Source organism: Pararge aegeria, chromosome 11, assembly GCF_905163445.1.
Source record: "Pararge aegeria chromosome 11, ilParAegt1.1, whole genome shotgun sequence".
In the NCBI taxonomy this organism is placed as follows: domain Eukaryota; kingdom Metazoa; phylum Arthropoda; class Insecta; order Lepidoptera; family Nymphalidae; genus Pararge; species Pararge aegeria.
The window spans coordinates 9,662,803-9,904,921 of NC_053190.1; the positions used below are offsets into that span (position 1 = coordinate 9,662,803).

At 34.7% G+C, this 242,119-nt stretch overlaps 8 protein-coding genes across 9 annotated transcripts; 4 read left to right on the forward strand and 4 right to left on the reverse strand.

Moving 5' to 3' along the window:
- Positions 1-4,724: 4,724 nt before the first annotated feature.
- LOC120627584 (phospholipase A1-like) lies at positions 4,725-18,992 on the reverse strand. Its single transcript, XM_039895593.1, has 8 exons — positions 18,926-18,992; positions 16,455-16,503; positions 15,166-15,275; positions 14,556-14,713; positions 10,341-10,489; positions 8,780-9,006; positions 5,089-5,251; positions 4,725-4,794 (listed from the first exon to the last, which is right to left on the reverse strand). The coding sequence occupies exons 1-8, from the start codon at positions 18,990-18,992 to the stop codon at positions 4,725-4,727; spliced, it is 993 nt and encodes a 330-aa protein (XP_039751527.1).
- A 3,276-nt stretch (positions 18,993-22,268) lies between these two features.
- LOC120627343 lies at positions 22,269-156,145 on the reverse strand. Its single transcript, XM_039895327.1, has 12 exons — positions 155,870-156,145; positions 124,538-126,909; positions 123,381-123,517; positions 92,757-92,840; positions 89,092-89,238; positions 31,832-32,022; positions 30,444-30,576; positions 28,788-28,918; positions 27,568-27,843; positions 26,453-26,752; positions 25,744-25,979; positions 22,269-24,345 (listed from the first exon to the last, which is right to left on the reverse strand). Exons 1-12 carry the CDS (start codon positions 155,897-155,899, stop codon positions 24,126-24,128), a joined length of 4,257 nt encoding a protein of 1,418 aa, XP_039751261.1. The 5' UTR covers positions 155,900-156,145; the 3' UTR covers positions 22,269-24,125.
- Positions 156,146-160,908: 4,763 nt separating this feature from the next.
- LOC120627344 (palmitoyltransferase ZDHHC23-A) lies at positions 160,909-164,181 on the forward strand. 2 transcript variants are annotated; one of them, XM_039895329.1, is made up of 7 exons: positions 160,909-161,124; positions 161,203-161,384; positions 161,754-161,963; positions 162,048-162,125; positions 162,497-162,673; positions 163,788-163,891; positions 164,058-164,181. In XM_039895329.1, the coding sequence occupies exons 1-7, from the start codon at positions 161,122-161,124 to the stop codon at positions 164,096-164,098; spliced, it is 795 nt and encodes a 264-aa protein (XP_039751263.1). In that variant the 5' UTR covers positions 160,909-161,121; the 3' UTR covers positions 164,099-164,181. The 2 variants fall into 2 exon arrangements, with proteins under 2 accessions (XP_039751263.1, XP_039751262.1); XM_039895328.1 differs by having other exon boundaries at positions 160,909-161,384.
- A 377-nt stretch (positions 164,182-164,558) lies between these two features.
- LOC120627345 lies at positions 164,559-170,938 on the reverse strand. Its single transcript, XM_039895330.1, has 8 exons — positions 170,828-170,938; positions 170,256-170,305; positions 168,229-169,215; positions 167,545-167,765; positions 167,037-167,182; positions 166,003-166,386; positions 165,306-165,460; positions 164,559-164,897 (listed from the first exon to the last, which is right to left on the reverse strand). Exons 1-8 carry the CDS (start codon positions 170,936-170,938, stop codon positions 164,756-164,758), a joined length of 2,196 nt encoding a protein of 731 aa, XP_039751264.1. The 3' UTR covers positions 164,559-164,755.
- An 8,469-nt stretch (positions 170,939-179,407) lies between these two features.
- LOC120627663 (post-GPI attachment to proteins factor 2) lies at positions 179,408-180,809 on the forward strand. Its single transcript, XM_039895681.1, has 3 exons — positions 179,408-179,928; positions 180,296-180,514; positions 180,609-180,809. The coding sequence occupies exons 1-3, from the start codon at positions 179,517-179,519 to the stop codon at positions 180,734-180,736; spliced, it is 759 nt and encodes a 252-aa protein (XP_039751615.1). The 5' UTR covers positions 179,408-179,516; the 3' UTR covers positions 180,737-180,809.
- Positions 180,810-182,028: 1,219 nt separating this feature from the next.
- Positions 182,029-184,957, reverse strand: LOC120627662 (L-2-hydroxyglutarate dehydrogenase, mitochondrial). Its single transcript, XM_039895680.1, has 5 exons — positions 184,837-184,957; positions 184,591-184,705; positions 183,417-184,289; positions 183,108-183,328; positions 182,029-182,305 (listed from the first exon to the last, which is right to left on the reverse strand). The coding sequence occupies exons 2-5, from the start codon at positions 184,701-184,703 to the stop codon at positions 182,145-182,147; spliced, it is 1,368 nt and encodes a 455-aa protein (XP_039751614.1). The 5' UTR covers positions 184,704-184,705; positions 184,837-184,957; the 3' UTR covers positions 182,029-182,144.
- A 1,469-nt stretch (positions 184,958-186,426) lies between these two features.
- On the forward strand, positions 186,427-192,900 carry LOC120627647. The gene is made up of 12 exons (XM_039895661.1): positions 186,427-186,537; positions 186,585-186,781; positions 187,774-187,914; positions 188,381-188,533; positions 188,652-188,719; positions 188,813-188,927; positions 189,015-189,082; positions 189,176-189,305; positions 190,054-190,124; positions 190,717-191,027; positions 191,914-192,094; positions 192,723-192,900. Exons 2-12 carry the CDS (start codon positions 186,716-186,718, stop codon positions 192,871-192,873), a joined length of 1,455 nt encoding a protein of 484 aa, XP_039751595.1. The 5' UTR covers positions 186,427-186,537; positions 186,585-186,715; the 3' UTR covers positions 192,874-192,900.
- Positions 192,901-194,332: 1,432 nt separating this feature from the next.
- On the forward strand, positions 194,333-217,357 carry LOC120627417. The gene is made up of 17 exons (XM_039895419.1): positions 194,333-194,529; positions 194,666-194,806; positions 195,910-196,041; positions 196,347-196,436; positions 196,523-196,587; positions 196,988-197,175; positions 197,681-197,861; positions 198,624-198,771; positions 202,275-202,470; positions 205,105-205,271; positions 210,339-210,510; positions 211,421-211,567; positions 212,757-212,827; positions 213,620-213,736; positions 214,778-214,873; positions 215,776-215,909; positions 217,024-217,357. Exons 1-17 carry the CDS (start codon positions 194,452-194,454, stop codon positions 217,265-217,267), a joined length of 2,367 nt encoding a protein of 788 aa, XP_039751353.1. The 5' UTR covers positions 194,333-194,451; the 3' UTR covers positions 217,268-217,357.
- The last annotated feature ends 24,762 nt before the right edge of the window (positions 217,358-242,119 follow it).

The following is a 242,119-nucleotide window of genomic DNA, read 5'->3' on the forward strand; positions in this document are numbered from 1 at the left end:
ATAAATAGACCTACACTTCGCAGGGAATGCAAGGAACATGTTCCGCAAAGCGTGTCCATCAACGTGAGGCATAAGGTGTCAAGCCTCATGGGCCTCGTACCTGTTATTACACCGGCACCCACGCCCTTCAGAATTGCAATGCTGTGATCCGGACACAGCATTGCAACAATGCTGCTTGGCGAAATAACCATACATAAAAAAGCATCTAATTGACAAACTCCGTCTTTTTTGGCAGCCTGAAAACTCTTATACATCCCGCTAAAAGCATTAAATTTTATCATTCGTATAACGGGAGCCTTCTCTGAAAAGTTCTGGAAAAGTTAGCTTTTTAATAATCAAATGCAATGCAACGCAAGTGGAAGTTCAATAAAGCAACGGTCGCTAATTTATATCCGCTTTAGAATGAATAACGTAGGTCAATAAGTTTGCAGACATTAAGTTTACTTTTAGCCACAGCTCGGGAACCGCTACCGTGGTATCGATTTATCAGAGCATCGAGATTTGAAAACAGATTATATCTTCTTAATATCAATGTATTATTAAACTTTTGTTCTCGTCCCTTGGCAAAATTGATATTTAAAGCTATATCATAAAAATCTTAATTAACTTATATCAAATCCGAGATCGAAACGAGATAGAGCGAGTGACGTTGTATTTTCATCAATAAGGATGTCTTTGGGAAACTTTCTAATCGATGTATTTTCAAAAATACCATGGCCTAATAAATAATAATGACTAACCCAATATAATATTAAAAGTTAGTTACTATTTTAATTATATTTCCTACGGTCAAATTAAATAGCAATAAAAATTTTTCCAACTCGGATTGCTAAACTAAAATCATTCCATTATAAATTACCCCTTGTTGTATGTCAAACTATATCAAAATTATAGTATGAAATTATTTCGTGCTACACGCAGTTCCAATATCACGATATTCCACGGCTCCAACGACCATACAAATTATAATACATATTTATTGCCCGAATCTTTCTGTTGAAAATTTTGATATTACATTCCAAAAGTTAAAGTACCTACATGTATAAATGCGACTCAAGTGACTTACTGTGGAATCCAATAAACACTGCACTGTCCCATTATAGCAGCAACAATCATTACATGTGAGATGAAAACAGGGTGGCTTGCTTCCAGACAGGCTACCAAGTTTCCAACTTTAGTGTATGTTGTAGGCAACCTTTTCATTAAGAACTTCATCAATTTTATAGAAACCTCGATGTTACAAGTGTAAAACCCCCAACCAGGTGGACAAACATTAAACGAGTCGCGGGAAGCCGCTGGATACAAGCGGCCCAGATATGTGGAGTTGGTAACGCCCTACAAAAGACCTATGTCCAGCAGTGGACGTCAATCGGTTGATTTGATGATGATGATGATGATGAAAAGAGTAAATTAAATATTACCTCCGGTGTCATGATATGAAAGCATAAACTTAGCCCCACTTATCAGTGTATTTTCTACGAAATAAAAGTATAAAAACTTAAAACCGTCAACGAGAAAAATAAAATGTTATTATTAAAAAAAACCTAAAAACGATAATATAGAGAATCATATAATTTATAAGCTGAAAACGAGGTACCTACCTATAAAAAGTTTAAACCCTGATTAAATAACAAAGACCTTATGTAAAAAGCAAAAAAGCATAGTCGGTGGCCGCATATTGGAAATCAACCGTATAATCATCACCATAGTGGTTCACCACGTGAAAAAATGACTCTAAGTGCCTATACTAGAAAATAGGTATTCTTAGTAAAATATTTTACCTCGCTGAAAGCTTCGTAGGCTTAACTGAAAGCCTTTTTAATATTTAACAAGTTATGCCTACTTAAACTACAATATCATTTGCCATGGTACGCCATATGCGGTTTGCATAAATTATGACAATGATTGCTACTCAAAAGCAACCCATAGTAATTACTAGCCAACGATGGCTGACTTACTTGTTCCAACTAAACGCTTAAGTGCGCCATACTATATTAATTGTTGATACATTATGTATGTTTTTAGAATATTTATTATCAAGTAAAAAGTAAGTAATATCTTGCGTTCTTTGTTTACTGTCCATAATGTGTTAGTACGAGTATGTCATCTACAGATCACGAGGGTTAATTCGATTTCCGGTTTGGGGAAAAAGTTGATAGGTAGGAGCAGTGGCGTCCATTGGGTTTCTTACCAGGGTATGCATACACCAGCAAAATTGCATAAAACGGCACAAATTCTCCTCCTATTCGAGTTATGTATCAATGTTAGTGTATGCAGTGCTTTCGTGCATGTATGGAGTGCACGCCACTGGGTAGGAGTATTTAATGCAAGTTAATTAATAAAACCCGCTTGCATTTAGGAGTTTGGCGAACAGACATCCGTGCCTTTGAAAGCAATTAAAGTCGTCAATCAGAAACTTGATAAAAATCTCTGAAGGGAGGCGATAATGGAATACTATAATCCTAGAGTATTTTTTTATTACAACTATTTTAGTAGCAGTAGAGCTTTTTGTGACAGAAACCTTCCGGGAAAGTACTCCCGCTATGCTCATTTCTGTCGCCAAACAGTATTGCTGTATTCAACTCGAGATTAACGCCTAAGCCTCGGGTAGATGGACATACTCGTAGCGGCGGCACTTTGTAGGACTCTGCTTTATTTATAGTCCATTTTTTTTTTAAACTCGACTAAAATCTTCGTCATAGTAAAATATATAAATATAATCGATTGATCTGTCAATTATAAAAAAAATGTCCAAGAACATTTCTTGCCGATGAAAACATTAGTGAATGGCTAAAACAAAAAAATTTAACAATTTTATCGAGTCATCACGAACGAATTTCGTAATTTTTAATTAACGTAATAACTGCCGTAGATTTTCCATGTCGTGAAAAAAGTTCACGCTGTCAATGAAAAGCGTCCTTTTTCAAAGGCCAAGGTAGGCAAAGCTACTTTATAATTAAAAAAAGTTAATTGCTTTCTTTGACCACCACGTAAACTTAACTAGAAGCTCTCGTGAAGTCCATTTGAACTGGTTCTAATTTCTTTAAACCCTTGCCGGCGGTGTTAAAAAGGGCAGTGCGAGCACACTGGGAGCATCGGGCCGTCTGCCCCGCAAAAAGTTTTGAAGGCTTTAATTTAGCCCGCTGTTAATTCGTGCGCGACCGATTCAAAGGCACCGTCGGCCATTATTAAAAGCGTAAATTGTCAAACAGATGTTGCGAACGACTTCAGCCACGTTCCGCCTATTTTAAAAGGCAACGTAAATTTTATCTACACAATCATCGGAGGCGTTCATAGCACGCATAATTGGGACGCCCAACAAAAACAAAATAAATCGCTCTAAATTACAACATTACCGTTTTAATATCACCATTACAAGGTAATGGAAAATAAATGCGTTCTTTGTCTTTGCTGCCAGCGTTTAAGTTGGGTCTCTAGCCAAGCAAGTTTTGTAGAGTTAAGCGAATTTTAAAGTAGTTGCGGTAAGAATGTTGCTGAAAGTATGTATTTTAGCCGTTCCTAAGGTTAAATTATAATGTGGAAAACTCTGTGTTTCAAATGTAACCGCTGAAGGATCATGCTATTAAACCCATCATTTTACCATGGTTGACGTATTATTCAAACACTAACATTGAAAGGTAATTTTGCTCCTTTCTAGCTATCGTTTTAAGTTAACGAATGTTAATGTAGTTATCATCATCAACCGCAATAATGGAGACATATATGTATGAAAGTTTCATAAGTGCCTGTGTTAGGCATACATAAATATGAATTTGAATTTGTATCTAAAATCCTGCTTCAATTTAAAAACCTACCTGTTATCATTAAGATATAACTTTCGCATCGGGTGCTATACATGCGTATTAACTGCCCATTAAATTCCTTTGTATATATAACAGGCGTGAGTTTTAAAAAGTTTGCAACAAACTTTTTATATAAATACTATTTTTATTTACCTAAGCTCTAGGCTCAAGAGAAAGAGATTAAGCCTTCCGCGGGTTTAATATTTCTTAATAGTCATTGAAAATCCATTTGGCATTCGCATCAAGAAAGCTATCGCCTCTGAGTGCTTTAATGATTGGGGCGAAATTCCGCCAGAAACTTCAAAGAATGATTAATTTGTCAATTTCTGATGAGTCATTCACGTCTGATATTGAATAAATGGCTAAATAGAGTTCTGCAGATGTGGAATTAGATAAAAATGTAAATGTATCCTCGACGGATAGCTATGAATAATAAATAACTCTGTCTTTACTTTGCCGACAAATTGATAGCCAATATTTATTGAATTGGAACAGATTGTCTCAAATATTTGTAATGAAAATGCTATATTGAAAACTCGCATAACTAAGATATCTTCTATAATGAAAATAAGGTATATTTCTAGGTACATAAATGTCGATTATTGGATAGCCCTGGGAGAAAAAGGTAAATTCTACTCGGTACTTAAATAATGTTTGATTCCATAGCTGACATTAGGAAAATAGGTGTTTCTGTTACCTACCTACTACGTACCGAACAAAATGAATTCCTCAAGAAAATTAATCAAACGTGGGACACGTTCAAAAGCAATCTAAGAAACCTACTATACATTTTCATTGGGTTCTAATAATTACAACAGTTTCGAAAAACGTACAGTAAATTACATTTTCTTTATTTAATAATCTTTATTTAATAATTTAATTAGTAAGTATATTACAATAAAATAAAGCTAATTAATTATTTTAAAGTCCATCTGTTTTGAGACCGTAGGGTGATTCTGAATTTGTCACGAAGTAATAATTTCCTGGACGTCTGAAATTAATTAATATTTTCTTTTCTTAAAATTTGTTTCCAAATTTTATAAGCAACAATTTATGCCATCTATACACACTAAATCATTCGATTTTCATATAAGAATAACAGTTTTTCTTCATCTTTACATACTTGCAAAGACTTATCTTAAAATGAATTTTTAAAAGCGGGTTATTTGCAAGAATTTCAATTTATTTAACAGTTAATTGTAATCCCGTTGGCAGTTTAAAATGTTCTTTGTCAAAGTGTATGTAATCATTATTCATAAAAATGTGTAAATTTAAGAAAACATACGCATTTGTGTTGTATTTTCCTAAAAGCAAAGTCTCAGCAACCCTTTCCTCCTTCGAATAGTGTTTCCATACTTTATAGTTCTTCGCATACGATCCAATTATTGTTCCTGGATATTTGATCGCGTCCGCTAATAGCTTCCAACTTCTATTGTGATTACATAAATCTGAAAAATAATTTAAAACTTATTTAAAATTTACTTTTGTTTCTATTTCTGGTCTTGGGCATCATACGTAATTCCCAGTGAGCATTAATTGCTGGGACACATGTCACAATTGGAGGTTTCATGAGAGAATAATTGGTACAATGGTTAGGATGAATAATTCATAACATAAATATTTAATATAATAAGTTATGTATTTTTTGCCACCTGTAACATCATTAATATAATCAACCTTTTACCGGCTTACTAAAAAGCACGGGTCTCCTGTCGGAATGAGAAGAGCAAACGCCAGCCGAATAGGTACGGTTTGGCAGACTTCACAGCTCATAAGTCTTACACAACATTATGGATAATTCTCAGGCACGCAGGATTTCTGACGACGTTTTTTCACTAATATTTAAACATACGTAACTCCGATTTCCGAAAAATATATTCGGAAAATTATGCTGGATTTCTAACAACGTTATTCACCGATCAGTCAGTAACCAGTGGCGTGCATACACGGTATGCACAGGGTATGCAGATGATATAAAATGGAGAAAATCTGCAGCACGATTCATTAAAAACTTAAGGGTAGTTATTACTTATTTTATTTAAACAACTTAATTGCATAATAAAGGAAACACACACAGGAACAGTTACATTAACATAAATTAAATGCAAAAGGCGGCCTTATCACTAAAAGTGATCCCTTCCAGGCTACCTTAACTATTGGAGTAAGGCAATGAGAGACGGGAAATCGCAATTCTATATAAAAAAAAATATCATATACATAAATAATGAAATAAAATAATAAATGTACTTAATATAATATGTATAAATATTTATATAAATCTATATATATATATAATGAAAATGGTCTTCGTTTGAGGCTCAATCACGCCTAAACCACTGATCGTATCGACATGAAACTACCACCATTCGATGCGAAATTTTTCCTAGATGGTTTATGGCTATCTATTTTTTGAATTCCAACATTCCTTCATTTTTTTATTGCTGTTTTACTTGTATGAACATTTATCCCGCTAATAAAAACAAAAGATAAGCATTTTCTCTTGATTCTTTTGTTTTCATGGATTTCAACAGAGTGTATTAAACGGATTATGGTTTTTTACATTCAGCTAAGAATCTACTCACGGTAGTGGAGAACGGCTGGACCAATTGGGCTTTTTTTTTATCTTCAGAATTGTCAGGAGAAAGTTTTGTATGTAAGAAAATTTTAAAAAAGCCCGATAAAAAGTTAAAAATTTCGATGATAATCGAAGAATTCCCATCTATATAGTCACTCACCACGAAATCTCGGGAACCATAAGACTTAGAAACGTGAAACTTGGTAGGAATATTACTTTTGCTATGTAGAGGTCAGCTATGAATAGATTTTAAGAAATTCATTCCCCAAAGGGGATTGCGGGGGCGTTAACAATGAACAATTCCCGTTTTTAAACTATAGCTCCTATAGACTTCAAATTTGGTAGGAATCTTCTGTAAGAGGTGTAGAAATAGGCTATGAACGAATTTTACGATAGCTCACCCCACAGGGGGTTGCGGGGGTGGGTATTAACAATTAATATTTTTAATTTTCCAGCTAAAGCTCCTACAAGCTCCAAATTTTGTAGGAATTTTCTATAAGTGATGTAAAAATGATTTATGAACAAATTTTACGATATCCCACCCCAAAGAAGATTGCGGGGGCGTTAACAATGAAAATTTTCAATTTCCAAGCTATAGCTCCTATAGACTCCAAATTTAGTGAGAGTGTTCTATATGTAATATAAAAATGATCTTCGAACGGATTTTACAATGAATCACCTCCAATAAGGTTCGCGGGGGTGGGTGTTAACAATAAAAAATTTCAATTTCGAAATATAGCTTCTAAAAATTCTAAATATGGTAGGAATCTTTTATTATTCACATAAAGAACATCTCAAAATGGATTTCAATAAAGTCTACTTCCGACAGGAATTGCGGGGGTGGGTGTTAAAATCGAAATTTTTTATTTCTAACCTGTAACTTCTACAGACTCCAAATTTGGTGGGGATCTTCGTGTATGTAGGGATATTCGTGTATTTCCTTACAACAATCGTCTTTTTGGCAGCGGAGAAAAAGTCATTGAGAGGTTTCAAAAACTTAACTTTACATGTAGCTATCCAATCAACGGACTAAGAATTTTACATTTATTTTACTTTTGCAGACTACATAACCGACGAATTCTTTTATTGCGGGATCGCGGAAATGTAACAGATTAAAATGAATGCATTTCCAAGCACATGAGATGTGGAAAAGAAATTTAGTTACTTATTCCAATAGAATTCATAAAAAAACATGCACAATCTATAAAAAATCTATAAAAAATATATATCTATAAAAAATTGATGTCACGGAGAAAATTTTAGTTAACAGAAAATTCGTCGCACTTGAACCTAGACAGATTTCAACTTTACATATGAGACTTGCAATGACTTTAACTTAAACTTTCAATGCTCATTTCAAATTTTTTTCTTCATGTCAATTATTATTAATTTTTGGAAGAAAGGCACGGAAATGTTATAATGATTGCACATTGAAAGTTACAATGAATATTAGTGAGAAAAATCACCTGTATGAAAGATACAGGCTAAATCGATGGAATTTGGAATTTGAGTAAGTCTAAACAATATCGATGCTTACAGTTCTATCCGCGGGGCCTATTTATGTTCATACAAAAATAAAAAAAAAGGAGAATAATAAAAATATGAAAAAATAAAATAAAAATGAAACATAAAATGTAATTTATTTCCTTTTTCAATTCGCCCAGCAAAGCGGGCTGGAAACGGCTAGTATAATATATATGCATAAATACACATACATATACATATAATATTAACATGTTTATAGTGACCAATAGTTCCTCCTTACACGACTTTTAAAAATCACAACGTATTTAGATCGTCGAATGTCATCAGGGAGTTATTGTTGGAGATATAAATAGCCTACCTAAAGTTTTTTATAAATCGTCCTGGAGAATTTCTGTATTTTACATCGTCTGCATACCCTGTACATACCCTGTATGCATGCGATGTCAATAACTATGATACGATGACCGCGTAACTAAAAAATATTGAAATATATTTTCTGGTGGATAGGTACTTAGTTACGTCTCATTATAACTGTTATGTCTTGCTCATTATGCCCCCTTACCTATAAGTGCTCTCATAAGTAAGGGGGTTGACACTTACCTATTCTTTTCTTAAAAGAAAAACCCTAATTAGTACCTAAATAGAGTGTTTTGTGACAGAGTTCGCCCGGGAAGAACTACCTCCTGCTCATTTCTGCTGCCAAACAGCATTGCTTTAGTCTAGTTAGAACAGCGTGTTTGCTAGTGGAATTACAAGCACATGAGGCATAATACCTAAACCTCAGGTTGATGGAGGACGGAGGGCACTTTGTAGGACGTGTTAATTGCGATGTGATGCTCTGTTTCTATGCGATCGTTTTCCAATTATTACTTTAAAAAAAATTAAGGGTTCCAGTAGCGTAAGTTTATCATTTTACCTTCAGGAGAAAATGCTGGGGACGGTTGATTTCCACACCCAGGTTGCCTAACGGGCCCAATAGCCCTGTAATTCGCCCAGAAGTCCACAGTGCCCGACGAAGTCCGTAAGCCATATTTGCTTGGATCTGTGTGAATTACGTCCACATAGAGAGCTGAGGCCGGACTCAGCTTATGACTGGGAGCTTTAGTCTCAAAGCCCACAGCCGCAGGATCAACACCTGTTATCCTTAAAATATAACAGAAACATTTTAAAAGTGACGAAAGAGATTTGAATATTTGTTTTAACCGCTCCGCTATTTTAATTGTCAAAATAGCACGCAAGAATCAATCAATGTAGTTATTCATATGAATGTTTTTAACAGTGTACCCCACCTTTTTTGTTTCTTCTTAGTTTTCCTAATCCTAAGGCAGAGATCGCTACTTAGTGGCTTAAGGATAAGAATAAGGGATATTCTTTTTTTTTTGTTTTTCTAAACTCGATGTGGTTACAAATAAAGAGTATATAAATAAAGAGTAAATAAATGAATGGCTGGAATCAAATCATCATCATACCATATACATTTACATAAAATCAATCCATATGCCTTTTCCAGTAAATTATAATTATTTAGCTTTTCCCGAGATCCAGGGTTCGATACACGATGGGGGCGTTTTAGGAATTTATAATATCTGATTTTTTCTTGTTCAGTCTGGTGGGATGCTTTGGCCGTGGCTGCTTGCCTTGTTACACCAAGCCTACCGCCCAAGACGTGCGGCCAAGTTCTGGTAATATGTCGCGTATAAACTATATCGCGTATACGCGAATAATATTGTGAGATGGTGATAACAAAAAAAAAAAAAAAAACACCCGGCTAAGTTTGTTGTGGGCTTCTTCTTAGACCGGGACGCGTTTGGAACCCTCGTAGCTTTAGTTTTAAGTTTACTAATGTGGTTATCGCCATCATCTCACTACCGTGTAATTCTTATGTACGCATCAAAAGTGCCACCTGTGGGCCTTGAATAAACATATTTTTGACTTTGACTTTGACTTTGACTTTATGGGTTTACTTTAACTGCCGTACCCCTAACGGGTTACCCTTTACTACTATGGACTGCATCATCGCAAGATGGTGTTGCATTTTAAGATAAACTTGTAGAGATGAAAAAATGTGCTCTAGTAACAGTCCAAATTTAACTTGATATTTTTATTTGTAGAAAGTACGTTTAGCGGAAGGTCCTACAAATCGTAACATAAATTAAACTTTCATAAATCCGTACTAATATTATCAATGCGAAAGTGTGTATGTTCGTTGGTATGCTACCACTAACCACTGGCCTGAGATCAAGATAAAATTTGGTACATATATAATTCGAGATAGACATTTGAGGAGATTTAATGAAATTAGACTATGTTTCATATGCACGGCTTTATACTTAAACCGATCTTAGCTTAGTAATGCATAGCGTGAATCCTGCAGACGGACATCAAAAACTTTTATCCCAGATTCCCGCGAATTATTAAAAACCAAAAAAAACAACATCGCTGGCAACATCTAGATAAATATAAAAATGTTAATTTACCATGGTAGCTGTATCCCCCTCTGTCGTAATTTAAAGCCAGCTATGCCCCAAATCTGAGCTCCGAGTGAATGGCCGATGAGATGTGTTTTACTAATATCGAGTCCAGCATCCGAGAGAAGAGAGAATGTGTCCACTAGTCTAGCACCAAGCTAAAACAAATATCAATATATTAATAAATGGGTAGTGAGGATTTGTATTATTATTCATTTGAGACTACCCCTAAATGTGTGTTTGCTTCTTTTTTTTTAATATTTGATTTTTTTTTTGTTATTTTTCGACTTTTTTATAATGATTAACTTACTTTTGCTTAAAATATTATAAAATTTAGAAATACGGGAAAAGGCCTCCCTCTTTTTTTCCAGGAAATCTTTTTTGTGGCTAGGCGTGTCCAAAGTACCCCAAGGCCATCAAAATCTTCCATATCCATACGCCAGCGGGTTCGCGAGTAGTATACTTTATTTTAAATTAAATTTGGTAATTGCCGAAAGGTATTTTTTTGTTACGAAGTCTGTGTCAAAAATGGCTTCGTTACAAAACTTGTAACTTTTGTGTATTACAAAATAACTTAAACCAACAATAAATATATAATAATAATTTAAAGCCTCGAAAAAGTTTCCTTGCAGAGATTTGCAGTACCTAGTTATTATTTATTTATCATTGTTGTAATTGAAACCGATGTAGGTTTCTTCGTTGTTATAACGCAAGGTCTTAGTAAGACAAACATCTAGTAATAATAAAATGAAAAATGTATGAAAATGAATGAAGTGATTTAATATAAAGAATAAGTAGAAATAAATTACAAACCTTTTTTGTCATAAATAAACTGGCGGCTGCTAAATCCTGCAGACAGCCTATAAAATATTCACCTCTAAATAAAATTGTGCGCAGTCCTAATTTCAATAAAGTAATGAAAAATCCATAAAATCCACGATTTCTGGCGTCAGCTAGTCAGCCGTTAACTAATTGGCTACGTTCAAAATCCAAACATTTTTTATTCTGTAATTAAGCTTTTGTTAACGCGATAGGATGAACACATTTTGGTATTTATGTCTATAAACAAAGGAAATATAAACAAAATTGCGAAAGGTTTAATTAGTTTCAGCGGTGATAGCGGAATAGAAGCGGTGCTAGCCCAGAGGATAGGACTCGACTTCACTTTCGGGGGGCCGAGTTCGAATTCTCTTACTTTTCTAAGTTATGTGCGTTTTAAGTACTTAATATATCACTTGCTTGAAAGGTGAAAATCGTGAGGAAACCTGTATGCCTGAAAGTTCTCCATATCGTTCCCAAAGGTGTGTGAAGTCCACGAATCCGCACTAGACCAGTATGGTGGACTACGGCCTTAACCCCTTCTTTGTGGGAGGAGACCCGTGCCCTAGTAGGCCGGTTATATGTTGATATGATGATGACTACTTAATTAGTTTCATCAGTCCCTGTGCGGTATGTCTATAATCAAATAATGCAAGTTTAATTTAACCCTCTTCCCGAATCCCGGTTGTCAATTGAGCTGCAATTTCCTGCTGCACGCAAATCGGACGACAATGTAATTTATTTATTATTATGATTAACTGGTTCATTGGTCTAGTTTTTTAGTTTGTTCGACTGCAGATCGCGAGGTCCTGGCTCCGATACCCAAGTCAGAGAATAGTATTGAGTTTTTTTAACAAGAAATTTATGATACCAGGGTTGGGGAAATTGGCGGTGATTCCCCCCGAGCCTCGGAGAACACTTAAACTGGTTGGACCTTGGCCTGATTTCTTTCTGGTCGTGTCGGTGCTGCCATTCCATCAGACTATGAGAGTAAGAGAATAAAGACTGGTGTCTATGTTTGCGCACACTCGTGTTCACTTTGATTTCTCCCGCGCAGTTGGTGAATATCTCTGGAGATTGACCACCATGGCCGAAATCAGTCAAGGAAATTATTATTGTTATGAAATGGAGCCGGAAGATGGCTATAGGAACTGAAATAAAACGACGCAACCCAATCTCATTTGGATTTTTTGGGTTTTCCAAGGAGTCTGGAGATTTGGTTAGTCATGTACCTACTATATAAATAAATATACTACGACATTACACACATCGCCATCTATCCCCAAGTAAGTAATGGGTACTATGATAACTGATGAATAGTTTATGAATAATATATATAAATACTTACAATAAAGACTCAGTCACTGTAAAACATTCATGTTCATCACACGTTTTCCAGTTGTGGGAGTCGAGCCCACGGTCTTGGAATCAGAAAGCAGGGTCACTGCCCACTGCGTCAATCGGCCGTTGAAAATAAATAATAAATAAGAAAGCTTTTCTCGATCCTTATTTTTAAGTCACTGCACCAAGAATGAGAGTAATGTTATTCTGGTAATAGTATCACGGAGACTCATTAATTTAAAATCGTTGCGGTAACCAGTGATGCAATATAAATGTTTATGTTTGACACACATAGGTACCTTATTAGGTACCTTTCGCAATAAAATTTCCATGACAAGGCTAGATATCCATTCTTTGGATTTCCCAGTGTTACATATTGACACTGAATCATTTGAGAGTGCTAGTGAAAGGTGTTACGAAATCGGGATAGTCTAAGATAATTATTTTATAAGGTAAACTTTACTACATGGGCCTTTGGGTCTCATAAGAAGGCTCAGAATCACACAGCGGGCGATGGAAACAGCTATGTTAGGAGTATCTCTACGTGATCAAATCAGAAATGAGGAGATCCGTAGAAGAACTAGAGTTACCGACATAGCTCAACGAGTCGCGAAGCTGAAGTAGCAATGGGCGGGGCACATAGCTCGGAGATCCCATTACAGTGGCAGTCCTTAGCGTTGATCGACCCCCAACCAAGTGGACCGACAAAATCAAACGAGTCGCGGGGAGCCGCTGGATACAAGCAGCCCAGAATCGTGGAGTTTGAAACGCCCTAAAAAAACCTATGTCCAGCAGTGGACATCAGTCGGTTGATTTGATGATGATGATGTTGAACATGTTACATACAAGATAAAAAAACAAGTTTCTATCACTATCTTCACCATTTAAAGTTGGAGCAATATATAAAAGCCATTTTATACCTATGTATGAATTGAGAAAAATTTGTCCCGAGTTCAAAGATATGACACTCGTATGATGATAAAATATATAGATAATGATATGAAAATATGATGGTTGAAATATGTATTTAGAAATATGAAAAACTATATATGTACTGAATAAATATTACACAAAACTCCCAAAAATTTACGTTAATTTTATTTGTAATTTTGTAACTATCTTTTTTTTTAACAGACGTGGTAAACTGTTCCGCCAGTTGAAGTACAGTTTACCACGTCCGCCGCCACTGTATACCGATGAAGTATATACACAATTTTATAGCCTAAGGCAGATTTTTTATTGGTCGATAACATTATATGAGACAGCATGCGGGCACTACCAGCAGGTGGACTAGTGTTTGACGGTCGATATAGGTACATGCGGGGTAAAGATCAATAAATTCACCTGTCGATACTTCAAACTAGTGGTTTACCCTTAACTGAGACCTTGTAATATGAAAACCTATTGCCTTTTAAGTGTAGGTACCTACCTATTGCCATATATCGACTGATTATAATACATGGTGACTTTTTTCATCGTACAACAGAGACCCAGTTAATTCGTCTAATGTCTACACTAGTAAAAAAGATGAACAAAAAATTTTTTAAAAAGATAATTAAAATAATAGCATTCAATATTTGTATTATATTTGGTATTTAGAACATACAACAGGATAAAACCGAAAGTATCCAAAATAATACAAATGATATAAAATGTACAGCTTTCTAGCTTTTTAGACCGAGAGCAAGAGTGAGAAGCCGTTTGGAAAAAGTAAGAGACTGTGGCAAAAATACCTGTGGCGAAATAGGTGTATATAATTGTCTCCCAAATGAGGGCTTGCTGGGATACAGGTTAGGACGACAATGGAAATGCATCTAACCTTATCTACTAGCTTAAAGATCAGGGAATTTCAGAGCTGTGGAGAAAATAATTTAATTAAATTTACCTACTGAAAAAAACAAAAAAACACAGGTTATTTTACCTTAATATGTTGGTCTTTTTACTTAGGAGGGTCTTCTCTACATCTGATAAATTTGCCAAGTCTTCGCTTCATAACTCACCCACAGGCAGCTTTGTAACTAGGAACGGTGCATAAAACAACATTTTCAATATAACATTGTTTACCTGTCTGGCATTTGGAGCCGCCCAATTCACATATGAAGTTGCGAGGCCCGGAGTTGGTGAAGACGCTAAATACTCCCAATTGAGTAACGCCACGTTGCTTTCTTCTTGTTCAAGGTACGCTGTTATAATTCCCGTCACAGCAGGACCAGTTGGAAAACCTGGAAACAAATGGATTATCTAAAGGATTGGCTAAAGCTCAATGTCATGTGTGGCTTAATATTTCTTACTCGTTTGTTTCAATGTTTTCTTCTTTTTGTACTATATTGTTTAACTCAATATAAAAGACTTGTAAATTTAATTAAATGGTGCCGGCAGCGTCTCGCGCGTGACAGCCCTAAACATACTCTTAGTACCAGTTACGTTTTGTATATTTTTGCTCAGTATTTTTCAATATCAAATCAAGTTAAGAATTTTTCGGTTTGTTACAGGTATAATACGGACATCATTTGACTCGAACTATCATAGTTACTTCTTCAAGCTCATCAATGAATCTCCATTATTATATCAAAAACCATCCTTGCAAAGTGTAAGTATTAATTAGTAGTAATATACAAATAAGCAAAGTGAAAGCACTTTGTTTAATGTAGGTACTTTATTATAAATTGCATACCTGTGAATCCGTGACAGAATATCACCGTGGTGCGATTACGATTATACCATGATGTGTGTAACATTTTATCGGCCTCATTTAACGGCAGCTCGGTATATTTTTCAAATGAACTGAAAAAATAATTACTGTAAGTACATCTTCAGCTTCAGACCTTGTGCCCAATACTGGGTACAGGCGTAGAAAAAGTTTTTTTTTTTATTTTACTTCAAATTACCCAATGCGAGTTACCCATTCCAGTACCATTAAATCCCAATGTCCATCGGTCCAACGTCCATAGTTAGTTTAGTTTAGCTCAATTATTTCCTTACTTGGACTCGATACTACTTATAACTTTACTTTAACGCAATTAAGACCGGTATCTACAAATGGTTTTTACGACCTCCCAGGTGCAGTGATGAGCACACTTATGAGAAGAGGTCAAGGTTCTGTTTCCGCACGGCAAGGATAATTAGGAATTTATATTTTCTGAATTATCTCTGATCTGATCTGCTTAAGTCGTTGTAGCTAGTTTTCGGTCGTGGCACGTTACTGACAAATAAGTGTCGCCAAGCGATTTAGCGTTCCTGTACGATGTCGGTTAGGGGAATAATACAACTGCCGGTAGGGGTTTATTACAACTGCATCGATTATATTCCTAAAAGGTTAGCCAGCTACTATCTTAGACTGCATCAACTTACTGCATAGTGAGATTGCATGCGAGGGAGAACTTGTGGTGTAGTAAAAAAAATCGTTAAGAATAGCTGACAGGACACTCTTGTAAGTATCAGTAGTCGAGATTGTATCTTCTGTGGCTAATGACGAGGTTCTTTGCTACTAGTTGCTAGTTTGCCATTTTGGTAATAATTGTTTTCTAATTATTATCAATATTTTTTTAATATAATATGAATGAAAATATATTAATAATATGAAATGAAAGTTTTTTCTTGGAATGTGAGAAGTATTTCTAAGTAAACATTAATTAAAAAATTCTTGAGCCCATCTCAGAATTATTTTGACATTTATAATTAAGAATTTTCTGTAAAATAAATTATCCCTAAGAACAATGAATAGTTATCAGAACGTCTGTCGGACATTAATTTAATATGTTAGCTGTCAGCAATAATATAACTTGAGATTTTAAACTTTCTTCTTTCAGGTAATAATCATCACATACAATGGCATAAAAAGTTTACTTAAAATTTCACAAGATTGTCACAATGTGTATTGTTGCATTGGCAGCAGCACAAAATGTTCGTGTACCTAATTAGAGTTCCGGCTAGGACGCTTTTCATAATCTTAGAGATACTCACGCATGATAAAATCTTAGTTTCACTTCACGATCGTAACCCGTGGATATAGCTGAAAAAGTTACAAAATAGTGAGTACACTTAGTTCACATAAAATAATGAGAAAACTTTTCATTATCAACCGATTACCGGCCATTTTAAAGGCACGTCTCCCGTCAGAATGAGAAGAGTTCAGGCCGTAGTCCACCACGCTGGCCAAGTGCGGATTCGAATCTCTCAGGTATGTAGGTTACTTCAATATGTTTATCTTCACCGTTAAAGCAAGTGATATTTATAACTGCTTTGAACGCACATAACTCCGAAAAGTTAGAGGTACGTTAAGGGCTTCGTCAGCCGTGCATTGAATTCCTAGCCTAACCGCTAGGCACCGCTCAACTCATGCACATGACAAATGAGACAAATGGTTTAATTTTCAAGACGAAAAGTGGCCGTTCAAATTCTCTGGTACGTCTTGGCCATATTAATCTTATTTTTGATTTAGTGTTGTCTAATAAGTTTATCAGCAGTTGTCGGTACAGACGTTCTCTGATATGAAAAGTAAAGTAGCTAATAAAGAGAACGAATTTTTTTAAAGATCTCCTATTGTCCTATTCACGAAGAATGTATCTGTATATCTATAATGTTCCTAGTTCCGGCTGTATCAGAGGATAACAAAACTCCGTACAACTCTGTTCTAATGCGGGTTGGCCATCTTTTACTCTAAGATAACTACAGATTATAATTGTCATGCGTCAGTAATAATAATCGGAAATAACAACGCGCGCCGAGGCATGGTTCCGTCCACATAATTAAAGTACTTGGTAGGTACGTCGATATAAAAGATAGATTATCCTACATATTTACTTCAGTACTTCTATAGATATGCTAACCACCTTTCGGGTGGTATAACAATGGACATACGCTTAATATTTCATAGATATCGAAAACACTGACACAGGTCCTGTTTTCATTTGAAATGATGAAAAAAGGCAACTCCCTATTAGAAATATTTTTAATGCAAACAATTCGGATACAAAAATGCGCAATGTCGATACAATTTCGTATTTGTTGATTTTATCTACACGAACTGGGATGCAAGATAACCTAGTTACCTAAAATACTACAATGTGAAAAACCAGCGGCAACGAGGTTGAGCGCTGGCAGAATATATCACTAATTGAAATTTAATTACAATTTCATTCAGCCTCTATGTATATTACATACGTACCTGTATTCTAATAAAACTAATTGGTTTACGAGTATAAACTAAATCTATTTAGTAGCTCTGACGAATCTATATAATCTCTGCAGTAAGAAGCTTTTATTTGTAGAGACCGTGGAAATCATGAAAGATAACGAGTAGCTAAATAATTTAAATGTAAGTTGATTTAATGTTATAATATGGTTCACAACAGCGTATCAATCCTTAATTTTGTACAAAAAATACAGTGATAAGTTGGACATTTTATACCAACACCTTTAATAAATAATAATTATTACAATCACCCTATAAAGAGTGTGAGAAACGCGAAGCTGTTGCGCGGGCGGGCGGCATTTAGCAGTTCCCCATGTAAATCTACATCGATAACTGCAATGTGCCGCCGAAAATATTACTTAGATTCGAATATTTAATTCGATAAGTTGAGAGAGTAGTTGTACAATTGCATTAAAGTTTAAAAAACTCTCTCCATAATTAAAAAAAAATATTTGAATATTGCCGTGCGACATAATAAATAGATCGCATAGATTAAAGGGCTGCATTTGTGACACTAAAAATGACAGCATGTATAACCGAGAATACCGGAAGACGGTATAGCAGTTTCTGGCTTACTGCAAATAAATTATTGCCAAATAAAAACAAGTTTGTATAAAAGCAAAAAGAGGATATTGCGTTCCGAAGAGAAATTTTGATAAAAGAAGAATGTCACCCGGCAAGTAAGCAATCAATTCGAGGTTTCACGTTTGTGCTCGTAATTTAGTTAATTAATATCATGGGCCGAAAGAATAATTTTATTTTTATATAGAACTGTAAAAAATTTGATATTTTAATAGCGAGTAGGTAAACTATCTATCATAATATCAATCAAAATGAATTAACGTAAGTGCCTCTTGCAAGGGCTTGCAAAAAGTTGGACCGATTTGAGTATTTTTTTGAATTAAAAAAAGAAAATTACCGTATAAATATATTTTTGCCAACTAATTATTACCTATTCATTTGATGGCCGGTAACGAACTCATCGAGTCATCTAGTTATATGTGTAAAGGTTATCTTCTATATTTCAGTGTAATTAATTTCTAAATAAATAATAAAAAAATAACAATACTATAAAAAGTTAAACAGGGACTTTGGATTCACTACAAGACTTGCATAATTGTCCGTAAAATAAATAAGTAGCACGGAAACCAAATAAAGAAAATATTTTTTTAAACTTTAATGGCGTTATTATGAGACGAATACGCTAATAGGCATATAAAAATAATTTAGAAGGACTCACCAATTAGGAGTAAAAAATAAAAACCAACAGCACTTGCGTTCATTTTGAGTTTATTGTAACAAATCATCCTTTTGTTTGGCTTCTTATGTTTATATAGGGGCTAGTATCAGCGTCCTTATGTCGAAACTATACGTCCCCTTGACATTACGTCGGTGATTAACCGTATTTGGTTAGTTTATACCTTCGACTGTATTCCAAATAATAATAAAAAAATGTGTACTCAACCCAAAGATAGGTAAAGGTGAATGTTAGATTGCAAATTAGTAATGTTTGAAAAGAACGACTGGCGAGTTTCTTGCCGGTTTTTTTTTTGGTACGGCCTGCCTTACGAAACGGTGGTAGAGTCACTACAAACAAACAGACTTGACTTTGTATTTTGATGCAAAAGAAACTAGAATTCTTGAGTTACGTGCGGTTTTACTATAGATTCATTAATAATCTTGTCTCATAGAATCATAAAAGTCAACCCATTAGTCTTATGTACCAAATAAACAAACACTATGAATATTTAATGTCTTATGTAACAATTCTATTTAAAGACAAACTATATAGTTGCGGCCGGCATTTTCACCCACTGTAACTACGTATGCTAATGTTATAAAGTTTTTCTCAAAAATAACCTTTTTATAACATAATCTAGTACCTACTTAATTTTAACACGAAAATAATTCTAAGAACGGACTAGCAGGTCTATCGATGATATCTACACAAACAAAAATACAACCCCTTCTCCTTTGTTATTTATTCGATTTAGTTTGTAGTAAATGCTTCGTTTCGTTTAAGTAAATGCGTCTCGAACTAGAAGTTTGATTCAGTGGTCTAGCCATTAAATATTTTGTTCCGGTTAAGAACAACTATGCCCCCTGGTACATTTGGTAATAGGAATATGTGATGAAAATAATAAAAATTACATGCAAGTGTCATTCCTAGTCTACCAAGAATAATTAAAAATTACTAAGTTTACTAAGAAAAAAATATTTAAGCACAAAGTCATTGTTCTAAGTGGAATTCTGTCGAGAAAATAGCTTGAGATATTATTGTTTCCTGACAAAGCCTGTGAATATCGTTGAGTGATGCTGTTAAGACGTATTTGCTTCAGGCTGCAGGCTCTATTTACATTTGAACTTCCAATCAACACGAAGCTCTTGGTAGGTATCTACTTCAGCGAATGTACCACAGTGACTTCCTACGCCTGTAATCCCTAGTTCGATACTATTAGCAAAGATAAGAGCAAAAAGTGACCTAATAAACGATCTAAGTATTTGTTTGGAAATAATTAATTAAAAGTACTTTAATAAACCGTAAGAGAAATACCTAAGACGTTTTCCATCTGATCTATGCTTCTTATTAAAGTGAACCTATTGAGCTACGCAAAGTTCGACTACAGGCGTTATTAATTCCACCTACCTACTATAATTTTGTATGTAACAATTTGTTTTTAACCGTGTTTTACGATTAAATTAAATATATCTATATAGACACATACATTTTCGACAGTGACAATGACAAAGAGCCAGTATATTATTATCATGAGTTTTATCTTTATTTCGCTGAAGGTTTGCGAATTTCGTTTACATAAATTTACTAATCGTGATTTCGTAAACCTGTTCGACCTGAAAACCTAATTTTTTTTACTTATTTTCATTTCGTTTATTTTAGTTGGTTAATCGCTGTCTTTTTAAAATTAAACTACTTGGAATGCAAATTTTAATACTGGCTCCATTCCATTGTTCTGGCTTGTATTGGGTTTAAGTTTAGGGTTAAGTACCTAGCTACCTAAGTTAAAACAGGGAAATGTTGCCGGCACTAGGTAAAAGTTATAACAGTAGAGTAACATATTGAATCAATGTAACAGTACAGTGAGCTTACCAAATTCCAAAAGACATTTCATTGTCCTGGCTTCTATATTTTTTTAGTTTTTTTTTTACTTAAACCAGTTCAGGGAAGTCAGCGTAAGTGAGAGAGTAGGAAGCAATCTGTTATAATAGTACAGAGTAACATATTTATTTAATGTCAACAGTCGATATCTATTCAAAATTTTAAACACGTGAGATATTTTTTTGTTTTTACAATGTCATTAATCCACCCTAATGGGGTAAAAGGGATTATGGAAAATAACATCGGTTCTACGTTTTTAAGATTAAAGAATTGAAAAGAGAGATATATAGTTTAAAGTAAAATACCTAGTTTGTAAGAGAAACTATAACATCATAAATAATACGCGGACGAGATCACGGGTAACCGCTGGATACATTTATGTCCTAGATCAGGAGATCTAACTGGGAGCACAGGACACAGTAGTTACACCAATTAGCTCTAATTGTATGAACAATGCCAACAGGCCTTTGTTCTTCGGATGCCGCAATGATAATAATTTACTATGCCATCTTGTATGCCATCAATGCTCAAATCTACGCCTACAATATAACGCATCTAATTGACCGATATTTGCGACTATTTCGTTGTTATATTCTCTCCACGCCCCATAGATTACGTTCTTGTTATTATACCTACTATTATTTTATTTCGAACATTATACAGAAAAATATACCTTTCCGTGAGAAAGGCATCAGCGTAAGTTGTAAAGTGAGGAAGCAACGAAAAGAAAATTAATGGGGGCGTAGTGGAATCCCCATATCTGCACCAAACAAGAGTGACGTTACTCCATTTTTTATACATTGAAATGCATGCCGCTCAGTTGGGGGAAACGGAGTGGTCGTGTGCGGCACACACTGAGAACTCTGTGTGTTTCTGGATGAAACTGCGTACTGACTGAGCTTCCTCAGGTTTTAATCAACTGCGGCCTGGCCGTTGCCGAATCCTTCAGAGGCGCGCTTGGGCGATGAACTTATTGACGTCACATCTTACATTCTACATGCTATTGTATAAACCAGATTTAAAAGTAGAAAACTTAAGACGGCATTTTATTTAACGAAAATTAATAATTTATTTAAGTAGTTACTAGTACTGAGATAAGGTTATATTTATTAGTAGATTCCAATCTTTTATTTAGCAAAGGTAGGTACAGTTAAGTGAATATAATAATACATAACCGTTTCCTTATTATCTTATCGATAATGGTGTACAAATATTTAACTGTAATACATTTAGATTATTTAAAAAATAATATTGTAATAGTTCCCAGATATCTGTACCTACTGCTGAAATACCTAATAACTATTGAGGTACGAGTATAAGTTATTTAAGCTGTAGGGGGAAAACTATTAATCATTTTAATTTTTAAACATTATTATTACAGTTTCCTTGTCTATTCACCATGCTTAATCAAAGTCATAAACAGAATAGAGAAACTTAAGAAAAAAGGCTAGAAATAAAAAACGAATTATTTTCACATACTTTATTTTATGTATTAATAGATATTCTTCTAATCATGTATTTATTTTCGCTTACAATTCTTAATTTGGAATGGTATTATTCATATTATTTAGCTTAAAAATAAATAATAATAAATCACCTGAATGGGCGCATGCAAACATCAGGTTCACATAGAAACGTAATAATTAAGGAACATGACAAAGAGTTAAGATGAATGAGACTCTTTGGTTTGAACAGTGTTGTTTAAATTAGAACAGTAAACCTACTAATAGATTTAAATGATACGACCATAACATATAACTCAAGATAACTTAAATAGGAAAGCATTGATCAATATAAAAAAAGCGTCAAATTATTTTGTTCTAACGCTGACATAATTTCTCTTAAAACTACGTTAATTTTTTTCTCATTGTTATTTGTACACAATAATAAAAACAACAACCATTATAATCATTAAGTTACAAATATAATAAAACAATACGAAGTAACTTACAAAACTTAATCTAAGCAGATGCCGGTACTACAACTGACAATAAAATTTAATAAAGGCATCTAAAATATTGCAGATTCAAGCTATCCGAAACATTTATCGCACCAATAGAATAGAATATAATATAAAAAATTTAACATAAAGGATAACATACAAGATCTAGAAACAAGACGGGAAAAAAACGTCGGTATAAAAGAAAGAATAAATAAATAGTTAAGATTAAAATAGTCCTAGTGTATAAGATCTAAGAAATAGTTGATAAATATACCTATATCTATTGGCGCAACACACAGGTACATACATATGTTTTTCAACAAAACTCTGCCGATCGATAAAATATAGTCTGAGGCCAGATTTTGAGAAAAGCAGATAGATAAAGTATTATAAATGAGTCTAGACTTTATACTCGCATATCATTTCACATTTCCATGCACTTACAAATTTAGCGCTACTACTAAGTGATCAGAAGCGGAAATAACCTATGAGATAAACTCAATAATTAATATCTATTTTATATTATTATCTATAATAATAATCGGTTGAAGTAATATAATATCATTGGTGAATAAAACATATTCATATCACCACATAATTACAATATTTGAGAAAGTTTATAAACGTGTACATATATTAAAACTACATAAAATAATATAGGTAAAATCCGTTTTATAAATAGTTATGCTTACCTATCTTTCGATACAGTGAGAATTCAAAGAAGCTCATGCAGAGCATATTATTTAAATCTAAAAATCAATTAACAGGTTTGATACCTACTCATACATTTGCGCCTAAGCAGCTAAAAAGAGTTTGTCCACTGAACGCGGTAAAAACGAGCGCTTGTGAAATAATGTACCACAAACATCTATCATAATATTTCATTTAATTCTCGTTTACATACCCGCGTTTCAAGATACTTAGAAAGGTATATTCTATGTAACACTGCGTATTGAATACAAGGCAGACGAATATTATGTTTATTTTCGTATTCTACATTAATTTGACAAAAAAAAATATCAACAAGGTACAAATAATATTTCGCACTACATAGTTTTCAATTCCAAAAAATCCTTATCTTTAGTGGAAACTGATCGAACCCGCTTTTAAAACGCTTGCGGTAATACTATCCTCATCTGAGCATAGTCACAAAGTCCAGCATCTTGCGTGCGACACGCTGTCTGGACAAACTCTAAAAGTACAAAAACGATCCGGTTGGGTCCCATAGTTCCAATAAAACAATAAATCACTCTTGTCCATGCAAATGAAGAAAGTCCGGCAAGAATATCATATCGGTTATCTATCATCGAGTCCCAATGACGCGGTCAATGCGTGGTCTTCACGCACAAGACTAGGTATTCTTATAAATAAGCACTCATTTCAATACTGACGGTCGTCGTAAATGTATATCGCCTCCCCTGCGGATTCCTTAAGGGGAGGCGGGGGCGGTGGGAAGTCGAGGTCTCCAGGCCTGAAGAGCTTGGAGGCGTTGGGTGCGGGGGAGGCCGGAGCGGGGGAGCCACTGCCTGGCGACCCGCCTCCTCTCCTTTTCACTCCGCTGGGGGATGCGGCTGCGCGGAACGAAGATCTTCGTGCTAGCCTAGGGGCATAAGTAATATATTCGTATCGTTTTAATTTGACATTAAATAGTAAAAAAAAAAAAATATTTATTAAGAACATCAAAGCGAAGTGCAGATTATGGAATTGAGTTCAAATTGTTTTAAGATTCTGAAGGCAGTTTTAGATCTGCTAATCATCAATAGCCTGTAACAGTCCACTGCAACAGAAACATTACCAACACTCATCACAAATAAAAAATACCGGACAACATTTTTAGAAGTCTGCACTAAAATAGCACAATATACAATAAATAATAATTAGACAGAAATAAGTTATTGTTGGAATATTGTGGATCAGTAATATAGATCTAGAGTATTATATTTATTATAAGAATATTTATATTTACTTAGATAACATTAATTGATGTATAATATGCTAACAATAAAGGTATTTACTAAAGCACATTAATTAAAATTTATAATTATTTATTTCAAATTAAAATTAATAAACAAAGAAAACTGCGCTGCTTAACAAGGTCTCTGACTTGTGTTAGAGGATACTCCAAAGTGGCAGGAATTTAAAAAAAACAAAAAAAAACCATCCACTGCAGCACTAAAGGCCTTTCCCAATAGGAGGGTTTGCCCATCATCACCACGCGGGTTGGTGAATAGTACATAGAAGTAGTAGCACAGAGGACGCTGCTACCCGTTTTCCGTTATAAATCCCTGAGTAGCCTCGTAAGACACCCGCGGGAAGAGGTGATAACTGGACTCTGATCTGCCGTCACTACGTGGCGTCTGACAATGCATATGTTTAAAAAATATGTCAGAACATTTAATAATTAAGTCGGTTACTTAATTTCTTGATTACAGGTATGCACCAAAGTATCTACGCTAATTTTGGTACAATATAAGTTATTTTACAACTAAATATTATTTAAATAAATTAATACGCATGAAAGGCTAATTTTTGAATTACCCTTTCCAGTCTACTGACGTGTCTAGGTTACCGGAACCGTAAACTTTAAGGTTACTTAAAGTTTAGGTGTTACGTGTTGTTACGTGAGCAGTGTAGGTACAATGTTTAAATTGAGGCTTTAGTAGGCTTAGTATTCGAGATATTGGAGTTAGTTTCAGGAAGTATTCTATTCTATTCTAAGTATTCTAAGTCTCAAATGGTATGGCCATGTTGCACGGAGACTTGAAGTAAGATTTGTAACCGATGCCTCAACATTGCAGTCTATGGAGTTCAAACTCGCGGCCGCTCAAGAAAGCGCATAGTGAACGCAGATCTAAGAGCCAATAGAGTCAAAAAATGTGATGCTCAAAAACCGGGCAAAGTGGACTAGAATATGCAGGACAGCGGGGGATAAACGATAAGTGGAGTTCTACTTAATGTTAGTCTAAGAAGGAAGGAAGAAAGCGTATTTAATACATACCTCGTAGCCATTTCCTCTGGAGTTTCTTCAATTTCGAGCACCCAACTGACTGAGTCGGGTTTTTCGACAACTCCCTTAACGGCGGGGAGCGGGGGCGAGTCGGGGTCTGGTGATGCCGCAGGGGACGGCGGCGAGTCCGGGGGAGGCGATGAGGATCGCGCTGAGTCGCCTGAAGATGTGCGTGTACGCATTGGCGTCCGCTCTATGTATCCACCACCGGCTAGCAGTGACACCACCTGACATAAGAAGATAATGCTTTGTTTAATATAAATGCGAAAGTGTGTTTGTTCTCACGCCCAAAATAAGCAATCGATTGACTAGATTTTTAGCATAGAGTTAGCAAAAGCACGGAGAGTACATAGGCTACTTTGTATACCAGGACAAAACGGTTCCCACGGGATTTTTAAAAAACCTTTATAAAAGCGGTTGTACAACGTGGCCAAATAAAAAATAAAAAATGTGTATTACCTTATATTTTTAACCTAAAGCCTAACCTAACGTCATATGACGTCATTATTATGGGTACATACACTTGTAGTAGGGAGAAAACAAACACCAATATTCACAATTTGTACCTATCTGCAGGATATATTTTATTATTATTTAAGCAGCACAGCACATGATTGTCTGCAGTCAATTTGCATTTTTTTATAGATACTTTCGATTTGTAGATTTTAGAACACCAAAATCACAGGGAGATAAAGCTTACCTGAGATTTCTGTCTGAGTTTATATCTCAGCTCCTCGTTTAGCGCTACCAGGCGTGTTGCGTGGTCTCGGTCTCTGGCCGCTGCTTCTCTGATCCTCCTGTTCTCCTCACGCAGGCGGTCCGACTCTCGCTGTCTCGCCGCAGCACGTTCGCGTAACTCCTCGGCTGCGTGGCGAGCAGAGCATACGTCACGTTCGGCTGCCACTCGCCTCTCCCTCTCCACTGATAATTCGGATCGTGCATCGCGCAATGAAGCCATCTCGGCTTGCTTCAACTCGATTACGGCTCGCAGAGATCGCACCTGTTGACAAAAACAAAAGTGGAACAACAATCATACTCAGTATATTATATTGCTGTTAAATGGGGTTGAATTAACTTAAACTTTGTGAGTTTGTTTTCTATCTAGAAATTTTTACTTTATCGTGTATCAACGATAAAGTAAAAATTTCTAGATAGAAAACAAACTCGGAAAGTTTTCCTGACTAATTAACTTAGTTATTTATATTTAAATACAAAATAGTATTTATGTAGACATTACTATGTATGTTAGTGTTTTTTCAATGACTCGAATGCAACAAAAAGTTAAAATTGCAACATTGCATACTGAAATCAATCCGGCCATATTAAACCGGTCACTTAAGTGTCGAATATCGAATTCCGAAGGCAGTTTGGTGTCAAAGAGGCGGTTGGCCGTAAGAAATAAGCCAAAACCAAAACAACGGCATGAAGAGTGTGGAGTGGGTACTGAGTTATACTAATAATGACAACTGAACCTGTCCTCCGGCACGGGGCTGGATAACATCAATTAATAACTTCGGGTTAGTATTGAATAGTATTAAAACAAAGATGTACTCTCACTTTTAGCCTGCTGCAGTAATATACTTAATCTGACAGGCCCTTGAGACAACTATAAACTAGGCAACCGACGAAGAGACGGTTCTTTAAGAATCCGTAAGACGTACCTATTATTGTATTTATCAACATTAAAATTTCGTTATAAACTTGAAAGGCCTCACGTAGCTTAAACGTAGCGTAAGGTTACACGGAGAACCCGAATTACTTATATCTTTGGATACTGGATAAATAATTTTAAGAATTCCATAAAAGTTCACAAACCTCCGCAGCTAATTCGCTTGCATCCGAGCTCAATTCTTCCTTCGTGTTCAATTGCAACTCGTACTCTTCCGCTGCGCAGTAAACTGGATCGCACGCCGCGTCGCACATGTTGCATCGGTCGCGCGACGAGTCTGCCGACGAGTTGCGTGACTTGGCGCGCTCAATCTCTGCCCGCGCTGCCTCGAGCTGTGCGCGCAAGGTACGCTCGATTTCACTGTGTGCGTGCAGTCGTGCTCTGCTTTCAGCTACTTCTTTCTTGAGGATCATTATTGTATCCTGAAAACCAATATCATAATTTTTATTTTGACACATTTTCTTATAAGAATAGGCATGATAAAAGAAATTCGAAATACGTTTTTCTACATGATATTCGAAGTGAGATTGGTACTCATTTCCAATAAACAAAACTGCAAAATCTAGCGATCCGCGACGGCAGGTGAGTGTCGAATTACCTAACGTCTATATAAACATAATTTTTGAACGTACTACTTGGTAGGTAGTTCAAAAATTTCTGCACTTTTTATTTGCGTACCTATGCGAATATTAATTATTTTGTGATTGAAACTATCAGTTGCTAGTTTTTGTGTTAACAATACCAAAATCAATAATATTTCGCTATGGAAAAAGGAATTGCTAAGGCATGTAGTTCTAATTTGCCTATGCCGTCACGAGTGCGGCCATGACACCGGCAAACGTTGTCGCGGAAAATATTTTTTTTAAATATAATTTAAAAACTTTAATTTCTGCAAAAATAGGATATTTATTTACATAGTAGCTACGTACTCATTCAGAACAACATAGGGCAGTTTTTCAAAATATGTCATTTATTTATTTATTCATAAGACACACCAGAACATAATACTAACTACATTTAATAAAAAAAATTAAATTATGTGTCATCATGACAATTCTTCGAGTAAAATTGAGAGTTCTCCCAATACGTACTTGGCCAGCGTGCCAAAACCCTTCTCATTCTGGGAGACCTAAGAGTAAGCGCTGTAGTGGGCCGGTAATGGGTTGGTAATGGTGATGATGTTTCGGATTATTAGTGGCTTGTACGTTTAAGGGTTCCTTATTTTATGCACGATAAGAAAGCTATTCTCAAAGCAGAAATGAGAAAGTTAATAGGATATCCGTAATTAGTACTGACGTAGCTCAACAGATCGTGAAGCTATTGGCAATGGGCCCACGAACCGATCGAGGCATCTTTGGTTTCTTACCTTTAGCCCTTTTACGTCGCTCGCCAATGCAGACACTTCCTCAATGTGTGAGGCTTGCAGTCGCGCATTTGCTTCTTCCTTGGACGAAACCTCCATCTCTAGCTCTGAGATCTTGCTCAGGCATTCTGCGACTGTGAATTCGATAAATAACTGAAACTCGATGAATAAATATGGGGGTCTATCCTAACATATGAGTGTTTGAACTTGAACCGTGTATTGAAAATTGTCTGTGTTCACGCGTATCTGGGAAATTTTCTACACAATTTCAACCGGGTGATTTTTATATACAAGCACTAAAGGAGCATGCAAACATATACTCCAAAATTCTACAAGACTCAAAATGAAGAGCAAATTTGAACGATTTTATTTGAACTCGTTTTAAATGCATTTCATGCATGGTATGCGTGAAATTGTTTTTAATCTCTAGCTAAATGGGTTTAGACCTTGATTGATAGATAATTATGGCACATCTTATACGATTAAATCATTTTAGAATTGGTACCTAATTATTTCATAGCTTGAATTTTCAATGAATTAATAAATGATAATGCAAGGCAGGTTGAATACAGGGGGTTTTTTACTACTTTTTAACTGTGACTGTTTCTTTTTTTAAAGCGAAACACACAATAAACTGCATAGTTTATGTTTTTTTTTTTCATGTTAAATCTATACAGAATACTCAAATAGCAACTAAGCCTCTATTTATTTACCATCATGCAGTCTATTTCCACAAAAAATAATTCGTTTATTCTTACTATGCATACCTGTTAGCATACATCAGGTAGCAAGAAATGTGAAATCATATTAATTAAACAATCGATGCTTTATGTTTTTTGATCACAAATAATAAAATATACATAATTTGCACGACATTTAACAATAGCTGCTCTGGTATGGGAAAGAGCTGCTCTGATTCGTCAAACCCGCATCTGCGATGGCGTAAAATCGTCTTGGCGGTAATAACAAGACTCTTTTTCCCATACCACTCGCATTCAGTAACTTTTTTGACAATTGTTTTCATGTACACCATACGATTGTTCACTATACGAGAATATCCATGTTTAGTTAAAAAACGACCTTTTTGTAGCTTATCCGGAAAATTACTGAGCAAGGAGCCTTAGCCGTTATAATGATATATTTTAAATTGTGCGGACGTGTGATGCAACAGCGTTATCACGTTGCATTAGGAAATTTACGTGACATTCATTCTAATATTATAAATGCGAAAGTTTGTTTAGATGTTTGTGACCTGTTGGCATACAACCAACCAACCGTTGCATCTGTCTTCATGAAATTCATTAAGGCTATAGCTTGTATCCTACATTGGTTGGAAACATTATATCAGGAAAACACCCGTGAACCGTACACACAGCATTACAAAAAAATAAATTTTAAAGCATAGAATCATAACCAATGACGCAAATTTATGCATGCTTGCATCTTGTAGACGGACATCAGATTCTTTGAAGCCCCGTAAAAACAGCACTTCCCGTGGGATTCTCGTAACCGACAAGCGCCCAGACTTAATAGTATGAGATGATGCAGCCTAGAACAGAAGCAGACTAACTTTTTAGGGGTGTGACATATTAAACCCACATCCCTGATCGTTAGTAGCAGGCAACAGCTAGTATCTTCATAAGTATGATAAGTACGTACTGGTATCAAGATCTTTTTGTGCACGTTGTTGCCGATCGCGGTCGGCGCGAGTCGCGCTACTCCGCTCGGCCGCAGCTACGCCACGCCACCGCTCCGCTTCTTGTCGCCATGACCCGCTGTTTAGCGCATCCAACTGAAAATTTACATGAAAATTGGTGATATTTGCATATCGCCTGAATAATAAACAGAAAACTTTTGTGGAGCTGAATATATCCTTAAACTTCTGTATAAATTTAAACAATGTATTTATACAAATTTAATAAATCGACATTACTATATACAAAAGATGATATTTTCATTGACAGAGTTGCTTGGAATCAGGCTCCGCTTTCATCTCACGGGAGAGAGAAGATATTGTTCAATTGCAAATGATATTGCAGAAAGAGCAACTGCTGAGTTTCTAGCCGGCTTCTCCTTGGTAGAGTCTACCTTCCTAACCGGTGGACGAAGTGTTACAAACAAACAGATTTTACGTTGTAAAAGTGCTTACACAACACAGCAGCACAAGTCAGCACAAGTCTAATTGAAATTAAATAATTTTTTAATTTAATTTTGAAGTGAAAACTTCTTTAGCGGCGTTGAGCACTTTTTCTGTAATGGGTATAAAATCTTAAACTCGCGTCAGGACACGTGACCTGATCGAAAAAGCGTAAGACGGATTTGTCAAAACTACTATTGATGCGGTCTTTATTAGACATTTAAATAGGTTCGAATCAAAACTGTTCGTTTCTTACTTCAGCTACCATAAACCTATCGTATCAGTTTTAGAGATTGGCGATGATAGTTCTGGTAATGATGATGGTGAAAAAGTCGTTGAAATTATGGATGAAAGTTGATTTTTCGGAGAGATAAACTTTTTAATGTAAAATAATTGTAATAGTTTTAAAGTGTTAAATTTTTAATGTAATATAAATTGTCATGTTTGTGTACGATAGCGCAATAAATGAATATTGTATTCTACCACATAAATGATAGTACTTTTATACTGATAAAGCAATTGGTGCAAAATTATTCCCTAACCATTCCAAAATATCAAACATGCTCAACGTTAATTAATAATCAAGTTTTCACTTCTGCCGGCACTCCCGGAGTGCAACCCGTTTTTTTTTTTAAGTTTGCTAGATGATGGTAATAGTAGATTGTTATACGAGACGAAAAACAGGCCATTGTCACCTGAGGTTAAGACGAGAAAGCTATAGAAACAGATAACTAAATAGGCTGTATAGTCATTGATCTTACCTCGCCTGTACGGGACAACTTAAAAAAATAGTAAATTACGAGAAGAGAGGTTACTAACGGCGAAGCACTAATAAAGTGTTTTCCAGTCGCAGTTTAGATTAAGAACGCCAATTTTTCGAACATGACATATATAGCAAGTTCAAACTTACTCGGAAAACTAAATATTGCACCAAAACGCCCAGCGCCTCAACGCCCTTAGCGGCGTGAGCGAGTGCTACCGAGTGTTCGCGCGGTTGCGCGGGAGCCGGCGCGGCAAGCGGCGCGGGCGGCGAGCGCACGGGCTGCGGCGTCTGTACCCGCTTGCCACGTGGCCCCACAGCCGCTGTCACGCGAGGCGGTTCTGTAAATATATATAAAAATTAATAACAGAAAATAAACAATAATTATTAATACTAAAATGGGATAACATACGATAAAGGACTAAATATAGCATATAAAGCATTGGAGCTGCGAAAGGATCTATACTCTTTATCTCCCATGATACTCATGACTTACTGCTGGTCTGGTATCTAATAGGAGAGACGTTTTAAGAGCATGGACTCACCACGCTGCTGCAATGGGAGCTGGTGGGATGAATACTGTAAGTGACGTGTGTCTTTTATCGAAATAAATATCTTTAAACCGGCTTCTTAAAGAGTTCAAAATAAACTGGACGATGTTAATAATATAGTATTAAAAAATTTCTCAATAGATTTGTGTTTTATAAATTTCTTAGAAAAAAAAACCAATTGATAACTCTGAAAGTGGTCGCACCGAAAAAGAATGCCCATCAGTAGTTTAGAAATTCGTGAACAGCAGAAGTAACACAAGAAAGAAGTAAGAAGACATTGATCAAGATTAATGTAAATGCGAAATAAATATAGACAGGTACTACTATAATTTATCGCAATCTACTATCTAGGTATACCTAATATACAAAACAGAGAAAAGACGTTTTGTTCAAACTGCCCATATAGGGCAGTTTAACACAGTAATTCATTATTATGTTAATATTAAACTTTCTTTTACTACGTTTTACCGTTTTCACAACAACCAAGCATCCTACTTAATTCTTGGTATCAAAGTTAATTATATGAATGAATCTTTAGTTGATTTACAACTGTTATATAAATGTTAAAGGCGGCAGATCTTTGGAGTACCTAATATACGCGTAAAATAAACAATAAGCGATGTTATCAGCTGTATATCTATGGTGATCTCTTGAGAAATGGGTTAAGGTTCACATTAATTTAATATTGTGATATTAAGGCGAAGATTAAAGCCAGGCTACTTTGTCTTGTGTGTTGTTTTGTATCCCAACTGCTATCGTGTAATATATGTTTAACAATAAGTATTAATATTATCTTGAAAATATTAGGGTCGACAAAAAAGCTGTGTTAACCTAGTTGACAGGACTTCGGCTTTCCTTTCGGTGGGACCGAGTTCTCACGCGCCTCAACTTTTCGGAGTTATGATTCTTCTAAGCAATTAAATATCACTTCTTTTAACGGCGAGGAAAATTTTTTGTGGAAACCTGCATGTCTGCGAGTTCTCCGTAATATTCTCAAAGGCGTGCGAAGTTTACCAATCCGTAATTCGCGTGGTGGACTAGGGCCTAACCCTGATTCCCATTCTGAGAAAAGACATGTAGAGATTTTTTGTTCTTGATCCCAAAAAGATACTAGTGGCAAAACGTTGTATAACTTAAAAAATAAGTACAGCTACATTTATGTAAAGTTCTTATGGCATGTCTGTAAAAAAATGTAATAAGTTCTCTACAGAATATGAAAATATGTTTGAGAGTCAATAAATGGCTCCTATAACAATGTTACACCCAGTGTGATCTTACGCTAGTAACATATTAAATCAATGATTACAACATGATTGAAAGAAATATTAATCGTGTCTTATTTTTTAATTTCAATAGACTATATAATTGTTTTAATTATATGTTTTCGTCTTTGTCATATTTTTATTTTATTGCAATCTATTAATTTAATTGTATGTTATGGTCTATTTATGAAAAATTGTAATATTCCTTTTGTATACACATTCTGGCAAATAAATGATTATTTATTTATTCCAATAAATTCATCATACTTTACCCCGGTCCCCGTGTTTTGTTTTCACATTACACAAAGTAGCTATGTTCTCACTATATAGTCGGTTGAACAGAAACAAAGGCTACCTACACAATAGAATATAACAAACAATATGCGTTTCTCAGTAGATGATATCAGCTAAGAAAGAGCTTTGTTTAGCTGAATCTTCATACAAATGGCCTTTATCGGGAGCCGCAATCTATATAGGTACCCCGGACTCCGCTTATAATGGACTAAACTCGAGGATGAAATATAACCTCAGATGTATTTATATTTATCTCAGAGAGACAAGAGTATCTAATAATTTTCTGTAAGACAATGAAGGATAATAAATACGATGCCCGTCAAGCTATTTCTCTGCTTTTGTTATTGTCAATTATTAAATTTAAACGCTTTAGGGAAAACAACCTGTATGTAAGGGAAGTGACGTGAATATGAATGCCCTCTAGTGACCTTGGTCAGAGTGCACTCAACAATACAATACTAACTAATATTACTGTTAATTATTGTAAGACTATCTGCTAGGGAGGGACTAGTCTCGTTTTGAAATGTTGACCACGAACGCGCGGTAAATACTGGTAAAGCGTCTAGTGACAGAAACAAATGTATGGATAATGGAAATATACCGGACATGCCATCGAGCAGTTGCGACTAGTTACGCGGCTACCATACATTATTACACATCACGCGAAAATTAGCGCGAATGGCCATTGAATGATCACCAAAATTTTAGAACTCCCTCCCACTACGACTGGGGTTCTATATTTATTTATTGCTAGAAATGTACCGAGGTTTTTATTAAATTAAAAAAAGTAGAGCCTTTAAATAATCCCAAAATAGCAGACTTCAAAAAAATGTTACCTCTCGCAATTGGATTATTCGTTTTTGGAGACTATGGAGAAACGCTTTCAAACTTTCCAGCTATTCTAGTATAAAATTGGTCGATAAATTTAAGATTGCCTTATAATAAAAAAATATTAAAATAATTAGCACAACGTGTCCTGTTTATAGGCGAAGGCCTCCCTTTCTTTATGCCACTTTAAATTCCACCAAGATATACAACATGAGTTGTTTTGTTATATTTATTTTATTCTTTACAAGCTTGAAATCAACCCAAACAAGTTTTACTCCTTTCGCTTGTATGTATACATTTACGAATAAACGCAACATTTTTTGTAACTACCTACTCAAATAATTTCCCGCGACTTCGCTCGCAATTGTTTACGTTTTTATTAAATATCTTGCGGAAGCCGTTAGTTTTCCCGAAATAAAGAGCACCTATTCTATGCCATTATACAGCATGACAGCTAATCTTTGTATTGTATTTCATCGTCATCGGTGCAACAGTTGAGCCGAAAATAGGTAACCAATTTAAATTGTATGACTGTTGATCTCTGCACAACAATTATGCAAAAACTATCTCGATCTCATGCTCTGTGAAGAACAAAAACAAATCTATTCCAAGGGAACATTAATGCGCGATAAAAATAACATACTCGTATGTGCAGAATAATATTACCCTGTGTAAATTTTCACCCAGTTCCGATCAGCCACTCTGACCTGATTGAGTGAAAAACGTGAATACAAACATTCGCATTTATAATTATTAGTATAGTTTTACTTCATTCATTTCAATTAATTTAGTAATATGTTTTTATGAATTATCTAAAATAAAATGTTTGTTTTTAATTATATAAATGTTTGTGACTTGTTAATTTAGAATTTTTGAGAAACAATCAAACAAACAGACAACAATTTTTGCATTTATAATATAAGTATAGCTTCTTGTCAATGCGGTATCAATGAGCCAGTTTTCTTTTCATCAAGGACTAAAATTTAAATACGAGGCCCTTCACACTATCGCGTAACGAAACGAAGAGAAATCGCGTTCAACTCTATTGCATTCACGAATATTAATCAACTTACGCTTTCAAACGTACGACTGCAAGTATGTAACCACTGAACCTAATAAGTACTAATAAGTGCCTTAATGTAAGATCCGTTGATGCCGTAAAAGGTCTGACTAGTCTAGGATCCCGCGTGCCATTTCGCTAAACTACATTGCGAACACTTTCCTTATTTATTTACATAAAGTTATGGTAGGTAGAATCACTAGAATGCCGATTAAATCTTGTTTTATTTTGAAAAAAAAAAATACAGAATGCCATTTACTGCCAGTTACTATATATATATGCCGCAAGTGACTCGTTGGTATATATGTTAGCGTGTTCGACTATGAATCACGAGCTACGGCTAACGGCTAGTATAATTGAGATTTTTAAGCCAAAATTTACTCAGTACCTACAACCCTGAAATTTCGCTTCCTTTCCACCCCATTGCCTGGAAGAGACCGCCGTTAGTAGGCTCTTATACCCTTCTCAACTAGGAGAGAATGCCATAACTCGGTTTGGGAGACTAAATGATGACGCCAGAGATAATATTTTGATAAATCTGTGTTTTTCTGCGTATTTAAGTTTTTTTTTAGCTCACATGACGTAACGCGAAGGGAAATTTTAATGGTTCTTGCAAAAATAGTTTCGTATTACCCTTGTAGGAATCACTATAGAAGACTTTAAAATAGGAAAAGTATTGTTTTAGTATTGAACTGTATATTGTGTGAAAAAATCGCTGATTAAATACGTACCTACTAATAAAACTTAATAGACTTTACATCCTTTATTTTTCATTTAAGAAACAGCGTTTACAATAAATAAATAATACCTTAATTATTCTAAATTACTTTAATTATTTATTACGAACGTAACGTAAGACAGAAGCGACCAAATAAAAAGGATTTACGGAGGGCAAAAAGCGTTTTATTGTGTAGATTAGGACACATTAAAATCATCAGGTAACTAACATCTAACCATTCTACCAAAAATAACGGAAATTCACTGACAATAAGACTAAAAACGCTATACGATAAGACGAAGGTAATCAGATTATGCTTAAAGCCATTACACATCAGTTAATGTTGACTCTTGGTGCTAATTGGAGCATGTTGCATACAGATATTAGCGACTACTGTTTAAAACTATAGCTATCTTATAACAGAACAGATATATATAATTACAACAAATTGTTTCTACTTGAATATATTTCGGGAAGGGTTACCTATTTGTTACAGCAAAAGACGCCGCGCTATGCAAATTACGCTGCTTAAGCGTTTTCACGATGAAACCTGCGGCTTGTCAGACTTTTTATACAGCTATCAAAACCTAGACTAGTATATAAATATATACAATAAAACTGTAACAGGTCAAATTCTGTACATAGAAGATAATAAAAAAAAATTTTTTTTAGGGCACTCTATAACCTTTACTGAACCCAAAGCTTAGGTTATAATATATGCATTTTTTTCATTCGTGTCTGTCTGTATCTGGGCCGCGCATCACTGTGTAACTACTGAATTCAAATGCAACTTTGAACGATTTGAGTTGCTACTACGATATGATATTTTTCATCCCAAAAGTAAAAACCTTTACGTTTTGTATTTGATTTATTGAAGTAAGTGTAATATATATAATAGTACGCTGCGACTTGTAATTAACGCGGGCGAAGCCGCAGCGCACATCGAGTATTTAATATAAACACAAATTTATAAAACATCTCTTATAGTTGCCTAGGATCTCATTGAAATATGGACGATATGGACCTTTAAAAGTAGATCGAGACTGCATTATTTCTTAATAGAACATACGCTTATATATTGATTTTTATAGCTAATCACGGCCGCTATAGCCAGGGAGATGCGAGTTTAAATACCCCGGTTCGGAAACTCTAACACTTTTATATTTTAATCGAAACATGTAAAAGCTGAAGAAAATAACATGAAAAAAAGTCCATGTACAACGTATGTAACACGATGTCAAAATAATTTCAAAGTCATAGATAATCATATTCAGAGATCATTCGCCGTTAATAACAGTGCGGCCGTCGATTTATTTATAGTAACACACGGATAGTTTTTTGTGATATGAGAATAGCGTGACATGTTATAAAAACTCCATGAAACGTTTCCCACGCGCTCCATTGACGATTCCTGTGGAGGTTCACGCGCCATTAGCACTGAGATGCAGCGCCCATTTCCGCTTTTATAATGAATAGTTTGGAAAAAAGGCTCTTTGACTATAAAACGTAGGTATCCTACATGTTTTTTATATTTGTAAATGAATGCACTTCGTCATTTCGCGGTTACGTTGAGAGAAAGTTAATTATTCTGTAATGCGAAGGCGTCAAGGATATAATTCTAGAATATGGATGTTAGTTTTCTTTTAGAAAAAAAAATATAAAAAAAAACAATTCGTTTGTAACTATTTTGACGTTGAGATGACAAATGAAATTGCTATAAACGTTTAACAAAATAAAAATCCGTCCATGGCTTTAAATAATAAATATTAAAATAACATAATATTTTGTAGTGAATTCTAGCATCTGTTATTTCACGCCTATTTTGGGATAATTAAAGTCAAAAAAAGTTTAATGAGACCCATAAACAAGTCCAATTCTCATTAGAAAAAAAGCACAGTATAAATCAAAAATAGCAATGAAAAGAAAACTGCTCTTTGTAAATTGCCGCGCGATTTGATACCGCCGCTTATATAAGTAATGCGCAAGTACTTCGCATGATGCTATAGGATGATTCTTATACCTATTGAAAAATATCACAAATTAATTTAAATAAAAAAAAAACCTTAAATACCTTAAAAACAAAGCTTTAACAAAGTCTTTTCGGTTTAATTGTCATAGGCCTATTTTGCATTCAATAAAAGAATTTATGATTATTATTATATCCAAGTTTTGTCATAAACGCAGACCTCACAAATCAAATACCTTAATTACAAAAGCGATGTCTCAATAGCAATTTTGTGAATGGCCCGCGGAGGGTCAGCGCGTAGGATCCAATTGAGAACAGTGAAACGTCAAATTAACAACCACACAGGGATGCCGTTGATATAAACGCTCGACAATGTCCATTTATTAGTAGGCATATACCTACCTACTAGCTTCCGCCCGTGTTTATTACTGACAGCTTTTTTGTTCTACTAACTACTACTGCTACTAACTAAGTGCAGTTTGTTATCTTGTCTAGTGGGAAGCTTCGGCCGTGGCTAGTTACCATCCTACCGACAAAACAATTTCGCGTTTCGGTACAAGGCCGCGTAGAAGCCGATTAGTGGTAGAGGGGTAGATATAACGTCCGTACTGATTTTAACAATTATTAACATAATCATATGTAACATGTGATATAAATTTCATTTCATTTCATTTCATGTATATAAATGTTACGGCACCCCTAAGGGACGAAAGTAGCAACGCCAATTTCCAAATTCAAATGGCAATGTCTAAATGTCCCTATTGGTAACTACCGAGAATTTCGTTGAAGCGGCCCAATATTTCTCAATTTTGGCCAGACTTGAACCAGTAGCCGGGAATCGAATATATAACCCAGAGATACCATTACAGGGAACACGGCTTCTCTTGGAATGAAAGGGTTTAGGCCGTAGTCCACCACGCTTGACAAGTGCAGATTGGTAGACTTCACACGCCATTGAGAACACTATCTAGAACTTCCAGGTTTGCTAATCCCTCCCGATGTTAATCAAAAAAATTATAAAACACATATAACACCGAAATTGCTTGCTGGGGATTTCTGTTGAGAGGCTTTGGCCTTGGCTAGTTACCACCCTATCGACAGAGACGTGCCGCTAAGCGATAAAGAGCTGTAGAGGAATAAAAAAAAAAAGATCTCAGTCTTTCCGAAGCTCTATTACCGCTGGATATCATAGCGCTAGATGTATATGCTAATGAAGACATAGCTATTCTATAGTGGCAGTCACATATCGATTTACAATACAATACATATCGTAATATATAGTAAGTTATTGGCAACCCTACAAGGTTGTGGAGTGTACAAAAGATCGACGCCCACGCCCAAACCTACCGCGTCGAGACGATTGCTGTCATATTGTTATGATGAAAAATGTTACTACTTCACTTTCCAACGGCTTTTTATTGAAATCAAGTTTGCGGCTTGGCGCTTGGAATTGACCACACCTGATAGTAAGGTAGGTATTAAAAGTGTTTTAACACTAGTCTTTACTCTCTAATAGTTGTTATGAGGACCTACTGGAAAACAAGTATAAAGATAGCTTTGTTAATTTTGGCTACCCTCAATGTACACACACATTATCAATACCCATATAACTGGTGGACTAAAAGGCTCTTCCAACGGCAGGGTTTTCCTTAATCATCTCCGACCAGACCAGAAGACCATAGAATTCAGAAATTATAATATTGAAAAGTTAAGCGCATATAAATAAAATGGAATGCACCGATACCATATACTCGTAATATAGCACACTTAAAGCATCGGTATTATTTTGCCACTTGGTAACCAACTGAATTCAGATTTTAAACAGTAAAGTGACCCAACACGGAATCGAACTGGGGCCTCATTTGCAAAACCGCACCGCTGCGCACGAGATCGTGCCACTTGATTGTTGCCAGTCTTCAGTGATTTGATTTGTGTTACTATCCCACTTACACAGTAGGTTAACGGCACCGATATGCAAGCGATGTGAATACAAAACTCCATTCAAAATACAATATCTTGTGATGTACATTTAGAGGTTTGAAAGCGAGAAATAAGGAAACTCAAGTTAAAGTAGATCAACGATACTTAAATAAACGCTAATAAGAGCCCAAAATCCAATAAGGAAAACTGTAAACAAATAAAATATTAGTTTTCCTATTGAGGAAATAAAAAAAATTTTTCAGAGGTGCTTTTTAAATTTTATTATGTCGTCAAAATGGATTTCCAATGACGTTTCTAGATAGTTTTGAGCAAATCATCTTTAGAGCCCTATTTTGTCTATTAGGGGACTTATTTTTACTCATTAATTAAAAAATTGTATAAAAATGTCATCCCTTGTACCTACTCTCAAGTGTGTCAAATAATTATTTCATTTATTTATGTTTATTGTAGATCGAAAAAACTTTAATAAAAAACGTAACTTTAATAAATGATGATGATTTTCAGATGATGTTGTGAGTCAACATCGAATAAATACGGAAATTATGATCAGATCTCAGTATATAGTTATGGCCTAAATAAGTATATTAATATACAACGTGAATCAAATTTCGAAACAATATTGAAGGATGCATAAGTAGATTACATAAGGAATCACCTTGCAAAAATATTAAATCAAAAAAAGCATTTTTATTTTTCCATACAAATGAATTCAAAACATTCTAAGTGTTTACTTATGGAAGCCCTATTGAAAACAAAAGACCTACACGCGCACAGTCTAATAAAGTGACAGGATTCACGTGATTTTAATTTTGCATGTGATGTTAGGGCTGTATCTGATTACTTTCCGTAAAAACTATGGCAGTGGTTTACTTAATACACACAGAGAAGTCTCAGAGACAGAACATAATGTACCTTTAAAGCCTGTGAAGTATTATTTCGGTCTTTATTAACACTTTGTATACTCTAAAGACTGTTAATACACACCTGTTTCCTTACGTGTGCCAAGGGCAACAGCAGCAACGTGGATTTATAAATATAAACGCACTGGGAAAACTATTCACTTTGGAAAACTGAATATGATAAATAAGAACATAACGCAGTTGAATAATTACGATCCTCATTAGGGTAATTCTAAATATAAATTAATAAAGAAATAAACAAATATAATTTATGTTCTTAGTTTGAGGTAGGGAGTCTTTACATCAAAGACGCTAACTAACCACCAAAATTAAAACCCATTAGACCTTATTGCCGGCGTGTAGACACCGTTACAGTGGCTTTTTTGCCGTCTCCTAGAATTATTCCTAAGCAGATTATCAATTCTTTTCGAAAGCATATTGTCAATCCGACGTGCATTTTTTAGGCGTACTTAGTCAAACCTGAACCGAAATAAAAAAATCTTTGTCTTAATTTACATAAGATTACGTTTAATACAATTGTTTTATAAATATAACCTAAAATAAACTATTTAAAACTAAATAAAATCTAAAACGTCCTCGAAACCACCGCAGCGAGGCACAGTTCCTAAGATGCTGGCAGCATTGCCCCTTTGGATGGCCAAACTAATTCGTTGGCCAAGGTAACTGCCCGCCCTAGGATCACCGGAAGACTCGATAACCCTTTTCGATAATTATTTGAAAAGGGCTCTTGCCTCCGGACCCCACGGTCCCAAAGTCTCTAAAATCTTTTATATTTTGAGAGATACTTTTAAACTGATAATAAGTAAATGAGGATCTTATGAAAGTCTTTGAAGAAACCGCACGGAACTCTTCAAAAGACAAAGGCAACTCACTTTCCAGTGGAATAGTTCAAAAAACCTTCATGTTGTAAAACAAACAGAAGTAAGGCTTGTTTATTTTGAATCTGAATCCTTACTAATATTATAAATGCAAAAGTGAGTTTGTCTGTTTTTTTGTCTTTCCTTCACGCCCCAACTTAGCAACCTATCAACTTTTTTTTTGGTATAGTGTTAGTTGAAAGGACACTGGACAGGATAACAAACGTCTTCAACGGGAATTAAAAACGCGGGCAACATCTAGTATTACTATAATACTACATCTGGCTGATTATAGAGACTCTTCTACCGTTAACAAATGCAGAACAATAGAAACTACGAGCAAAATACGGCAAGAATTCTCAGCATTTACTCGTTCCAAAAGTTGGCAATTACGACTAATTCTATGTTGTGCACAGATGAAAGCAGTTGATAGCTGAGGTAGATGATAAATGAGAAGCGAAATATGGAAACATGAGCATGGAGTAACATTGTATTTTGCAAACAAAGTTAAATTAAATACATTTGTAAACCTTTATTTAACTTTAACAGCTTCGTAACAACCTCATACCGTAAAAATTTGATCTGTTATGTGCTAATGCGGTAAATGGTTTTGTTTGGTACATCATCTATTTTTTTTATTCAAAAGATAAAATAAATGTGTTGTTACAACATTAATTACAATTAAATGGAGAAAAAAACTAGATCGAAAGGTCTTATGACTTGAGGCGCTGAATTTATTTCTTGTTATACTATTGTAATCTAGACGTTAGTATTTTTTGCAAGAAAACTTGTTACGTAGCAAATTGGTAAATAGCTTGTACACTATTACTTATTAATTATAGTGCTTATAAATTACTACACACTCTCAAGAAGTTTAAAAAAAATCTCAAAAGCTAAGAATCTGTCTCCGATTGTTAATACTCGAGTAATAGATAAACGACAGGTAAATTTATCAAACAATCTTTTTTTAACAACATTCATGTGTTAAATCAGCGTAACCTTTAGCAGTACAAACATTTTTGAGGCTTGTTTCCCTATGTGTTATTCAAATAATGTTATTGAGTAATAGACAATTTGCGAAGGCCGTGGATGTTTAAATTCTTAATATACTTTTTAAAACATATCATACTCGGATATAGACCTAAATTTAGCCTCATGTGAGGAGTTTATTGTTTGTTTCAGAACTATACTCGATTATTTAATAAACTTATAAACTCATTTTGTCAAAGTTAAGCAAATTTATACTTTTATATTTAAACTAAGTTAGTAAATTTATTATTTTAATTCATAGTTTAAAAGTCAAGAACCTTTATCACTCGTGTGAGGCCGCGAACTGTTATAGCCGCATTGTATTGTAATTTTATTAGTCCTTAAAACTGATAATGTTATTCATACATGCTTAAGTTTATTAAAAGTATTTAAATTTAGTTTGCATTTAACACTTGATATTTTAAGCAATTACGGTAGTATTTATGTCATGTGAAACAAATTGTTATAAGTAGATTAACCGAGGTCAGTAGACCTTCCTTACAGTGGCGTGCATAGAGTGTATGCACAGGGTATGCAGATGATATAAAATGAAGGAAATCTCCAGTACGAGTCATAATAACTTAATGATAGGCATTTTATAATTTTTACAATGCCGATCTTTAAGTTTTCTATAACTCATACTGGAGATTTTTTTCATTGTATATCATCTGCTCACTTAGTGCAAACCCTCAATGCACGCCACTGCTTCCTTATCATTTTCGGCTAAAGGATTGCTTGTGTGGTATTTAGAATCACAATACTCATATTTTTACACAATATTCTGCCTATAAGGCCTTATTTATTAACGCCGCATATAGCTGGGAATAGCTTTTTAGTGCTTTATCATGCTCTGTAATTTGGAAGGTGAAGTGTGAAAAAAGACGGCATAAGTATTTCGACGTTATGCCACACATCACCATACGGCCCAGAGTTTATGTTTTTTAATTACATAAAAAGGCAGGTGTACTTAACTTAATCCTTGTGAACGTATATATTCAATAAATATAGAAACGTCAGAAGAAAATGAAAAATATTATTAGAATGATATATTTCATAGGAAATTGATGTTTAGTGTATTTAATAAAGTCTGCTGCGGGACAGTTGTCTAGAAAGATGACCCTTTTAGGGCGGGCCGCCGACAACACTCGGCCCCCTGACATACATACGAACACACTAATTTTAGACTTGTGATTCTACATGCTAGACGCAACGAATAGATTATAGTATTAATAGCGCTGTTACGTGTCGGAAATATCGGTGTAAATTAATAACACACTTTTTCCATTACCTGAGCATTTTTTTTCGTTGCATTAAATCGACCGAAAAAAAAAAATATCTCTTGATTGTTTCTATAAATGCTCCTACTCCTATAATAACAGTTTTTTAAAAGGGCAAATACCTAAAGGGACTGAAATTGTACATTAAATACATACAATTATAATCTGTTTTTATTAATTGATTTAGTTTTGCGTTTTTACAGTGACCTTTGCGTTAAAATTTTCTTGGTAATTACTTCTGCTTCAGATACTTATATGTTATATTATTTTATATATAGGATATATTGTCAATTTAAGTAATAGCCTTGTCGAAACATTGGTTGATGTTAAGGATTTTTATTCGATAGTTTGCATATGATTTGCAACCGACGTTATCTTTATCAAATATCTTATTGCTTTGGATTAATGGATTGCCAATACCTACTTATTATAATAATCAATTATACCTTTTATGGATTCAATTCTTAAAGTGAATGGGTTTTTTTACCTCCAGTAGGACAATGGGTAATTTTAACCTATTTGCATCCACATCTATCTGGCAAAAACACAATTATCGCAGACTTTATGATTCACATATGAAGCTTTAACGTTGGTAATAAACCTGTCGTCATTTGCTAACGACACACAAAAGCGCGTTTTGTCCTTCGTTTCTTGGAATTGAAGGAAGGGAGGTATAACTAACAAAGGTTAACGATATTCTCACTTTGTATTTCCTCGTTAAACAATTTAAGGTCATAATTTGAGATTGTTTGTATTTGTCTCGTTACTTAAATATAATCTTTACAAACATATTGTCATTTTATTTAAATCAATATTTTCGAAACCTTGCAATAAAAGTGACTGTCATTCATAAACCAATAAGCTATTGCTAAAATGTTGCTAAATCGAGGATAGGTCTTTTTAAATACAGGATACGAGAGTTCAAAAAAATCCTCAGTTAAGAATTATTTTTAGATTCAAAACACCGGCTCTTGTAATACGAGTGATATTTTATAATGACTGTAAGCAGTCAGGAAAAAAACTAGAAACTCTCGAAATGGTCACTTTCCTCTTAGAAAATTACTCCGCCAAGGATATTGACTAAGATGAAGCACTAACAATTACAAAACGTATCTTAATATTTCAAAAGTGAACTTGAAATAAACCAATCGGATATCAACAAATTGAATACCGGTAACATTAAAAATTTTATTGGACAATACCGTTGCCTTATACCATTTAGTGAAAACTTAGTTAACGATTATTTTACGGCTAAGACGTATACGTTTCCTGTCTACGACCATTAATTAATATGAAATCGCATAAAGCATAATCCGAGCATATAAATCCTGTACACTCCGCCACTAAGTTATACCTAGTCGTCTTCGCCTTAGTCGTGTAAAAATAAAACAGAAAGCAATCGGAATTTTTCCGTAAGAACACCACTCGTACTAGTTCAGTTTTAAAAATAACTCTACCTTGAAAACCGCACCACAAATGATTTCGCCATTGGAAATAGGTAGTCTCAAAGAGCGCTGTAAACAAAACTACCAATAAAAGTTCTTCAAACATTAAAGATCTGAATGAGTGAGATGTTCTTCATACATTAAAGCGGCGTCTTTCACAAATACACTGTGTTTTGTTATTCGATTTAGTCAGTGGCGACAATCACCTGAATGGTTCTGACCAGTGGATATTAATTATGATGAATAAGCGAGTCATTCCGTTGATCCTTGAGACAAATGTTAACTAAGTGCGGCTAAAACTGAATCATTTACAGACATTTTCCACCAGATGTAGTAAGTATAACTGAAATGAAAATAAAATATTTGACGCCTGGTCTCAATAAAATTATATCGCACTGTCAAGTTTTCTGCAGCAACGACGTGCGACAATATTATGAAATACAGTAAATACTATTTACTAACGTTACGATGTACAAAAAAACGTTGTCTTGACTTTAGCTAATTATATCTATCTAATATAGACGCTTTTGACATCGTGTTATCTGTTATGCTATCTATTTTATTTCTGCAACTTCGTTTATCATTATAATGTTTAAATGGTTAAAATAAAGATTTGAAATTAAGTAGTTTAAAAGCGAAGTCCTGTTGAATACATTTTTATTTTAGACACTTATGGTTTTTTTTTGTAATTTAAACCTAAACATCTCATTTAAGCACCATTCTCCTCGCTTTTTATTATTTAGGAGCGGTGATAGCCAACATAACATTTCGGCCACCCTATCACGGGACCGAATTTAATCCTCGCTCGTGTGAAGAAAAACATCGTGAGAGAACCATGCGGGTTCTTCACGATGTTTTACTTTACCTAAGACTTGCATATAACATTCTCATAGGTGCGTGAAGTCTACCTATCTACACTTGGACAGTGTGGTGGACTATTGCCTTAAGAAGACAATGTCCGGTATTGGGAAGTTAATGGGTTTAAAATGATGACGATGATGATGGTTATTGTTGCAGTTATATTGATAAACTCAATGGTCGCTTGCTCTTTCTCTCTTTTCCTATTCATACAAGTCGCGAAGCTTTGCTTCGATTATTTTGTTCGGATTTCTCAGTACTTTAGTCCTACATTGGAAAGTCATTCGTATTCGGTTTCGTCATAGTGTGATATCATCATGGAAAGTGTGTAAACATTCGGCAGTAAAATTTTAATTTTTATGTCGATTACTGTAGCGATGAATAAACATACCACGTCCGCTTTAATTAATTCAGCGTAATGAATAATAAAATATTATCTAATATTCACACCAATTATAATATTTATTTATTTATATATTGCATAATATAACGAAAATGTTCAGGCTTTCCCTGAATTAACCATAGTTGAATAAACAAGTCCGAAACTGCTCGCATTATCATCATCCCCGGCCCACTACAGTACACAGTTCTCCTCTCAGAATATGAAGGGTTAAGGCCGTAGTTCACCACGCTGACATTGTGTGTGCGGATTAGACAAGTAGACTTCCTTGAGAATATTATCGAGAACTCTCAAGCATAAAGGTTTCCCCACAACATTTGTCTTCACCGTTTAAGCAAAATATAAATAATTTCTATCCTTACTTTCGCATACTATATATAATATACTAAAGACTTGTAGTATAATAAAGAAGGCACACTTTCTTTAATATATTTTTACTTTATATGCATAGACATTTTTTTACCATTTTTCATAACTTTAAAAACATTAAAAAGTCGACTGTGAATAAAGAAGCATATTTTGTAACAACATCAAAAACAATCATGTGTATTTTTTTAATATAGAAAATCATGTGTATTCATAAACACATTTGTTTCTTTATGACAACTATTTATCTGCAATGCACAATTCTAGGTATTTTAAATTAGTGCAATGACGTTTCCCAGAAGTGAAGAGTGAATGTGTAAATTGACTCAAAAGGACAAGTTGCTGCAATGCGGAAACTTATCAACTTGCTTGTTGAGGCTAAAATTAGAAAAGCGGGAGAAAAGTCGTACCGTTGCATTATCGTAAGGGAAATGAATTACGTGTGATTCCGGTTTATTAGTAGCAGTGATATGTTATTACATCTAGAGATATAAATAACATATACGTTTTCGACGCCAAAAAGCGAACGCACTGAATCCCAAAGACGCACAATAACCATGAAAGTTAATTTGCTATAATCCGCGAATTCCGGCAACTTGTCATTTTGAGTCAATTGACTTCATTTTTATTGCACTTAAACTTAGCACTTGACTGCTATCTTTCCTGGTGGTAAGTAATCATACAGGCTAAGATGGTGGTGGCCTTACCTTATAGGTACGGCATAATATCAGATACATGCCCATATCAGTTCGTCTGCGTCGTTCCTTTACGCTAAATCGCTTGTCGGCATTTCTTTGTTGGTATATGGTGGTAACTCACCACGGCTGAATCAAATCAAATCAAATCAAATCCTTTTATTTGCATAAAACATTGTAGGTATACATGTTTAGTCATAATATATGACATGCAAATCTTAATTTAAACAAATTCATTTATGTAATAATTAATAAAACATCAAAATAAATAAAATCAAAATAATCGGCTGAATATAATAAAATTTCATTAATTTTACAACAAAACAACAATAAACATGGAATGTCAAGTAAAAATAACTAAACTAATAATTATATTTTATTATCAAAGAAGCCAGACAAGACTAGAGAGAATTCAGAAATGATAAATTTGAAATTGCCTGGAGCTACTGTGACTTAAGGCTCTTAAATCAACTCCGATCGCACATACTCGGAAGTCTGGAGCTCTCCATAGATCCTGCTGAAGAAAAAAAGTCTCTGCCCTATGTAATACTGAAACCCTGATACTTTTTTACACAGGTAACACAATCACAACCCAAATTTTTGACGTCAAAATTAACAGTGAGAATAAAAGGAAGAGTTGTCAAAATATGTACTAGTAGGTACGCCTAAGCAGTACGCAGACAAGTTGACAAGGCTTAAGGGTGCGAAATATTAATACTTTGAATGAATAAATTATTTAATTTTAGTCTAGTGGGAGGCTGTGGCCGTGGCTAGTTACCACCCTGCCGACAAAGACGTGCCGCTAAGCGATTTAGTGCTCCGGTGCGATTTCGCGTAGAACTTGAGTAGTGGTATGACTACCATACTCCGCAACAGGTTAGCCCGCTACCATCTTAGACTGCACGTAAACTTACCATCAGGTCAGATTGCAGTCAAGTGCTAACTTGTAGTGGAAAAAAAAAATATATGTACCAAAAATCATATTGTGCGCAGTTAACATTTCAATGTCACAGAAAATCAAGGTCTGGAAATTAGAAGAACAAAGAAATTAAAGGACGACAAGAGTGGAACAAAGAGAGATTATTATTATCTAATCCTTTACAGTGTATTTCCTATAAATTAAGCACGTTACAATTTCATAATATATCTACTGCGCTATGATTAATTAATTAACTCATTTTTAGATGACATCACTAGTATAGTCAAAAGGAACTCAATATCTTCGCTTGATTGAATTATATTGTCGGCAATATCGTAATCTCTTTACCTATTTAAACAGTGACGCTATTTGGATAGTAAGATTGCGTCAATTTACTCTCCTATTGGTAAATCAATATATGTATTAAGGAAATGATAACTTCTGTAGTGGTTTCGTATAAACGTGCAGTTATCGAAATCTTTAAATTATGAACGATTAAATATTTAACATCTTCTCAGTTTTGAAACGAATATAACATAACGTTAAGATAAATTTGTCATGATTTAAAATATTGTAGGATGTTATGTTTTACTCCACTACAAGTTGTCTCTTAAAAAGTTCAAAGTTTGTATTAAACGTAAGCTTAAAGAAAAGTCCTATTATAGTTTAAAGGACTACGTAAACGATAAAAAAACTTTGGGTGTAAATTATTGCTCTGACTAGGTTGCTCTTCTAATTTAAAATGACATTGTGAGATGGTGATAACAAACAAAAAACACCCGGCTAACTTTGTTGTGGGCTTCTTCTTAGACCAGGACGCGTTTGGAACCCTCGTAGCTTTAGTTTTAAGTTTAGGAATGTGGTTATCGCCATCATCTCACTACCGTGTAATTCTTATGTACGCATCAAAAGTGCCACCTATGGGCCTACTTGAATAAAGATATTTTTGACTTTGACTTTGTTGGCACTTGACTTGACTGCAATCTCACCTGATAGTCAATAATGATGCAGTCTAAGATGGTAACGTATTATGAAAATTAATCTTAATTTGCTATACTCCGCGAAAAGCAGGAGAATCTGTATGGTGTAATTTATAATTTCTTGAATCCTTAATCTCCACACCAAACAGATCTTCGGCAATGTACCTCTGTAATCTACCTCTACGTACGTTTCGCTCCGAAACCGGAGCATCCTCAGATGTTGACTTAACAATGAATTAGTGTTGCCCAAATTCAGTCTTGGTCTTGCAGTCTTGGTCTTGTTCTTGCGTTTTTGCAAGACCAAGACCAAGAACAAGACCGCGTATTTTTAGCAAGACCAAGACCAAGACTGACCGTGCAAGACTTGAGCAAGAACAAGACATAGCCTGCAAGACTCTTGCGTCTTGCAGCTAGGACTTAGCGCTATTTCACGGAGTAGTTAGGTGTAACAGTTCGGTGTATAGGTAGGTAGGTACGCTTAGGAATTCTATGAGACGCAAAAAACTATATCAAAGAATATGAAAAACTGGACCTATGCGCATTACGACTAATACCATAAACATAGCGAATAAAAAAATATCTATTAAAATCAAACTGAGTGCATGCATAGTTATGTTTTAACCATCGGCACTTTGATAATGCGGCATCAACGGTTTTGTACTTACTTCTCAAAGAAATTTGCCGCTTTTCGGAAGTACATGGTTATGATACACGCGCCGGCGGCTTCTTTTGAAATCTAAAACAATCGTTGCCGCCGCGCCGAAATCATAACATTTGACACTATTCATTCAAAATAATTTCGAATTTTAAGAGTACCTACAGGTGTTCCAAAGAATAAATAAGTTTCAGATTGGTGATTTTAGATTGGTGGAGGACGCATGAGACAGAGTATCCGATTTTATCGAAAATGGCCCGTGATTTTCTCTCAATACCTGCAACTTCAGTACCTGCTGAGAGGTTATTTTCTAAAGCATCATTAGTAATTAGAAAACATAGAAATAGGTTAAGTGATGAGTCAGCCAGATGGTTACTTTGTATTAATTCTTGGTCAAAAGAATTGATATAAAGTATCATAACCTAATGATAAAGCTGTTGATTTGTGTTGTATTTTATTTTTTATTCAAATAAATGATAAATCGTAAAACTCTTTTATTAAATTTCTTATAAGTTGAGGGTTCAATCTCTTTCTAGACAGATAAGTATTGTTCTTTAAAATACAGTCAAGTTATTGTAATTAATTTGTTTTTTTACATGTTTTAGCAAATGTAAGCTTATAAATCATAAATGTTTATTAAGAAACAGTTACTTCCATGGAAAACGACATATAGGTCAGTTGATTTTTCGAATTTCTTATCAAATCTTCAGTTATTTATTAATCTGCTTGATCTTTACTATGGCTATGTTAATTCAAGCTCACAATGTTCCAATTCTAATACGTTTTTCTAAGATTTAAAGTAAACTTTAATAAATAGTAATAGACTAATAGGTAATTGCAAGACTTGCAAGACTCTTGCTGCAAGACCAAGACCAAGACCAAGACTGGGAGCGCAAGACCAAGACCAAGACACAGACCAGGTGTATTGGCGCAAGACCAAGACCAAGACTGGCTAAGTCTCGTCTTGTTCTTGCATTTGGGCAACACTACAATGAATACAGATTCTCCTGCATTTCGCGGAGTATAGCAAATTAAGCTTAATTTTCATAATATATCATGGATTTCTGCAAAGTAACGCCTGCTTCTATCCAATAAGATGGTAACTGGCTAACCTGTTAAGGGTATGGCAGGGGTTTAGCAGTAGCCCTATTCGGCTTATAAGCGACATCTTACTGAAATGCTACATCACTTGGAGGCAGTCACGTCTTAGCGGCTAGTTTTTGGTAACTAGCAAACGCTACCCACCAAATAATCCAAGAAAAATCCTAATATTATAAACTCCTAAATTGACCCTGCCGAGGGTCGAACAACCTACGCAAATAAAGAACATAAAGAAACCATGTACACTTGAAGCATCAAAAACCACTCCACTTAAGAATGGTTTCTCGAACAAACATTTAGTCAATTTACAACAATTTAGCAGATGACAGTAATTATTTTACCTCTAATGTTCTAAGCGTTCACAATATCCGCTGATGTAAAGTGAGACGTGCGCGGGACGTTTTCACTGTTTTGGACAAAATGAGGTCGTCAATGTAGTCGTAGCAGTTACGAGAACAGTGATGGAAAACACAAAGTAAGAAATATAAGGCCCCCAGAATTAAGAACATAAAGAAACCGTTACTATGATGAAGCATCAAAAACCACTCCACTTAAGAATGGTTTCTCGAACAAACGGTTAGTCAATCCATACGATTTAGCAGATTACTGTTATTATTTTGCCTCTAATGTTCTAAGCGTTCACAATAAAATGGGGAAAATGGGAAAAAAAATTGTGAAAAATCTAGCAACATACCGCGGATGTAAAGTGAAACGTGCGCGGGGCGTTTTCACCGTTTTGGACACAATGCACTGCATACAATAAAAGCAGACTGAGGACTCTGTATATTATTAATTCAATGACAGCGGAAAAGAAACAATGGTATTCGTCGAATCGACCTCAGACGAGAAATGGACAGCTATTGCATGCCTTGGCAATCTGCCAAATGTAATACAAAATTGAGTGATGAAAAACTGGCCAAAATTATTTCAAATGCCTAGCCAAGCTGTGTGTTCTGGGACCATAATAAGGATTTCCTACAACTATAAAAGTTTTTGTTAACTTGTACGACTTCTTTAGGTTTCCGGACGAACATTAAATTGTTGATTAATATTGCTCTCGTTCTGCGGTACAAAAGCTAGCTGTTTTTAAATATCCTTTTATGCAAAACCAAACAGTACAAATTATTTATCTTAACTCACTATTTTTAGGTGTGATATAAAAAACTAAATAGCTATGTCGAAAGTGCAACCATTCCATTGAATCTAGGTTAAATCATATGCATCTAGATTTAAACACGAAAGTACACTAAATCAAGGTTACGCGAACACTAACAATGGATTTAAGCACATAAATTAATACGAGACAAGGTTGAAACCATTTCATGACATATACTCACGCTATAGAGTAAAACCATTTAACATGCAAGGTATGCCAGCGGAAAGTGTTTCACTACAGTATTTTTTTGTAAACATACCTTGAATTCTGATTATGAATGAGTATTGGCTTAAATTCTGGTGTAGGTGAAGCTAATAACGTAATAAGAAAATAAACTACTTTCAAAACATAATTCAAAACACATTAATCACATGGCTGGAATTAGGAACGCCCTCCCGAGTTCTGTGTTTCCTAAGTCTTACGACCTGGTGAGTCTTAAAACAAGAGTACAAAGTCATCTACTAGGCAAGCGCGGCCCATCTTAGTTTAGGCGCGTCAGGTGATATTGTTGCCAAGCGCTAGTCTCTTACCAATAAAAAGAAACCTGAGCGATTCATTATTTAAATATTCTAAGTGCTTACTTATGACACCCCTACTGATTATAAAAGGCCGACACGTGTACAGTACCAACGCTTAGCTACGCGTAGCTAATAAAGTGACAGGCGTCACTTGATTTTACTTTCCCATGTGATGTTAGGGCTGTATCTGATTTTTTTCAACAAAAACTATGGCAATGGTTTACTCAAAAACTATAAGCGTTTCGGTTTTACAGATAAGTTTCAGAGACAGTAAACAATGTACCCCTAAAGCCTCTGAAGTATTATTTCGGATTTCATTTACACGTTGTATAGCTATAATGTTGACAGTAAGCTAAATAGAAGGTACCAGCGGCAGACAACCATAGTTAGGACAAGGCTGGTGAATGCAATAAAGGGTATGAATTTTATGCACATATAGAAAATAGAAATGGCGTTTGAATTGTTTATATGTTACTTTTGAATCTCCTAGTAAATTGTAAAGGGCAAATAGTAAGTTTTTTAATCTAACTGGAACCGTTAAATATGCAATAAATCATAGAAAATAGAATTATTACAGATGAATTGAAAAATAATCAATTCGAATTATTTATTGATATTTACGAAATCAGGCTTAATCTGCAATAACTTTATCCATATAACTAATACATATCCATAGAAATAACGGCTGATAGTTTTCTTTTCTTAATAAGTGGTAGTTAAATGTATGACTGAAGAAATGAGCGAGTATATAATAAAGATGTAGAATTCGTTTGAATTTACAGGCCTAAAGTAGTGCTGTCTTTCTACCATAAAACCTTGTAGATGAAGGCAGTACTATTTTTAGACTTGTCAATTTATTTTAGCATCAATGCAATGTTATTCTTCTGTTTGGAAAAGGAAAGCAACATTGTAAGACTTTAAAATTAAGTTCTGTTTACAGATTTGTGTACAGCGGAATTGGCACCAATATCTGTTTTTTCGTCCTTGTGACGCAGAGAATAATTTTTAACGAGAATTACGACAGGTGATTGGATTATAATGAATACAAAATAATCCGGTATAATATAAACTTGTTTAAAAAAAACAAATTCAATGAAGTGATAATGTAAATAAGTGATACTTAGGTAGAAAAGAGTCAATAGTTTCTTTTATTTCAAATATTAGTTTTAAAATTGATGAATAGGTAGCTAAGCTAAGCATTTCGGCATTGCAGCGACAAACGAACTTGCATCCAGAAACGCCACTAATAGAAATTACCTGCTTATTATTTCTAATAACGCGACTGAGTTTCGATTTTAAACAGAATCATTTATACAATTGCATGCTGTGCAGTTTCATTGCGTTTATTTTATTTACATTTCATACATATTCAATAAACTTTCGTACCTACGAATTGAAGATACAGCACGTGATAGAAAATTCATTTAAATCAAATACATTACATTATTTATATTCTAGTAGGTGTTTGAAAATTAAGTGCAGATTTAGCATTTTTTTTCTGGTTTGGTTTGAGTTTCCGAGTCACGGAGGAAATGGAAATGGTCATTTTCAAACTTCCAGAGTCGGTCATCCATTCAGCTACCTACTTGAGTCGGTTGCTTTTTTATATACTGACCCCAACGCCATCTGTCGGGCTGATTTGTGAATCTAAACCATCCAGGGAGCCACCCAAACGCATTCCGGAAAATTCATTCAAATCGGTCCAGCCGTCTAGGAAGAGTTCAGTGACATACACACGCACACAAGAAATATATATATAAAGATATTAAGAGTAGCACTTGCTTGCTTGACAGTCTAAGTTGGAGCGCGTTTGACTAGAAGATTTTCTCTTGATTTGACAGTACTCATGTCGGTGGTCAGCAAAATGGAAATCGGAAGGGCATTCCAGATCTTTGCGGTACCTCTTTGAACGTAAGCGTATACGTGTCCATGGCATCAACTACGTAAGGATACTGAATTTCAGACCCTTTCTTCAATAACGCAATCGATTTTTTATGCTGTTGAAGTACGAGTAGGTCATATCCTGAATATTGTAGGTTGAGGTAAGTAATTCTTATTCTAATTTAAACCATCCAGGTATCGAAACCTTGAAACATAAAGAGGTCATGGATATATCTGATATTTTTATACAGACCAGCGTAACTAAATTCCATCCTAATTAATAATTATAAGGTAGGTCAAGGGGTGAATAAAATAAATTATTGGTAACGGGACCATGACCTTCCTTTTTTTTTCGTACATTTTTTTATATAAATCCAAAACCAACCAAACCAAATCTAAGGATTCGTTCGGATTTCAAAAACGCGACGCCATTTATTAACAAAAGAACAACATACAGTTTTGATTTTGAGGTAAATCTGTTTCTGAGTTGGACTCCCGGTTTCAACTTCCGATACTAGCCTACCAGCCAACTAGGGGTAAAAACTTGTTTATGTATTAAATAATAAAAGTTAAATATTCGTTAAAAAAAAACGGGTGACGGACTGATGTAGGTACTTGCGAAAACTACAACTTTCGTGATTATTTTTTAAATTTTAATTTGATTAAGATAATGGCTAAATTACAATTTTATATGGGTAAACTATAATTAGTGTTAAAACGTGTTATATTAAGAGATCAAAAATATTTTAAATGTTAAAATCCATTAGCTAATAGTACATTTCTACTCATACAAAATAAATTGAAATTATAGGTTTTTTTTTTCATAAAAAATAAAATTAAGTTTTAAACGTTTTAAACAGAATAATCTACCGTTCATTACTTTTGACTATTTAACTTGTCTTAAAAACCGAATTAAAAGTATTATCATTGGTGTTTAATATCACCGAAGTAATTAAGCCCGTTATAATTTATCACTATTATAAATTGGAACAATGCGCATAATTTTAAGTGTTCCCAAACAATTACGGTAAAATAACTTGTTCCAATAAAAAAACCTTTAAAAAAAGGACATAATTTACTTAATCCTGTAAACTAACCTCGTCCGTCCAAAAACATTTGCGTGAATTGCGCTAACTCATATCATACAGTGGGGTCAATCCAATCACAAGCACTTCACCAAATCTAAGCCACATTTTGTTGGCTCAAACGTTGGCCAAACACAAACAACGCAAATAAACGTAACAACGACGTGCGTGTGCCCAGAAGCGCGCTATATGTTAGACTGGCGTTCTCCGATTATTCCGACCGGTCTCTTTCGTATATTAAGTGGCAAAAACCAGATCGTTACGGGACACTTTTTGTCCAAATTATATTAAAGATATGAACAATTAAAAATTTACATAACCTATTCACACACCACGGTTAGATCACAGAGGTGGTTTAGACGTTACCTACTCCAGTTGACCGCAATGAACACGAATATTAATGTTTTCTACCTGTTTCTTATTAATATATGCTCATTTAAACTGACTTAGCTAGCGAAGTGATTCTGTATAACATGCTAAAAACTAGGCTAAGTGAAATCTTAATCAGTACCACATCTGTTGCATCAAGAAACTATTTTAGCGAAGATAGATACTAGGATATATTATTATACTCATATTCACTATCCTAAAATCAGCGTGCCATTACAATCGCAAAACCTATCGGAACTTAAAAGCTTACTGAAGATTTGAGATCATCTGAACTTGCTTATTCAGAGCTGTACTTAGGTATTGAAGTGCCTATTTTGAGCTCATCAGAACTTACTTATTAAGAACTTTACTAGGAGTTGAAGTGCCGATTTGCTGTTGGATAGGACCCATTTAATGTTTATTTATAGATATTATATTTGTTAACTTGAGATAAGTCCCAATTAAATTAAAAATTAAAAGAAATGTAACTTACAAAATTTATGTTCTGACTTAAAATGAGGACGTCCTCATATTTATTGCTTTTTCGGTCGTAATTTATAAACATTGGCTTTCTCACCAGCAAATTTAAGAAATAAGGACAATTACAAGGAGATTAATTATTCTCACGGACTGTTTTCATTAATCAGAGCCTCAATCTGTAATAGTAAACAAAGTGACTGCCTAATGACAGGTTCAAACTATTTCCTCCAATGCAAACTATGCAGGTAACAGGTAAATGAAAATATAGCAAATAATTGTAATTACAATCACGCATGCATTTTCCCTTTTGAACCGCGTTCGTCGAACCGACGTGGAAACTGGAAAGTCGAGATAAGAAGTGTCAACTAATGCTTTTTAGATTGATGTGACAGGCTTTGTTGTTAGTTTCCTATGTAGTTAAAATGCGACTATGAATATTGGTTTTTGTAACCATGAGATAGGAATTATCGAGGGAAATTGCTTTATACGGGTAAAATACACATTTGCGACCACTTTACCTGGAACACAAAAATATTACAAGAAACATACTTGCAAGTGTCACTTAGAATACATTTTTTGTATATCTCAGATATATTTTTGTCATGTTTAACTAGGAGCTAGCGCACCAAATCTATATGCGCACGCACCATGAATCGCAACATACATGATTGGTTCTACTGTAAGTCATGCAGCACGGGACAAGCCGTGATTGGTCGGCAATTAATCTGTCAAATCTGTGACTAGAGAAGTAAGCGCATGCGGGGCACATTTAGTAAGACACTGCCGCCAAGGCTATATTTTCGTTAGGGGACATTTTTGAACATCGATAAATAATCATTTACCATATATATCATATATAAATCTGTTGACCATAGCTATATCTGACATTATTTAGAATGTAGCTCAAAAAAGTAGACCAGTACAAACTGTACCTACGTAATTTTTGACAGCGGTTTCAAGAACTGAATTTTTATGTCAAAAATAAAATTGCGATTATCTAAGTGTGTACTATAATTATACATACATAATATCTATGTAGCCACTTTAAAAAATATAATTTTTACATTGACACGAATCTGTTATATTACTTACTTAAGCTACAGCTAGAGTGAAGTTATATATTCTAATTAGGATGCACCTCATACGTAGACCGGATATTAATTGGACATCGTGCTTGCTCCCGTTAAGGTACAAGTACGTAAGCAAACCCAGTCAAGGCCGAAATCGAACGAATAAAGTTTATAGAAAATAGAGACACGTTTCCAATATAATAGAGATCAGAATAAATTTCAAGGTTGCATATTTTCCAATTATATTTCCATACAAATTTGAACGTCGATTCGATGCAGCGTTATTTTTTCTAAATGTAGGATAGACTTTGATAAAGCGACCGTACGTAAGTAGATTTGTTTCGTTAAATTTGCTATTTCATTGTCTTTTCTTAATTTATCTGTTGCTTAGTACTATCTACCACCTTTTCGCCCTACCCTAGTATAATGCAAAAATATTTCAATTATGAATATAAACAACGCTGTAATATAAAAGCTTTTCCAGGTTAACTTTAATCGATATACGATTGCAACTGTCACGATAAAAGCTGTTATAATATCAATGTGTCAATCAAAATATCAATCAGTTATGGTTATTAATCTAGGATCTGATTAGGTAGAGTTCATATACCTCCAGTTGGCGAGAAGATATCATATGAGTTGTTAAAACCACGAAATATATAATTTTATAACTAAATACGGCTATTAAATGAGATAATAAGAGTCACCTGCTTTATTGAACGGTGCCTATATATACTTTTTATAAACACGTTAAATAACTAGCACTTCTAAATGTGCTTAAGTTAACTCTGAAGACTATCTGGGTTTCAACGAAAATAAAATAATATAGTTGGTGGTTAACACAACTCTATAGCTTCTCGTTAACTTCAAATATTTATATTGTACCTACTCCGAAAACTGGTCACGATTACGTATCACGATAAATCACGCGAATCACTAAACAGTTAAACTAAACGGTTGCAACATACAAAACTGTTTAATAACATAAAAAAAAAAAAAATAACGCACAAATAGAAATGGTAACTTATCATTACCACGTCGCGCTCAATTTGCGATTTGGAGCAAGTTCTTCCGCTTTCTTGCAAAACTCATTTATACTAGCCGATGTAGGTGTCTTAGTATCTACTGAACACTAAGGTACAAAAATTCATGAATTGTACTACCTTCCTTTGTTGTTGCTCCTCGCATCTAAATAAAATAGTACATACACTGAAGAATATCTTTTTATTTAGGTACCTTCGTAATCTAAGCTAGGACTGCTATAGTATAATAGTATTTATTTGGCAACTTTATATGTATGGATTAATTTGTCAAACAGCTCATTCGAACTGTTCATGGATTTTAAAAATGCTTTACAATTTGGATTATTAAATAAAACTAAGCTACATAAAGTTATATTTTTGCAGCTCCGTTTGAGTAAGTGTTAAAGCATCTATAAACTCTATATCATCTAATAATTCAATGGTTAAAATTTAATTTATTTATAGTTTATGCTTACGATGTAATTTACAAAGCTCGAAAAGTAGAAATATTTTCATTTTGTAAGTTTGCGTTAACAAAACACGAAAGTGAAGGATAAATAAATAATAATAAACACATCACACATACACATACACATCACATCGCCATCTAGCCCCAAAGTAAGCGTAGCTTGTGTTATGGGTACTCAGAGGACTATTTATATGAATAATATACTTAGAATATACATATAAACATCCAGACACAAACATTCATGCTTTACACTCAAACATTTTCCAGTTGTGGGAACCCACAGCCTTAGACTCAGAAAGCAGGGTTGCTGCAAACTGCGCCAATCGGCCGTCATCGAGAATGGATGTCAATGCAACGCTGCATTAATAGCTTGTTTATATAATAGTACTTGTATATTCCTAGCTCCCCATGAAACTGAGCCATGACACGCAGCCGTACAGCTTGCCATTTATATTTCATGCTGTTAGACACTACACTAATTTGCTATTACACACTACTAGCTTAAACAAACACTTCCATAAACACTAGTGTATTTCTAAAACGTTCTTAATTTATGGCTCTTGTGAATGCATTAATAGTGTCCTAACGCAAAACAATCCAACCGGAAGCCATTTGTGACGTGTAAAGAATGTACGTTAAGTACTTTGACTAGTGCATATCCGGTAGTTCCGTATAGGTATAGTATAGTGTGCACACACTTGTGGGTACAGGAAAGTAAAATTCTGTTAGAACCGTAATTTACTTAATAAGTTAGTTAACTGCTATTGCGGTAATGATATTTATTTACCGATACGGTTTAATTCTATTCAATCGTTTAAGTATTTGTTATTGAAACCAATATTTATTTTCAGTTTTTAAATCTTATATCACGTCAGTTCGATAATAACGTATTTACAAAACTACAAGTTACTGATATTGAAACAAAATGTTTGTATGAAGAATTACCGAGTGCGGAGTACACTGTAGTTTTTAAAGAGTGCTCTCGGCCGTCTCTCTACCGCTAGCACGCTACCATCTTTGACTGCACCATGTAGTCTAAGAAAGAAGCAAGTTGAACACGTACTTAACCCTAATTATTTTCACGCTAAATTGCTTGGCGATACGTCTTTGTCGGTAGGGTGGTAACTAGCCACGGGTGGAGAATAACACCACAAAAGAAAATGTTAGCAAAAAGAAATTGATTTTGTAAATTCACAGTTAGTAGGAAACTGAATGCTTTCTATTGGTTTGTTCCGTCAATTCTTAGTACCAGCCCGAAGTTAGAATTAGAAATTGGCGTTGTTTCACCCTCTATGACTCAGAGAGCACGTTAAACCGTCGATAGTCCCAGTTATTATTACTTACATGACGATAATAATCTTAAAAGCCTTACCAAGATAATTTGGGCAGCATGGAGTGTCTCTAATGCCACTAATCTTAGACCTTTAAACGAGCAATATCTTTAAAGAATTCTTGTATGTACCTATAAAATTGGAATCTCGGAATCGGCTCCAACGATTTTCATGAAATTTAGTATGCAGGGGCTTCCGGGGGCGATAAATCGATCTAGCTAGGATTCATTTATATTGGAATCTCGGCCTTGCAAAAAATATCCTTTTTGAGATATTTTGATGCGTGCGAAGTGTGACCGGTAAACGTTACGCCAAACGTGTAAGTATATCGGAATTGTCGGAATTTTAGTTTCTTTAAAGTTCTATAAAACAGTCCGCGCCAATATACGAATATTATTTTAAGTCGGCTCATTCGCTTCGCAATTTCGATTCGCGGACGAAGTCGCGCTGGTCCGCTAGTTAGCAATACATCAATTTAGTCCAAAATCTTCAGACTGACCATTACAATAATGATACTGAGTACTATTTTAGGGCCTGTTTCACAATCTCCTGCTAAGGTTCAACTGGCTAAGTAATTCGACTTAATTTTTTCGATTAAATAACCTCAGCATTGGAAATCTGTAAAGATGTCTTTATCTATCAGTTAAAGTTAATTGGGAGACTGTGAACACAGCTTAAATAGCTTCATGCTATGGTTTTCTATAATATTCCCCGTTGTTAACGATAAGTCTACTAACTAGAACTTTTACTACTAAAATTAGTAGAGCTATCTACTACTACTAGTAGAGCTTATCGTGACAGCGCAAGCCATACTTATTTCTGCCGCAAAGCATCATTGTTGCAATCCTCTGTAACGGTCTGAAAAGCTTCGTTGCTGGTGTAATGACAGACATATGCGGTTTGATTGAAATTAATGATTTAACCATATCTAATTAAAGTTGATTTTGCTTAACACCTACGTCACAGATTGGTGAACACTTTGGGCGCTACGTTTCATGTTGGGCGTTAGCTTCATGCTATGGTTTCCTTTATATTCCCTGTTGCTAAGGATGGCTCTACTAACTCTACTCTTTAGTACTTTAGAAGTAGTACAGCTTTTCCGTGGCAGAGCAGGTTCGCGGAAGTACCCGCCGCCATTCTTATTTATGCTGCAAAGCATTGTAATCCTGTGTTCTGGTCTGAAAAGTTTTGTTGCCGGTGTAATGACAGGCACATGAGGGTTGATTGACATTAATGATTTAACCATATCTAATTAAAGTTGATTTTGCAACACTTATGTCACAGATTGGTGAACACGTTGGGCGCTACGTTTCGGGTCGTGTTCCTTGCATGCCCTACGACTTGTCCGGTATTGCACTGTTTATAGACGATGGTTTCCCTCTAACCCTCAAGTGCTTATTCTATCAATTATTAATACTAGCTGACCCGTGCAACTTCGTCTGCACCAAATCGGTTATTACGCGAAAACTCGAATAAAATGACATTATCAAAAAATGAATCCTAGCTAGATCGATTTATCGCCCCCGAAACCCCCTGTACACTAAATTTCATGGAAATCGTTGGAGCCGATTCAGATATTCCAATTATATATATACAAGAATTGCTCGTTTAAAGAAATAAGATAAAAAACTGCTACTATTTAGGATTAGTTAACTCCTCGATTTTGAATTAGATTGTTTGTGAATTTTGGCTTTTCTCGTATTGTTAGAAGGATGGTGCCAAGCAGTATTAAAATAATAAGCCGAGAATGTTATATCAACCCATTACTAATCGTAAAGGACACGGGTATCCTCCAACATTGGTTTGGGCCGTAAGCCATCACGCTGTCCCGGTGTAGATTGGGGAACTTCACACGCCTTTGAAAACATTATGGAGAACTCTGTGGCATGCAGGTTACGAAACGAGGTTTACCTTCACCATTGAAGTGATATTTTAATTAATTAAATAGGCCGAGAATGCCAAACTCCAATTATCTACAACTAACAGCAATTACTTCGCAAATTATTAACGTATACAGGCTAAGTTAAAAGTGCAGTATTTGTCACGGTACGCCGCGCTCATCTAACGCACAGCATACATATGCATGGCATGGAAAACTGACTTTCTTTGCACCGAGATTGTTGATTAGAATTTCGCAGATACAATCTTCTTATTTATACCCACCGATGCGTAAGACTCAATTTGACTCGTTATAATGAGGCTAAATAGATAACTTATGTAACATCATCGTAATAATGGACTTTATTCGTTTCTTTCTCTCTACTATTATAAAATTGTAGTAGTTTACGTTTACGTTACCCGTGTACGTTTTTCACGAGCATCGCGCTAGGGTCACCTTTTGATATATTATGAAAATTAAGCTTAATTTGCTACAGTCCGCGAAAAGCAGGAGAATCTGTAGTGTAATTTATAATTTCTTCAATCCACACCAAACAGATCTTCGGCAATGTACCCTCTACGCACGTTTCGCTCCGAAACCGGAGCATCCTCAGGAGATGTTGACTTTACAATAAATAATTGTTAAGACCACCTTTTGAGCCTATATTTCGCAATTGCCAATGGTGATGAAGATTATTAATATAATATATTTCATATATTTGAGAAGAACAGAAGGAAGGCGCTTTGTGCAACACTGCACTGTCGAATTCCAAAATCAGAGGAGGAGAGAACTCGCGCGATTCACACGCGACCATCTTAAAATAAAACCACACTCATACATAATGTATAATTATGTTGATAGTACCGTTTATTCTGTATATCTTAAACTGCCCTCACTGCGCTCGATCTTTCAGTCCAAAGATAGGGTACCTACATCAGTCATATTAGGGCACACGAGCAAAACCCTTTTAACAATGCAGCAGGTATGCAGTCACTATTTATTACAGTACCGGATTATTATTATTATTATTATATTTGATTATTAGGAAATAGGAATAGGAATTATTGTTAATATTATATATTATATAATTAATGTTTATCGGTTTTAGTAGTAATAGAGTTTTTTTGACACAGCTCGTCCGGGGGTTTGCTAACCACATGCTTATTTCTGCCGCCGTTTGCCGGTGTAATTTTAATTACAGGTACATGAGGCTTACCAACGCCTCAGGTTGATGGCCAAGGTGGCACGTTGCAGGATGTATTCCTAGCCTTTTTTTTTTGGCGTTGTGGAAAAGCTGTATTGCTACCTCCGAACCTTGGGAATGACGGAGGCTCCGTCAGTGACGGAGGCTCCGTCAGTGACGGTCAGTGACGGGTAGTTAGCATGAGGCTCAACGCCTCAGGTTGATGGCCAGGGCGTCACTTTGCAGCATGTTTTCCAAGCCCTGCAAAATGTTGCTCAGTTTTAGGCAATGGTTTTCAGCTTACCGCCAGTTAGACCATATGCTTGGTCAGTCAATTATAAACCTACTTATAAAAAACCTATAGAAGTCTAGTTATATCCAGCGGCTCTATGGGTCTGACAACACTGTTTTTCCGGTACAGGGTAAGCTACTACAGCGCCTTTGGTCCTTAGTGCATGGATCCTCGAAACCAGTCACCTCGAAACTATGTGCCCCAGTCACTGCGAAATCCGCTGAACACGCTAAGCAAATTCTTCTACAGATTCTGATTTATAATTGGATTATTAATAACTTATTGAAAGTTGTTGCCCCCGAAACTCTTCATGTGTTCTATCACGCACTTGACCAGTAAATTAAATATGTGTATCACATATTACGCATCTTGGTAAGCACGTCATTAGTTTTGTTGCGTCGGTCAATAAACTAATCATACCGTCCAAATAAACGAACGTGCTAACTCAAGCGGTTACCTTATCCTGACACATTGACATATGTAGATTAAACAGACATCATTGTTATTAAATAATAATAATTCATGTTTAATATCTTAAATACGTGAAGAAACATTTTTTTTTCTAAAGCAAAACGCTCGGGATTTTATATCGACCGACTTTTATACAAACGCTTGCCCCACGCTGAGTAAATTATGGAACATTGTCACGAAATCTTCGAGTACTCGTAGGAATGGATTCAACATCTAGATGTTGCCTAGGCTTGCGATAGAAAAATACTAAAACTGAAAGATCCGCTTCTTTGAGTATTTTTTTTAAGTTACTAGAACATATATCAGTTACACATATATAGTTAAGTAAAACTATTTATATATTAATTGTTATCATGAACAGCGTTTATAATAATACTGTAAAACTTGATTAATTTCTCAAAAGTATTTTTATTCTAGTCATACAAGTACCTATCGTGTTCAAAACAGACTCGATTATAAGTTTCTGGGGCAAATGTTCATCAGTTGTCTATTGTTTCCATCATAACAGTGGTATTTTCTATTAACTCCATTAGTCGCGATTAAATCTATGAACGAAAGAAATTAAACTAAACCATATATAAACAGGAAAACAAACTTCGATAATTAAAAAGCCCTCACCTTTAAACATTGAAATAGCTGCGCAGAAATAAAAGACCGGCTGAAATAGAGCACACAGTTACATTTATATAGATCAATGACTTCGCGAATACATAACAGTGCCAACTATTTATATCCGTGATACTAACAGGATAATTTCGCGAGTCGTAGTTAAATTTTATGAAAGAGAATTGAAAGATAGTACAACATTCTGTTGGCGACACAAATATGTTTGAAGTTAATTGCACACTGCTGCAAGATCCACAGGAACTTAAAAAGTCAACACAACGCATTACACAGGGTCAATAGTCTTTAGCCATTCAAATAACTTCGTAACTTATGAGACCAATTTGTCATGTCAATATTTGCACTGCTCGTATGAAGATGTGATAGGCTTCAAAGCGATGTAAAATATAAGGCAATGTTTTGAAAGTATTTCTAAGTCAAAATTTTCCATATTCAGATACACCTAAAGCAGAGACTGTAAATTTAAAGTGTGTACATATATTTTTCACTACTAAAGTGAGATTATGATAATGATTACAGTTTCGTAAAATTAAAGTAAAGCTACAAGGGTATCAAAGTGCCAAGATTTAAAAAGAGCTCACAACATCTAGTATGTTGCTATCCTATCGCATCACTTGTCTTGTACAAGTGATGCGATAGGATATTTTTATGCATCGAATGAATATAAATTTGCTCGAATTATACTATTGTAATTCATTATATTTTTTATCTCAATATATATATTTTTTACTTCATTAATAAAAACTGCGAAAAGCCTTGGCACTCCCTGAAAATAAAAGAAAAAGAGGACGCCCTGCTTCCACGTGGTGGAAGACGGTAGCCAATTATTAAAAACGCAAACCTGATTGACGTGAAAACCCAAGACAGAGAGTCCTGGCGCATAAAGACGAGGAGAGCCGACCTCAAATGATGGGATAAGGCTAGAGCAAAGAAGAAGACTTCTTTAATAAAAACTCAATATTTGAGTTGCTGTATGAAGAAAGGAAGAGCGGGAAAAAATCATCATATCTAATATACATTGGACTTTTCTTTGCCGAGAGTGTGGTTGGTAACTTAAATGTTTAATAACTATCAATAACATTAGAAAACAATAGAGCCTTAAAGAATTGCATGAATGTAGCGTGCCGATACGGTATGTGCCGATCGAACAATCGCACACACCGTATTCTAATACCATTAATAAAAAATAATATGACCCTTACGTCTCTTACCATAAGATCTAGATGAAGAGGCTTTCGAATAATCAGAACTGGACAGTGTTTGCACCGTTATTATTAAAAAAGTTAACGTTTCATACCGTACGTCTACGCAGAACGGTATCTTATGAATATTTATTTCTTTTCTACATAACATATCACTATTTTTTTTTTTAAATAATCCGTTTATATAAACTTACGCATATTGTTACCATACCACATATTGTATGAATGTTATACAACTCTTTGATATTCTATTTGAAGATAAGTAATTATTTGATATAAGTTTTAAGGAGTAATATTTGCTTGTAACTTTCAAAATGATAAAATTATGGTTTTAAAGTAGGTGAGTGCACCTATTTAGAAAAAGTCTAGAATTAACTAAGCAACATACCTTACACAAACATGTACTGAAATTTATATCTTATACTCATGTTTAAGACGAAAAAATGTATTCAAGGTACCAGGAAAATTATAACCTTAAAATGTATAATCTAAAAAGACCCAATAAATAAGCCCGAACACGACACAATATCTGTAGGCTTGGAATAAGTTTTTACTTAACAATTAACGACATTTCAACGTAAGTGTAAATCTGTAATTATTTGGTTACAGGTCAATGTTAGCAGTTATCTAACATTAGATAAAGGGCTGCAACACTTATCGTGTGCAGTTTTATTAAAAATGTATGAATGAAATTAATTTGTGCTACATAAAGAGTAGATACAATTCCTGCTAAAAATGTCAATTTAGAATTTAGAATTTAGAATTTCTAATTAGCAAACAAAGGCGATTTAATTGATATATGTAAACTTTTATCATAAAATATCAACTTTTTTAGGTTATTTTATAGATTTTAATCGATCATAAATGTTTTTGATAATATAGTGTCTTTTTATATTTTGATGGTATAGTCAATAACATACTGAAGTGATATTAATTGTAGACTGAAATCACGACGCACTGCAGCAAATAAAAGTGTTTATAGTAGTCAAACTGGTGAGCACCACCAGTTTAAACGCTACTATGAAATAAACAAAGACCGACCTACTTTACTTTCTGCTTCAGGGATTAAACAACATTAAAAACCACAACGACAATGCTAACGTAGTTTTTATAAACTCAGGCACCGAATCAGACGAGATGTTAAAACCTTAAAGATTTATGATGTATTTTTAAAATGGCGGTTAGCGGAACTGTTAATTTTATCTGTCCATAATGCATTCTTAACGATCCACATAAGCGATTGCTTTACCCCATAAAAGTAGGAATGCTGCCAATAGACGCAATCAGTTCTTAATTGGTAACGATGCGTGACGAAATTTTAAGCTAAAAGTAATAAAAACGATTTGTATTTTTTATAGATAGAACTCCCACGTTTAAATAGACTAATATCTTCAAAAAGAAAAGCAGGAAAGTTTTGTATACAATAGTAGGATATTAATAGACGCAGGATGGTTACGACTGTTTCATTCTATATTTTATAACATTTACTAAGTGATTAACATCACACAACAACAACAGTATTAGAATGCAAATGTAAAAGTTGGTAAAGTTACAAATGTCATCAATATCCTCAGCCATAGATGCCCAACTGCCAGGCACATGCAAGGTTTACCTTTAAAACATTCTCATTCTGAGAAGAACGTTGTGCTATCAAACGCCTTTTGAAAGTTTTGGAGAACTCTCAGGCAAGCGGTTTTCCTCACGATGTTTTTTCCTTTACCGCTGAAGCAAATCTGATTCTACTTGCTTAAATTAAAAACGCACATAACTCTGAAAAGTTAAGAGAAGGAGGAGTTTCCAAAGATCAAAATCGGTCCTCCGCAAGGGAGGTCGCGCTAAGCTCTAACAAAAAACTAAAAAAACTGTAGCAGGTCCAATTCTGTCCATTGAAGATAATTTGTATTTTTTTGGAGGGCACTGTTTTTGTTTTATACAAAATGCAGTGAGTTTTGCAAATGAGTTTCTAATTTTACCGGTACTTAGTGCAATGTAATGTTTAATGTTCTAGAATAGTCGCACACGCTCGGGCGGATGTATACGAATACCTTATAGGATTTGCCCCTTTACTTCATAACTCAAGTGTAATTCTGTTTCAACATTGAATTAAGGAACGGACAACTCAAAATAGTACTGACTTAAGAAAGCCAAACTAGTAAACATTAGGAATACAAGTGTATAAAACCTAACAATACTTGTCATTTATCGATAAACAGCTTTTGCCCGTTAATTCGTCTGGGTTTGCATGTTTTTTAAAAATCTCGTTATTTTCCTGGGCTATAAAGTTTGCTATACCATCAGTAATCTTACAATACCCTATGTACGCTGTTTTCTTTATACAATCGCCAAGATAGGTTTACCGTTATTAAAAGGCAGCTTACGAAATCAACAGTTTTGCGCGCTTTTCATCTTACCGCGTCTGACGACTTACTAGAATTGCTTAGAACCTTTTCACGCCCGTATAGGTACATGATAGTAAGAAGGGTAAATATTAATTTCATTACCATATAAAAAATATAGGCTTGACAGCCTGCTTTATGTGTTTATTTGGTTGTTACAATACCTTAACCCTAGTTGGGTAACTAATATAAACTATTTTAACTAATGATATGCATATAGATCAGAGTCATAATAACTCGTGCTTGACGCATAAATAAATAAAATTATAACATGTCGATTGACAATCTGTCCAATACTTTCACAAATCAAATGCCCAACCTAATGCGAAATAAGACCGTAAGTATATACTATGTTTTGGCCGTGGTTTCGGCTTCTTGTACTATATTTCACTTATAATATTATTTCTTGGCAAGTAGTTTATTTTACAGTAAACAAAAATGTTCTATTATCTAAAGAATATTTGGATGAACGAAAAAATGAATGAGAAAACCACAGAGAAATATAAATTCAATAGAACCAGTTAGATAGTGGGTACAATATCACTACTTGGAAATCTCTTCTCAGGCCACCAAAAGAGTTAAAGAAAATAGGTATATAGGTGCAGTACGCCACCTACCTAGTACTTCAAGAAGGGAACAGTGAACAAGCTGGTGTCAGTTAATAAACATAAAATCCGCGAAACATAAAACTTGCAGTGCACAGACAGTATAAAAATGAAGCAAAAACGACAGTTTCCGATACAAAAACCACTTCCTCGCGGGTTCGCTTCTCAGAACTAATGAAATGTACATAAATAGTCCACCCCGGGGTGGACGGAACCGCGCGTCGGCGCCAAAACACTGAGACCAACCGATGATTGATTGAAGTGACATTGAAAAAGTTACTGCCGGCTACACCGGTGCATCCGTCTAAACCAGCCTGTACTTGCTAACACTGTAATGAAAGTTTATTTTTAATCAACAATTGATTAAATATAAACTTCGACTCACAATGTAAAACGAAGTGTTGTGAAAACAATGCACTCAGAATTAATTGTAATTCTATTCTAGAACTAGACGGCTCAACAATCGCTTCATAATACGTATCATCATCATCATCATCATTAACGGCCCACTATAGGGCCAAGGTCTCCTATCAGAATGAGAAGGGTTTAAGCCGCGGCAGTCCACAAAGCTGGCCAAGTGCAGATTGGTAGACTTCAGACGCACATGAGAAAATTATGGAGACCCTCAGACGTGCAGGTTTCCGTACGATGTTTTCCGTCACCGTTAAAGCATGTGATATTTAATTGTTTAAATTTAAAAACGCACATAACTCCGAAAAGTTCAAAGAGGTGGGTTCAAACTTGGTTCCCCGAAAAGGTAAGCCGAAACCTTACCCGCTAGGCTATCACCGCTTTAAAATAAGTATACTAATATCATAAATACGTTGTTCTGACTAAAACTTGCATATTTTACAACAATTTATAAGTAGTAGTAGAGCTATCATGACCGAGCTCGTCCGGAGAAGTACAACCATGCTTATTTCTGCCAGCACGCAGCGAACCGTAAAAGAAAGACCCACTCAATCACGTATACAGTTGAGTACATAAAACCCTACGCAAATAAAAAGAAAAGCAAATAAAACAGCTTTATAGCCCCTATTACTCATTTAATAAAACACCGAATGGCAGCACTTTATATCCCCAAACGGTAGCTGAAGAAATAAACGATTGTAAACTCGAACATAATCTATTTCTGACCAATATGTCATAGTGAGAGCACGATCTCCGTGCAACCATTGCCTTACTTGTTTAGGTAATTATTTGTAATTTAGTGTTTCGTCCAGCATTGCTTGGTTTTAAAAATCTAATTAAAGTTTAAAATATTTCATCGCCTTACGCTTTAATGCGATATTTTAAAGGTTTGCTAGTAATGTTTATAGTAGGTACTCTACCATTTAGCTTCTAAAAATTTCAAAAAAAGCGATAGCGCCGTTTACAAAAAATAATATATAATGTATATTTCAAGCAACCAATCAAAAATACTTAGTTGCGCAAAAGAACAAAACAGAAATTATAAAAAAAAAACAAAGGTGCAAGTAATTTAAATTTGTAAAGTGATTTTTTCCAGGCAACCATTATAAGGAATTGACTCACTTATGAATTCTTACATTCATAATTACAAAAACAGTACATAAAAATAAATAAAATAAACTAATTCTACTTGTTACCAACGGTTATTATATGTTAACAATCATATATATTTTATTTTATCCTGTCTGTCAGCGGGCTGTATCTAATGATCCGTAGGTAATAGTGAGTGCATTAAAATTTCCACAAAATGTTTATTTCTGTTGCCGCTATAACAAAAAATAATAAAATTAAAAAAAAAATTGGCAATAAAACTTCCCTGTGTCCCTTTTATAAAAAATGCGTTTGTTTATAGTTTTACGCTCGATCTTAATAATTTTAAGGAACCCTTTATGTGTATTGCCCACTTCACACCTAACCGTTTTTTTAAATATATTTACCTATAATAAAACCGTTACAGGACGCACGCTGCAAACACACTCGCTAAAGATAATTAAATATAAAATTTTGGTTTGTAATTTCCACGAAATAAATAAATTGGACCTGTTTTATGTCGTAATAGCTATATAGTTGTTTATATAAAAAAGTAACCGCCCATGCGCTTAATGGGATATATTTTATTACTTGTTGCGACAGGGCTTAACATTAAAATACATAATATATATTGTATCCAAATTAGTAGAGATATACGGGGTGTCGTAAATAAAATATAATAATAAATCAACACACTATGTATTAAGTACACTGCGGGACTTGTAACCTTATCTTATACTGTGTGATAAAGATCCGAAAGCAATAATTAGAATACACTTGCAAATTTTCTAAAATTAAAAGATACTGTTAGATACTCTTACCCTCACTGACTCGCCCTTCCATTAATTGATATGTTACTCATATAGAAGAAGAATTTTCGCCCTTTTTATGCAATTGACCTGTTAAATGCATACCCTGGTAAGGAACCCGGTCCACGCCACTAGTAGAGAGTACATTGCTAACGGTCTGTTTGGTGTGGAGTATAAAGATTGAAGAAATTCTAAAATACTTTATACAGATTCTCCTGCTTTTCGCGGTGTACTACTGTACAAGCAAGCTTAACGTAATGAACATTAAGTTTAATTTACTGTAAGTGTAATTTCACATACTGTAAAAACGGTGTCACAGTAAAAACTAAATATGATACACTTTGTGTAACACTTCTTTTTTAACATTATGTAATTCCGAAACCGATAGCGCACCTCAATTCGATTCGTGTTCTATACGTTCATTCTTCCGGTATAAATTACCTAAATTAATTGATTTGAATAAATTAATGTCTTGTAAATCATCAGACCAACTTTTATTTAAAATTCGAAAACTATATTTTTATAGCTAAGCAATCTAATCGGAGTAGCTTGGAGAACCGATGGACGGCTGCTGAAATGGCGAACCGCGCCGGAAAAATGAGATAAACTAATAAAACCAACAAAAATATTCCCAAGGAGTATTGAAGTCAGACAGGCGATCGGTCGTTAAAAATATGCTAAAAACAAAACAACAAGTCTTAGTAAAGACATATGCCACACCCATATTATATGTAATGTGGAATAAGGGCAAGAAAATTAAAAAAGAAGAGACACTTGTTAACGGAATTTGAACATAAAGGTCATACAAATAGATTAAGATTCCCAGCACAAAAAATCGCTTACTATAACAATAGTTTTTATATTATGGCAATAAAAATATTTAATAAATTACCTGACAAAATGAAGCCACAACTAAATGACATAAAATTTTAAAAATATAAGTTATTTTAATATTTAAATAGACATTATTCTTATGCTATTTGATGAATATTTAAAATGACATTCGTCAGTTATTATTAATTTATTTGTATTCTTTGTCATGTGCCCATATAAACTAAATTGAAATTTATTATTTTATTTATTGTATTGTATTATTATAAACCTTATTTCATAATTGTAATAAATATTATTGTAATCGCCAATATCTTAATTGTACCTAATAGTAACATCAATTAAGATTTAAATACTACTCTGACAACAATTTTCATGCCAACATGGCGTGGTACAGTTAAGATCTACATATTTCTCCAGTAAATAAATAAAATTGAATTGAATTGAACTGTATAGGTAGAATTGCATAGGTCAATGGAAAACATCATGTTTAATTTCAAAATCCAACGCAACCATTCATGGTGTTCCTTTTATATTTCTGAGATTTATGTACGAGTTAATCAAAGGAGAAATGTTCATCCTGTAAGGTACGACTAATGCTCTTTGTGCAAAAATATCCTTATCTGAAAGTAATAACTACACATCGTATAATACTCCACTAATGGGTTTTCGGCACTTGAAAACTAGCCAGAAACGATAAAATTGCGCATCTGGTTACTCATGAGCATTCAAATTGATATATCGCTACACTTTAAAGCTTTTAGTGCCAAAAATGAGCTACGTTAGGCACGAAACCTATAGGATCATTGTTTTATTTCAACGCCCTGACTCTTTTATGTTCTTTTTCACTAACGACGGACAAGGCAATGCATAAGTAACGCGTAATCAAAGAAGATTTCTTGGCATAAATATACCTTTCACACCAATCGATTTTCACTAAACAACTCATAACTTGTACAAGATGTGGTATATGTTTCTTGCCACAAGAAGTGGTATTTTGTATTTGTTTTATCATATTTCTCATTTTTGGTAGTATGGATTTAAGGATAAGAAAGAATTTTTTTTTTCTTAAGAACCCTAGTTCGTGTTCCATAGTCAAATAGCAGAATTGGAACCTTTATGATTTCGTTAATATATCCGTAGGCATTGGCATGCAAAGAGGGTATGCACTAAGCGGGCATATGATATAAAATGAAGAAAATCCCCAGTAAGAGTTATTAAAACTTAAGGGTAGGCATTGTACGAGTGGTAAAAAGCCTACATTTAAATTTTTAGTGGCATACCTAAGGCCCGTAGGTATACCACTTATATGTCTGCTAATTAACTTTATTTGACCGGGCGCGGGTTTAGGCCGCAGTCCACCACGCTGGTCAAGTGCGAATTTGAAGACTTCACAAACCTTACTTTACAAACCTACCTACTTGAGAACTCTCAGCGTAAAATGCAGGTTTCGTCACAAGGCTTTCCTTCGCTGTAAAAGCTAGTGCTATTTAATTGTTTAAAAACGCTCGTAACTCTGAAAATTTTAATACAGGAAAGAAGTCGGACGCCCCGAAAGCCCGAAAAACTACTAGGTTATCACCGCTCATAAAACCCTGCAAACTTTACCTAATGGACACAAAATGCTCATTTACACAACACATTTTATAGCGTTTCCAACAATCATTTGAGAAGCACATGAGTAGATTGCATAAGCGGCCGTAAACTATTAGTGTCTTCAGGCTTGAAATCTAGGTGTTGTTGACCTCTTACCTAACTCAGCCGCACCTTGGGCCTGTTGTAATTCCTACTGACATTTACTAGTATTAAGGAGTCAACACACTCAGCTGAATCAAAGAAGCAATGTCTCACATAAAACCGCTCTCTATAACAATAGTTTTTATATTATGGCTATAAAAATATTTAATAAATTACCTGACAAAATGAAACCACAATAAATGACATATTTTTTTTAAAATATAAGTTATTTCAATATTTAAATAGACATTATTTTTATACTATTGATGAATATTTAAAGTGAAATTCGTCAGTAATTATTCATTTATTTGAATCAAAGAAGCAATGTCTCAAACTTGGTGTCTTCATTTTGAAACCTAATCGGCGACATCGTGATTATTTACCGGGGACTTAAGACGCTGTAACTTTAGCTGCCAATGTTTGCAAGCTTAGTTGCCCATTAATTTTAGAAGTTGGCGATCTCGGGCCACCGACAAAGGATTTTTTATATATACCACTACAAGTTAAAGACTATAATCGGTTTCTGCGCCACATTGTAACATAATTCTTAATAACTTGGCGTCACGTATTTATATGTAGGATACCTAGACACGGGTGAAGCCTCCCGTCCGACCAGACCAGAGAAAATTCAATATATATTTCCCATAAAATATAAAACCACAGTTTGCAAAAAGTTTTCTAACTTGTGACGAGCTGTTGAGCCGCCAAATTACCCGCCGCAACAAAGCCGTCGGGCTGTTTAAGCGGGTCGCCGGCGTTGATGTGTATTCCCCTTTATATGTTTTTGACTACAATTCAGCAGTTCCTGTCCAGAAGTTTGATTAAGAAGCAATGAGGCAATAGGTAGAAACGCTATGCGTTAAAAGATGCTAAACACTGCGTAGGTTTTACTTGAAAGTTTCTTACTAATAGCCAAATATTTTTATAGCTACATGGCAAAGGAAATATTTTTATACGTGTGATTTTTATTTATTTATATAGTACTTAAGATTTTTTAAGTGTAACTTTTTTATCTGGACAGAAAAATTTGCTCTGAAGGAAAACATTATTGGGTGTTCGTTAATATATGGCGGCCATGGTGGTCAAACATTTTAAAATCTTCTTCAATAGAATTATTTATAAAAAAAAAAAGAGTAAAAGCTTATTAGTCAAAAATAAAGAAAAATTCTGAATCCGCGGTCCGCTGTTTTAACTGCATTAAATTGTTAGTGCATTTAATAAAACTAAGTTAAAACATTGCCCAGACAGATTAAAGGGGCTGTCGATGTAAGAGAATAATTTTATAAAACATTATAATACACACCGATATCTATACCCAACAAGATAAATTAAATCAATATTCAGATTCTATTACCAAAATGGAAAAAAAAAATTACCTACTTTAATTATTCAGCAATCGTTAGATTGCTGAATAATTAAAGTTCAACATAAACGCATGAAAATTTGGTAATAAATTTAAATAGACTAAAGTGAAGATGTCTTAATTATTTTGGTAAGCCTTTGAAGATGAAAAAGGATCGAAATGCGAGACACGAAAAAATGCATTAATTGGTGAAGCAAACGTAACAGGAAGGGCCGGAACTAAGCATTTATCCTAAAGAAATATTCTTCTTATACGATATTAGTCTCTAATACGTTACAGTAAGAATCATAATAGCTTTCAACACAAAAGCAATACAAGTTAGTAATTTCAGAGTGTAACAGAAGCGTTAATGGCTGCACTTTTAAATTTGGTTACACTTTTTGCCTAATGATTATTTTTATAGTCAAATATAGACAATATTATGTTACTTTCAGTATAAACGACCGAGCTCTGCAAGTCACCTCCACAAAGAGTACATTTTGAATAATCTGTTTGGTTTGGTTTATAAGGATTCAAGAAATTTAAATGGCACAGCGCAGTGGTTAGCGACCTTGCTTTCTGAGTTCAAGGCTGTGGGTTGGATTCTCACAACTGGAAGATGTCTGTGTGATGAACATGAAAGTTTCTGGGTGTCAATATGTATATTATGAGTATTTATGTATATTATTCATAAATATTAATCAGTCATCTTAGTACCCATAAAACAAGCTACGCTTACTTTGGGGCTAGATGGCGATGTGTGTGTGTATTGTCGTATATTTTATTATTTATTTATTTATTTATAGATTTGCCTGGTTTTCACACATTATAGCAAATTTAGCTTAATGTTAACTGATCTGACTGTATCATACTGACTGACTATATCATGGAATTCCGTAAAGTAACGCCTGCTCCCATCCAATAATCATAGTGGCGTTATCTTTATTTGCTATAACGTAATACAAGTTGTTTAGAGTTTACCACCGGCACACGAGTATAATTTACGAAATAATTTTTACGTAACGATTCTGCATATATCTTTTAAGCCCCGATTAAGATACTCGGAGTAGGTAGGTGTATGCGGAGAGCTATAAAAATACAAAATTTCGCAAACTCAACAGGGCGTATCTTCTTGCTCTATATTTTTTGTAACAAAGAGTCTTGATAAAAGCTAAATTTTTTCTTCACATCCGAAATGTTAAAGGTTAGGTTAAATTTATAAGGTGTTGTTAAATGTTACATATTATGTTGTTTTAGTTAGAGAAGTCATCATTCAACACTCATCATTATCATCATCATCATGTCAATCAATGGACGTCCACAGCTGGGCGCAGGTATTTTGTAGGCAGTTCCAAATACCACGGTCTTGTGCCGCTTGGGTCCAGCGGTTCCCTGCGACTCGCTTGTTTTCATCCGTCCATCTTTTGGGGGTCTACCAACACTAAGTTTAGTGAGGACACAAATCCAGCAACTTATTGAGAAAGTGTGTAAAAAAGTCAAATATGAGCTGAACCAGAGGCGGGCACAGGGTTTTAGCCAATGCAAACATAAAGCAGTAAGGTGCCATAAAAAAGAAAAGATATCCTGTTAAACGAGTTAAACTTAGTGTTTAGGGTAGGCCGTGATTTTGTTTATGTATGTAATGCCACTGTGCACTAAACAAAAAGGACAGAACTTTCTGACAAGTCGGGAACGCGAGAACCATGGATTGTTCCGTGGTAAAAAAAAGTCTGTGTTGTTTTCCAAGGTTAGGAGAGGTTAGTGTCACAAACTTTCACGTTTGTAATATTGAAGTAAGAAATTGAGTATGTCCCCGGCAGGCAAGGTGCTCTTTTATTTAATTTTTGAACTTAAGTTTATTTTATCATTGTACATGGTGTTTCTATTTAAAGTTATAGTAGTCATAAGTGTTCTCTATGCCAAGCAGCAGAGTCGATTGGTTGTTAGGGTGTGAAGGAAGGGCAACAAATACCATTTCGTATTGCTATTAGTTAGAAGTGTTGGTTTTGTCACATAAAGTTAAAAATGAATGCCTTTGCGCATACTTTTAATTATAAGATTTTTTTAAAGCTTTCTTGGAACAATTAGAAGGTGAGGAAGTAATAAATAAGGCGTGGGAGTGGCTGGCGATTGGATTCCCGGAGGTGAGCTTTGAACATAGCAATAGAGGAAGAGATCTGACGACGCGATGACATCGGATGGAGCGAAACAATAATTATAATTGAGTTACAACTGACTCAGCTAATTCGAGTCTAAGTAGTTAGTTTTTATACTTGAATATTCTTTTTTTAAAGTTTTCATCAAATATACGCGCTATAAATAAACTTCTAAATCTTTTAGCGAAGGAAAAATAGACTATATCCACATTACACTTTGAACTTTTATTTTATTTTTTAATCCCCATTCTTCGTTCTATTACTATCAAGATAAATAATAGAATAACATCAACGTTAAGCACGTATGTATGAGAAGTATTTAAAAATTCAAATAAACCTCTGAAATTAAAATACATTATAAATAACGTTATAAATTAAGTTGATCATTTTAAGGGATAATTACGAAGGTCGACAAAATAAAATATAATTTACTCAATTCCAATCACAAATTATTACAATTTTTTCTGAGTTTAAAGTAAAGTATTAAACGTAAGTAAGTATAAACTCTTTTATTTATTTTTTAATGAAAGTAGGTACTAATTGAGCATTTTGTTTTTAATCTTTCGGAGCCGCATACCCTAAGGTCCATTAGCAACACATTCCAGGATAAAAAACAGTCCCATTAAATGGTCTGCTTAGGATGAAAAAGTTTATCTCAACTTGATTACTAAAAAGCTTTGGATAATGAAACTTAAATATTATTGAAAAAAGCATAGAAATCATTACCAAATACATTTGTACTTCTATCATAACTTTAATCACCCACTATTTGAAACTTTCAGTCACGTAAACATTGCCAATCGCAAATGCCTATCCCGAGGACCTACTCCCGTTTTGCCTATTCACAATATTATTTGGCTTAACAGTAGCAGTTGGGTAAGCAACGTTGACCCAAGTCAGTAAATGGTGGTCGCGTTTGGAAGTTTAAAATGTATTTTGGTATCCATAGTCTCAGCTACTGCCCCTAACTACGAATAGTAATCGTTAAATGAAGAATCGAAATAGAATCGCTAATTGATTCGTATCCTTAAGGTTAACCACGCAAAACCAACCAACCGAAATTTCTAACATTTTTCATTCAGTCTTAGCACTTGAATCCTCATTGATGTATTCAATATTAACCTAAAACCTTAAACCTTAAGTGAGGGGTTTGCTTAGGAGTCCTGTCCTATGTCTCCCATCACGTTCATCAGATCTAACTAAACTGATACCTTCCATTAAAAAAGTATTATTTCAATCGGTTAACATTTGACGGAGTTATGGTGTAAAAGCGTCAAAAACTTTGATCTCCCAAAGTATCTGAGCTGAACTTCGGGATAAAAAGTATCCTATATCCTACCTTGTAGTATGAACTAAAATCGTGCAAACTTTCATTTGAATTCATCCAGTATTTTCAGCATGATGCGCGGCCCAGATACTGATAGACAGACAGACAGACATGAATGGAAAAAATTACAGTTTCAGATTCAGTATCGGCTGTAGAGTGCGCCCCAAAAATTTTTTTTAAATATCTTCAATGTCCGGATTTTTACCTGTTATAGTTCTTTTATAAATCTATAGAAATGGATAGACTTATTTATTTATTATACCTAAAATTTTTAACATGCCCGACCCGGGTTTTAAACCCTCGTGACATAACCACTTGACCAATAACGCAGACACAACAGAGATAGTTGGCTGAAATTAATTCCGATTGCAATTTTTACGCGTAGGCATTAGCCATTCACGTTTCGTCGGCGATAAATTGGAATCACTGCCCACATGCTACAACACACTTTCTTCTAACGAAAGAAACATCCACCCACGGGTGGATTGACACGATTTGTACCGGTTTCAAAATCTAGCAATTTCCGACTTATGATAAATTACATAACAGTTTCAGAGATTATCCGTTACACTTCGTCACATCACGTCCACTTTTTATCTAGACACGTAAACACTTACAACATTGCTACATACATCTTATACAATTTTTTCTCTCGTCAATTTATGTAAATTCATAAATTACATAAATTTCTAATTTAATCAATGTCATTGCCACTACCATGTTTTATCTTCGAGATCTTGTCAGACGGTACTTGTTTCTCAATCTTGAATTCATAACACATGCCTGGTTTGTCGATTTCTCTTTAAATTAGTTATCTGCTTTGCAAAATTTTTATACACCCGACGATAAAGGCTCTATAATAAAAAAATATGGTTCTCTTCGGACTATAGTATCATATTTTAAACGTTATACCATCTATCGTCTGTTTTCAAAAGTTTGTGGAACATATATATTATATCCGCTTGATAGCATGTAATTACTGTTTGAAGTTAACAAATGAAAGTGAATTTATACAGAACTTTAAAACATCTAAGATTATCCGTGTTTGTTACCTTTAAAAACCACTACTTTGATATCGCCCCGTAAATTTTCAATAAACATAGTTAAAATTTTTTACCATAAAAACTAATAGTTATTCAAAAAATTACGTTTAAATTACATTTAGGCCTACGAGTATCTCCGTAAATAGTAATATGTTCCTACATTGGTAAGTAATACGACTTTTGCAATTCTAATCAAGTAAGTACCTAAACTATGACCTAACCTAACAACGCTCAGACGAGAAAAGTGACTCTTCATTCAAATGATGTTTCCACAATAGGCACTTTCTTTTTAACATCGCTTTTAACACTTTCACGTTATTAAAGACTATATAAATGTCATACAGTAAATTTACTTTAAATGACTAAGCTATTAAAAAGAAACCGTGTCGTGAATAACGACGTATTGAAAATCCGGAAATATTCAAAGATGCACCACGAATGTCTAAATGAATTGTTACATAGCAAACAGAAAGTTAATGGCTGTATTGGTAAAAGACAACTTAAATAACCAAATACATAAAATTGAATGTATGAATGTTTATATTAATAGGTACCTACCTATCTACTAGCTGGTACTCGCATATTGTTCTATCTTAATAAAAGCTACTTCTTCTTTCTAATAATATGTGTAAGTTATGTGAAATTATATATATTACGTTGTTTACTATTATGTGAAACCCTTAAATGATAATATTATTATCTTCGTCATCATCAACCTGAATTATAGCCTTTGCAGTTATATCAAGTTGAGCGGGAAATTACATAAAATTAATAAAACGTCTTGATGCTAATAAAAAATATATACAGTTGTTAACGTTTACACAAGAATATTAGAACAATTGAATAGTAAATGAAGTATTTTTGAGAGATGAAATAAAGTTTATATACTGAATACTCATGAACCTATAACAAAGTTTGAATGCTTTAAACTTACTCTGACTGACTTCTAATTCAACCTGATTTCGCAGGCTTAAGTGCATATGAACCATTACTAAGCAAAACAAAAACGGAGAAGTCGGACAATCGATTAAAGACGATACCACCCACAATGCTCGCATCGTTTATAAAATGGCAATGCGTTTCCGTTGTGTGACGGACACTTTGATGCGTTTGCATCCCGTTTTAAGCTGTTTAACGCCATATTTGTCCATACAAGTTTGTGTATGTTGCTGATCTTGCAGATCGTTGATAATGCCCTGTCGTGAAGACGTTGGTTGTGTATTGTGAATTATGGTAATACTAGCAACTTATATTCAAATGATATAATATATACATAGTCTTCGTATTTTCTGTTTGCATCAACCAGACAAATCTGTGTGTGTATTTTTTTAATTTTCTTAACCTTTATTATGTTTTAGTTTTAAAATACTACATAGATTCTCCATAATACTATGCACATCAGATGTTGACTTTTACATCGCATAATTGCAAATTCTTGCATGTTTTTAGGATATAAGTATCTTACAGAGCTTATCTACTACTGTTTAGACGAGGATAACAACGTAATGAGGGTCTAAGAAAACCTTATTGCAAGTCAAACAGACTCCTTTATCTACTATATAGGGGCTTAAGGATGTCACCTTTCCATTTATCATGCGTACAAAAATTATCCAAAATGTTAAAGTTATTTTAAGGATCTGCACTTGATCTATACAATCTGATCTAAAATGCCTTTATAAGCTTCGCTTTCTACCTTAAAATCAAGGGTCTTCAAGGCACGTTTTTATATAAGTGCTTGTCTAAGGTTAAGGTTTAAATGACCTTACATCCAAAGGAAATTCATTGCAAAGGATGTATTAGAGCACTGAACAATAGCATCTCATCAAATCGTCTTCATTCGTTGATGATTGTTCCTTTCAAAATATGTATGCCGAAAACACGAAACCCGTGATTAACATAATACGAAATTCAATTGTCTTTAAAGTTGACGCCTAATCTGATTTTCATTATCCCACACTGAACATTAATAAATATTGAAACAATGGCAGATTGCGAACGAGGCATTTTGTGGAGCAAATTGCGAAATTTTTGTTTTTCAGTTCGCACGTTAGTCGGTACTAGTTAGCTGGCTGCTTATTTAATGGTCACGTTTTATAAATGTAACGTAAAATCGCTGATTAGAACGTAGAATGTAAACTGATGCCTAGTGATATATGAAATAGTAGGTACCTAATGTTATATTATAAGCCTACTTTATACCTGCTGTTCAGACAAATATGGTTAGTATCCATTCAATATTCAACTTTGATACAGTGGTTAGAATGATTCACTATGGATAAAGATGTTTTGGATTCGACTCCCGGGTCGTTTCAAAATGTATAAGTTAATATCTCGTTAATTCTCAGGAGCAAGTAAGGCTCTCTATCCTGGTTTTTTTATATGTTTATAGACGAGCACTTGACTGCAATCACACCTGATGGTAAATGATGATGCTGCCTAAGGTGGAGCGCGCTGGCCTAGAAGATGCCTATTCACTGTTGATTTGATTTAAAGGTACTCATATTGTAGGTACTGAGGGAAATGGAAGCTGGAAGGGTATTCGAGATCCTAGCGGTGTGGATCAAAAACGAAGATGCAAAGCGCTTCGTACGCGTCCGTGGTACCACGTAGGGATGCAGATCCTTAGGCGCCTCGCGGTTCGATGGTAAAAAGGTGAGGCCCCCCTCACCTTTTGTGGGCCTTCTGACTAGATCAAACAGATCTTGAGCACACCCGAAATATATCTTATAAAATACCGAAAGGCAGGCAACCTTGCGCCGATGCTCCAAACTCTGAAGTTTTTAATGAGCCTTCTAGAACGGCGATCCACTGGTTATTATCTTTACCATGTGACTAATAATCGTTACAGCCTAAAATACCTTTCTTAATGAAGAAGCGTGAAAGTTATGGGCTAGGCTTCCTCGCCCACTGGACAGATGAATACACTCTTTCTCCAATGGTAAGGCTTGTGCCTAAAAGTGGGTCACTGATAGGCTGGGGATAAAGATTTTGGGGAAGAAGTTTCATTATACAGACGTTTCTGATTAATATCCGCAGATGTATACGTTTAACAAAGTCTTGAGTCCCAACAACCCATTATTGTTATTGTTACTAAAATATGCAAATATATATAAAGATACAGTTACCTACCGTTGAAAAGGCACTATTATATTTTAACAGGGAAGCGTGGCTTTGATAATCATGTGAGATAAGATAATATGGGCCAAAAAGTAAAACGGCAAAAACCTTTTACTTCATCTATTTGGAGCTGATTTAATCACAACGTATACCTTGTTACTAAAGGACCCGGCATTTATATAAACTTATCTTTTACGTAACTTTATAATACATATTTTTAAAGATTCCTTGTTCCCGTCGCGTACACTTGATCCAAGTCAAAAAGCACTGCCTACTCACATAATAACTCGTACCCATAGCTGGAGCATTTTTTTTTCTTTTACGCCATCACCTGGTTCCTACTGTTTCGTGGTTAGAATTATCAATAGGTTTGATGTACCAAATAAACGATACGTATTTAAAAATATATAAATTATTTATATACTACCTTTGACCCGATATCCGATCAGCGTGCCCCATTGATTTTTCAGATCCTCAATCTCTGTTCGTATGTTCATCTCACTGGAGAATACTTTCTGCTGACCGAGCAGATTTTTCCGTCCACTTTTAGAGTCCGGTTGGAAGAATGATACGATTTTATGCAGTTTGCTCATTATGCTGAGAAATATTATCAAGTTTAAATTATTTAACACGGTTTTACTCGTGATTCGGACGCCTAACGGTTGTTGAAAACGGGCATGTCACAGTTGGATTAATTTCGTTGAAGTTGAACAACCGCACGTCTTTGAGAAGTTTGATTTACAATTTTTTTTAACACTTTTTCACTTGCAGGAGCGGACTGTGAGTAGAAGCGACGTTTGTTGTGTTGGCTGGTCGGACGCGCGAGCTACAGTGTCGTGTCGCTTGCCCCTACGTCTATTGCACACTTTCTTCAGGCAGTTCAAGAAACTTTCATTGGACACCGCTCACCCTTAGTTAAGATGACTAAGAGGGTTTCACAAAGCATACATATTTAGTTTTAATCGTATTAAAAGAACCTAGTGAAAAAACTGTTCAGTTTTATATTACGTAAACGCAGCACACGTAACGAGTAATCAAAATTCATACGTGGGCATTATCTCAGTTATTACTATTATAAGTAGGTATACTAGTTGCGCCCGCAGATTCACAAGCGTTAAATTAAAAAATTCTATCTTTCTCTATAGGTCTTTGGATCATGGAATTGAATTCCATTTCTTTGAATTGAAAGACGTAAAAGGTGTCATTTTTTTTTATTTGGATTACCAACAGCTTTACATTTCAAAAAAACAATTTAAACTAGCTTATACGGTATGAAGACAAAATGTACTACTTACAGGTAAACACCGCATGCAATAAATAGTGTTAAACTTAGCTTACAACTACACAAACAAGATGGAAGTGTATCCAGTGTGGGAAGGTATAAAAAAGGCAATGTATAAAATTGCAATCAGGCCATCAAAACTATTTGAAAGATTTAGTACTGCTATTTTATGTTACAATAAAAAGCTAACATTAACTAACTATATAACATTAGAACATAAGAGTTTCATTTTTTGCTTGCAAAAATAATGTCGCATAACTAAAGCTACGTTACTATAAACCTGCGAGTTGTCAATAATTTAATGCTGCTGAGGTAGAAGCAGTGATAGCCTAGTTGGCAAGGCTTCGCTTTCCTTTCATGGTTCCGAGTTGGAACGAGTTCGATCTCTGACAACGCACAACTGACTTTACGGAGTTATGTGTTTTTTTTTAATTTAAGAAATTTAAATATCACTAGTTTTAATGGTGAAGGAAAACGCCATGAGGAAACCTGCATGCCTGAAAGTTCTGCATAATGTTCTCAACCGCTCGTGAGAGGAGACTCGTGCCCTGTAGAGGGCCGGTAATAAGTTGATGATGATTATAAGGAAAATATATAATTTACTAGCTGTTGCCCGCGACTTCGTCCGCTTTTATTTTTGTTTTTCAAAAGACATGTGCCTCATAAATGTGGCAGCACTTTATGTATTCGTCAAACACTTTGGTCCCCTCTCCCAAGAGAACTGAGCTTAATTTCGGGATAAGAAGCATCCTATATTACTTCTTATACCTTCAGGAATATGTGTACAGAGTTTCGTGATGATCGGTTTGGTAGTTTTTGCGTGAAAGCGTAACAAACAAACTTACATTCACATTTATAGTATTAGTAGGGAAGTAGGGGTAGGGATGTATTCAAGATTGGTTAGCTTGTATGATTACTGCTACATTCCTGTAGGTGGCAGAGTGGTAAAATACAGCCTATAAACTTTTCCAAAAATACAATTTTTTTACATATCTCACCAATAGTTCGCACTCAAATAAACAAACAGACTCTTCAGCTATATGATACTACATATTATAGATTTAAATTAATGCTATTTAATTATGCAAGAGCGGGTTATTTAGTCATGATACTTTTACCTTAGTGTACAATAGTGTTCCAAAAATTTGACTAAAGATTAACCTTCTACCTTGTCATCATCTTCAGCTTACTGCTGGAAATAGGTCTCTCCTAAAATCATCATCATTATATATACCTATCTAGTGGCCCTTTTCTGGGCACGGGTCTCCTCTTAGAATGAGAAGGGTATATATAGTTCTTAGTCCACTACGCTGGCCTGGATTAGCGGAATAAGCAAGCCTCTGAGAACATTCTGGAATATTCTAAGCCATGCAGGTCGGTTTGGCTTGGTTTTCCTTTACCATTCCAGCGATATGAACATAACCTTAAGTTTAGAGGTGCGTGCCGGGAATCGAACTTGATTCCCGGGATTTAAGGCTTAAGTTCCAAACGCTCCTATAATTATTTCTGAGTCCAAGGCAAATCAAATCAAATCAAATATTTTATTTCAAAGTAGGTACCTAACTGTACACTTTCTGAATGTCATACAAATCTGTCATTATTTCAATAATAATTTTGATTGTAATAATCAATTGATTCAACCATCTGTAAATTAAGTTTAAAAAACAATTTTTGTGGGTTCGATTCCCAAAACTGGATAAAAATCTATGTGTGATGAACATGAATGTTTTTCAATATCTGTCTGGTGTTTATCTGTATATTGTAAGTATTTCTGTATGTTATTCATAAAAAATATTCATCAGTTATCCTAGTATCCATAACACAAGCTACGATTACTTTGGGGTGGATGGCGATGTGTGTGTAGCAGTAATATATTTATTTATTTTACCCTACATGCTGCTTCAGTGCGGGTCGCCGGACTTTAACAATAATTATCATTACATATTAGTGGTAATAACCGGGAGTGCTTTCTCAGGCAAAGGAGATGCTAAGTACCACTTTCTTAACTTCATACTGATAGGTACTGCTAATAATTTTCAACAGAGACGTCAAGTTAGTTGGTGTCTACCTAAATTATTCCAGCCCGCCTCAGGAATCGAACCCAAAACCAACGAGCACGACTAGCAAGTCACCACAAGTCTAACAAGGCATTTATCTACCCTCTTTCACCCTAGAGCATTGAGGGAATAAAAAAAAGTTACAAAGATTTGAATGCCCTATACTTAATAAGGAATTCCAAACTTTTCTACAAATTTTTACGCCCGATTATTATTATTAATTTATGTATACTAACTATTATAGAACTAACTATTATACACAATTATTGTCACAATAACAACAACAATCTTGAGGGATATTTATTAAAATATAATATTACACCTGAGAAGCAAACATGACAAGATCAATTTCAAGCGGAATTCTATGTTGTAAGAACTAGGGCGTGACCGGTAATGCGAGTGCTTTGTAAAGGATAAACGAAGCATGAGGTTTCAAATCAAAACTTTAAAACCTCACAACGTGGATAAAAAATATACCTTGATGTTTACGTTAATATTATATACCTAGATACACAAAGCCTACGTCATCCCAAGGGTAAACTAGCGAGAGACTGGACGCCAGTGGAGAAGTGTCTATGCAATAACTATATTCAATGTTGCCTTTGAAGAGGCGCAGGATTGCGTATTTATTACGCATAAATTTCAAAATGCAATACTTTTTGAGAGTACTGATTTTTGCAATAAAAATAGATTTTTTTAAAGCTTATACTTATTATTTAGAAAATCCTTAATATTTTTTATAATGTAAATTCTAAAACGCAATTCATGTGATGTGAATAGATAGATACGTTGACCAAAGGTAGGAAAAACCAAATCTAGTTATAGGCTAGACTAGAGCAGTGATTACCAAAGTGGAGCAGGGGGACTCTAAGAGACATGACGGGGTAGTTATTAGTCGGGGTTCCACAATAATTTATCTAGTTTTTATGGTAAAGAACATAAATGTTTGGCTAGGTTTTACCTATCAATTTAGGTTATGTAGGCAGAGGGTAGGCAGATAATAAACTAAAATGAAAAAAAATTGGCAACAAAAAATTAAAAAAAATTCGGTGATTTGGACCGGCTATTTCGGTAAAAAACATATTGATAGAAACAAAGCGTTTTAAAACTTTTAATGGTTAAGTAAGGTTAGAAAAAAGAAATCATCATCCCGTAGTAGACAGGTTTAAAAAAAATATTGATCATTGCTTAAATCATAACGAATTCAATGGACCTATTAACTACCTATTAGGTAGGTAGGTATGATTAAGCTATTGAAATAGATACCTACATATTTCCTACAAGGGTAAGGTAATAAATGAACCTCTCTACAATGAAAGTAGGAATTTGTATTACGGTCACGTAAAAAATAAGGAAGAATCAACTCGATATCCGTTCAATTTCTCCTAACTTCTTCTATCTATAACAAATTAAGTAGGTAGGTACCGTCTACATTGTAGTTTTACTTGTGGCTTCCTGTTTGCAAATTAAGGTTGTATTATTATTGAAATAAACTTAATAATTAATAAGTAAGCTCTAAGACAGCATATTATTCAAAATATTTTTACCAAACCGAAGTAAATTTACGGAATGAACTTCTCTATATATGTTGATGAATAGTAAGTAAATAATTTATACTCGTATTCTACAGCAATGTGCTCGACCATGCACGCGTATGTGACGTTTGGTCGGCGCCGGCTTATTACCTTCAACGCCATCTGTTGTGTATTCACCGAAGTACGTCGAGCGCACTGAGTTACTACTCTAATTCTAACTGGTTTCGATAGAGGACACTAGTGATATAAAATATGCTACAAAGAATGTTTTCACGTCTTTGCAAAATCACAAAATGTTTTTTAATCACCGGTAATGAAAACAACGAGAATATGAGGTGTATCGAATAACGGCGAAGACTACTCTTTGGAACGGAAATACACTCAAATTGAGATAATATGTCAATTGAGGTTATTTCTAATAGGTAGGTAGTTAGGCACAGATTAATCGAGTATAAACTACGAGAAACATCTCTTCCTCATCATTCTAGATGGCATGCATAGTCTATCTAAGCAGCTTACCTTTGGAGGTAGCGAGAGTGTTCGGCCTCTGTGCAGGCACTCGGAGAGGAGGTGGCTTCCGCGGCGAAGGTGGTGGGGCGAGAGAGTTCCGCGCCCGCACTGCCACAGGAGACGATGACAGCTTTTGGACCACGCCATTTTTCTTAACTGAAAATTTATGTAATAGTTAATTGGATGCAAACTTAATACATTTCAAACATTTTTGAACTCCCTTTTCAACTTTTGGAAATGAAAAATAGCCTAAAAGGCTATTTTTAACTTGTTTAATACTCTATTTCATTTTAAGAGTCTCGGTAAAATCGATTTTATTGTTCCGTTGTTCCAATACAATCAGATCGAAAACATTTTAATTAGAATAGGGGTGACGACTGACCTTCAAATAAGTTTTATGTCAAAGTTTTATGTTCAAAGATAGTAATTTACTTTTGCTTATTTTAGACTCTACGACCACAAAATTAAAGAGCTATCCTTAATAAACGTTTAAATACCTATTTTTATTTTAAACAATTTAAATATAACTTCCTTTAATGGTGAAGGAAAACATAGTGCTGATACCTGCATGCCTTAGAGTTCTACATAATGTTCTCAAAGGTATGTGAAGTCTACTCATCCAAACTTATTAATGTTATACTTGAATAGAGCTTTTTTTTTCAAGACAAACTGAAAGGTACGGAGTAAATACAATAAATCGCTTGATCTCTATTTTTGTATCTACTACTTAGGTATATTACCCACTACTCACTTACTTGCAATCAAAACTTGAATGGTTTGTGTATTCCAAATAGGTGTTTGTTACTTAGTTCCCACATAACAATGCATGTTCTTACATTTGCATGTCACCATTGAAACGAATAGAACTAGTTTTTTATTCGACATACTTTTTGAAGGACAACCTCTGCACGAGTTATGTGAGCCTGTTAGCAGCAGGTTAGATACCTACTAGTGACCTCCTTGGCGCAGTGTTGAGCGTGTTTGTCTTAGAAGTGGGAGGTCCCAGGTTTGACCCCAGAAATCACAAATTCCCAAATATATATTATTTGGGAATTTAAAATTTCTAAGTTCTCTAGACTTGTAACGATTCATGAACCTCATCACTTTCTACCGGTAAGATTGCAGTCAAGGGCTAACTTGTAGTAGAATAAAAAAAAACTTGTCGATGCAGTCCAAGATAGTAACGGACTAACCTATTAAGAGATATGGAAGTCAAATCAAACCGTTTATCGGTTACTACGGTCTACGCGACATCGTATTGGAACGCTAAACCGATTAGCGGCTCGACGATGTCGGTAGGGTGGTAACTAGCCATGGCCGAAGCGTCCCACCAGACTGCTCAACTCTCAACTGTTCAAGCTTAAGTCCCGAATCGGGCAACAAAGTTTTAGGCTTAGTTAGAAATTCTAGTACCAGCCTTACGTTAGGATAATGGCGTGTCCCCCCCCCCCATTCCTTGAATAGCACGTGAAGCCGTCAGTCAAGATAATATTAAGCTTTAAAACCCACCAACCCGCATGGAGCATCGTGTTGGGTATATGACCTACGTCTAAAACTCTGTGAGAAGTTAATAGTGTTGATAATAATGATGAGGAATAGGTAGGTAGGTCTTTATAGAAACATAAGAAATTTGCGTTGTACGAATAGGTACTAACAAAGATGTTTTCCGTTCCGATATAGATTTTAGAGCCATTGTTATGTAAATTTTCCGTAACCTCTCCAATGAGGCCTCGTTGAATACCTATGCCTATTTTAAAACCGTTGATAATTTAGAGTTTTTCGAAAACAACTATGTACTTGTGTGTTACAAAATTTAGGTACCTTTGTAACGTGTTGAAGATTTGAGTTGAGTTGAATGTTCTTTCACCTAAAATTGTATTAAAAAGTTCAAGCATAAAATTATCACGACTACTTATCGGAGTTTCTAGAAAATGCAATATACCTAACAAAGGGAAAAGGACAATTAATGAAGTAAACAGAATGTTTATCTTATCCAAGTTTTATCCACTCTCCGAACATGGTTGCAGTGGAAATAATAAAAAAATAATATATTATATGAATATATAGATACGTATATGAATCAGCCAGACATGCAGTCAGCATTCTTGGCACCATTCTACACGAACATGACCATTACAGTAATTAGTTCAATTACCAGTTTTATTGTAACATTATAAATTGAATATATTGAAAATAAATAGAAGAAAATTTGGAAAATCCAAAAGTGCACGCCTCATAGCGATCATTCACATTAAAAAAAAATAGAACAAATAAAATTAATATCTTTATGTCTCACGCGATTTTATGAGACGAAATTTACATAGCGAAAGCGCGAATCTTGATTTTCCACATACTATTGCATATAGAAAAAATAAAAAAAACTAAATATCAAAACAAAAATTAAAAAAAAAAATAGTGGCGCCATAATTCTAAGGTGGGAAAAAAATATACTAAAAAAATGTATATATAGATATACAACGCAGTCGTATTTTTTTAATTTTTGATAAATACTAATTAGACGACAGTACTTAGAACGCTAATATGAACTAGAAATAGAATATAATAAAATAAAAAATATTCCGGTAAGATAATTATTTCGTCCAATTTCTCTGCCACATACACGGATCCGTAAACACAGACACACGGACGTCCAAGAATGATTTATTATTATTTACTATATTGAACAAGAATAATTGCTTATAAAATATATATCATATGTGCTAGACAGATTATTTTACTTGATGTTAGTGCACTCATATTATCCTGTAAGTGTTAGACTAATAAAAAAAAACATTATTTAAGTTTTGAAAGACTGGGTTTTTGACATGTCGAGAGTAGAGCATCACCTCACGCTCCGATTATGAGGCGTGCAAAAATCATTTAATATTACACAGGGGTAAACTTCTACCTTTAACTGCCAAAAGGTGGACAGTAAATTTTATATACAGGGGGATAATTTTTTTTGTCTCGTGGTATGTTCTATAGTAGTTCTGTTGTAGATAAATCCTTAATTAACATGTGATAATATAGCGGTTTTACTTTTCCAGAGGATACATTGTGATAAGGCTAGCAATACTTTTACACCTGTCAATTTATTTATAGAAATTGAGAGAGTTAGATTTGCGTATCTATAACAGAATCAGAACCACTGGTGTAGTTAGTTGCTCTGGCTTCTCTAATTTGGAAGTAACACTGTAGAGAGAAAATTCAACCGCAAAAACCGCTTTATTCTAATCGTTTGTTAGTAAGTAAGTACCTACCTACATAAAGTTTTAGTACTACCTCTATGAAATTTTTGAAAAGCATTTTTTTCTCCTGCGTAATGTTCCTGACAAGGAGCTCATGCTGATTCGAACTTTTTTTCTATATAGTAACGAAATGACCAATCAAATTCTTAGTTTTTCTTTTTTTTTTTAAAGCAAAATTTTTGTTAAATTGATATTCTATAGTTAAGTTTTAATTTAACAGCACGTTTATCTGCCAATATATTAAAATAACGTTTATTTTCCGCCTGCAAAAATGGTTCGATATACGACGCGTTGCTAAAAGCCGTTTTGTCCCACCACATAAGATGTTTTAAATTCAAAACTGTGAACAGAATATGTTTTTTGTTCCTAACAGAAAGTATGTACCTATTTGATACAGCCACCCTCACCAAAAACAGTATGACTCACCAGATGCCGGGGGAGGTTGCGGCGCCGGCGGAGGGCGGCTTGGGGTGGTGGGCGTCGGAGCGCTTTCCCGCTTCTTCCCATTTCCTGGAAGAGAAATATTATACACATTTATAACGATGACTCATGGCTTCAATTTTTGAGAGTAGATTCATTTTACAAAATACATTAGTTTTATATAGTCAGTCAACACTTCAACCGATTGACTCCACTGTTAAAGTAAGAGAAATTTTAATTAAAACGCACATAACTTAGAAAAGTTAGTTGTGCGTGCTGGGATTCGAACTCGAGTCCCCGAAAGTGAAGTCGAGCTCCTACCCAATGCCCTATCACCGCTTCGCTTTGAATTGTGATGGCTATAATACTAAGAACTATTAATTATAATAAGGGCTCCAGGTGAATAATTACTTTTCTGACTCTATTAGTAAAGACATCCGATACCTCTGCTTTGTGTGATGTACGGCATACGAAGCAGACGCATTTCCAGTCTAATTAATTAATAAGTGATGCGGTAATAGGCTGTACCGGGTATTTATTATTACTAACTATGAAAATAAATATGAAGGCCATATTGCAAATGATACTGAAAATAGGGGTCGCCGTTTCGAAATGGGGTTATTGTAAAGTATTTTATAAAGGAGCTTCATTTGCCCGAAAGTTTTTATACAATGAAAATGTAAGTAAAGAATAAATTTATTTTTAAACTCGGTATGAAACGTCTGTTTTTATTTATTACAGTTTTATAAAGTCAGCTAGAGGAGTAGGTATATACAAAGATATTTATTGCATACTTAAAATACAATTTATTATTCCTCTCGACCTTCAGCTACAGACTTGTCTAGACTCTAGACACATTCTTTATTCTCTTTTATAAAGGATTGTTTACTACATAAGTTTGTAACTTTGGAGTATATAATTTTAATATTTGATGGATATATCTTATAGGTAGGATATTATCAAATATACGATACGATAGGTTTAATGTCAATAATCATAAAACAGACCCTGTGGGCAGAAAGAGCCTACACGGCGTATTTTTAACTCGCGTTTATCGTATGTGCGATTATGGCTCCTGGTCGAAATTTTAAAGAGAAAACCAATTATTGAGTTTGTATCGCATTTGAAGCGCGTTTAAAATCGGCATCATATCATTATTATACACATACTATCTTCGTCCGCGTTTATTACGGTTTTTTTACAAGCCGCTTGTTTTCCTGGAATAAAAGGTAGCTTATACTCTCCGTCCTTCGAACTTACTCTATGCCAACGTTCACATTGATCCGTTGCTTATTTATTTATTTCGTACCAAAGGTTAGATTAACATGAAAATGGACAGGTCGTGCGCAAGGATGCAGTGCAGGACCTCACACTTATCTCTAAAGGGATTCCATCCAGAAGCCCTGGATGGAAAAATTTAATAGGTAAATTTATTTATTTATCTATTCATAAGACACACCAGCAATTAATTGTTACCAACAAACTACATTAATAAAAAAAAAAATTATGTGTTAGAATTACAAATTCTATCTAGTGCCATAACAATAATCCTTTATAGGTGTATACAGCATTATCGTTGTTATCTCAGGTCACAATTTAAATGCTGAGTAGGTTCTTAAAGATAACTGATCAATAGAGATAATTAAAAGAATACTAACGTTTCGTTGAGAATACAAGAATAAAATAAGTTGCTTGGCTAGGCCATGAAGGAAGGAGTAAAAAAACTTTCGCAATTATAATATTAGTTCGGATTAAGGAGCCGTCAAAGAGCAGCGCGGCAGATCTATGCTCTGAAATCCTCTCAACTATGAGACAAAGGCACAGGCCCATTAAGGTTGGATGACAATAAATTTGCCATTACAATTAATGCCATAAAGCGCGTAGAAAATACGCCATGTGTATAGGCCCTAACGAATACTCGCTCTTTTGACAAAATGTTCGAGTATGTAATTGACCTAACCACAAATGGCACGCTGGACGCGAAGTTGAACGCCGCTAAGGACGCAGGGTCGACGCCGCGACCTTTGCCTTAAACGCAATACGCACTTGCTATACTTAACCGCTAATAGCTTACATGACAAGTGAAATTGTGCACTGGACACAACTTTACATAAGCAAGGTGATACTTTCGAAATGTAGGAAGTGTGCATTGATATTAGCTTGTCATATCGAGTTACTGTCAATATAAAATTATATTACTTAAGGCTACCTAGTATTAAATATCCGAGAAAATAAATAACTTATTAGGAAACAATGCGAGATTTAGCAAATCATACTCTCTTAAGAAAAGAGCCGGCTAAGTGCGCTTGTGTACGGTGTGACGGTTGCGGCTTTTCTAACGGGATCGTGATATCGTTATCTCTGACTAGTGACTACGTGTTTAAACAGCAAACTTGATATACAACTGTATAAAAATCGCAAATCAAGTTTGTCTCGTCATAATTTTATACAGGACTAGTCTACCACGTACCAACGTACTACGTATAAAGTTTGAAGTATATGATAAGTATATCTAACCAAAACATACGTTAAAGCTCTTTAATACGTAGCTTTTGGAAGCTTTCAACGAATTTACTAATGTTTATTTACTGTAATGTATATAATGTACTAATAGTACATACCGCTTAGGTTCTAAAATTGACCAATTGTGGCAAAATATGATTTTGTTTAAATTGGTTGAAGCTATTTGCATTAAAAATCTTTTGTGGTGAACCTACTTGGTCTCTTCGAAAAGCAGACCACTTGGCTATCATGCATCGCATACCTAAATAGAAAAAAACATGATACTACATGTCCTCATACGCTATATCAGTTCCCATATCTCGGGCTAACTCGCACGCAACACCGTGTCGTGGGAAGGCGATTGCACAATGTAACGATAAAAACAACGTGAAAACGAAACTCCATCATAAGACATGCAATGATTACAATCTAGCCATCACATCGCACTGCCACGTCCAACTTAACTGCACCGTGGAAAGTTAGAAACGTATAAGATATATCATTAGGTGCATAATTTAGTACTTAGATTTAATAACACGTTAACGCTGATTAACGATCTAATCAGGCATATCAGGGATGTCCACTGTCTCGGCTTTGGGACAATCCACCGATACCCCTTTGGTCAACACTGTCAGGCCCATTCGTAATCAGTGACTGACAGTTCAGAATCTGTTTGAATCGAGATGACAGTCTCCTTCAAAAAATTGCAATGAGTAGTTATTTGGAAAGGCAGATAAATAGGACACCGCCAATAAAAAAATCACAATCACTAATACTCAAGTTAGAGAAACTATTTTAATTTTTAGCTTTTTAATTTTTATTACAAGTTATCATATAAGAATGAAAAATCATTGTTAAATTGTAAAATGATGTTGGAAAAGAGCAACTGCTGAGTTTGCTGTCAGCTACTTCTCAGTTGAATCTGCCTTCCGAACCGATGGTAAAGCCACTAAAAACAGATGTACTTGACGTTTCAAATGTTCTTTTATTAGGCCTACTTGAAATAAATGAATTTAAAATTTGAATTTATATACATGTAACCTTAAACCAATTGCCAGCCCTAACTAATAGTTATGACTCCACGTCACTTTTACAGGTGTAGAGACGACACATTTACATCTGAACCTGGGATGTGAACGAATGTGTGAACTATTGTTAAAATTCGTAACCGTATTTGAACTTAAATGTTTTCACTGCATATTTTTTATAAATCTCTACGACATACAAATCTCAAAGTATTTATTTATCTGCATGTTCACAACTCGATTGCGAATATAATTAAGTTTATAAAAATTGTTATTACAAGAATTTATTATATATATTTGATTAAGAATTTATTAGAATTACTAAATTTGTTGCATGTAAAAATCTAAAATAACAAACACTAAATGAAATATTCAAATTAATGTTTTGTCGAAAAGATTATTATTTTACAGAGTTATAACATTTATCAACCAACCAGTCATGTAATTTAGCTTTGATCTTTTGTACGATTATTATAATATCATTGATCCCAGAAAACTGTTTTGAAAAAACATAAGGTACCTGTTACATTTTTACATAGAAGATAAGATAATACTGATATTAAAAATTCATAATGTGATAAATAACTCATTGAACGCACGTGGTAATTTCTTTTAAGTAAAAGGACGGCAGAACTACATATTATCACAAAAATGTAGATTGACAAGAATTCGTGTCTCATTGAACGCTTCAAGGTAAGACTACACATAAGGTAAAAAGGTACTGGTTTTACAATTTAATATTAAGAAACTGCTTAAACTTAAAAACAGTTACAAAAGTTTTGGGGCACCATGAAGAATGTGAACAGAATCACTTTATTTATTGGTATAATTTTATACAGATCTCAATTTTTTTCGTTAACTGTACGGAGGCACAAGCAAGGAGACAGGTCCAGGTCAGACACACCCTAATTCCCCTTCCTCGCACCTCTAGTATCAGGCGTGTGCTGAGGACGCTCCAAGAGTGTCTGCTCGTTTCCACTAAACCTAGAAATCTCTTTAATTAGGTGCTTCAGAGAAAAAAAATTACGAACTCGTATATGATGTCTAAAGTTACGACACGATTCGGCGTTTAAACTTTAGGGGACTCGTGAACTGACACTTGACTGGTTCTTTAATAAACTTAAATCCATACGAAAAATGAAAAATATGACAATACAAACACAATATACCACGCCTTGTGGCAAGAACCATTGACCAGTTAGATTAGGCGTTACTTACTTAAGCATTGCCTCGTCCGTTGTCAAAGAATACGGGTGTCATACTCGTTTTCCTTACCTAAAACCGGGATAGGTTTTGACGTCGCGCGCAGCAAATCATTTACCGTAGATAATCTATAATGGAATTACGTTAAGGACCTGGTCTGCGAAGCACGGCCAAATCTTTCCACGCAAAAAAAAAATCACTATTTTTAAATTATATAAAAAAAAAACCAGTTAGATTAGGCGTTACTTACTTAAGCATTGCCTCGTCCGTTGTCAAAGAATACGGGTGTCATACTCGTTTTCCTTACCTAAAACCGGGATAGGTTTTGACGTCGCGCGCAGCAAATCATTTACCGTAGATAATCTATAATGGAATTACGTTAAGGACCTGGTCTGCGAAGCACGGCCAAATCTTTCCACGCAAAAAAAAAATCACTATTTTTAAATTATATAAAAAAAAAACCAGTTAGATTAGGCGTTACTTACTTAAGCATTGCCTCGTCCGTTGTCAAAGAATACGGGTGTCATACTCGTTTTCCTTACCTAAAACCGGGATAGGTTTTGACGTCGCGCGCAGCAAATCATTTACCGTAGATAATCTATAATGGAATTACGTTAAGGACCTGGTCTGCGAAGCACGGCCAAATCAATCCACGCAAAAAAAAAAATCACTATTTTTAATTATATAAAAAAAAATCTTACCTCTGGCTCCAAATGATCCGAACCTCTCCCGATTAACGGCTAATTTATACTTTTTATCTGCTTTATCACTAGGAACTGGTAGCTTGGACGGATACTTTTCTGATCCACTTCTGTAAAGTTTCTCTTTGGACCCGTGTGCCCCCATCTTGAGGATCTTCATTAAATGAACATTGTGTCAGTTGTAAATATTCATATTGTCTTTAGGAACTATATTTCTATCACTTGTCACTTGTCACATAACACAGTTTGTACACAGTTTTAAATTCCTCAGGCCATTATCGTATTTAAACTTCTTTTTAATGCTTAATTGCACGTATTTAATCATCACTTAAATTAAATTACTTGTTTTCAAACTATGCTTTTAATTATAATATTATTAATATTACGTCTAGTGTCATAATTTTAGTTTAATCTATACGTATGCTGTATACGTATAGATTAAAATGTTTGTGTGAAATGGATGTGTAATGTTTCTAATTTTTCCCGTTAGTGATTATAATATGGTATTGAACTAATTAATTTTAATTTAGTTAATAACTTAAACGATACATTATACCAATCGATATGTAGGCATAATCTATAGATTAACTTCCTCAGTTAATTTTAAAATGTAGACGTTAGTTAACATATCGGAAATAACTTGAGAGCTTATCAATTCGATGATGTTAGGATTATTTTTATGAAACACTTAATTTGAATAATAATTATTTGACGGCCGATTTGCGCAGTTTGCAGCGACCCTGCTTTCTGAGTACAAGGCCGTGGGTTCGATTCCCGCAACTGGAAAATATTTGTGTGATGAGCGTGAATGTTTTTCAGTTTCTGGGTGTTTATATATACTTATATATTCTAAGTATTTATGTATATTATTCATAAAAATATTCATCAGTCATCTTGGTACCCATAACACAAGCTACGCTTACTTTGGGGCTAGGTGGCGATGTGTGTACTGTCGTAGTATATTTATTTATTTATTTTTATTTATTCTTTCTTCCCCTAGGAGTTTTTGGGATAGAGGACGGAACTCTTCTAGAGTTTTTTTTAGGGAGGAGGCCTTTTGTATTCTGCTTCTATTTTTATTGTTTCTGTTTTTTTCTATTTATATTTAACTTCATGTGGTTTGAAAAAAAGCTTCCGCTTCAAAAAAAACACAAAGCAGTATCATTTTCAATCATAGCAATGCAGAGCCCGCCTTGCCGCATTGGAGCAGCATGTAGGGTCTTAGCACTAAAACTCTCTATCCTATGATAGAGATGCCTTATGCGTGGCAGTAAAGCATAGTCTGATCTTGATAATTATAACACCTAATAGTACTTCGCCCCAAAATAAGATAATAAAAAACGGCAAACTTGAATTTTCAAAAGTTACAGGGCTCTGAAAGGTGAACAAACCGATGCCACTGCGACCGGTTAATTATGCCATTACGAACATTTATTTTATTACTATGTTTTGATAGTAATAACCTAAACCCGTGCCTATAATTTCTGAATGTCTTACCTCGTAGTATGACCTTAAATCGTGCGAAATTTCATTTGAATTCATTTAATAGTTTCAGCTTGACACAAACAGACAGATACATAAATGATAAAAGTTTTAGTTTCGTTTTTAATAAAAAAAAAAATTACACACGTTATCACGTTTTTATTCTTCACACAATTACTCCCACGCAGGTATTATTCTTTTTAAATATTTTGTTGGATTATAATTTGTTGGAAAAAGTAGGCAAATTTACAGTGTCAGTGCCTTGGCAAAATCTGTGATAATAGAATTAGTCTTTGAGAATAGAACCTAAATAAATAACTACCTAATTAACTTATTATTTAAATTAATTATGGTCGAATTTTGACCACTTCAGGTTCACTAGTAATTATAATAAGGCATCTGCCGGCTTTAATTTTTGTTACTTATTTTGCTCATACGAAAGACAACTTTGACAATATCAATTTAAAAAAAAAGTGACGAACATTATCCACACGTGGTAGGCATATAACAAAGTGATATAGGTACGTTGATATAATTATTGCAATGCTTTCATCTATTTCTGAAGTCGACTCACGACAGTGTCCAAGTTAGAAAGATCTCTCCTCCTTGCCGAGATCTATTCACGGACAACAAAATATTATTATAGTAAATGAGAACCCAAAGACCAACGTCAACTGGTCATTTGATGCATTAAGAGCACTGCTAAAGATGATCACTTTCTCGGAACTAATGCTTAGTCGAGCGAGTAAGCTTTCAAATGAAATAGGTAGATTTTATAATGTCATACAATTCAGAAAAATATTTATTTTTCCGTTTTAGGTACTAGTATTTTTTTTTTAATGTTATTAACTTTGAAGTAAAAGAATTATTATAGGTTTTAATACTAAAACACCCAGTGGCGTGCATAGAGGGTATGCACAGTATATGCAGGTGATATAAAATGAAGAAAATCTCCAGTACGAGCTATAAATAGGTACTTAAGGGTTGGCTTTTTATAACTTTTACAATACCTATCATTAAGTTTTTTATAACCCTTACAGGAGATTTTCTTCATTTTATATCATCTGCATACCCTCTATGCACGCCACTGAATACACAATTCTCTAAAGTCTAAAGTAACGTACCTAGAGTTTATAATTTCTTTTGAGGCATTGACTACGGTGCCGGTAGTTCTTACAACTTACAATGGTATTAATTCTTGATATTTCTTGGAATGTCTTATTGCAAGAACATACTTACTAAAATACTTTGATTATTAACATGTGGTATAGAATCCTAAACTATATCTACCTACGACCAGTAGATATAGATATAGGTACACATTACTGCACACAAATTCATCTACATTCATTTACACGAACACGGGTATGAAAAGGTGGACTTATTGCTAAAGAAGCCTTATCCCTTTTATTGCTGTAAGGGGATAATTTCCTTCACTGATATTTTTTTTTAAATAAACTATGAGATGCTTGCTATTCTACAATAAGTATAACATCTTCATTCATGAGAACTACAACAAACTTCTATTGAATACTAGGCAGTGGATTATTATATAATATGCGTCTTAGGTATCTACTATATGTATATACCTACTTATAGTAAGGCCGAAAATATCAACAATAGAATAATGTTAGACTTCATTTATGTTAGTCTCAGAAGCCACTGAACCGTGATATGATAGACGTAATAATGAATTAGGTCTGCAACGGGACGCACAAACAGTTATAGATTAGAAACAAGAGTACCGTAGGAATACATAACTGACGAGTCAATTTCCGATCATATATCTACCTACCTACCTAGCTTTCGATGCAGCCAGTTCGATGTTATTAACATCGATGTCCCTCAAGTCTATTTCAATTTTTAGTACTTACTGCTTAATAAGTAGAGTGTAAGTCTGTTCACATTTACTGTATGTCTGCGTGCCAATCAAATGTATGAACCCGAGATAATATATTGTAAAAAAAATCAGTCATTCATATTTTTCATTATATTTTTCAAGCTTTATTTTATGTTAGGTCGAAAAGGACTCGTGTCTAGGGCGTTTAATAAATTTAAAAAAAACAATCTTATGGATGGAATTTTCACCGATTAGTCTCCTTCTCGATCTCAATATTAGCGAAGTACCTACCGTGTACTCAAGTGGCACACATAATAGCCATATATTGAATTAAATGTAAAAATTTGTTTTGTACGAACAATTGTATCTTCGATAATAAAATACAACAACATTGCAATTCAAGTCTTAAGTAACGACTCAAGTACTAAAATAAATCATATCGCAGTCATAAAATTTGTTACAATACAAGCGTTTTGACACTAAGGAAAAACGACAAATAAAGGCCTAGTGTAATTAAAACAAATGGTGCCGCTCAAACTAATAAAAGCAGACAAAACGTCGCAACTCCACTAGGTATATTCCTTTCCCGTAATAATCTGTATTAGTCACAAGAAGACATAAGCTAACGTTACCAGTTCTCTCAGATTTGTGGTTATTTTAGGACCGTTGCTTTCAGGGTTAAATAACTTAAAGACGCACCCGTGTCCTTTGAAACGATATATTAAACTGAGTTCTAGTGTTGCGGTATGAAGTGAGTGGAGATAAATGACTTTAGTATATTAAGCTTACATCTGCATGTAGGTAAGAATGAAGCATTTGTTACGGGTATTTTAAGGCTTTGTTGATATTACTTCTGTACTGTATTTCTACATTCCTCTATGTTTTGTTTATTCCTCTATGAGATTTAAGTTTAACAGTGGCATTAAGCAAGAAGAACACATACCTAATTTTTTTTAATTTTCATAATTGTTTAAAAACATGCAACGTTGATACATTAAACTCGTTCTTTATAAAAAGTTCAATGCCCTGTGGTGGCCACAGGGCATAGTAGGTACACTATTATGTGTTTTTATTTTTTATATAAAAATAATTAACTGACAATGCAGATGTCCCACTTGATCGTTAGTGATAAGACATCACATATAAACAGAGCATCACTTCGCAGGGCATGCAAGGAACACGTCCTAAAAATTGCTGCCCTGTGTCCATCAACGTGAGTCGTAGGTGTTAAGCCTCATGTACCTGTTATTACACCGGAAACCACACCCTTCAGACCATAACACTCTTGGCGGCACAAACAATCTAGGCGGTAGAACCCCAGAGAAGACCTATCACAAAAAGCTCTACTACCACTAAAAACAACAATTGTATAGTTTAGTAGAAAATTGAGACCACTAAATTGGTTGGTAGCAAAAAAATACTCATGGATTACCTATCACTACCGTTGTAATTGATATAGTTCGGTAAGATTTGGTATCTATACACGACTTTACGAGGCTGTCAAAAGGTCATCGACTTACCCGTAGATAACGTTCAAATCTAGAATCTGATCGTTTCCAGTTTCAATATTATTTTTTTGCCAACAGAGGTGGCCGATGAGCTAGCGGCACGTTTTGTGGTAACTAGCCACGGCCAAAGCCTCCAACCAGACCAGACCAGAGAAAATTCAGAAATTATAAATTTCCAAATTGCTCGTGCCGGGAATCGAACGTGAGACCTCCTACTTAAATTCAAAGCGCTCACCGCTGCGCCCGCGCCAGGTATGTCGTCAGGGAGTAAAACATGATAAAGTAAAGGCTAAATCATATGGACATTATTATCACATACGGTTCAACGTATATAATAGTACACATACACACACACACAAACACACACACACACTGCAATCATGTGGACATGAAGTATGGTTAGCAGATATTTCGAAACAATTCTTAACAATATGACGACTAGTGATGAAGGTAACTTAAAACATTTTTTGCAAGCCTGAAATCTGAATCAACCTACGTGATGTACGAAAAACTCGTGTAATTTCGTTAGTGACATTTGGCTTTTGGATGCTAAGTTAAAGTACAGTGCGTTCTTAGGTTTAATTCCCGGGCCGTATAGGTATTGTAATACATTCGTTTTTTTTTTTGTAAAAAAAAAATATCAGTACCAGCACAGAGTTAGTAAATTAGCACTATTTTCCTCTGTGCCTATAAGAACACGTCTAGAGGTCGGTACGGGTTTTTCTCACAAACATATTGACGTCCCAAACAGCATTGGATCAACTTGAAATGCGTAATGTAATTGCGTAGTCTTTTTTTTATATTCCACTACAAATAAGCCCTCGACTGCTATCTCACCTGGTGGTATGTGACGATGCAGTCTAAGAAGGTACCGAACTAAACTTTTAGGGAGTATGACAGTTATATATAATCGGTTTTACGCGACATTGTACCGGGACGCTAAATCATAAATAAGTCTTTATCGGTCAGCACCAAACCAGACCAGTCAAAATTCATAAATTCGAAATTCCCAAACTGCCTCAGCCGGAATTCTATCCGGCAAAACCACAGCGCTCACCGCTGCGCTAGGGAGTTTGTCAAAACTACTAAAACTACTACAAAGTCTCAACTAAGAAAAGCATATTGTAGTACCAATCCAGCAACCAGTATTCAGTATAAGTAGTTCACTGATTTCGATATGGAATGTTATCTATATATAATGGCTAAACACAAATCTTGTCCTGATAGAGTCTAGGTAGTTTGTTATCTTCACTAATTTATTAGTTATTCAATTTTTACTAAACATTAGCAGTGAGTGAGAACTTAAATTATGTGTGGGTTGTTTTTAAAATACCTACCAAACCTATAAACACGTGAAATATGCATTGTATGTGTTTGTAAATATTTAAACGTCACGCGGAGGTGTTTAAAAACAATGACATCAACATTCAACAAAGTAGAGACCAAAAAAATACTATTATCGTTGTATCTACTAAGTATCGAGTGTGCACAGTATAGAAGAAAATCCAATGGGCGCTAGGGTCCCAAGGTGCTGCAATGCGAGCAACCCCGGACTAGTAGACGCTATGTTTGTTGACCCCCGACTGAGTTAAGGGTGTTGATGACATCCAACGAGTCAAAGGGGGCACACGCCGCACGCTGGACGAAAGCGATACTCTAGACATTGGAATTTCGAAATCCCTATAAAATACGTATCTGAATATTAAAACATCTTAGCCTTAGCGCTAAGAGGACGTCCATGATGATGGAATACAATTAAAACAAATTTTTGAGTTTTTAGTGTACGAAATATAAAGTTCTACGCCACACGCGTAAGTTGAAAATGAAAAAGTATATTTGAACATCAACATCACAACTTATTTGTTGAATACATTAGGTAAAATATTGTTATAATTCACAACAGAACCGAACAGAAGTTATAAAGAATATCTAATGCTTTTTTGCTCAAATGGGATGCATGCGACTGTATGAAACACCAATGGTTTAAAAGTTTGCACTTTAGTAAACTCAACTATTAACTATTTCACTGATCATAAGTGATTTGAGCCGTTGATGAGTTCCAAATTCCATCTACGAATCTCGTCTCAAAACGTTAATAGAACTAGATTATTTTACATATAAAACGCGTGTAATTTATAACCTTTTAAAAACTTCTGTTTGTCTCAAAATGGCTAGAAGTCACTTTGCAACAGTTTAATATATTTGACCATGCCCCAAAATAACAAACATAGCACCACAAAGATGTTTTAAGTCATTCGTTTATTTAAAATCACACCTAAGTGGTCACAAAGCCAACAAAGTCACCGAAACGACAAGTAGCTATTGACAGTATTACACACAGTCAATATCTTTAGCTTATAATATATTTACTATAGTATTACAACAATGAACATTAAATACCTAGAAGACAGTCGAACTAGCCAGCTAAATCCCTCCCTAGTATAGAGCAACGTTGCTAAAATGTTAAATAATCATTTCGTGAGTCAATAACGTAGCTTGATAATAAAGTATAACTATATCATTGACGTTTTGTTACAGAATTAGAATCTCATTCATAGTCTCATTTTCAGGACATCAATGTAATCAAATAAACGATCACCTAAAGACTGTGCAAGCGATTATGGACTGTTTATATCGTTTAAATCTGTAATTTAAAAACATAGGTAAATGCGATAATTTGTACTTGTTTGAATTTTCCAAAGTTACGAATAAGTATAACGCGTTGTTAGGTGAGTATCATCAATTCATACAAGGGACAAGGTCATAGTGGCGACAGAGAAAAGCTTGCTATATATGCTATATCCATGTGAATATACCGATCGCTATTTCAAATCATAAAGATTCCCAATAACCTTTGCGATTTGTAAAACGGGAGACATCTCACGGGGTACAATTTCAATCTTGAACGTTACAAAAATTGTATATAGCTAAGAGATATTAAACTCAGACGGTCGCTCGATTCATAAATAACACGACTTCGATGTTGAAGTACAAATCAATCCGGACCTACATTTATACTTTTAATAAAGTTAAATATAAACTCTTGGTATTTTCTATAAAGTATTTTTTTTTATCACAAATTCAGAAACCTATGTAAAAGAAGGCACGTAGCGCTAACATTGAAACTTACTTAAAATGTGCTAAGTGTCCATTTACGTCATCGTCAGAATAATGTCTATTTATTTTGCAATGAGCTCCGAGTACGCTGCATCGACAAAAATAACCTTGTGGTCGTATGAACACAGATAGGCAAGTATAATATCTCAGTTGCCACCTTTAAGATAATGTAATGGTAATGAAAATTATTTGTGTGCTCGGTTGGACCTTGGTTATTACCTCGGTTAGTCTAAGAAGCAAGCCAAAATTCAAGCGAAATTGAATCTTATGATAATACTCCTGAATAGAAATGAATCTAACTTAGGTACTATTTCGTAATTAAACACACTTTAAGTATGCAGTTTGTATCCTTTCCAATATGATAAACTGTTTTAGCGTAACCAAAATTTGTATATACTCGTAAAGTCATTCCCTACCAACACCATAACAAAACGTGAAAATACTTAATTTATATTTACAGTTTCCAATTAGACAAACCATTTGACGTACACAGTACACACTGACTTCTCAGAATTCGATTCCAAGAATAAATTTAATGTACACTAAGTAAATTACAATGCTGATACCGTTAACAATCAAGGTAAGATTGATTATAAAACGTTACAATATGAATACACTACCTAACAAGAACGAACGAAAAATAGACAACAAACCAGTCGAGCACAGCGAAAAACTAAGCGGCGCAGCGTAAAATTTAAAATATGACTATTCTTGATATGATCTTTGTTCTAACTCACCCATAAAAACACGGAAGATCAAATATAAGACGTATATTCAGTACTCTGGTTCAGACAGCATTGTCCTATGCTAGAGCAGAAAGAAGTTTGAATTGCTTTCATGAATAATCCTGTCTTCAGTCTTGCTGGTTATTAGGACAGAAAATCCACTCGAGCGGATCGAATGATCCAATTCATCAAGACAAACGACGGCTTTGCTTTTAATTTATATACAACCATATACTTCATATTAAAACTTGATTAGTAACATGCTCATTGCTCTTGGACAAAACAGGTGTGTAATAAAAATTATAATAACATACTGAAATACAAAATCGACTTTAATTTGCACTTTTAATGTTTACTTAACTATTATTTAAAAAAGAAGCACTCAAATTGGTTAACCAAATAAAAATATTTCAAATTCAAAAATGGCTACTGGTTGTAGATTTTCTATGCAATGCTTTAAAAGTATGAGAAAATAACCAAACACTTCGCTATTTAAAATAGATAGCTCTATCGCAGTTTACCTAATATGTGTTGTCTCTATACCACTTAAGTACTTGTGGCTTTTATATTATGACATAATATGCTATTTAGATTTATTGTCAATTTTTTTTATAGATTTCCAAAATTTCGAATAACTTACAGGAACGTTTTTAGTTTCTCGTGCTTCTCTGCACCAAAGCTAATTCAAAGTCTCATTATACATATTTAATAGTTGTATTGTATTTGTTTTGAAACTAGTACTCTTAGGAATGAACCAACATACAATAATAATTTTTTTATTGTTGTAAAATCAAAATACGCGGGAATATATGAATTTCTTATACTTTCTCTCCATTTTATATATTCTATTCTTGTTTTTTGCTTTTTTTAGATTTAATGTGTCATTCCTTGTTTTACCTCTGTACGCTTAATAAATATTCAAGCCGATAATAATCTTACTAGTCATAAATTATTGCACCAAACACAAGATGTTTAGAAACAATACTCAATGCTATTGATATGTTTCTATTTCAATCATAATGCGACTTGCTCACATAAACACGGTGGCTTAAAATCAGGTCGACCATTGCAACAGTTTTGGCGGAATTTCGTAATAACAAAACATCACCGATTTCGTCTTGGCTGAATTCCAAAATGTAGAGTCGAAGGGAACATACTGCGGTGCTGATAGTATCACCTCTTGCCTTAATTGTAAGCCAAATATGTCAACATTTTATTGATGTTTATCCTAATAAATTACGAAACCATTAATTGTGAAACTTTTACCCCTACGCGCCTCCTTAACCAAAACATTTTAAAGTTAGACTGAAATTAGAATAAACTAAAATAGCTTGCTCGTGTTAAGAAACTAAAAATAATACCAGAAGTGTCAACGAAATATGTATCTGTGGGCCACTCGCAGTTTAATTTGCTGTTAAAAGTTTTATCAATTTTATAATTCAGTTCTTATATTAATTTGTTTAATATTAAACCAAACGGACGTCATATTATTATATTACCTACTATACTGTTGGTAAAATTATCAAACTATTGCATTCGTGATGCGAGTATTTTTCTGCTTTTTATCGGGAAGTTCTGTCCTTCAAAGATCTTAATCAGATCCTCTTAAAGTTTAAGCGAGACAACCACCAGATCACACTTATTATTAAAAGAAATTTATAGCTTACACAATATTATCAAAGAACGTTCAGTTTTTTTTAAGTCAGTTCCTATAGTTACTGTAATATAGCGAAAGTAGATTTTTGCCCGATATATTTGATAACAATCTTCGTACCATATGTTTCGCTGATTTTTACGCATAATCTTTTTCCTGGCTACTGTCCCAATTTATTTGGGGTCAGCACTCCTAATATTTCTGCGCCACACCATAGATAGGGTTTTGGGTTGTCTATTCTGTTGTGTTACTCGCTATAATCGTCATTGTTTGTAGCCAGGTTATGGTCGTCAACGCTGGCCCAGTGCGGATTGATTTACTTATAGACTGACTGATAGATAGACTGACTCCACACGCCCTTGAAAACATTATGGAGAACTCTCAGTCATACAGGTCGCGGTATTTTCCTTCACCGTTGAATATTTTAATTGTTAAAAACGCACATAACTTAGAAAAGATAGTAGTGCGTGCTGGGATTCGAACTCGGCCCTCGATGGAGAAGCCGAAGTTCTAACCACTAGGCCAGACCTACAGAGTGGCCTGGTAAAAATCTGTTACCGATTTGAGATAAAGTCATCGTAGATGTTAACGAAACTAATCAAAGGATTATATCGAATCACCCATACTAATAGTCGAGCAACGGGTAATATTATATTTATTGCAAGAGAATAATGTTGTCAACGTGATGGGTGAATAGACTGAATATTTATTGATACAAACGCCCTATCCCGTCGAATCAACACGAGGTCACGCAGATTAACATCCGCTGACCGTATTATGTAGAACTCCGGAGTCTGGTGTTTCTCTCTATTCTGAGTTCTGGCCAACATATTATCCGCACTATAATACTAAACACAAATATTTCATACAATTTATATATTTTCATATGATGTGGCAACATATATTATATATATATATATATATTATATTTATTATATATATTATATCTTCGAGCCCATTATGTAGTAAATAATATGACAAGCTTGTAGGTATCATTAGTTTGGCATTCGACACTACCGTATACGATGCTCTCCAAGTTTCTGGCGATAGAATGAAATGGCGTTAAGTCGTGAAGAGGAAAGTCATGGATGGAGGTGGTCGCGACCCTTAGACATGAGAAGCACGACTGTTGAAAGAGGATCATAATTTTGTATTAATTGTGATAGAGTTGTTGTTATAAAAACATAAGACTCACTTTTTAATAAACCTCATATTAAAAAAAACGTATGCATGAAACGAACAAGGAATAAATTACTACGCCACATTCCGCAACAAATCTTTCCAGGAAATATTTGTATGCAAAACTATTCAAATAACATGTACTAAGATTTCACTAATAAATATTGAAAAGGTCTATGATTATGTGTAGTTAGGTATTTACTACTTCTCCCGGTATTCTAAAAACACGCGACCGAAAAGAGACTGCAGAATAGGTGCGTTTTGGGTTGTTTGTTTTACGTTTGTGTTTATATCTCGTCCCATTTTCTTCTTAAATAAATTATGATATTATTGATGTAGAAAACATTTTTAGCGGGGTCCAGAAGTTTCTCACGCATGTTTTACGGTTAAAGCCCAAAGCGCACTATGGGGCAATTTGGTAAATTAGTCCCCAAAACTTAAAAGACTATGTCGAACAAAAGTTTTCTTTTTAACATTGCTTGCTGTCATAAGTTGTGCACCACCTGATATTAACTCCATACTCTATAAGACCTCCGATCATTCGAGGTTTGATATTATGAAAAGGTACAATACAGCCAACGACATTTTTCTTTTTTATATTTCTAGTACATGCGTTGTCACAACCTGATATTTACAAGATAACAAGAGATTTTAAATTATATAAAGGAAACCTTATTGAGTCAGCAACGCATAATTTTATATTACTTCTCTTCGGAACTTTACATGGCTATCAAGCTAAACGATCGAAAGTAAAATAATCATTGAAGTCACGTAACTTCAAATTACAAAGTCGGACCGCGTTACCATTAGTTACGCGAGCGTGCTGCGACCGCGTATAAACAGCGGACAACAAGTCAGCATCTAATTGTACAAGTTACTGTTGCCACGAAGATAAATTAACCAGTAATAAAATAACACAGGAAAAGAACAAGGGACAAATGTTAACATAACCACCGCATCTGTAGTGGTGATAATCCATTTTCGAGTTATTTATTGGTGTCGGAAGGTGTATAAAAAATATATAATTTAAATGGAACACATTAATACTATTACATTTAAAGAAATCGACGTTTCTATTTGTGTTTTCAAAAAGTTTTGACAATAGTCACCTTTATTGCTTCATTTTAAAGTTAAATATATTACATAGAATTTACAGGAGGATGTTGTTGATATTTGAAGCACTCAGTGAGAAGAAAAACTCCACTAGACTTTAATATCATAAACCCTGGGGTCTTTTTTGAAAATAAAATACTGTATAGTAATATACTCGTAATAGACTGCTTATAAATTCTCATGCACTAGGAATAAATCGTAAGGATGGAAAAAAAACATAATCTTGTACATAGCATTTAAGTGGGATCTCGTCCATAAAAATAATTTTCCGTTCATATAATTTTATAAAATATCACTTACAATAGAAGCTTTACATTTTCCAACATGATTTATAATGCTATGTTTGCCATACCTAGATTATTAAGTTTGTTGGACAAGACAAACGACTACTAAAGAAGATTACATGTGTACAACTTTATTGTTTAAAAGTTGAACGTACTTGAACTTTACAATGAGTTGTAGTTACATCTCTAACATCCTACTAGAAAGAGTTTATCTATATAAAATACTAATAGAACCCGTCAGTCTTCTTAGGATAAGTATCTGAATAAGAATCATAAATTCTATATGAATGACAAAACATTCAAATTTATAAAAAACGATCGACGAATTAATACCTGTTTCAAAATTCTTCGGAGCTGTAACAAATGACTTGAGTTGTATGCAGCAAGTAGAGCGGGTGAAATAGTCAACATACCTACATTGTAAAAAAGCTTTAATTTCAGAGACATTATCAGACATAAACAGATTTTCAGACACTCCGCGTTACTCTGTCCCCTGGGCCCGATTCTCATCAGGCTCAGTTACTCCTAAATTTGATCAGATCTATTCTTCTTCTTCTTCTTTGGGTTAATGGCTTTTTTCAAATCTATTCTGATGGAAGGTTTTGGTCGCGGCTAGGTACCGCTCTACCTACGATAAAGAAGTATTGCCAAGCAATTAAGCGTTCCATGCAACGATGCTGCGCAGAAACCGACCACAGGTATGGAGTTAAGGGCTATGGTACAAATCATAGTGAAGTGACTTACTTTCGGGTAAGATCGCACACATACGCTAATTAAGAAATAAGTGACTTCGCAATCTACTGTAATTACGTCGCAAGGCAATACGGGAGCAGTTCACCCAGTTGTCATTGCAACAGATTACCTTTAGAGTAAAAGTAGAACTGATACGGTTGCATGCTACATCGGTTCGTTCACCGCTTATCTACGTCTTTCCAACAATATGGAACCTGTTCCATAGCCACCACCTGTATTCTACATAGAAACCGGTTTCTCGCGGTCACCAAACCACAAAAAGGTGCTCGTCACACTTTCGTCTGGATGCAATACAATCCAGCTTTGTTTTGTTTTAGAAAACGAGTCTTAACTCTCACGCCCGCTCTTTATTTCCAACCAAATTCAAGTAACTTAATCCATATCTACTACGAATTACTTACTTGGTGATAAACCATGGCATCTATACAAATATGCTAGAAGTTTCTTTCTTTCATTTCATACTTATTAATTATTTAAGCTCATATTATGGTAACTTAAACGATGGAATAACCCTATTACCAAAACACTTTAAATTTGTATTTCGTTGTCTTCTACCTGTTTATTTGTCCGAGCTAGTGGCATCGTATGAGGAGTATTAACCAAAGAATAGGTTTACTATTTTAGCTTCCGCAAATATAGAACCGATATCGACGGAAGGTTGAGTTAAAGAGGATTCTGCAAGAAGCGTTCGTAGTTCGTAGGGCAAATGCCAGTACAGGACAACAAGTTTATCAACTAATAATATAAATGAGAAAGTTTGTATGGATGGATGTTTGTTACTCTTTTACGAAAAAAACTGCTGAACCAATTTGACAGAATTTTGGAATGGAGATACATTATACCCTGGATTAACAACCCTGGATACAAGCAGCGTATGGCAGCTTTTATCAGGGGAAAATGTACGATTTCCGCAGGATTCATGAAAAACCAAAAAACCACGTACGAAGCCGCGCGCAGCAGCTCGTTTATCAATAAATTTTCTACGAAAAGTAGCTGTTATTTCACTGCCTGTCAAAACTTGAAACATGCATATCATGCCAGAATATTCTACTACACAGTACTCACAAAAAATGCGGTAATATTTTTCCTTTCAACCTTCAATGTCTGTTTGGAAATAATTATTAATTTCGTGGTTTCAGATGGCTTTCACTTATATTTATGGAAAACTCGGTCAAACCACCTAGACTATAGTTGACACCTTTCCACACTTGTTAGTTAGGTTTAATGAAGATGAGTAAATTCATTTAGTTTAAAACAACTAACGAAGCTAGACCAAATATAGGTAGCATAGTAAAAAATACTCGTGCTATGCTGTGTTGCTAATATGTGCATCGGAAAAAACAACCTTCATAATTGACGACACTGGTAACGTAGATGTAGGAGGTAATGTAACAATTACGTTTAAGGGCACGAGTAGACGGGCGACAATCCCCACACGCATGTTTCATGAAATTTCCTTTTGATACGTAAATATCATCGTTATATAATTCATATAGAATTGAAAGTATTATATTACGTATCCAACCTAAGTAGGAATTTGTTTTACCCTTTGATTATATGTATTTTTAATTAAAAAAATATTTACTACAGTAGCGAGCTAACCTGTTTGGATTGTGGTATCCCAATCGGTTTCTACTTGGCATCGTACCGGAATGCTAAATTGCTTGCAGCACCACTTTATCGATAGAGTGTCGCCGCCGGGTATCGAAGCCGGGATCTCCACTTATAAAACCATGGCGATCCCCACTGAGTCAGGGAGGTCATCGAAGATATCTTGCAAAGTAGATACATGATTTAAATAAATAGTAAAATGCCTGGTTTTGCAAAGGAAAACTCTTTTTTATAGACTAAAAGTTGTGTATCCAATTGAACCCCAAAATTAATAACAACTTGAGTTGTATGAGATATGGTCGCAACCGAGTAGCAATAGCAATAGGAACTATTGTTAAACTGACAAAAAAAAATTACTACATAACACCGCCAAACCTACAGTTATTTTTTGTAACCATAAACCATTAAACGTATATTATTCTATTGAAATAACTCTTCTAACTTGTTATTTATTTACTGTAATCTGACTCAAGTACAACTAAGCGAGAATTCTTTGTCCAATGTCACGTAGAATTCCGGTTTCTAAGTTATAACGTTATAGCCTAGATGGAACGCTCAATATCTGCCAAGTAACCTCGGAGAATACGATACACATATTTAAAAAAACCGGCTATGTGCGAGTTTATACCTCCAGCTTTTGGTTTCCAGCCGTACAAAAAAGAACTAGACAGATTAACAGAAGGACAACAGTATTAAACAGTAAACACTCGTTTTTGCTTTCAAATATCTTAATTTTATTACATCTCTACAAAAACTCGAATATAAACGAAGAGATAAACCATAAAACATCAAAAGAGAAATGTTGTAGTTGTGCCACTTCCATTGACATTTAAAAGGTTTATAAGAAACGCAATTATTCGAACGTCTATTTTATGTTGCTTATTGCGAATGGGTTTAACAATAACACCTGCATTATGCCATTTATTTTAGTAAAACGATATTGTTGCTATTCGATACGAGAGAGATACGAGTATGTCAGTATTTCAAGTTGAGTGACGACTACCCGAAGGAGCTTTGGGCGAGAAGTAAATGCAAACAAACACAAAAGATAATATTAATAATTTTAAAAAATACATGAGGCCCGTGCCAAGCAATAGAACACTAATAAGCTGTTCAGACAGTGAAGATGACCTAAACAGTTTTTCGTTAGTTTGTGTGGTGAAGCTTTCCTATATTAACGGAACATATTTTTACACTTTGACCACGCACAGACCACGCATTGAAAAACGGCCAATATGGTCTGTTGCAGGTATTTAGGTACGCTCCCCCTTGGCCTTGAGGCGCCTACTACAGAACATCTGCCGACAGAGCTAGAATATTCTACCCAGTCCGTTAGTACGCTGGTACTACCGAGTGTATCATTCCATAGATTGTTTTCATTTACAGAGTCTAGGCTTGGCTCCCCCTTGGCTTCTATGGTATTGTTTCTTTTGTAAATCTATTTTGAGGAATCCTACTAGGCATACCTACCTACCCCAAAAACACTAGCAATGTACAAATCAAACGGTCGCTGTTGAGTGTCTATCGTAACAAAGGACTTTATAAAATAACACTAACTGTAAACTAAAATGGTTTTGGTAAATTGGGTGAGTCTTTTATACCATCGACAATATTTATTATAATAAATAAATATACTACGACAATATACACATCGCAATCTAGCCTCAAAGTAAGCGTAGCTTGTGTTATGAGTACTAAGAGAACTGATGAATATTTTTATGAATAATGTACATAAATACTTATAATATACAGATAAACACGCAGACACTGAAAAACATTGTCCCACAGTTGAGGGAATCAAACCCACGGCCGTGTACTCAGAAAGCAGGGTCGCTGCCCACTGCGCCATCGACCATTTTGACCGATTCCTCGCTACGCTTCAACTTGATTTGAATTTAAAAATTATACGTGTTAAACTTAAAGTGATGTATCGCAATTTCTGTAACACAATTAGATACTCCATGCACATTAAATTCTAATTCTGCCACAAACAACCTTACAACAAATAAATAAAAGTTCAATGCATGACTTTATTAGTAGATTTAGTTTAAAAGTAGGTAGGTACGTAGAAAGATAAACTTTCCTACTATTTAAAATCGTCAGCTATCCGGTATCAGACATTTTCTTAGAAATCATATAATAACTAACTGTACACAGCATTTACGTAAGTAAACATATTATAATTTATGTTATTACTTGATAAAGTGTGACATCGAAATTGTTATAAATCACTTTTACGTGTCAATGAAATATAAATATCTGGCATCATATCCTTTTAAGCAAATGCTGCGAATAAGCCCTTGATTGCCCTAGTCCCAAATGTAAAAATAGTTCAGAAAATTAATTCATACACGAAAAAAAAAAAAAAATCTAAACATCCATCTGGTTTGTCATTAATTGTAATATTATAAATCGAAGGTACCATGGCATGGTATTCTTTTGATATTAAGCGATACCCAAAATTACATTAATGTTTTTGCTTGTATGGCAACAGCATTTGGAGAAAGTATTGAACTGACCAACCGAGACCAATTCGCTGCTAACTTTTATAGATCATATTATTATGTCATCGCGAGTAGAAACATTAATAAAATCGCTGTTCTGCATGATAAATCGTTCGTTATTTTATGCTTGAGCCGCTTGTGCGAAGCAATAAATAAAGTAAATAATGAGTTAGTGGTGAGATCTCATTATATGCTTAACATTATTACCTCATTATTAACTTTGTTAACAAAAAATTATATTTTAAATCTTTAACTTATTAAGTACTATCTTTTACCACTGGCTTCGAACTCGTGGTAATTTAAGAAACTTTGCCAGGAGGAACAAAACACCGATCGTGAATACATAACACTGAACTGTTTCAGGACGCTTCTGCGTCCTTTCAACTATATCTATGCCAAAAATAAAGTTGTTTGCTTATTTTGTAAGGACGTGAATGACAAACAAACACACTTTCGCTTTGTTAATATTAGTATGGATAATGTCCTACAGTTGCAAAAAACAAAAAAAAATAGATACATTATACGGTACAGCGTTTATTTCCTCACTGCCACACTGTGAAGTTTCAAACGCCGAAAACGACCCAAGACACGTAAGGAACAATAGATAACTCAATAACCAAACGACCTGATATTATGGTTGGAAAGATTCTATTTCCAAAACCCTGATATATTAACCACTAAAGGGAAGAAAATGTATCAAATCAATTCGTAACAACGCATACCTAAAAACAACAAAACTTATTTTATCAAACAGCAATAAAGTAATAGACTAGATCAGAGGTTATCAAAATCTTTTGCTACAAGTGCCAATGTCAGTAGATATCCACTAACAAATGCTAAATAAAAAGCAAATATTTTTTTTCATAAAGAAATAGGCACGGCAGGCACGGCACGTCTATGCGATGTAAAATATCAAAGAAATACGAATATTCAAAATGTCACAATTAGTAAGAATTATCTTCGCTACACGATCGGTGATCCATAGCCAATTACTTACGTAGATATAAGGAGGAACAAGAACTATTTTCGTTTATACTTTGACAAGAAGTCATAGTATGTAATTATGGCATTGTTTACAAGTGCTGCGTAATCTTTTCCCATGTAACTCGGAAACAAATTATTAGATTCATCAGATCGGTTTTCTTTGTCGTTCCCTATGTCATTAGCTAGTTGCTCTTCATATAAAACATTTGATAGAATCAGGCATTACTTTGCGAAATTCCACAATTAAGTTCCTGTTCTAGTATAGCTTTAGGTTACAGTTAACGAATGATGTTACCACTATCACCTAACAATAATGAAAAAATGTATGTATGTATTAACGCTTCATAAGTGCCTGTGATAGGCCTACATTAATAAAGAATTTTGAAATTTGAAATTGAATTTGTATTGGAGTACATAATACCTTGTCCAGCTGCCCCAAAATCCTCACCATTAATTCCTTCATTGGCACACTAGAGTGAAAACTGCATGTCAAACATGGTATAATTATTCGTCACCCCTTAGTAAATTTCCCAAACAGAAAATTATGATCAGCAATATTAGTCTATTGGTTAAGACTGCGATGCCGAAAAAGGGACTTTTAAAAGGGGTACACAGTCAGGTTTTAATTTTGAGGACACTATTGTTTTAAGAAGCATTTATTTGTATAAATTGTCCAAGGCAAGCGTTAAACACTATCCAGTCGGCTCTCTAGACGTAAGGCAAATATGCAAATAGAAAAGAAGCCTTGCGCTTAGTATTTGTCAATGTCACACGTAGCATCGTAGGCTTCCCCTGTGGGCGAATATAAGTCTCCTACTACAGATAACTATGAGATTCCAAAATACCTACAGACGTAATTATATGTCGTGAAAAACCAAACTATGTCTGAACTGAATTACCAAATTAACCAATTTGAAATCACGACACGCTTAAAATAGGAAATGGTGGGGAATTGATAATAATAGTTATTAGTACTTTTTTATTGTATTTGACGACTGATATAAGATTATCGTCGAAGTAAATTGTAATCAATTAGTAACGTCACTCATTATATTATTAACAGAAAATTGTGAAACTGAAACATTATGGTACTAGCAATTTACTACTTATCTGATGGCAAGATTTTCTAAACAGGGTAGGTATATGTTAAGGACGATATGTTATCAAAGTGGAAATATAATGAAGTATATATAAGTAAATAAACTACTTTCGCATATAACCTTTAAGCCATTTTAGTTGAAGTGTATTTTAGGAAATATTGATCAGTCCAGATAACATAAGCCGTTAACATAATATCAAGATATTAACTGGGGTGCGTACAAGCAGCATTACAATGGATTGCTCAACTATGCAATACAAATAAAGGCCCAACATAATGTAGGTCATACTACTAATCCATTGATATATTGGTAGAATGTCACGTTCACGTAGGCTTTCAAGCCATTGTGATTGTTACGTAATTAATCGTGGGCCTTCTTAAATATCTATGCTAACGATTATTATTTATAAATAATTAATTAGAGGTTAAATGGTATCTACCCAGAAATGCTCAATCATATTTAGGTGTTTAAGAAGTGTAGTAAAACCTTATCGTAAAGTTGTAGAACTACGTTGTAAAAATAATAAATGATTTATTATTACTAACTGATCTGATATCGAAATTTCCAAATTTATAAACCCTTCTTTACTTGTTTTTTACGAGAGATTACCATTAATTACTTTCAGTTTCATTTCATATCCGATACCAACTGTACCTGCTACAAATCAATAAATATGAAACCTGTTTAGCTTGTCAAGTTAATCCTTCCTAAGTTAGACAGTTTGCACTTTATTCAGTTTCGCCTTTCCGACGGGGTCAACGTTTCTCGGCCCGTCAACAAATCCATCGACGAGAATAACCCGTTACACTGCATCGCCTTCCAGCGGATTTCACTCGCGAACGTTGGCTGCTAGACCATTAGACCATTTTATACCTCCGCCACGGGCTTTATTGCCAATCAACGATACAGTTCCAATTCTTAAAGCCAACATTAGCCATAAATCTTTCAACAGAGTTTAAAGTAATTCTTTATATATATGCGAAGTCTGGAAAGGAATTGTTCTGTATTCATGATATGTGATGCGTTTGTTGCCGCATTATTAAATTTGTTTTAATTAAAAAATATTAATCGATCAATTTAATTGCAGTTTTTTTAAAGTTCTTATTTATATCTGCTTTTTATTTATATTAAAAATAAAAGTTAATGTAAGTTATGATAGACATTATGTGCTTCGGGCGATATTCTGTTGTCAGGCGTTGATCTTTTATCTCAATGACAGATGTTTCAGATAAGTGTCAGTATGATAAAGAGGAACTGATAATCTACCATAACACTGAGCAATATATAAGTTCAGTGATGAGGAAATCCACTAAACTCAATCTACTGTCAACATTTGTTTATCTCTAACTGGTAATGTTGTTGCGAAATTTGGCCACTTTTTGGCAGTTTTTGAAAACAATAAGCAAGATGTGGTCTGTTAAATTTAATGCTATGCTATTAAATAACATTGCAGGCCAACAAACTGCTTACAAACAAAGTTTTCTATAGCCTCTCTCTAGATCTCACAATTACTTTTTGCGTGTTGAACTACATGGCCAGTCATGTAGTGAAAGGTAGGCATATAACTTTGATTACAGTTTGATTCCGACGTAATCATCCATTGATAATCATTTTTCTGTATGTGTACCAAAGCTTGGAAATATTGTGTATTACTCTCAAAGGAAATAAATGTTTTTTTTAACAATGTGTGCTGAACGCAAGTCAATAATTAAGTTTGCCAGTCCGATCAAGTATCTATCGTAGAACGATCTAACTTTCTAATATGTTCTATTGTTTGTGTGGATTCGTAAAAAACCTACAATAATAATATTAAACTAATTTGATTTATTTTTCGGGAGTTAAATTGGTTATATTATCTAACATACAAAACAAACAACTAACAGAAATACTCACAATCTTGGTAACTACTTTATCGATTCAATGTTTTTGTAGATAGGAAGCTTTAGTTTAAAAATTGTTTTTCTACTTAGCAAACGCACTTCTGTAATATAGCCAGCTGTTTTAATTGAATACAACCGATTTCATCGGAAAATATGGTTCTAGTGTTGTTTCTTTCATTCTCTACATTGACATTGGTCGTAGTGAAGTAACGATGTTTACTTCCTAGCTGTTACTAATTTAATTTAACCACAGTGCGATTTAACTCACTTAACGGTTATCTGGCTATTTTTATAACAGCTGAAATTCATTAACAACTACATATTGTTATTATTTATTATTATCGGTTAGCTATGACTTTAAAGGCACGTATTCAGTTTAATTTCGGTAAAGTAACCTATCTTATTTTCGTGAAAAGAATAATTGTAAAATATAGGGATCGGTGATATTGCGGTTTTAATTAAAAACTAAAATTATGACACCACACAAAAACAGGTACATGAAAGTAAACCGTTCACATTTCGAGGAGCTGCTCATATGTTTCTTGTCATTTGATATTGAACTGTAGTTTTTAGCACTTCACTGGCATAGGTCACATTTTCCTTTGATAAAAATGCGGTATGCGGTTAACCTTAGGGACGGAGGGGAACCATTGATTTTTCGTGTTATACGTGACGTCACGAACGCGACAGTCTAGCGCATACGGCGCGCGCCGGCTCGCGTCTCACCGGCGACTGCCGAGCCAACTCGACTACAGTAACTTCAGCGGACAGGAGGAAATGTCAGTTGCCATGCGGTCCTCCGCGTGTCACCTCACCAGCGACCTTTTGCATTGATTTACACGCGCAGCTGATTAGGAAAACAACAGACCGATCACTGTTGCACTACTTAATACATTTTTGAAATAACTATTAGGTACCTAGGTATAACCGGAAGTCTACAAGTCTACACGAAAACCTTAAGACGATTACATAGGATCGGATAATTGGAAACTAAGAATGATTTTTGGATTCATCATGACCTTATTTATTTTCTATGTAGGTATGCAACGTTGCAATTTGTTTTTTTCTTTTGTTAGTTTCATGCACACCCCGGGTCATCGAGGGTATTACCACTACACTTGGAGAAAATATCAGTTTCAATTAGGAATTAAGGAATCTTAAAAAAGACAAAATATTTTGCTTCCCAAGATACGAAATTAAATTTTTTGTTAGAGGTAGCTTTGTTTTCTATCGGAATAATGTTACTGAATCGTGTTAAGAGGACAAATATTTAGTCACAAAAATTGACAGAAAGTAGGTAAATGAAAATTAAGCTTAATATTTGAACATTATGAAAATAAAGCTTTTTTCTGTGAAGAACTCCTTAAATTATTAATCATAGGTTAAGTTTTTTCAACCTCATTTGGCAACACTCACCACATTAAGTTATAATCCAAATTTATAACTTTATTAATCTCCTGAATACTTGGATTTTATAAGGTGAATACTTATACCAAGCGCTTATAACAAAAGCTTTGATGATTTCGAACTGCGAAAAAATGTGTTTGTTTTCGAATATTTACAATTCAACTAAAGTATTTGCAAAAAGTCAATGTTTCCCAAGATACTCGCAATAGTCGTCATCATCAATAGCCTATAACAGTCCACTGCTGGACTAAAGGCCTCTACCAACTCGAGGGCTTGCCCAAAATCACCACGCTGAGCAGACGGGTTGGTGATCCTAGTGATCGTAATTGAGTTCAGGTAGTATCAGGTAGTATCAGATAGCACAGAAGACGCTGCTGCTCGTTATCTGTTGTAAACCTCGTAAAAATATCACCTATTAATATAGGTATAAGAGCTTAATATGGTTGTAACGTAAAATCATAAATTATAATACTATGACCGTGTCACCCAGGAAATTAAAATTCCATAACATAAATCCACACAAATACATCGTAGTTAAAAAAATTACAAACGCTAGATCCTCGGGGTAGTTTATTTATAAATGGTGTTAAATTTATTCTTAAGGTACCTACCTAATCTTTTAAATTAATATGAGAAAAAGGAGGCGATACGCAAGGCCTTTGCGCCAGTCGTACGTAGGTATATTTTATACAACTAACTGTTGTATGTTACGTTCATAAACAAAAAAATATGACTTAAGAGTGTTAAACAAAGTTTTCTTGATAATTAATTCTTACTATAAAAGTTAATACACGAGTGTACTCGCAGTAGTTACTTAAGTTATCATAACATCAATTTTTATCTCTAGAAATATTGCTATTCGTTAATACTAGGCGTCAGACAAATAATATTGTCCAGTAGATATTTTCAATAAAATTATTTATTATCGACCCCCGTCCTCCATTGGTTGTTTGGTGGGTTGAAGCTCCTTATCCTTCCATTTTCATATGCTGAAACTTGCCCTCCGATGTAAGACATTAATTAGGATGATAATGACGTTATGAACATTTTTATTTTTTCGAACGCATAGCTATGTAATGTGCTGTAGGGTTTTATGTAAAAAAAATATTGCTTGGTTCAAAATTAAAATCAGTCTTCTACTTAATCTATATATGTAATGAAAATCTAATGATAATTAAAACTGCAAAAAAATAAATAATAGATATTAGATACTATACTGTGCCTTTTATTTTTTTATAATTTTCGCCAAATCCAAAACCAACTTTAATGTGGCTGTTATGTTTTTCTCTTCATCTATTTACAATATAATTAATATGAGGAACTACCTAATTAAAGGTCTCGGGGCTGGAGAAAAAACACAAACTGGACCAAAAGCACTGGAACAAAAGCAAATAATATGGAAGGCGATTTTGCTATTTGTAAACCTTATTATTTTTTTATTTTATTTTTACTATGTTGCATGTCACGTCTATCATGTTATATTTGCCATGGCGTCGTGCATATTGCATCATCTTTAACCAATTGCTTAAAGTACCCTCGAAGCACGGCATGAAAATATACCAGCAATTTCTGCAGCAGTATTGAGCTAGTACCTATTTCTTGACAAAAAACCCCAATTTCTTACCATATTGGCGCAGTAAAGGGCATGATGTTCGGTAAAAGAACATACATTCATCATCATCATCAGCCTAATTATTATCCTTCTGATATTCATAGGACTCGTCTCATACAGGAAAGGTGTATAATGAATTCAGAGGCGTATTTATCTATGGTGCACAAGCGCGCCGCGGCGGCGCCGATGGCGACGGCCTCGCCACCTTCAAGTAGTTTTTTTAATTTCTTTATCATAATTTTCATTTTTTGAAAATTGACATAACGTTTATAGACCTGTTATTTTGTACCTATTCCTATAATCGCGCGCTTACTAGAAGGATCTAAAATAATAATTGCAAACGGACGCTAAATGGGCCACACCACTGAATATATACATTACTCTGCTCAAATGTGAGTTGATTGGCTGGAATTTATACGTATAGCAATTAATTAAATTAAACTTACGTAGCAAAGGGAAGCGGCTGGAAGTGTGTTTCCCAAGTGGTGTACTGGAAGCGCTGATGTCGCTCTGAGAACTATGCAGGCTGCTCTTGCCGCTGCCGTTCGCAGAACCCAAGTCCATCCGCATCCGCATGTGGCGACTGCAAATATGGTTTTGAGTTAATACTCCGGCGGCCGCACCACTCATCACGAGGAAAAGGAATGGCCTGACAAGCAAGGTTTGTTTTCCAAGGCCCGGAAACTATTTGCCTCAGAATTATTACAGTATCACGGATGACTAAGACCAGCGCGTACCTACGCTTCACGAGAAGTTCAACTACACGGCTCGATTAATTAATTAGTGAAGAATGTCTACCTAGGGACGCTGCTATTGCCGCTGCCGTTCGTAGAACCCATGTCCATCCGCATCGACATGTGGCGACTGCAAATACGGTTCTGAGCTAATACTCCAGCGGCCGCAACACTCATCTCGGATCAAAAGAATAGCCATACTAACTAGCTTTTTCCAAGGGTCGAAAACTGTTAACCTCGGAATTATTGCTGAATCACCGATGATTGATTACCAGCGTATAAGCTTCACGAGAGGTCTAGCCATAGGGCTCGTGTAATGAGTGAGGAATAGGGACGCCCCTTGTGTATCTCTGATGTAATCTTTGGATGACTTTGTGAATAATAGGATGTTTGGACTGAGGTAAGTCCATAAGCCTCCAAGGTCGTGAATGGAGATCACGTGTGGGTTGCGTTTAAAATGGGCATCCTTTCATTTAAATTAGTCCATTCAATGATAGGGATATTAATTTATTTATTTTGTCATTTTTATAAAGATTTATTAAGAAGTTAGACTCAAAGTCTAACTTCTTAATAAAAGTTCGCGTACAACTAAGAGGTAAGAGGCCAGTAATATATTATTACGGCCAGTTGGCCGGTATGGATATCGGTATGGATATTTATGTAAGATTCTATACAACCATTTACTCGTACAAATTATCGCATTCCGTTTGGTTGCTGAACACAAAGTCACAAACAATCCAGTGTAGGTATAGTAATCTTAATTCTTAGTCAAGCACAAACCTGTAGATAAAATTAGAAAATTTTGTTATAAACTATGGGCTTTTAATTCTTTGTATTTTGAAACTTTCTATTATATTTTGGTTGGTTACCTTTTGGGTTTCATGTTGTTATTTGTTGATTTTGAGCTCAGTATTCTTGTTACACTACATGATGTCTGCGAACGTTGCAATGTAAATGAACAATCCACTTTTGATTTAATATCTTTGAATGATTTCGTTTTATAATCAATTTTTATATCCAGGGCGTTCTTTTTCAAAAAATTCTCTCGCCTTTCCGTTTTCTTTACTATTTTTGGACTATTTTGTACGCTATTATCAGTTTCGGTTTTTCTATTAGCCAGCATAGTCTTTAATTTGCTGGGTACATCACGTTTAGGCATTTTATATTTCTTTAACGTGAAACTACGTTTCTCCTCTTTATTTTTGTCAGAACACCTCATATCTTTTACACTGTTAAGCGAATTTCTTTTACTTGTATTTTTTGGTGTTTCATCTTCATCAATAATATGAGACGATATATCTGAGTTTTGTTCCTCTTGGGTGTCCTCCAAAGGGGTGAAAGAAAGGTTTATTTTTCCATAACCAGAACTTTTCTGACTGCATTCTGAATGTGTTGATGTCGTTGACGTTGGAGACATGTCATTTATAACATTAAGGAAAACAGGCGAAGCACGATGGTTTTCGAAATCAGTATAAACTCCACTGGACTCCATGCATGAATCTTCACTTCTATTTACAATGAGTGGTGCATTACCATTTCCATTTTTACCACCATAAAGGGCACCATCAATAACTTGTGCTTTCCGATCGCCTCGTTGCATATGTTCGTCTAAACCATCCGCATCGCTCTCCGTGAAGAAGTCGGAATCGGTCATGGGGTCAACTCTTCTTGTCACAGGGACATTCTGCCAATCCATTTCAATGGCATCTTCTCTAGGACCAACGTTATGTTCTGCACTTCTACTGACTGGTCTTGACATTTCACCGTCTCCTTGATAACCATCAAGACTTGTGATGCTTGTTATACTCGTTATAAAACTGTTGGAAACTTTTGAAGTTTCCATTGATTTATCGTTTTTACTGTCCGAATAGGTCTGGGAGTCATGTAATGTTGATGCTGAAAATTGGGAATACGTGCTTATCTCGCCGTTAATATCAGAGCTGTCAAGTGGCAAATCTTCAGGTGATGGTGTTTGTTCTATTCTGTTAGGTGCTATAGGATTGCCATGTTTGCAATCCAACGGTATATCTAAATTAACAGTTGTGTCACCAATGGAACTAGCTGGCTCTAAGATACTACCATGAATTGACGGTAAAAATTCATCTTCAACTAAGTTGACACTATCTTCCTTTCCAAAATCTCTGTCATCGTCAGCAAAACTGTCTTCTTTCCCCACCGATTCCTCAATAGAAAAACTGAAAGTTTTGTAACCACTATCTTCATAATTAATGGGATCAATAACATCTAATGTAGCTATTGGTGCCAAAGATTCCCGAAACTTGATGCATTTGTTACTCATTTTTTCAAAACCGTCGTTTTGTATAGTAGAAGCAGCTGAATTACTTTCAGTTTTATCCGTTGATGGAGTATCTCCATTGTCTGGAGACGCCTTATATTCATTGCTATCGCAAAAAATTGGCAAACCTTCAACCGTAGGGGAAAATGCGTTTTCTAAATAACAAATGTCATCCATTTGATCTGGCGTAAGGATACCTAAGCTGTCATCGAGAGAGTTTTCTTCGTTATTTTTACTTAATGATTGGTCGTTCGGACTTAAATTCGTTTCGTAAAGTCGAGGAGGTACATGAGATTTTAGTTGTAGGCAGAGATCAGATCTTGACTGAGTACTAAAAGGTTTTTTTGTATAGTGAAGTTCTTTTTCACACGAGTATTCAAATTCCTTCATGGGTTTATCATCAAAATTCAAAACACTCGGCAATCTTTCAACACTTTTGTTACTCAAGCAAGTAATTCTGCTTAAGCTTTGAGATTTTGATTCGAGAAGGTCTTCTACTGATTTTAAATTCCAAGACTCTGGTCTCGCAAGCTGTTTAGAAGAAGTAGAAGGATTTGTCTGGAGATCAAATAATAAACTGTAAGGCCCTGATTCATCCCCTTCTTTGTCTTCAACCAGCTGTTGCGTTATGTCGTTAATTAGGCCTTTAGTTATTTTATCAACGTTATGATCTGGTTTCCTGGAAATTTCATTTAATTTTTCCCTTAAATCTAAAATACGAGGGTTTTTATCTACTACTTTTTCAGTATTCATCATACTCATTTTAGGAATTAACGACATATAAGGTTTATTTAACAATAACTTTTCTTTTCCTTTAACATCTAATGTGTTTTCAGTGATTCCTCTATTTTTAACATCGGTACAAGTTCTTATTTTCAAAGGTTCATTCGAGTAGATGCTGCGGATATTTAGCGATCTTGACTTGCCATGTCTATCGATGGGTATCTGGAATAGAAAATAAAGATACATTATTATTCAATTTTCGCACAAGAATGCGTATAGCTATAAGCCTTTTTAAAATCTTCAAATACCATTCCATAAGAAATCTATATTTTACATTTTACTATGCAGTAGTTTTAAAATCAGGTATTTTTGGGCAAAACCTTCACTTTTTATTAATAAGTAAGAGTCATTTTTAATTTTGTCTATTAAATGTACTAACTACCTACTACTAATTAAAAACCTTCTTCACTAAACAAAATATTTACATAGGATATCTTCGTAACTACCTACTCCCTACCGAATGAAAAGTCACCAGAAGGAGAAAACGGTGTGTTTAAAATTAAATATGCACTTCCTAACATGGAACACCTCCACGTCCTTTTTAACACAGTTCTGAATTTATTATTTTACTAGCAGTTGCCCTTGCCTTCATCTACTTACAATGTTTGATATCAACAAAACTCCCAAACCAACTTCTATCACATACTTAACAGTGTAAAGCAAAGTTCTTTACACTTTACATTCATCCTGTAGGATGCTGAAAAAAACAGATTCTAGGGTAGGTTTTTTTTTTTTTACTTTACTCTCTGAATACTAGTGTCAGCTCTTCAGTGAATCTTCTATTCTCCATTACACCCCGTCCATAGGGCTGGATTTCAAATTTAAAAAGTAACCTATAAACCTATACCTACCTTTGAAAACCTTGTCACACAGATGTTAGTTCACGCTAATCAGAAAAGATTTTACAGGACTCTTGGACTTGGGAAAGTTAGGAATTAGGGATATGCTATCGTTCAATAATATTTAATGAATAATTAATTTAAGCTATACTTTCAAACGCACACATTCATTCCCACTGTACAATTTTATTTATTTCTATAGAATATATTCATTACAAACCGGACTACAACCTATACTATAACTGGTTTCGAATACGTATTAAAATTCATTTATTCTTAGTGCACAGTAGACAGATTGTAGCGTACATGTTTAAGATTACTATAGTGTTCCGTAGACCGCAATGTTTATAAATTTAATTCTTATAAACTCATGAATATTAAATAGCGAATTATTCTGCATATTACATCATCAATCACAAATAAAACCATATAAGATCATTTTGTTATTACATTGACCGCGTGTACAGATACTAATACAATAGAAAAGAGTGTAGGTATGTATGTTTATTTGTTATCTATATTCGACTTACAGCTGCACCGATCTTGTGCAGAGTTAACTCGCATCATGGAGTCGGACCAGTGGCGTGCATTTCATACATGTACAAAAGCTCTGCATACCCTAAAATGTTTGTAATACTCATGAATGCGAAGGATTATTCCATTTTATGGCATCTGCCTTCTTTATGCATACCCTGGTCAAAAACCCTGTGCACGCCACTGAGTCGGACATAGGCTACTCTTATATCCTAGAAAAGTTACTCGCAGAATTAAAAACTTACGTAGGTACATTATTGAGCTTTTTGTGATCTTTATCATGTATTTTAATTTTAATTTAATATTATTTATCACTCTGTCATAGTAGTTTACCTAGAATTTAGGTAGGTACATCATAATTTTTCAATAGTTTTTAGAGTAATTATTATTATTTTTTTAACCGGAGATAATAATGATAACACTGTACACCTATAATTAATTCTAACACAATTTTTTTATGAATTGAGTTACAATGAATTGCTGGTGTGTCTTATGAATAAATCATAATAATAATACATCTTGACAATATTTCGTATAGCAATATTTTGCAGCCCCGCGGGATTCTTCAAATTTCGAAACAACAGGTAGTAGGAACATAAAAGTGATTAAATCAGAACACTTTTAACACAGGCGAAAGCCACTCTTTAAGAAGAGACAGAAGTATTTTATTTTATTAGATAGGAAAAAGTACAGGAATCCTGCGTATGCCGTCAGTTTACCCGGGATAAAAATAACCTTGCCTTTCTCTAGAAAGCCTTATAGCTCTAGAATTTCATAAAGATCGTAGCACCAGTTGCGTCGAAGAGAGTCAACAAACAAACAATCACACTTATAATATTAGAACGAATACAGGCTACTAATACAATAAATAGAGCTACAATCGATCTAATCGGCAATCTTTAGACAACAGTTACATATAGCAGAAACTATGACGTCACAGACAAATAATGACTTTTGTAATATTAAGAGATCTTTTTACTTATATCCAAAATTACGTTAAAATGATATTACAAAACAGTTTATTAATTTATGGTGGTGACTATTTCCTCTGTGCACCTGCCATACAAAATTATGGTCTTAAAGTGTGTAAGAATTTTAAGTGAATCCATTCCGATCCGTTTTGTTTAGAGATTTTTGAATATGAACAAACGGAAACTTTTTTTTTAAGTATGTAAAATGTATATGAATTCTATTATTTATATAAGGACGGAAATGCACGGTACAAACACAGCAATGCGAGACATTAATAATTATGAATAAATAACTTTGCTTTCAAGACAAAACAAGGGAAATGAAAATTATTTAATTGTATTGAATGTATTAAGAATATATAAATTTAGTAAATTATATAAGTAATTTGTTATGATCGTTTCGCTTTAAGGACGTTTTTGATAAATGTAGTAAGTAAGCCTACCTAGCTGTGGTTATTACCAATGGACCGACGCACGTCTTGGCAACTAGTATAATTTAAATTATGTCATGAATAATCCAATATGACGGATAAAACATATTCTTTGACGCATATAATAAAGTTTGATGGGTAAAAAACCTCAAATTATTTGTTAGGGAAGTATAGTAAGAGCTGACTGTGGCTTTTATACATGTGTTAAAGTACGCTCGGACGCAATCTAGTTACTCTAAAGATCAAAGAGCCCGCGTAGCGAAATTGAAAGCGTGCCGAACATGCTGAACACCTGAAGAGTGAACCACATGAAGTGGCAGTGCACGCTGTCTTAAACCATTCATAAGATAGGTCCCTTACCTCGGGGTCGTGACCGGTCAGTATGAGGGATCTGGTCAATCGCTCTCTATTCTCTCAATCGACTTAGAATCGATGGTAACTAGTTGCGGCATAAGTTGCCGTGCCTACTATCTAGACGCAAGAGGCTGGGGAACTATTTCCCCAAGAAGTAGAGTTTTGGGCTTCGCACAAGGGAAGCCCCGGTGTATATTTAGAATCTCACATAACCCCGAGAATTCCCCTTATAAATCGTAATAACACTGCAATGATTTAAGTTTTCTGTGGTTACAACGTACCTATATACTAAAAGAATTTTATTTATCTAATATGATATAGTGTATGTTTGTTCTTTTGTATGTTTATATATATATATATATATATATACTAGCTGTTGCCCGCGACTTCGTCTGCGTCTGATTTTGTTTTTATCGTATTCAGTATCGCTAAGCCTTAAATGAGTACATGTGACTGTCAATTCACAACTAATTTGCAATAAAATAAAATTGCGACTATAATGAAATATCTAAGCTATCCTATCTCTTAAGTTGGACCAGACTGCTCACGGTGTGCCAATTTAATTTAAAATCGGTTCAGTAGTTTAGGAGTCCATCGCGGACAAACATCGTGACAGGAGATTTATATATATTAAGATATATTTATATATTTTATATATTATTGTTGTACCTATATACTAAAATAATTTTATTTATCTAATATGACAGAGTGTATGTTTGTTCTTTTGTATGTTTATATATATATTATATATATTCATATGTATGTATATATTATACTTATATATATTTAACTTAATTGTATCACTGGTTGCACTATCCCGTTTTCCCTAACCTAATTCTCTACCATAAAGGGTTGTCTGGAGGAGATCGCTTAAAGCGATAAGACCGCCTTTGCGCATCTCATATATATATATATTTTTATTGTTTTGTTATTTCATGTTTTCGCTTTTAATTTGTGCAATAAAGACTTTATCTATCTATCTATCTATATTTAAGAAGCATTATTGGCTGTATTTTAGTATTCTAGTGAAGGTAACTGTACCTTATATAGCAATATCGTAATATGGTGGTGTCATCGCAATGTAAACCCGATACACTATCAAATCTGGACAAACAATAATAAAAAGTAAGATTAGATAGTAAGCATATTCTAAGAAAAAGGTACGTACCTAAGTTCCTTCCTATTGTAATAAATATAAATTATCTAAGTAAAGGTTGTTGCAACTCGCAACTAAGTTCACTACAACTCCGTGCTAGTTAGAACACCAGAAAGTGAACCGAAACGTGATCCAATTTGGCCGGGCATAAATCAGGAATTTCTTAACTTAACTATTATTTCTTAGCATCGAAGCAGGCTCCGCTCTCATCTCTCACAAGATAGAAAATTTATTATATGTATATATATATATCTATATTTTTTTATTGTAAAGTGTAAAATTATGTTTAAAAAGAGCAATCTGTTGAATTTCATGCCGGCTCTTCTCGGTGGAATCTGCCTTCCGAACCGGCGCGGCGCGGTGGTAGAGTCACTACAAGAAGACTGACTTGAGAGCCAACTTTAGCTTGGCCGGGATTAAGGATTGTGCGAACTTGAGTTTCCTACCATCATTTGTAGAATTTTGTTAACAAATTGATTTTGTTTTCGAATTACTTTAATTCTTGGGCTTGGACCAATGTGCTTATCACGGTTCAGAGAGTCGTCATGGATGGTGACTTCATGCATTGCGCTTATACAAAGGTCGGTATGACGCAACACTTTTTAACTGAGTTAAAAAAAACAGTCAAGTGCGAGTCCTAGTAGCGCTTTGCGAGTTTCCTATTCCTAAAAGGATTTGTAGGGTAAGGCTAAAGCCGTAAAGACGTAAATGACGAAAAATACTTTCAAATATTAAAATTAACACGTTTTGTGACCACTAATTCTTTATTTATTAAACTATTGAAGAACTTTAATAATAAAAAAAATTGTGCTACTTAGCCATAATTATCATCGTCAGCATAGTAATGTCTCATAGATGGTCAAAGACTCATAGCTGAGAAGTGTTATGTTACCCACCACACTGGCGAGTGCGAGTTGGCGTTGAACATATAATATATGGGGTGAACATGAAACTGACATCAGTCTAATATAAACTTTTTCTTGAATAATTGAACTGAATTTCTAATTCAATATTCAGTTGTAGTTATGCCAAAAGCCCATCGATTAAAGTCGTTGCTAAAACTAAATAGTTATAATTTGAATATCAAATTACAAAAGTTTGAAAATTCTAAGATGAATTTCTCTTACCTTAATAATATAGTTAAGGTAATTAGTAACTCACGTCAAAAACCTGATTTCAAATTAATATAAATGTAATTCATTATATAGTTAACTATATGACCATTTTAAATTATAGTATGTAATGATTGTTCCAATAATCTTGACTCTCTGACATCTTTAATATAATTACACTGATATTTAATTTTTATTCATACCCCTTTTTTTAACAAAAAAAATTCAAATTGAAATTATTCAATTCTCCTTTTTTAACATACCTTCTTACTACAAATTGAACATATTATAATAAATAAGGTATTATAATAAATAAAAATTACTTGCAGAAAAAACAATATGTTTTTAAAATAATTTTGACCATATTGCAATTTATATTTATGTACCGTAACCACAATATGAATAAAATAAGGTGTGGTACAAGCATGAAAGCAATAAATAGTAGGAAAAACTGTGAAATTTTGAAATAGGCGTTCGAAAATTTTTATTATTATGCTCATATTTTACGCTAACACCAACTGCACAAATTTCATACACTTTTAATATGATAACTAAGTTGGTAGGTATCAGAGCGCAAAGTCACGAATGACCAGAATAACCAAAAGCGTTTTTCAATAGTTTTCTCGGCGAATAAACTGCTTCTCAGCCTGATTGCTGCCGGCGGTTCATTTACACTCATTAGAACAGACAGACATACCTACGCAATCGTCTTGAGTTGCGAACGAATCGGGCCCACAACGTGTTACTAATGAGCAAATGAAACCCGGTTATGAGCGTGATCACATACTTTTTTGTAATGAAAAAATTGGCAGCGCAGTTAAAAATTTCCAGATATTTATGAGAACTCATGATAAGATTAAGACATTCATAGGTAAGTAACACCTACTAAATACACATAGAGCGCGGGGGCCGGGGTTGTCTGAAAGTAAAATTAATACATAGATATATAATTAATATCTACCTTATGTTATGTGGTGTCACAATTATTATTTTATATGTCTAGCGATACTTATAAGTTCAGGGGGACCTTAATTAGAGTTTATAATGTATATGGCATAAAATATCTACATATCAAGGTACAAATCAACAAATCAACAAAAAAAATATAAGCGGTGATAGCGCATTGGGTAGGAGCTCGACTTCTAACATTTCTAAGTTGCGTTTTAAGTAATTAAAATATCACTTGCTTGAACGGTGAAGCAAAACATCGTGAGGAAACGTGCATGCCTGAGAGATCTATACAATGTTCTCAAAGGTGTGTGGAGTCCACCAATCCGCACTGGGTCAGCGTGTTGGAGTACGCCCTTAACACTTTCTCATTGTGCGAGGAGACCCATGCTCTGTAGTGGGCCGGTAATGGGTTGATGTGATGATGATGATGAAGGTACAAATCAGCAAACAGCAAAAATCTATACTGAACGTGAATTCAAAAGAAAAATAATATTTAATTTGTTTCCACATCAGGGCCCTTAATCGGTGAACAATGAAGTCTTCTAATAACACCGTTTAGAAACTGTAACATAAAATAAATTTTCCTCTATATTATTTGCAGCCTCAGTAATTTCAATTCACAGGTTACGAATTAATTCTTTTGTTAACAACTTATCAACATCGGTAATATTCGGTAGCATTGTGATTTTTCAAAAGCAAAGTGACAACAAATGAGATATCATATTACTGACAATTTAATGTGATTAATCTGTAATTGACTTGAGGTCACATAGTTGGGAATTTATATAAGCATCTTTAGATATTCCGCTTTACGAGATCTACACTTTTTTTTTAAAGTATTTTTTTAAAGATCTATTTATGGTAGAGTTGTTACATAAAATTTTCTATTTAGATACTTTATCATTGGTTCGTTTAACGGTAAGTATCAGGGACACAGCAACGTATTTTTCTTTAGCTATAGGTAAGTCTTAATTTGGTAACATTGTAATTATTAAACTAAGATTAAAATGAATTGCTACGTTCTATTGAAATTTGTCGGAAGTGTAAAGTAGCAAAAAATAAAGATCGGAAGCCAAGAGCACGTCAGGGTCAAATAAAAATTCGACCATAGTGTGTAAAAGTCATAACATTCATTTTGTTTACAACTCCATGGCCGTCATGGATAGAATCTGAATGAGGCGAGAATGATATTATTGTGTAATTCTATTGTTTTAAAATCAGGGTATTGGCTGAGGCTAGTTTGACTAAAATTCTAGTAAATGCCCATTTTAAAAACCACTTAATCTAATACAGGTTGTGTACTCCTAAAACTTACACAAGTTAATCACAGAATGATAAAGATTTATACTGTGGTGAAGCATAATGATCGATGATGATTTTAAATGTAGGTACTACCTGAAGCTATTGATGGAAAAAAATCAAACTTGGAGAAAGTTTAACGTCACGGGCATTTTTTTGTTGATAAGTATATCTACTTATTGAAAATGCAATCAGGAACCTGTAGTTGCTTAGGCTGAGATGTATGGAGCGTACTTTGCTATGCTAAACAAATTCATTATGCCAGACACGTAATATTATCACGTTTTAACTGTTTTTTTTAAAGTTTGAGGTAAAGCTAAGCATGCTTTAGACATCTCAGATTTAGACTGGTAAAATTTCGGTTCTTCAATTAATGGAAGGAGGGTAGTGGGAGCGTTATGGTTTTGTGTGGGAGATTCCGGGTTTATAATTTCTGAATTTTTCCTGGTCCGATCTGGTGGAAGGTTTTAGCCGTGGCTAGTTACCATAAACGACATAAACGTGCCGCCAAGCGTTCCGGCATAATGTCGTGTAGAAACCATAGGGTTTAATATAACTGCCATACCTCTAACAGATCAGCCCATGCATTTTACCATCTGAGACTGCATCATCACTTACCACCTGGTGAGATTGCAGTCAAGGGCTGACTTGAGTCAAGGGTTATATAACTAGGTTTACATATATGAAAAGGTATTACGATTAATATAATTTATTTTATAGACAGTAAGTACAAAGTATAATGGACCTGTAAGTATGAACATATATTATGGATTGCAGACGTGCCAAAATGAACTGATGTTGTTCAGATATGGCAGCTGATTAATTACATGTGTACGCTTTAACGCCATGTACGGTTACAATGTGGTTTTTGTTCCAACATAATGTATACCTACTAGAGTAGTTAATGATACTATACAATATATATACGGAAATTGTTTTCTAGACATAATCGTGATCGTGGAACAACCAAATGCTAACTAAATATATACTCAGTACGTATTACAAACATTAACTGTATTCGTTTATTGATTGTGTGGATCACATATATTTAAATTAACTCGGCATGAATAGATACATAGATATTTTCGACTAATCTGACAATTACACCATGAGCGAGAGTCGAGACACGCAAAATTAGCAAAATTAAACACTCTGAATGGGGTAGTTTTAATAAACCCATACCACTAATCGGTTCCTAAGTGGCATCGTAAAGTAACGCTTAATCGCTTCGCGGAACGTCTTTGTTAGTACTTTAGTAGAGTAGTAGCCAGCCAATGCCAGACCACTAGATCAGACTAAAAAAAAAATTTCTAGATTGCCTGCCGGGGAGGGAACCCGGGATCGCTATGTGAATGGTATTCACATAGCGCTCACTACTGCGCCAGGGAGATGGTCGAATGTGCCTGTATTCCGGCAACCACGCCCTTCAGACCGGAACACAGCAGTACTGCTTTGGGGCAGAAATAAGGAAAGCAACACTTCCCTTTCCCTTCAACTTTCCCTATGTCACACAATCTCTGCTACAGGTATATGTATTATCGGTCAGTATTCATTACCTTATTTATTAAAATTCATACTTAATCAAAATAAGTATTTTTGTTACCTTTTCTTAAACTTGCCAACTTTTCATCTCCATACAAAACGCATAATTTTACAACAACAGTTGTAAACAAATCACACAGAATAGAGGGCAAGCCAACCGCAATTTAGAAATTATGTTTCCAAAATGACCCAGGCGGATATCAAAGTCAAAACCTGCCACGTGTATTGTAGGTTCTTGTAAGGTCCTTATCTCTGCAGTAGAGCAGTCGCCAGAACTGTACATACGCAATATTTCTGGTAATAAACAATTAATTCTAATTACCTTAGGTTGTTACATTCACGAGTGTAATTCTATAATAGTTGCCGTGCTCTTTTACAACTAAAGTACAGGGGAATATCAATTTTAAATGTGCGCATTTGGCCTTATAATAAAATCAAAGGTCAGACGCATTACATTACAGAAAATAATAAAAACAGAAAACCTGTTTTATTTATATTCGGCCGGTTTCAAGAAGCCTGGCGCCGACATGATAAAGGAATTCTTTTGATAAGATACTGTACCTTGCACTTCGAAATCGATCGATAATGAAAAATAGACAAGATCAGATAGTAAATGTAGAGTATTTCCAAACATTTTATTATTATTGACGGAGATAAATCAGTACGTCTAATGTGTATACATTATCTTTCTTAATAGCTATGGCGGGCAGTGAGCTCACAAATACAACCTAATAAATCAATGCGACAGAAAATAATAAAGGCACGGAACTCCTCTCAGAGTGGGACGGATGTAAGCAGAGTCCACCACTGGCCAAGTTAGACTTGTAGACTTCACACGCCTTCGAGAACCTTATGGATAACTCTCAGTTTTAATACACCGACAAAGCAAGTAATATTTAAATTCTTAAAACGCACATAGCCCCGAAATATTTGGAGATGCGAAAGATAGGAATGTCTTAACCAATAGGCTTATGTTTGAGTACTATGCTGTGATTTGTGTTCTATGAAATTATCAATTGCGATGAGTTCTTTTGTGTTCTTGTACAAATAAGGAATTTCTCATAATTGTTAATAGGTATATATAACAATGTATTGGTATATAATGTAAATTTGCGTTTACATGTTCACAGGCCGCTATACTAACAATAATAATACTACGCCAATACTAACATGTCGAGGTCATCAGTGACGCGAACTCGTGAGATTTTCCCCTACCAGAAATCCATGAGTATTTAAAGAAGTTTCGACTTGTATTTTACAACTTTTTCCTGGGATCAACAGAGAAGGAATTAAAAAAAATTAGAATCGGGGATAGCCATAAATAAAATCTGCTGGTCAAATGGGGTCACGGAATACTGTGGTAATTATCAAACCAAATTAATTGATACACATCCAAATGTTTACACGTAGACGTGTAAGTTTGAAATCATTACAAAATGTTGTGAATTTTCTTTTAAAGTTACTTTAACTTACTTAAATATGAAAATCGAGAATGCTACTTGTAATTCTAGTTATGGCAGTAGTAGAGCATTTTCTTACGGAGCTCCTCCGGGGAAGAACTACGCCCATGCTTATTTCTACGGTTAAGCAGCACTGTGTGGGGCGAGTTTCTTGCATGGCCGGCGAAGTGTTTACAAGAAAAATAAACTAAATAGAAGTTTCCCTTTTCTATAATGAACTACGTATAGGTAAGTTGTTCATTTGGAACTACCAAATGAACAACTTACCTATACGTAGTTATGCCTATATTCATCATAAGCAATATAAATCAAAAGCGGTATAAAGATAACAACGAGCGATAGGTAATGCACGAATTAGTGGTGTGTAAGATGACTGTAATAAACAGTAATTGACTGCAATCAGATCGCTCGCTACAACGTGCTATAACAATAATAACTTTGATATCAGAGGGATATAAAATGTAAATATCGTAAAACAAATTGTACTTCTCAAATGCCCGCGATACTAATATAAGTGCACCTACATAAACACGTTACGATAAGTCTTAATAAATACCTATACATTAAGGTATATAATATGTTCATCATTCTCAGCCTCTTTCACTGGTCACTGCGACAGTAACAACTGAGCCGACTTTTCTAGACACAGGATTAGACTTCGCCAGTTCCTGAACCTATTCCAGCACCTAGTATTCCATAGTCCGAACATACTAACCACAATACCAATAAAGCAGTTCTATAATTTCTGTTGTATTAATCAAATTAACAGGTCATAAAGTCATATTCGGCTTCCTTTTCGGGGTTCGACCGAAGTTCGATCCCCGGCACGCAACTCTAACTTTTCGGCTAGTTAAACATTTAAATATCACTTGCTCTAACTGCTGCTGTTCAGGAGCCAAAACTTGCTGGGAGATCTAGACAGCAGCGTAACCGATCGACGTAACGCCAGGGACCAGGATAACCTGAGCCGCAAGCAGAAGAAGAAGGAGATCTCGATGACTTTAAACTCGATGCTGATTTCTGAACTGATTTTTGGTATAATTTTTTTATTGCACTATAACATAGCCCTAACTAAACTTTTAAGGTCATGGCAGTTATAATTAACCCATATCCTTAATCGGTTTCTACGCGACATCGTACCGGAACAGTAAATCGCTTGGCTTCTTTGTAAGTAGGGTGATAACTAGCCACGGCCAAAATCTCAAAAATTAGAGATATTCAGAAATTATAAGTTCCCAATTTTAATTCGCTGGGTATCACAGGACACTGAACAACGATTAATCGCCAAGAAAGCAACCCAGTACGCATAATAAAAAGAGAACTCCCAACTTTAATCATAGACTGCAATGACTGTAATGACAACTCACAAGTCACAAGTCATAGCACAACCCAGTAGGTTTAGTAGCTTCAACACAATTTATGGAACTGAAATGAAAATAATTCAGCATGAAACACTAATTATTGTGGATGTCCAACCATTATTAATTTACGACAGTGGAAACTTTAGAACTAAAATAACTAACCTTGCCTTGTTTCGTGATAAAAATCCAGTCTATTGCCATACAAAGACCAGTTGGCAATTTCTATGGGCTTAACACGAATGATAACAGTACTCGCCGAATCAATTGTATGAAATCATCAAACACATTGTGCTTTCAATGTTTGCTGTAAAAAGGTTATTACGGGTCTGATTGGCTATCAAGGGCAATGCAGGGATACCGGCATTTACCCCGCAATGACCTACAGTTTGACTTCAGAGATGATGTAATGTTAGCAACGGATGATGCTAATGTGTTTAATTCAATCATGAATAATCTTCAACGGTGCGATAAAACAATTTAGATGGAGTCGTCTCACTTCGTCTGAAATAAAAACATTTGCCGAAAGTACTTCTTCAGTTTCAAAGTCTTGATGCCCTGGTTAGATGTTATCACTTGGCTTTTACATTATACTATTATGAGATAAAGATGCTTCTGAATAATTATCTAACAATGAAATAGATATCATATCATATTAGTTTTGAAAATCCCTAATTAATCTGATCAATGCTGAGTCGCGTTCGAATTTATAATATTAGTATGGTTTTGGATGTGACGATGTGTTTTTACGCATTAAACGAAAATTATTTACACTCTTCATAATTATCAATCCCATTACCAGCCCACTACAGAGCACGGGTCTCCAGATTGAGAAGGATTTAGGCCGTAGTCTACCACGCTGGCAGACTATGGCCTAAATCCACTTGAATGAACTCGGTCTCCAGGAAAGGAAAGCCGAAGCCTTACCTACAAGGCTATCACCGCTTCTTATCGTGCAGGTTTCGCGCAGTTTGATGACGCTGTTGCGAATACAATGCAGTTCAGTTGATAACCTAGAGTCGTGTGCAAGCTCTAGATTCAATGTGAAATTTACACTCGCTACACTGCAATTTATGACATAAAACTGGACAGTTCTTGCTTACAATTTATTTCTTGTGTAGTTACTACGATCAATAATTTTATTGGTCGAAGCGTAGTTACGATTTCAATGTCATGCATTGTTAGAATCCTGAAAAATAATTCAATAAATTAACTGGTAATTTTAACATGGTTGTTATTACAAATTCCCTACGAGAGTAGTTTCAATACACAAGCGAATTGTATCGACATTTATATAAATGTTTAGTTGCACTGAGTTTTACGTAAACCCACATTTTGGCGCAGTCGCAAACAAGATAGGTTGCGACTGAATATGTGGGTAGAAAATGTAGGTTTACGAGCTTCGGTAAGCAGCTCTGCGACTGCCAGTGAACCCTAGGGCTACATAGAGAACCTAGGCGACTGTCTACTTCTTCCCTGCGTAGCTTAGACGACGATTAGAATAACGGAAGGATCTGACGGTGATTAGTCTGTTCGCCCACGATCCCGAGGCCGTGGAGTGGGTCGACGTCCGGATGACGTGACAAAACGGGGACCACTTGTTCGCCGGTGAAGACGCTGTGTAGACCTTTGATTCCTATTTGTTATTCCGTTGCCGTTGTACAGTTTTCTGTTTGTCAGAATCTTGAACTGCGCTAAGGCCCGGTAAGGTGGTCGGTTAGGCTGTCGGATTGAAAACAATTCGTGACGCGTGTCTTACATATCAGATGTAACTTTCTGCAGTTGCGGCAAGTGGCATCTGCTAGTTACGGGTGACTGCATATAATTTCGGATATCCATTCTCTAATTTCTACATTCAGCAGTTTGCTGCAAGTGATCTGTAAATCAGTCGGGACAAAAGTAACAGATTTTATCTGGAAATGTGACGGTTCTAATTCTTACTAAAAAATTGGCACGATGGGAAGTGAGGTCTAATCATCGCGTGAAATAACATTTGATTAGAAAGTTAAACGGTTTAACTTTGTTGTAAGGTATACATAATTCCTGTTTATTTATCTCTGTGTTACTACGTGTAAGTAGTATATAACTTATTGATGCACGTATGCAACCGGCCTTAGATACAAATAAAAATAAACAACCCGTTAGATGACTCCCCGAAGTATTTGGAATAGAGTGTCGTGCGAATTTATAGACTGTAGGTGAATGAAACAATGGCTATTTGTCATGAGAGCAACTGCAAAAACTTTTGCACAACTAGGTGGAGACTGGAGCACTACTTAATAAACCGTCACGACTAACAGTATTGCGTATATCCGTTTGCATGACCTATAATGTTGAACCTTCAATTGATTGAAGTTAATAGAAGAACGAGATGTTCTCTTATTCTTAGAGGTTATTAAAACGAGGAAGCTGTCAGGTTCTTGTATCTTAGCATCAAAATTATGAAGGCCCTTAGTTATTGTTGTTTTAATTATTCCGTATAAACAGTAAGTTAAATAAAAAAATCGAGGTACTTATATTTCCTGTACTAGGTATAGCCTACACTTGCCCTAACCTGGTTCTAGTATTCTTTAAATTCATTAATAGTGTTAATTTTTTATTTACAATTTTAAAATCAAAAACGTTAGTGCCAGTTTTGATTACTAGCTGCTGTTGTAAGAGGCTTGTATAAATTGATTATAAAAAAATATTTATCTACAACTTCTTAAATAATTAATTTGAAATATCATGGCAATGGAAACAGCAATAATAATTTTGTTAAATTAAGCAAAACCATAGTGAGCAATGATTTATAGTGCTAATCATATGAACAGAAGAATTTATTCTTAGTAATCGGATCGTTTATCTTCCTTTTTTATCATGTTAGACAAAGAACGCAGTACTTTTGATTAACTAGCTCTTGGGCTAGATTATGGAAAAAAGGTGTTAGGCGTTTCCTGTTAAAAAATCTTCAGTAAGATCTACCAGTCCGGTGTTAGGCAATTGACAATGTCCACCTCGAAAAGCTGCTTATGATTGAAGTTGGAATAACTTAAACATTAATAATATATCTCGTTCTTTACAACGACAAAAAGACGTGATTCGTGACCAATATTTCTTACTAAATGTTATCCGCTTTACACGATTCCGTAATATTTTCTAAATAGAAAACGTTACATCTAACGTTGCTTATTTAAATTTCGCGATAAAATATAAAATACTAAATTTACGGACATTACTGAGTACTTAAGTAGTTTTACACAGTTATTTTCTCCCAAGTGTCGATAAAAACACTTAACGTAAAATATAAATTTTAATTAATTAACAATTTGCAAATTGTAAATTTACGCATACACATATTAAAATCTAATCCGGTCACATTGTCACGTTTCTAAGAGCCCAATGACATCGCGTCAGTCCCAGTAATTTATTGAAGCACCGTAGGGTATATATATATCTTTAAATTTCCTATGAGAGCGGAGGATGCCCAATTGTGGGAAATTAATAGACTGATTATGATGATAAAAACATTGCGACAAATTGATTCATTATTGTCCGATATTTTCGATAGATTATTCGATAAACTCAACAGATCTATATAAACATTACGCTTATTTCAAAACAATAAAACAATCTGAGTGAAAAAACATTCAGTAGGAATGTGCTTGGCGCATTAGCAAACAGGATTTGCAAAGAGAAATCACGCAAGTGATTCGAATTGGTGATTTGACGTTCGTTTGTTGAAAGGAAAATACAAATGAAACTATTCGGTGTGGCAGCCATATTAATCACAAGTTATGTCTTTACTTAGGTAATTCATAAAGTATGACTGGAGGATATTTCAATTTAATTGGTTACTTCGAGGATAAGCCATGGATTACTTTCAGGGTCTGTAATGTCTTAAGTTTATAATTCCTCAAACATTGAAATGTAGATAGTACAAATTTTAATGGCATCTTTTGTATGTATAAAACTTTCCGCAGCTGCGTACAAATAACTAGAATTGGAAGTTTGATAATAACAATATAAAATAGAAGCTGTCATTTGAGGACATGAGCATAATAACTATGCCCAAGGCTTTATAAACATAACTGCGATCCCAAATTACAAATTTGATGAAGCCAATACACCAGCAAAGTTCACTTTGTACAGATGATGCATTATAAATTAATATTCTTGTGCTCTGAGCCTGAAATAGGGACCTGGGTATTTGCCATGCGCCACAACCTTTGCTGCAACTACAAATGCTTATAATAATATAAAGTAAATTTTTCCAATTTTAGCAAGTTTTTTTATATTATTTGAAAATAAATATTACCTCTTTAGATTGAACCATCAAATTCTCAACAGGATTAATTGCAAAGCTGCAACATAGCTGCATAAAACAAAGATTTCAAGTAATGTAGAAAGTACTTTAGCATTTTCCAAAACCCTTCAAATTGATTGATAATATGAGATATGAATTAAGCCAAAGGGATTATTCAAACGAGGAAACTCATCTTGATCTAAAGTTAAGATTCTATAGAAATATAAAATAATATGGAATTATTCCTAATAATTTTATAATATTTTAATTTTCTAGGTCGAAGAGATCGAGTGTTGCCACATCCCAGATCGACGCCCGAGGACAAGTTCTCACCAAAAACCATCAACTCAGAAACCACTTTGACTTAATGGAATTTAGTTAACGTTAACAAATATTACGTCCTCGTTATGGACATTCATTCTTACATCAGTTATCGCAACTCAAATTTACTAATGTCGTTTAGAAAATTATCACGATAATTGCTAGCAGCAAATGACTTTACTGGTACAAAAAGATTTTTAACTATTTCATATTTAAAAACATTAGAATTTTTGCCTGAAGACAAAATAATAATACGATTATTCGTACCTAATAGGCAAAAGTCTTAATAAATCACGTTTAATAAGGCACTACAATTTAGCGATTATTTTCAAAATCATGCTCTATAGGCCACGCCATACCACGATGCAAAAAATGATAATAGCAACTGTTAAACGTAATTATTTGTTTTAAATAATAAATAATCAAATTTTATAGATTTTTGCGTCGACTTAAAAAGCATATTTCAGTTTATAACGAAACCCTAATAGGATAACTTTACTTATCGATGTCTCTTATTTTTAGCCTAATTCCTTAAAAAGTAGGAGAAATTCGGATCGTTCGGGCAATAACTCCTTCATTTAAAGACGGATTTCTTAAATCCCATCGAAATGGTCCCATTTAAATTTTAGACATTAGCTATCCTTTTAACTTCCCCTGCTGGACTCAGGCCTCCTCTCTCTAATAGGAGAGAGGAGGCATTTTAGAGCATATCCACAAAGCTGTTCCAATGCAAAATTAGTTCTTTCCAAACAACTGATTTACAGTTGTTTCTTCTTCTTCTCAGTCGGTTCGCTCTTGTCAGAGCGGTCGTGGTCGTCATTTAAGGGTTGTGGCACGCTTAACTATTCGTCGCCACTTCTCTCTGGCAGCTGCTTTTCTAGCACACTCATGTAAGGGGACAGCCACTGCAGCCTTTATTTGGTCAGCCCATCTCATGGGCGATCTTCCGCGTGATCTGGTGCCCTCGATTCTTCCTTGGACAACCAGACGTTCTATGGAGTCGTTGTCTCTTCTGGATACGTGACCAAAGAACGTGAGAATACGAGCCTGTACTATGGAGGATAGACGTTGCGTGATGCCGAGTTCTTCAAGAATGGCCTTATTGGTCCGGAATGCATTCCAATGTATTCTTAACATTCTTCTCCAGCACCACATCTCAAGAACGTCTATCTTCTTTTTCTCACTCTCCCGCAGGGTCCACGTCTCCGAAGCATAGAGGAATATGGGGAACACAAGCGCTCTAACAAGCCGGATTTTCGTGGCTTTGGTTATGTTACGGTTCCTCCATATTTGTTTGGAAAGAACTAATTTTGCCTGAGATGTCTCCGAAACGAAAAAATTTGCCTCAATAAATACTTAATAATTTTTTTCCCAAGTACGCGCGAATGTTTTTAAAAACCAAACAGGGCTATAATAAAGCAAGCCATTATTTTCTCCTGTTACACAGCAGTAACTGTAGTAGGCCTCGGTGTTACTTACACCGGTTGCACCGCATGTGGTAATTGCAGGAAACTAGCCGTGTGCGAAATAGTGTCCTAAGCCGTTCAAGCGTAACGAATAACGAATTGAAAGCAATTATGGCCCTACACAATCTTAGAAACTTCTTGTTCTTGAATAGAGAGCAGTAGGTATACTTATTTCAGCCCGTGAGAGTTAGCATTTTTTTTGACAGTACCTACCTTTTTGAAACTTAAGACTGACGCAAGGTAAACCATATCGTCGATATACTTGGCATAATTAAAGTAAAAATTAAGAGTCCGAGTATAATATTCGTGAACATTTTACTATCTTCTTTTATTTCACTATTAAACAAAAATATCATTATATTCTAATTATATATTAGATGGAAGAAAAACGTGTGTCACCAACAACACTTTGCTATGTTAATCTTATTTGTTACTATGTATATGTTACCACAGTTCTTTGTAGGTACATAACTTAAATAAAACACTAAGAATGAATTTAGCTTAAAGTTTAGCTCAGCATTATTATATATCGTGCATCTTAAAGACACACACTAGGTATAATATATGTCAAATGCAAATGTAATAGCCATTATCATCTTATAATAATAAATCTTTTTATTAAAAGATATCTTATAAAGATAACAGATTAAAATTATTCTATTATTTCCTCGTTCTTACCATCTTACAGCAATAAATAAAATCTATATTACATCTCATTTTAAATTAATTTTGCTAAGGCAAGATTCAAAGTTGTTTACATTCCTGGCGAATTAGAAATGTTATACGTATGGAAATCGTCAATCGTGTGGAGGAAACTAAGAAGAATTAAAACTTGCAGTGGGTACTACCTGTATTTTACACGTATTACGCTTTTATTCCATTACAAGCTAGCCTTACTTGGTGGTAAGTGATGATGCAGTCTAAGTTGATAAAGGGCTAACCTGTTAGCGAGTATGGCAGTTATATTAAGCCCATAGCCCTAGTCGCTTTATATGCGACATGGTAACGGCACATCTTTGTTGGTAGAGTACCAGACCGGAGAAAATTCTGAAATTATAAATTCTCGAATTGCCCTGTTGGTAATCGAACTAGGGACTTACAACTTAAAACAGCACACAGCGCTCACCGCTGCGCCAGTGAGGTTATCCAGTAACATTACGTCACGTTAGTGATGATAACCGGGACCGACGCGAAGCCTAATCATGCTCTCCGAGACACGCCGCTGCTCATTTCTTTCTCTGGGCTGGTGCTGAGAATCACAATATGTATAATTCTTTTTTTTATATTAACTGACTGACTGGGACAGCAGTAAGAAGCATGACAGTGTTAAATAATAAATAAATAAATAAATAAATATACTACGGTCTACGACAAAACACACATCGCCATCTAGCCCCAAAGTAAGCATAGCTTGTGTTATGGGTACTAAGATGACAAATCAATATTTTTATAAATAGCATACAAAAACTAAGAATATACATATACACCCAGACAATGAAATGAAAAACATTCATCTTCACCACACAAACATTTTCCAGTAGTGGGAATCGAACCCACGGCCTTGTGCTCAGAAAACAGGATCGCTGCAAACTGCGAAAATCGGCCGTCCGTATTACTTTCGTACTTTAGTATGACCGTCATCTGGATTCAAAAATGCTCTCCTCTGAGCAAACCAGCCAAGCCAAGAGAGTGTCGCGAATTTCTTTTATTGTTCAGAGTAAGTTATAGCATTAATAAGGGATAAGTAATACCTATGCAATTACAGATGAATAAAATATACGGAGATAATTAAAAAAAATAAAAGGCAGCTGAGAGTTATTTAGAAAATTGAAGCAGCCGCGGATTTTTAATTAATTAAAATATTTGCCGTGAAAAACGTGAGATCAAATTAAATGAATACAAAATTTTTGCATTGTTTATGTACGTCGCACACATATATACCACATCTGTATAACTAAATTATTGTCTTTCCGTACTTTTGTAATAAATTCTTCTAATTCATCATGAACCATTATCCATCCATGATACCATAAATCATGTAACCATTTGAACGATAAGATATTTTAATAATGAAATTAATTTATTTTTGCATACTCTAAAAACGTTGCGAGATCAAATCAAGCTAAAATATATGAAGCGAAGTGGTCGAAAAAGAAAGAAAGAACGAAAAGAGAAGAAGACTGCTGGTAAACCAGCTGTAGAAGAAAAAGCCAATAACAAAGAAGTATGGGGTACCTATATTCAAAAAACCATAATGTGCTATACATCCAACTTCATTTTGCGTATACACTTTTACATAATATATAGAACTTATTTATATATTGTTTCGATTATTGTTATCTTACTTAACTGTATATTTAATAACCAAGTTTTATTAAAAAATAATTTAATTAAAATACACATAAAGTTAGACAACATTTTGTAAAATAATTTAGACTAAGGATTTCAGAGGATTTGTAATGTTAGTGTGTTTTGTAATTTGTAAATTTCAATGGTCGTAAAGTTTGTAATAAGTAATGCCAGAAATAAAGGCTATTTGATTTAATTGAAAATGAAATTTGATATTTAAATCACATATTCCACATTTTTGGGTGCTCATGATAGATATGCAAAGATATATTGCTACTTTAAGAGAAGGCTACAGGAAAACAGCATATAATAATATGAAGAATATACAATCAGCAGACAGAGATGAGGGTAACTAACTGCTCATTGATTGGCGACTAGAATATCCGTAATCTCTAACAGAATATTTAATCCCACTAATGTATAAATGCCTATTAAATACGCGAAAGTGTCTAGTCTCTAATACTAGTAGATACACCTATCTTATGCTATTGATTTTGCAATACTATCACTTAATACACCTAAAACAATATAATATTTTTAGCAATACATCACACAGCTGCAAAAACTACAAGAACTGAAGAAAACGTACAAAATGATTCCCATGTTGTGGTTAACAAGAACAATTTATTGTGATATTGATATATTTTTCACTAAAATAAACTGAAAGTATTTAAGTACCAGTCTATCTCTAATTTCCCTGCAGAAAATATAGCACCATTCCATACTTGCCAATTTCGTTTAGTTTAGTTTGTGTACATACAACAGAATTAGTACCATTGGCTGAAGAAATCTAGGTCAAGCCTGAATTTACAGTTGTTCTGAAATACGAAAACGCTAAGCTACGAGTATGTAAGGTGCGGTCATAGAACGCTAATATAAAGTATTTATAATCAATGGTCTTATTTAAATTTTTATTAAATGTATACAAGTACAGTCGAACATCGACTCTATCCGATCTTTAATAACTAAGCAACATTAAAAAAAGTTGAAGATGAAACATTAACTTCTGCGTTTAGAAATTTGGAAGCAGCTGAATTTTTTCTGCTACATGAATCGACCGCAAAAATATTTAGATAAAGGATGCGTCTTACACATAATTTTCTTTTTATTTATTATTTTTACCATTGAATAGTAAACATTGGCCCGATTAACTAGTTCACTGTTGTGGAACTGTTTACAGGAATAATGACACCGTGTATTAAAGAAATTACACGTTGAAAATACGTCGTTGAGGTCACCTTTCGTCGGTCATCTAACCGCTCTAGACTCAGTATCAGCAGAATTATCATATGTTTGTATTTTTTATACAAAAAATCAATCACAGTTGCGATAAATTCACCTGATGTGTGTTTCCTGAGATGGGATCTCGTGCCTAAATAAAATAAAAGGGTTTTTGGTGTTTTGTTATTGTTAATTTACAATATTTCATAGTATGAACAACATAAATGTTCATATGTACTCAGTTATGTAATGTTTCAAATTGCACCTTGGCACGGAACCTATTGTGTGCGAGTAGAACTATCACCTAGCCAATTTTATTTTGATTGTATACCCTAGTGGCGTACAATGTAAAGTAAATTTTATTTTCATTTTGTGGCTTTCTTGATTCCGTTCATTGACCAGATTTTTTATGGAACTTTTATTACTTTCTTTTAAAAACAAATACTTACACGCAAAATTCGAATCGGACAGAAAATAGTATAGTTTTATTTTACCACCGATAATAAAAAAAAGTAACTTTAGGTTATGAATCAGGAGCAATATCCGTATAATGTTATGTTATGATACATGAACCTATACTGCAGATATTATAAAACCTATTCAAAATATTATTAGGGTTCCTAGTCACCATAAAGTTTCGCCACCGTACGCGGCTTAGCTCTTACTAGAAAGTTGTAATTTATAATAACACCGACAAAGAGGTAAACTAAAGCCTTTTAATAACGTAAGTACATGTAAAATAGAGATTATTTTTTTACGTCTTACTCAAGATGATGTCTTTGAATAAGTCTTAACAAAATCGTGAAAACTATTTTCGTTTCAGGGGTTCCTTAATAAGAATAACTTCTCAATAATTATTATTATAAAAAATGTTTACGTTCGGAATACTGTTGCTCAAATAACTTTGGCCATTAGTATGAGTGAGAACATTGCAGCGACATTACACGGAACCTCACACAACGTGTGGCCCGAGACACACTTGACCAGTTTTTAATAAAAAAAGATATAAGTACTGAAGGTTATTATGATGTTTTCGTCTGCCATACAGCCTGCAGTCAAGTCACGATTTTACTGATGATCATTAACGTATGAATTTGTACTGTACGTAATGAAAATAAGGTTCAATTTAGCATCATCTTCATTTTGAAAAGACAAAATAAAATGTGCTATAATATGTGTTGGGGAAAAGTGCCAGTGAGTTTGACTGCTCATTATGGCTTTATTTATATATGCACGATACTCGTTTCCTGTATGCACTTGAAGTGACTTCGTCGTATATTTTTTGCCATAGTATTTAATTAAAAAAACCTCGCCATTATTTGCAATGAAAGTTTCTAGTCATGATTATAAAATAAATGAGTCTTATTCCCTGCCATACCATGATATGGGTAAGTACTTATAATATGCCATTTGGGACTTTCTATATTTTCTGTTACATGATGCATCTCCACTTTTACCTATGTGTTTGAAAAAAGTGCGCACATGGTTACAGACTAATTATCTTTACCCCGGAACTCTTATCTAGGCTTTCATATTGGCCAATGAGATGGCCAATCTGCACAGCTAGAATAGGCAAACAACGATTGTTATACCTATCCTCTGAATATATCCCCTGACAAGGAGTCAATTTTACGTGTCCACCGGTTTACCACTGTTTATTATGACATGTTTATTCATCATCATCACCATTTCAACCAGTTGACGTCCACTGCTGGACATAGGTATTTTATAGGGAGCTCACGGTCATACACACGGCATATACACGGTCCTGGGCCGCTTGCCCTGAATTGAACTTGTTGTCGTTCAGGGTATTCACAAAGAGTACTTAGTCTGAATTTTGAATTTTGACTAAAGTTGCCAAGCATATCAAAAATATAATATGGCAGCCAAATAAATTGCAGACCACTAGATAAAAGTTCAATTTGAAAATAAATATTGGATATAGCATTTCCTGTAGTACGTTTCTGGGTTTATAAAACCACGCTACGTCTCATAAAAGCGATGTACCTCATACCTATCCAATAACCATAAACTTAAACTATCTGGAAAACTTTTGCGCTCGGACATTTTTCTAAAGTGGCCAAATAATTACAATTTTTTTAACAGGAAGGACTTCAGACGGTAACATAACGAAACATTTACATAAAAACTTATAGGTCTTATCTACCTGGGGTAGATGCACGTAGGTGTTGGTTATACGTGAGGTAGTTATATGTATTTTTATATACGTCTATTTTCTATTTTGATGTGAAACATCTATAGGCGTCAAAAACTGATTGTTGTCGTGGCTAAACAGGTCGTGGCGACGAATCGCCACGCTATGGGATGGAATATTTGTATGTACCATAAGCAGTTAAGTGGTCGCGATTTTAAATATTTTTTTTTAAGTAAATCATCTATAGGCGGAGGGTAAACCTGATTTTTGGCGTTTCGACACAGGCCGTGGCGCCCCTTTCCACGCTATATGATTACATTTTTGTATTTAGTCTTTAAAAATAAAAATTAATATTAATTTTGTAGTAAAACAGTCATTATTAACCGACTTACAAAAAGGAGTTTAAACAAATTTGTAATGCTTTATCTTTTCATTATGCAATATCTGCAATAACTTACAGAAAACAATTTCGATGTTTAACATCTGCCAGGCGTCACGTGACGGCAACACGTTTTTTAAAACTGAAATATTTTTTAAATTTTATTTTGTTTGTAATAAAAATGTAAATAACAGTCATTATGTTATCCTTGCTTTGAAATATATTTGCTTTTGTTTATATACTGCTTTATCTTTTCAGTACGCTATATCTGATTCCTGACGTAATCTGCTCTTTTATGCATATAACTTATATAAAACAGTTTCAATGTTTCACATCTGCCAGGCGTCCCGCGACGGCTCACACATTTTTCTTTTAGTGGCTCGTTTTTATTCTGCTGGGTATATATAGTATAACATTTTTCTATCCAATATCCCGAACTTATAGTCATAGTGACTTAACAAAGGCTGATATAAAGTGAAGAAAATTGGCAAGCTACGAGCATTAACTATTCAAGATACATGCCGGCTATAACCAACAACTTAACACAATGGAACATTGTGCCTGAAAAGAAAATGCGATCGCGCTTTTTATAACAACGAGTAGCATACAAAAACCAGATTAAAAAATAAGCTGGTAGTACTATCACAGTCAGTCCTATACCTAATTTTGTTATATAAATGAGAAAATGTTTCTGTTTGTTTATTGCCTATGTTCTTCTCAATCATTGAACAAATCTTAGCGATGTACTTTAGGATATTTATTCCGTAAAATCTACAGATGTAAGTTTCTACGGCAATTTAAAAAAAAACGACCTATCTCGATGAAATTTTGCATAGAAATAGTAAAAATTCTTGAGTGGGCTAAAAGATACGCTTTATCTCGAAAAAAAATGTTGCCTCCCAGGATAAATAATTATTATCCTATGTGAATGTCTATCTCCAGGATGCAAACTACATGTGTGTAAAATTACGCCAAGATCAGTTCAAAGGTTGACCTAAACATAAGCAGCAAACAAACAGACACACTGGCGCAATTGTAATACTATTATAGATTCTTGTAGCTGTACTGGTTCCTTAATATTAATTTAATGACAAAAAACATTTATCACTAAACAGCAAGTTAGAAAATAATGATTATTGCTGTACTGAAAAAAAAATCAAAATCTTTACGAATCGTGTCCTATAACCGCATTAATACTTATATCATGAAAAATATATAGTTGGCTATATATAATATAGAAAATGTTTTCCGTTTCACTGGGATCTGCGAATGGATTTCTTAATTAACAAAATTATTGTAAAATATTCCGAAGCCCATTAATAAAGGCGTCATCATCATGAAAACATCATTTGAACTAGTGTAGTGTAGTGAACGTGTAGCGCTAGTGCAATTTAAAGATAACAAGAGCAAAGTGTCGCCCATATTATGAACACCTAAGATAAGTCATTGGACCTAATTTTTAGATATTAACCAATGTATAAGTTTAGGTTTAAAAATGGATTGTAATTTTATTAATTATAACTTTATGAAAGGAAAAAAATAAAATTCAATGTTTCTGAATTTGCAGATTTAGAAAAGATCTTTAATATTATATGGACCTTTAAAACATAGATAAAATTTAAGGACGCTTATAAATTTTGTTCCAAATATAAATCTCAAAACTAGAGTCCTACTAAGTCTCAAAACTACGATTTATAGTTTTTGCCCATATGAACATAGTGCTAGTAGGTAAATTAGTAGCAATAATAAAATCGAAATCGAACTTAAATCAAATTCAAACTTAAAATTGTTTTATTCATGTATACCTTATCACATGCACTTATGAAACGTTCATACATTTACATGTTAACATTAGTGATAACTGCATTCTTTAACTTAAAACTAAAGCTCCAAAGGGTTTCAAACACGCCCTGGTCTAAGAAGAGCCCGCAACAAACTTAGCCAGGTTTTTTTTGTTATCACCGTCTCACACTCGAGTGTAATGTTTAGCTTTGAAGTTAGAGCAATTCATACCCAAGCTTTTTATCATACATGTGATCCTTAATAATATAAAAGGATCATTCTATAAGCTTACGTTTTGTATAAACTTTGAACTTATTCAGAGACATCTTAAGGATTTCATCTGGTAATTTGTTATAAAATAATATACTATTATCCTTAAATGAATTACAAATATTATGCAGCCTAGTAAACTGCACTAAAAGTTTTTACTTAAATTATGAGTAGATTGTTATGTAGGAAATTATTACAATCTTATAATATTTACTAACCAGTTTTATTGCAGAACAAATCGACTGTCACTGAGTACAAAATCATGGATGTTATTGACCCCTTTGATTTTTGCAACAAAGTGAGAAATGTATTTGATATTTATAGAGTAAGCGATGAGTAACCACGCAAAGTGAACGATCTCTATCACAAAGCGGAGAGGTGTCCGAGTAGCTTTGTTTTTTTTGTCCAATTACTGCTTCTTATGTCATTCATATAAATAACAGTTGACTAACACTTATGGGAAAGTTGTATTTGAATAATTTAAATAAAACTGTTACACGTCCAGAGCCCTTACTAAAATTGTTTTCAGAAATATTATTTTCATTTTAATCTTGTCTTTTTAAAATTCACCGCTTCTAGTGACGACGGTAGTAACAAGTATGTCCATAGGTGAAGGTTTCTATATCATCAAATATTTACTCATTTATATAACATCAAATCAGTCAAGTAAAATTACTCGAAAATATTTTTAAAAAAATTGTATAAATCGGCATGTCGTGTTATCGGTATTTATTGTTATTATAAGTCGGAAAGATGGCCATTTGAGAGCATCGAAGATATTACTCTTGTTCGAAGATAATTTAAAAAAACTTAATCGAAGAATTACATAATTTTGTCTAAAACCGGATTAATAGGTAAGGTTTACCTTTTAATGATTTTTGATGTATCAGTTCCAAGGTTCAGTTGGGGGTCCGTTTAGAGTAACTAACTGTCTGTATAATTCAAATGGGCAATCCGAGACGCTTCACCTTAACAGGTGTAAAGCCGTGACCAGCTGTCAGAATAGATAATTTACTAGTCCTAAGAAATGTATTTGCTGAATACATTTAAAATCGATATCTTCATTAACACATGCCGCGAATTCGTCAATATTATTATTATTTATGATTATCTATTTATCTTTTTTGAGTAAGTACCCACGTACTTCATATGCCTGACAAAAATATCTAGAAAACTAAATAGGTATCGGTACTTACAAAAAAATTATGACGTACCTAGGTAGGTTGAAATTCTTACATTTCATTCTATCATCTTAATCATCCCAGGTACCTACCATTTGTTTTCCTGCTATAAAAAGTAGCCTATGTTACTTCTTGTCCTTTCAATTAACGCTATGCCAAAAACCAAGCTGATTAGTTGCTAAGTTAGGGCACAGTAAATATATTTAAACAAACGACAAAAAGATTTTGTCTTTTTTATTTTTGTTTTTCTAATTTTTTTTTCATACCTTTGTTGGAAGCAATTGCATTTAGCCTCAGCTTTACCTTTTACTGTACAACAATATCATTCTTATTTTTCTACACTAATTTTATAACTTACTAAATAGTTAGTATTCCGGTGACGTTTGTAGCACCTGTCAAGTAAGAACTCGGAAACCCTAAGGACCTTTACCTTTTGGTAAAGCTCGGCACAAAATTACGAAATCTCCCACATATACGCCCTGAATTTTGGTTGCGTAAATTCAGCTTAGGTAGATTTCGAAGTTTCCAAATCCAACATCATAGATATCTTTATAGGACAGAAAGGGAAATGAATAAACAACTTTAGAGTATGTAAATAACTATTACCTACATAGGTTCTTAACTACTTAGTATTTTCTTGTATCAGTTTATTCTTAATGGTTTTCTTTTGGTACATTTTTTAATACAGGTTCATAATAATTGTTATCAAAATATAAATTGCGCATAAACCAAAAAAAAAACCTAGCGGTTTTTAGTTTGCCGGTTAGAGTTGACCCCAATCTTGAAAAGTCGAATCTAAGGAATCCCGAATCCGTCCAACACAAAAGTTATAGTAAATGGACAGGTCCTCGTATATTTTTCGTCTGATAACATTGTTGTTTATGTTGGTACCCACTTTCTAGATAGGCTCTGCGTTTCAATTTTTAAAGGAGTATTTATAGGACCTGTTCTACAATGGGCATTTTCAGTATTTGCATTCGCAAAGCAGTGATGTCATGTAATTTGCCAAGGGTTCAACGACCGCTTCGTGAAGCTGAGTAAAAATTTTGATTAGTAAGAACTACGGAACTAAACTACTAATAAATAACTACGCAAAAAAAACATTTTAAAATTAGTATTTACCTAACAATGTCCCTAATTTATTTTTGTAAGCCGGACAATCCTTTGAATGTAGTAGGTACTCGTACCAGTAGTACAGATATTGGGTACCTAAGTGATAAAGATAAAATATAAGTTTTCATAATTGAAGAGAAATGTAAGTTCTGAAGTTTGACCAACTTCGGTTCCCGTCTTTTGTTTCTGCGATCTAATCATATCATAGTCCGTAAGGTTTAAAACAGAATCAGCCCTTAAATTTAAACAGCCTATATTTATTATGTGCAAGGACGATACAATATTTCAGTTTATTAGATCATAGACAAGAAAAATGCATGCTTGATCCCTTCTGGTGGTTTGGATTATTACGTAAACCCCTGTCGGTAGTACCAATTTTGTTCCTTTAAAAACGTAAGAAATTTTAGCTGAACAATATTCTTTCAGTCTGATATTTAACAAAGATAATTAGTGTTGATAAGATTATAAGCTATTACGGCGTTTCACAACCGAAAGATTCCATTATAAATAACGTCCTTGGCCATGATTTTGGAACTACCTGCATATGCAAAGCCGTAGGTATCCAAGATTCTGTATGGTGCATTAACACTTACCTTCGACATATCGTTAAGCCTTGAAACCATTAGGACACAACAAAATCGCCATGATTTCACTTTATCATCAATTGACTGTCAATTGCTTTTAATGGGTATTATTGTATCGAACAATGGTCGTCGCGGAAAATTCGTATCACATTTTTGAGACGCCGTTTCGCGGCGGAGGCCCGATCAATACTGGATTTGTCGTTGCCGGCGAATATGGTAAAAAATATAGGCTATTCTCTGTAGCGATACGTTACGCGTGCGCGCGCATGCTGGTTGTTGACTGACGAGCGCATGTGTGCGTCGGATGGCACGACTGGCGGCGGCGAGTGGCGACTAGAGCGACCTGGCGGGCGCAGGCAGGGCACCGGAGCGAGCCGTAGCCGTACGAGGCCACAAACGCTAATTGCAAGATAATAAAGGCAGAATACATTGCAATCTCCACTGCAATGCATGACGTATCACGAAGCTACCATTGTAGTCTGCGAAACCCTTTATTCGGACAGCACGAATGATTGTCGTGTGTCGGCCCTCATAAAATGAATGCCCTAGTTCATCATCATTTTTAGCATGTTAACGTCCCTATGCTGCAGCACAAGCCTATTCAGTCTTAGGGTTATGACGGTTAGGGTAAGGACGGACGGTTTTAGTGTATAAATTCACCACCCTACAATAAATTTACAGCTTATATATTTACTGTGACCGGGTTGGAGGGTATTGACTATTATTAAATTATGTTAGTAATAGTGTCTGAGACTAGCGTATTTACTTTCTCTCAGAGTTCCGTGAGTGGACACTTTGGTAACTCCGGCCCTGTACTAAGATTTTTATTGCTGAAAAACCCAATAGAAAATTTGTAGGCCGATCCGGGATTAAGCCGAAGAAAAGTTTCTAATTAATAGCTGCCACTGCCAATCTACGACTTTTTATAAGTGACTAAAAAGTGGTGACCCGTCATTTGCAAAAAATATTTGCGACAAGTAACGCAACAACGGCCGCTATCTAATTATGCCTTTTTTTACGAGGTTCAACAAAATACGTTATACGATGACTAGGGAAATAAACGCAAAAGTAGGTAAAAGGTATGCGTACATAATTATTACAAAAACGCAACTAACTGCTATTTTATTCTTGAGTATAACAGTTCTTGCAAAATGTGCAGTCAAATCTGAAGTTGCAACATGGCGGTTTGCTTAGGTCGGTACAAGCAATAATTGCTCGTGGCTACACAGCTCAGATTGGAACACCCCGCATTAATACGCCTCGTGGTATGATTGGACTTCTTGTTTTTGCGATGTTTTCTCTGCTCTTGCTTAATAGAAAAAGTTGGGAGGTCAAAAGGTGAGAGGAACCGTTCAAAATGGGCACTGACGAAAGACCGGAACTAAAATGAAATGGAACTGGAATGTACTGTTAAGATAAAAGTATTATACTTTGAGAAAAGGCGGTGTATAGAACTCGACGTTAAACTTGACGAGTTGGAGGCTAGGCCACTATCGGCAATAAACTATAATTTATCGGAGGAGTGCTGACGTGAAGTGAATGCTGTCGCACATTCATTACCATCATTGGCTACAGGTAGCGGCTGTGGCCGAATACGGTGATCATGATGATGATGATGATGGTGTTTTGCGACCAGTGTATCTCTCTTGGCGTGTGGTGAAGGCAGATCAGAATACAGTTGTCACCACCAGGTGTCAACTGTCAACCTGCAGGTGTCATAAGGGGCGACAATAATAATGGAGCCTGGGATGACCTATGTGCTACAGCTACAATTTACTGCAATCACCAAACCAACCAGTCTGCCCAGCGTGGTTATTATGGGCATACCTTCCCATTCGGAAAGGGCTTTTGTCCAAGAGTAGACTGGTAGGCTATAGCTTGATGATGATAAAAATGTATCTATCTCATAATCTCAGTTTTCATGTGGTATAAGGTAAGTACCCTATGAGAATCTCCACTTGGTAAGATATCCCTCATAATCCCGATCGTGGATATCAGAGATTAAAGCTGCCTGTTGTTCTCAGGCTAAAATTATCTAAAGGAGCAGTGCGGATTCTAGAGTACTTTAATACATAGAGATATTTTAATAGTTGCAAAGAGGTCCAAGGTTTCTGGCTTATCTACTTGACGATGACAGAATTACACTGAGTAACTGAGTTTTATTTGGGTTTTAACAAATCCCCACGTAGGGCAGAATTAGTGCTGCTTAACAGTAGATTCAGATTTCAGGTACACTTACAGTTTACCCATGAAACTTTAGCTGTAACTTTTTGCTATGTTATAGGTGCAAAAGCGCATTTGCAGTGAGTATATCGCTCGTTTGGGCATTATTAACTACTAGCTGTCTTCTGCGTTTGATTTTGTTTTTTTTGATTTGACATTCAATTCAGTTGTAGTTCTAAAAAAATTTAAAGTATTCAGTATCGCTAAGCCATAAATGAGGGGTTTGCTGCTGTCCGCTGAGGAGTTCTGTCCTCTATCTCCAACCACATTCATCAGATCTACACAGTTTGGGCAAAATTAAACACATATTATAACCTCTATAGTACAAAAATTATAATTTAAATCGGTTATAATTTGTCGGAGTTCTGGTGTAAAATCGTCAAACACTTTCATCCCCTTTCCCAAAGGAACCGAGCTTAATGTCGGGATAAAAAGTATCCTATATTACTTCTAACACTTCCAAAAATATGTGTACAAAGTTTCAGGAGGATAGGTTAAGAAGTTTTTGCGTAAAAGCGTAACAAACAAACTTACATTGACATGTATAATTATATTAAATATTATAAGTTAAGTAGGTATTAACTATGGAGCCCAATTAATAAATGGTAATTTAGAAAATAACAACTTTCATACAAACAAGTATGTTTCTACATTGTACTATACTACATTACTACGAGTAATATCCACATTGTACTGTACTATTGTACTTAACGTAGGAAGTACCTACGTTCTTCAAATGAGCAAGAATTTTTTTCTGAATATTTAAAATTTCCACTTTCAGCCCTGTGAATCAGTTGTCGTACGTTGTCTGCCAGTCAGTCAGGACAAAGTCTTTGTTTCTGTTTAGATAAAATATATTATAAAATTGTCTTTTTTCCCCGGGCCCTTCTTTTCATAGCTACGATACCTACGGATCTACGAAAGTCTACACGAAAGATCTACGAAAAACATATTATACTTATTTAGCGATTTTTTTAAACAATCAGGCATTCCTGAACTAGCGTGATGGACTATGGCCGAAACCCTTGTAGTAGGACGGTAACTAAAAATCATTTATCTGTGGCCGGTAATGGGTAGAGAATTATTGGGATAAACTAGTTGTAGGTTAGGTTTATTGCGAAATTGCTATATTTACTATATTGCAATGTGCAAACACATCGTGCAGTGGCAACTCAATTGACTAACGTATATATAAATTTGTTAAGCATGGAATTACTGTTAACCCGAAACTCTGGTCAAGGACATCATTTTAACTGCGGCACTAATTCCACGTATAAGCCTGTTACCGCAAAACGAATTAATAGGTGACTGACTTTGTTTACTCGTACTTTAACTAAAGTATGAGTAAATAAAGTCAGTATAGACTACAATACATATTTAATCTTGAGAGTGTGAATACATAAGTATTTGATTGCTTAATCGATGCTGTTTCCGATCCTTCTTCACTATCAGCCCATAATCAGAACGAGAAAGGTTTAGGCTGTGGTCCATCACGCAAGCAAAGTGCAAGGAGAAACTCTCAAGCCAGCTAGTTTTCTCACTATGATTTCCTTAATCGTTAAAGCAAGTGCTTTAAATTGCATACATTAATAGCGCACATAACTCTGACAAGTTAAAGGCTGGGGATTAAACTATAGATCTCGCTGAAAGGATGCCGAAACCGTAACCGCTAAGCTATCACCGCTTACTAGGCTATCTTCTCCTACTTTTTCGATCCGTAATATGGTTTATTTTATTAAAAATGGGGATTACAGATTAACTTAACATCAGCATTTTTTATAAGAGCAAAGTGCAAGGTGGAACAAATTCCAGTTATATAAAAATAAATTCCAAAATTAGCTTTTATGAACGCTCTTCTTTACATAACTTTGATCCTATATTATTATGCTAGCTGGTGCCCGTTACTCCGTGTGCGTTTGTTGTTGTTCCCGTAGGAACAGTTTATTTGGGAAATGAGAGGGTGTAGCTCTTTATCGATGTCGCATGGAAACTTTCTGCCATCCTCTAACATGTTAGCCCATTACCATTATAGAACGCAGCATCACTTACCAGGTGACATTAAATTAAAGGGTTAAATTATAATTGGAATAAAAAAATATGAACTATTTTGTTTCCCTATGTGTTTTTTTTTAGCCTTCATTACTTCTAAATTAACTATTAATAAATTAAAACGTTTATTACTGCTATATAAACTAAATACCCTTGATGATAAAACTATTTTTTAAATAAGACATTTTAGCTATTTTTTAAATAAGACAATTAACATTGCGATACTTTTAAAACCACTTTTGTTTCCACTTGTTGATTTAATAAAATTTTGAAACACGATAGCTGCTATTGCGACTTAACTATGACAGTTAGATATACTCCCTCGCGGACTTTAATGTAGGTAATGAGTACTTTAATAATTTAGTAAATACTTTTTATGTATCATCAATAGTTTTCTCAGCGCACGCCAAGTAATTAATTTTGTAGGCCAAATTTTTCTACTTTGGATTGCATTATTTCTGAAATTAAATGTGATAAAAATTTTAAAAGATTGTGTTGTGCAAATACCGTTTAAGCAAATAAAAATCCAAATTTCTGACAATTGAAATAGTAAAGCTTATTTCCCATTACCAATCATATATCATAGTTAAATTTGGTGATAGCCTATGTGATACTTTACTTACTTTTGGCGAAAAATCATTTCGGTTCCAAACAAACAACAAAATAATAGAATATATATGTACTTTAAAAAAACTAGAACTCTGAGCTGTAGTGCATCATGAAAAAATAATGGCAAGCTGTCTAACAAATGTCAATTGTCATCGCGTAGGGTTTGCGAAGTCCAAAATAACAATTCGTACAATATTTAATTTTTAATATGTATCGGTAATTCTAAATTTCGTCTTTCTTCAAAGAATAAAATCGATACGTTATACAACCTTTTATCTTTTGTATATATTTGTGAATGGATTTATTTTGCTAATATGTATAAAGTGAAATCATGAAATATTTGTTTAAATATTGTTAAATTGAAATGTAATCCCAAGAAAATGGTTAGTTATAAAAATGTCAAATCAACAATATCTTCTAGCAAAATGGGTACAACAGTAATTCCAACGATGATTGTTCAGGATATTTTGCCATACGGACCGAAACTCTCTAAAAAAGTGGACATGAGCGCTGTATTACCTTTTGTTATTTTGCCACTGTTGTTGGTTATTGCTACAATATCCAGATCAGTGACTATAGTAGTGATGATTTTTATTGGCATGGGAGCGATGTACGCGCAGTCTCGACCGCGGCAAAAAAACAGGTAGCTAGTTTTCCCACAAAACTTACACTTGAATTTTACTTACTTTACATTTGAATTTTCTACCATTTTCTCGTCCTATTTGTAGGGTAACTTCTGCTCGTCTGGCATCTTTAATTTATAAATATATATCATCATCATTGATATCTCAAAGATGCACAAATAGTAAATGTTCACAAAGTTTTCAAGCAGTAAATTTTTGGCATGTTTTTTGTACATGATTCCTACAACACTCATGTTCCAGCACTATAGAGCAGTAGAGCTAAGGAATTGACAGAAATTTTAGATCAAGATATAGATTTTTGGATAATTTTTAATTAAAAACTGTCTTATTAGTATGGTAGTTGTTACCTTCATGTTTCTATTTTTTAGGTCACCATTTTTCTACTCCTGGACATTATCGTCAGGTGTTTGCATGTTTCTAGTGTTTGAGCTAGGAGTACTGAGGTTGTTAGAAATAACTCAGCTGGAAAATTTAGTGTTTTTACTCCTTCTTGCGAGCACTTGTTATTTCTTTTATAAAATGAGAGCTGTTGCAGATTTTGAACTTTCAACTGGAAACTCAAAAGGAAAAGAGTACAGGTACTTAAAAAAATAACCTAGTTATTTTCTGTTATATTTTTCCTTTAAAGTTTGATGTGTTAATTCAACATTTTATTGTTTTAGTCCTGTACTGACTTCAGACTCATATTATTGCCAAATTTGTCAATTAGAAGTTAATGAAAGGTTCTTTCACTCTATATGGTAAGTTATTAACTATAAGCTTTATAGAGATAGAGATAATATACTCTGTGAAGAAGAAATGATAAGCCACCTAAATTATTTGTCTGCATTTATGAATACTTGTAGCATGGATGCTACAATTATTTATAAAAAAAATTAAGTTCTCAAAGGTTTAAACAACCCAAGCCCTGAAAAGCAGATGAAAGATAATATCCAATTAAATCAATAACATTTTCCACTACAAGTTACCCCTTGATGCAATCTCACAGGGTGATAAATGATGATGCAGTCTAACCTGTTAGGGGTATCAGTATTGTTGCTATGCTGCATCATACTGGAATGCTTTGTGGCACTTTTTTCTGGATGCTAAAAATAGAAGAAAACTTTTTCAGGTGGGACTGTTGTGTTCTTAGACCAAACTACTCATATTTTTTGGCTGGCCAAGTGTTTGCATTTGCAACTCTATTGTATGGAACAAATTTAGGCCTGACTACTGTATGTCAGCCGTTTATCTTCTATGAGACTATACTTATGCCAGAGGACTGTACTGATGTGTATTACGATTTCAAGTAAGTAACCTCAATCTGTCAATAGTAGATTATTAAACAAGACAGAAAACATCCCATTCTCACACAGGATATTTGGTTGCACGAGGGTAGCAAGGGCATTGATAGGGTGTGAGGAAAAAGAATGAGATGAAAAAAGAACAAAAAATATTTCTGAAAAAATTTAAACTTTTTTTTGTCCTGCAACTTTATACAATATTTTTTTTTTTGATTTGTCCCCTATAGACTTAGGGATAGGCAAAGACGATATTTCAGTTCATCAGACATATATTCAGTTGTATAACAATAATTGTTCATTTTTATGTGAATTATGATTAGCTTAAATAATAAAATTTATAATAGCATAAGTTAAAACAATAACTTAGTTTATTTGCCTAAAACAGCAAATGAATGTATATGTTTATGTGTATATTATAAATATTTATGTCTATTTTTCATAAAAACATTCATCAGTCATCTGATTACCCTGACACTAGCATGCTAGCTATCAATTGTTAATGGTATTTGTGGATGATTTTTGGTAAAAAATGGTGGATACCATAAGCCATCCTCTCAGCTCCATATTAAAATATTCAAATCCCTTTATTAGGTCATACTGAGTTATTGTTAATCATACTACTAGTACAAATTATACTTACCTATTACCTATTTATATTAATATTCTTAGTTCACTATTAAAATAAAAATCGAACTGAAATTAAGGAGGATGGTAGTTATTACAGTACCAATTAATTGTTGGCAACATTACAAGATTAGCAATGTTTCATTCAAGATTGTAGGCTAATCCAAATATACTAAATAAATATACTACGACAATACACACATCGCCACCTAACCCCAAAGTAAGCGTAGCTTGTGTTATGGGTACTAAGATGACTGATGAATATTTTTATGAATTATATATACATAAATACTTAGAAAATACATATAAACACCCAGACACTGAAAAACACTTAATGCTCATCACACAAACATTTTCCAGTTGTGGGAATTGAACCCACGGCCTTGGACTCAGAAAGCAGGGTCGCTGCCCACTGCGCCAGTCGGCCGTCTAAATATCTGTCCAGTCTGCATATAATATATTTCTATATATATGATAACCAATTTGCTTTTCCAGCCTCGCAATCTGCTTTGTAGCCTGCGTCTATGGACTTGGGTACGTTTTGGTGACCACACTAGTTCTAATAAGACAGCTGCTCATATACATTCCAAAATATAGTGGTAAGTGGGTACAATTTTTTTTCTTTGTTTGTACAACCAGTTTGAGACTTAAGCACACATGAACTACTAAGAAGCAATGACAGTATTGTCAATACTTTTAGAGATGTAAGAAATAATGTACCTGATAAATCTGTAACAGGTTTTCACCTTTTCTTTTCTTTTTCAGAGCCAAAGTGGAGGAAAATAGTAAATGTATTAACAGTATAACTGTGTTAACCTAATGGAGTATTGCTCTTACATTAATCAAATTGTTAATGTAATGTATTCTTAATAAGAATCAGTCAAAATTTGATATTTATTCTTAGTTGTATAAGGATATTATTTAGTATTTAAGATGTTTTATCATAATTTATATGTATATAAAATGAACTTAAATCAAATACCTAAGCTAAGTTAAACTTAGTTTCTTCTCAAGATAAAATACATATTATAATATTTTATAATATATTATGATCTACTAGCCTAACTATAAATGTGGCCCGTATTGGAGATTATTCAAGAATTAAAGAAAATTGTCGCTCTTTTTTCAATAAAACACGTAAGTAATTCTCAATTTCTCTTTTATTTTAATAAATCCATAAGATTTACTTCTCAATATGTTTACTAAAATCTTAACTAATTAAAAGCAAGATTCCATAAAATAATACCTACAATATATCCGTCTTGCTTTAACGATTTTAGTGCTCTTTCTTAATTCATAACTCAAAATACAAGAAAGTCAGTGTATTACAATCATAAAACAATGATAACATAGGCGCCTTACGGACCTTAGGAGTTATTTCATATGCCATCAGTAAGTGATCATATAAAAAAATTAAATTTTTGTGGAATTGAGGAATTTTAACAATTAATGTATCTGCTCTTTTAATCCTCTGGTGGTTTATAATCGGGTACAACTAATAATACTTTCTGCCTCCATTTAAGCTTCCTTGCCTCTTGTTCTCTCTTCAACGCATTGAGAGCTGGTAGAGACCGCCAACAGGTGAAAGTTTTGAATAAAATATTACTGAAAATAAATTATTACAAATTGATATTAATTTTAAATTCGAATGATGTCAATGGAACCTACCTACAGTCTTGCACTCCATTTTTTATACATGAATTTAAAATGTAATGCACATTACATTTTTAAGACATGTAAGACTTAAAATTGTAAAGATCGTTTTGAAAATATAAAAAGATACATTCATAAAGAATATCTCTTTTTTTTAATTTGTTAACACTTCTGTTTTTCTGCCATTTTTAAAACATACTTTATATTAAAATCTTACTCTTTAGTGTAAAGTATGAAAAGATTTTTTGCATAATAAGACATGTTGTTGACATACCAAAATTTTCTATATTCAATCTATCGATAATCTATATATACCTAAGAAACTAATGATACCTAAGAAACTCTAGTTAGGTTAGGTACCTGCTATAGTAAACTGTTGCTTTCAAAAGTTTAATTTGAAATTCTTTCTTGATGATTTCGATACCTTCACGGAACTTTCTAAACACCATATGTGTTACATACAAATCATAATAGTCGTCTGCTACTTGTTTTTTTAAAACGAATTCGTAATGATTCTGTAAGAAAAATTGTCTTAGTTAAATAAGTAAACAGTTTTGAAAATGATGTTGTAGGCATACTAAATTGTCAGGTCTAACAATAGTTTTATTCTTGGCCGAAAAGGACTACAAATAATATAGTGTTAGACCTGCCAATTTATTTGCGATATTTCTGTAAACCAGAATTAGTACCGATGGAAAATAGTGTGCTTCATATGTAGGTCAACATATTTATTACTTTATTATTACATCTCAGGCGAATTAACATGACATGACGTTTGTGCTAAATTGTTACAACAATGAGAAGACATTGGCGTACAGTTAAACACAATACACATACATTCGCAAAAGCATTGCCTACCCTATACTGTAGACAACAGTATTGGAGAGGGATTTTCTCATTTTATTATCTTCCTGGTATCATAATATAATGTAGTGTAAATAAGTGTTGTTAGCGAGCCAGTGGCGAGGGACTCCGATATAGATCGCGGGGGAGTTTCAAGTTCCTAGAGGTGATATGTCAATTCGCCCGGTTTAGTTTGTATGAAATAAAACTGTACCTTTTTCAAACTGTCGAAAGTTGTACGCAATATTTTTTTCCTGTGATGATCTTCCGCTTTATAATTTCTATCCAACCACATATCTTCCGTGTACCACATCCAGTTTAAAAATATATTCTTCAAAGTTTGAAACCTATGATGTGCCTTAGCTTTTTCCATATTGTCCTGCTTTATTTCTATAAGTCGTCTTAAAGGCCTGACGCCATATTTAGCCATGAGATATTTCTCGTAGTGCAAATCGGCCATTACTATCAAGGATCGAAGTCTCTCGGCGTATTGTTTTTTTCGGATATTTTCTACTTTTTCTCTTTTTCTTTTGTCTCTAAGCTCTTTTATTCTTTTAATCTTTTCTTCCTTGTCCATTTCTGATCTAGCCAGTTCCGCCTTAAAACAACTTTTATGATTTATTTGCACGTTATTAACATTGAGATGGTGGTAAGACCTAGATGCGTCAGTCGATTGCGATGGTTAAGCAATATCGGTAATTGATTGGGTGACCTTATTTGCCTATCCTGGACATCACAACTAACACCTGATCTTAAGTTTCTTCGTTAAAAGTTCAGTAACCCACGTAAGGAGCGGTTCTAATTATTTCTCTCCTATGAGAGAATAGACCGTTACCTAACGATGGTAGTCGAAATTATGATGATGGTATTATATTTCTTAATCCATTAAAATGCTTGTACAAATTTTAGAACCGGCGGGTGTGCTTTGCCAATAGTTACGCATTGTTTCGCCTACCGCCTATGACGATATTTTAATGTTTTTTCATTAACAACGCGAGTACTAGAGTCATCTAGTAGGAAACATTTTAGTTTCGGTATACTTTCAATAGTTCATATTACAATGAGACACTTTAAAATACACTTTTAATAGTTTCGAATCTCTGGAATTGGTCCAAATGAATTGGTTACATTATGCATTTAAATTTAAATATATGATGACGTAATAAAATAGGTATATTCCAGCTTAAACAAAAATAATATTAAATTAAATACGAAACGTGGTAAGTGAATCGGTATGGTTATATATACTTGTTGCTTTAATCTAATGCGTTCTTCTTCCATTTGTTTTCTTCTTTCACGTATGATTGCATGTTTTTCCTCTCTTTCTCTAGCTCTTGCCTCCATTCTTTGCAGAAACTGTGGTACTTTTAAGCAGTGGAGAACGAGTGATGGCTCTGTCAAATAAATAGGCACTTTAACGAATTATATACTTCAGGGGTAAGGGTTATGATTTCTGTTATGACAGATAGTTAGTGCGTTATTTCTTAATACATGTAGACTGCAAAACGCTATTCCTTTAAAATCACGCCTTCTTGTTTAATTATAGTTATTATATTATTGCCTTATTAAATGTTATAATTAAGTTCAGAGTGAAAAGGCACACGTCATTCATCTATTGTTATCATCTGGGATTGGGTTGGGTTAAAAAGAGCAGTTTACTCTGTCCTATGAGAGATGAGGTCCGTGGGGAACTTATGGGCTGAGAGTGTAATTTTGAGTGTATTATATTGGTACGTCATATCAATAATGAGCTTACCTTCCAAGTCTTTCAGTTTTAGCTCGTTAGTAATACATTTTATTTTCGGTTTTAAGTGCTTATCAATGTCGTAGTAGGCTTTACGTATATCTTCTCTCATGGTATCAAGTGATTGACGGGAAGCTTCGACAATTTTGTTGTATTTTAATTGTTCTATGAGTTTATTTTGCTCCTCAAGCTTGGCTTTTTGTAACGCAATAATATGTTTCTGTAGTTTGTACCTTGAAATAAACAGTACATAATATGAGTTTGGTTTCGTGAATGATATTCGTAATTTAACTTGACACGCGCTTCACGGCATCGCATTATTAATAATAAAAATAAACATAAACAAGGTACTATAAGTCATCATTATTGTGCAAAGATAATATGCTTTCACCGCGTTTTTAAATGTTACAAGCGATTTTGCCTCACGTATATTTAGGGGCATCATCATATCATATATCATTTAGTGGATCGCATGCCTAGATTACGTCAATGGTTCTAGTGCAGATGGCCAGTTGGAACTGGATGGCTCTTGCCATTACCACTATCACTGCGGCCCCAGCAAGCTGCCCGCACACTGTTAACAATTTGTGCTTGCACTGCGTGGTTGGCAGTGGTGACCGAATTATTTCTCACTTATTATAAAAAGAAGTATCCAATGTTCAATGCAGAAATTAATATTCAATTTTGTATTGGTACCTGTGTCTATATGAATTATAATCTCGAGCTAGATTATAGGATTTTCGATCTGGTTCATCACTAGAACTTGCGCTGTTCTTTTTTTTAGTAAGTCTATCAAAAAAAATGTTGAGAGTTTCCTGTCTCTGTTGCAACATCCCATTCTCTCTTTTGTTTTTCACAAAGACCTTCCATAAGTTTATATATTTATTGATAATATATTTTTGCCTAACACTGCACCCCTTGATAATTGGCTGAATGTTCAGTAACGTGTCTAATTCACCAGTTTCGATATTATACGATATTTCATTTTTATGCTTTGTGGAATCGCATACATCAATACTGAAATTACAGAGATTAGAAACCGCCGCTGTAGTTTCGGTAGGTGTTATATCATCTGATTCTGTATTTTGATCCATAGTTGAATTAATCGTCATCATAATCAAAAGAGATTGCAAATCTTTTTTAAACAAATTACATGTAGCTACTGAATCATTGCATATTTCATTATCTTGTTTAATAGTTATATTTTCAATACTAGGATCATTGAGATCATCGTGGTTCGTCTTCGTAGGTTTATGAACGGGATTAACCATACTGATAGTTTTGGTTTCAAACGAGTTATTTTTATGGGGTCTTTTATCGTAATTTCTAACAATTTTTTTATTGCTTTTTCCTTTGCAATTATTTTCCATTTGCAAACTATTGCATGAGTCCTTCTGTATTAATTTAAACTCGCTATCATTCTCTATTACTAAATCAAAGTTATCGTCAGCTGGATCACTTGTACATAACGCGAAATCGTCTTCTAATAAATAATTGTCATCAATGTCCAACGCAACATCCTGATTTGTATTCTTATATGCTCGTAAATATTTATTTTGGTTGATTCGTTCAACATTTTTCAACATGCATCGATTTTGTAAATTCTTATTCTGGAAATAAGCACGTAATTTTACAATTTCCTTTTTCGTCCTAGAGCAGCTTTTTGTCTTCATTATATTTTTTCTAAAATAATTCAAACATTCCTTTTTAATAATAAGTATTAAAAATAATCATAAAATGTTTTTATCAATAGTTATATCAAATTTTTTTATATGTAATGGATAAACTAAAAAAACTAAGAAAGCTACATTTTGAACGAGTAACAGTATAGCCTATACTTAATTATAATTTCAGCCCGAAAGAAAGGTATTTGCGAAGTAAGATGAAAAATCCCTACCGTGCTGCTATAGCCGTTCGCGCCGTCTAAATTGTCTATCATTAGGTACTATGCACCTACCTCTTTTACGTCTTTAGTAAATCTAAAAATCGTGCCAAGTGCGAGTTAAGCACGCACACGAAGGGGTCCGTACCATTATCTATAAAAACGCCAATAAAAATCATTGGGTCATATAGGATATTCTTAAATTTTATTTTATTCCTTTTAGCGACTCAGTCATCTGGGAAAATTTCAACTGTCTAACTATCGTGAGTGGTGATAGACGGAGAGACAGACGGACAGACGGACGGACGGACAGCGGAGTCTTAGTAATAGAGTCCCGTTTTACCCCTAATGTACAGAACTCTAAAAACAGATCGCGGCGCTTACCACTTGCTTATCACTTATTATAAATAAATAACCTTTTTATTTCCACAACGCATTTTATGTCAAAATAATTTAAAAAAATAACTGGAGATTTACATAAGTATGATAGGCGAAGTAATTTTTATCAAGACAACGTTATTTAGACCTTTAAAACCCTTTATAGAATGTCACTTAGACACATAGTTTAAGAGGTTTTTGTAACAATAACTATGGAGAGATTACACCGTTGGGGCACAGTTAACGCAATTGAAAACGCGGGCAAAAGTGCGAAACATCACAGTTCAATTAGATTTTGTATCAAGGCTTTCCGTTCTTCTGTCCTTTTTATGTTATTTATAAAATTTTTTGGTCAGTTCTAAATAAATCAGCCAAGAAAAATGAAAATGACTAAAAATAGTAAATTGTACCAAGTGTAAACCAATATTAGTGAAATATTAATAAAAAGAAACATGTTACCGACTTTTGGCAATTGGTACGTCCTGCGACAACATGGTTGTGAGTATCTTTCACCTGCCGACAAAAATAAAAGACTTAGTTACGCAGTGATAATAACCTCTTTGATTTTTATTGATTTAAGGTAGCTTCAGGCGGACTAAAATAGACTCGGCTAAATCGAACAAGATTATGGATTTTAGTTTCGCCTTTTTCACAGATAAACACACAGAGACTGGGTGGACAAAACATTTTCCAGTCGTGGGAATCTAACCCACGGCCTTTGACTCAGGAAACAGGATCGCTATATTATCAAAATTAAGCTTAATTTGCTATACTCCGCGAAAAGCAGGAGAATCTATGTGGTGTAATTTATAATTTCTTCAATACCCTCTACGCACGTTTCGCTCCGAAACCGGAGCATCCTCAGGAGATGCTGACAATTATTCATTGTAAGGCTTAAGCCTCAAGACTCTCAAGGCACAAACCCTAGGGCCTAGATGGAACAGAGTTGTGAGTTGTTACAGTTTTCTATGTGAGGAGGCCTGTGTTGATATTGAAGATATATAAGTATCTCGTTAATTTAGACATGTTTCTTACCAACTCTCTTCTTAGCTGCATTCGTAAATATATATCTTGTGAATTATAATCTGGAGAATACTTCGTTAAATCCTTTTCATCGAACAACTCCTTGCTCATAATTTCTTCCATTCTTTGTATTCTTTTATCATTTTCATTTGTTATAATTACTTCACTCACCAAATAAGTGGATCGGATTATTTTTTTCGCCTTGCTTTGCTAATAAACAAATGAGTTGCGTGGAAACATAACGTACTTATGACGTAGCTTGGATACCATACATTAATCAATATTGAGTTTAATACCATTGCCATGGAATTATTACAAAGAAAATCCTGTCCCTGTACATTTTAATATGTAAAATAACTTAATTCTACGACCTAATTTTTTTTCTTCTAGTTACTTAAGCGGGTATTAGTATTGTGAGCTGATTATTCAGGACACTAAATAGCGAACGAATATACAGCTCTACAGTGAACCAGAAAATACTGGTCTGATTTCATTAAAACTGCAGTAGGTATGAAACTTTAGGATTCTTGTCCATGCTACATAAGAAAGTATATATGCACGGTGCAATATTTACTTTATGTGGTACGTGTTATCATCAGTATATCTGGAGCGTTATCTAGAGATGGCAGTGCGGCGACGATGCAGTTTGTAATTTCTGTTGGTAGGTATATGTACCACTGTTTTCAAAAAGGCGTGGGCGCGATGCATTGACCTCTGATCTGCTAATAAATCAATGTCTGACCTCTTTGACATGGCTAATCTGTGTAAAGCCAGAAGGAAGAAAAAAAGATTACAATAGTATTCTGGTTACTCACAGTCTAAACAGATTGGTTGGTGGCGTGATGGGTCACGAGACCACATCGACGGTGAAATAATCACCGTTCGCCTCAATTAATTAAGCTTCAAGCGAGATGGTACTTGAGTCACGAAAGTCACCTTTTATACCTACCTTCTAGATAACCTTGTCTCTATATAATGTAAAAGCGAAAGGTCACTGACTGACTGACAGACTGATTCATCAAAATCTCAGGAACTATAACGCCTACAAACTTAAAATTTGAAAGGTAGTTTCCTTCTAGGACAAGGTGTCAGCTAAGAAAATATGGGTTTGAGAATTACCTGCCTAAGGGGCTGAAATAAAGTTTGTGTGAAACACTTATTTTTGCGTGGAATACGGCATATAGGTTATATCGGCTTTAAATTATAAAAATCCTTATAAATTATTTTAGAAAATCCCGCCTTAAGGGTAGTAAAATAGGGAATTAAAGTTTCTGCTCATTTTTTTTCAAGCCTGAAAAGATGAAAAAAAGTCTTATTTATTTATTAACATTAACGCAAATTTCGGTGTCTCTAACGTAAAAACATAACAGTGTTATATAAATTTCCAGCCGCTTTTTTATCCCTAATCTTTAAGGGGTAACCAAAAGCTCTATCATGTAAAGTTTGTTTACCCATAGATGACGTCACGCGGCGCGTAACCGTGTTTCATCGGGAGTGAACCACAGATTAAAATACGATAATTTCAAAAAAATATTAATCGTTTCATGTTACGAATCCCTATCCCTACAAATATTATAAATGCCAATGTAAGTTGGTTTGTTACGCTTTCACGCAAAAACTTCTTCACCGATCCTCACGAAACTTTGTACAAATATTCTTGGAAGTGTAAGAAGTAATATAGGATACTTTTTATCCCGACATTAAGCTCGGTTCCTTTGGGAGAGGAGATGAAAGTGTTTGACGATTTTAACATCCTCCTCCTCATTACTCCGACAAATTATAACCGAATTAAAAATAATTATTTTTGTACTATATAGGTTATAATATTATGTGTTTAATTTTGCTCAAACTTTGTGTAGATCTGATGAATGTGGTTGGAAATAGAGGACAGAACTCATCAGCGGACAGCAGCAAACCCCTCATTTAAGGCTTAGCGATACAGAATACTTTAGAAACAAAATCAAACGCAGACGAAGTCGCGGGCAACAGCTAGTAGTCCATATAAATACATTTTTTTTTTAAATTTTCTTTTTGGTTGCCTATTGGACTATAGTTACCTGTAACTACCATTGAGCTATAAAGAAGCTAAGTGTAGTTAGAGATTACAGTAGTGTTGCCCAAATGCAAGAACAAGACGAGACTTAGCCAGTCTTGGTCTTGGTCTTGCGCCAATACACCTGGTCTTGGTCTTGGTTTTGGTCTTGCGCTCCCAGTCTTGGTCTTGGTCTTGGTCTTGCAGCAAGAGTCTTGCAAGTCTTGCAATTACCTATTAGTCTATTACTATTTATTAAAGTTTACTTTAAATCTTAGAAAAACGTATTAGAATTGGAACATTGTGAGCTTGAATTAACATAGCCATAGTAAAGATCAAGCAGATTAATAAATAACTGAAGATTTGATAAGAAATTCGAAAAATCAACTGACCTATATGTCGTTTTCCATGGAAGTAACTGTTTCTTAATAAACATTTATGATTTATAAGCTTACATTTGCTAAAACATGTAAAAAAACAAATTAATTACAATAACTTGACTGTATTTTAAAGAACAATACTTTTCTGTCTAGAAAGAGATTGAACCCTCAACTTATAAGAAATTTAATAAAAGAGTTTTACGATTTATCATTTATTTGAATAAAAAATAAAATACAACACAAATCAACAGCTTTATCATTAGGTTATGATACTTTATATCAATTCTTTTGACCAAGAATTAATACAAAGTAACCATCTGGCTGACTCATCACTTAACCTATTTCTATGTTTTCTAATTACTAATGATGCTTTAGAAAATAACCTCTCAGCAGGTATTGAGAGAAAATCACGGGCCATTTTCGATAAAATCGTATACTCTGTCTCATGCGTCCTCCACCAATCTAAAATGTCTTCCGAGCTGGCAGTTCTTGGTTTTCTCAGGTACTCCTCCAACTCGTCTATCACTAAGCCTTGAAGACAAGATCCAGATGACGTCGAGGGACATTCATAGAGTTTATCAAAGTCTATTACGTCTTCATCTTCATCACATACTTTATTGTCTTTTTCTGGTAATTCCAGAGATTTGTTCAGTGAGTGTAGACTTTTATATTCTTCATAAAGTTCATTGAACTTGCGCAGACTTTCTGTTTTAAGTTGCTTCCCCCACATTGTCAGGTCAAAAGTCTGAGCCTTATGCCTTGGGTCTAAAATTAAAGAAGTACAATAAATCCAGTTGCTCTTCTTGTAATGTTTAAGCATTTTGTCTCGAGCTGCTTGGAAAGCTAGAATGAGCCTTTCATCCACTTCAGATCGATTAGGTTTCTCATCTAACTGTTTTACCATGGATTCAATTTTATCTAGCAAGAGATTAAATGATACAATGACTAGCGGTAACGTAACATATTTGTCTCCACCAAGTTTTGTACTTAAAAGTTTAAAGTTTATTAGAAATTTATGTAATTTTTCGAGTACCTGCCATTCATTAGCTGTGATTTGAAAATCATTCAATTCGGTGACAGAACTGCACAATATGTCAATGCCCGCTCTCACTTTTAAACCAAATCCAATCATATCATGTGTGGAATTCCATCTCGTTGGACAGTCAAGAATGGCATTTAGATTTGATGGCACGCCAGCTGCTTCACAAGCAGACTGAAACTTCTTCTTCACTATCTCACTTCTTTTTATTTTACTGAAAATACTGCGTAACTTTGTTACAGATGTACGCGAGTCAGCAATATTTGGTGCAGATTCTTCATCTTCCTCATCCTCAGTTTCGTCTGCATAGTCTTCGTACTGCTGATCTTGCGCGTTAGTGTCAGACTCACAGTGTAATGCTAAGGTCTTTAATAAATCTTGTACACCAAGGTTTAAAATGTGAGCAAAGCACCGGAAATGTTGATTGTCTGAATCAAAGTGTGGCGGCAGCTGTTTGCCCAGTTCATACATAAATTTGGTATTTGCAGTTGCGTTGTCGACCGTGATACCTTGTATTTTATCAATTATGCCATATTCCAATAAACATTCATGGAAAATCGTTGCAATATCTTCCCCAGTATGTCGACCGCGTGATGGTATAAAATCAAGAACTACAGATCGATACTTCCATTCGTTGTCTATATAATGAATAGTAACCCCGTAGTAACTCCTACCAGCAATTGACGTCCACCCATCAATGGTAAACGACATTTTAGATGATAATGGTTGAAGTCGTTCCTTGAGATTCAATTGGAGCTCTTCAAATCGCTCTTTGACTTTCCTTCTAAGTGTAGACCTTTTAGGAAACACCATATTAGGGCAAATACGTCGAAAATATACTTGTGTAGCTTCGTCATCGAAAAATGAGAAGGGAAGATATTTTTTCACCACCAAATCAACTGTAGCTGTCGTGATGTTGTCACTGCTGTTTTCCGACTGAAACAAAACAATAAATCTTGTGTTATTATTTAAAACATACTAGGTTTGAGCGTATAAGAGGAGGAGGTTTGTTGTTGTTAAATCGAGAAAATCGTTAAATTGATATTTGTTATATTAAGGTTGCACTGTACTGTAATTTACCAAAATAAAGTACTTAGTTGTTACTGGCCGATTAAATGAAAATATGGGTGTTTATAAAAAATATTTAAGACGATAATTACATACTTAATATGTCGCACCCCTAGATGAAAACACCACTAACTCAAAAATACTTACGTAAGTTAATGGCGTTTTTGAAAGTATCGCATGAATAGCTACGCGGAGTTAAAATTCTTTTAACTGTTAAAAAAATATTCTTACCTGTCCACTTCTTCCAGCGGTTACTAAAAAGCTTGTGATATCTCCACTTAATTTTGGTTTAACAGGAAGAAATATTTCTGATTCCTTTTTGTGGAAAGACATTAGATGTTTCCTTAAGCCTGAAGTGTTTCTGTTTTTCATTTTTATTTCAATCTTTTTATGTTGGCACAATTTACACAAGGCAGTTTGGGATGCATGAATTATTTCGAAAAACTCCTCAAATTTGCTTTTGGGTCTTTTAGATCTGTGACTCAAACTCTCGTTACTCGGACTAGAATAATTTGAATCTTCGTCACTCATATTAAATTGTACACGTGATACGTTTTTAGAAAACAACGAGAATTAGTAAAAACAATTATTAAGTTAGAATCGAAGCACAGCTCAATTGGAAATGACTGGAATTAAAATAATTCCTTCATTTATAGTACGTTTCCTTGCTTTTTACCGCGCCGCCTCGCCACGTGCCGGCTCTATGAAAAGGATGCCGCCGCAAATCGAACGATGCCGCGTGCGGCGTACAAACACACACTAAATATTACCTACTTGTACAGACGCGACCCGTGAATAAAATATATGTAAAGAATTAGTGCCAATCACTATTCTTTACATATAAGTGAATGTTTTGGCGTGCATCTATACTAATATTATAAAGCTGAAGAGTTCGTTTGTATGTTTGATGACAGAAGTTTTAAAATAAATAAATAAATCCTGAACGTCACTATACCTCCAAAGTTACTATTCCTCGTGGACGAAGTCGCGGGCACAGCTAGTAAATACTTACTCTCATCATCTCTCTCAGAGATATTCGAACACTTTTTTGCTATTTTTTCTTGTAAAAACTTAAGAAATATAATGACTAAATGTACAATAATAGTACCTAAGTAATTAGTTTAAAACCATATAAGTAATCAATATTATAATTACTTACTAGAATGAATTATTATGACATCTACTACCTATCCTCACCATTTTATCCTAATCATAATACTACTTGCGTGATCAGTATAATGTATTCATTTTCATTCTAAGCACTCTGAAACTTATTTATTCTTTGGAACACCTGTAGGTACTCTTAAAATTCGAAATTATTTTGCATGAATAGTGTCAAATGTTATGATTTCGGCGCGGCGGCAACGATTGTTTTAGATTTCAAAAGAAGCCGCCGGCGCGTGTATCATAACCATGTACTTCCGAAAAGCGGCAAATTTCTTTGAGAAGTAAGTACAAAACCTTTGATGCCGCATTATCAAAGTGCCGATGGTTAAAACATAACTATGCATGCACTCAGTTTGATTTTAATAGATATTTTTTTATTCGCTATGTTTATGGTATTAGTCGTAATGCGCATAGGTCCAGTTTTTCATATTCTTTGATATAGTTTTTTGCGTCTCATAGAATTCCTAAGCGTACCTACCTACCTATACACCGAACTGTTACACCTAACTACTCCGTGAAATAGCGCTAAGTCCTAGCTGCAAGACGCAAGAGTCTTGCAGGCTATGTCTTGTTCTTGCTCAAGTCTTGCACGGTCAGTCTTGGTCTTGGTCTTGCTAAAAATACGCGGTCTTGTTCTTGGTCTTGGTCTTGCAAAAACGCAAGAACAAGACCAAGACTGCAAGACCAAGACTGAATTTGGGCAACACTAGATTACAGTATTAAATAGGTATAAAATGTAAATGTAAATAATGCGAGACCAAACCATTTTAAGTAAAAACAATAGCCAATGATTCAATTCAACTTTTTTATTTAAAAAGAACTGATACAACAGCTGATATTGACATATTCTTCTTCAATTCAATTCAATTCTTGTTTATGGCTTTTGTCTGTGCCAACTGGGCACAAGGTATTTCGCCAATGTCTTGTAGATGAAGAAGGCACGAAGGAGATTGATCGGTGAAACTAATGAAAAGTTAATTTTGAATTTGTACCAAGAAATAGTTGTTATTAGCTAGTTAGCTCTTTAACCTAAGGCAGCACAGACAACACATGCATATATATCTAACACGGATATTTTTTGTACATTATACTTTAATTTTATTACTTACTATATATTTACATAAAAATCTACAATAAGGACTGAAAACAAACATTAAAAAACATTTAACACTCAAAGGACGGGGGACTTTGGGAGGAAGAATGGTGGGATTATGAAGGTTAACTCATGTTTCTTGGGACGTAAACTTTTACAGTTCCACTGTAGCAGGGTTATTGGGCCCATTTTGGAGTAGTTTAAAAAGTTGGCTTAAGTTTTTGGCAACGTTGGGCGGTAAGGGAATTTCACTACATGGAGCGACAATACTAAGTAGAAATTCGGAGATAAACTCAAGCATTTTACCTTGGGAGGGAGGGTTCTCAACATTGTTGTTGAGAGCGCATCCATTAGGAAGGGATGAGGAGTAATCACCGACAATAGTCTGAACAGCTTTTTTATCGTAGCCCTTTGCTAGAGGAGCTCGGGGACGAGGAGAGCGGAAAACTGTTTGCCGGTAGGAGGTTTTGGAGGAAGTTACATTAGTAGGAGTAAACATTTCTTTTGTTATCTCAGCATAGGACCTGCGGACAGGAGGAAACTGAGATGATGCTTCAATGTAAGATTTATTATTCTGAGACATGACCATTTTAATAGATTGCTGCCTGGAGAATTCTGGGCAGTCTTTATCAGTAGCAAAATGACTACCAGAGCAGTGTAAACATGTAGATAATTCCTTGATGACCAAACATGAGTCACCTGTATGGGGCTGAGCACATCTGTAGCATCTGGGCTTAGATCTGCAGATTGTTTTAATGTGGCCAAAACGGCAGCAGTTCTGGCACTGTATTGTTGGAAGTTTATATGTTTCAACTGGCAGTGAGGTGTGGTATGAATATACCTTAACAGGAAGCATTTGCCCCCTGAAGGTTAGGACAACAGATTGGGTAGGCACCCAAGTGATGACACCCTCTGTGACAGATTTTCTGTTCAGTCGCCTTGATTTCAGAACCTCACCACAGCCAGGCGGGAGCTCTAGCGAATCAACAAGCTCGTCCATCGACCAGTCCACGGGAACTCCTTTCACCAGCCCCATTCTGGTTATGTTGTATGTGGGAATTATAGCTCTATATTTGCATAACTTCAAAACTGGACTAACCAGAAAGTTGTTGGCAGCTTGGGCAGAAGTAAACTCTACAGTAATTTTGTTGCGGCCTATATTTTTGACGCCGTCGTGGATAATTGAACCAATTTTGTGTTTGTGCAAGAATTGACCGAAATTTATAGCCCGTAATGACGCTCCAGAGGATGGGTCCTCCACTTCCCGTGAGACTTGGACGATAAAAGGCCCATTATCATCGTCAGAGTATGACTTGGCGCCTTCGGTGAAGGAAGGATGTATGTAAAGGCTTTGAACGGATGGGTTTACCTGAGTAGGATCAGTTATAGTTTTTTTGGCCGCATATACGTTGGTATCCTCTCCTTGTCGTTTGCGAGACGAGGCTGATGCCCCCGGGTCGGGCGGCTCAGGAGGTGTATCTAGATCCATTTTACTGGAAACACTATAACTACAGACACATAATAAATATTTAACCAACACCAAATACGGTTAGATTTATACGAATATCACCAATAACAACTATTTCTGCTGCTGTGTAAATTCACATAAAACACCGAAATTACACCGGAATCTCACTAACACGTGTGCACAAATTGACAGGCCAAGTTACAGTTCAATATAAACAACACCAAATCCTTTTCAAGACGAGTTTACAGTAAAATCAAAGAAAAATTTGAAAAAACCTCGTCCGCCATGTACGAAGTTTCCCGCCCTCCCATATTCTTCTTCTATACCTAATTGTCACCGTGACAATGACATTCAAATTTGAAACTGTTGCCAAAGAATATTTGTTCAATAATTCAGTGATTCGAATAGAAAAATCAATGAAATAGCCATATTTTGAGTAAAAATAGTTAAGTAAATGTATCTACCTCTCCACAATGGATCTGAGAGGAAGTATTTTGTCAGAGTATCAATCAGAAAGTTGGGGCTATTTACAGTTTCACTGCCGTTGTTTGCATTCATAACTTGTGTTATAATAACATTATATAAAGATTTTGAAAATGCGAACAATACGCATTGCAAAGTTCCGAATGTCTTCCCATCAATATCAGCTTCCATAGGCAACTATGAACCACAGCGCAGTATATGGAGAGTAGCCATTTACAGCCATGCTCCATTTAGGTTCTTGATTGTTTTTTTAAGATGGAAATATTATAGCAGTGTAATAAGCCAAAATTGTGCCTTTATAGTGAAATTAGCAGTATTTTTAAACATTCTAGAAAATTTATCATTAATAGGACTAACACATTGGACCTCATCAAAAAATTATCGTAAGTTCATATATTAATTAAGCAATAAGATATCAATGAATATAGCAGTGTTAACCCAGTGGGAAGGGCTTCAGCATCCTTTTGGGTGGACTGAGTTTGATCCCCGACACACACCTAACTTTTCAGAGAGCCTACAAACAATTTTAATTGAATCAGTTTAATATCACTTGCTGTGAAGGAAAACATTGTGAGAGTTTCCCCATATTGTTCTGAAAGGTGTATGAAGTCTACCAATCTGCACTTGGTCAGCATGGGTGACTATGGCCTAAACCAATCTCATTCTGGGACTGACCCTGTAGTGGGCCGGTAATGGGTTGATAATAATAATACCAATGATGATGATATAAACACATTGTTTAATTTTCAGCATTACATGAAGCATGCTTTAAAACCTTTATTGGGAGTTCTATATTTTACATGTTCTTCGCCTGCATGATGCTTACAAAGTACAGACGAAGAACCACACTGACACATTTAGAAATATATTCAGTAAAGTTAAAATGGAGGTCCTTTTTTGTAAATGTGGGTTCATTTACATTTGCCGCTTATTTTTTCTTGAGGCACAACCGTTTGTGTGAACCCTATGGTGAGTTTATTTAATTATTTTCAAAATTAAATGTGATAATATTGTTTTTAAAAAACCTGGATCAGTTTTTTGAATTTTCATTTCTTTTTTACAGTTTATTCAATGTTTGGATTCTCTGAATATGTTGTGGTTGTTAGCAACATAATATTTCATATGACTACAGTGTATGACTTCAAAATGCAATTCATTTATTTAACAAGAAATGGATTTACAATTGAATGACTGAGAATTGTAAATATCTTTTACATACAAGATGAGCTTAAGACACATGATATAAATCAAAGACTTTCAAATATAACATGATTTTTCATTATTTTAAACCATAAAGATTGTCAATTATTACAAAAATGGTGCCAATTCTACTGTACAAAAATCTTGGTTTAAAAAGTGCTGTTCTTTTTCACAATAGCATAGTGCAAGAGATGGCACAAATTTAGACCAGCCAATCTACTGAGATTTTTGTGTAACAGAATTGGTGCTAATTCTGTTCATGAGTGGTACCAAAAACTAGAAAACAAATCTATGTGAAGTTAATGGCTGTGTGTTTTAAGGCGTACATGCAAATCCTGCAAATAATTACTAATTATCAGCCTGGTCATGTTTGCCTGGTTCATATAAGATTTACAGAAACAATAATAAATGACAATTATTTAAATAACATTCAAGTAAATTATATGTATAGGTAATCATCTGTTTAACAGTATATTCAATAAATCCATAATTGAAGCTTACAGCCAATATTTCCTCACATTTTTAAATTTGAACTAATTAGAATCTTTCTAATGCAGTATCATTCACTTAAGTATGTGTCAAAGCAAATTATGACTTCATAAAATGTATAATTTGTTGATCGTAGTTTACGAAGTACATATGGACATTTGTGTAATAAAATATGTAACAGCTTTGTAAAATATAGTTTTCCATAAATAACAAAGATAAGAACTAGAATGTAGAAAAAAGCTCAATTACAAAGACTGCTTGATGCTTGTTTTTAACTAACATAATATTTAACTCTATTATTCAGTAAAAATATTTTATTCTTTGCATTTTTATACTACAATATATAAAGTATACAAAAATTGAGTTACAAGTTTAATATCCTAATTTGTGTGTATGCTTACATTACTATTTATTCATCTAAATTTCATTTAGATTATTATTAAATAAATTTACATTTTGTATGTATTACATTCCATTATATTGAACAACACAATACAACTATGCAATTAATTATAGCACAAATATGCTACACATAAATGAAATCATCAATGACATTGAAATGCAAATAATGCATATCACAATCAACATATTATATCTTTGATTATGTAAAAACAAACAATTATCACAGTGCTTGAACTATATTACAATTTTTAATAAAACATAAAAATAGAACTATCTATTAAGAAAAACAATATTTTATATAAAATTTACATCTGAAAAATGAATTACCCAAAAATATTATAGAACAACAGTCAAACATAAAAAAAAAATCTAGAATTTTGTTTGTTAACTAACTTTAGATATCATGTAAAAATATAAAAGATCACATTATTAAAATAGATGAGCTATTCTTAGATAAAACAGTAAATTGTCAATTAGCAATAACGGTAACAAACCACAATAAAAACTATTAGAGCTTGAACTCATCTTTTATCTTGTCTGCTATCATTTTGGCAATGGCCAATGATGATGTTGCCCCTGGGGATGGTGCATTTCTGCAGTGTAATACTCTACTGCCTATGGCACCTGATCCTGGTTTAGAATCAAACACAAAGTCTTCTATTAAGGTACCTAAACAGGAAAAATATAAATGTATGATAATTATATGTATCATTGTATTTATTTATATGTACTTATGTATATGTAATTATAATTATTGCTTTTTATGATGCAACATTAAAATAGAAAAGCCAACAGCCAACTGAGCCTTATCCTTCCTTAATGAATATTAGTTATTAATAGTTCTCATAATATAATTGAATTGTAATAGGAATTTCTGTAGCTGATTATACATTCATGCCAACAGTGTTGTAAAAATCTCCTAATTTTAGTTTAGTTTAGAGATTGTAAAGCACAGTTGTCTCTATTATCCGTTAAAAATGAATAGCTTTGCACTTCAATTTAATTTTTGTTCTATTTTACAATAATGATATGCAACCTATAAACCTCCTAAATATAGTTAGTCTTTCTAACTTTGCAATTTAGTTCCAGACATTTAAAAAAAAACAGATCAATTTTTTATAATATTTAAGATTTGAATTTGAATATTCACACTGAGTGTTAACATAACACTTAACAAAGGTAAAAACCATTTTTATCAAAAAGAAATAAACAAAATTTTTAAACTTATAAAAATCTTGCATAAACTCTTAAATAATTACACTAATTTTATTTTTCTTTATTTCTCTTAAAACAGATTACTGGAATGGTTAAGAAAAGAAAAAATAAGGCAAAACCCAAAAGAAGAAGAGTCAAAAATCAAATTTGTACTTTGTATCACCCACTTCAAATTACTTTCAATGGGTGTTCTTTGTGGTATAAGTTTAACAAGAGATCAACTAATAAAAAATTGATATTTTAAATCCCCACTCACCATCTTTCCCCATGGCCTGTGCCCTTACTCCTGCAGGTCCCTTTTCAACATCTCTGGTTGTAATTTCCTGAATATATTTCTGTATTTGCATTACTTGTAATGGCATTACAACTGATCTAGTCATTTCCTTTAATCCAAAGCCAGCATATTTGGTTGCCATTTTTCGGAATCCGGAAAATGTTAAAATATCTGTAAGCTCCTTCATGTTAACATCGCCCCATCTATAAAAAAGCATGGCAATTTAAAAAAAAAAACAGCATGTATACTGTCAAATCCAATCAAATCATCCATTATTTACAAAAAAAATACCTGTAACCTTCTTTACAAAATGCTAATATTGCATTAGGACCTAAAATAACACGTCCATCTATTCGTGGTGTTACATGGACACCTAAAAATGGAAATCTTGGATCTGGAACTGGATATATGTTAGCTTTGGTGAGATGACTTTTTTCTGGAACCAAATATAAGTATTCACCCCTAAAAGGTATAATTTTAGGCTCCTCAGGACACCCAGTTAAAACAGCAACAGTATCTGAGTGCAATCCACAGCATGTTAGTACATATTTAGCCTTTATTGTATGAGCCCTACTGTCTGTTATGGTAACAGGATACTCTGAATTTTCACCTTCCGTAAACCTGTTGACTTCAAAGTTAAGATATGTCTTCCCACCACATTTTTCAAAGTCACTTACATAGGAGTTTGTCACTTCTCCCCAATCAACAATGCCAGTGTGTGGAGACCACAATGCTTGCAAACCATTACAGTGGGGTTCCATTTCCTTTATTTCTTTTGCATCTAACATTTTAATATCTTTGACACCATTTTTCAACCCACGTTCATATAATTCTAGAAGTCGTGAAACTTCCGATCTATCTGTAGCAACAATCAATTTACCACACTTGGAATATTTTATACCTTTCTCATCCAAATATTTATATGATAGATTTAAACCCTCAACACATAGCTTTGCTTTCAATGAGCCAGGTTTATAGTAGATTCCTGCATGGATTACACCACTATTATTGCCACTTTGATGGAATGCAAAACGGTTTTCTTTTTCTACTAGGGCAATTTTAAGACAAGGGTGCCTAAGTAAAAGTTCTCTAGCTGACGCTGAGCCAACAATACCACCCCCAATCACAGCAATATCATAATAGGGCTTCGTTTCTTGACTATACCTGGATCAAAAAGATTTTTAGGTATTAACCTCATAAAAACACTGTGTGTATAATATGACGTAGGAGTAAAATTTCTCTAGATTGTTTAACGATCTTTATATCAGATTGGATTTAGTATAGTTTAGATACGGAAAGCTTTTCCTAATATGCTAATAGATTTACTGTTTAATGATCCTTCTTTTCCAACTTCTTATTAATCTCACGACTAAAAATAAACCCCAAGACAAGAGGGTTTATATATGCAGGAAGTTTAAAATTTCACGATTGTATAAATAAAAACTAGGGCGAAGTAAATAAGTACCTGTGAAAATTATAACGAACTGGTACAATCCTCTGATGCCGACCAGTTAGTACTGGAGTAGACCATTGGGATTTTAAAGCCCCAGCGAATCCTGGCAATTTTGAAGCAATCATTGCTAAAACTTAAACAGATATAATAGGTTTAAAGAGATTGCTATTTCAAGACCTGTTCTTTTCTCGATTCCGTCACGTATTGACAAATAATTAATTATTGCTTCACTTCATCTGTTACAAAGAAATCTTTTACCTAACTACCACATAACGCACAAGAATAAAAAAGTAATAGAATAAACACGAACACAACAGGGAAGCGAACCAAGCGAACAACACAAACACTCGTCACTATCAGTCGTTACCGATTACGCTGAAACGGCCGAATGTCAACCAAATGTCAACATTCAACAAGTAATATGTAAACGTCAAGAGAGGCAAAGATTCTTTGGGTCAAAGTCGAGCTGAAGCAAAGGGAATTCAATGTTTGTTCTATGGAGGGTAGAGGTAAGGAGAGTCATCTTATATGGGAGAAAAGTTGAAAAAGTGTCCAGTTGTTGCGCTAAATAACAGTTCAAAAATCCTCCACAATGGCGCTGGTGGATGCACAGGGTATGGTATGAATGTAACAATCGTAAATGAATTGAAGTATGCCGAGTTAAAAAATTTAATGTCATTATCGACTAAAGTAGTTAATTATTGAGAATTTCAACAACTTACGTTGTACAAAATATTGTGGTAAATATAACCTTACATATTTATTATAACCAAACGGGCGTTTAGAGTGATTTTATTTCGTAAAAAGTAAATAGTACGGTATTTATATTTGGCGCTTCTTTTAAGAGTTACCCTGATGCAAATGTGGCGCCATCCTAATTTAATACATTTTGACGACACTTTTTCATATACACAGATGACTCTCCTTACCTCTACCCTCCATAGTTAGTTCGTCTTATTTTGACGCATGTACTGGATTATTTGATAACAAAAAAAAATTGTTAATATAAGTGTCATATCTGGAACTTCGTTCAAAAAGATTCCGATTCAGAACCTCCTTTTTTTTAAAGTATAAGAGCCTAACAATATTCATACGTTTGAACAGGATACTGACAAATTCAATATAATTTTTCTTATCTAGAAGCTACAGCCTCGAATTCTTTACTGATAGTCATTTCAGACACACAAGAAACAATATTTTTATTGTTTTTTTCTGAAGATTAAAAATAAATATATGAATAAGTATATTATATACTAAATTATTATGTTCATTTATTAATTTTAATGATACAAGGTAAGATACGAGATATAAAAAGTTCTAATTAATATAGTTAGTTTAAAATTCAGTCAAAAATTCAAGCTATCGATAGTAAGAACGGTACTAATCAAGAATATTATTGTAGGTAGCACTAAATCTTAAGAACGACTACCAATGAATAATAAAACCATTGTACTAATCTAACTGTGTCTGTCTGTTTTTATGACATCGTAATTCCGAAACGGATGAACCGATTTTGATTTTGTTTTTTTTTTTGTTTGATTTTGTTTGAAAAGTTGGGATTGTTCTTTGCTATGTTTGATGGAAATGAGTCCAAGATGAAAACATTTTTCAAATCGGACTATTAGTTCATGAGATCATTGCGTACAAGTAAATAAACAAACTCAACAGCTTTATATGTTATTACAAGATATAAGATAATGTGTTCCCATTAGTTTTGCGCAAGTGAGTCTACTATACTTGAACAACACTGACAACATTATTTTACAAATTGACTGACTATCATTTACATTTTACTCAAGTGAATCATTACTGGTCTGTGCAATGAATTATAAATCTTTAATCTGGTCTGTGTGAATTTGTTTAAGAATTCAAAATAAACAAAAGTTGAAGTTGAAAATAATAATAAACAAATCTCAAAAATCGAAAGTGATATAGACAATTTTTATAACTTCATAAAATGTAATTCACAGTTTTGTTTTTGATTCCAACAAAACTGTGAATTACAGTACAGTAGTTTATATAAACTGCGAAGTAGAAATAAATTCGACGAATTTAAAGGTTCAAGTTCAAGGACTCTTAACGTTTAAAATCGAAATCAAAAATAAATATTAGTGATACAACGACAACCACAACAACAATGTATTGCTTGAGTTGGGACTCTTATAAAAATTATATTTGTAATGGATTTGCCCAATTGCAACAGGTACGTTTTTTAAAAGTTTCTCTTAGTGAATTTCTAAGTAAATAGGTACGAGAGGACTGTGAAATTCATGATTATTTATTTGCTATATCGAAAACCTCAGTGCTTCAATGTAGATAGATTGAATAACTTAACTGCCATAAAACACTGAAAAACAGACAAAAGTACATAGTGTTAGGGAACAAAGGCGGCCTTATCACTTAAAGTTATCTTTTACGGGTGCACAAAGTAAAGATACAAAATGAAACCCTCATTAATAAAATAATACCTATAAATGTTAAAATACATATATAATATAAACATATGCTATAATAAACTTACTCATCACTTAATAACGTAAATAAATTATTATTTTTCAAACATTATTTTAGAATATTAATAATAATAAATAAATATACTACAACAATACACACATTGCCATCTAGCCCCAACAAAGCCATGTTTTACTGATGGTGACTGATGAATAATAATTCTTATGAATAACATACAAAAGTTCTTATAATATACAAATAAACACCAAGAAATGTTCATCACAAAAATATTTTATGGTTGTGGGAATCAAACCCACAGCATTTACTCAGATAGTAGGGCTGCTACCCACTGTGCCAATCAGCCGTCAAAATAGACTCAGAATAGAGGAATTTTTATTTGTATATCCAATTTCATATAACTTACAAGATCTCCTTGTGGATGGAATTTCAAGCAATCTCTCCAATTAATATTTCCTCCAAATTTATACTCTAATCAACTAGTTAACTCTGACACTGGGGCTATTTCTTTTGCTCACAAATCTCTAAGTTAAATTGAGGATATTAACAGTACTGCAAAAGAACACTTTTTACAATGTTTCTAAAACTTGCAATTTAATCAACAATTTGTGTTCATCAGATTGGGCACTATTGTCTACCAATCACAGTAGGTTTTTAACATGTTATGAGATATCCTGATATTATATTATTATGTCCTTACAGTAATATTTAATGTGTATTTTACAGAGAGAAGAATTAGTTGATATGACTTTAGTCGCTGAAGGACACTTAGTTAAAGTTCACAAGAATTTAATTTCTTTAGCAAGCCCATACATCAAAAATGTAATAAATTTAGTGCCATGTACACATCCCATTATTTTCTTATCGGTGAGTCATAAATATAGCTAAACAACTAGCATTACAGCTTGTTAATTTTTAATGACATGACTTGATTTGTAACCTGGATTGGTTATTGCAAATTTTACACATGTAGCTCTTACCTCACAATTATTTTATGTAGTGCTAAATCACTTGGTCAAATCACAGGTTTGTTGTAAGACCAACAATTAATAGGTCTTAGACAAATTGCAAAATGAGGTGTACTGGGGTGCCCTAGGTTTTAAACGTGCAATTTAGATTTGTTTCTATTGTCTTAACTACTAGCTGTTGTATTGGCTGTACACAAGATACTAGAGAAAGAAAGAGTGAAAATAATCAGTTGATTTTTATTGTGAGTCTAGAATATTACAAGTAACTGGTGTCTATATAACTAATATATAATACCAAACTAGTAGTTACCAGTCATTCAGATTTTGTAAATTACAAAGCCTTAAAACTTTTATTGTGATTTCAGAGCATTACACATGAAGTTTTATGCCAGCTTCTAGAATACATATACACTGGTGAAGTCCATGTAGAACTGGAAAAACTGAATGCTTTTATCAAGGCAGCTAAGGAATTTCAGTTACCGGGTATTGCATATGATTTGTTAAAGGAAACAAGTTTGGTAAGGAAATTTACATGTAGATGTTCAGCATATTTTTAGTAAAACATTTAGTGTAACATTTAGATACTAAATAAAGACTTTGTGATCATTGAAATGTATAACAATTATCATTTTCCAGACAAATGGCCAGAATAATAATACCCCAGAAGCAATACCTACAGGCAAAAACATTAACATAATTAACAGGTGAAATATGTAGTTGATTAAAAAAAATGGAATTATAGTTTCACCTTTAATACTTATAATAACTCTTATAACTACTCCTTTATGTTTTATCAGGCAACTAGAATACAGATCGAGCAATTCTGCTGTTGACTCAAATATTAATGATATTTTAGATTCTCATACAGCACAGAATGTTAATAAAAACCATGAATGGCCACAAAAACATTTGGTATGAATATTTTAATGTTCTTGTTGTTTATTTGGAGTGCCCTGACTTATAAAATTAATTAAGATTGGATAAAATTACCTATTTCAGATTAATAGACACATGAAAAATGACACCAAGGCATTACCTGTTAATAAGATTCAGATTTTGGAAAATAGGTACAGTCATAACACAGTTTTCCAAATAAATTTATAAAGTTGAAAACCATATAAAGAAACATGTATTAATCATATATTTTTAACTGCTTTTAGGGAAATATTGCTTGGCACTAGTGATGCACCCATTGAAATAAAGACAAATGATATTAATTTAGACATTGATATGAAATCATTGGAGAGTGCTAATAATAATAATCAGAATATGTCACATGCAACAATTTTGGTAAGATAGATTAAATAGCAATTTGTAAATCTACTGTCTCTTCCCACAACTTCGTCTGACTAGAAACTTCAGAATTCAGTCTAGTCTTTGCTTGTTAACAATTTTTAATCTTACACTATTGCAAAAATTCGTATAGAAAGTACATGTCTGACATGCATATCACATTTCAAAGCGGTCTGCCCGCTTGTAAACAATTTTAAATTTTCCCTCAGGAACTACTTGTAATTTAAAGGTAGCTTATGACCTTTTCCTACATGTAGCTAAATTTCATCCAAAGCTGTTCATCTGTTTTTGCGTGATTGAGTAACAAACATCCACACTTGCACATTTATAATATTAGTAGGAAGTAGGATTCTCATTTGATTAATAACTTGCCTTTTAACCAATTGTTTAATCTTTTAAGGCCTACTCAAGCTAAATCAACTCAAAACTGACATAGCTGCATTGTTCATGAATATTGTATAAGTAGTAATACTTTATGTCATGTTATATGCTTGTGCTACACATTTATGCTTATCAAATAAAGCTCACAGTTCAGTGTTTATTTTTGGCTAGTCTGTGTAAAGTCAATAAGATGTGTGAGGGTCTTAAAAAGACAACCATTGATTGGGCAGTGCAGAAAAATATTTGAAAATTGAAAACATACAAAGTTTGCTGGAATTTAAAATAGCATATGGTTCACAGCATTTTTGTGTATAACATATATTTTAATGACATATTTAAATTTGTGTATTTTTATTCTTTTCAGATAAACGGGCAGAGTACAAATACTATGGAAGAATTGTCTACAGGGAATGGTATTCAGTTAATAAAAAACAGGTAAAACAATATAATTATTTGTACATGTATTCTGCCACATTTAAAAACACAAATCTCTTAAAATACCAATCATAATTGTAAAATCCTTTTTACATTTATTTATTAATAGCCCAATTCTTAAACGAGGTTAAAGCCTATTAAACATAACACAAGAAACCTTTGGAATCCTAGAAAAAGTAGTAAAAGCGTAATCGGGTAATGAGACGCGGTGAGTCGTAAGTATATTGTGCAGAATTAGAATTAGAATGGATTAAAGCTCTTATGAGGATAATTTACTTATCCGAAGTTGTAAGGAACTGATGGTGTTGCTTAAAAGCCTGATGCTAAAGTGTATCTACGCAGTGTCAATGATCAAAATCCTTTTAAACTCATTTCCAAAATGGCAAACAGACGTTCTTGCCTTCCTAAGAACATTGAATCTTTATTATTCTAGGGTCCTTCATAAAAAACAGATTTAAGCTGCTGTGGATAGGACTACTAAAACCTCACTGAAATCTACTATGCCACACAAAATCACTTTGCCACTGCTTCTGTCATATATTTTTTAATTTTTTTTACCAAGCAATTGATTTATCTATCACATTTTTACTAGCCTACTTGACTATGGGACAACGGAAGGTGATATTGAACTAAATAACATGGACAATATTTTAGTCACAAATATGCAATCATTAGACACAGATTTACAGAAAGATGGTAACAATCATTACGATTCATCCAATTCTGTAACAGTTACAGAAACATACGATGCCAATAACTTTGATGACTTTTTAAAATTTCCCGAACCACAAAACTCGACTGCAAAGAGAAATAGTGTCTCTCAAAATGATCAGAATTATGAAAACAACAAGCCTGCCAATAGTGAAGCACCATTTGAGTACTCTTTGGATCTCAGCACTAGTGGTATGTGGATCTTCTTAATATTATATATTTTTATAGTAATATCTGACAGGCCTAGAAGATGGCCTATTTACCTCAGATTTATTTATTTTTTAATTAGTTATCTTATATCTATATGTATAAAAATGAGTTGCTGTTCGTTAGTCTCACTAAAAGATGAGAATAGCTGGACCAATTTGGATAATTAAAATCTTGAAATATTTGTGAAAGTCTAGGGAAGGTTTATACTGTGAGATAAATACTAATATATATGTATAATTCTTCTGTATGTGTGTTTGTCAACTAGCTCGTCCTAAACACATTAAACGATTTCGAAAAAAAAAACGGGTTCCTGCTCTACTATAAAATGCTGCTCTACTATAAAATTCAAAATTCATTTATTTCAAGTAGGCCTAATTAATAAGCACTTTTGAACCGTCAAGTCAGTCTGTTTGTAGTGACTACCACCGGTTCGGAACGCAGATTCCAATGAGAAGAGCAGCCTTGTTGTTAAGGAATTCATGAATCGTGTAGTATACCGGGCAGGACTACGTCTGGCCGGTCCGCTAGTAAAGGATATTTTTTAGAGCAAACGGCTAAAACTCAGCTTTTAACAAAATTTTGCATCCATGTAAATGCCTTTCAAAAAGCCCTTTTGATTTTATGTTAAACAGATAGTAACAAATATATTTGGACGTGGTTAAACAAAAAGGATGGTAGTTTTGAGACGTTTAGGGCCTTACAAATAAATATGTCATAACGACGCAATAGTTGAACAGTTATTTGTCACACTTCAACAGCTGACAGCACCTTTTGAACCCTTTTCCTTTTACTACATCCTTTCATTTTTCGAAACTGTGAACCAATGAAAATAAATAACTATTAAATATAAGACTGCAATTTTTTACAGTTATACCGCAACAATATACTGTGTCGAATAGAGGATCAGTGCAAATGATACTCAACCGTTACATGTACAGTGTGCAATATAGTGCGAATTCTGGAGTGAAACGCCGATGGCGATGTATAGACTATCGCATATTGCATTGTAAGGCGTTTGTTGATACACTGGACGGTAAAATAATCAAGAGGTAAAATTAATAATCATCTCGGAATGAGCAGGGCCGTAGTTGATCACGCTAGCCAATTGCGGATCGGTAGACTTTACTCATCTATATGGATATGTCGTAATGTCATATCTCATAATCTTTTTTCTCGATCACTTTTTGAAGTCTTCTTCTTTTGGCGCGTTAGGAAAAAATGGTGAGAGTAAATAATACGATGCGCGCGCACACCGCCACAAAAAACCGACACCAAGAAGTTAGCTATAGTCAACATTTTAGTTTATCTAAAAAAGGTTTGACAGTTGACTCAAACAATACCTTTTTTCTATTGTCGTTTTTTCTACAAACGTCATATTCTAATAAGGCGAAAGATTTTTTTTTTTTTAATTGATTTTATATTGTTACGCCGAAGAATTATATCTTCTAACGCGTGTACTTAAGTATACACACGTTTTTTTTCTGAAAATACGATTATTATTTAAATTATTAACATTGCTTAAATTCAAAATATTGTGGTTATGGACATTCATTGCTGCGGGAATATGTTCAGAGTAAACAACATTAATTCCTCAAAACACCGCGTGTCCCGACACGTTAACTTGTTTTTTAAGTCGCATATTACGGAATGCCTATAACATTTTAAGATGTTTTCCAGAAAGAACTGCCACACTCATCCATTCCACGATAGCAAAATTATGAAGAAGTTAAAAGCGAATTTAGTTTTTGGAGCATTTAGCACTGCGATGCATGAAATGAAGAAACGAAACAATATGGACAGTGTAGTTCAAGCTATTGACAGTGAATAATAAATAAACTGTTTTTTAGTACGAGTATCAATTTATTTTTCTGAAAATTATTTGTATCTGTTAACTATCTACAGTACGTCAACCAACTATGGACCTCATACAAAGGCTAACGAGTCACTCATCGGGCGATGAACAGAACTAAGCTTGGAGTATCTCTTCGTGATTCAATCAGAAATAGAAAATCCACCAATATTTAAATTGGTCGCAAAATCGAGCGATCTTGCGAAGTAAACGATCGAGAAATCTATTGAACTTAGTCGCACAATCCAGCGACTTACTTAAATTTGTCGCACGATCAAGCCACTCATGCGAACTACATGATCGGACGAGTTATGCAAGCTATACGATTGGGCGACTTATTTAAATTACATGACCAAGCGACTTGGTCACACAACCCATTTTATGACCGAGTATTTTTTTTACTAAAATGTTGTAACTTGTAATCAGCGAATGGAAATTTTTTCGTAACCGACCGTAAATAATGAACCTCTAAAGCCTCTGAAGTATTATTTCAGTTTTCATTTACACGTTGTATATTTTTTTTTTTAAATATTCACCAGTCATCTTGTTTCCATAACACAACAGCAAAAAAACGCGCTACGCTTACTTTGGGACTAGATGGCGGTGTGGGCACCTGTTGTAGTATATTTATTTACTGAAGCCAGCAGTAGACGTCCATCAATTGTTATGATGATGATGATGATGACTAACTGTAAACCAACAATAGCAATTTTAAACCAAATATAGTGTGTTCTTAATTCTGTGTTCTTACACAGAATTGCACAGAATCCGAGTGCACACGAATAATTTAAGTACCGTCACCGTTACCGTGACAGTAATTATTTTACCTCTAAAACTCTAAACATTAAGCATAAAATGGGGAAAATGGGAAAAGCTTGTGAGCTAGCATCATTCTGCTGGTGTGAAGAGATATAGGCGCTGGGCGTTTTCTCTGTTTTTGGACAATGCACTGCATGCAATAAAAAATAAATAATGAATTCTGAATGTTCTTAAAATTATGTGGTTAAGAAACATACATTTTATTTTCGTCGTAATTTAATTATCGATACCTACACAAAAGAGGTAACAAAATACACCTTTCAGGATATAAGGACATTAAAGCCATTGATTTTTTATGTTACTATATTTGGAGCTCACTGTATTAATTAACGTATTTTTTTAGGTTCTATATTTAAGTATTTGTGAGTGTTTATGATTCAATTATAATTATACATGGCAGTAATAACTTACTAAACCAATGTTAACATCAGTGAACTACGGGTAGGGTAGGGGATATCTGGCTAACATTCTACTTCGTTAATCGTTCACACTTATCATTGTTCTTAGGTTTACACAGTTCGTCAATGCCAAAAATCAAATGTCTTATACTTTAGTATATACATGCTCCTTGTTCTTATGTCACTCATTAGTAACTTTAGTCTGTGGTTAAGCCTCTAACTATAAAGATATTGTTGTATGTTCTGTGTTTTGTTTGTAATTTTGTTATTAAACTTTTAATAAAATAAACCAGATACAATATTAATTTAGAATTTAAATGTAGGACGCTTACCAATAAAAATGGCACAATCACAGTTCGCATTGTCTTGGGAGTCTTATAGAACTAATATCTGCACAGGGTTTAGTACATTTCAGCAGGTAAGAAATAGATTATTTTGTCATTTATTTTCATTATAATAGTTTAGCTATAATAATTATTTAACGTCAGGTTAGTCAGTGTCGAAATTGCTTTGAATGTTAAAGGTTTTAATTAATAAATTATTATGTTTTGTAGAATGGAGAGCTTGTTGATATGACTTTGGCGGCGGATGGACACTTTGTTAAAGTGCATCAAGTGTTGATCGCTTTAGCAAGCCCTTATTTGAAACAGTTAATCACTTCAGTACCATCTCAACATCCTGTGATATTTCTCAATGTATGTGAGTCTTATGTATCAAAAGAGTACTTATTTTGACTGACTATGAATTAACCTATGTGTCTGTGAATTAAGGGTTGTCCTTTTCACTATTTAATGTGTCCTGTGTAAAGGATAGCACTATTTTTAAACCTAAATTGTATGTGCAGACAGCAACATAGAGTTTAACAGTGAAGTTGCACAGTGCTGCACACTAACATGAATCGCAGAACACACAGTTTTGGGTGCAAACCTTACTCTGTTGCTGTGTGTACAATAGAAAGCCAAACAACGTTTTTATGGCATTTTCCTTTGTCCTGGATGCGTTTGGAACGCACATAGAATTAGTTTTAAGTCATCAAATTCTTTTTTTATATACCAGTTACCTTACTACATACAATGGTAGTATTAGAGTGGTTATATGTGTGAAAGTTTAATGGTTAATATTATAGCCTTCCATTTTAGGTTACTTGTTAATGCTACTAGTTAATTCCCGGCACTCATCTGTAACCTTTCAGAGCTAAGTGCATTTTTTGCAATTCTGCTTGAATTGCAAAAATTAAATGAAATATCTTTAATGCAGTAGGAAACATGAAAAAAACTGAGAGTCCATTATGTTTTCAAAGCCTACCAATCCACACTTGGCCAGGGTGGGGGACTAGAGCCTAAGCCCTCCTTAATCTGAGATAAGACTCAGGCCCTGTAAGGGGCAGGTAATTGGCTAAAAATGATGATTTTGAAAAAAAAAAATTTATGAAAAAAACAAAAGTGCCTTCATTTGGTTTTAGAAAATTTTAGTATGAGGTTATAAGCCACCATTGTTTAGGGCAAGTTCTCAAGAAACCTACCATTGCTTCTAGCATTGGAACTACATTCATCTTGTTCTATTGGTAAAGTCAGTAGTATATAGTCTGAATACACTATCAAATTCCAGTATCTACAATATCTCATAAACCCTGGTTGATTTTTGCACTGGCAGCTCAGAAGACTCACATTTTTCACATCGCTGCCCATGCTTTTGTATACTATATTTAGCATGAGTTGTTTTAGTCAATTTTAAATGTATGACATAAAATCTACGGTAAATTTTTGTCCACATTATTACATTATGATTTATTTTATAGAATGTGTCACACACAACCTTATCTTTTATATTGGAGTACATATATACTGGAGAAGTAAGAGTACCAGCTGAAAATTTATCTGCCTTTATGGAATCTGCAAGAGGTCTGCATATCAGGGGCCTGGAAAATATTGTAAGTTTTGTTTATGCCAAGCAACAAATCTGATGCAAATCTGAACTTTTATGTTCACTTTTTCTACATCCAGGTTTTTTTGTTAGCATTATCAAAAGAATAATCACAATTCTCATGATGAGAGATGTAGGTATGAATTTGATTTAAAAAGCACTTTAACCCGCAAGATTTAAAAAAAATCAATTTAAACATGCCCATTTGCTTCAGTTTGAATCCATCCATACAAGTAAGTTGACCACTTAGGGTAATTGACTAACGTTCCGCATCCTGCCCTGTATTTATTAAAGTACATTTTTGTTTTGTAGACAGACAGCGATAATTCAACAACAAAAATGGACACAACAACAAGTGAAAATAATCTGGACAGCACGAAAGTTAAGAAAAAGATTGATCCGGTAAATTTGATTTTCTTCTTGTCAGTGTTCTAAATAAATTTAATGCATGTAACATTATAAATTGATAAAATGTTTTTTTTTTACAGATCATTCTACCGCCAAATGCGAAAAAGATATTTGTCAACCTAAATCGAGATTCACCAGTTCTGGTGTATGTACCTACAAGAATTTATTGTAGCTTTAGTACAAGATTCCTTAGTAGAAGGACTTACCAAAGCTCTAATTAGCGCCCCAGCAACATTTGTAAAATACTAAAAATAAGGGTGTAAAGGAAGGACAAAATATAAACAAACAATCACTTTCCCATTTAGAATATTGCGCAATTATTCATATTGACCGACATCATTTTCATCGCTTGTGAAAACGAATTGTATGTGGTTTTTTCGACTCTGGTAGTGTACGATCAACATTTTTTTGCAAAATACGATTAGGGGTTAGGTTTCAATATAAATTCCATAGTTCTAACAGATTAGCTCTATCTTAGCCTGCAATTATCAAATGAGATTGCAGTCTAACTTGAAGTAAAATAAACAAAAAACAATTTATTTCAGCGCTGTACCGAAGCCGGTTAGTGGCCCAAATGTTGAAGACAATATAACTGTTGACTACTCTGATAGGATGGATGATACAGAGCAAGAATACGCTTATGATAATGAAGCTGGTATCCAAGTATCCAACACCCCAAGCACAACAGATGAAACTAAGCAATTGACAACAACTAAAACAGCAAATGACAAATGTGAGTTAAACTTTTACTCTTTTTAATAATCTCAGCCTAGCCTATCAAATAATCTCAGGATTTGTACTCAGATAGAAAGAATAATTTTCATCATTATCAACAAACTTCCGGTCCCCTTCATGGTCTTTAAACAGTGAATGATACTTGTAAAAAGAGGAAACCATCAAAGAGAGTTCTCCACAATGTTCTCAATTGTGTGTTTACCAATTCACACTTGGCCAGTGACGTGTACCGCGGTCTTAGCCATTCTAATTCTAAGAGGCCCCTACTGTCCGATTCAATAACTTTACCAACAGAACTTGCCAAGTGCACCACTAATATTATGTCTGTATACACATACAGCTGTGTGTATATTGTTGCTATTTAGTTATGCATTTTGTATGGAGATAACGAGTTGGCAACTTGTTGGAAAAGTAAATGAGTCAGGCAGCTGTGTCTTTGACTTCTTATTCTTCTCCTATTTGGATACATATTAACAAACATTTGACAACTTTTTTTTTTCCAGTGAATTCAAACTTACAGTTTACGGTATCAATCCGCGGTGCTTTACAAGCTATATTGAATCGCTACATCTACAATTTGCACTCTTCACAAAGCAGCGGAATCCGACGTTGGCGCTGTATCGACTACCGCAACAAGAAATGCTCCGCTTTCGTCGTCACGCAAGGCAACGTTGTTTTAAACAGGTTAGTTTTTTTAAAGTGAAACTTTTTAATTATTTCAATCTAAACTAAGTGCTAGTCACCTCACATATATTGTATCCTCACATCACTGTATTCTGACATATACCCTGAGGTGAGTAGCACTTGCGAGTTGACAGTACCATGAAAGTCGTTAAACATTATCCTAGTCTGAAAAGATAGTAAATTAGGTAATTCACTAACTTTTAAAATAGTTGAAACCGCCGGCGATATTATCTCCATTCAAAATATGCGATGATTTGACAACTGTTGCTATCAAATTATGCGTTTTGTATGTTTTTTACATAACATATAACTACGAGGAAACAGAAAAAAATGTAAATACACGCACGGACGCACTCTCGCACGCACGCACGCACGCACGCACAAAAAAATATTTGATATAGGCAAGCCTTCCATTACGGAATGCCGTGACATACAATAAATGTAAAGCTTAATTTGGTACACTCCCCGAAAATCAGGAGAATCTGTACGCTGTAATTTATAACTACTTAAATATTTATACGCAACATCAAACACATCTTGAAAAAAGAAAGGGAGGAAAACAAACGGTTTTAACGGTAATAACCAGCAAATGACGCGAACGAACGCTGGATATCGCCAGTACCTAATTAACATGCCTAAACAACGTTTTATTCGCGATTTTCTTAAAAAGCTAATAGTTTAAAGAATCTGGTATGAGCCTGTTAGTGCTACTTTTTTGTAGATGTTTAGTATGATATTAATTAATCTTAACATTTTTTACAGAGCAAACCCTCACAATCATTCGTTCCACGATAAAAAGATAATAGACAAACTTGAAAAAAACGCTGTCTACTCCGCCCTGGACGATGTCAAAGATTTGGAAGATAAAGATGAATCAAAAAATATACTAGACAGTAGTGACATTTCACTCTAATTTAACGTATATCTTAATATCTTATTGTTATCCGAGACATTAATGAGAAATTGAATTTTAATAGTTTTATTAAATTTAAGTTTAGGATAAGTTCATTTAAATGTAAATAATAAAATATATTAAAGACTCTCTCAGACACTCATTTGGCGAAACTCTAGGGTGTATAACGGCGTTCTACCCTTTTCACACAATGTTTCGTTTTGACACGTATTTAAATTATGGTAGTATGATAACATATCATAACCTTGCGATATAGAATTATACAATGAATTATAAACGGTAATGGTAACGGCTATTTAAGAATATAACCTTATAGCGAACTGGCTTATTAACTAATAATGAATGAGTAAATGAGATAACTACGTCGATTTTAATTTGAAATTTTACTTGTTTACTTGAGAACTTATAGTATTAGTTCTTTGTAAACTAGAACATTGCGTTTAAGTACATAAACGAGAAGGCGTTTTCGATTAAACTTAAATATGATAAGATTACAAGTGATCTCAAGTCTTCTTTCAATGACCTTCCAATGTCCGCTAATATTTGTAAACACTATTTAGTTAAAGACATATTCAGAAGTACTGACAGACAGCTACGTACTGTACAGAACAATAATTATATTTATTATTCTTACAGATATGTTCTTTCATCGGAGTTATGAAAATTTGTAAAATTACGTGAATAGTAGATACGTTGCGATGTAAATTCGATGCACTCGGCCAATCACAATGTCGTTTTAATGGCGGAGTGCATAGGGACGGCGCAGCGCGGGTAGATGTATGTATACCAAATGAACATGAGAGCAATGTAAAAATTTGTATTTACATACAAGCGCCTGTCCAAGTTTATTAGCAATTATCAAGATGTTAAGTGCTAATAAGTTAAGGCAGGCGATAATATTTACTTTTTAACCGCATTCTGGTTATTTTTTTTATATTCTAGGCATACCTATCTCTCGTAAATTGCTATGGTAGTCATGTTCCACTCAGATAGATAATCTTTGTTCAGACAACACCTGCCATTTTAATACCAGACTGGCGATTCCCTTTCTTTTCATAACTGGTTTTAAAATAGTAGGTAAGTATTTTGCTTCTAACTTTACGTACCTTACATCATTTTTAATCATTAAGGTGACTCCGTGGTCTACGATCGGCTCGGAAAGCAGACAACCGAGAAAGTTAAGCAGATAGAAAGTTCAGTTTCTTTTTAAATATAATAAATACTTTACTATTCAACAGCATCTTGTGCTTTAGAATGTTAGTTTTTTTATCAATGGTTATGCATTTAAATAGCATCTCACTGGACCTGATATCTGACTACCTAGATAGGTACTTCTATTTTATCACCATGTTTAACTTACTCGCTGGGATATTTATAGAATTTAAGCGAGTGTGTGTGCGCGCTTCTAATGCTCGTAAAATAATCTTGACCTTGAGGGGTTCATGATATCATTTGGAACCTATTCTTAGTAGGTATGACATTTTACCTCAAAAGCGATGATTGTCCAGTATTTAATCCCCTTCGTTACAGTAAAATTTACCTAATCCACCTTGTTTTAAAGCTCATATTCGTCTAGACATCTTCAGTCAGCGCCCCTAGTAGGATTTTTTATTTTTACTACTACTTTATTCAATACTAGTGCCATGCGGCTTCGCCCGCCTAAAATGACGAGACGCACCGCACAGTGCTTTAAAATTTCAGATTATTATATCTCTTGAATGGGCAATTTTGGGTGCGCACTGATATCGTAGATTTATAGCCAAGAAGCCAAAGAATAAGAATAAAGTTTTTTTAAAGCAGTACCTGTCAAGACTTGGCCAAATTTCACAAAAATCATAAAAATATTATTTGCCGGTCCAACTATCAGTTTTAGAGAATAACGCTTCATAGCAATTATTCATAAAAATTAAGAGATCTTTCGATAGTTATTTTTGTAAAACAGAATTTCTAACAAACAAAAAATCCTATATCCCTCATTTAGCAGTGTCGACGCACTGTGCAGCGTACTGCTTCATATTCTACTACTAAAACGTATTTTTGATCGTCTGGAAGTGCCAAATATAACTAGATATAAAAACCTGCGATCTTAAGTACAGATAGTATTTCAACATGTTTAAACAAACGACTAATATATCTGTACCTGCTCTTGGATTTTATTTTTTCCAAGCACTGAAGTCCTCATAAAAGTAATGCAACTTTTTACGTATTCAATATTGTTAAGCCTGAGGGGGTGAGGGGAGTGAGGGGTTTGCTGCTGTACGCTGAGGAGTTCTGTCTTCCAGCTCCAATCATATTCATACGATATTCACGTAATATATTTTGGGCAAAACTAAAGTGATATTAGAACCTATCCAGTACAAAAATAATAATTTAAATCGGTTAACATTTGACGGAGCTTTGGTCCCCTCTTACAAAGGAACTGAACTGAATTTAGGGATAAAAAGTATTCTATATCTTACCTCTTAGTATGACCGCACAGATACGAACGAAAAAAATACAGTTTTGGGTTCAGTATCGGTTATGCCCTCAAATTTTTTTTTTAAATATCTTCTATGTACATATTGGACCAGTTACAGTTATAAGTATATATGAATCAGATAACGATATACGCAAGTTAGCGGGAGCATAACTGACCGCGCGGGGTCTCTATGATAAATTCATGACTATTGAAAGCGAGGTATGAAGAATGAAGAACGAGAAAACCAAACAAGCCCATAATGAACACTTGTGTTAGCCTGGTCTGGACTAGCCCAAATTCATAAAAGGAGATTAGATATCCAGCCGTATGTATTTTTATGTACTTAGTACGTTCACCGATTTCTCAATCACTTAAGGAGTGGTCGACATACTCTCCGTGGCAATGTTTCCGTGAAAATCTCTCGAAGGCAATGTCTAAAGGTCCGTAGACCCGATTTGTAATATAATGATATTTAAGATTGCAGTAGGTATATAACAGGCTGTAGAGAGGTAAACAGTCCATTGATAGAAGACATACTAAAGTATAAAAAACTCTGATTTCTGAATTTACAAATTAAACAAAAGATGTTTTGGTAAATGAGTTCGATATTATTTTTCGAAACTCGAAATCGAATACCATTGTCGAAGCTTGTGAGCTATGGGCTGTGGAATCATGTACTAAGGTAATAATTAAAATGAGGACTCGTGAATTCACGATGGTTATTTAAATAAAGTTTGACATATTTACTTGACACGAAAGTAAATATAGCAATGAAAAGGCTTAAGGTAGTCAGTTGGTTCAGCTGTTATTATTTTATATGTGCTGAATTGAATATTTTTGTATAATCGATGTATATATTATATACAAAGTATTTGATGTGTTTTGAATTCAAAACAAAAAGCTGAATATTGGTAGTTCAATGAATACAGTTCATTCAGTTGTATTAGGTTTAAAGTTCAATGTTGTAAGATATTAATCTAATAAGTTAACAGTTTAACAGTAGTAGGTGCGAGTAATTCATTGTATTTATAATTTATCTAAGAAAAGCCGCTTCGTTGTGTATAATAGTTTATACATTTTTATTACAATGTTTCTATTTTATTCATTGCTAATTTTGTCCGGTGCGATGTGTGGTGTTTTACCCAATGAACGTGAACTACAACGATATAAAAATAATCCGTCAGTTAAAAAGCTACAGGAGTATATTCGAATAGACACTAGTACCCTGGAAAATGTTGGTAAGTATGTACTCGCAGAGTATTTTTATAGTTATAAATCCACACTGGTATTAAAAAATGCGAATGTGTTTGTGTTAGTTTTTATTTCAAAAGTCAAACCCTTGTCGGCCCAACCGCTCGACGAGATTTGGCACAGAAGGTGGCATCTTGGAGTCATATAGGTATCTAAATGATTCTGCATGTCCCAGGAAAGAAGTTTCTTTATATTCCTATCGGATTTTCAAAAATAAATTTTGTGTACTTAGGATGCTTGGTCGTTTCCAAAGGTTTTAGCATGTTTTTATTTTATTTTTTATACTCGATAAGCTTGCGCTTGACTAACACGCCCCGATGAAAAGTAATAATCAGGTCTAAGTTGAGGCACGCTTGCCTACAAAATGCCGAATCATTTCTGCCTTGAAGGCATTCTGGTTGTACTAACGTTTTTTTTATATAATTGATGGACCAAGCAGATAGCCCACCTGATGGTGAAAAACTATTGCCTTAAAACTGAGCACAACTCATCCCGCAAAGTGTTGTCCTGTGTCAATAAACCTGAGGCGTATAATCTGATAATAGTAATAGGTAGTATTTCAATGAGGTAGAAAGAACCCCATTCTCGGGTGTACCGAGGTGTTTATTCGGACCTACATAGTTAAAAAAGGAGAATGGGTGGACTTTTCGGGTTGTACATAGATAATTATTTAGATATATATTTTGAGAACCTTGTAAGTACTTGTCCAGTATATCAAGCAGTTTGGTAAAAACACGGCATAGAGGGTTTAGAGTATAGATTCACCACGCTGCTACAACGCGGGTAGGTGTATTTCTATGGGTTCAAATTGTAGTCATAACGACGATAGATGATATCGACGGCCCGACGACGGTTGAACGTATTTTTTAGAATTTCTTAACAGAAAACCTAACAATTTTGGCCCTTCTTGGAAATCGAACCAAAGACCTCATGATTAGATTAACGGGCTAACTACTAGACCAAAGAGGCAGTTAAATATAATAACAATGTTACAGCCTATGAGTAGGTTACCTTCTCATAACATTTTAATATTCCTTCAAAGCTGTATATTATATAAGTATGAATTCATTTAAACTTTCGAGTACAGTCTAGGACCCACCGCGTCGGATCGCTCGAGTTCTAAGGGCTGTACCGTAAACTAACTAGCTCTCTTAAACTAACTCGCTCTTAAACTTCCCCAAGAACCGGGCTATTAAATGCAAAAAAAGAATTTTTCAATCCGACTGGTAGTTCCAGTTATAACCACGTTTCACTCTTCAGCTTTAATATAAGTTTATAGATTTAATTTATAACCACATCCCAAAAATGTTCTTCTGCTTATACCACAACTAACGTATAAGTAAAACGATAGGATTGAAACCTGCGGTCGTTCGGATATTAGTCTATCCCCCTAACCGTTGAGTTATAGGATTTTAGTATTAGGATACTTTAGCTCGAGGTAAGTGAGTACTTGACCGGGTTTTGGTATGATAAGAGTTAAGACTCGCGTGCTCCTTTTACCTACTAACAAGGTCATTAGGTCTTATCGTTGCACTATAGTTATGCAGAATTTCTGCTACATACATTTTATTGAATATAGGTACATTAGGTACATACATATAACTAGAGTGTCTGTGATTTCGAAGTCTGTGCTTCCTTTTTTTGATCATTGTTTTTTTGTCTAAGGAAACCTTCCTTTTACCAAAACCCAAGCCCAAAAGGTTGAATGGGGGAAATCGAAGATTGTATAATATCCTGTTTTTGAAGTTAGAGGCATTAAAAACGGCAGTTATTTTAGATATTGGTCACAAGTTTTTTTCTCTACTTTGCATGTTCCATTACGGAGCTCTTAGTCTGGGTTCCCAGGTAGGGCTAGTAATTGTTAGTTAAGAAATTTGTATTACCAGCCCGAAATTAGGAAAGTCTTACTGTCCATCCCCTACCTCAGAGACCTCGAGTTAAACCGTCTGTCTCCGTTATTTGTCGCTAATATATAATAGTCCAAAGTACCCTATTGGCGCAGCGTGGTGATTCCTCCAACAAGATGAGGCCTTAGAACAATGGGACATTATATTAAGCTGAGGAAAATAATTAGGTACTCTTAAGACCTTCTTGTCTTCTTCTTGGTGCAGGAAGATTTTATTAATTACCATCAGCATCTCATTCACAGCTTTTGGGGAAAAACTCGCCGAAATTTTATCGGTCAGTATTTCTCTAAAACTAATATATTGTAATTTAAGTGCCTAATTACTTATTGGATTTAAGTTTAAACGTTAATATCATACCTATCATCTTGTTATGTTTTAATTATTTATAAATTTTTCTTTTCTAACTTTTGTTTGTAGAATGAAGTTTACATGACGCTTTGTCATCAATGCTATGTGCACTTGTAATAATTAACGTGCATATCAGTGCATGTTATTGTGTGTGTAAATTAGTGATCTTAATAAATATTTTTTTTTACTGCTTACATTTTTTGTCACACCGCATGTCAAAAATATAATTGTAAGGACCCAAGTAGTAAAGAGTACATCAACATTATCAACTCAGCATCCACTTCGGGGCACGGGTCTCCTTTCGGAATAAAAACGGTCGTAGTTCATTATGGACCTCATACAAATCTTCAATCTTTATATTTACAGAACTTACGGTGCAGTTCTGGAAACGTCAGGCAGAAGAGCTTGGCTTGTTGTTTAATGTATATAGGCCTGGCAGGCTGCCAGTATGTGTTACTACCCTCAGGGGCCGCAAGCCTGAGCTGCCAAGTATACTGCTGAATTCGCATTCTGATGTCGTACCTGTGGATACTGTAAGTAAACCCCATCGGCAAAGAAATACAACACGATACAAGCGGCGTCGCGTTGCCTGAGATGACTTCGAGTGTTGATGCGTTTAGGACCATGGTAATAGTTGTGCCACATAATGATAGCATCACGTAAAAGTAGCCCACCAACCCACATTGGGGCAGGATGGTAGGTCTTTGCTCTAACCGTCTCTCCTATGAGAGAGAGGCATGTGACCATCAGTTGGATGTTGATAGGCTGCAGATGATGAAGTTGATAAAAGTAGTATGTGTGTAAAGTAAGTAGTAAGTATCCCGAGACCGTTGGAGTCAAATATACCTACTTACAATACCTACGGATTTAATCGTCAATGTTAATAACCTATTTACATTTTACACCACTTCTTTTTAAATTAAGGCTTTTTCAAGGACGGTTTGATATATATATATATATATTATATTGACGGTCTGTATATCTTTACCTACTTGGGTAACTTTAAAAAAAGCTGCACAGCTTTTCCTACTTGTACAAACACCTTCTGTAAGAATCAGAAAGGCTTTTTTATAGCGTCACCCATCATCTTCAGCACTGATTTTATAACTGTTAAACTGACTTATATAAGCTCCTGTAGATAGGTGCTACTGTGTATAGGTAATGGTGTAGATAAGCTACATTATACTTAATTAGAAATATGTGCAGGCTACATATACAAAGGTTACATTTCTGATGTGGATTTTTTTTGTATGGATAGCGGTTAGCTAGCCTAGAATATGATCTTAATTGATGGCAAGTGCGAATACAGTCTCATAATATACGAGTAGATAGCTAGCTAGACTTTATGGCGTTAAGGGCAGTTACAGTTACAGTTTTTTTTTTTTTTTTTTTTTTAAACGAGGAGGAAAAAATCCCTTCGGACTTCTGCCTTATGGCAGGGCATGTCCGACTTGCACGGACTAAAACAACCCCCCCTATCTGCCAGGTCTGCACGGAACCGCTGGGCATTACTTCATGCCGACCTTCTTTAAGTGTTTTCTCTCTTTTCCTTCTCATCTCTTTCTCGTTCCTCTCTCCTCACCATAATGTTTCTTAACATTTGTGCATATTTTTGCTATTCCTCTTCACTGGAGAACATGCGTGCTATCAGACTCTGGGAGTCTACATTACTACTCGCTCCCCGTGCTACGGATCTCAAGTCTGTGCAAGCAGGACATTCAAAAATAGCATGTCTTGGGGTGTCTTCCTCTCCACAAAAGTAGCATTCCTCTCTTGGAGCTTTCCCAATTGCGAAAAGGTAGGTGTTGAACACCCCGTGGCCACTGAGCGCCTGAGTGATCCATCGGTCCACCTCTCCGTGCTTCCTGTTATGCCACTTCTTAAGGTCCCCAATTAACTCCCTCTTCCAGGCACCTTTTCCCGCTCCAGACCACTCTTTATCCCATTCCGTAAGGACATTGCCCCGTACTTCTAGTGGCGTAAATTCTCTATCCCTGTACAGCTGGGCACGTTCTCTTACCATTTTATCAATGGGAATAAGCCCTGCAATCACAAGCACAGCATCTGTGGAGATTGTTCTATACGCTCCAAAGATACCTATCGCCATTCGTCTCTGGACCGCTTCAAGTTTTTTCCGGTAGAGTTCTATCTTCATTGCACCCTCAAAAATTGGCGCAGCGTAAAGGATAACGGAATGAGCCACTGATGCCAGAACTCTTCTTTTGCTTGCTCTGGGACCTCCCTTTGTCGGCATAAGTCTATGCAACGCATCCGTTAACTTTTGCGCTTTTTTGGCTACCTCCTCAATGTGTTTTTTAAAGTTGAGGCATTTGTCCAGCCATACCCCAAGATATTTGATATGCTCCTTTGGAGCTACTGTCGCATCTTCGATTTGGAATTTTATAGGGTCTAGCTTCCGCCTCCCGCTAAAAACAATTGCTTCAGTCTTCTCTGGTGCTAAAGACAGTTTTTTCTCTCGCATCCACCCATTGAGTCGTTCCAATGCTGTATTTGTCCTAGTTACGAGGGTTTTCTCGGTCTTAGCTACGACAACCAATGCCAGATCGTCTGCAAAGCCCACCAGTTGAACACCCTCCTCGTGTTTAATCTTGAAGACCCCGTCGTAGAGGATGTTCCAGAGAGTTGGACCGAGAATCGACCCTTGGGGTACCCCGCAGCTAACTTTTATAATTTTCTCCTTTCTCGTGTTATCCCTAACTTTAATGTATCTATCCTCGAGATAGCTGCCAACCATGTTTTGAATGTATCCAGGAAATTGCCTCTTTCGAAGTTCTAGGATTATTTCCTTCCTGGAGGCAGAGTTAAAGGCATTTCTTACATCTAGACATATTAGAGCACATAATTTTCTAGTTCTCCGTGTACCCAGTTTCGCTTTCAAGGCGATTTCCACGACTTTTTGTATCGCCATTATCGTGGATCGACCCTTTCTGAAGCCGTACTGATGGCAAGAGAGACCACCGTGATCTGGAAGCAATTCCTCGATTCGATTTAGGAGAACTCTTTCCATCAGCTTTCCATAGCTGTCTAGCAAGCAAACCGGTCTGTATCCAGTCGGATCGTCGGCTGGTTTGTTTGTTTTTTTAAGAAGCACAAGGGTAGCTATCTTCCAGGCTGATGGGAATATGCCTGATGTAAAGGCTGCATCTATTACGGTTTTCACTTTTTCAGGAATGACCTCAATTGCAATTTTTACCAACTCTGAGCATATGAGATCAGGCCCTGGTGCCTTTTTCAGCTTAAGGCTTTGGGCTGCTTTCATTATCTCCTCTATAGCAACATTTACTTTTGGGGAAGCATCGGATAGAATTCGACAGAATTCATTATGGGACGGAAACAGCACGTCGACCACAGATGTGATTAGGTCCATATTAAGGCTTGGAGGACTACTTCGCAATTTTTTAGTTACTATTTTGTAACCTAGGCCCCAAGTATCCCTATCCACTTCATCACAAAGCTCTCTCCACTGTCGTTATTTTGATTTCTTTTTTCTTCGCCAGTTGTAATACGAGTTTAGCAGACTTATATTCTTTTCTTAGTTTATTTTCTGTTTGGTCCATCTCAACTATACCAAAGTTATTTTTACCCTTTTTTCGCCTTTGCCGAGTATATTTTCGACGGCACTTTGTGCAGATCTCTCTTATCTCCCTAATTTTTTCGTTCCACCAATAAACGGGTGCTTTCTTCCGTAATCCCTTTTTTGGCATCGCTTTATCACAAGCTTTTCTAGTGGCAGCTACTAATTCATCTGGTGTATTAATATATTGTTCCTTCAGAACACATTCAAACACCGGCTGCTCTAGTTTGTCAAGTCTCCATCCTATTGGCCGTGGTGTGGTCGGTTTCATTTCCTTTTGGAGTATATGGAACTTTATATATCTGTGACCACTCAAGCTATCTTCATCAAGGACTTGCCATTCCGATATTTTGTGTGTTAGGCCTGGGCTTACAAAGGTATTGTCTGGAGTGGAATTCTTACTGCCTCTTTGAAACGTTGGCGAAAACCCCCTATTGACTATGATCATGTCTGCACTCGCGAGAAGCTCCATAATAAGACGTCCCCTAGCATTTTCGGTTTTAGTGGACCAAACGTTCGATGCCGCGTTGAAGTCTCCAGCCACCACTATTTCCCCACGCTGTGACTCAATACTTTCAAATAGCTCACTAACATCTTTTTCGAACTCCTCATATCTATTGTTAGGCGAGAAATAACAACTATATACCGTAAGTTCAAACACTTTCATCGCGATAAAGCCATTTCCTCGAGCTACTACCTTGGTTTGGATGCTGTTGTTGAATATGACCAGTGATACATCTCCTCTACAGTCCGTTACCCAGTCTCGGGCCTCTAGTATCTTTTTATTCGGTTCTGCTATGATAGCTAAATCAATTTTATGTTCTTTTGCTGTCACTGCTAACAGATCATGGGCGACTCGCGTTCTGTCGAGGTTTATTTGTAACACCTTTATATCAGAGCCTAGCGCTCTACTTCCAGCTTCTACTCCCCGTTTTTTGGCCTCACGTTTCGTATTCCAGGCACATGTTCTTTCCAGGCTGGACAGCTCTTAATACTGTGGATACTGTAAGTAAACCCCATCGGCAAAGAAATACAACACGATACAAGCGGCGTCGCGTTGCCTGAGATGACTTCGAGTGTTGATGCGTTTAGGACCATGGTAATAGTTGTGCCACATAATGATAGCATCACGTAAAAGTAGCCCACCAACCCACATTGGGGCAGGATGGTAGGTCTTTGCTCTAACCGTCTCTCCTATGAGAGAGAGGCATGTGACCATCAGTTGGATGTTGATAGGCTGCAGATGATGAAGTTGATAAAAGTAGTATGTGTGTAAAGTAAGTAGTAAGTATCCCGAGACCGTTGGAGTCAAATATACCTACTTACAATACCTACGGATTTAATCGTCAATGTTAATAACCTATTTACATTTTACACCACTTCTTTTTAAATTAAGGCTTTTTCAAGGACGGTTTGATATCCGGCCGTCAATATAATATATATATATATATATATATTATATTGACGGTCTGTATATCTTTACCTACTTGGGTAACTTTAAAAAAAGCTGCACAGCTTTTCCTACTTGTACAAACACCTTCTGTAAGAATCAGAAAGGCTTTTTTATAGCGTCACCCATCATCTTCAGCACTGATTTTATAACTGTTAAACTGACTTATATAAGCTCCTGTAGATAGGTGCTACTGTGTATAGGTAATGGTGTAGATAAGCTACATTATACTTAATTAGAAATATGTGCAGGCTACATATACAAAGGTTACATTTCTGATGTGGATTTTTTTTGTATAGATAGCGGTTAGCTAGCCTAGAATATGATCATAATTGATGGCAAGTGCGAATACAGTCTCATAATATACGAGTAGATAGCTAGCTAGACTTTATGGCGTTAAGGGCAGTTACAGTTACAGCTAAATTGGTTACCTACGCGGTATCGTATAACATGAACACCAATTCGCTCGGTTGTAGGTCTTTGGCGGTAGGGTTGCCGTCGCGGCCTAAGTCATCAGACATAAAATAAAAATGACCTTGATTCAATTTATTGTAGGATTTATGGACATACCCTCCTTTTTCGGCGCACATTGATGACAATGGTGATTTGTATGGACGCGGCGCACAGGACACGAAGGGTGTTAGTATTCAATACATGGATGCGCTTAGGAAGATCATTCACAATAACATTACTTTGGAGAGAACTGTGCATGTTATGGTCGTACCAGGTAAGCCAAATTTAAGATCATCTAATCATATCAAACCCATTACCGGTCTACTACAGGACACGGATCACCTCCCACATGAGAAGGGGTTGAGGCCGTAGTTCACCACGCTGGCCCAGTGCGCATTGGTGGACTTCACACACCTTTGAGAATTATGGGGAACTCTCAGGTATGCAGGTTTCCTCACGATGTTTTCCTTCACCGTTGAAGCAAGTGAAATTTAAATTGCTTAAAACGCACATAACTTAGAAACGTTAGAGGTGCGTGCTGGGATTCGAAGTCGCCCCCGCGAAATTGAAGTCGAAGTCCTACCCACTGGGCTTTCACCGCTTCATGCACCTACCCTTTATTCATGGCTATGATCTTATAGCACTTAGATATTTACTGACTTAGACAATTCTAACCCTTTACAAACATTAAGGGTTTTCCAAATATTTGCCTTTGTAGTCTAGTGGTTAACATTGACTACGGATCACGATTCACGAGGTTCTGGATTCAAAACCCGGACCGGGTAAATAATAGTTTCTAACTATTATTATACTAACTAGCGGAGTCCAGTGTCCACCCCCGCGCCTCGGTGAGCTACATATACTTAGTCTTTAGAGCGGTGCTAGGCATTAGGACTTTAGGCCTTCCTTTCGGGTTTTTTGCAGTTAAGTGCATTTTAAGAATTTTTTAATGGTGAATGAAAATGTTAAGAGAAAACCTGCGGGCTTTTGTAAGTTTTCATGAATAGTTCTCCGCATTGGGCTAGCGTGCTAGACAACGGCTTAAACACTTTTCATTCTGAGAGGACATCCGCGTCCTATAGTGCCGTCAATTTTATAATAAAGGTACCGAACTATTGCACAGCGTATAAACAAGTTATTCCCGCTTCATAAAGAACACAGTTTAATTTTTATTTTCTTTTTAGATGAAGAAACCGGAAGTTTTGGAGGACTGAAACCTTTTATTGAAACAGATGAGTTTAAATCTCTGAATATTGGTTTCGCGCTGGACGAGGGTTTGACGTCGTCAGATAATACGATGGCCGGAACCTATGTTGATAAAAGACCTTGGCGTAAGTTAAATTACTTGTGTCCAGTGATTTACATGGGTTAAATTAAGAAAGTCAAATCAGTAAAAAAAAATCTTTCTCAAAATTCGGGATATCTCATAATCCGTTTTGAAATAAAAATCTTAGAGATCTTGTTTATTGAGACAAATTGATAATAATATATGCTTTTTCTATATCACTTTGACTTTTTTAATTTAACAACCATCGGTCATTAATATGTTTATTATATTATTCATATTCTTACACAATTTTTTTTATTTTTTTTTACCACTACAACTTAACCCGCTGGCTCAACTGGTGGTAAGACACGGAACACCAGCCACTGCCAAAACTTCCCACCAGGCACCTAAGATTTGATCATGAGTTTTTAGTTAGCAATAATAAAAATTAGAATTGCCTACCTTGTTATTAAATTCATTGAACAAGATATAACGACCCTCTTACGCCAAATGCCTAAAAGTCACCTTTTTATCGTTGGTTAAAATACAAATATTACACATATCTGCCGTTGAACATGTAAAAAAAGTGGAAAGAATTGAGAACTCTGATGCATACAGACAGTAAATTTTATGCAATAGATACAAAAGGCAGTGCCTGAAGACGAAAGTCTTCGAACAGTGCGTGTTGCCAGTGATGACCTATGGCTCTGAAACATGGTCGTTAACTATGGGCCTCATAAGAAGGCTTAGAGTCACTCAGCGGGCGATGGAGAGAGCTATGCTCGGAGTATCTCTACGCGATCGAATCAGAAATGTGGAGATTCGTAGAAGAACCAAAGTTACCGACATAGCTCAACGAGTCGCGAAGCTTAAGTGGCAATGGGCCGGGCACATAGTTCGGAGAAAGGATGGACGTTGGGGTCCCAAGGTGCTGGAATGGCAGCCCCGTACTGGTAAGCGCAGCGTTGGTCGACCCCCAACGAGGTGGACAGACGACATTAAGCGCGTCGCAGGTAGCCGTTGGATCCAAGCGGCTCAGAATCGTGGAACTTGGAACTCCCTACAAAAGACCTATGTCCAGCAGTGGACGTCTATCGGTTGATGTGATGATGATGATGATGAGATACAAAAAGTAATTGTAGGTATCCAGTCTTTGAAAGGCGTAGGTTTACGACGCATAATTTTTTCTATAAAAAATCTATTAGGCACTTGTGGGTATAGCAATAATAACTAACTATTTTATGATTTCATAGAAATGCGATTCAACATTCAAGGAGTCGGTGGGCACGGATCATCAATATCGAATGGAAGTACCATCGAGCAGGTAATTATTTCATCATCATCTTATAAATCAAACCAGTAGGTAATAAATAATAATATCACTTTTGCTTTAGTGAAAATTTAACAAAAGAGAAATTTTTATTATATTTACGTAAACCTCGAACTTTTTCACATTTTTCGGTTTGCAAAGTTTAAAAGCCACTATTTACGCATTATTTTTTAATTCTCATGATTCTATTTGAACTAATAGAATATAAATAGAAGCTTAAAATTTATAGTCTACATGCAGGCTGAAATTTACAGCCATAAGAAACTTTATCAGTTCTACCAATTTTTTCAAATTGATGCCTCAAGCCATTGCTAAAAAAAATCTCTGACACACGGACAGACGAACCTAAACTTCATCTCTGAAGAGCTTGTCATTTAAATTAAATAGGACACCATAACTGGTCATCATCAATAGCCTCCAACAGTCGAGAAGAGTTGTAAGATGGGTCAACAAAGGGGTTTGCCCATAATTGCCTTGCTGGGCAGACGGGTTGGTGATCGCAGTAGATGGTACTACCACGGAATTAGGAAAAAGACATCACCAATTGCCTTCTCATTAAGATTTCTGTGAGTAGTACCTATTAGTAGCATAGAGGTCCCTGCAGCCTATTCTTCATTTCATGTCTTTCCTTAGTAGCCACGACACCTGTGGGAAGAGGGGAGGTCGTGACATTATTGTATTCTGTTCTGTCTGAGCGTAAATTTAGTCGCCACCGCACACTTAAATTAGTTTTCTCTACAAGCACTTTAACATATTGTTTTATACGAAAATAAGCCATTCTTTTAGGTTCAATCTCTTATAAATATGGTGATGGAATATAGAAAACAACAACTAAATATAATGGCATCACGGTCGCCGAGAGACTATGGCGCGTACACTGCTGTAAATATAAATATGATTCAGGTAACTTGTTATTTCAAAACTATTTTTGTATAAATGGCGAGTCGAAAGGTAAGGCATGGATTCGTTGGTCTGGCTCCAGCGCAATGAACTCAGAATGTGGTTAGCAAGCTCGACAAAGGGCTTGAGTTGTTATTAGACATCAGTTCGAGCACGTCGAAGCTCATAAGAGCTTGGAGGGTTTGAGCTTATCCTTCTCACTTTTGAGAGAGAGAATCTGTGCCTAACTGAGGGACCGAGTTTGATGACCATACATCCTACTTCTTTAACCCTAGAGTGGGCGTGTTATGAGTATTTTGCCACCCTTGCCAAAAAACGTTGATAATTCGGTATACCAATATAAAATAAAGAAGTCGATTCAAATGTTACGTTTTCTAAAAATCTTTAACAAACCAAAGTTCTTGAAACAAAGTTCATTAAATACTTATATTTATGATTACTTACTAGTTTATTACTTTTAAATAAAACCTGGGAAAATCAATTCATTTCAATCACTAATTCCAAAATGCTGTCCACGCGACCACTGACGTTCTTCGGCAAGACGCGCCTACTCTAGCAAATAAACTCCAAAAAGCTGGACTGGTAAAATCCTCTCAAAAAACACTGAGCAGACGAAACGTTATGAGATGCACGGAGCAAGGAGAGGTTGCTTCCAAACCGATCTTTCATCTGTCTGCTTCGGAAATGGGCAACATTCTTCCTTTTTAAGCATCACTTTCTTCATCGGCTTTCTCTAAAGTTAAACAGGCCCACAGAGCAGAGAACGTCAGTGCAACCATATTAGCAAATATTTATGTAGGAACTACGAGTTGCTGTAGCCCGCGTTCTTTGTCCGCGTTTTTACGGTATTTTTACAATGCTCGTGGAACATTTTGATTTTCTGAGATAAAAAGAAGATATGTTAGGTCTCTTTGCCAAAAATAAAGTTGATTGGTTACTTAGAGCATGAAAGAAGGACCGAAGAATTATCGCATTTATAATATCGGTAAGGATTAGAAAGGTACCTACTTGAAATAAGTTATATTTGTATATCATCTTCCACAGGGTGGTTTGGCTACGAACGTAATTCCCAGCCGCATGTCGATGGTGATCGACGTCAGGTTGTCAGTTGCAGAGAAAATTTCTGATTTCCTAGCAGTGGTAAGTTATCAATAATATTGCGAGTGTCTGTTTTTATAGTAAAAACGCAAACTAGGCGCGTTGAGCGCTTTTTGGGTGAACAAAAATCATGGAACTCGCGTCATCCTCACCGAACGCTTTCCATGAGCTATTATAGGGATACTGGTATATATGTACATAGATTTAATTTTCTCTTCTATCGACAGTCCTCAAGGACTCCCCTGCATATTTTGTATGCCACGATAAGTTAGCCATTAACTGCCTGTTGGTACGTGTTCATGCAGTCTTAGAAGGTAAAGGGCTTACCTGTTAGGGGTAAGGCAGTTATAGTTAACCCCCCTAATCGGTTTCTAAGCGACATTGTGTGCGTTTTTATAAATGAACTTATACATTTATATATCAAAGCGTGTGTTCAAAGTTAGTTAAGAGTCTAAATACTTATATAAATTAAAAATTTAAAAACCCCCGACTTTTAATACAGCGTACATTATTCTACTAATCAAGCCAATGCATTTGATTTGTGGAATTATGTGTGATTCGCCGCATTATGTAATTTGTTATATTCTTTGTAGTATTCTATTAGTCAAGGCTTTCGTTTATATGATATTTTATTGATACCCATATTGCGGAAGTTGGAAAAAATATGTTATCAGTTATTTTGTTGCAATGGCCCACTTAGAGCGATTTTTATCAAACATATCATGGCTAACTCACCCTTCAACAAAAAAATAATCTAAATCGGCTCATCCATTCGGGAATTGAGATCCCAGAGACAGACACACACACACCTTAAACTTATAACACCCCGTCGTTTTTGCGTCACACACACACTGATAACGGTAAACATACGAAAATTTGATTTCGTCTTACTAATTAGATTTTCAGTCCTAAAAAGTCCTAATTCGTTGTTTTTTTTATTCCAGGTAGACTCCTGGCTGTCGCATCTCAGCAGTAAAACTACCATTGAATTTATAAGACGTGTTGAGACTTCTGTGGCGACAGCTGTTGACGATTCCAATCCATACTGGGTGGCTTTACGAGACACTATACAAGATATGTGCGTTGTTTTTTACATCATTACAAATATAGGTGGAGTGCTTTCAAAATAGTCGAAATAGTTTAGTACAAACAAATTTACAAGGCCTTTGGAAAAGAAAACTCTTCTATGTGCTACATAGGGTTTTAAATTTTTTAGTTTTTAATTCTCAAAAGTAAGTAAGTAGGTACTACTCACTTTTGAGAATTAAAAACTTTATATTCTTAACTTTTTCCTGTAATAAATTTACATATAATTTATATTTTCTTTTGAGTAGAATAACCTGTAAAAGTTTTAATAAAAAAATACGCGGTGACAACCACAATAATTAGGTATGTTCACATTTGAAGTTAAATAGGGCACGGATCTTAAAAACGAAAGAAGACTAATGTCCATGATAATCAATAAAACAATTACTCACGCACACATTATAGACACGTGTAATTGTAATGTTCGAGATATTATATTACATTTAGCGACGCTTGTAATTTTTTTCTTTTACATAACATTGTTATTTTTACAAATCTGAAATGTTTGTAACTTTAAATTAAAATTAGTAACGGTAACACTTCTTTTATAAGTGTCTTAGCACCTATAATTGACTTTGCATACGGCTAATCTGATCGAAAATCGTCGTCGGACTTCGTGTTTGCCCGGAATCTATATTCATGAGCATATTTGTGTGCCGCGCCGTAAAACATTGCATAATATTGATTTCAAATTAGCCGCTAATTATGGGCCTCCTAAGAAGGCTCTGAGTCACTCAGCGGGCGATGGAGAGAGCTATGCAAGGAGAATCTCTACGTGATCAAATCAGAAATGAGGAGATACGTAGAAGAAGAACTAGAGTTACATAGCTCAGCGAGTCGGGAAGCTAAAGTGGAAATGGGCAGGGCACATAGCACGGAGAACCAATGGGCGTTGCGGGCTTAAGGTAACCCCGCACCGGTAACCGCAGCGTAGGTCGGCCCCCAATGAGGTGGAGAAATGACATCAGGCTGGGAGCCGCTGGAGGCAATCGGCGCAGGACCTTGTATTGTGGAACTCCCTGCAAAATACCTATGTCCAGCAGTGGACGTCAAATGGTTGAAATGATGATGATGATTTCAAATTTAAATATTACTTTTATCTGCAGGGGTTTTAACATCGTGCCTGTAGTGTGTCCAGCGACTTCGGACATGATACTTCTTCGAGAGATCGGCATACCAGCAATAGGATTCTCATCAAGAACTAACATCCGAAACAAACTACACGATACTGATGAATACATACCCATTGACAATTTCCTGCGTGGAACTGATATATATGTAGCACTTATAAAAAGTTTGGCTAATCTTCCAGAGGGGAACAGCAAATATGATCACTGTGATATTAAATAAATATTACGAAAAGTCGTGTTTCAAATAACTTAAATGTACTTAAAAGTTTTACTTATCTGAGAAAATGAAACTATATCTTTTAAGTAGGTAAAAAAGAAAATCTATGGTACATATTATGTTTCGTATCTTTAAGTTATTTCAAACGTATTTTTTATGTCCAATAAAGTTTTATTGATTTGAGTTTAATGGAGGATTTCCATATTGGTTCTCTGTTCTTTATTTAATTATTATCCTTCTATATTATATCCTTGAATGAAATATTATTAGTATTCAAAAATGTTTCTAACTGTATGGTATTCGCATTGTGTCCCTATACCTTTAAACTGGCTTTTCACATTAGCTATTGATAGTAGTGTGGTCATTTGTGAGACCACCCACCCGCACTGGGCCAGCGTGGTGGACTGCGGCCTTATGCCCTTCTCATTGAGGGAGGAATATGAAGGTGAAAATTCAGTCTTGATTTAAAAGAAAATTACCTTTACTATGTTTTTGTAAATCGTTACGTTAGGGAGTAAATGGAAACCAAGGTGCCTTCCAGACATTTGTGGTGCGTATTGAAACGAAATGGAGATGGCCTGTAGTGGCCAGCAATTGGTGTTCATAGGTTGAGGATGGTGATGGTGGCGTTGAATCCTCCTAGTTAATATTCCTAGTAGTTTATTCACAAAATAACTTGTTGTACAATTTTACCTAAGCAGCACGTAAAATTGTATCAAACATTATCAGTCCTTATTTAACAATGTTAGTTACTATTAACAACTATTAACGACATAAGATATACCTACTACCACAGAATTAAGAACATACAGAATCCTCATTCAGCCATTGCATGCAGTGCATTCTGCAGTGGCGTGATGTACCCGTGCGTACCCTCTATGCACGCCACTGAGTGCATTGTGTCCAATAACAGAGAAGACATCCCGAGCACGTCTCACTTCATACACACATAGCAAACTTTTCCCATTTTCTTCAATTTATGGTAAACGTTTAGAATATTGTAGGTAAAATAATTACTGTCTGCTAAATTAATGAAGTTACTATCCGCCTGATCGAGAAACATACTAAAGTGAAGTGGTTTTTGACGTTTTAATATTAATCGTGTCCGCGGATTCAGTATATTCTTGATTCTGTGCCTAGTATTTAATTGAATATTCAGTAATTTAGATAATAAAACTCCTGCGCATATGTTAATTATTGTGTGTCGATCGCACGCTTTTCACTTTTTTCTAACCGACTTAAAAAAAAGAGGAGGTTATCGATTCGGTAGTATTTTCTTTTTTTTGTGTCTGTTATCTCAGAACTCTGTCATTTATAAAATTTTTTTTGAAAGAATATTATAATCTTACCTGGTGTTAAGTGATGATGCTGTCTAAGATAGTAGAGAGTTAGGAAGTATAGCAGTAAATGTATTAAGCCCATAACCCTAATCGTTTTCTACACGACATCGTACCAGAACGGTTTTAATATACTAGTACGGAAAGTACGAGCAATTTTGTACATTTTACTTGGCACCTACTTAAAAATGTTGTGTGAAGTAATATTTCGGTTTTCAATTACACGTTGTATAACGTAGTCCGTTTCTTTTAGTAAGATTTTTTTTTTCAATAAAAACATAGCTCCACAGATTTTATATTTTCATGGAGGTAGTTTTAATTGCCCAATTTAGAAAATGGAATCGAAAGCCCCAACACATCCCTGAATCGCAAAGTGACGAATCATAGAATATATAAGTCGCTACAAACAGACATACTTCACGTTTCAAAAGTGCTTATCTTAGGCCTACTTGAAATAAATGAATTTTGAATCTAAGAAATGATGACGCGTAGATTAGAAATATTGTTTTGGAATCAGAAAAAAATTATGAAATCATATACATTGTGCATTGAAATTATCCTACTGTTGCTTAGATAGTTCTGTTTTACATTGTCTTAATATCAAAAAAATATTATAAAATTACATCGCCGAAATGTTATTTCAGTTCACACAGTATAGGTAAATAGAAATATGCACTATATTAAGTTTTGATAATGTAATTTAGGTATGAAGGTTTTTCTGCGAGTAAGACTACTTTGGGTAGGAACTAACATCATTGAAATTATCTTGAATTTATGTTAAAAAAATGATATATTTACGATAACGTCGCAGTCGGTACGCGGCGGGACTACTGGCTCTACATCATTACTCTACTCTCCGCTTGAAATGATTAACGTGATATCTTATTTCTTAATGTTCCTACTTTTGGTTGAGACACGCTCAAGTAGTTTAATTGCAGAAACACAAATTGAAATTCTAAAACATCAAAATGAACTGGCAATTCAAAGGCTACAGGAGTACATTCAAATAGACACCAGCGCTCCGGAAAATATAGGTAAGTAAGTACTGAGTGAATATAGAGAGAACCAATTCATTTTGTGAAATACGTCGTACCTAAATGAAATAAATCAATTTTTTTTAAATTAACTAGGTAGGTATAAGTAGTTTTTTTTTTTACTCTACACACATCGCCATCTAGCCCCAAAGTAAGCGTATCTTGTGTTATGGGTAATAAGATGCCTTATGAATATTTTCATGAATTATATACATAAATACTTAGAATATACATATAAACACCCAGACACTGAAAAACATTCATGCTTATCACACAATCATTTTTCAGTAGTAGGAATCGAACCCTATAAACTGTGTGCAAAAATAGTACAAAATGTTCTAATTTCTGAAAATTAAATCAATGTAATGAATTAAAATCGGGGTTTACCTTTTGTATGGAGTACCTGAAGTCAACTGATTCCATCAGAGCAATAAGCTTAGCTTTGTCAAATAAGCGAGTTTGTTGGTTGCTTGAACTACTTGAAGTGGTCTGCTGGAATGGCTTTTACTCTAAATTACTTTAAATTTGGTACGTGAAATTAAAAGTTAAATATTGAAAAGTCATGGGTTAAGTCCCTTTGTTGTTGTTACACATGTACCCGCCTAACCTCAATAAATCGTCATGCCAGCAATGAACCACAGACCTATTGGAGGTGACCTGGATTCACTGACGTTAATCGCGATTACCTCCGAGTGTAAAAATACATAACGTTCACTATTTGATCTAACATGGATCAACCAATTTGTTATAGTTTTATTTATTTATTTAATTAGTGCCAAAAATTTTAAAATTAACATAAAAAGGGCAGGACGTGCACAAGAACAACTTATCTCTTAAGAGATTCTTTGATTATTTTGGAATTTTAAGTAATAAATTAGTTTTAAATTAAATTTTCACTTTTTTGCATCCCCTTGTTGCACCCCAACGTAAGTTTGTAACCTTTTTGTGACATTAACAATTGGATTGGATTATTTACCTTTTACCTAATTTGGATTATTAGTAAACAAACTTTTTTAAGTACTTTTAGTAATAGTAGAGCTTTTATGACAAGAACTTTTCCGGGAAGATGCTATCGCCATGCTTATAAAGTTATAGCCAAGGGGAATTGATGTGTTCGGACTGAAGGGCGTGGTTGCTGGTGTAATTGTATACATGACTCAAATTGATGGACACGGGGTGACATTATATACTTTTTCACTTTATTTTGACTTTACTTAGTTTGACGGCCGATTGGCGCAGTTTGCAGCGACCCTGCTATCTGAGCAAAAGGCCGTGGGTTCGATTCCCACTACTGGAAAATGTTTGTGTGATGAGCATGAATGATTTTGAGTGTCTGGGTGTTTATATGTATATTCTAAGTATTTATGTATATTATTCATAAAAATATTCATTAGTCATATAATTACCCATAACACAAGCTACGTTTACTTTAGGGCTAGATAGCGATGTCGTAGTATATTTATTTATTTTTATTTATTTTCAGAAATCTGACTTTAATGCCGATAGTATGCCCAGGAACTACGGACATGATGGAAATACGTTCTCTTGGTATTCCAGCTTTTGGGTTCACGACCACCAGGAATGTAGAACTTAAAGCACACGATATAGATGAATACATACCCATAGATACTTATTTAGAAGGGATAGCTATATATGCTACACTCATACAGAGATCGAGCGAGCGAGTCTTCCCTAATGTCACAGTATTAAAGGGAAATACGGTGGTTCGACGCCTCGATCACTTGTTAAATGCCGAGATTATCTAGACAGCAGCGTCGCGACAGTGTGTATGGCCCTTACTACTTGCGCCAGTAAGGGTTATTTCCTCACCCGTCGATCCCCCGAAATTACCGCGCGATTGCTTCTGTCTAGACGGCTTCGTCGGATCTCTGCATGACTGCCATTTTGTACTTATGATGCTCGTAAAAACAAGATTCCTTGATACATATTATACGTTACCTTGCAAATATTAAACACCGAAGTGGAGAGTAGTGTTTTAAGTTAAAACTTTCTTGTTGTTTTGTATAGCATTTTATATGGGTCAATGTTGCTTGATGTGTTTATTTAATTTTTTATTACTTACAAAAAAAAAGGTTGTTCGGAGGAAGTTCTGGAAGTTATTCCCTCTCTCATATCTGACTTTTGTTTGATTATAAATATGCTCTACTACATTTTGAACGACTCTAATAAATTAATTTCATTATTTGTTTTCATTTATTTTTATTAAGATTTATATATCAATAATCTAGGGTATATCTTAGAAAGTTGTAACAACAGGTTATCAAATATGTAAACAATCTTTACTATCTGAAATTTTATGAAGGTACAATGTAAACCATAATGTAACGTATTTAATTCAAAAAATTCTAAAAGGAGCTTAATTTTACAGCTCTGGATTTATTTATTTTCCCGTTGATTTAGATCTTTATACCAACAGTCTCCCACTCGGCAGTAATGGAGCTTTTCTTTCCGTACGTGCCGCAACATTTTTAAAAGGACTTTTTCGCGAGCTACCGCTCCCTGTTTGCCGACCGACGACGGATTTGAGAATAGTCACGCTTTTAACGAACAAATGAATGCTCTGGAATAATCGGGATTCGCTGAGTAAACCGTTTACCGCTCGATTGAGAAAAAATGCGCGTTCGCCGCGAGAATAGCTAGGATTAGTGTAATTCTGCGTTGCAAGGGTTTTATGAGGTAAATTTTGCATGAGTAAAGTCTGCTGCGTGGTTACTACTATTTTTTTTGAAGTAAGTGCAATTTTAATTTTGGTATTTGCTTATAATTTTTTGAGCACTCAAAAATAAAAATAGGTGCCTATCACTGCATTCATGTTTAGTTCATTCATTTGAATTTCGAATTTTATTTCCCTATATACCCAAAGGTTAAAGTTTAATCATTAGTAAGTACCTACCTTTACTTTGTGAATCGGTAGATACCTTTATAGAATCTAAATATGTGTTTTTAGACATCAATAATTTTGAGATTACTCAAGATATAATATATGATAAAATTAACATTAATATATAGTCGTTGCAAGTTAAATAACATTTGTCAATTAACTTTGAATTATCGTTTTGCATCGGAACCAGGTTCTGTTATCGCTAAAAAGATTATTTGGAGCTTATCTGAAGTTTATCGTTAGACTTGAGGTGAGTGATTTGTGAGATAGCAGTTGTAATGAGTCTTGTAAAAGTCTTAGGGAAAATATATTCTCTTTTAGCTACAGCATAGTCATTAACGTGTCAAATATAAATTGTGGCGGTCTCCAAATTACCTAACTAGATGGCGCCCCAAAGATCCTGCATCGCGCTAGCAAAGTTTACACAAATAATGAACTTATTATTATATACGATTGGTCGGATCCAGGGCACGAACACCCGCTCGCAGGACGATTCAAATATTGTTCCGGTCAAGCGCATCACATCACATTCATAACGGAACCACGCGTAAACCGTGATTCTAAATTTAAATCTAGAGATGAATAGACACGTACAAAATGTGCAATTTTGAAAACAATGATGTAATAAATCTTGTAGATGCTGAGCGAAGCGGGTCCGGGGCCGGGGGCGTGCGGCGTTAATTGAAATAAATTGTCACGGCTGAATGTCGCCGGCACATAAATCAGAGTGCCGCGGGCTACCAACTAAGTGCCTGCTACGAGCGCTATGTCGTAGCAACGTTTAGACAGGACCATCATGAAAAAACTTATACTTTGGTATATAAGCCATATACATAACCTTCGAAATAAATAACAAATAAAAACATAAACCAGTTAAGGTAAAAATAGTTAGCAATTATGCATTCTAATTTACAAAGTGATAACGACTAAAAACCAAAGGAACTTTGCATCATCTGAGTCTCAGGATTTGAAATAATAAAGTGTATCTTTTGAGTTTTGTTTCTGTTTGCGTGTAAGGGTTACCCTAATAGTTTCAACAGCGTAACACGGGCTGGTTCGCGAGCTTTGGGATAAAGCTCTGCCAGTAATAATTGGCCTTACTTTTTCAGACTAACTATAACGTTAAGCTTAATGTAAAGAGGTGTCCAAATCACGTCATTTAGTCGATACAAAGAAATAGTTTCCCTAACCTATTTCAGTTACCACCGTAACCGAGGTTTTCCAACTACGCGGGATATATTACAGTGGATAAGTGAGTGCGTAAAAACTGGTGCACTTTCTATTCCCTTACTCTCATAATCCGGTGGGAGGGCAGCTCCGACGCGACTGGAAAGATTCTGTGACAGGGCCCAAAGCTGAGCTTCTCCGAGGAACGGGGGTGAATAACTGCCAAATTTCAAACGTCGGCCTGGTCCTAATAATTTTTGACTACAAAATTACTAGAAAATTAATTATTAGACCAACGAGGTAGTTGTCCCTCGATATAAATAAATAAATAAAAATCCTACGGGAATACACACATCGCCATCTAGCCCCAAAGTAAGCCTAGCTTGTGATATGGGTACTAAAATGACTGATGAATATTTTTATGAATAATATACATAAATACTTATAATATACAAATGAAATAACATATCTACAACAACCCTGTTGCGATGCTTTTTTTATATCCCCTTTCTTCTTAAATTTGTGTTCAGTTTATGCTAGGCGCTGTGAGTGTGGTTCTGAATGATGGGTGTGTACACTTGCTGTATTTTCGTAGGTCTATTTCATAGAATGACGCCCTAAGAGACACCGCGAGACGAATTAATTCAGCCAAACACGGCAAGTGCGCGATTTTTCCCTTAGCGCTCATTTGTCACCCGTGCAGGTGTGTACCATCACACCGATAAAAGCGAAAACACACTAACACCGAAATATTGGATATGGCAAAACTGACTTCGTGAAGGTTCGCCTCTACACGAAGGTAGATCCCGTTGCAATACATCTTAAAAGAAGCGTTGCAAGAAATATCGAAACTAGCGCTTGTTATTTTTATTAGTTATTTAAACATCCCGCTAGAACCACTTATTTAAAAGGGGCTAAAGGGGCTATGCATCAAATCAAGGAATCAAACGAAAATACCTATTTTCGCATTTATAATATAAGTATAGAAGAATGGATGTTTTGCTACAGTATTGTGTTTCGTGTTCTATAGCGAGTATCATTATTTTTATAGGTAAAGCAATGTCGATCCAAATTGCCCTAGTTGCATAGGAAAATGTATGCAACGCAATGCATAATTAGACGTTTAGCATATATATCTTTATATTAATACCGATAATCATAGATTAATAATAAACATAACTGAAAAAAATTGAAAATCTTCAGATCATAGAGTTAGTAGGGTCAATATATATAATACGCCTTAAATTAATAACAATCGTAATCCACCCAAAGTCATCAGATATCAGCGATTGCTCTATAGTAAAAAATTAAAATAAAAACAAAAACCGTGTTGCTGATATAATTTTTATTTGAGAGAAGTAATAAAATATCGCTAGCGGTGATAGCCCAGTGGGTGACTTCGACTTCACTTTCAACCCAGCACGCAACTGTAACTTTTTTAAGTTATGTACGTTATTAGGAAATAAAATATCACTTGCTTCAACTGTGAAGGAAAACATAGCGAGGAAATCAGGCATTCGCTTGAGAGTTGATAATGCTCACAAAGGTGTGTGGAGTCCACCAATCCGCACTGGACCAGCGTGGACTAGGGCCTTAACCCCTTCTCATTGTTGGAGAAGACTCGTGCCCATGATGAATAAAATATCGAACAAGATATTTATAGCCAAAATGCCTACTACCGCTCTATTTCGATTGCGAGGAATTGAAACAACTAAGCCTGATATTTCATCTTAGTACATGAATAATATTAACACTGGGTAAATTCCTTACAACCTAATTTTTTCTTTTGCCATCGGAATCTAGTGAACTTATAAACATTTACACGAAATAATATAAAAGAAGTTTTAGTCCTTACACCTGGTTGAAATAAGAAATTTAAAGAGCATGACAAGTAAAGTATTTTTTAACGTATCCTATGTTTTCTTGGCTCCTCGATCATACATATGCCTCAATGATGCTTTGTTTGAAACGTAGATAGATACCGCACTACAACTCTCAGCGTAACGCTCCCACCGATTACTAATGAACCATTTGGTATAACTTATTTGCATAAATTTCAAGTATAACTTTAGTACTCAGCATTATTCCGATTTTTAGGATAGGTTTGGCAAAGTAATTTCACAACAGTCTAGTTTTGAATTTTGTGCTCTAATGTGAGAAAAGCCTACTTTTACAATGTCATGTTGGGCTTACTACTTTTATCATGATAAGCATTTCTTTTTATTCCACTACCAGTCAGCAGATTCAGTCTAAGATGGCCTGACCGTACGGCCGCTAACCCCCAAAACATATATATTTCGAAGCGATATCGTACCGGAACGCTAAATTGCTTGGGACGTCATACCTTGGAGATCTATACTAATTTTAAAGTTGAACAGTTTTTGTTTGTACGAGCTAATCCTAAAAAAGTAAGTAGTTCTTGTGGAAGGCTATAGGTTAATAAGTTTTTTGGCGTTTGTAGTCCACCGATCCGCGCTGAGCCAGCGTGGTGGACTGCGGCGTAAGTCCTTCTTATGTGTGGGATATCCGTGACCTCGTGGGCACGAGGATAGATATCACAAATTTCCTAACTCCAGCTGGGCAGCTGGGTTTTTAATACAACTAACTCACAATTCTTGGCCCGACCCGTAAATCTATTCTTAGCTAAACACACTTTGACAAACTTTAACTAGATATATGCCTAATTCTAAACGAAAAAATATATTTACTGCACTGTTAACATTTCGTCCCAGACTTTTTGCTCTACTCGTAGATATAGGTACTTGAGCACCCTGCACCCTGGCCCAAAAAAAAACCTAAATACTTTACAAAGACATAAATGGTTCGAAATAAGCGGTGTACAAGAAATGTAAACAATTGGAGGACTTATTAAACACTCATCAGAAGTTGTTCTATTCGGTGAACAAATAGGGCTTAGGCGGGCCCCGGTCGACAATGGCTCGGTCACGCGCACATTATTTGAAGTGTTCAAGCGCTTATCACACCCATGCCGCGTGTCTTATGTAGGGGCACCATAATACGAGTACCTACGGGGAAGTACTCCTACCATGTTTATTTCTGTCTTGGATAGCAGGTGTTACTTTGCGGAATTCCATGATATACTATGAAAATTAAGCTTAATTTGCTATACTCCGCGTAAATCAGGAGAATCTGTATAATAATTGTTAAGGTTTTTTAAGGGCATTCATGTGGATGCTCCGTTGTCGGAGCGAAATGTGCGTACATTGCCGAAGATCTGTTTGGTGTATTCAAGAAATTATAAATAACACCATACAGATTCTCCTGCTACTTATATCTGCCGTCAATCAGCATTGATATGTTCCGCTGCTGTAGTTCCAAACACATTAAGCTTAACACGTGCGTACTCCAGGGTGATGCATGATAGACACAGAGGGCAACTTTTTAGGCTGTGTTCTTCACATGCCCTGCAAAGTTTTGCTCTGTTTAAGGCGATTTTACGTACGGTACGTCAATTATTACTTTAAAAAAAATATGCACTAAAAGAAAAACAAACCTCCTTCTACGCATTGCTGTGGCTCGTTCTGGTTAGAAGGAAAGGATTTTTATTTTTATTTTTAATAAAGTACAACTAAGTCTAAGGAGTATATTGCATCCAGCTTCATATATTAAACTTATACCCCTGATCAGTTTCAGATCAGTAGCAAGTCTTTTGTCGGTAAGACGGTAACTGCCTAAGCGCGATGCCTTCCAACAAACAAACCCTTCGGGTGAAATATAGAAGTAAATTATTAGTAATACAAAAAGTTATCTAAGATTTCTCGCATAAAGTCTATGCTAGGAAACAAACAGAAACACAGATCAATTTAAAATTCCAAGTGATTCCAACTAAATTAAATAAGCGTTTATAAAGAGTGTAAACTCTGTTATTATAGAATGTAATATGCATTAGCTGTAATATTATTGAAACGAATTTTAATCATAACTGGCTTAATCCTGTCATCATCACCATATTAACATCATCATATTAAACTAATACCGACCCACTACAGGATACGGGTCTTCTCCCGTAATGAGAAGTGTTTAGGCTGTAGTCCACGAAGCTCGCCGAGTGCGGACTCGTGGACTACACGCGCCTTTGATAACATAATGGAGAACCCTAAGGCATGCAGGTGTCCTAACGAGGTTATCCTTCACCGTTGTAGCAAGTGATATCTTAAACTTAGAAAAGTAAGAGGTACGTGCTGGGATTCAGACTCGGCCCCCCGAAAGTTAAGCTGTAGTCCTAATCACTTTGCTATCGCTGCAATATTCGTAATCCAACACATAATAAAATATCATACTTAAACAAAACAAGACTATCCCAAAATATCAGGATATCTGGAAACATTAGGCCCGTGACCCGTGGGGTGAACACCCCATATCCTTCATGTGTTATTCTTTGAAAAATGAACAATCGTAAAGAATAACTCGCAATTGATTTAAATTTTAAAATAAGTGTTATTTTTAAAACATAAGGTTTTATTGAAAGAGTTTTAAAAACACTAGACACTGCAGAAGCGTGAGATTTTCTCATGAAGCAAATAGATACTGAGGTATGCTAAATCTACCCAGACCGGAAATCTTTTGATCTAAATAAATGGAAAATAAATACTTGTGGTTTATGATTTCATTATTTAATAATTGTAATTTAAGTAGTAAACATTACGATAGGTAATAATTAGGGCATCACATATTGCCGATTCTAACATGAAAATGCCTAACTTCCAGTATTACTTTCAATTTATTTTCAAACTAAATATACTGTGTATGCATGATACTATTCCAAAGAGGGTTTTGGAAAACAATTCCGAAGTATATAGACTTCTTTTTATTTAGAAATTGTTGTTGTTTACGATATTGTTGTCACGGAGTATTTTTAATGTAAACTATGTATTGTAACATTATTGTAAGTATATAATTAAAACTAAGGTTATACGCTTATACGTTCTACAATGTTGTTGCTGTATTGCAACACTAAAACTAAATTAACTACACTATAAAAATAGTGCGCGAGTAGCCCAGGGTGAGGGTCGTAGGTAGCCGGAGTGTTACAGTATGGTGGTCGAGTCCGGAGTATAGTTATCCGGACACCGGTTGTTGAAAACTTGCATTATGTGTAAATAAAAAGATTTCCCGCCCTTTTTTTTTATATTGGCACTGACGTGATAAGAAAAAACATCAGCGGAGGGAAGGTTACTTTATGTATATCTAGGTATATTTTTCGTCAGCCAAGACAAACCAACCAATCGCATTGACGCCAGCAAAATAGTAAAAGCAACCATTCGGCCGCCGTGATAATAAGCAACGCGTTGCTATGGTCAATTCAAAAAGAGGAGCCTAATGGACAACAAAGGTTAGATTCTAAATTTTGGAACTCTATGCGAGATGACAAATTAACCAAAACAGATTATACGATTTTTTAACTCCTATATTACTTTAAATAAGTTAATGAATAGTAAATAAAATAACAACTTTATGAAGTAAAATATTATCCCTTATTGGTTTAAGACTCACCCTATAATTGGGTTTTTTATTTCACAAGTCTTTGAAAACATTGAGATCTATTAGACATGCAGTTTTCTCATGATCCTTTCGTTCACAGTTAAAGCAATTTATATTTAATATCCTAAAATGCACATAACTTAGAAAAGTTAGAGGTGCGTGCCGGGATTCGAACTCGGCCTCCCGAAATAAATCCAAAGTTCTGGCATTCATTAATACTAGGTATATGCAATTTGCAGTTACATTTATTGTTACAAAGTAATAAGGATCCGTGAGCAGTAGGGTGGAGTCAGCTAGTATTGTTACTTATGGATAAAGGATAATACGTAAATGCCGTTCTTTAAATCAACAAAACGCTCACGTCACGGCTTTGTTATAATAACAGCGGACCGTGGCCGATAAGTTGGGCAATCATTTTGAAATCACGTAGCATACAGTCAGCCCTATACTAACGGTGATGCGGCCTAGTTTCGAAAATGGAAATAAGTAAGCTGAGAAGGCCTACGACTTAGGGTTTTAATTAGGATTTTCCTTTCCTCTGTTGCTCGAAGAGCACGTTAAGATATGCGTCGTTGCAATTTGCAATTTTTAATGAATTCTAGGATGTATCAAGTTCAAAAAGTCAAAAGTTCAAAGAGTGATCAAAAGTCTTCAGTCAACTGCTGGACTATCTATAGCTATAGTCTAGGTTAGTCTGGTTTATCTTTAGTCACCACACGGGGCAGACGGGATTGGTTCAGTGGTACCTTTGGGAGAGATTGAAATGGAAAAAAAATGGTAGGTACAACAATAATGGAAATAACTTGTGCTAATACCCAAAATGAAAATTAAATGTAACTTTCATAATATTATGAATAAATTGTAAAATAGGTACTATAATTTTATATCTATAGGGATATAAATAAATGAGGGGATAGTACTGTTTCAGTCTTTTGTGCAGGGGGTAATTAAACTTCGGGGCCATATCACACTAACACTATAGACTCCCGAGAAACGTAATAAGCCGTAGAGCCAACTTGGATAAATCGATTATTCTTAGTCGGATGTAAACAAGGTCACTTATCCGACGGACGTGTGTTACGGTTAAATTTTCCAAGCGATCTTGCGGTTGCGTCCGTAGATCGTGTAATAAGCCGTAAGTCTACGTCGCACGTGGCATTTTCGCTTCGTAGCTCGATTTCAATTCAAAAGCCGTATGCGCCGCCCCCTGTATAAAAGGCGGTCGCCTATTGGCCGTCGACGCCGCCCAGTCAATTAAAGCTCCCTTCTCACCCCTAGATCTTACTTGACATTTTAATGTTTGCTGTCCTGGTAGATTTCTGAAAGAGTTTTTCTACTCGTTGTCCATAAAAAGGTCTTTGGAGAAAGGAAAAAATGTAGACATCGACACGTTAAACTACTCATCATATTTTATTTTTACGGATAATAGACTAATGGTTCTCATTTATTTTTAACATAACTGAACTAAATTTAAGTAACCATCTAATATCTATCATATAAAATAAATAAATGCAAAAAAAAATGTATGTGTTAAAAATAAATGTGTTTAAGTCTACAAATGACAAATTATTATGAAGATAAATAATTGATAAAGATAGATTTAACCAAAATAAATTTTATTATCAAAGAAATATAATATATTTTCTGAGTGAGAAATACGGAAATAACGTTTTTGTTCCCATAGTATTATGTTTACATGTAACACAGATTCGCCGCCACTGATACTGTGACAATGTAGCCTGTGGACCGAGACACAAGATGGGATCACAGCCATCCCTCTCGCACTTCACCCTTGCACGTATCCCTGTCCCTTTCGGGGGTGGGACTCGATGTAATCAGGGGATGATGTGACTCGCGATCTCCGCAGAGGCTTCAAAGATCACAATTATCAGACCAGTCTGTCGAATGCCGCGACTGAGTGGCGAAGTCATTATAGAAAAGTCACTCAAACTTTCGAACATAAAATCTGACTAGCGACCGTTTGCTTTCATGTGACCGGGATAATTTATTTAACCGCGAGTGATCCAAAATAAGTAATATATTTTTTTTAATTATTAAAAAAATAAATGAAAATTTGGTTAGTAGTTTTGTTTGAATAACAATTGTACCTACTTGTTGAAACGGGTGGGTTATGGGAATATTTTTGGGAGTCTAGTGGATCAACCGTCGAACTGTCGGCGTTTTGGGAAAAACAACGGGTGCCGGCCACGGCTTTCCGTAGGATGGGCACAGGTCAGTAATATTCAAATTCAAAATTCTATTTAAATAGCAATATAAGGCATTTTGTTGCGCACGAACTGCTTTGCTTGTTTACCAAATTTTACGAAGAAAGCTTCAAGAGATCCAAACTGGTGTAAAGAAAAGGCTACAGAAAACTTTACTCGGGAATAATTTTCATTCGTACCTACGGCTATAGAATGCCGTGCTTTAAACGTGAGGCTTTATTAAACGGTAGAACAAAGACCTTGAAAACATTACCATATTTTGGTACTGTTTTTAAAGCTTTATGAGACTCGTTTAAAAAGTTTTAAGGCAGGTATATAATTATTTTGTTTATCATCTTAATTTATTACTGTACAGGTAACTGTGTAAATTGAGTTGAGAGAAGAAACTGAGCTACACATACAACAATCTTACAAAATTATTATATCATTTAAACCCCAAAAATGTGTATAACTTTTTTCTAATACGAATCTTGACGACGGCCTAGGCCTAGGATCTTTCAAAATTGGCATGTGTTTAATTCTTAGGTTTCAGTTAATCTCTTTTCGTTTCAATTAAGCGCATTATTATGACGATGACATGAATTATCTCTGGTTTTTAACATAATTTAGTCACCAATTCAATAATTATACAAGTTTTGAGGAGTTGTGAGAGCTAGTAGATCTATTTTAGAAACCAATGTAGCTTATTTGAAGAGCTTTGAATTGTTTGTGGTATAGACTGAAAATAAGCATTATGTTTGAATAGTGAAATGAAATATTTAGTAACATTTTTGAACTTTCACGCGTCCAAATTATCTTATTTTTTGGTGATATATCGATAGTTCATATTGCTACAAAGCGTTGATAGTTTTTCATCTGAAGTGTTGATATTATTTTTCATCTGAAGTTCGGAAAATTAGCGGGTGGAAAGCAACTAAGCGCGGGTGGTAAAGTAATTCAAAACAAGAACAGTCGGAACAGCCTCATAGCTCATATTTGGACCCTTTAGGACAGGCAAAGATCGTTGACAGCCTATTGAATCGTATAAATTTTTTTTAATAGACGATCTACGTCGTCTACGAATAAAATGAAGGCAGATAAAGAAACTTTTTTGTTTAATTCATGCTTTAATACATTTTAAATGTTATAGATTTCAATATATTTGTGATATAACATTTTATTTCCTTTCGAGAAAATGGGAAAAATTTGTGAGTTTGCAACATTCCGCAGTCGTGAAGTGAGACGTGCGCGGGGTGGGTTTTCACTGTTTTTGGACACAATTCCCTGCTTGTCCACTGCTGAACTAAAGGGTTTTCTTAGGAGGAGGGTTTACCCTTAATCTTACGCTGGGCAGACGTTTTTGTGACCGCAGTTGCAGTTGATGTTGGTAGGCATTAGCCGCTATAGAGGCCGCTACGGTCCATTCTCCGTAATAATAAATTTTACAAAGATAATAATATATGTGGTAATAAACATATAATTATCTAATGACTTAGAGTATTCGTTACGTTTAATGTTTTTGTCACAGAATTAAGAACATACAGAAACCGTGTACACGACTAATATTGAAGCAACAAAAACCACTCCATCGTTTATTAGTTACATCATTCCATTTAGCAGTATATAGTAATTACCATAACACAGTGCACTTCAGACAATAATGACTGAATGAGGATTCTGTACGTTTTTTACTGTATGGTTTTTCTATAAGAATTTAACACACTGACTAAATACTAATACTTTTGGACAGTCAACCTTTATATGGGTCTTATTGAAAATAATATCAAACTGATAGATCATCTTTAACTAGGTACATATATATCATCATTCTTAGTTTATTCATATCATTAGACACTCAACGCTCCTACTTCTACTACTACTACGTTAGAGTAGTAGTAGTAGTAGTAACAACAAATATAGCACAGCAACCGATCTCGGCTGTTGGGCTATATTTGTTGTTACGATTATAAAGGTTTATTACATGGCTGGTACGTCGAACGTTAAGTAGGTATAACGCTTATTTAGCACTAAGAATTTCTTGACAGAAAAACTGGATACCTAAAAAATTTTGCCTGACCTGGTCTAAAAACCCTGGACCTTGCGATCCGCTGTCAAGCATGCTAATCACTTAACCAAAGAGGCGTTTATATGTAGGTAAGTAAATACTCGCACAAAGCAGTTTATAGTTAGCGTACAGAGAACGTCTAAGATCAGTGAGTCGAAACAAATCGTCGTCCTTGCGAATGTAACTTAGGGACGAACCCAAAACTTCGTTAGTTGACGCTCCCTTGACAAGCTCTTGCTAAGTTTATACAGCGTGTTCCTAATTACAATTATTACGAATTCATTACACTGTAAATTGTCTTAAGTTACATAATTAAATATGTAAGTATGTATTTGAATAGACACACACGTGTTAGCGAATAACAAGTCACAGCTACGCATTATTGCATGTTGTGACGTCACAACAATTTCATTGACATTTAATTGCATAATATAATTTGTTGTAATTCTAATCAAAGCAATTGTAAAATTACATACCTCAAAGAATATCTTATATGTTTTGTGGGCAACTTGTAAACGGTATTTGAGCCGCATTACAACGTCGAACGTTTCTTTTGTAACAAGCATTTGAACGAGGGAACCCGTTTATTTTTAATTTTTTAATATTTATAGAACAAATGTTATAACTAAGTAAAAATGAATTCCGTTCAGATCCATCTGCACGTTCTCCAAAACAAGCTCTCTTGATAAAAGTATCTTTTAAGAAGTAATGACTATGGTTATTACGCTTATTGTAATAATCTATACCTACTTATAATATAAAGCTGAGGGATTTGTTCATATGCGCTCAGAATCTCTTATCAGTCCAAGTTTTCTTGCATTATAAAGCAGTCAGAAAACATTAACCACAAGTGAAAACGTTGATTATACAAAAATAAATAAGTATCTCAGAAACATCTATTATTCTGTGGCAAGATGTTTCGTAAATAAAAAAAAAATAGGTGTAAAGTATTGCAACACTCTGTAGAAGCTTAGTTACCCTTTAACTATCTACAACAGGGTGGCCTCACTTAGTAACAAACATTGCTTAAATTAGAGAGTCATTTCGTCGTCACAGACTCGTCTTAAACTTTAAATCCTACACAGATGTATGTTACGAACATAAAATCTGACTAGCGACCGTTTGCTTTCATGTGACCGGGATAATTTATTTAACCGCGAGTGATCCAAAATAAGTAATATATTTTTTTTAATTATTAAAAAAATAAATGAAAATTTGGTTAGTAGTTTTGTTTGAATAACAATTGTACCTACTTGTTGAAACGGGTGGGTTATGGGAATATTTTTGGGAGTCTAGTGGATCAACCGTCGAACTGTCGGCGTTTTGGGAAAAACAACGGGTGCCGGCCACGGCTTTCCGTAGGATGGGCACAGGTCAGTAATATTCAAATTCAAAATTCTATTTAAATAGCAATATAAGGCATTTTGTTGCGCACGAACTGCTTTGCTTGTTTACCAAATTTTACGAAGAAAGCTTCAAGAGATCCAAACTGGTGTAAAGAAAAGGCTACAGAAAACTTTACTCGGGAATAATTTTCATTCGTACCTACGGCTATAGAATGCCGTGCTTTAAACGTGAGGCTTTATTAAACGGTAGAACAAAGACCTTGAAAACATTACCATATTTTGGTACTGTTTTTAAAGCTTTATGAGACTCGTTTAAAAAGTTTTAAGGCAGGTATATAATTATTTTGTTTATCATCTTAATTTATTACTGTACAGGTAACTGTGTAAATTGAGTTGAGAGAAGAAACTGAGCTACACATACAACAATCTTACAAAATTATTATATCATTTAAACCCCAAAAATGTGTATAACTTTTTTCTAATACGAATCTTGACGACGGCCTAGGCCTAGGATCTTTCAAAATTGGCATGTGTTTAATTCTTAGGTTTCAGTTAATCTCTTTTCGTTTCAATTAAGCGCATTATTATGACGATGACATGAATTATCTCTGGTTTTTAACATAATTTAGTCACCAATTCAATAATTATACAAGTTTTGAGGAGTTGTGAGAGCTAGTAGATCTATTTTAGAAACCAATGTAGCTTATTTGAAGAGCTTTGAATTGTTTGTGGTATAGACTGAAAATAAGCATTATGTTTGAATAGTGAAATGAAATATTTAGTAACATTTTTGAACTTTCACGCGTCCAAATTATCTTATTTTTTGGTGATATATCGATAGTTCATATTGCTACAAAGCGTTGATAGTTTTTCATCTGAAGTGTTGATATTATTTTTCATCTGAAGTTCGGAAAATTAGCGGGTGGAAAGCAACTAAGCGCGGGTGGTAAAGTAATTCAAAACAAGAACAGTCGGAACAGCCTCATAGCTCATATTTGGACCCTTTAGGACAGGCAAAGATCGTTGACAGCCTATTGAATCGTATAAATTTTTTTTAATAGACGATCTACGTCGTCTACGAATAAAATGAAGGCAGATAAAGAAACTTTTTTGTTTAATTCATGCTTTAATACATTTTAAATGTTATAGATTTCAATATATTTGTGATATAACATTTTATTTCCTTTCGAGAAAATGGGAAAAATTTGTGAGTTTGCAACATTCCGCAGTCGTGAAGTGAGACGTGCGCGGGGTGGGTTTTCACTGTTTTTGGACACAATTCCCTGCTTGTCCACTGCTGAACTAAAGGGTTTTCTTAGGAGGAGGGTTTACCCTTAATCTTACGCTGGGCAGACGTTTTTGTGACCGCAGTTGCAGTTGATGTTGGTAGGCATTAGCCGCTATAGAGGCCGCTACGGTCCATTCTCCGTAATAATAAATTTTACAAAGATAATAATATATGTGGTAATAAACATATAATTATCTAATGACTTAGAGTATTCGTTACGTTTAATGTTTTTGTCACAGAATTAAGAACATACAGAAACCGTGTACACGACTAATATTGAAGCAACAAAAACCACTCCATCGTTTATTAGTTACATCATTCCATTTAGCAGTATATAGTAATTACCATAACACAGTGCACTTCAGACAATAATGACTGAATGAGGATTCTGTACGTTTTTTACTGTATGGTTTTTCTATAAGAATTTAACACACTGACTAAATACTAATACTTTTGGACAGTCAACCTTTATATGGGTCTTATTGAAAATAATATCAAACTGATAGATCATCTTTAACTAGGTACATATATATCATCATTCTTAGTTTATTCATATCATTAGACACTCAACGCTCCTACTTCTACTACTACTACGTTAGAGTAGTAGTAGTAGTAGTAACAACAAATATAGCACAGCAACCGATCTCGGCTGTTGGGCTATATTTGTTGTTACGATTATAAAGGTTTATTACATGGCTGGTACGTCGAACGTTAAGTAGGTATAACGCTTATTTAGCACTAAGAATTTCTTGACAGAAAAACTGGATACCTAAAAAATTTTGCCTGACCTGGTCTAAAAACCCTGGACCTTGCGATCCGCTGTCAAGCATGCTAATCACTTAACCAAAGAGGCGTTTATATGTAGGTAAGTAAATACTCGCACAAAGCAGTTTATAGTTAGCGTACAGAGAACGTCTAAGATCAGTGAGTCGAAACAAATCGTCGTCCTTGCGAATGTAACTTAGGGACGAACCCAAAACTTCGTTAGTTGACGCTCCCTTGACAAGCTCTTGCTAAGTTTATACAGCGTGTTCCTAATTACAATTATTACGAATTCATTACACTGTAAATTGTCTTAAGTTACATAATTAAATATGTAAGTATGTATTTGAATAGACACACACGTGTTAGCGAATAACAAGTCACAGCTACGCATTATTGCATGTTGTGACGTCACAACAATTTCATTGACATTTAATTGCATAATATAATTTGTTGTAATTCTAATCAAAGCAATTGTAAAATTACATACCTCAAAGAATATCTTATATGTTTTGTGGGCAACTTGTAAACGGTATTTGAGCCGCATTACAACGTCGAACGTTTCTTTTGTAACAAGCATTTGAACGAGGGAACCCGTTTATTTTTAATTTTTTAATATTTATAGAACAAATGTTATAACTAAGTAAAAATGAATTCCGTTCAGATCCATCTGCACGTTCTCCAAAACAAGCTCTCTTGATAAAAGTATCTTTTAAGAAGTAATGACTATGGTTATTACGCTTATTGTAATAATCTATACCTACTTATAATATAAAGCTGAGGGATTTGTTCATATGCGCTCAGAATCTCTTATCAGTCCAAGTTTTCTTGCATTATAAAGCAGTCAGAAAACATTAACCACAAGTGAAAACGTTGATTATACAAAAATAAATAAGTATCTCAGAAACATCTATTATTCTGTGGCAAGATGTTTCGTAAATAAAAAAAAAATAGGTGTAAAGTATTGCAACACTCTGTAGAAGCTTAGTTACCCTTTAACTATCTACAACAGGGTGGCCTCACTTAGTAACAAACATTGCTTAAATTAGAGAGTCATTTCGTCGTCACAGACTCGTCTTAAACTTTAAATCCTACACAGATGTATGTTCAAACTCAATTATGAAGTATTTCAACTGTTATATACCTCTTCACTAATAATGGATCGCATCACTGACGTAACTGGCATCGGATTTTAAAATAAAATAAAGTTTATGATTTATTACTCATACTCATTTATCAACATCATTAATTCAACCAATTATATATACTCGTATATTGATATAGGTAACAGCGACTCGCATGATGTTATCTGTCCACCTTGTTGGGGGCCGACCTATGCTGCGATTAAGATCCCAACGTCCATCGGTTCTCCAAGCTGTGTGCCCTCCCATTGCCACTACACTTCATGTCAACACTAGTTCTTCTACAGATCTCCTCATTTCTGATTTTATCACGTTACCACATAATACCTGTTCAAAAATAAACAATGAACTTTTCAGAGTTACGAGTATGTGCTTTTTAAAAGTGACCAGTGGGCCGGTAATAGATTGATAATAGTTTTCGGCATTGAATAATAATTATAAATAATGATGATAGAATACATAGATTCGGTTTTATACTAGAAATTTCCTCCTTTTTAAATATCATTTTTCATATTTCAAATTTTAAAGTTTTTGAGTCAAAAACCGAAAAGCTATTTGTTTTTAATTCGTTAATAACAATTTAAATTTTCTATGCGCATTTACTTTCGGTTTTATTTTCTAGACGAATGAGCTCTCATATTTTTAGGAGCTTGATCAAAAATCTGTTCACTAGACTAGGAAGTTTGTGGGAAAGCACGACAATTTCCAAAAATTAGTATTTCAATCAACATTTAAAATGGTGTCAGGGTTCATAAGATATTCAAGCCCAAAGAAATTGAATGTTCATTTCTTAGAGCGCGCTAGACTTTGGACATAAATCGACGATGAAAAAAAACATTTGATAATATACTGTAATATGTTGGTCCATAGGTTTGCCTGTTGTAGCCAGGCAGCAAAAGTTAGTTAGTTCAAAGCCTTTTGTCAAACCTTTTACACGGGATCGCTTTTACAGAGGACAGCTATACATAGGCATCGCTAAACGCCTTACGAGTTCAGTATAATGATGGTTTCAGTATGCTGTTCTGTTGGGCTTACCCCGTTATTGCATCAGAAATGTTCGCGAGGGCTCATACTGATGACTTATCCGCCATCAGATAAAAACGAATAGCAAGCATCCTTGATGAAAAGAACGTGAATAAGCAATAACAGCATTCTGACTCTCCAATTTAAAAGCTTTATTTTAAACTCCATTGTAGGGCTGCCTAGCAATTCTAATTTGTAATTATTTTTAACATTTAATATTATTTATTTATTTATTAATGGGAAGCCAAAGTTTAATATATGATGTAAGTTTATTAATATCTCATATTAGTTTATTGATTTAATTTATGATTATTATTGTTTTTGATTATTCCGTTAGACTTTTATTTAAAAAAGAATATGGGTCTTAGCTACCAAATAAAGAATTATTGTTATTATTAATATACGAGTATAATCTAGAGGAAAGTTTTATAGGCTAAATATCATGCTATGACTTTTAGGAGCCGAGCAATCGAAGCAGTTAATAGCGCAGGAAACGCGTCGAATCTCACGTTTATTGTGTAGTAGATATAACGAACGAAGTTGAGGAGGGCCATTAGCTTTAATTAAATAACTAACCTAACTTAGCAAGTTTTTGTACTGGGGATCTTCATTATTATCCTATTACCATCCCACTGCGGGACACATGCCTCGTTTCTCTTAGGAGAGACGATTTTAGACAACACTGTAACATTCAACAACACATGTAATTTGGCCTTATTTGGGATTCGAACCCAGGATCTCGTGATCTGTAGTAGAACATGATATCCACTAGACCAACGAGGCAGTTTGGGTTGCAATAAATATTAAAACAAATTCAAATTCAAAATTTCTTTATTCAAGTAGGCATATCACAGGCACTTATGAAGCGTTAATACTTATATGTTTACATAATTGTAAGGGGATGGTGATAACTTCGTTCGCCAACTTGAAAACCTAAAGCTACGAGGGTTCCAAACGCGCCCTGGTCTAAGAATAGCCCACAATAAACTTAGCCGAGTAAATTTTTTTTTGTTATCACCATCTCACAGTAAATTTATATTAAGCTATGAAGTTAGAGCAATTCACTCCCAAGCTTTTTTATCTTTTAAGTAATCCTTAACGTTATAATAGGATTTTTCTGTAAGCTTACGTTTTATATAAACTAAACGTAGGTAAAATCAACGGATTAGTATTAATATGTTTGCGGCGAATTAGAGAGTGTGACGTTTCACACGACTATCGTATTTTGTCGCGCATTACGTAGAGTTCGGTGCACAGCTCACGCATCGGTGCATCTACATACGATCAACGGTGGCACGAGGCTACGACCCGGACCCCTCTAATATCTACACACCTACAGACCTACGTACATGTACTCGTATATTTAGCACCTCCATTAAATCATCTATCCAAGTAGCTACTTAATGAAAGTTTAATATTGACTGTACGACAGACATGTGTAGTAGTAACGCTTGTAGTCGCAGAGCTCGTTCGCGCATAATTTATATACTAAATACTACGGCAACGTAAATATCGCCGCCAAGCCCCAAAGTAAGCGTAGCTTGTGTTATGGGTGCTGAGATGACTGACGAATATTTTAATGAATAACTAGCTGACCCGCGCAACTTCGCCTGCATCAAATATAATTAAAATATATTTAAGCATTTCTATACCCGTCGTAACGTCTAAACGATAGGTCCAATTTAAATAATTTAAAGAAGAATTTGCAGGTACATAATCAATTTTAACTATAAAACTATTTATTTGGATACAGATCTGATAGGAACGTCACCATCTTAAGATTGTACCCGTGTTTTGATTGACAAATTATAACAAAAAGCGGTTATTGTGCCTTAACAGTTAGACATTTAGCACCACGGACTTTTTTTTAAAGTTATAATGATTACTTTAAACATGTCCATATATCCATACATACATACATCCATCCTCATACCTCCATACTCACAAACTTTCGCATTTATAATATAAGTAAGATGATACGCATGCATTCGATCATTGTCCCATATGCCTTGCGACTCGCTGTTATCTGTGAAGATTTATGTCCTTTATCTCCGACAATATTTATAAATCTTCATTAAAATTACACAACACATGCTTGACAGTATACACTTTCAAATAAAAAAAGAATTATTTAAATCAATTCAAATTTAACGGAGCTATGAAGTAAAATTTGTAAAAAAATTCACCTCATTTCCCGGGAGAAGCTTATTGTTTATCGGGATAAAAAGTAGCCTATATGTTGACCCGGAATATCAGCTACCACTATATCAAATTTTATTTAAATCCGTTCAGTAGATTTCACGTGATGCCCGGACAGACAGACAGGCAGACAGACACTCAGACAGACAGACAAAAATTAAATAAAAATCTGTTTTGGACTCAGTATCGATTATAAAGCATCCCCCGGTCAAAATTTTCAAAATATATTAAATGTACAGAAATCTTCTAGTTGTAGTTTTATTATAAATATAGATATACATAAATACTTATAATATACATATAAACACCCAGACACTGAAAAACATTCATGCTCACCACACAAACATTTTCCAGTTGTGGGAATCGAACCCACGGCCTTGGACTCAGAAAGCAGGGTCGCCGCAAACTGCGTCAATCGGCCTTCAAATGATATCACCGCCATGCTTATTTCTGCTGCCAAGCAGAATAGCTGTTTTCCGATCTAAAGAGCATAGTAATTGTACCGGCCCATGAGGCTTAACACCTACTCCTTGAGATAAGTACATACTGACTGAAAGACAGACAACGCAGAGCATAAACCGGTGTCTCACCATCATCCTCATCCTTTTCATTAACAAATCTCTTGTTTCCTTTCGTTGTAGAATGCAAGACGTTAATCGTTTTAGTGAGCGTGGGTTTCCGAAATTCGCTCTGAAGCTTATTTTTCTTCTGTAAGAAAATCCTATTCATACACTAAAGGGGATAATTACGACACTTCACGGCTTCTCTTGAAGGCCCGAAAGACGATCGGTAAAGTCGTCTAAGTCCATTTCAGTAAAAAAGAAAAGAACTCTTCGTGAAAAGGATTCGCGGCATTGAGCGCGGCTGCTTCTTACACCGTATTC

What these genes read in the sequence shown, in the direction of transcription:
- LOC120627344 (XM_039895328.1), top strand. Translation starts at nt 161,122, where the DNA reads ATGGTTAGTTATAAAAATGTCAAATCAACAATATCTTCTAGCAAAATG. An exon ending in CGACCGCGGCAAAAAAACAG is followed by an intron (nt 161,385 to 161,753) that starts GTAGCTAGTTTT and finishes TCTATTTTTTAG; the next exon opens with GTCACCATTTTTCTACTCCT. An exon ending in AGGTTCTTTCACTCTATATG is followed by an intron (nt 162,126 to 162,496) that starts GTAAGTTATTAA and finishes AAACTTTTTCAG; the next exon opens with GTGGGACTGTTGTGTTCTTA.
- LOC120627345 (XM_039895330.1), bottom strand. Translation starts at nt 170,938, where the DNA reads ATGGAAGAAATTATGAGCAAGGAGTTGTTCGATGAAAAGGATTTAACG. An exon ending in TGCAGCTAAGAAGAGAGTTG is followed by an intron (nt 170,306 to 170,827) that starts GTAAGAAACATG and finishes TTTTGTCGGCAG; the next exon opens with GTGAAAGATACTCACAACCA. An exon ending in TATAATTCATATAGACACAG is followed by an intron (nt 167,766 to 168,228) that starts GTACCAATACAA and finishes GTTTATTTCAAG; the next exon opens with GTACAAACTACAGAAACATA.
- LOC120627662 (XM_039895680.1), bottom strand. Translation starts at nt 184,703, where the DNA reads ATGATTGCTTCAAAATTGCCAGGATTCGCTGGGGCTTTAAAATCCCAA. An exon ending in TTTTGTAAAGAAGGTTACAG is followed by an intron (nt 183,329 to 183,416) that starts GTATTTTTTTTG and finishes GCTTTTTTATAG; the next exon opens with ATGGGGCGATGTTAACATGA. An exon ending in ACAGGCCATGGGGAAAGATG is followed by an intron (nt 182,306 to 183,107) that starts GTGAGTGGGGAT and finishes TTTCCTGTTTAG; the next exon opens with GTACCTTAATAGAAGACTTT.
- LOC120627663 (XM_039895681.1), top strand. Translation starts at nt 179,517, where the DNA reads ATGTATCTACCTCTCCACAATGGATCTGAGAGGAAGTATTTTGTCAGA. An exon ending in GACCTCATCAAAAAATTATC is followed by an intron (nt 179,929 to 180,295) that starts GTAAGTTCATAT and finishes TTTAATTTTCAG; the next exon opens with CATTACATGAAGCATGCTTT. An exon ending in CCGTTTGTGTGAACCCTATG is followed by an intron (nt 180,515 to 180,608) that starts GTGAGTTTATTT and finishes TCTTTTTTACAG; the next exon opens with TTTATTCAATGTTTGGATTC.
- LOC120627584 (XM_039895593.1), bottom strand. Translation starts at nt 18,992, where the DNA reads ATGATTTGTTACAATAAACTCAAAATGAACGCAAGTGCTGTTGGTTTT. An exon ending in AAACTAAGATTTTATCATGC is followed by an intron (nt 15,276 to 16,454) that starts GTGAGTATCTCT and finishes TTATTTTTTCAG; the next exon opens with TTCATTTGAAAAATATACCG. An exon ending in CCCAGCATTTTCTCCTGAAG is followed by an intron (nt 5,252 to 8,779) that starts GTAAAATGATAA and finishes ATTATTTTTCAG; the next exon opens with ATTTATGTAATCACAATAGA.
- LOC120627647 (XM_039895661.1), top strand. Translation starts at nt 186,716, where the DNA reads ATGTATTGCTTGAGTTGGGACTCTTATAAAAATTATATTTGTAATGGA. An exon ending in ATTCAGATTTTGGAAAATAG is followed by an intron (nt 189,083 to 189,175) that starts GTACAGTCATAA and finishes AACTGCTTTTAG; the next exon opens with GGAAATATTGCTTGGCACTA. An exon ending in GACGGTAAAATAATCAAGAG is followed by an intron (nt 192,095 to 192,722) that starts GTAAAATTAATA and finishes GATGTTTTCCAG; the next exon opens with AAAGAACTGCCACACTCATC.
- LOC120627417 (XM_039895419.1), top strand. Translation starts at nt 194,452, where the DNA reads ATGGCACAATCACAGTTCGCATTGTCTTGGGAGTCTTATAGAACTAAT. An exon ending in GGCAACGTTGTTTTAAACAG is followed by an intron (nt 197,862 to 198,623) that starts GTTAGTTTTTTT and finishes CATTTTTTACAG; the next exon opens with AGCAAACCCTCACAATCATT. An exon ending in ACAGTAGTGACATTTCACTC is followed by an intron (nt 198,772 to 202,274) that starts TAATTTAACGTA and finishes AATTTATCTAAG; the next exon opens with AAAAGCCGCTTCGTTGTGTA.
- LOC120627343 (XM_039895327.1), bottom strand. Translation starts at nt 155,899, where the DNA reads ATGGTTTCAAGGCTTAACGATATGTCGAAG. An exon ending in AACTCAGACAGAAATCTCAG is followed by an intron (nt 25,980 to 26,452) that starts GTAAGCTTTATC and finishes TTCTTATGTCAG; the next exon opens with GTGGTGTCACTGCTAGCCGG. An exon ending in CCAGAGGAAATGGCTACGAG is followed by an intron (nt 24,346 to 25,743) that starts GTATGTATTAAA and finishes TTATGCCCCTAG; the next exon opens with GCTAGCACGAAGATCTTCGT.